Raw genomic sequence first — 246,141 nt, 5'->3', positions numbered from 1 at the left:
TCATGTTATTAATGTTATTTTATTATTATATTCTAATCTAATTTGCATTTATTATATTCTTATCAACGAATCGCGCAGCATTTAAACCCAAGAGCTCAGACCACTTAGAGAGTAATTCTACTAATTGAGCTATAAATATAGAAATACGAGATCGATTCGAAAATGTTGAACTTCAAATCTAGTATATTAAGTATATTTTATCCTCAATTTAGATTGAATTAACAATGCAATGTGCTTAATTTTTTCAATTTCTTTTCTTTCTGTGCACCAACACTTGCAGAATGTTTCTTTGGCATTGGCTAATCAATCAATTCAGTCTGCTGGTCTTATCATTTGCTACATCATGCACTTTTCTATACCTTCAACACCTTTTGCAATGATTATCTTCTAGAAGCGAATGACCACACGCAACACTGGGCATACGTGGCGTATGCGCAACGTCAACAGCAGCTGCTCATAATTTACTGCTCCCTCCAACAAAAGCGTATAGAGGATAGCCTGGTCATTGCTTTATTAAATGCCGTGCGCTGATGGCCCGTATTTAATCACAGTTAATTGCACTCGCCCTTGTCGTAAGCTCCATTCGTGTCTTGTTCAGGCTATCCACTTTAAATGATAATGTGTTTGTCAACTTGAACTTAAAAATTTACATTAGGCCGAGCACATTGTGTCAGGCGATGGCAGCGCATCATATTTATTTTGATTGATGGCCAGCTCGCACTTCCGCTACTAACGATGCTTCTGTTTTTTGTTGTTGATTTTTTATGGAAGCTCCTTTATAAAGATTTCATTTTGCCAACAACAGGATATCCTGTTGCGCGCGTCCTTCTGCTTTTAAGCTGTCGCTGTCACTCGCATGTGCACACCAACGAAAAAAATCAAAATACAATCTCGATTTAAAGCACGCTAATTGAATTTAAAAACAATGCAATTAACAACTTTAAACAACAAAACTGTTGTACACAATAAAATTATGGCTTACCCAACACACACACACACACACACACACTCACACACACAACTTTCTATTGCTTATAATATATGTATGAGACCACAACATGTTTGCCTCTTTTGTGCCGTGCAACCTATTTGGTCGAGTTTTTAAAGTGCCTAAAAAAGTTTTTAACGATGTTAACCAAAACATTTCCATGTGGGATTTTCTCTGGTCACCGCTATAATGCTTCATTAGTCGCTTCATTGACGCAACCGCAAAGTATTCTAGCATTAAAAATATTGCTATTTGGTTTTCCAGCCTTTGTTACACTGCAACAAATGTAATATATATTTATTTTTATATATTATAATTGCAGCTTAGAAATAAATTGTATAGCAGAATGTTAAAACTTAGGCCTCCAAAGAGAAATTATATAAATTGAAGTTTGTATTACAAACTTTGTAACGCTTTAAAGGAAAATAAATATTTGACTCACTTAAAAAGCAATTAATTATTTAAGGTGGATGAATGTAGTTATATTTTTTCACTGCATTTCATTTCTTTTTGGCATTGCATTATAATAATATTATATTTTAATATTTTATTATAATTTCTTGTCTTGCTCCTACTTGTTTTATAGTGAATTGGCGGATTAAAACACTTTATTAGAAATATTTTAGGAGTAAGAGTGTTTAAAAAACGACAGAAAAAAGGGTGTAGACCTATTAGGTTTTTGTATATAAACACATAACATTAAGAAAAGGCAATATAATGATCATAAATAAACGATTTTGTTAAGGATTAAAGTATTATTTAATTTAAAGTTTTTTATCATTTAAAGATATTAACTAAAATTATTTTCAGTTGACATGACTCTTCCCCTTTAGTAGGCTAAGATTTTTTATAAATTTTTGTCTACTTTTATAAATATAATAAATAAATATAAATTATTTTCAAGCTTTTATATTCAGGCTCTCATAAGTTTCGTCTTGAACTCCATATATTTTATTTATTATATTTTGGATTTCCTTTGCAGTAAATATATTTTTTGCTAAGCTGCTGATGAAACTGTATAGTATATATATATACATACATACATATAGGCTTATGCTTAAAATAACTTATTTGTTTATTTCAGATATTTTTGGCAACTAGCTAATATTAAAAAATAGACCAATATTTACAACATGTCAACAATCTTCATCAAACTTCAACTCGTGTGTGTAAAACGTTGTTAGAAGAAAGCCATTTCGGTTTTAAGGCTATAAAGGTAACCCAGTAGAACATAAGGCATCAGTCAGCCAGGTAAAGAGGACTCAGTACATCAGTATTAAGCGAGCATCTGTTAGTTATTCCCTCTTTCTCTGTCCTTCTCCCTCTTGAAGGTCGTCTCATAAAATGCCATTGCGCTCAGCTGTTATTCGAAACTCCGAAACACTTTAATTTACGGCTAATAAACTGCAAGCATGAAAATGGCCAAAAAGCAACAACAACAACATAACAGAAAAAAAAACAAAAATACACGAACTTTTTTAAAATATGCAACGATGTCAAGAAGGGCGGCGACTTTGCTGCTGGATTTGTTGTTGCCGGTAGCTTCATTAGTAAAGGTTCAATTTCCATAAAGCATAAAGTTTTCGTTTTTTTTTTCCTCTCCTTTCCATTGCTCGGTTGCTGAGGGTAACATTAGACAGCTGCTCGTAAAAAGAAAAAGCGAAAAAGCGACGAAAAAGAGCAGCAAATCAACTACAAAAACGAAGCTCGAGTACAAAACTTTTTTCCAGCACGTGTGTGTGCCCCAATATGTGGCAAAAGAAAAATGAAGGTGTCGCCTTATGGAGCAGTTAATTTTGCAGCGTGTTGCGTGTTCCACACTCTGTGTCATATATTGTGTATAGGTATAAGCTTATACCTTCAGGATCGCAGAAATGTCCTGGCTTCAGTTAATTATGCGTCTACGTGACTTTTGCAACGAGACAGAGTGAGAAAGTGATTGCGAGATAAAGCGAAGAAGAACTGATTGCGTTTTGCTGCGTTTCGATGCAGCTTAAGTCTTAAGCTAAAACCACAACCTTGAACTCTTAAACCATATTTATATGCCACAGACACGCACAAATACATACGTATGTGTGTGTGTGTGTGCTGTGCCATTTATCAAAAGGGCCGCCGGCTAAGCATCTAATCAAGCCCAGACTCATATGCCAGCCGGGGCAAATCAATGCGAATTGCCGCATGCCACAGCATCCTGCAACTGTGACCGAGCACATGCCCCAAACTTCCCTCACTTTCGCTGTCTGAGGTGAGTCACATTTGTTGTTGCTGCTGTTGCTGTTGTGTATTTGCATGCACTGCAAATTGAAGTGCAAAGTTTATAAATTTGAAACAAAATCAAATCAGGCAGAGCAGCTTCCCAAGGGTACGAAGAGGACACAACACACACACACACACACACACACACACACACACACACACACACACACACACACACACACACACACACACACACACACACACACACACACACACACACACACACACACACACACACACACACACGAGACAAGAGCACGACTCGAGTGCTTTCGAACATTGTTCCAGACAACAGACAACATACAACATATGTAAAACATTGGGGCTTATGGTGTAAAAACTTTGATTTGAATTGTGGCGCCAGGCAAGTAGTTTATTCTGATTGTGTGCAGTTGGCAGAAGCACCAAACAAAATCGGGGGTCGATTCAACAGAATGTCAAACAACAGCATTTCCAAAATCTCCAGGTAATCAGCTTTAAAACTATTTAAATGTATGTATTATTTCAACAGAATGTCGAACAACAAAATAACCAAATACCTCTCGGGTAATCAGATTAAAATCACATGAAATATATGTTCATTATTCCAGGTATAGCGGGTAAAAATATTAAGTTTGCAGCATTTTCAGTTTAAACAGAATGCCAAGCAACAACATTACTAAGCCCTTAAGGATAATAAGTTTGAAATCACTTTATTCGTGAAAATTTCAAATTTGTACAATTTCAACTATTAACGAATTCGAGGAAGTTTATTCTATAGAGTATCAAACAATAACATTAAAAACACCTCTCGAGTAATGAGTTTTAAATATATGCAATTTTTTAGTTTGAAATTTGTAGCATTTTTAACTTCAACACAATGCCAAATAACAACATTACCATATACCTCTAGAGTAATCAGTTTAAAATCTCTGAAAATGAATTTTCTGTATTTGCACCGCATGCCAAGAAATAATTTTAAATTTGTGGCATTTTCAGCTTCAACAGAATACCAAACAATAACACCTCTCGTTTATTCAGATTTAAATCTCTGTAAATGCATGTCTTTTATTGGCACCTTAAATATTTTTTCATTATTTCGTCGTATTGCATGTGACATTTTTAAGCTTATAGCATTTTAAGTTTCAACAGTATACCAAGCAATAAGATTACAAAACACCTTAAAAGTATTAAGTTCGAAATCACTTTGTTCGTGACAATTTCAAATTTTGCTCGATTTAAACTTTAAACGAATCCGGACATCAACATAAGGAGCTTTTTCTATATTATCGTAGCAAACAACAACATTAAAACACTTCTCGGGTAATCAGTCTTAAATCCCTTTAACGTAAAAAGAAGTTTATTATTTCAAATAAAGTCGTGACAACCTTAAATTTGCTTCATTTTAATTTTCGTAAAACCGAGCATCAACAAATCAAAAGCGGATTCAACAGAACACCAAACAACAACATTACAAACACCTGTCAAGTAATCGAAACAATAAACTTTTATTTAAAGTCAAATCACTTAATGGCGCATAGCAATATACAATTTCGAATTGGCAGCATTTTGCCTTTAAATCAATCCGAGCATCAACAAAATACAATACTGACACCTCTCTGGTAATCAGTTTCACCTTACTTTAAAAGTATGTTTATTAAAATTCATGACTCTTTCAAATTTGCTGTATTTTCGCTTTAAATCCGAGCATTTTATTAGCAGCCCTCAACTTGAACTTTGGAGTACGTGGCATTCAAGGTTGCAGCATCAAGCCGTGCGGCATTAGTTTTGCAGTACGCAGGAAGAACTCTGCAGTAATCACCACAAAAAGTTCCCAGTTTAATGGGCATGCGGTGTAGTGCCTCACAGCTGGTTGCCATGTGCCACCTGCCGAAATTGGAATCGTACTCCTAGTTGGAGGCTGAAAAGGAAGTCGTTTCACAAAGGTGCCATTTGGTGGAGCAGCAGGACATCAAGTCCCATCCCAGGATATACCCACGGCATAAACTCGCCTAAATAGTCCTTTTTAGCTGTTGTCTAATGTAGGCTGGCAAATTAGCTTAACGATGATCTACTTTACGACTGCGGAAGCTTGTTGCCCAAAAAGTTTTGTGTCGGCAAAACAAGCAGAAAACAATCTCAATGTAACTGTAACTGTCTCGAGCCTTGAGCCTTGAGGAGACAAAAGGCTTTTCAAAGAAATTTTTAATCAATTTCTATGCTGTGGACATCAAACATCAAGGACAACACTTTAAATCGCTTCCCAAATTAAATTAAAAGGCCAATTAAATGGCTGGCAATTTTCGCATTGTTATAGCCCGTTTAACCGTCATTTTCAAGCATGACCAAAAGTCAATCTGCGGCATAGATAGAGGGAAAGAGTAAGTACATCAAATTATTTGTACGTTGAGCAAATCAGTTTTTCAATAACAGAACCGCAATGACAATGACAATGGTAATGGTTGTGGCTATGGCTATGGCTGCGTGGCTCAACATGGCTGACGACACTCTTGGGAGCAAAGGAGCAAACATCCTGCGGCGGTAACGTGCTAACTCCAATTGCCCAGCAATAAAAACTTTGTCTTTCTTCCCCCCCCAACAATGTCTTGGGAACACAACCCACACAATGTGCCTCAGGGCTGAATCCCTGGTATGCTGGGTTCCGTCTTAGAAAATGAGCAGCGCATAGCTCTGAATTCTGAACTCTAAGCCTGGGCAAAAATCTCAGGGAAAAAAGGAGCGTAATGCAAACTGTACGACTTCCGCAACTTTAGCATTTTTTCAAAACGATAACAACCAAAAAAAAATGTAATTTAGAATGTTGTCTACATACTTATCCAACATAATGACAGATTTATTACATTTTAATTTGTTGAGCACAATACGAAAAAAACAGCGGATGTGTCCAAGGAAAAATACATAAATAAATAAAAGTAAAAGTACATATATTTTATGACAGCACTTAACAACTTGTTCATATTTTTTTGTTGGGTAAATAATTTGGCAATGTTTTCTCTATGTATACCTACAAAAGTATCCCGTAAATTCTCAGAGGATTCGGTCAATAGGAAGTTTTCGGCTGGGCAAAAGTTGCAAGTGTCATCGAAGCGAGCACAAATTAAGAGTTTATTTATTTACTGTTGATGATAAAGTAAACCCAAACTCTTAAGCAGATGCTTGTATTGGGAGACCAGCTCTTTGCATCGCCTCCAGTTGAGCGTGAATCTGGGCCCAACGACAACAAACAACTTGCCTAGCAATCACTCAGCCCCTTTAATATTTTGTCGACCCTTTCCTAATATTGCCATACTCGAGCCATCTTTAATAACAAGCAGGCAAAGCAATTTGCCTGACTGTCAAGCGGCTTCAGAAGGCAAAAACGAAAAAAAGAAAAAAATTACGAAAATATTCCATGTTGAAGGAGCGACGCAGTGGCAGGAATTTAAAAGGATAATTCTAAACAAATTACTGGTACAAGCCGACAAAGACCCGACGACAGGGATAAACAAAAAAAAAACAAACCGAGGAGAAGCAAATCTGTGAGGAATCTTGAAGCATTTCGTCAGTCGACATCTTGCATGCGCTGCAAATAAATTTGTGACTTTCCTGTCCTCAGCTAAAGCGGATATCATAAATTTTGCTCGCTGCCAGACAGCAATTTATGTGATCCCGGCTCCTGTCTGGCAGCCACTTTGTGTACATTTATGCGTGTAGAATGTAGAGTATAGAGTCGAGTGTAGAGTGTAGTGCGTGGGTCTGATATAGCCGAACGCCGAATGTGTGAGGAGGACATAGACCAAGCCGCTTTAGCCCAGACAATATGGTAATTCCACACAGCAGCGTAATGTAATGTAATTGAGACAGCGACGAGGGGCGTTTAACACCAACACGCGAGAGCAACGGTATGAGTAAAGATATTTTGCAAACAAAAATAAAAATAAAAATAAATAAATAATATGAAGAGTAAGTAGACTCGCATCGTGACCCTGCAAAGCACTTTAAGAAATCATGCGACCTCTCACAAAATCTAGAGACGGGACTCAACTGAGAGTCTAGGGCAATGTCAAACCTTTCTCTGGCCGCCAGGTAAACACCAACGTCATATTCATATCGCCCAGCTCCATTTCAAAAAAAAAAAAGTTAAAGCAACCTTTTCGCACAATCGCATGCAAATGAGCTGCTGTACAATACAACCACACAAAACGCAATATGCTTCACTTATAAACCGCGAATATTTGTATGTATATACTTTAGTCAATGTAATTTCTTGCGGTTAGCTGGGCAAACAGTACTTTTGCCATTTAAGAGGAGGGTACAGACAGTGTTTATGCTTATTAATTTCGGTCGCAATTCGGTTGGCAAATGACTCCGCGCCTAGACGCCGCCCACTTTTCTGAGCTGCCAAGCAGCAAAACTCGTTCATCATCAGCATGTTGTTAGCAAGTTTATGAACTTAACATGGCAGCCCCGTGTTGTATTTAAGCGACTGGCGAAAAAGTTTACCCCACAAAATTACACTTGTTTGCTCAAGTTGTCAACGCCACGTTCAGATTTGCACATGTCATGGCATAGATAAGCAGCTTGACTCTACCTCTTAAATGTGTGTTATGTAAGTTCCGCATGCCGCATGCCACATGCCACAAATCCCCAACTTTAATTCAATAAAACAATTTTGTCGTTAAATCAACTTGAGCTTATTTTTCATTGCATAGTTTCGGGCTTAAACGAGAAACATTTGCTTGCATCAACTTGTGCATGTTTTCCATTGCATACTTTTAGGCTCAAATGAAAACATTTGCTCCCCAGTCGCAAAACTGCTCAATTTCAACGAAGTTGCTTAAAGAATGCGAGTCTGTTTCAAGTGTGTTCGTTACGGTTTAACCACCTGACATTTTTTTGCGACAAGGAACATGGACATGTGGCAACGTTCAGGAATGTGTTGTGCACAGCATGGGGAATGTTTGTAAAATGGTTGTGCTCTTCCTATCAGACAGAGTCTGTTTCACACTGTCGCAATGTCACCAACAAGTTAATTTCGATGGCATTCGTGCGACACGTTTTCACACATCATTTCTCTGCCTTGCGACTGTGTGTGTGTGTGTATGTGGAGTCTACTTGCGTTGCTATTTAAAGTGAATGGCATTGTAAAAAACTTGCTGCATACTTTTGAGCTGTCGACTTAAAATGGCAGTAAGCCAAACGGGATTTGGGCGCCATTTTCAGCAGCGTCAGCAGCACTTTATTGAAAATTGGTTTGCTATTCTGAAAAGAGAAAAACAGAGAAGAGAGGAGAAGGGAGAAAGTCAGTGGGAAATTCAGACAATAAGTCAAGCAGCCGCAGGGGCTGACTTAACGTTCAGTTCATTTGCATACAATAATTATCGAGAAGCTCTAAAATTTCACAAGTGAACGAGCAGCTTCCGTTAATGAAGACACAAGACGAACGCACAACGAAGAAGATAAAACAAAAGTCGATGATTAAATAACCCATCTTAATCGAAATTGTAGCCCAAAGTAATGCAAATTACATGCACCCCACTGAATTACTTATACCACTTGTGTGTGTGTGTGTCTGTTATGTACAATGTACTATGACAATATTATAATCCCATTTTCCCATTGTGAACATGCAACAATACGAAAATAGGCGCCTCACTCTTGTGCGACTTCCGAGTGTAATTTATGTATCAATATTATTCAATTATGCGACTTTAATAAATTATACAGTCAAAGCCACATCGGCATAAATTGTGAGCAGCTGACACCCGCGCACCTAATGTGAATAACAATGAATACACTCATAGATACTTGCCTCTTTGTTTACCTGAGCGCCAGCTGACTGTCTGCATTAATCAATAGGCTTTCAATTTATGATTTGTTAGTGTTTTGCCAGTGCAAATGCTTTTAATACCTCACAACAATCTGGCAAGTAGATTAACTGGATTACAAATTGAGATTGCTGTCTGCGGATATTAAGTATACGTCACGTAGAACCATAATCTAAGGTTCACTTAAAGCCATTGCAATTCATTTAAAAAGCTAGAAACTGTATCGTAAACAAGAAGCAAATCTCGTAATATTTTTCTGGATCCAGCTTTCAATTTCACACCTCGTTGCAAGGACACAAGAAAACACAGAATCCGGGCGACGTTGCTTTTGCCTACTTGACATTTTTATACAACAGTAAAAGAAGACGACATCATCAAAAGTGTCAATGTGTGGGTGTGTGTGTGTGTGTGGCATGCGTGTGTATATTTGGCAAAGCTTGTAGCCTTTTTTTCGCCTTCAGAATGTTTGTTTACTTTCCATGATTTTAAATATGCGAGCGCAAAAAAAATGTAAGAAAATATTTGTTTGCTATAAAATATGCAAATGTACGTCAAAGCTGAACACCTCACATTTACGGATATTTCTCTCTGTATTAAAGTATTGAATTTATGCATGCCCACACACACCTAAACACACACACACACTCACACGCACACACATGCGTTGCGGTCTTGACAACATCTTCGTCAAATATTTTGAACCTTGGTTTATGTTTCTAGCCGATATAAAAAGCGGTTGATGGATATTGAATATCCAAAAGTTCCACAAACACACACACACACACACACACACATAACATATAATATAATATATCCTTCTTCTACAACCCAATCTAATGATGTCGCCTTCAGGCCACAGGCTCTTTCGTTCCCACAGTCTATTGTGAAAATGAAAAAGAAAAATATTTGGCCAAAAATGCTAGCTGTTGTTTTTTTGGGAACGCAGCTCGAAGCACACTTCAAAGTTGTTATGTTTCTTTGAAATTAAACGATTTAATTGCATTAAAGTTAAATCAAATGCGCGTGCGAAAAGTTTTACGCATTCAGCAGCGGCCAAATCAAATCGTTCAACTCAAGCGTACAACAAATGGAGGCGCCACCGCCTCGCTAGCTGAATGTGGTTGTTCCCACTTCGCTCTAATTTCGTCTTTGTTTGCGGTTTTGCTTGGATCTCCTGCAACGCGAAAAAGTTTTAATTAACTGTTGCAGAACACGCCTCTGCCCCAGCAGCAGCAACAGTAGCAACAACAGTGATTTTGAGGCTTTAAGCTGAACCTTTAATCACCCATTGACAGAATTTGATCGGGAATGGGAAGCAGGTGAATCCGTTGCGAACCCGAAACCAGCCAAAAAAGGTTGCTTACCATTTTCCACCTTTTCACACATATTTGCGCATTGACTTTGTGATTTTCATTTATTTTTGCATTTTCCCTTAATTACAATGGGTATTTTAGCTGCTTTGTGTAGGCTGCAACAAACAAAGTTTGAGTAAATAAAGTAGGTAATTATTTGGATGTAAGTTTAAGGTAATTGAATACCAATTAAATTAATCATAATAAGATCGAGCTCAATCTTTATATTATATATTATATATGCTTATATATTTTTTGAGCATTTATAAAAGAGCATTTGATATTCGGTAACCTTAAATATTTACCATCTTTTGTATTTTTTTTGCTGCAATTCTATTTTTAAATACTCCACAAATTTACGCAATGAAAACATATACAAAAAGGTTCATTTAAATTAAGTCAAAAATAGAATTGTAAGTACATTTCAATGCTTGTTGACTGTTGCTGAAATTAACACTTCAGCGGATCCGAAACCAGATTAAGTTTGTACCAATTAAAGCATTATTACAAACATTTGAATAAATTATAACTTTAGGGTATTTTTGCTGATGTGCAACAACTTGTTGATCTGCATTTTTGTGTATTTTTAATTGCCTTTTAATAATACTGTTTGCGCTTTTTGCACTGCAATCTGTAACTATCCAACACACACTCACATGAGCGAATGCTTTGTGGCAAGAGTGTGCAGCTGTCAATAAAGCAACTGCATTAATTACGCATTTCTGCACTTGCTGCTTACTTGCTACGAATAATGCCGATGTTGTTGTTTTATTGACAGCTGCCTGACCAATTATGGTGCAATTAACACACTTGATTGGCTAACATCTCGTTTACAGCAACCCTTACACACACACACTCTCTTACATCCACTCACATTCACACACCCTCAGTCACTCACACTTGCACTCATTGAGTATACGCTCTGTATGCGCTGAGGTGTATGCTTTGATTTTAACGTTTCAAAGGTGCCTCCTCCTCATATCCTTTTCCTTCTTCGATCCCAATCTTTGCCCAGCAACAATTTGCAAAATGTTTTTGCTTTTGACTGCAAAGTTTGTTATAACAAGTTGGCCATAAAGCTGATTGCTAGTAGCCGCTATAACCATTTTGGCTAACGGCCATAATTCAAATCCAAAAATAGATGAACCGGCAAATAGGTACATTTCTTTTTGTACAAGAATGCCACAACAAAAATATACAGAAAATTCGAATATTTATTGGCTTTTTAATGAATTTTGAAGTTCATGATTGGGTCTAAAAATTGTAGCATTATTAAAAATGTAATTCAAATTTGTATAATTTATATTATTCTAAAAGCATTAATATAACTGTCTAAGTATGTATTATTTCCTCAAGATGTTCTTATTTATTATAATATTTTACAATCATGTTTTCAACTTAAGCTATTCGTTGTTTTTATTCCTTATATTTGACGTAGTTTTTTATAAACGATCAGCAGAAACAATATGTAAGTATAAAACCGTAATCGTAATAAATATCAAACATGTTTAAATAGATGTTTTTTTTTTCATTTTTATTATTTATATAGAAAATATCATTAAATTCAGAGTTTTGTTTATTAATTTATATTATTTCTGAGAATAGGAATAACAACTTTTACTTTCAACAATAAAATGCGACAACATTTTGTCACTCTTTATAGTGTCTCCAAATTAATTCCATTTAAAATTACCTTTTCAAAATAACAAATATAATGGCCACATTTTTACATAGTTAAAATACCCACTTCCATGGCTGCAGGGTATACGAATCAGCCAATTGATTTTCATGCATAAAGATACATTCAGACCCAGACAAGCAAACCATTAATTGCGGCAGGTGCTCAAACGCAGGCAAAGACAATGAATGAATGAGTAAGTGAATGGGAAAGTAAATGAGTGAGTGAGTGAGTGTATTCAGTCTGGAAAATTTGAATATCCCGTCTGGGCACTTGCCGCAAATTGAATTCAAAATGCAAATTACAAATGTAATAAAGGCAAAAAGCGAAACATTTATCAAAATAAATATAGAATTGCTGAGTTAAATTGAATTGCCATTCGTAGGCGGCATAATAGTCATGCATAGTAGACCGAATATTGAGTTCTACTTGTAGATTATTTGTTCACGATATCAATTACAATAGAATGTTATGGCCAAGTTCAAGACCAAAACGAATACAATACAATCAATATTCATCCTACTGTTTGTGTTGGCTGTCAATCGTCGGACTAATTTGATGGACTAACTGTTGAGGGCGGGTTAAGAAAACCAAGGCCACAGACAATAATACCATTGTACTATAAATATACTAAATATAATATACTATAAATAGCAGACCCTAATTGTAGGCATGCTACAAGTTGTAGCTTAAATAATTTATTGAAATAGCTTGAGGAAAGCAATGCAACAGACCATTATACTAAAAATATACTAAATATAATATACTATATATAGCAGATATTAATTGTAGGTATTCTACAAGTTGTAGCTTAAATAATTTATCAAAATAGAAATTCAGTTTAAGAAAAGCAAGACCGCAGACAATAATACCATTGTACTACAAATATACTAAATATAATATACTATATATAGCAGATATTAATTGTAGGCATGCTACAAGTTGTAACTTAAATAATTTATCAAAATAGATATCTGGAAAAATACACAGCTTGAGGAAAGCAATGCAACAGACCATTATACTACAAATATACTATATATAATATACTGTATACTGAATACATTTAACTTAGGCAAGCTACAAGTTGTAGTTTAAATAATTTATCAAAATAGAAATCCAGTTTAAGAAAAGCTAGACCGCAGACAATAATACCATTGTACCATAAATATACTAAATATAATATACTATATATAGCAGACATTAATTGTAGGCATGCTACAAGTTGTAGCTTTAATAATTTATCAAAATAGATGTCCGGAAAAATACATAGTTTGAAAAAAGCAATGCAACAGACCCTTATACTACAAATATACTATATATAATATACTGTATATAGAATACATTTAACGTAGGCATGCTACAAGTTGTAGCTTAAATAATTTATCAAAATTGAAATCCGGAAAAATACCCAGTGACCAAATGTACAATTCTCCACCGACACATTTTGATGTACGAGCTGCGCCAAGGGCTGCCCCAAGTGGCACAGTCGATAGGCTGCAGGTCCAACTCCAACTCCTGCTGTTTGCGTCTTTGCGCATTATTAACTTGCGACGATGCGACGACTAATAAAATGAAACGCCAACTGGGGAGATGGCAACGGGCAGCCAACAACCAACAAGCGACAACAAACAAGTACTGTGGCAACTGGCAACAAGGAATGACAAGGACAATGCGACGCCACCGTTGCCTTATTATGTTGACACACCATCAGACGATGCTGGCGCTGGGAAAAGCGTTTGTATAATTGATTAGGTTTGGCTTTGCCAATAAAGCACACACACACACACACACACACTTTACTTATCGCTCCCCCGGCTCCCTCCCTAAACACATCGGCTCTAAATAATAATTTATGTGCTGTGTACAAAGACATTAATCTTTATTGGAACTCAAAAGTATATGCAAACCGCTGACAAGCTATTTTCTTGTCGTCTACTCATAGCTAAACGTGTTGTGTACTCACTTATTCGCTCTCGTAAATAAAGCACTCGTCTCGCAAAAAACTTTCTCCAAACAGCAGACAAGCTATGATACCTTTCATGGCTGCTGAAGACAGCTCGCCTTCTGGAAGTGGGAAAAGGTCTGAGGGAGGATATTTTGACCCTTCACAGGTGGGAAAATGGGTCGCAATGCAGCTACGATGTTTGCTCCCAACTGACGCATTAAAATCATTTTAATTGCCAACATTTTTGATAGGCCTCGTATTTTATAGGCCACAAGTGTGTGTATGTGTGTGTGTGGGGTCGTTTAATTGAAATTTATGATAAACTGCGCTTGTAATCAAATTTTACGACAAACGTGGCGGGTGCAAAAAGGGCAAATAAGGCGTGCTTTGTTTTTTATTATAGATTTAACCGACTCAGCTGCTAATACCGCATAGTAATCCTTAACCTTGGTTGGTCTTCTTCCTTCTTCCATTTTGACTGCTCTTTAACAGTGCCGTAAATTTAATTATAAGGGATCATAACTTGGATAATGTCAGATTTGCGAAATTTAGTAAGAACGTGTTCTTTTGTTAAATTGTCTTGGCATAGTTTTTTATGGATAGCTATATAATTTGTATGAACTAAATTAAATAGGTCTGCCAAGTTTCAAGGCTACGCTTAGTTATAAAAATGATGTAACTTTACAGCATAAATTCTAAGTGCAACTGAATTTATTATTTTTGTTTTCTCTTTTTATTTATTCTTTCACTCTTTCAGTATATACTACTTATTTCATTATTCTATTTTTATTTTATAATTTATATAATTAATACCTTTATAAAATTACTTTCTATTTTAATATTACAGCATAAAATATGCATGCAATTAAATTCAAAATTAAGAAATTTATTTTCTTTTCACTTCTTCTATTTTATTAATTGTACAATTTTGAATAATATTTGTCTATAGTGCAAAATTACTAAGTCATAAAATTTAGAAAGTACTATAGCGACACATTTCTTTTTGTTTTGAACGTTCTGCTTAAAAATATTGTCCTTAAATGAATTCTATTCTTGCGTATACTTAATAGAGTTGCATATGTATCCCTTTGGCATTATCTCCAAGCGTTAAATTAGGTCTCTGATCGCCATTTATCAATAAGTCAATTACTCTACTCTCTCTTTCTAACTTTCATACTCCAAATGCATGCCATTAACCTTAACTGAATGGTCAGCTAGGCTGTCTGCTCAGTGTCCATTTTGCATAGTCGTATATGCAAATTGAAGCAATCAATTTTGGGGCTGGGTCCAGTCTAAAATAAAAACATGGGAGCTGCCCCAAGTGTGTGTATCTGAACGTGTGTGTGTGTCTATTGTTTTGCTGGATTAAACATTAGAAAATTGTGGAGATTTCGATGAAAAGTGGAGGCAAATTGTGGGAGCGACGCGTCGTCGCTGGTCGAATGCCAAAGCCAGTCAAGTGTTGCGCTTTAGATATAATTCATCAGTTGAATGATTTGATTTATATGGTTAAGCACGAAGCATGCCATGTGTGAGCATGCGTGTGTGTGTGTGTATGTGTGTGTGGCACGTAAGTTGCTAGCTGCTCTTCATACTACTTACTATTATTATTATTTTGTTTGCCATTTGTGGACCATTTGTGCTCATGAAAATGGAAAGTAATTTTTTTGTTGTTTTAGCGCAAAAGAAATTTTTGCGGTCGCGTCGTTGTTAACATGCATGCCTTAACATGAAAACATAAAGATTATAAACAGACATAAATGTAGGGGGCGGGGCAGGTCTGCCAGTCTGCCTGATTGCTTACCTGCTTACCTGACTAGCAGCTCACTAACTGCCCGACTGTTTTGTCAGGTGTTAACAACCTCTCTTGATGTGCATGGCAAGTGATGATCTGCGTGGTAGATGCCTCGTAGTCTTTGCAATTACTTACTATAGTTCAAAGTAAGTAACATATCTTGGCATCAATATCGAGATCGTCGTTTTGTCGCTTTTTTTGTCACTTGCTTGAATGCGCATTATTGAAGACTTAACCCCATTAGCGTAAATTGGCGCACTTGCCAATCAGCGAAACAGGTAGATGGCTAGGCAAGGGCAACAAAAGAAACACACTTTCTGTGGCTGCGACTGCGGCAGCGGCATGCCAAAGAACAGCGAGGCGAAAACTTTTACCCAGCCCCAAAAAAAAAGAAAAAAACGAAAACCATGATCGAAACGCACAATATCAACTCATTCACGAAGCGCAGAGACAACGGCGAGAGAAAGAGAGCCAGCATCTTGGAATTTTTAGTACCTGACTTCTTCTTTTTTTTTTTTTTTAGTACAAAAACCAGTTTCTGGCATGGCGCCCGATGACCAAAGCAGCCCATGGAAGGCAAAGCTGCTGTGAGCAGCGTCAGTTGCTGCGCGACGCTCAAGTAGAGCACAAGACACAGAGATCGAAACGAGCAAAGGCAAGTGTTTAAAGCCGAAGTTAGCTACCAAGCCGAACCGAGTCGAGCCGAAGCGAAACGAAACCAAACCGGGACGCGACAACAAAAACAGCGCGAGTCAAAGCGAGACGAGACGAGGCGACGCTGTGCATGCGCAGTCAGTTGTAGTTGTAATTGTATGTAGTTGTTGTTATTCGGTATTGTTGTTGTGGTGGTACTTGCTTGTGTAGAGCTGTGTGTGCAGTGCGCCAGTGCGCAGTTTAATTATTGCCCCACCAACATCCCAACAACAACAACAACAGCCGCAGCAGTAGTAGCAGTAGAAGCCACAGCTCCCTGCTTAAATTCCCGTTCCCCGCAAGCTGGCAAGCAAAGTTTACTTGTTTGTCTGCATTTTTACTGCACTCGTATTGGTATACATGTGTGTATAAGTGTGTGTGTGCGTGAACAGCGGCACTGTGTAATAGCCATTTTTCCAACACTCCACTGTGTGCGCTTTTCCATGGGAAAATATTCTTTTTCGCGTCGTTTTGCGCTTTCTTTTTTGTGTATAACAAAACAAACGTAAACACGTAACAATATAAAAACTAGCCACAAAAGAATACAAAATTTCCCAAGCAACAACAACAAACCAAAAATAAACACTTTTTGTTTGGAATTGTGTGCAATTTCACAAGCTGCCGCTGTTGTCGTAGTTTCCCCTGCCCGAAAAAGTAAGCCAAAAATATAAATCAGAAAAGAAACTGGTTACAACAACAACTACAATAATTACAACAATAACAACAGCAGGTCCAGCAGCAGCAGCAGCAACAACAACAACAGCAAATTGTTTTTTAACCGCAGCTTGTGATTAACATATTTCCCATCAAAAACTCCATGTTTTTAATCGCCACAACTGCAGGTGTATGAGTGTCCATACAAACGACAGTGTGCGAGTGTATGTGCGTGTGTGTGTGTGTGTGTAAAACAAGAAGTGGACGCAGTCGCAGTCGCAGTCACAGAGACCTTGAAGCTGTCGCTGTTGTCGTCTTGGGGTCGCTTCATGGACCAGATTTTCGTATCGATACGAATCCAATGAGATGAAATCAAATCAAATTGCATATTACAATGTGAATGTGTGTGTGTAAATCCCGGAGATTTTGAAATGCAATGTTTTATGGCCAATATAAATTTACATAGAGATGTTCACATATTTGCATACTCATAAATAGCTTGTCGTATGCCCGTATATCTATCGAGATGCCTGTGATCAAACCCGAGTCTCTAGTCTTCAGATGAATATTGGACAGCTTATTTCGAAAACTGACCAAATAACGTTTTGCATGACTATGGACCGTACAGCAAATAAAACATCCAAATGCATACATATGTGTGTGCGAATGAGTGTGTCTAATGTACACATACTTACACTCACACATTCAGAGTGTAACAACACCTGTGCTTGCTGTGTACGGTACAAGTTTTTTTTCTTCATTTTTTCGTTTTTGGTGTCGGCGCGCGAACCAACAATCCAATCCATTCCAACGGTACTGCAAACGCCCCGGAGAGAAATAATCAAGAATATGAACGAACACACACACACTACAGCACACACATATATGAGCACTTGTACTTGTAGTTGTGACCTTACACAGACAGACAGCGAATTCGCTCCAATAATTGGCACAATTGTGCCATAAACAAAGTTTAAAGAACTCATGATTATAAAGTATTACTTACATTCTTGTTGATCTAACATTGAATTGGATTTATTATACTTAAAATATATTTCGCTTCTGAATATAAATATTATAATATAATAAAAACACCTTCTTGAAGCTAGATTGAAAGCCAAGGTTAAACATGTTCAAGTTGTTTAGAACGACTGCAATATCTTTTTAATCAAACGCAATTATAAAGCAATGTAGATCGTTCCCAAGTAGTCAAAAGCACTTTTAATTTGCTACTCTGCTAATTGTCTGACCAAACCTTTGTCAAATAAATTACCATAGGTGTGATAATGCTGTAAAACATTGTTAATTATTTCTTGAACATTTCGCAAAGATTTAAACACTGTAAATAATTGCTAATTATTATGAAATTTGAAAACTGGTTTTTATTTTCGTCAAGTATTGATTAATAAACATTAGCATTAGAGTGGTGTCATTATTTATTGCAAAATATTTAGATGCTACTTAAGCAACAAGTTTGATTTCGGCGAATAAACATATTGGAATTTGTATTCGCCGGGATTAATAACTATATATTGTTTTGTTTTTATTTGCATGACTGCATTGCAATTATGATTTCATCACTCACCAGTTGATTAGTTAATTAAACTGTGCTGCTTAGAGTTAACTAACTTTTTCTAGTTCAATAGAAAAGTATAACAAGAGTAAGAAATAGAAAAAAGAAAATCCGACATAAATCTAGTTTAAAAGCTATTCACTTTTCCTACATAACAATAATGAGAGAGTTCTACAAAAAGAACTCTATATACCATAGAAGAATATTACTCAATCCCCGGTCATAGCTCAATACAAAAAGAACAATGGCTTGCATAGAATTATCATAACAAAAGCGACACGCATCTATTTTGCTGTCCAAGAGTGTCGGCATCAAGAATTCAATATGTAGTAAGAGAGGTCTAAGCAGTAAAGAGAAGTCGAGATGTAGCACTTAATGCCATCATAGCTGCAGGCAGAGTCCGTGATTATGATTTGATTGTGAAGGCTAGAATGTTTCTGCTATTTAGGTGGTAATCGTCATGCCCCATTCTAAATCGTATGTGTAGCTAAAGTATTTTTTTTCTTTATTTTTGTGTTAGCTTTGTTGATTATAGCGTTCATATGATTTTCGGTTCTCTCGCCAAGCGATTGTCAACAAACAACAACAACAGGAAAAAAAAGCCAAAGGCAAATATGTGGTTTTGACCAAAAAACTTGCCTGCGGTATGCAAATGAAATGTTTCTAACAGAAAACTGAGAGAGAAAAAAAATAAACGTGGAAACAGAAACAGAAACAGAATAACGTTAAAAGAGGAAATGACCAAATACGAGTTCGACTTTGAGTTTAAGTTTGGGCGAGAATGAATGTGTAATAAGCGCGGCATTTGAAACGGGTTTCAGGTAGCATTAACATTCGTATCGTAGTAACATAAATTGGCAAAGCTAAATGGAAATCAATCTTATATGTAGTATATTCGTATCTTAACTGCAGCGCAACGAATCAACGAAAATGGAAATGTGGAAAATGCTGCGGCTGCTGCCAAATTGTGGACAGCAACAACGACAGCTCATGTTGTTGTTATTTTTCTGTTGTCTCTGCTACTTGACCCAGCACTCTGAGGCCTGGCGACCATGTCCGGAGCTGAGCACCGCTCTGCGTTTGCCATGCAGGTGAGTGAATCTACATGGCGAATATTCGTATATCGTATGTGGTGGAGAGACAGCGCATTTCCGCTTGTCGATGATTTTAATAATTGCATGCAATTTACGAAGTGGTTTTGTCTTTGACTTTAATCATCGCGATCATGACGACGTCGACAACGAATACGACAATCAACGTTGCAATTACAAATTACAAACACAACAAATAACAATTACAGATGCAATGTGGTGCCTTTTGCGGCAACCGGACAACTGGGCGCCGTGGCCATGGACTGCGATCGCGTTGTCTTTCACAGCGATGCACCACAGCTGCCATATGGAGCGCCCATCGTGGCGTATACGCAACGCCACAGCGGCCAACAAACATTGCCCGCCCAGGTGAGCGAACGTCAACGAACTGCCAAACGACAAACGAAGTGTTGTCGATGCAATTTAATTGTTTATTTACACACCTTAATTACATTTTTATTCGCAGACATTTGGACAGTTGAAGTTGCCCATTGAGGAGCTGGACTTGTCCAACAATCTGATACGTCGTATTCCCGATAAGGCTTTCGTTGGCCTCAAGGACTCCCTTAACGAGCTGCGTTTGGCCAACAATCTGCTGGGCGATAATCTGAATCCCATCTTCTCCACCGCCGAGCTGCACAGCTTGAAAAATCTGCGACTGCTCGACTTGTCGGGCAACAAGATCAAGCTGATTGAGGAGGGTGTGCTTAAGGGGTGCGTGGACCTCAAGGAGTTCTACATGGATCGTAATAGTCTCACAGAGGTGCCAGTTAATTCGCTGAATGGTCCAACTGCTCTGCGACATCTTTCATTGCGTCAGAATTATATAAGTAAGTCAATTTTAATGCTATGAATACTTATAATAGATGCACAATGCCAAATTGCCAACTTTGTAAATAACTTTGTGGTAGTTTAATTGTCACTTAAAAGTGATTAGTAAATTATCAACTCCAACGCGGTGATTCACAAGTTGTTAACCTCTTTCAATTGTTTATTTCACATGCATATGTGCCATTGAAAAATCGACGGTTTAATTTCTAATTTGAATTGACTAGTATCGTATATTCACATCTTCCTCCTCAGTGATTCTCAAATGACTAACCTAATGAGTGGGTGGTAATTTTAAAATAATTTATGTTTTGTAATTCCTACTATTAATCACAGTTTAAAATTCATACTTTACTAAATGGCTTTGCTGCACTCATATATTAGTCAAAGCTGATTATTTTGAAATATTTCTTAATAGTTTATATTAAGTTATTGCTGATTACTAATTACCGCAATCATCTCTTAATAATTGTAGGCTAAATGTTGCAATTGCATGAAATTCATAATCACGCATCAGTTCTCGAAACTTTATTATAATAATATTAACTAGTCGGTACAACTAAAAACTTATTTATAGCTTACTTTGAATATCAAGTTTTTTTTAACCGCAAAATGACTAAGACAATTGAATAGAACATAAATCTGAGTCGTTGAATTCAAAATCATTTTGTAATTTCCGACATACAGGGAATAAATGCAGAAATTGCAATTCATTGTCTTACCTTTTTCTTTTTAGCAACTCTGCATCGCGATGCATTTAGTTCGCAATCACAGCTGGAGATCATTGATCTGAGATACAACACATTGCGCAGCATCGATAGCCAAGCGTTCCATGGACTGCGCAAGATACGCGAAATTAAGCTGGCTGGCAATCGTCTTAGCAATCTGAACAGCGATGTCTTTGAGAAGCTGCCAACGCTGCAGAAACTGGATCTCTCCGAGAACTTCTTTGGTCAGTTTCCCACTGTGGCTTTGGCGCAAATACGCGGACTGAAGACCTTGAATGTCTCCTCCAACATGCTGCAAGTAAGTTTGCAATAAACATTTCCTTAAGCTAAAAGTTTTTAACTGTAAACGTTTTCAGCAATTGGACTACACGCACATGCAAGTTGTTAAATCGCTGGAGACTCTGGATCTAAGCCGCAACAGCATTACGAGCATTCCACCGGGCACATTCCGAGATCAGACTGCACTCAAGTACCTCGATCTCAGCCTCAACTCTCTGCGCACAGTGCGTATACTTAATGTTGCGCATACGCAAATACGTTTATAATAATTTTCTTCGCCTTGCAGATCGAGGACGATGCTTTGGAGGGTTTGGAGAACTTGCAAACGCTCATCATCAAGGACAACAACATTCTGCTGATTCCGGGCAGCGCTTTGGGTCGCCTGCCACAGCTCAGCTCGCTGCAAATGGACTTTAATCGCGTGGCCGCGTTGTCGGCTGAAATTCTCGGCTCGGTGCAAGCAGGCGACATTACCACGCTCTCGCTCTCCCGCAATGTGATACGTGAACTCCCTCCTGGCAGCTTTCAAATGTTCAGCAGCCTGCACACTCTCGATCTAGCTGGCAACTCGTTGGCCATGATTAATGCGGATACTTTTGCGGGCTTGGAGAGCACGCTGATGCAGCTGAAACTTTCGCAGAACAAACTCAGCGGCTTGGGCGGCATGCCATTGGTGTTGCCAGAGCTGCGCAGCTTGGATCTCAACAACAATAATCTTGGCGAGATTTCACCAAACATTTTCACAGAACTGGAGAATCTGCAATCGTTGAATCTGAGTGGCAATCATCTGGCTCCCCTCACTCCAATGCTCTTCAAACCTTTGAGTCGGCTGCAGATCATTGATCTAAGTCATTGCAGCATACGTCAGCTCAGTGGCGATGTATTGGCTGGTCTGCAGGATCTGAAACACATTTACTTGGCAGGCAATCAGCTGCAGGAGTTGCAGGATGGCAGCTTCCTCAATCTGTGGAACATTAGCTCCATTGATCTGTCCGACAATCGCATCAATTCCATACGCGCCGGCGCCTTTGTCAATGTGATGCAGCTGAAACGTTTGGATCTGCATGGCAATCAGCTGTCTGCCTTTAAGGGGGAGTTCTTCAACACGGGCACAGGCATCGAAGAGCTGGACATCTCACACAATCAACTGAGCTATCTGTTTCCTTCCTCCTTCCGCATTCATCCGAGATTGCGTGAAATACGCGCTGCCCACAACAAGTTCTCCTTCTTCCCCGCTGAGCTCATCACAACGCTGCAATATCTGCAACACATTGATCTGTCTCACAATCAGCTAAAGACCATCGATGAGCTGGACTTTGCCCGACTACCACGACTCCGTGTACTGCTGCTGGCCGATAATCAACTGGATATGGTCAGTGAAATGGCGTTCCACAACTCGACACAACTGCAAATTGTCGATCTGTCCAACAACAATCTGGATCGCATTGGCGAACGCACCTTTGAGGGTCTCGTACGTCTCGAGCAGCTCAACCTGGAACATAATCGCCTCTCGGAGCTGTCCGATGGTGTCTTTGAGCACTCCAAGCTGCACATGCTGGAGAACATTAATCTGGCGCACAATCGCTTCGAGTATGCGCCACTCAATGCACTGCAGTTGCGACAATTCTTCGTCTCCTCGGTGGATCTGAGTCACAATCGTATTCGTGAACTGCCCAAGGATGATGGCATCATGATGAATATCAAGAGCATTGATTTGTCCTTCAATCCTCTGACTCCACAAGCTGTGCACAATGTGCTAAACGAGCCCAAAACGGTCAGGGAAGTGAATCTTGCAGGCACGGGCATTCAGGAACTCCAGCTGCTGGAGACTCCTTTCCTGCAATCGCTGAATCTGTCGCACAACAAGCTGCGCAACATCAAGTCCGAGGTTTTCCAGCGTGTCACGCTTCTAGAATCACTGGATCTGTCCAGCAATGAGCTGCTGTCGCTGAGCGATCTGTCACTCGCCTGGCCACAGCTGCAGGTGCTCCAGGAACTGGATGTGTCCAACAACAGCTTTGAGCTCATCTCACAATCCAACTTTGCGCAGCTGGAAATGCTGCGCACCCTGCGCTTGAATCACTTGCCGCTCTGCAGTCGCATCGAGAAGAATGCCTTCCGCACGCTTCCGAATCTGGCCACGTTGGAGGCTTATGATCTGCCGCTGTTGGGCTATTTGGATCTGCAAGGTATCATGGAACTGCTGCCGGGATTGGAAATGCTAGACATTGAGGTCAAGGATGGCACAATTGGCAGTGAACAAATACAGCCGCTAAAGCATCCACGCCTCAGCTCGCTTGGCATACGTGGCGAACGCTTGAAATCCATTTCGTCAGGCACCTTGGCGGGTCTCAAGAGCAGCGAGTTGACCATTAAACTGCAGAATACCTCGCTGACTGCCTTGCCACCTGCGCTACTGTTCCCCGTGCCACGCTCCTCACATCTGACGCTCAATGTGCATGGCTCCAAGATTGGCGCACTGGTGCCGCAGTTCCTGAACGCTCTGGAGGATCGTCGTGCCAGCCTGCAGCTGCAGGGTCTGGAAAGTAATCCCATCAACTGCAATTGCGAAGCTCGCGCGCTGCGTCGTTGGCTGCCTAATTCGGGTATGCCAGACTTGACTTGTCACGAACCACCTTACATGGCCGGACGCAAACTCATCGAGGTGGGCGACGACGAACTCACCTGCGATCCACGACGAATGACTTCAACGACGCCGGCTTCACGTCCCTCCACGCCGCTGCTGCAGAAGAGCTCCAGCCAACTGGTGACACGCACCAGCAGCAGCGCCACCACCGAGGAGCCGCTCATCATCTGGAGTCTGGAGCCCACACAGCCGACGATCATGAAGATTAAGACAAAGGCGCCGCTGATGAAAGCCCAAGCGCCCATCATTGGCAACGATGATACGTTGATCATTGGCATCGTTGGTGGAGTGGTCGCCTTCATAGCCATACTCATCATCATCATTTGTATTATACGACTGCGCATGAGCAACGCCGAGTATCAGCAGAGTGCCGCCATGATGGGCATGCCATCGGCCATGCAAATGGGCGCTCACAATGCCGCCTACAATTACAAGTCGAGTGGCGGAGCGCCGACAGCAGCTCTGTACGCTGTGCCACCATATCAGGCGAATTACGCAACGCTGCCGCACAAAGCGGCCTCCATTCATCAGTCCACACAGAATCTGTCGCAGCGTCAGCAACAGGCTGTGCAACAAGCGGCAGCTGCTCAACAGGCAGCAGCTGCTGTCGCCGCCTACTCGACCATGTCACGCATGTCGTACTTCAGTGGAGCTGGAGCGGGAGCGGGAGCTGGCGGTGATGGTGCTGAGAGTTTATCACAGCACCAACAGCAGCAGCATCAACATCAACCATACATTATTTATTCGGATGACAAGGCATATAGATAAACACAATGTAGAGATTGCTTAGTCAAATCTGTAGAGTATCATCCTCACTTTTCTCCATCTATCTCAGTCAAATCAGCAGAACAGGTTCTACACAATAATAATATTAATAATGATAATAATATATGAATATGAATAACAAGAATATTCATTGTCAGCTTATGTTGTATATAGACTTAGTACACTCTTATCTGTATCGTATCTATATCTTAATAATTAATTAAGTCGAAATATAACGCGTATGCGTAATAAACAAATTATAGTATAATAATAAATTGCCACAGTGGTTTCATTTCATATAGTTTTTCACAAAAGGTGTCTTTTATTTATACATCAAGATGTTTTTTTTATACAAGTCTACAATACTCGTAAATGCACATAAGTAATATCGTATATATATATATATATATATTGATTTATAAAATTAACACATGTGTAACGTGTGTTCAAAATGTGTCAGATACTTCAGGATAATCATTCACAGTCTTTGTTTTCCATATGCTTTAAATAAACAACAATAACCAGAGCGCATATTAATTTCATTTCCAATGCTTAACAAAGTTATGTCGTATTTACAATTCTCGCACCAATTAAGATTATTAATTAATTAACATGTTTTATGGCAACAAGAAACCAACAAAATTTGAGATACAAAATCTAATGTTCCAATTCGGTAGATATAACAAAAGTCTTTTTTTTTTGAGTATCTATGCCATTTGACCATACGAAGTGTGCATTGTGTAATTACGACGACGATAGTAGACCATTAGGCCATAGCTAATACACAACAGAGCAGCTATGATACCTATGAGCATGGCTGCGAAAAGATAAGATTTATCAGTAGCAGTATCAACAAAAATAGACATTATAATTTACCTGTCGCCGCACCTAAGTTAGCTTCTTCGTAAGTCATGGTCAATGTTGAGCGCTGGCATTCTGTATCCCAGTCCACGGGCAGCACATCCTCGTACAGTTGAAAGAGTTTCTCTAGTGGACAGGATACACCACAGCCAGGTATATCCATTGGCAGCGGCTCCGCTGTGGTGTTCTTATAGAACAACGACACCAACGGCTTATTCTGATCGTCCACACGCAGCTCAAACATTATGCAAGCTGTGTATGGTGGACTATGCAGCTGTTAAAATACAGAACCAATGAATCACAATAATAACAAATAGTATAAAGCACATACCTGAAACAGATTGAGAGTATTCAACAAGTTGGCAATGGTTGTGTCATGTGCACTATACACAAATACTGTACGATCCGGATGCAGTTGTTTCTCAATCTTCTTGTTGAATCGCGTGAGTATGTCTTTAAGTAATGGGCCAGTTTTGAGACGTGCCAGTTGGCGGGTGTAAGTATTGATAGAGAATGCAAAATTCGACACATACGTCAAGTCAGCGCCCCCGTAAACCTTTTGTGTCCACACTGGCAGCGTTTTGTTGTACAATTGCTCGATAAACAATGTGTTATTAAGATATTGTGCCTCCATAAAGGTTTTTACAGGACGACCACTATTTTGGCTTAAGTAAAAAAAGAGATCTTTAAAGCGTTCCAGCTTCGCCTTAAACTCCGCAGACTCTTGTAGAATAGACAAATAATAGTCAAATGCAGGGCAGTCTGCCTTGGCACCGATTATCTAAAAGAAAGGTAGCTATTAGTCTTGAAGTTTAGGGAAAACTCAAAATTTGCTTTAAAGTTAATTGGATATTTAAGATAATTTCCCAAAGCAATAAACTGTGCAGTATAATGTGCTTAACTGATAAAAATATAATTAGCATTTTGAATAGCTGCATAAATCTGATAGCAATATTTTTTACAAAAGTTATGTGCGCTCTCAATAACTTAGAATTTGTATTTAAATAAATAACATATATAAGATAACTGCCAAGTTACACCATTTAAGGGTTATAAACTGTACTACTGTACTGTAGAACTTCACAAACATGTTCAAAACTAGTTTAAAACTACCAAATTGTTTTCATAAGTTAACCTTGGCATTTAAGTTAATTGCATTTTTATGATAATTGCCAAAGAATTTAAGTCATATTAAGTAAAACAAAAGAATCAAAAGCATATTTACCGCATCGTATTGTTCAGGCATCGTGTGAACAGGAATCGGTTGCCATTTGATTTGATCATTCCACACATCCTCACCCATAGGTTCGTATAATCCAGCCAGATTGGATTGGGCACTCATCAGTGTGCGGTCCACATCTGTGGACTGTATGTAGATTTGATCTACGTCAAATCTTGTGCTCAACAGCGAATTATAACGTTTCCTAAGCCATTTGCCTAATTCATAATGTTGTTGCTTGCCACGCTAATAATAATGAGGTAAATTTAGTCATAACTATCCGTAAACTATGAATACATAAATACAAAAACTTACATTAGTCAACTGTCCCCAGCCCGTTGGCCAATACTTGCGGTTTTTCCAGGGATCCGTTGGATATGGATCGAGTGGCATTCGATCGCCATGTCGAAAAATCTGCAATTCAAAATTCAATGATGAACCATATGGTATAAAGTATTTTTAGGGTACAAAAAAGCGGGACTCTTACCACATGCGCAAACTTCAGTTCACCTGGCAACGTGGCTGGAACACCTTCAACATCTTCGCTACGAGATTCCAGAGACGCATTACCACATCCAAGTAATGAACATATGCAGAGAAAGACGATTGCCTTGACCGAGTAGCTGGTTTGGTAATACACCATCTTGAACAAAGAAAAAAACCGCCAACGAGGTAAACTGTTATTCTTAATTAAATTCAACCTCACACAATAATTGAGTATGTGTCATGCACAATTGCGCGCTTACCGTCAACGTCGAGTAATGGAGACCTTATCGTGCACTAGCTATCTTTTAAATAACATGCATTACTATCCAATTTGATTTAAGCAATTGTTGCCATTGTGTGTTGCGATTTCACAGCAGAGTGACCAACGTGACCGTTATTTGTATTTCAAAAAAATACCAAATCTTCACCGAATGTTTTGGTATTTTTGACCAGCAGTTCAATTTACTGCTATACGGTATAAAAAGGTTATTTTCAAAATATTTTAATATTAGAGTTTATATTTTTATTTTGTCGATCGTAAGTCAATGGCCATTGAGTAAGAACATGTCTTACTATGTGCTCGATTTTTATTTTTTTTTTCTAATTAAAATTTCTATATGCAATTATTGAATCATTCTTAATTTCAATTAACAAACATACTGTTGATTGTTTTTTGTTTGGACTTAAAATTGTAACGCGTTTGGGATTGGTTTCGAACTGTAGACTTAACTTAAGAATTATTGGAAAACGAAATTCGGCTATGGGGGTTATTGTTTTTGTTTAGTAATCCACTCTGATTACATTTGCGTCTGGTATTTGATATCTAAAATCTTCTATTACCACCTCCCATATTCAGTGCAGCTCTAGGGGGGTCCATTAAACCTGTATTGATAAAATAAACTTATTAAACTATATTGTGGAATATAATTTATGATAACATACCTATTTCTGCCAGGAACACTGCCGCCCTGACTACCAAGCGGTGGGAAGTCCGATTGATATGAATTTGGTGCATTATTATGCTGCTGATGATGGTGACCATTTGTAGGTCCGTGTTTATTAAAGTTTCCGCTCTGACTGCTGTTTTGTCCACTGCCACCACGTCGCGCATTAAAGCCACCACGACCAGCAAATCCGCCACGATTCGTACTAAAACCGCCTCGTCCAGGTGGCGTGCTTCCACTTGAATATATGAAACTTTTAGTAACGCATTTCTATATAAATGATATTTATAAACTACCTATTCATGCCCAGATTGTTGCGCTGACGCTGGAACATTCCGTTGTCGGCACTGTTCCCACTTGGCAGAGGCCCATTACCAAATCTTCCTTGCTTGTTGGCGCTGCCAAATGACATTTGCTGCTGCTGCTGTTGATGATGATGATCGACAGCGGGCAACGCAAATCCTCGTCGATCTTGCCCAATATTTTTCGCTGCTCCAAAGCCACCGCCACGATGTCCACCATGTGACCCATTGTGGAAATCATTGTAGCCGCCACTTTGATTGAATTTGTTTTTTGTTAAACGCTTGCTGTGGCGGTGCGTCAGTGCTTTGGTTCTGTTTGCTATAGGGTGCATTGCGTTGCTGTCTGAAACTCCCCTCGTTCCTCATGGGTCCAAAATGACTGTCGTTTGAATTTGATGTCCGATTATTGCCTCTTCCACCTCCAGCTCCTCCTCTGAAGCTATTGCCACTCATGTGACCACCACGATTGAAGCTGCCACCTAAAAAAATTAAATATTATATAGCGTCTTAATACCTACAATATTTGTTAATTATTTTACCTTGCATAGGCCTTCGATTAGCAGCTCGACCCCCTTCACTGCCGCCTGCACCAGCTGCCCCGCCTCCGCCACCACCACCTCGTCTGTCTTTTGGTCTTCCGGGCTCCACGACTATAGCCTGTCCTTTGAATTCAATACCATTGAGTGCAGCAATGGCGGCCTCAGCCATTTCAACGGTCTCCAGGTGAACAAATCCACAGCGATTCATAATATCGCACTCGACTACAACTCCATAGCTGGTGAATAAATGCCGAAGCTCCTCGGGTTTGCAGCCAGGCGGCAGGCTGCCCACGAAGACTTTGGCGGTCTGAGAAATGCGGCACAGAAATGATGGTTAGTCATTTAAACGCTCCATGCAGCACCTCAAATATACTTACAGACATGAAAGCACCTTTAATGTTTTGAATTTTCAATTTTTCTTTATTTTTATATTTATTTTCGTGTTTTCTTCTTCCTCTTTCCACATCGCCCAGCCAGACTAACAGTTAACAGTTGCTGGTGCTGTTATTTAACAGCAATGCCAGGGATTGTTTAAATTTAACATTATCATTTTTTAGCATGTCAATTCACATACAAATTGACAATTAGCTACAAATATTTGTTAATTTACATATATAACTGAAAAATATAATAATATTGAAACGTAAAAATTACACTATCAGCTGTTTTCATCAACGATAGCAGTATCTATGTTAGGCTGCAATCAAGGAATTATCGATAATTAGTTAAATTGCGGTGAAAACAATTTAAAAAGTTATCGAATATTTTAGTTGTTTGCTTGTTTGTGTTTTTTTTTATAAATATTTTTAAGCAATGTGGGCGCCAAGTAATGAAGAAACTTATTTTGCAAGCATGGATGCCACCAAAAACGTTGTACACATAATGCCCTGTGTGGAGATGATGGTCACCTTTAGCGGGGAGCGAGAAGCCTTGCGCTTGAAAAAAAGCTTGTGTACTGTACGCTGAAAGAATTGACTTCAAGGAGCTGATCGTAAGTATGGCTTCATAACAATAAACTGGAATTAAAATTGACTGTTTGTTTGCTTAGCAACTGCGATTAACTGAAAAATGCGATCAGCGACGTATGTATATAACCACCGTGGACAACGCATCCTTTCACATACTAAAACAGGATCAATCATTGAATGTCACCTTCGCGGGCTTCATGGAAAATGTGATACGCATGTTAAAGGACTGCCAGGCTGGTAAACTGGAGCTCTGCCTCTCCCAACGCAACGATGCAGCTTCAGGCGTCGATCAATCCAATCAGGACTATCTGTTGCAGTTCGTCGAGATTAGATCGTTTAAAAATCTGGTGCATCTAAGCCTGCCTTGCCGTGTGGCACCATTGAACACAGTGCTCTTCTACATCAACAGCATGCTTGAGGTGGCACACAAGCAGTCTTACAAGCTGGAGCAGAACACGCAACAACTACAAATGGAATTGCAATCACAACAAGCACACATCGATCAACTCAGTTCGGACAACGCAAAATTACGTGAAGCACTGCTGGAGAACACACGGCAGTTGGGCGAGAAGCACTCTACAGAAATGCAACAAATGCAGGACAAGCTGCAACATCTAAAGGAGCAGCACAACAATGAAGCCGAGCGGAGTCGGCGTACAATTGCGGGACTTCAAGCGCAATTGGACAGAGCGATACAGCAAAAGGGAGATGTAAAGGCGGCGCACGAGCAAGCGGAGCAACGTAATCAAAGTCTCAACGAGGAGCTGGCGTGCTGCAAGACACGAATCTCAACCCTGAAAGAGCAAAACGATAAACTGCATACTGAGCTGACGGCGGCCAAGAAGCAAGAGCGCAAGCTAGAGTACAAAATCGAGGACTTGAAACAGCATACAAGTGAGCTACAGGAGCACATACAAAAGGGTCATAAAGAAAAGGTATATGCGTACCTAATGAACATTATACATAGTACTAATTTTATTCATAATTTCAGGCAAACATTGCTGCCGAATTGGAAGCTGAGAAGAAAATCAATCACACCAAACGACAAGCTCTGGAAATGGCCTCCAATGAAATCTCGAAAGCGAATCAAATCATTCTAAAGCAAGGCCAAGAAATGCTCAGTCAGAAAAAGACCATCGCTTGGCGCACCGAGGTGGCGTTGCAACAGGAAAAAGCTATTAAAGAGAAGGATAAACTGCTGTGTCTACGTGAAAGCGAGCTTGAGCATGAGCGTCAAACTTTGCAACAGCTGCGACAAGAAATTCCACAACAGCTGCAATCAATGCGACACTTTGCCGACGGCTTGGAACAAAAATACACGAATCGTAAGCTAGCATTAAAACTATACATTACAACATTCTTCACAAACGAATATTTTTTTTTAGAAATTGAATCGCTCAAGCAACACTTGACAGCAGCGCGTGGCAAGGAAAATCAAGGCCACAGATCCAATCGCAAATAGTTAAGAAAGTTTTTTATAGAAGAATTGTTGTGTGTTTGTTAATTGTATTATATTTATAATTAAAATTTAAGTTATTCATAATCTTCATCTGCATTTTTGCCGCCGTTTTGTACTTGAGCCGTTGCCACATTGACAGCTTGGCTTATGTCCTCAAACTGATTCATTTTCAGGCGCTCGCGTATCAGTTCGGCAATGGCTTTCTGTGTGCGTCGCTCCAAACGTTCCAGTTTCTTGCTGACATCACGCTTCAAATCCCAGTCGGGCTTGCGTGGAGCCAAATTTGTTATGTCAATCTCATCAATGACCATTGGCTGCTCCAGCAAATTAAGCTGTGACTGCACAGCCGTCTCAATATTGCCCGTGGGCTCTTGTGGTAAAATTTCACCCGTTGTGTTTTCATTTTGTGGTTTATAACTACGAAAAACTGGCCTAGAATCGAAAAGGGAAAAACAAAACGTTTTGCATCTCATCACTCAGAACGTAAACAAACTGTACTCACTTTGGCAATTTGTTGTCTGCTGAGTCTGCGGCACCAGAATTTTTCGCTAAAGCCTGTTCACGCAGCTTTTGCAAACGTTCTTTGCGCTTTAGCGACTCTTCGGTAAGTTTCCCCAAGTTGCTAGTTTCGTTGCTCGCCATTGCAATTAGGGATAATAAGAAACACAAATAAAAATAAACAAAACTTATGTAGCTCGTGCGCTTACTGTGGCTTGTTATCGATAACTCTCAGCTCGATAAGCGATTGTGTTTAGCCAATAAGTCGAATATTAATATAGGCTTTCTTTTTTAAAACGCATAATCGATACTTAAGTCTATGATTGGCAACAACCAATTATTTACAGTTTGGCCTTAATAAATCTAATAGTCACTTATTTACTCGCTGTAAAATCTATTCGATAGCAAGTGTTTACGATTTGTCGATAAGCAGTAGGTGAGATACATAGCAGTTAACGAGTTGGCAGTTCGCGTTCATGGCATGAGAGTGAGAGGGGAAAACAACGCAACTTTTTTGCTGTATTATTAAAAGAAAAGAAAACAAAAACATTAAAGTTAATTTGATCGTTACAACAATTAAAACAACGTAGACATAAACAACGCACTCCTTCAACGCAAGCAAAAGCAATCGCCGCACAATTTGCCAGCCATAATAATGTAGCAGCTGCTTCTAGCAAACTGTTTTTCTGCTGTTGTTGTTCCTGCTGTTGTGGTTGTGGAGTAAGGTAAAATTATATTAGACTGGCCAAGAAAACAAGACGCGCTAGGTTTGCTGTCTATTAAAAACCTCCCAGTGTATTTTTGTGTGTATTGTGCTAATTTTCGTTTCGTTTCTTTCGCTGTCGATTAAAAAGGGAGCCCGCTGTTGCTGCCAACGGACGATCGACAACTAACTGCAATAGAACATTTAATTCCCCACGAAATTCAGCGCGCCTCGTTGAGCTCATTGTTCTGTGACTGTGACATCGTTTTGCCCCGGCATTTTAGCCAGCAGCTGCGTAGCTAAGTAGCTAAAAATGGAGTGGACTAGGGAGAAGACATTGCTGCTGATCAACGAGTATAGACAGCGACGTGGACTGTGGGACATGACATGCGACGAGTATCGCAAGAAGGATGTTAAACAACGACTTTTGAACGAAGTTAGCGAAGTGCTTGGCGGCAACATCGCAATTCCTGAATTGGAGAAGAAATTTCACACATTACGCACACAATACCATCGTGAGATAAGTCGCATGAAACGCAAGGAACCCTACAATTCCAAGTGGTTTGGCTTCAAGAATCTCGTCTTTCTAAGCTCACCGTATGCGTGTCGCTCCACCAAAAGTCGCTTGAAAACCGATCTACAACTCCAAGAGAACCCCGCAATACAAAAGTACGTGTTAGGCGAGGTATCAACAACGGGAACCGCGGTTCCCGTAGAGAGCAGCAACACTATGAACGATGAATACATCATAACGCCGCGAAAATCGCACGCAAGCAGTCGAGCACAGGAGTTAGAGAAGTTGATAGAGGAGACGACCAAAGATGTGGACGATATCGATGATGATGGTGAGCCTGGTGGCGGCGTTGAGGACGATGTCGACACAAAGCCCAAACTGAGCAAAGAGATCAGCGGCACATACGTGCACATCAATGAGGACGAGACCGAAGCACTCGAGACGCATCACCACCAACAGCAGCATCAACATCAACAGCAGCATCACCATCAACAACAACAGTCTATGTTGGAGCTGCATCACACGTCCAACACTGTGGAAGCGGTTAGTTTTCAGGCCAACGAAAGCGGGGAACTGCACTATCAATCAACGCCAATGGCTGCGACTGCCGGAGGTAATGGAAACGGCTCCGCGGCGGTGCATGTGATGCCCACACGTATCATCAAGATACAAAGACGCGATACGTCCAGCCAAGAGAACGGTTACTACGAGGAGCAGTCTACACAGCATCAGTTGCATGCGCCGCCGGCTAAACGCATCTATTTTGATCCCAATAGCAGTCACAGCACCACAATTCTATCCACATCCACACTAGCAGCGGCAGGCACACAAAATGGCAACGCCAGTAATGTGTTGACAACGACAGCCGCATCCGGCGTAGCGGGCGGCACATTGCGTCTGCCGCGTGTTAATGCCATAGTCAATACGACGCTGTCACCGCCAAAGCCGGCCAGTTCTCCAATACCGCCTGCTGCTCAGGCTGGCTCAATTGTTAGCCAGCTGCGTGATGAGTTCTCCACGTACGGCGAATACGTGGCCAATGAGATGCGTGCCATCAACAACAGGGAGGTGCTGATCGCACTGAAGCACAAGATAAACACGGCCATATTCGAGGCAAATATGGCCGAGTTGCAGAAATGAAGAATGCCGGAAGAATTCACAATTGTTTTCGACATGCCGACTATTTAATATCCTGACGGAGAGAAGACAACATATTGACAAATGTAAATTTTCGAAACTGTCTTTTTTAATACATTATTGATGTGTACACTCTGCTAGGCTATTAATATAATTAATAAACTCAAGTTTTTAGCGAGAATTTAGTCGTAAGTTTAATGTTCAATTTACCCTCCCCAGTAATTGTAAAGTTTTTGTTTTAACCTGTTTTTTAAATATGTAAATTTACATAGATTCACAACAAAAATATGTATGTATGTATGTATCGACGATTTGATTCAATAAGCCAAATATAAAGTTTAGTAGAATCCAAATATAAAACATATTAAATCGTTTGCTTATTAAGCAGGCCTAAAAATTAAACTTCGTTTTCAGAAATTTTCCAAATTCTTGTGTAAAATGCGTAATAATCCAATTTGTGAAACCATAACTAATTTACCGGTGAAATTTGACATTGAGAAACTTGCTGCCGAATTCAAGCCAAGAGACAAAAAACAGAATGTCGAACAAACTAAATCACCCAGAGATTTTCTTAGTACACCCGATAATAATTGGGTCGTCTTGCCCATGTTTAAAAATCATTTGGACCACTTGAAGCCAATTATATCGTGTCGTACCAACAAATATATGCGTTGTCGCTATAGAAAATTTCTTAATAATGTGCCTGACAGCTACGTGAATATCACTGTTTACGGTAGCACCCTCAGCAAGTGTGTCAACTGTGTTTTTCATTTAACTGATAGATTTTAATTAAATGCGTTTTTAGCCAACCCTATCCGAGAAGAAAATCACTTACTGGACAATTTTATGGCGTGGACTTTAAATTAGCGCCTGTCCCCGCCTCGGCTGATCCACGTGGTGCCTTGGGAGGACGAACCGACAAAAAACATTAAACCAAGACAAACTGCATTTTAATTGAGCGCCAAGAGTGTTATCGTTATCGGACTACAATAAATATCGTACAGATACAGACTAGAAATCGACAGCAATTGGGCAACCCTAAAAGCACAAAAAGGGTAGCACGGGCATTTGGCAACACTGCTCGATCAATTGAGACGAAAAATGTTTACAAAATGCATTAATTGTTGTGGCTCAATAATTATTTACGTTTTATTCGCATGTCTGCTGGTCGAAAATTGTGGCAAGTAGCAAATTAGAGATACTAAATAGTACAGTGACAATAAATAATATGAGTTTTTCATATATAGTTGCGTTGAAACGGACACTGCGCCACTACGAAGTTTTCCACAAAGATGATGTTGTGCACAGAATTGTCAAGCGAGGTGCTAAACAAAGTAGTAACCCCTACAACACGATTAAAGAGCTTGAGTTCAAGACGCTGGGCAAGAATTTTCGTGTAATTCTGCATCCACATCGCGATGTGTTGCACAGCAAGTTCCGTGCCTACGCTGTGGATGCGGATGGCAATGAGACTGTAGTGCACTTGGGTAAGCCAAGCAGAGAGGGGGGAGTATTGCTGTTCTATAACTCGAAAATACACAATTATTGCAGACCATGACAACTTTTATACGGGTCGCGTCTTTGGCGAACTGGAATCCTCAGTGCGAGCTCACATTGAGGATGGCACACTGACCATGTCCATTGAACTGCCCGAAGAAACTTACCACATTGAGCCTTCCTGGCGCCATTTGCCCACAGCGAAGAAACATACAATGGTGGCCTACAAAACTTCCGATGTTAAACTCAATCAACATGACGCACAAGGTATTGTGCCCAAGACTTGTGGGTATATTAAAGAGGGACGCGAATTGGAGAGCAATGATATTGATGGCAACGCTGAGCATTTGGCCCGCGAGAAACGACAGGCGGATCAATATGAATATACTCCGACCAAAACGCGTTGTCCGCTGCTGTTGGTCGCCGACTATCGCTTCTTTCAGGAAATGGGCGGTGGCAACACCAAGACAACCATCAACTACTTAGTAAGCGAAGAGAATTCCAAGCTCTTTGTATTGTAATTACAAATCTTGTATTTTTGTAGATAAGTCTCATTGATCGCGTACATAAGATCTATAATGATACCGTGTGGCAGGATAGATCCGATCAGGAGGGCTTCAAAGGCATGGGATTTGTGATCAAAAAGATTGTGGTGCACTCGGAGCCAACCCGTCTGCGTGGTGGCGAAGCCCATTACAATATGATACGCGAGAAATGGGATGTGCGCAATCTGCTTGAGGTAAGTCTGGTATTAGGAAAGTTTATTAATAATTGAAAGTAGCGCTAAATCGCCTAACTACAACTGCTAATTTGTCTTGTCTCCCATACTGAAATTGCTGTAGGTCTTTTCACGGGAATACAGTCATAAAGACTTTTGTTTAGCTCATCTCTTTACCGACCTCAAGTTCGAAGGTGGCATTTTAGGCTTGGCTTACGTTGGGTCGCCACGCCGTAATTCTGTGGGTGGCATATGCACACCAGGTTGCTTATCTTCTTTAGCCCTAAACATACAAAATCATTATTATCATTTGGCTTAGCTTACCAATTTCTTTTGATTTGTAGTCCTCTTATTTGGTTCATTTATTTCAGTTTCTTAGGAGTTTTATCTGACATGAAAGTGCTATTAATTGTTTATCTAATGTAAATTGATTCTTAGGATCAATAAATATCATTATCATTTATGATAAACCATTTGTGCTTCCTTAGCTTTGATTTCATTTGTATTCCACGTCATTTTGTGATTTCTTTTCCGGTTCAGCCATATATTATTATTTATGTTAAAAAGTACCTTAGGATTGATTTGATTTGTAGTTATTTTATTCATATTTTTTAAGTAACCCTTTAGCATATCTAATATTCTTTACTCTTTACTCATTCCAACTTAAGAGTACTTCAAGAATGGCTACACGCTCTACTTGAACTCCGGCTTGAGCAGCTCTCGCAATCATTATGGACAGCGCGTCATTACACGCGAAGCTGACCTGGTAACTGCTCATGAGTTTGGACACAACTGGGGATCGGAACATGATCCCGACATACCTGAATGCTCACCCAGTGCCTCCCAAGGTGGCAGCTTCTTGATGTACACATATTCCGTTAGCGGCTATGATGTCAACAACAAGGTATGCACAGTAACAACAATATGAAATATTTAGCTAAATATTCCTTTTTTACGTAGAAATTTTCACCCTGTTCGCTGCGCTCCATACGCAAAGTGCTGCAGGCGAAGTCTGGACGCTGCTTCTCGGAGCCCGAGGAATCATTCTGTGGCAATCTGCGCGTCGAGGGCGACGAGCAATGCGATGCCGGTCTGCTGGGCACCGAGGACAATGATTCGTGTTGCGACAAGAACTGCAAGCTGCGACGCAATCAGGGCGCCATGTGCAGTGACAAGAACTCACCGTGCTGTCAGAACTGTCAGTTTATGCCAGCGGCGATGAAATGTCGCGACGCTCAATATGCCACCTGTGAGCAGGAGGCACGTTGCACTGGCTCACATGCCGAGTGCCCTAAATCACCGGCCATGGCCGATGGCACCATATGCCAGGAGCGTGGCCAGTGTCGCAATGGCAAATGTGTGCCGTACTGTGAGACACAGGGATTGCAGAGTTGCATGTGCGACATCATTGCGGATGCCTGCAAACGTTGCTGTCGCATGAGCATAAATGAGACTTGCTTCCCCGTGGAACCGCCAGATGTGCTACCCGATGGCACACCGTGCATCACGGGCTTTTGCAACAAGGGCGTCTGCGAGAAGACCATACAGGATGTGGTCGAGCGCTTTTGGGACATCATTGAAGAGATCAATGTAGCCAAGACACTACGTTTTCTCAAGGACAACATAGTCAGTAAGTATACGAAGTAAATTCTTTATTTGCTTATGTATTTAATGATTTTTATACTCCACCAGTGGCTGTGGTGATGGTGACTGCAGTATTTTGGATTCCTGTAAGCTGCGCCATCTCTTATTTCGATCGCAAGAAACTGCGCCATGAGATGAAACAAATTGAGTGGAGTCAGAAATTGGATCTCATACATCCCAGTGACGAGAGACGTCGTGTCATTCACATACGGTGCGTCAATTGATTATTGTTTAAAATGAGTTGATTACATATCAAATTACTAATTGCAGCGTTCCACGCCAGAAGATCTCGGTGGCGCGATCTTGTAATTAACATATAGAACGCTTGGTGGTCGCCGACATTGTTTTATCTTCCGTGAGCATTCTTCTCAAAACTGCCACAATTATTTTACATATATTAAGTATAACAAATTGACATACATAATAATGAATAAAATTCCCAAATAATATAGCTACTACAGTAATGAATTCAATGTGTTGATCACAAAATAATTAACTTTTTGTTATGGATTGTTTGGATTTTTGTTTTTTATTCATACGTTACCAAAAATATGTTTTTTGTTTCATACTGTTAACATTGTTATGATTGATTTTGTTTTTCCGTTGTGTTTGTTATTTTTAATTAGCTTACTGATTGTTGTAGTTATATATTTTCTTATTACTTCTTTTTATTGCTCTTTCCATTTGTCTGTGGCGAAGCTTCCTCATCCAGCTCCAATTCGCTTTCGTCTTCCTCATCCGAATACTCCTCGTACATATTAACATCCTCGTATTCGCCCAAGTTCATCTCAGACTACAGATATGAAAGTTACAATTATACATTATCTGTATGAATTTGAGCAATATAATATTACCTTGCCACACACATAGACGGGCCCCGTGCCTTGGACAAGCTTGAATGTGACGGAACCATTTGGGAATTCAACATTTGGACGCAACGAGCGGGTTTCGCCCACCTTCAAGACGGCAATAGGAATTTTAACTATCTTCTTACTCTCATTTTCTTGTGTTTCCGCCTGGAAAGAAGGGATACAGAACATAATATTCGTCAGTGTTTTTCCTCACTTGAAAAAGTATCGATATTAAAAATACCTGTATGACATTGAATTCGCCTGATTTTGCCTCGGGGCCAAGGGAAATCTGTTTAATAATCAGTTTGTATGAGTGCACCAAATACTCTTCTGCCACTTCCGGCACAGCAAACTGGGCAATTGGCTCCTTTTCGCTGAGGGTTACACCTAAAACAAGATCAAATGTAAAGATTACTTATGCTCATATTACTTAGGACTATACTTGGTTTTGCCGGCAACAAAGCCGACCCACCAAAAGCACTTACAGTACTTAAGGCGGATGCTAGATTTGATATTACAACAAATGCTTACCGTAAAACGATTCAGACTCCATTTGTTTGCTTTAAAATAACGCTGTTGTACAGTCAATTAGAGAAGTTAATGAAAACTTGCACTTTTCACACGTGCCCGTACAATGGCGATTGTTAAATAAGAGTGACCGCACATTAAATTTCGGTAATGTACTATTTTGCGTGCATAAATATACCCTAAATATACTAAATAGCTAATACTAAATAGCTGAAAAATTATTTTAATGGACTAATGGGCAGCTCAAACTATAAATTTCATATTTAAACCGAGATACTTAAAGTATGCTATTTAAGCCCATAAATAGGTTCATAAAAATACTTATTTTAAATGAACATTTTGTTAATAGCCTCTAGTCTGGTAACCCTATTTGAATATTTGTGGGCATTGTGTCATCTCTATTTCGCGCTGCATCCCTAGTTGGTAGCTTCCATTTTGCAAAAGTTTTTGCTCAACACGTGCTCGCCGCTTGAATTTAAACGTTTAAACCTTCAAATTCGTAATTATAATGGCGGAAGAATCATTCTATGGTAACTATTAATTATCGACTTGCCGCCAATTTGTCTAACACATGTGTCCAATAAGTTACAAGTAGATGTAATTGTAATTTGCTGGTGCAACGTTGCCGGGTGCCGGCATTTTTATTCAAGGTTGCGACGGCGAGACAGTTTACCCGTATACGCACGCACACATAAAGGCACGCAATATGCGTGTGTGTATATGTAAATGTACACACAAGTGCGAATATAATTTTTTTGTGTGTTTTAATCCGCAATACGTATCAATTTGCAGGAGTCACCCTGACCGCAGAGGAGAACACCGAAACTTGGGACTTTGTCGATGAGGATTATTCGCGCGGCCAAAAGCTCGTTATCAAGCAAGTGCTGCTTGGTGCTGAGGCTAAGGATAATGAGTTCAATGTAGTCGAGGTAAGTGCTTGTACATATGTTGGTGTGGGGGTTCTCTTTTTTTTATATCGCTTCCAGGGCCGGAAAAATGTACCGGTTTTGTTGTATTTGATGCAAGCACGCGCAGCATTTGTTTGTGGCATAGGGTAATTTTGTCTGTATCTGTAAAGCGCGCCCTTTGTCTGATAGCTGTGCGCTTGTGACGTCACAAATGGGTTTTACATATGATGATATACCTATTGCACACCCTACAATAAAACTTGATACATTTTACCAAATAGAACATTTACAATAAAATGATTGCAACGTATAATCTCCCTTTTCTACAAATATTATAGTCAAATTGCAGTAATTACAACTACATTTAATATAAATGCATAACTTATAAAAAAAAAGGTTGACTCAAAATTAATGGTATCTTTTTATGTTGAAAAGATGAAAGGGATCACAACTTATTTTAACCAGCAATTAAATAGCATTATACTAGCCAAGGGGAGAAACTACTAAAACTTAAAGGCAGCATTTTAATATTATGCTTACCCAAAAAAAAATCACTTTATTTTCCATTTTTTTTTTTTTTTTTTTGTATTCAAATTCAATTTAAAAAGTGTATGTTACAAAAAACAACAATATCAGGTGCTTGCAGGGTGTCTTCTATTCGAGTACTCTCAAAAGCACTGAACACTGAATGCTTAACTGTACATGAATGAATGTATGCTTAAAAACAACTGTCTTTTTTATTGATTCAAGTCGCATGCAATATGAGAATCGTTGCCGCCATGTGCTGGTGGTATTGTTTCTAAAAGTTCTGAAAAGTTTTTCGTAAACTTGAACATGTTGCGCGACTTCTTGTGCAGACGGCACACGACTCCCGCTGCTGCCAAGTTCCAGTTCCAGCAAATGAGATCGCACTGCAGTAGCTTGAGATCTTCCTGTAGCGAAACAATTGTCTACAAGGCGGAGAAGACAATAAGCTTAATATGATGTTGACGGATATGTGGATGGATGAATTACTTACAGCTGCCACTGTCGCATCAATTGAATTAATCTCGGCACCTTTAATGATCACCAACGAAACATTGCCATTGCCCATGTGCCGCTCCGTCACGTGCGTGACAATTGTGATCTTCAAATATTCGGCTGCCGTGTAATCAACGCTGCCTTTGAGCTCCGCCAGACACAGTTCGATGCCATTGTGCTGAGTTTGATAAGGAGGGTAAACAAGTAATTAAGAATTCTACAGCTTAGTTTTGACTGTAATAGACCCTTCACTTATTATTTGTGTTCTTTAAAGCGCATTCATATGTCTAAAAATTGGAGAAGATTTATTTTTCTAAGCTCACCTTTTGTGTTTCAAGCTGAAACTGTGGAGTCATGCTCTTCTTCAGTATGAACAGCGCATTGACCACGATGCCAACCAACATTCCGTACTCCAGCGACCAGAAAAGACAACTCAACGCTGTAGCCAAAAAGGGCAACATATCGCGCTCTACGTAGCAACCGGAAAAGATAACAAATGAATCATCAAAGGTGATTTTTATCTATTCAACTTACTCTTGGCACGCCAAATCTCGGCAATCTTGTCGTACTCCACCATGAATAACATGGCTGCTATGATGATGGCTGCTAGAGTTGCCTTGGGAATATACGCAAATGTGGGAGTGAGAAAGGCGAGTGTCATCAGGATAAGGATGCCGGTGATGGCGCCGCCAAGTGTCGTCTGCACACCACTTGCATTGTTGACAGCCGATCTTGCGAAGGATCCAGTTATGGGCATCGAGGAGAAGAAGCTGCTGAAGACATTGCAACAGCCCAGGGCAACCATCTCCTGCGAAGCATCCACAATCTTTCCCTTGGCTGCAAAGAGAAACTCTTTTGATATAATCAAAATCTTGCTATGCAAAGCAACCAAGTTGACGCACAGAATGATTTGGCAATTGCCACGCTCTCCAAGATGCTTAGCAACGCTATTGAGGCGATCGATCCTCCGAGCTTGGAGACCATTTCGCTGAAGTTCATTGGCTCACCATCCGCATCCTGAGTTTCGAATGGCGGCACACGAACGGGTGGCAAACCGGCTTGGATTTCACCACTAATGCGAAATGGCATTTCATTGTCACCACGACTCAGCAGATAACATAACAAGATACCCACAATTACGGCCAAAACATTGCGACATAGTGACAAATATCTGTTTAACTGATGAAAGCCCCATTTAACGTCCTTCAGTTTCTATTAAAACAATGTTTTTGTCATTAAAAATACTGCACTGCACATCAACTCAACTTACTCGCATGAATAACAATACAATCATCGTACAGCAACCAAGTAAGGCATCATTCCGCCGTGTCTCTGTGATGTGTCCAAAGAAATTGATCCACGATTTGAGAAACTCGTTCGAATTACTTTGAATGCCAAAGAGATTGTTAATCTGACCACTGCCCACCGTCAAGGCAGCGGCCAGGGTAAATCCCGTCGTCACGGGTATTGAAATGAATCGCATCAAGACGCCGAGATTTAATAAGCCCAGCAACAATATCAAACAACCCGATAAAAAGCAAAGTAGCACTGCAAGATCTGGATTTCCATCGATGTGTGGATTCACCATCATCGATATAATAGCCGTGGGACCTTGTACCAAATCAAAGATTAAAGAATATTGCTTTCGTATGAACGCAGATACTTACCCACTGTGATGTCCTTGCAGGTGCCAAAGAAGATGTACGTAAAGCTGCCCATAAAACTTGAGTACAGGCCATAAACATTCGGCAGACCAGCAACAGCTCCATAGGCAATGCCTTGGGCGACAGCTGTGAGACCTACCGTCAAACCAGCCACAATGTCATCTATCAGATATTTCGCCTTGTATTTGGGCAGCCAAGTGCAGATGGGCAACTTTCGCTTTATACTATCCGTGCTGCAACAATTCTTGGCCTTGGCATTAATGGCGCCACAAACGTTTGGGAGGCGTTCATGATAAAGTTCATCTGCAGGCGAATAGGAAAAATACTTGAACCAGAAAATAATGATTGGGATCTTATCTAGCTCAGTTGACAATTATATTTATATAGTACATATCATAGCATATGTTTTATTTTATTTATTGCTTTACACTTTAGGACCACCGACACTATCTCAAGTGGGACCAAGAATTGCTTCGGGAATATTGGGAGTCTCGTGATACGTGGCCTACACAATAGATCTCCATTGCTTGATAGACCCCCCTACTTTAATCTCAAAAAAAGAAAAGAAAAAAAACGGAAACCATCTGTAAATTTCCATTGAAAGTGTCTATTTGTTTTATGAGTTTTTCGTTCATCTTCTCCGACCCTTAACGACATTTGAATACCATTTATTTATGAGGACTTTTGTTTATGATAGCGTTATGTTTATTATCACGTTATCTTCGAGACGGGTTTTGTCTAAGAAAATCTTCTGAAATTTATGAATAGTTAACTAGCATTTATTGTACTCCATTAATAAGAGACTCTTTCTGATTGTAGTTTTATAAACAATAACAATAAACGTTATTGATACCGAAATAATTTGTCAAGAGCAATTTGGCTACTTGTGAAATCATTTAACTCTTAGGATATAGAATCTTCTTTTATAATTTAACAATTTCTTGCTTCAATGCGCAACGTTTCTTTAAAATCTGCAAATATTTCACTTTCATTAAAGATTTCTCCTGTTCCGTATTGTCTGGGGATTTTTTTTTTAGAAAGTTGTCTAGTAATTTTTTTTATTTACATGATACTTGAAGATTATTAAACACTTATGAAATACTCGAACGCACCGTCATAGTCGCACATATTTGCGAATCTTTCTTTGTAAGCGAAGTACTTTGGATGAAGTAAAACCCTTGAACACAAATTGACTCTTTTTCAAAGATTATTTTTTATTATAAATGTATATTATGTATTATTTTTATTTGTTTAAGTAGAGTTCGCGTTAACTTGTTGAATGTAGCACGCGCTTGGCACTTGCAAATTGAAAAATTGAATGTAAAACGTAAAACTTCCGCAAGCGTAGGATTTAATAAGCCGGTTGATGGTTGATGTTGTCTCTGCGACTGCAGACCAACGAATGGCCCGGGAAGAATTCGTAAGCGCCGTTATTAGGTCGTGTTTACCGCTGTTGCCCGATGTCCGCTGTCATCGCGACTCACTTGAGTGGAATAACTGATTTTGAATAGATATCGCCGTTGGAAGTGTGACAGTGATATGTATTCGCTGCGATTAATCTGATAATTCACAATTCTCGTACATATTTAGTTGGAAATTCCAAATTCCAATTTTTGATAGTCAGATACAATTGCATGATGCATTATATCAACTTAGTATTGAACTCTTGAAGGTCTATTTATATCAGAGATAAGTGCGTTTTGTTCAGCTTAATGAAATCCTCTTATCAAGCCAAAAGTGAAAACCGAAACACTTGAAGAAATTATCTTGAAAAGTGTAACCCCAAAAGTAGACTTTTGAAATGCAAGGCTTATCTACATATTCATTCATTCATGATGAAGAACAATATTTTGTTACTCTTATCTCAGACATTTTGCTGTCTGCAATCTGATTTAATTGGAATTTTGCGTTGATCTAATGGTTAACTATTTGAACGCCACTTTATCGGTTTAGAATATAATCAGTAATTGCCATTGAAAACAATTGTACATTCGCTCAGCTGTAATAAATAAACATTTCTCATATCTACAGGTGACCACAGGCAAGGACTCGATACAGATACCGATTGCTGTGCTCAAGGCCGGAGAGACGCGCGCCGTTAATCCCGATGTGGAGTTCTACGAAACAAAGGTGACATTCAAGCTAATCAAGGGCAGCGGACCCGTCTACATTCACGGCCAGACCATTAAGGATGATGTTGAGGTCGTCGACATGGAGGAGGAGGACGATGAGGATGAGCCAGAGGATGAGGAAATCGAGCACCCAAAGAAGCGCGCCAAAATTGAGCAGAATGCCGATGGCAAAAACGCCAAGAACCAGAAGAAGAAGTAAAGCATCGAGACGTTTCTAAGCTATATTTGTAGATTTTTAAAACTGTTTTAGGCCCTATATACACAATATATAATTACATACTTTACATACGAGATAAACGATGTATAACTTGAAAATGTACGTTTAGTTCCTCTTCTCAGATCCTTAAATGAAAACACCACAATTTAACAACAATCAATAATAAAACCTAATGATGATGTAATACAAACTACATACTATATGCTACTAACTCTTTAACTTTTAAGTACTATCTTTTTATAAACTAACTAAAACTGTGTAAATCCCCCCATGCATTTTTGCAAACAGTTGAGACAACGCGTATAATTGTATATAAGTACTTATTACGATAAAAGTGTAACAGTCCCCAAACTTCCGACTACATTTTCACAGCTAGACCTTAGCCACACTTTCTGTTCACATCATTTCATAAATTGGAGTATGAAACAATAAATTGTCGCCGGTATACAAAAATGATTTAAATAATATGCATGTTTTTTTTCTTATATTTTGGTTTTTATTTATCAGCTGTAGGTCAGTTTTTTATATTACCGGAATTTCAAAGAATGCATTACAAAAAAATAATATCAGCTTCGCACATATAAATTGTATCGACTGTTAGTGTAGTTCCAAAGTTGTAGATGCGTTTTTTATGACGTACGGGCATAATTAATTGGGCGATGGCATAACTCCTAATCTCTCGCAGGCGGCCTTCTCCAACGCCTCACGGTGCTTGGGGTCGGCGATTTGGATGAGCTCATACATACGCTGGCGCACATTTTTGCCAAAGAGCGAAGCGATGCCATGTTCGGTGACAACATAGTGGACATGGGCACGCGACGTGACAACACCGGCACCTGATAGAGATCACAATGTTGATTAGAATTTGTCTAGCCGGCAGGAAGTTGAATCGTTAGCTTACCGGGTTTCAGCACAGGCACAATCTTGCTCTCTCCCTTGTTGGTTGTCGAAGGCATGGCAATGATGGGCACACCCAAACCATCAAGACCTTCGGCAGCGCCACGAATGAAATCAACCTGTCCACCAAATCCGGAGTAGAAGCGTGTGCCAATTGAGTCGGAGCAAACCTGGCCAGTTAGATCGACCTCAATGCAGCTGTTGATGGCCGTCATGCGGGGCTGTTGCTTCACAATGCTCGTGTTGTTCACATAGTCAATGACCAGCATCTCTGTAAATAATCAAGAGTTGGAATTGCAGATCTTCCAATAAACTTGGTTGACTTACCAATGAAAGGATTATCGTTGACAAAGTCGTACAAGGCTTGATCGCCAATGAGGAAAGAGCCCACAATGCGTCCGCGGTGCATCTTCTTTTTGCTGTTTGTGACGCAACCTTTCTTGACCAGATCAACAACACCGTTGGCAAACATCTCGGAGTGAATGCCCAGATCCTTGTGATTGTGGAGAGCGGCAAGCACAGCGTCTGGAATGCTGCCAATGCCCATCTGCAGTGTGGCACCATCTTTTACCAGATTCTCGGCAATCAGTTTGCCAATCTTCTGCTCCACCGGCGAGATTTCACCTGTTCCATGTTGTGGCAGTTTTTCGTTGACCTCGACGGCAAAGTCAAAGTGCGATTTGTGGATGATGGAATCGCCAAAAGTACGAGGCATATTAGGATTGATTTGAGCTAAAAGCAAGAAATAATTGCGTTAGTATATAAAGAAAATTTTATAGCATTGATAGAAAAACACTTACCGACAATCTTCTTGGAGTTGAGCAGACCAGCACGCACGCAATCAACGCTGGTGCCGAGCGAGCAGAAACCATGACGATCTGGGGGCGACACATGAATGAAGGTCACATCGGGCTTGACAATCTTCTTGTAGAACAACTGAGGAATCTCGTGCAAAAAGATGGGCACATTATCGCCACGGCCCTCGGCAACAGCTTTGCGCACATTGCCGCCCATGAAGAACGAGTTGGAGCGGAAGATGTCCTTGTACTCCGGCTTGCAGTACTCGGCGGGTCCCTCAGTGTGCATGTGGCAGACCGTGATCTTCTCCAGCTTGTTGCACTTGCCATGCTGGGTCATCGCATTGAGGAGCACATTTGGAGTACCGGCAGCGCCCTGGGCGAAAACGGTATCACCTAAAAGCCAGAAAATTTATGATTTATTGATTATTAATGAATGTGAACATGTATTTGCAACAAGTGTAAGAAAAAATTATGATACCTTAACAGAATTTAATTCTCAATTACTAATAATAATAATAAATAAAATTGAGAAGCCTTGTTTTTAAGTCCCGCGATAAAAAGTTTAATCGCTCAGTGATTGATGTTGGTTCATGTCTTCGCTAAGTGTTCCCACTACATATACAAATCTGTTCCTAGTTCTATTAAACATTGTTCTAAACGACATTTTCGTTTAGCAAGGCAATTTTGTATCTATATATGAATGTATTAATACCCTGACCACAACCGGCATATACTGCTGCACGTGCTGTTTTATATTTAGACATATAGTGTAAAAATTAACATAGCTATGCCAAGAAATTGCATGCCAAAAATGCGTACAGTAAATATACGCATTAAAGTTCAAACTAGCATTATAATGTGTTTACTCAATGCGTGGTGTAAGCGATTGAACTCAAATGTAATTGAAATTAACATAAACTAATGATTAATGCATTATCTAAACTGTACTTGTAGTCACGTCTAGCGACCCTATCACGCACAGTGGGCAATATTGACTTTACGTATTTTAAAAATATTTAATTTTCAACAATATTAGCTGCGACTTCGACTGGCAAAAATTAGTATATATGTACATATATAGGTTCTGTCTGTAGGTCATTATCTATTTTTATTGCAGCCAATGCGCTCTGGCGTCAATAATCCTAAATCGTATCGCTTGAATGTGCCAACTGAAAGTGTATTCGTGTGTGTCTGCAATACACTGTATACTAACGACAAGATCACGATAAGATAAACCCTAAGTGTCATAAGTCATTAATTTAATTAAATGTCATTACCGCAAGTTCATAAATAAAGTGTTAACAACATTTTGTTGATGGCTTTACATGGATTATGTTTACTTTGCCTCAAGTTCAATACCTATCGAAATACATGGATATGTATTATATATGTGTGTGTGTTTGTTTGTTATCTGCCAAAACGTGCCATAAAAAATAATAAAAGAAAAAGAAAGAAAAAAACCAAGTCAAACAACAACAAATCTTGTCCGAAAATGAAATGACGTCGCTTCTTTAGTTCGGCGCGTGTTTGCTGAATTAGTCTAAATTTAGACAGGGTTGAATCTTTCAATATTTTATCCATTTGTCCATTGAGATGATGAAGCTATCAAAGTGCGACCAGAGTTGCAAAGCTCGCAAATGTTTGTTTTTCTTTTTTTGTGGGCGGGGCTCAACCATCATTATCGTCATCATCATCATCATCAACTAGTTTGATTATAGAAATATTTTTGTGCGTCGTCTGGCAGTCTTTTGCGTCTCTTGCGCAACTTGCCAATTGAAATTAATTAAATCAATGCTGCATTAGCACCCCACAAAAAATTTAGCAAGTGCTGCTGCTGCCGAATGTTATCAACAGAATTGTTCGCCTAATTGCTGCTCCCAATAAAATGCTAATACCCTTGTACAGTCAGCCCACCTTCTACATATTATTATTGCATAAGGCCATACTACTCACACACACATACAAGTATAACATGTTATTATATTTTGTATGTAGATAATAATGCCCTTATCAGCACAGCTGTCTGCTCGTTTTAGTCTATGGCCAGACCTGTTTTTTCTGCCGCTTCTGTATGTCTCTGAGTGTGTCAGTGTGTGTAAGCTAAGCTTTTCACTGTCAGCACACAGGGCAAAGTACAGAATATAAATACACTAGCAAGCAGATGTTATTCTGGATGTGTGTGCGTGTTCTTAATTTATTCCCCAACTAATAAAACTAAATGCATGTACATATGTATTTGTTTATCTGCATACTTGTTGTCCAAGCTGCAATCAATGTAAATAAGCGAGAAATTAGCTGCAGCTTCTGACATACATATGCATATATATGTATGTACGTCACAATTCTTTCGCTTGTTTGAAAGATTTTGATTAGCTAGCAAAGATTATGTAAGGTGCGCTTCATTATTTTTCATTCAAGGGTAGGGAGAGTGCTCATAAATAACTGATAAGTCAATTTCTGGGTCTAATCACGGTCAATCAATTGATTTCTATTGCCGGTATTGTCAATTGAGCACCCTGTAATGGCCCACTTGATATGGTGTGAGTGTTTGTGTGTGTAAACAGTTTGAATTACAATCGCCTCATTACACCAACAAACACACGCACACATGCAAACCCGCTTAATATTTGCATGACTTGTGTGCCCCTCCCTCTACATCTTGCTCTTCCTCCTGCTCGCATAACCTTAACCTGGCCGCATTTTCATTCTACTTTCTCGTTGCTCTAAGCAGAACTGTAAACGGCGCAGGGACGGAGGCGATCAACCACAACAGTGCAAACATTACATAACGAATAGAAAAATCTGGCCCCGAATTTTTTTTGCATTTCCAAGTTTCTACACCACATTTAAAAGTGAATGGCAAAGTATCAGCAATGCTCTGCTTACCAGACTTAATGCAGCTGACAGCTTCCTCGGCTGAGACAATTGGAGGCTCTCGGTCAATAGGATGGGACAACTCCTGGACATAGGTGTAGTAATTGTTGTGGGTAGCCGCAGCATTTGCGGACGCAGCAGTCAAGAATTTATTGACTTGGCCCACACGACGCGCCAGTTGTTTGCTCATGATTGCTTCCTTATTTCTTATCACTCGACTTCAAATAAATTGCGAAGGCTGCACACAAATTATGCTTCCTAGTGTAATAAGAAGCACGAATGTAGTTACGCTCAATAACAACAACTACAAAACTAGAATCGCTGTTTATCGAATGCCGGACGACTTCACAGTCAGCTTACACTTCTTTATGTTTAGTTGATTTGCCTCGGTTTCTTTAGCCCGCGTGCTCTCAGTCCAGTAGCGCGTTTACTACTGATTCGCGTGGAAAGCTTTGCCACACCACAAAAGCTCTGTGCAACGGCTCTATCCAAGTATTGTACGACAACCGCTTTTCAAATGCCCATTTAATTTGCTTTTAACATTTTGTTAAGAATTTTTTTTATGTATTTTTGTTTGAATCCAAATTTATTACAAATAGAGCAACATTGATTGACACAATTTTTAGATTGATTCGTTTTTGCGTCCAGGGTGTGACAGCAAACTACAATTCTAAATCATTCAAAGCTAGCAACCTGGTAACACTTAATATGATATTTTGGTATATTTTTAGATGGCGCGATTTGTTTTTAAAATCTCGTTAACATTTTGATATTTTTGGAAATTCTAGCCCTTTGCTAAGTTTCACCATTTTTTCTCTTTACGAAACATTTTTTAAAACTGAAACTTATGCATGGAATGATGTAAAATCAAACATTTTAATATTTAGGGAGAATGACAAAGTAATGCGACTCGTTGATTTTTAAATTAACATTTTTATTTTCATTCATTATTTTTTCAAAATGTGCTATACTATTTTAAGCAAATAGATTGCCTAAAAATGATTACTAGTTTTTTTTTTATATATACACGAAACTGACTATTAACGCAATTCAACATTTTGTTGTTGTTGACTATTAACGCATTCAAAATTTTGTTGTTCGGGGTGAATGGAGAATTTACCATTCGCACAAAATCACAATCGTTTTAAGGTAAACAAATAAATGTGATAAAGTGGTAAACATTGAATTATTTCAAATGGATTCATCGCGAAAAACAATTATGTGGGTGTCAAAGTATGAGCAAATGCTCTTTGATATGTGGGAGGAAAACATTGGGATATTAAACGGCTCGGAACTAAAGAGTCCAACATTTGTAGAATTCGCTCTAAGGCTGCAAGGAGCTGGCTTTAATGTAGACTGGAAAAAAGTAAGATCAAAGATGGATAACTTGACCAAGCGCTACAAGTACGTATGTATCCAAGCGTTCATTATTATTTTGAGCATAGATTACAACAATGTATACAATTAACAGAGCAGTGGTGCGTGAATTGCGAAAACCTGATGGAAAACGAACCCACTGGAGGCATTTTAAAAGACTTCATAGAATCCTGGGACCCAGAAAGTCGAGAAAAAAATTGCTGAGCAGTACACGTAAGTAATTGATAAAGAGAAATGCCATTATGGTTAATCGATTCATGCTTTAGCTTTTTTAAAAGTCGATGAACAGGTTAATATTGATGCAAATGAAAGTGATGAACTATTAGCGGAAAATTTTGACGCCCTTATAGAAGAGCCGTTGGATCACTCCTATTATACGCAGTTCCAAGAGGAACACGTGGAAGAAAATGAGAATTATTCCACAAACGAATCGGTACCAACAATGAAATTAGAAAAACGTATTGCTGACCCGGTAATGACGCCCTTTGAATCGGCCATGATTGAGGTTGTCAAGCAACGCACCAAAGACTTAAATCAAGCGGCTGCAGAGCGTCTGGAAGTCCTCAATCGTCACTTGAGCAGCACCATAGAGTTTCAAAATAAGATATTGAACATGATGTCAAATTAGACAAAGTACTATATAAGTATAATGAAATATGTTAAGTAAAACACACTGTTTTTTTTATTTGTTGATGGAATAGCTGCGCGTTCAAAAATATGATCGCATTTGAAATAGCGTTTATTATAATTTGATTTTCGTTCAATTAATTGAAAATCCTAATCAGATAAAAGCGCTTTTGACTAACAATTTAAAAATAACAAATTACGTACATAAATGTAATACTTAGATTAAGAGAACTTATGCAAAGACGTTTTGTTCTATTCAACAACAAAAAAAGAGTCACTATTTACACAGGCTTAGGATCTAGAATTAATAATTACTGAAAAGATTCATTCTCTTGTATTTTCCATAGCTATGCGTATTCCTCGGTTCGATCAATTTACTATTTATTTTTTCTTTTATCTTTTCCATCTATTATGTATATTGTTTAGTAGTAGTATTGTATGGGTTTCATATATGACTAGTTTTTACGATCTGCTTCGGCACAAATTGGGGTTTAGTATTGAACATTCAGTTATGTAAGTATAAGTGCATAGGATATACGACTATTACGATTACGATTACGGGGCTTATGTATATATGTATATTCATGTATTGTTTTCATGGAAATTTGGAAAGAATTTATGCTACTGGGGATCGTTCGGCCTTTTCAAATATGGACGGAACCTAAAGAATAAATAATAATAAATTGTAAACGGCACAATGTGAAATTTTCTTAGTTTTTTTTCTTTTTGTTTTTTAAATCATGGCAAGCTTTTTGCCTGTACAAATCTGACTAGAGATTCGGGATTTTGGGGATTGTTTTTGAGTTAGGGTTTTTAAAAAACAATTGTGCAGCATTTTTAAAAAGTTTCCATTATAAAATGTATGCTAGTATATAAGTATAATAATGTATGTACTATATATCTGAGATTACAAATTTGCGTTGATTGCGATTTTGAGTTGAGTAGAAATAATTAGTTAATAGTAGTTATTCAGTTTTGCTTATAAGAGAAGTACTTTCTTGATTTTTGCCTTTACATAATTTAAAATGACACTCTACTAAGCTAATATTTAAAGAACTAAACTAACTAAGCCCTCTTCAGCTTCTTTTTTGGCTGTTTGCTGTTTGTTTCTTGGTTTTTTGTTTTGCTTTTTTTTTTTTGGTGCACTTTATGTGTACTTTAAATCGTCTCTCTATCTCGTTGGCAGCGTCATGTTCATGCAGAGCTCATGATCCCGAAGATCGCCCCAACCGCCGTTGCCCTTGCGCAGCTTCGATTTCTTCAGCAAACTTGGCACCGTCATCATGATGGAGCGGGGAAACAATTGATGCGAATTTCGCGCTATGCGCAAAACGTGCTGCACCTTGGAAATGACTTGATTGGATTCGCAGTTCTTATTCTTATGATGAACCCCGCTGCAAATGCGAGAGAATTGAATAAGTTAAGTGGAATAAATGTTTATACTGATTAGATTGAACTTACCACTCCCCAATGTGGAAGACACGCGGTCCCTTAACTATCATGGCATGCAACTTGCGTTGCAGACACTGCTGCGACACATGCTGCAGTGACCAATCCCAGTTGTAGTCATCGTATGAGCAAAAGTGTTGGGCACACCGTCGTATGCTTCGCCAGGTGGTGCGATTGAAGGCAAAGCCCATGTTGTGCTTGCTGCTAATCCATGGCATTGCCTCCACCTAGTTAGACAAGTAAAGCAAAGGCATCAAATATTTAATCAGTAATTGCAGTTCAAAGAGTTGGCGAATTTTTCTTTGGGGTAAACACATTGAACAGGGGGATAAAAAAGGGGGAAGCATGCAAATTTTAATTTGTTTCAAGTATCAACTAAAACGAGCCAAGACTGTGTGTGGAATCAAAGCATAAATAATACGATTGGCATTAAAAATCAATTTCGTTTATATACAGCAATAGTCCTGCGGAATCAAAACCAAAATGATTCCCAATTAAGTTAACATCAAATGTGTTTTTATGTTTATATCCTTAAAGTATCTTTGATTTTCCTTTTAATCCAGTTAACGATCTAATCTATAAGCCTTTATATTGGGGATTGTGTTGAATACCTTGCGATAATCTTTGACGATGCTGTGCCTATTGACCTTGGCGACGCCTACGCGAGCCCGTACGTGCAACTGCTTGTTGCATGTGTGGCATGCAGAATGAGGAAAACATGCCCAACGAAAAACACACACAGACACACATCACAAATATAACATCAAGAAAAGTAGTAGAACAATTAACACTGAAGAAAGACAGACATGCATTATGCCAAAGCAATTGAAAGAAAATGATTTGGATAAGAAAACGATGGGATCATGCAAAAAAGAAACACTTTCAAAGGAAATTGCAAAACGAGTAAAGAAAAGCAAACATTTTTTTTGTGCTTCACAAACTACGGCAATGATGGGGAAAGTGCTATAGTTTTGATTTCAAATTAGTTTTGATTAGATTATAAGGTCGTTTTTTGGTGCTACCTTCTGATAGACGGAATATAATGACGGCAGGACATGATAGTTCCATGTTTGTGCACCATTTTTATCATTTTGATTTTTATTGCTATTCTCATTATTATTATTGTTGTTGTTGTTGTTGGTGTTAATGTTGGATGTGGCGGTGACAGTGTTTATGTGATTAGTTCTTTTATTCTTATTGTTATTATTATTATTTGAATTGGTTTTGTGGTTGTCTGCGTTATTATCAACGTTGTCAACGGTGTCGCCCACATAGACCTTGACATTCTTTAATGATGTGCTGGATGATTGCGCTGATGAGGACGCACTTAATTGCAGTGAGTTTCTATTATTATTATTGTTATTATTGTTATTATTATTATTGTTCCTATTCGATCCTAATAGACTGTTTGACGAGATCAGCGAGGAAGCATACGATTTTTTGTTAGTCTGCACGAAGTATATAGAGAAGAACGCAGAGAGAGTTATATGATATAATGTGATTAAATACATGACAATTAGTGACAATCGTGTGTTATGTATACAGCAAATATATATATATATATGTGTGTATGTTTGTATGTACACTAGGCTTATATCGGTGTGTCGATGTGTTGTGAATATTTATGATCTAGAAACCTAGTGAAAACAGTTATATATGTATATTGGCATAAGCGTTTAGATTTGCTTTTGTTCAAATCAAAGAACAACTAAATAAAAAGTAAACATAAATTGTACAGATATCGATAATCATATTCATATTGATATTTAAATAGATATTGTATTATTTTTTTTTTAGAAGCAGCTGTTTTGTTTTGTCTTTTGTTTGTTTTCCAATTAACCATTTAGCCAGGCAAAGGATTGCATTTCATTGGTATATTCGATTCTTACCTTGCTGTGATAAGTGTAGTAGTTAAAGGTCTTCAGATAAGTGCCCAGCGACAATATATTGCACTGGGGACACAAGTCTTTGGTGCGCTGCTGCATCATGGCCAGCAAATAGAGGAAATCCTCGGCCACATAATGATCCTCCTCAAGGAATAAAACGAGACCTGCAAACGAAAGGCAAATCAATAAGTGATTCCCAAGTAGTTATTGAAATGAAACAAACCGGTGTGAAAACGTGTGACTTCCAGTTCATTAAAGACTCGATTCGCCTTCCACCACCAATGGTGTTTGGTCTGCGTGAATTTAGCCTCTCGATAATGACCATAAAGATCCGGATACAAAGCATTGTTGCAATTGGTAATTAGAGCTCTGCAAATTAGAATTTCTTTAGTAGAGGTTTGAGACAATCAATAACTATACTTACTGCTCTTTCTTAATGTTTCTGGGACAGTCATTTGGATCCACGCCGGGATACTCATGTGGATGGGTTTGTATTGAATGCGGATAGAAGATCTGCAGCACTTTGCAGAAGTCAATCTGTTGCACCAAATCATTGATGTCATCGTCGTAGTAATCATGCGAGAAGATCAGCAATGTTTTCGAAATGTCACGCGCCTGCGCCAGGCTGACAATCAAATGACGTAGGTAATTGATGCGTGTGTGCACCTGGATAAAGATGATTAATTACTTATTGCCAGACAATGCGCATTGCACAGCTGCTGCCTACCTGTATGACAATTATCACAGAATCATTTTGCAGCGGACCGAATGTGTCCTCGTTTAGCACCAGCTGCATTTCGTTGTATCTGATAATCTGACGCTTAATCTCCGTTATGTTGGGCGGTCGATATGGATCAAAACTGATCGTTGTCGCCGCTGACAAGCCAGCTGTTCCGCTGCCCGCCGAGTTGCTGGCATTCAAAGCGAGTGCTGTAAGAGTTGAGTGTACTTTAATTTAATGTTGAATTAATTACTCTTAAGTTTCGCTTACCTTCTGCCGATGTGCTGTGATTACGCGAATGCGGCGTCAGATATTTGTGCAGCGTGGCTGGCACCATTGACAATATGGCATCCACCGAATCATTGGTCACCGAATCGCCCATCATGGCATCTCGACTGTCCACTAAAAGCGTAGGGATAACAATTAACTTATGTACATAGTTCAGCCACTTTATTTTGTACTTACAGTAGTTAAAATTGTGATACTGCAGCAGGCCAAAGATGCACAGCGCCAGTATGAAAATGCTGCGCATATAAAAATTGTTGCGTTTGCGTCCCATGGCCCCCGTATTGGGCAATGGTATCAGTACACGGCCTACAAAATATATAGTATAGTATATTAAGTACTGGCATCCATCATGGTTGGCAGCACTCACCTCTCATTTTTGACATCTTATCAGCGAGTTGCTGACACTGAGTTGCTACCAAATGCCTACTAAGCAGGCTCTTTTATTTCGCCATCTGAAATTGAAAAGTAATTACATGATAAAACTTTTAGTTAGATAGCGCAATATGTAGACAAGAAATGAGAAAGGACAGATTCGTCAAAATTCATATTAATCACTATTGTTATAAGGTAGTTTTTAGTCAAGCACACTCGTCACTTTTACTTGTTGAGATGTTGATCATGCCAATAGAATTCTGTAACCTTAAAAAAAACTCATCTACAACTCAAGGGGCATTTCATTTTGCCAAATTGCACAACTACAACAATAAACGGAGACTAAACGTGAGTGCTTTCGCGCACTCGTCTGAATAATGTTTGTTCTGCTCGAACAAATAGCAAACGAAGCCGGCTTCGCATCCAAAAGTCATAATGCGCATACGACATGTGGGCATTTCAGTGTGCCTCGGGAATTAGCTTGAAGACTTAAGCTAATGCACAGTCGCAGCTAAAAGTGATGGGGGCAAGCAAGCGGGCAAAGCTGAGGCTGAGGCTGAGTTGGATTGGCCTCTCAGCGACACGTAGTCGAGTCGTGGCGTGTTTTGTCATCCGTCCCGGGATCGCTTTATGGCGTCGAGACGCGAAAAGACGTGCGGGTTTTTTCTTTTTTTTGTAAAGTGGGCGATCGCGGCCTCGCGTCAATTGGCATATAAATAGAATATATATTTGGCGAATGCGATGTTTGACGAAATGCTTATTTCGTTTCTTAGCAGCCCAAGAGTTCGTAATGGATTTTTACAATCGCTATTACCAGGAAATGGGGATTTATTCGATAGAAATATTTTTTATATTTTTAAAGAATTTTTGTGATTTCCTTGAATTATATTATATTCAGGAAAGTAATCATTTTTATTGCTCCGATTGATATAATAGAAATTTTCTTCTTCTTTTCATTCCACGTAGAACTTCTAACTGAGCTTGCCATAATCCCTTCCGTGCTCTGAGTATTACAATAATCTCTACAATGCAACTTGTTCTAGTTTATCAATTCCTCAACTTACAACGTTAATACTACAATATTTATGTAGCATTAAGTTATTTTTATCTATATATATACAATTATTTTTCTTTTTTCTTTCTAGTCTAATAGAGACTAGTATTATTAGTTTTATTAAATTAGTTGTCTGCCTGTGCTTGATATCGCTATGACACAAACATAATAATATATTATTTATAGAAATAGTTCAATTTATTGAAAGAAATACTTTTGATTGATCAGATTATAAAAACACTACTATTTATACGTTAAAATAAAATACAATCTCGTATATTATTTTAAGTTTTTTGATTTATACTTAAACTAAAAATGGCACAAGACTTTTGAATCGCGTGAATTGTGAGTAATGACTGACTTAGTAAATTTAATTTTGAAAAGAGCTGTTTCAAATAATCTGCTCGACGATTATTGACTATCAGCTGCTTATTCATTTATTTTATTTTTTTTTTTATTATCAGCACTTCCAAATAAATGGATCCGCCCCTCTTTCTCCGAATTTAACAATATGAATTTTTGGGAGTAAAATTTAAAATACAATATATAAAAATAATAGTGTACTAACACATTTCGTATGTGTCATTTTATTTTTCGAGTTGAGCTGAATTATCACTAGCATTTTCTTTGGCTTTGCTTCCACGTTCAAATGTTTTGATGTATTCGATTCTTTATATATATTAAATACTTTGAAGATTTTATATAGTAAACCAAAACAGCGAAAAAGTAAAGCCTAAACTGATAACAGAGAACTTGACTCAAGTGATAATCTTAAACAACTTAGCAGCTTTCTTTTAAGCAATTAACCGTGTCGCGTATGAATGACAGACAATGAGAATGACAGACTACAATATAAAAGTATTATAAATGTACAAAGACAAACGTACATAATTAATGAAAGAACAAATATAAATAATAATGTGATGTACGAGTGTAAGCAAACAAATGTTTTGTGTGTATTTAAAGTTTAAACAGTTCTAAAGCTGTCCTCAATAGCGTTGAACACATCTGTTTTTAAATAAACATAAATACATGTGTGTATCCCCATTACTTATTGGTTCTTTATATAAAAACTTCTTAACATTTTTGTGGTAAATTGAATCGACAAACTCCGATGAGCTGACTCGATACACAAGTACATATGGATGGGAAAGCTAACAAGTGCCTAGTCTAAACAGGCTATTCGAATTTTCTGTACTATTAAGTTACGTAAACAGTTTTAAATGTAATGCTAAGAAATCCAGCTTTCAGCTTGGATTTGGTTTGCTTTCAATAAAATGCCCTTAGGATAAGTATTAACATGTCATTTAAGACTTTTATTTAATCTCAAATAATTATTATTTTGAAAAAGTTGAGGCCTTTTTTTTGGTTTTCAATAAAAGTAGACATACTTGTAATTAGGAAAGAAAAACAACCGTACCATAAACATGATAAAATTAAATAATAAACAAGGCATTTAAAAGAAAGTTTGTCAGTAAATATACAAATATAAAATTTCTTAAAATATTGACATATGTCAGATAAAGATTGATTTAATTTGAATAATAAATTAATTATTGGACCTATTTCCTTTAATAAAGTAATTAGGTTAATTACAATTTTGTGTGGTATTTATTGTAAATTGCGGCAACATTATCAGCTAACTGTGAGTCAAATGTTTTTGTTTAAATTGAAATCGGTTAAAGAAATTAATAAGAAATCTGAGTAGTTGCTCATTTCTTAAAAATACACAAAATTTGAGTCACGGTTAAACTTATTAATTGCAAAAATTTATGTGAAAATGAAAAGCAATGTGTTCTCGCATTGGCTTGGGAATGTTATGTATTCAAACTAATTCTAATCAGTATATTTTTTTTTAGTAAGTGGGGAAATTCGGAGAATGAATTCTTAATAAAGCAAGGATTCCTAGGTGTGTACAAAATCCAATCGAGTCACGACAACAAATTTTTTATTTTAATTATTTTTTGCAAACATATATTTGTAAAAGAAACACAATGTTTTGTCACATAGGCTTGGGAATGTTCTAAATTCAAACTATTTGTAAATTTTAGCGTTTTTCCTAGAGGAGTGGTGGAGAAATTTGGAGAATGAATTCGTGACAAACCAAGGTTTTATAGTAATTGTTTTTAGCGATAATGTTCTTGAGAATTGTTTTTTTCTACTAACTGCAACTACAAATATAGGCCCCTTATATATGCCATATTACCATTTTTATCGTTTGTTGTGACAAGGAAATAAATTAGGCACATTCTCGAAGCCAGTAAAAATGCGCAAAAGCGTTAGGAACATAAGGAAATGGATTCAATGAGTCACCGCCCCCTTCAATCTATCAGTTCCTACTCTACCTCCGTCCCTTCTCCTGACGTTATCAAGTAAACCACTTGGGAAACATAAATAAGAAGCCATAAAAATGCATTTGCTCATAAAAGACAAACTCTAATTGATTGTGGGCTCCGCTCTGCCCCTGCTCAAATAATGTCTCCTTCTATCCATTAAATGTCATGGCAACAACAACAAGCATTACAAAAAGAAAAAAAACGCATATTCTTTTTGTATTTCAAGTAGTATATTTTCATTAATGAAATCAATCAATTTCCATATATAGCTGAGAGCAGTATGAGTATCGTATGAAGGGGCAGATACTCGAACTTTTTATTCTGTTATTATTTTAATGGTGGGCGTTGGTGCTAACGCTGACGTTTAGACCAACCCCTGCCCCGCCTCCTCGCTTAAAATGAGCTACCAAAAGTTCAAAGCGCAGTGACGGAAACTATTACACTTGACTTTGAATTTGAACCTTAGACAATGAGATTTGTTTGTTTGTGGATGAAATCGATTCATTCGGTCTCAAGTGCTAAAGTATCAGGTGTTTTTATCGAGGAAGTCAGAGAGTGAGGGGGAAAGATATGTAAACACAATATTCATGTGAAACTGGCAGCAAGCACATTTTATTTATTTTCGTTCGGTGGCTGTTACGAAATACTATAACACAGACACACTACATAACATAACTGTCAAAAGTGCTTGCACAGCAGCACCAGCAAAGACAAAAATGAAAAATCAAAATCAAAATAAACCCAAAATACAAAAGCAATGAGAGCAAAGACAGTGCAAAAACAAATTCGCCGCTTGCTTTTACACTGTTTGTTGTTGTTACTCTGATTTCGCAGCAGCTGCTATAGCTATTGTTGTTGTTGGTACAATTTTTGAGCATTGCGCTAATTTATTGACCGCTGTTGATTGAAATACTGAGGAATAGAGTTGACGTTTTTTTTTACCTTTGGCTAAATTTGCAAGTGCGCAATGTTTTCGTTTTTGCCTCCGTCTCCGCCTCGTCTGTCGTCGGCATCGTTTTGTGTTGTTGTTGTTGTCCAATCGATTTTTCAGACGCCCCAAGACCACCAAGTCAATTTTGCAGCGTAACGTCGTCGTATCAGGAAATTGAGCGCGAATTTCAATTGTTGCTGCTGCTGCTTCTGCTTGGGCGACGTCGTTGATATTACGCCAATTTCAAGCATTTTGCAAGAGACATTTGCTAAATTTGTTTAATTGTGACTTGCTCTTGTTGTTCTCGCTACTATTGTTGCTTGATTTGACTTTGTTGATACTGAGATTCAACACACAGATAGATTTGGATCACATTTATGTACACACATTGTGGCAGGCTGTGGCTGCTGCGGTTATACACACACACTCATACTTGCACACAGGCACACACCTTTGTGTGTTGATTTCGGTGATAAAGTATTGTTATTGCTACATTTCACAAGCCCGTTTTATTTTGATTAGGCTATACGTTTTATGTAAATTAATGTATTCACTTTTCGTTTTCTTTAAAGCACACACGAACAAATTTCACTTGACTCTTCTTATGTAGTAGTAGTTCGTCGTCCGCCGCTCGCCAAATGTATCTTTCGGTGCGCTCTCACGACTGAAATTATATTTGAACAGCTGTGTTGAGATGTTGGATTTTAAGCGCAGAGAGGGGAAATTTCAGCCCAACATTGTTACTGTTGGGCAGCGTGACCGTACTTTCACTTCTCAACTACACTATTTTATGCCGAAAAAATACCAAGATAAACCTAATTGGAACTAGGCGCGATTATTTGAATACATTTATGTTTGGCAGAGGTTGTTTAATTAAAACTAAAAATTTGTAAAAAAAAAATATAATATTGATACAAAACGGAGAATGGCTAACCAATTGCAAATCAAAATCTGTTTTAACAAATAGATTCGGTGGTTAATATTTGCTAATTGCCATAATGACATTAACATGGAAAATGCTCGCTTTGAGGAGATTACTTATTAACCATCACATGTATTAGATAATATTTTGCAATAATATTTTATTTATTGACCTAAACCTAAACCTATCACTATCAGATGGATATTTATTGATATCGAGCACTTACAAAAAGATTTTGAATTCATGTTTTTTGAAGCACCACATTTGATGATTGGAGTGACCATTTGTTTGCTTAGTATGTAATCGATTACTCATGCAAACAAATTTACCAAATAACAGGGCTGTTATAGTTTTTTAAGTATTTGACAATATTTTACCAAATAATTTAATAAACATTTCATAAAACATGCCAATAATATTAACTTATTTTATAGCTTATATAAAATTAGTGTAAGCTGTCAGCTGTGTTGTCTAAAAAAAATGTAATTTCTGAATGCCATAAGAGGAACTCTGTAAAATTGTAAAGTCAAAACGTTTTGGTTAAACGCAATTGTATGAAAATTGAGTGTGATTTGATAAGAGTTGCAGTATTGCAACTAGAATTATTGTTCGACACCACAAACATATTATGCCACCCTGGAAGGCTTATCGTGCGCTGTATCGGACTATCGACTGCGATAAGTCGATAGGTTATTAGTCTTCTTGGTGTTGCTCGGTGTCGCTTTTTGAGCGACCAACATTTGATTATTCCAAAAATATACGGACGGACGGACGAACGCGCGTGAATCATTCGCGGCGAATCGACTCACGACACGCATAAATCGAGTGTACATAATACACATACATATATAGTATATACGAAATATTCATATTCGAATTTCAATTACACGTATACGCATTCGCCTCTCACAATAAAAAAAGACTTGTATTATTTCGCTGTCGTTGTTGTCGTCGTCGTTGCAGTATTTACGCCCCAGCCCTGTTTTCCCCCTCCGCGTTCGGCCGCGTTCCTCGACGAGCGTCTAGCAGTGTGTTACTAATTTTGTATTAATAGTTGTGTGTTCAAAACCAAAAAATCCAAATCAAATATGTTCAGTTTTCTGAAGCGCGAGACTCGCAATCAAGAGGTGGTTGAAAATGTCATCGGTGAGCTGAAAAAGATCTATCGCAGCAAACTGTTGCCCCTTGAGGAGCATTATCAGTTCCATGACTTCCATTCGCCAAAACTGGAAGATCCCGATTTCGATGCCAAGCCTATGATACTGCTGGTCGGCCAGTATTCGACGGGTAAAACGACCTTCATTCGCTATCTATTGGAACGCGATTTCCCCGGCATTCGTATTGGACCCGAGCCGACAACAGATCGTTTCATTGCCGTAATGTACGATGAGAAGGAGGGCGTTATACCAGGCAATGCGCTTGTGGTAGATCCGAAGAAACAGTTCCGCCCCCTCTCCAAGTACGGCAATGCGTTTCTCAATCGCTTCCAATGCTCCAGCGTTGCGTCCCCAGTGTTGAATGCCATCTCTATTGTGGACACACCCGGCATTCTGTCCGGCGAGAAGCAGCGCATCGACCGTGGTTACGATTTCACCGGAGTGCTGGAATGGTTTGCGGAGCGTGTGGATCGTATTATCCTACTCTTCGATGCCCACAAACTGGACATATCCGATGAGTTCCGACGCTCGATTGAGGCACTCAAGGGACACGACGATAAGATCCGCATTATATTGAACAAGGCGGATATGATTGATCATCAGCAGTTGATGCGTGTCTATGGCGCACTTATGTGGTCCTTGGGCAAGGTGCTGCAGACACCGGAGGTGGCACGAGTCTACATTGGCAGCTTTTGGGATCAGCCTTTGCGTTTCGATGCTAATCGTCGTCTGTTCGAGGATGAGGAACAGGATCTGTTCCGTGATCTGCAGTCGTTGCCCCGCAATGCTGCGTTGCGTAAGCTTAACGATCTGATCAAGCGTGCGAGGTTAGCTAAGGTCCATGCTTTTATTATCTCGGAACTGCGCAAAGATATGCCATCGGTGTTTGGCAAGGATAGCAAAAAGAAGGATCTGATCAAGAATCTGGATCAGATCTACACGCGCATTCAGCGTGAGCACTCCATATCGCCAGGAGATTTCCCAGACGCGAGGAAGATGCAGGAGCTGCTGCAGCATCAGGACTTCACCAAGTTCCATTCGATGAAGCCACATCTGCTGGACATCGTGGACAATATGCTGGCCAAGGACATTGCGAGACTGATGGAAATGATACCGCAGGAGGAAATGACACTCGTCAACGAGCCCATCGTCAAGGGTAAGTTTAGAGTCCTGCTACGCAATTCTTTCTTTGGAGGATCAACTATTTGTCTTGTCTTATTTGGGTGCATAAAACGCACCTTGCCACATCACGCTGCAAATAGCCATAGCAAAGCTGTTTTCGCTTACTGCAACCGCACCCGTATTGTGCACTCTCGCCTCTATTTTTTGACCTACCCTGCTTTGCGATAAAGTTTTATCGTTGGCGCGATGAATTCTGAATGTAATGCCCTCATTTGTTGCTCGACTGCGCCCCTTGTTGCTGTTTGCAGGAAAATATCATTGCCGGTTGACAACCCAGTAAGACATTCAGAGTCTTTAAAGTCGACCAATCTTTAGTTGTTTCTGAATCTACTAGTCTAAAGAAGTTTTCCTTGTTATTATTGTCATAGAAACGTATTAATTGGCAGCATATTGACATTACCATTGGTCAAATAGACTCTATTAGCTTTCAAATACAGAGCCAGCAATAGTTATTAAAAGTTATTGTAATAGTTTTAATAAAAAGTCGATTCATTTAAAATAGTACTTTCACTATAAGTTTCGCATATTCTAAAATTTAATAAACGTAGTAGACTTTTCCTTTACTAAAGTCTTTAAAGTCTACTTTGATAGTTACTAGAAGTGTAGAAAAGTTTGTCGTTATTTTGTAGTTAAAGTTCTCAAAGATTTTAAATGCAAAGTGCGTTCGAGATAATTTAGTGAACGAAGCATTATTATTGCCAGTAGAATAAAATTCTGCAAATTCTTAAGTATCTAAGTCGACTAATCGCTTGTGGTTACTGGGAATTTTGTAGAGAGGTTTCTTATGAAATTGCAGTCAATAAAGCACATTCATTGGCAACTCTCACTAATTTTTAAGTACAGGGTCTCTTGAAGCTGACTAATCGTTAGTAAGTTCTTATTAATTATGTATATAAACATGAAGTGGAGTTTCTCATTGGCAGTTTTCAGATCTTTGGTCAATTAAATAGACTTTGATATTATGAATGAGTAACTTAAAGCATGTTAAAAACGAAATGTGTATTGTGTACATACGACATACTTAGTATTGTATAGCTATAGAAGCATAAGAATGCATATTGATGGCTCTCAGATATTCTAATAAATACTAAGCTCAGATAACAATTAAGTACAAGAGTCTGGTAAAGTCGAATAATCGCATAAAATTGCTAGAAAATATGTTCAGCAATTTCTTGCGTATAATCGCGGAAATCCAGTCAAGCAGGGGAATTAACAAGCTGATTTAATAGCCAAAGGTCAGAGGGCAAGCAACATTCAAGTGCTTCAGGAAAGCAATCAAAGTGAGCTTTTGTCTACTCTATATTGCTTCGACTTGAGTAGACTGCCAAAGCACGCGAAAATACGGCTGCAAAAAGTACAAAATTATAAAAACCAAGCTGACCCAGTTAACAAATAGTCATGCCAAATTGTAGAAAACAAGTTTGCTAGCACACACAAACATAGAAATAGACATCGGCACACAGTCATAGCTGCAAATAGTTAGTTGGCGTGAGAGAGATAGAGATTGAAATGTATCTAATGGATGCGGCAATTACAATTTAACTGTGTAGCGGCGCATGCAACACGTAGAATGAAAGTTGAAGCAAAAGGAGGCTACTCGCTTTCCATGTGTATTTTTGCTTCCAGCTTCCTCTTTTCGCGCTTATGTAATAAGCAAAACATTATTCTGATTGTGTGTGAGCTAAGTGCGAACCATATACCAAAATGCTACGTAAACATATGAGATAAGAGCGCGCGTCGCTGATAACGCGGCAAATAGTACTTGTTGCCGGCTAGACGCACTTTTTATATTCGCTACTTGCCAGATAGACGAAGGATGCCAATAAAAATGTGGGTTAGATGGAAATAGTTGAAGGTAGCTGCGACCTCATAAAGTATATTTTTAAATTATCTTAGAGATAGACCAACAAAATGTAATGACAATGCTTCTTTATTTTGCAAGCAACCAAAAGAAACTCAGTTGTGATTAGAAGAATTTCTAATTTTACTATACACAATAGCAACCACAATATAACTTTATTTTAGTCAGAATAAATCTCTTTGTTTAACTACATAAAGAAAAATTAAGTGACTCACAGTCGATAACACTTGACTGCTTCTATTCAAAAATAACTTCGCTTGTAATAAATGAGACTCTGAGAAGTATCTCAGAGTCGAGTACACTCGACCGCAGCCAGTTTGTAAGTCAGTTGGGCAAACAAAGTGTCTGAAGTTTAAGTAAATACTTGCAAGTAGCCGGCATAAGGTGTTCGTTGTTCTATCCCCATATCTGCCGCAACTGTAGTCTATCTATAAAATGCTATTATCAGAACTCAACGCTTTCGTCATGTTTTTTACCCAATGATAACAAAAATATCGAATTGAACCCCAATGCGGCAATGATGTAAGCAGCAAGTGAAAAAAGAAAATAACGTCAATGGAAGCGCTGACTCGCATGACTCACTGGGAATGAGAAAGTGGAAGTGGATGGTGGACGGTGGAAGTGCACCCCGTCATAAGTTAGGGTACAGTTGAGTCGACTCGCTATTCACTTATTCAAGCATTTCACAGTCCAGCGACCAGCAGATAGGTTTAGACATAGACTGACCATAGACGCGTCCAGATCGCGATTGGAATCCAGGCAACCATGACGACGACTATGATGATGAGCACACGCATCTGGCTGAAGCGTTGCCAAGTGAAACAGAAAAATCTAGAGTGAAAACGTTTAGCGCCAAGTGCTTGCTTAAATGCTCGACTAAGAGTTACTCATTGAGCTGCGCTAATTACACAACATTCATGTAAATTTAATATGCACTTTATTGTCAATGTGTAGGGTGTTTGAGTAGTAATCGCTAAGCTTGTTATGTGTTATGTGTGTTTGTGTTTGTACATTGAAAGTGTGATTATAATTGTCGCCTCTCCCTCTCCCTGTTTGTTTGTTTGTCACTCTCTGTGACCTCTGAACCTTTTTATCGTTTCTGCTACGTGTTTGTTCTATGTTGGTTCGACTTTGTTTTCCATTGGGGAGAGAGTTCAAGGTCGGTTTCGTGTGCCCCACTTACTCGTAGTTTCGATTGACTTTAGCACCTGTTTGTATTCACCAAATGAATTGTTTATTGCAGCTGCAGGTTGCCACCGGGCACGGCAACTGAATTATAGTAAACTAACTAATAATAAACCCCATAATTAGCTTAGTTGTTTGTCTGTTGCCTTATCGCCGTTGCCAGGCGCTGCCTGCTGAGCTAACTTTTACTAGATAAAAATCAATGCAAGTGTTTGACTTGCTGGCTTATCAATGCCAGAGTAGAGACTCCAGTTTGTTCGTAGATTCCATGCTAGAGACTCGCTCCACTTTTCTGTTAGCACTTCTCTAATTTGCAACAACAAAGCGCCTTATCTGCAGAGTGTATAAGGCATAATATTGGGTTTATAACAAAGCCACATGACAATCGAAGCCGCAACTAAAAGGCTTGCTTTGCATTATGTTTAACAATTTTTTATATTCTTCACACGTACAACAAATTTTGCTGACACAATAAGCAAATAATGATTACCTAATAACTGTAGAAGACTCCCCACATAGAAAATTCCACAAAGCAGCGGTAATTAAAAAAAGCGGAAGATGACAACAAGAAAAATATTATAATATACATAGAAAGTCAAAAATGCTGCTCGACAGTGTGAGATGCTGTAAAGAAATGTTGTGAATTGAGCCATAAGAACTAAGTTAAAATTATATAATAGAATATTAAAGTAAGAAACTAGATTTGTTCTGTTAGAAATTTCTTTAACAGGTTTATCTGTCACGTATGTAACCGTCAGCTTATAATACTTTTTCCTGCATCAAGTGCAGTGTGTGCCACAAGATTTATCTCTTTTTATGATACGTCGATTCGTGTATACTCTTGTCTAGCTTTTTAACCTGAATCATGTTGCCAACTTATCTCTCGTTGATAGCACAACTTGGTCACATATCTAATGTAGATAAGTGTAGATAAGAATTAGGTAACAGCTTTTACCTTGCTGAATTGCATAATACAATTTAATTTTCGTTGCCATAAATCACGCATTAAGCTGCATCAGTCAGCTTATAAGCTCCAATTCACAGCGAAGCCAAGCCCAACATGCAACCTATTCAATTCTAATTCCAATTGCATCGCACACACACCGCTTACACCTCTCGGTAAACCTGAGGAGGCCGCGTATCAATTTGTTGAGCTGTAGAGCGGCGCCGGTTTGGCGCGTGTTCCATTAAGTGGACTCATCCTTTTTGCGAAATGTGAAATTGAGACGGGCTAGCTAGCTAGCTAGATAGATAGACAAGAGACAGGGCGCTTTTTGTGTGTCGACTAAACGCAGGAAGAAAGCATTTATTTGATGATATATGTAGATGGGCTAGAGAAATTTCTTCAATGAGACTACAATCTGGGATCGTTGCCTTTTTTTGCATGCGTTTTTTATTTCTGTGGTCTGTGGTCTGAACTGTTGTCCACTTGAATGCTCTTCTAATTAAACGATTAGCAAATTTTGGCACGACCTTGTAGAAAGTATTAGAGCTACATTTCGGCACAAATCGCAGTGGAAATATCTACTATACATATATGCTTAAAGTGCCAACAAACTGATGTCATGCGATCGCTTATTGAATGCGTCATGCTCACATCAATTGTCAAATGATCGAGGGGAGCGATGATTGAGAGCTACCTAACTACAAGTTCAAATTGAAAAAGGTCAGATTTCGTGTCAAAACCTGTAATGCCCATCCCCTAAAAAACACTGCCTGTAAGCAAAGTCACTAAAAGTGAATGAACTTGTACGTTTAAAATTACATCGAGTCAACAAAGAAATCCCCCAAAGGAATGTGCTGATAAAATGACTAAGAAGCAGACCTAACTAAAAGGCAACCGAGAAAAAAAAAACCAAATCAAAGTCAAGAACATCGACGCGTCGTTCCGATCCACACGACAATCACGAAGCTAATTTTGTGTGTCGAATTCGTGAGGTTGCAACGATTTCTGTATTTTTTTTTTCTTTCCTTTTCTTTATCTTTGCATAGTTGAATTTTCGAATTACTTTAGCTTCAATTTGTTTTTACTGCATTTCCGTTCTATACGGAGGCAATTGACCTTAACACTGGGATAAGAAACGAGCAGCGAGGGGAAACTCGAAATAATGGCATACAAAATGTGGGGAACTTTAGTAAACAAAAGATCGGCGACAAGTGAAAGAACAGATATGTGTATACGCTTGAAGAGCATTGCTTCTATTACAATATTTACTGTTTTGTGGTTATAAAGTTCTTATAAATAGTCGGCATAATCTGAAGACAGAAGCACTGATGCTGCTCCATCATCACAGCGACGTGACTTGCTGACATTATGCTTAACTGTAGAAATTTCATCACCACGCTATCCATTTATACCTATTAATAATTATTTAGAAGGCGTATTACTTTGTGTTTATTAAAAAATATTACATAAGTTCTGCCTATAAATAAGATTTATAGCGGTATATTTTTCTCCCTTCTGTGTAATACTACTAATGAGCAAATATAATATATACATAAATAAATGATGTTCTCAAATAAGAACAACTCTTGAGTTGTGATAAACAGTTTTATATCTTTATTGTAAAAATTTTAATACAATAGTACGATCGATAGTGAAGCTATAAATAGTCCAAAAAGTTCTTGTAAAAGGCAGCACACTGTCGCCATCTAGCGGAGCGTAGCTGCATGTGAGCACCTTTACCCTGACTGTACAGAGTACCTTGTAGTCGAGCACTTTCGACTGATGACAGCTGTCAGTCACTCACTTGTTTTCCAACTTTTTTCGTTTGCTTATCTACTTGTATCATATCATTTGGCAAATATGTAGACTCGTTTATGTGACGAGTGAACACTTCTGCAATATCACAATGTTGTTTAGCAATATGTCGCTAAAAAGTTTCTACACACCAAGGCAGCTCTCTGCTCCAAGTTTCAGTTCAGTTGAGTTAAGTTGGTTAGTTCTTTTCATTTTGACAATGGCACACTAATTTCTTGTAGATTTCCAAGTGTGCGTCATGCTCCAGCACCAGCATTTCAATTGCTCTCTTTCTCTCTCTTTCTCTCGTTCTCTTTGTGAACTTAATTTCTTTTTATTATTGCATACTGCAGAGGAGGATGAGGAGGAGCATGAGGTCGAGGAAGCTGAGGTTTTGACACCCGGCACACAGAGCGCTCAATTTGCGGAGCGTTTCGATCGCTGGCTGCAGAATCTGCGTCAGCAGCAGCTTAGATTGTTCAGCAGCTGTACTAGTAGAGTAGACAATGTCGAGAGTGACGCAGGAGCTGAGATCACTAGCGAACCACCTGTCGACAATCCCGATTCCAATCTAGCTGAATCCCAGCCAGATCCAGACCCAGAGTCAGTGCCAGAGCCAGAGCTAGAGGCAGAGCCAGAGCAGATCGCAGCGACCGAAGTAAGCAAGCTAAACCATTTGTCGAACTTGCATTTTTTGACAACTTTATGTGCCGCCAATAAATTAAAAACTGGAGGAGGGCGGCGCACTTGCAACGCAGCGCCACAATCGTTGATTGTTGCCGCTGTTGTTGCACTTAAAGTAGGTAGTGCAACAAGTACGTACTTAAGTCGGCGGTCGGCGGTCGCCCGTCGTTTCTCGAAAGCCTGCTCACGATTCCGCCGTCAATTGGGAGCCTTAAACGATCTGAAGGTTTTTAATTGCGCCTAATTGAATGTCTGTGCACGGCGACGCACCGAGCAAACTTAGATTACATGCTTAATTAATATATGTATATACTCTCTCTCTCTCTGTCTACTCGTTGATTTATATATTGCGTGACCCAATGCAAATGAAGGCTGAAATTGATACAGACACTGTAAACTCATTCCAATTTCTACTTTGCATTCCAGGAGGTGCTTTCGAGGGCGTCATCGAAGACAATGTCTCACCATTCGGCTATATGAAGGGCGAGGGCATCGACGCTGGTTACGGGGAACACGAATGGATATGCAACAAGGACAAGCCACGCACAGATGCCATCTTCGACGGGCTGGGACCGGTCGATGGCAAAATCTCCGGCTCAAGTAAGTTGCAAATGCTTTGTGCAGTTGGAATACCCAATCTAATTAATCTGTTTTCATTTTTGCAGCTGCCAAGCAAGAGCTCATCAAATCCAAACTGCCCAACTCTGTGCTTAGCAAAATCTGGAAGCTGTCTGACATTGACTGTGATGGTTTCCTGGACGCCGATGAATTTGCGCTGGCGTTGCACTTAATCAATGTCAAGCTGGATGGCTGTGAGCTGCCCACTGCGCTGCCGGAGCACTTAGTACCACCGTCAAAGCGTTTCGCTTAATTCTCTGATAGCATCAAGGCCTAAATGAAATGCACATACACAAACACACGCAGACACATAGACAGAACAACACGCTCCCCTCCCACACACACAAGACGGCAATTGCTGGCAAATCCTACGTGAAGCTGCACTCTGTTTATTTTTTTCCTTTTGTCAATGGATGGCACAACAAAACAGAACAGAACAGATACTGTCTTTTTATATGTACTTTATTCTTCTAAAAAATTTTGCATTCACGGGGAAATATTGTAACTCATAAATGCAGAATTATAGCATAAAATATCAGCAACAATGAATTCATAGAATTTACACACAGCAAACAAACTATTTTTGGATAATAATCAATTTAAAATTGTAAAGCGAGAGGATAATTAAATGATGAATGAAGAAAACCGAATCAGAAATTGCAACTGCAACTGAAACTAAAAAATAGCTAGTGCAATTATACATAAATATTACAGTACTGCATGTGCGTCGCCTAGTTACCCAATGTCACTGTTGATTTAAGCGAAAAGTACATAATAATAAAAAAAAAAACACTTGTTTAATTATAATGAACAGGCACGAACGCGAACGTATACAATATGTAGATTTAAATATGTTTATGCCCTTTAACACATTTTTGCCTACAACCGAAACCACTTTTGATATAAATATTTTATATATACAAGTATATATATTATACACACATATACAATGCATTGAAGTCGGTTTAAAGTAACATATTTATTTGCTATATTTGTTTAATTTATCAAAATGCTCCACGCATGCAATGAAAGTTGTGCAATTCTAATTTGTTGGTTTAATTAAGTAAAGCATATTATTGCCTTTGATTCTTATTTAGTGAATTTTTGAATATTACAAAATGTGAAATGAAAATTTGATTTACAAAATATGTATAAAAGAAATAAAATGAACAATTTTTAAATAAGCGTGTTTGACTAAATAATATGAAGGAAATTTTTGTTTAGGAAATTAATAAAAAAAACGATGAAGTCATCCATTACATATAAATTGTATGTGCTTATGTATTTATAGTGGATCGGACTAGAAAAAAGCAATTCATGTTTGGTGCGTATATGTGCCTGTGTTATTTATTATTTTTTTTTTTTGCACATCACATTCTTAATTTCAAATCGCGAAATTTTACAATTATTTATATTGTTTTAAAAGTAATTTGTCCACTTTTATGTTTGTTGTAAAAATAAATATTTCAATTTAAAAAGTTTTGTTCGTTATTGAACATGTACTAAATTACCCTTGGGAAATTAGTGTCTTTTAGTATTTTTTTGCGCAAAGTGGTATATTTTGAGCTTTAACTTGCAGCCACTCTGATGATTAGCCGGCATTTTAATTCAATCAGATAAGATAGTTCTTGTTTTTATACTTTCGTTTTCTATTAAGCAAATTCTTTAAACATTTTTAAAATGGCCACTTACGAGGAAGTTAAGGACATTCCCAACCAGTCGGACAAATATTTAATTGACGTCCGCAACAAGTCAGAGCTGGAAGAGACAGGAACTTTACCAGCTAGCATTAACATTCCTAGTGAGTACTAAAGACCCTGAATTAACTTAATTAAGGGGCATTTATCATTAGTTATATATATAACTATATAATCTTTACAAAAGTGCCTGATTTGGAGAATGCTTTGAACTTGAGCGACGCTGACTTTGAGAGTAGCTATGGTCGGGCAAAGCCGTCCACTGATGCCGTCGTCATTTTCTCCTGCAAGGCTGGAGGACGTGCTGCTCGTGCCGCCAATTTGGCCAAGACTCTGGGCTTTACCAAGTAAGAAATTGATATACTTATTTACATAATAATGTACATTTATTTACACAAAACAAAACTAAACACAATTGCAGTGCCAAACCGTATCCTGGTTCGTGGACAGAATGGGCACAAAAGGAGGGCAAATAAATTATTAATTGTGAGCCCAAAAAAGGCGTATATAAAAACAATTTTAATAAATATTATACAAAAAATCCTAAACTTTGACTTCCTGCAGCTCACCCCAGCTGCGTCCTATTCTGAGTTTTACTTTGAGCGGTACATTTATTTTCACACAATTCTCCATTGTGAGACTGAGAATCTTTGCCACTTTCTTTGCTTTCTCCACGGGCACCTCAAAGATTAGTTCATCGTGAATATGCAGCACAAAATTAACAGCATTCTCCGCCAAGCCAAGTTTCTGACCATAACGCTCAATGCTCTTCTCCATGCTTAAGATCGCTTGTTTGGCAATATCTGCAGCTGAGCCTTGAATCGATGAATTGACTGCTTGACGCTCGGCTTGTTCTGCAATAAACAGCGTTAAGAAGATATTTACTTTTATTTAAGTTGGACTACGCACTTTTTAACTGCGGTTCACCACTATTGATGTGGTCCAGATATCGTCGACGACCAGTTATTGTCTCAATGTAACCATTGTTTCGGGCAAACTTGACTACTCTCGTTGTGTATTCTCTAAAAATAAGAAGATTCTTTAGAAATCCAGCTATAATATTGTGGCTGTACCCACCTAATGCCAGTATATGTTAGATGGAACTGCTCGGATATCATCTGCGCCTCTTGTTCGGTGCACTGAAGTGATTCAGCCAAGCTGCGCATGCCCATGCCATAAACAATGCCATAGCAAATCTGCTTAGTGCCGTTACGCAGATGCTCTGATACTTCCGATTCAGCTATCTTATTCCAATGCGCCGCAATGGCTGTAAACAGATCTTGTGGCGAGTTCATCACCTTTAATAGTGCTTTGTCCTGCGACAAATGTGCCAATATACGCATTTCTAGTTGACAAAAGTCTGCCGAGATGAGACAACGCTTTGGATCCATGGGTGCAAAAGCGCTGCGACACGAGATGTTAATCTTCTCTTTGTTTATTTCAACTACAAAGTCCTTGGCCACATTCTGTAGGTTGGGCTCCGTCATAGATATGCGTCCAGTGGCAGTGTAGGTAATGCTCTGACCATGCACTCGATTTGCCTGAGAGCATTTGAGCAGCGGTTGCATGTTTTTGGAGAGAAGCATGCTCAGCTTACGGTAGTGAAGTATCAGCTGCGATATGGGCGAGTCCAGTTTCTCGAGTATTTGACGAGATGTGCTGAAGCGTCCATTATTCTTGCGATGCAGACCCAGCACCTTGGCCACAGCCTGCGTTGCGCCCAAATTAAACCGTGAGCCGTGTAACTCGTAGATTTTATTCTCAAGCTTCTTCATTGTGCCAAGCATCTGTTGAAAGAGTAGCTGCAATCGATGCTCTTTGGCCGGAAAGCCCACGCATTCCATGTTGACCAGCGACAGCTGTATGGGCATCTCAACTCCTGTAAGAAAGAAAGCTGTAAGCTTGAATCTTAGGGTGATTAAAATGAATTTACTTCTAAAGAACTTGAGCAGTTGTCCAGTCCCGATGCGCTCCAAATTCTCAATCTGTCCATTGAGTATGTGCACCGTGATGCAGGCCTCGATGGAGGCACGCACCTTGGGCATTATGGCGCTACTTGCATCTAGTCCATAGCTGCTATAGCCACGTCCACTGCCGCAAAGATTGCACAGCGCTGTGCACTCCGGCGCAAATTGCTGGCACTGTAAAGATTTGAACAGATATATGATTAATAAGTGTTTTTAAGGGTTAAGGTATTTTTCATTTACCATATTTTGAAAACTTAGGGTTCTGTCGGGCTGCAGCAGCCAATTGCCCACCTTGGGATCCTCTAGGCTGGCGCTAATCTTATGCAATTCTGGTACAGCATGACGCAGTGTCTTTAGCTGCTCTTTGCCATCGTGCATCAGCAATGTCAGCTCCTGTCGCTCCATTAATTTGCACAGTTCCTTCACTTTAGTGTCTTTGCTGATCAGATGCGGTTCTTCCGATTGTAGATTCATGTAGTAAACAACATTGTCAGCCAGACTAAAGGCGACACCAGCCACAAACGAGCTGTCGTCCACCTGGAAGAGTATCTCAGTACCAGCAGCAGCTGCGCGTTGTTCAGCTGCGGCCACTTGATTAATCAACAGATTGGCACCAATCAATGGTTTTCTTTTGCCAGCCTGAGCCTGCAATCCAATGCTGAAACCACAGCGCGACGCCTTGTGCAGCTCCTCGAAAGTCTGCTGAAACAATTGCCGATTGCCGCATATGTCAATGATGTCGATGCTGCTAAAACTGGATGCGTTATCCTCCGTCTTGGAGCAGCTCATGATATGCGATGCATTCAGCTGCAATGGATGCTTTATCAGCGAGTTCTCCATCGACAAGTTGGACAGCTCAATAGAAGAGCCAGTATTCGATGATGGTTCATCTGCTGGCTCAGGCGGCGGTTGCTGCTTTGCAGATTGTGGTGTTGGCTGCGGTGTCGCTGACTTGCGCTCCGAACGCAACTGATAGGAACGCATTAGGCGAGAAGAATGCGGCGTAAGCATACGACTGTTGTTCGATTTCTTTGGCTGAGAGCTAGGTATCTCATCTGCATCCGGTTGTGGCTTGTTATCGACCGCATCGAGTGCTGCTGTGAGTCCTGTGCTCAGCATAAAGGAGTCATCTCCCGTAAATAGATCCTGCTCAACAGCAGATGATTTGTTTGGTTGACTGGGTGCTGTCGGGGTATTGGAGCCCTGATGATTTCTTGGACTACGTCTTGGTAGTTGCGTTGGCGTCTTGTTTTTGCTATTGCTGTTGCTTTTAGTGTTCTGTGTAGTCTTTGCTCTGATTGGTGTTGTGTTGACATTGCTGCTGATTGGTGTCTTGAATCCTGTACTCTGCCTGTTCTCAACATTGTTCTCTTTATTGCTGTTAATCTTTGGCATTGGCGGCGTGGCACCAGCTATCGACTCCATTGGCGTTTTGCTGGGCAATCCTTGCCGCATATTTTCCATTTCGGCGCGACGCTTGTTGATTTTCATCATTGCTTCGAGTCGTCGCTCCTCCATTTGCTTTTTTAACAGCTCTTTGCGGCAGGCTTCGCTTGTGGTAGGTTTCTCTACCGTTTCCACTGTGGGTTTGACAGTTGAGTTGATTCGATTATGTTCTGAAAATGGGGTTTTTGTTGATGGAGTGCTAGCGACTTGTGCAGGCTTTGGGGTGGAAATCCTTGGATCAGTCTGTTCTGGCTTCGTTATTTCTTCTTTCGTTGGGTCTGTTTTTATTTGTGGGCTCTGTTGCGTAGGTTTGTTCATTGTAATTGGTCTTGGAGCTGATATACTTCCCTTTAATGGGGCTACTTTTGATGATGAATTCACTGAAGGATTCTGATGAGTTTCTTTCTTTGCTTCAGCCCTTAGTGGAACACTTTCCTTAGTCTTTTCCAGAGGTTTGCTTATTGTCATCGTTTGCAACTTATTGGCTTCAACCTTGCCTATTTGCTCGCTCTTCTTATACTTTTCTTGAGGTTTATTCAGACCAATGCTGGGCAAGTCATCGGGCTTATTGCTTTGTGTAGTCTTTTTAGAGTGTTCCTGTGGCTCTCTAGAATTAGACGGCTTCAATTTGGCTGCAGTATTCATGTCCACCCTTACACTCTCTTTGGCAATCTTCTGCAATTTATTGGATTCAGTTACTTCGGGATTAAGCTTGCGCACTTTGCGTGGCGACTCTACGCTCTCGGTAGACTTGCGTTTGAGGGAGCTCTGCAGCTTTTCCTCTTCCACTGACATATGAATTTCCTCGACTCTCGCACTAGTATCTTTTGGTATAGAACTTGTATCTGCTTTGGTAGTTGCATTTTCTTGTGTCCACTGTATATTTCCAACACCAATTTCATATTGTACAAACTGTCGCGCCTCGGAAATGAGGAATTTAGCAGCTTCCGCGACTGTCATGCCAGCTTTTCCTGTTATAAAGAAGTTTCTTGCTGAATTTCGCTGCTCAGCTTCGAGAGCATTTTCATTATCATGCTGCTTGGCAGAATCAAAACATAGGGAGTTGAACAGCACCTGCTCCAAAGCTAGCATATCGACGTTAGCCAGCTCCACAAGGCTCGTGATACCCGCATCGTAAAGCGCTCTAGCCCGCTTGTGGCTCAAGTCTGGCAGTCGCATCAAATCGATAAGATCTCGATGTATGCCAAAGTACAAACGATCCTTGAACTGCGAGACAACCAGGGAAAGTGTAGACCACTGCAACGAGTTGCAAAATGCAGTCACAATGCCAGCAAATGTTGAGGCCATTTGCTGAAGACTTTGAAGCATGCCGCGGCCGCATTTGAATTTGTGGGCCACAACGTTGATAGGCGTCTCGTTGACCAGCTCTTGCAGTGCCAAAGCTGTGTAGAAGCTGCATGAATCAATTTCATAATCAGAAATGTATTTAAGTTAGCCATGTGTCGACTTACCGTTTGTGGATCTGCATTAATTTGTAGTCCAGCTTTGTTTGTCCGCGCATAGCACGCACCAGGAACGCTTCCTTGACGCCCACCAGCTCACCAACCTTTTTCATGGCCGGGTTAAGTTTCTCCCACATGTCCAGATAGAGCAACCAGTCAACATCTTGTAGCTGATAGCATACGGAATAAGGCGTCACCAAGTAAACAGCATGTAGCTCTGATTCAAGCACAAAACATCGACGTGACTTTTGCAGCTCGGCAAAGAGTATTAGACCATCGGTGGGTGGCATCGATGAAGCTAAGCAGGCCGTGCCTAGTCTTGTGGCTACATAGTTCTGCTTGTCCGCTTCCTCATCTGTTTGTAGGCGTACAAACTCATATTCGATGAGGAAATCCAAGGCATCGTTAATATGATTTGAATCGTCCTCGTTATGCTGTTCCTCTTGCGCTTGCTCCTCACCCAATGAACTCTGAGCACTTAGCAATGTGCAATTGACAAAGTTATCAATGTCCTCTCTGGTGCTCGCCACACCCGACGAGATAACTTCGAGCAAGGCTCGCTTAAGATGCGTCTACAAAATGAATTGTTTTAAAATTGTTATCTAATAATTAATTAGTTGCTTACGCTGCTATCCATGTCCAGGCAGGATCTAATTGGCTTTAATTGAGCCGTCACCAGCTCCTTGCCTATGCGTGCATTGCTCTCTGTGCAGATTAGTATAGACTCGCCAAGAGTATCCTTGCCAGTGCGTCCTGCGCGTCCAATCATCTGCCGATAGGTCAAGGAACTCATCTGCTTGCCGCCAAATAAGGGAGAACGTATGAGCACGCGTCGGGCTGGTAGATTAACTCCTGAACTCAATGTGCTGGTGGCGACAATGACTTTCAAAGCGCCCGCTTTAAAGCTGGCCTCCACAATGTCTCGCTCCTCAGTGGTAAGTCCAGCATGATGAAAGGCGCAGCCATATGTAATCGCTTTGGACAAGACAGCATCGAGACCTAGAGGAATTATTTATAAATGTGAGCAGTCGAGGAGTGTTATCCAAATTAATTAATTACCCGTTGGAATATCCCGCAGTTGCCGCTTCACATCCTCAATAGCTTCCGTGTTGAGATGCGAACGCAGTTGCTTCGCCACGCTGCTGTCGCTTTTGATTAGAGCATGCATTGCTGTGGCCAGCTGCACCGCCAGATTTTCGCACCAATCCTTTGAGGGGCAAAAGACAACAACGGAGCAACCCTCGAGCAGCGTTTCGATGCACAACTGTGCAACCTGATCGCTATCGTTGCCAAGTGGCGGCACCGCCGACATGCGGCTAATGTCGCGCATGAAACGCAACTGATTGTCATAGATCTTGTTGCCCACCTTGATCATCTCTTGCAGCGCCACAGGACGATAGTTGGTCACGTAGAGCTCAGCGTTTAGCCAATGCTGCAGGAGATGCACATTCGCCAGTGTGGCGGACATGGTAATCACTTGAATTTGCAGTGCATTCTTGCGTGACATGTAAAGCACCTTGGCCAGCAGCAGCTCCAAGATATAGCCACGCCCTGCATCCGATATGAGATGCACCTCGTCCACTACAATCGTGCCAATCTCATCGAGTTTACCCTGCTCTAGAAGCTTGTTAATAATGGAATTGGCCTTCTCAATAGTGCAGATGGCCACATGGATGCTCTCGAAGCCACCGGGTGGGGTGTAGCCGCCAAAGAAACCTTCGACGCGATAACCAGCGGGTGTCAGCAAATCCTGCAGATAGAACATTTTCTCGCGCACCACTGAGATGAAGGGCAGAATGAGTAGCACCTTCTTGCCGCGCTCCAGCACAGTTTTTAACAATAAGATTTCACTGACCAGCGTTTTGCCAGCTGATGTGGGAGCGGAATAGACAAGATTTGAGTGTTCAAAGAGCACTTTTGGATTGCTGAGGCATTCCACCTGCCAGTCGAACATCTGCAAGACGCCCTTCTTTTTGTACTCGTTAAGAACACTGTGCGGCAGATTCCAGGCCGAGATTAGCTTAAGTGCATTCAAATCTAAAATTGGGGCTGGTTCACTTACGTTTGCGGGACTGTTTGGGGAGAGACGTAGTTGACTTGGTGACATACTACTCAAGTTCTGCGTTGATTTTAGTGCCACTTCTTGGCTTTGATAGATACTTTGTTTGGTCAACTCGCAGTGACTACGTCGTAAATCCTGTTGCAGTTGTTGTGAAGCCTGCGCATCTCTTGCAGGGCAGAGGAAGCTGCTTTCATCGAGATTCTCCATTAATTTAATGGGCGAATTGCTTCTGCTCTTTATAGGTTCTGTTTCTGGTTCAGTTTCGGTACCGAAGACATCTTCTGAGCAGATTTGTGCTTCAAAAACATCCTCGGTGCCGTCTTCGAATAATCCTGCCTCTTCTAGATCGGCCTGGATTTGCGACACCCGCATTAAAGACTCCTCTGCTTTCGTTGGCTGCTCCGGATCCTTTTGATTAGTCTTTGCCTCGTTTTTATCATATGAAAAGTCATCTTTAAAGTAGTCGGAGTATTGCTCACAACTGGCATTGGGAACTCTCGACGTTGTGCCTATCTTGGTATCGGATTTGCTACGTCGGAAATGTTGACGTTGTGAAACACTTGACCGATTTGTAACGCGCTGTGACTTGGTTTTAAAGGATGGCGGCGACTCTTGTATAATTTCCAAACCATTCGGCTTAACGTTTCCTCCGTTGTTTGTAGTGCTCTTCACATCATTCTCCAAGTTCATAAATGTGCTCTCGCCAAAGTCAAAAGACTGCGAGAAAGCCATTGCACAAAATTTGTTATTAACTATTATATACAATTAAAAAAATAAATAAACAAAAAACAAAAATAACTAAATGCCGCGGAATTCATATGCGGACTGCCAACCTAAGTAAATTCAGCACATCACAGTGTGACCATGACCGACTATACTTTTTGCAATGAAAATACTATTTCGCGCTTTTTGCGCTTAAAATGTAATAAACAATTAATATTTTGAAATCAAAATTGACTAAGTTCTTATAAATGTTACAATTTATTAATTAATTACTACAAGTTTTTAAACAATTTTAATCGTCTGCAAACGACTGCAATAAAATTTCGATTTACAATATTAAAATACTACGATTATCGATACGTGAATAGTATCACCTCTAGTATCAATGCGAAATGGATGATTTCAAAGTGCCGGTTTTGCCGTCTGCGGCCAAAAGCGAGTCTGTTGCAGATGAAAAACCCACCGAGGAAACACCAGTTCCATCGAAAACTTCACAGCCAACTAATTCCTGTCCATACAAAGTTCCAAAGTGGTCACAGCCGCCAGCTGCAAATGAAAACTACAAATTCGAGGTGCTCAAGTCAGGACAGATTATCGATGAAGTCAAAGAGTTGCAGCAACAGGCTGTCTGGACATTTGGTCGCCTGCCCGAGAACGATGTGTTCATGGCGCATCCCACCATATCCCGCTTTCATGCCGTGCTCCAGTACAAGCCAAAGGCGTCCAGTCAAGTGCCTAGTGATGAGGAAGAGGAAGAAAGCTCGGAGAACACAGCAAAGCCGGAACAGCCTGAAGGTTGGTACATCTACGATCTGGGCAGCACACATGGCACCTTCTTGAACAAACAGCGTATCCCACCGCGAGTCTTTATACGCATACGTGTTGGTCACATGCTCAAACTGGGAAATAGCACACGGGTTTACATCTTGCAAGGTCCCAGCGAAGATGAGGAACCCGAGTCGGAGCTGACGGTAACAGAGCTACGCGAACAACGCGACCAGCAAGTGGCGGCAGCTGCAGCTGAGAAGGTGCGGAAGGCACAGGAGGCTGCAGAGCGAGAACGCAATGAAGGCGTCAGTTGGGGTATGGGTGAAGATGCTGACGAGGAGACTGATCTGGCGCATAATCCCTATGCCAGCACCAATAACGAGGATCTGTTCTTTGATGATCCCAAGAAAACGTTGCGTGGCTTCTTCGAGCGCGAAGGTCTCAATCTAGAGTACAAGTGCGATGAGTTGTCGCAGGCTTCCTTTGTTTGCCGTGTCGAGCTTCCCATTGATGACTCCAATGGCCGGCCAATCATAGTTGAAGTTACACACAAAGGCCGAAAAAAGGATTGTGTGGTGCAGTGTGCCTTGGAGGCGTGTCGCACCCTCGATCGGCATGGTGTCCTCCGACAAGCGAATCAAGAGTCTCAGAAGCGGAAGGTTCAGAAAACTGGTGACTCCGATGATGAAGATGAGTTCTGGGATCGAACTGGCGATGTGGCGAGGAAGAAGCAACGAAAAGCGAATGCAGGCGCCAGTGTAACGCTGACTTACGACGATTTGGTATGTAATTATTAATATATCCATACAATAAGTGAAATTCTGAATTTGCTAGGAGGATGTAATGCTTACATATGTACATATGATCTTGCAATTAGGCTGAGTTTTTCAAATTGATATTCAAATAGACTTAAAACAGTAATTAATTTTATTAATTGTAGATTTTTGAATAATAAGCTAAGCTTTTTAGAAATCAGCTATAGCCAGTGCTGTTTATAAGTTATATTAGCTTTAAAACTACCTCAATTTCAACATATAATTAATATAATACATAATTAAATTTACACATTTCCATACAGCTAAAGCAGGAATCTGAACTTAATGAGGAGCTGCAGAAAGTCGAGCAGGAGATTACGGCTTATCAACAGAATGAAAGGCGTTTAAAGGAACTGGCTGCGAAACAACAAAGCGCTGAGGATGACTTGGACAATTTTATGGATTCACTGAGCGAAAATGTGACGGCAGTGGATAAAACTGAGATTAAAAAAGCTGCGTGTAAGTAAAACAACTGACATATGAAAATTCCTAGCTAATTACAGTATTATCTATTTTCCAGCTGGAGGAGCAGCGCATAAGAAGTGAAAAACAAAAGCTGCAACGGCTAATTAAAATTGCTAAACCAACAGCTCTGCCTTTCCTGGCAACCACAAGCAGCTCTTTAGCCGACAATAAGGAACAGGAAAGCAATGCGACCAAGAAGCAGCTGCCCATGATAGGCAAACGGAATCAATTCAGTAAATTTAAAGTGGTCAAAGCGGCGCCTAGTACTCGACCCAAAGTACACTCGAATGTGTTTGAGTCTGATGGCGAAGAAGTCGAGGAAGAAGAGGAGGCGGAGAAAGATATAAAAAACGGATGCAGTGGCAAAGCAATCGTCTAGTGAAGATGCAAAGGAAATACCCTCGCCAGTCGCAACGGAAGTAAAATCGAACAATTCAATAGCAAAGGAAGAGGAGGTGGTAAACAAATGTAATGAAATGATAACGGAAGCACTCACTGCACCAATCGAGACGCCAGCAGACATAGTAGACACAGACACAAAGTCGCAAACTGAGACAGAGGCAGTCGGTGAAAGGAGCACAGAGGAACAAAGCAGTGAAGAGGTCGCTCACAGGAAGCAGCGACGACGTGCTCGACAACGCAACAAGCAGCGTCAAGATGTGGACATGGATCTGAACGAGCTGGCCGAGCATGAGGATGATGAAAAGTACGCCAAGTGGGTGCCACCTACGAATCAAAGTGGCGATGGCATTACGCACCTGAACGATAAGTTTGGCTACTGAGCCAATCGGTTGTTAAATTTAAGCAGTTGATAAGGCAACTTTTATTTGTAAAGACTTTATTCCGCTGTTAATATTTAATTTCATCGATAAGTTGCTATCAATAGTATATTAAATATTAATTTTTAAAATAAGCTCGCTACTCATTGGCTGCAAAGAGTAAGAGAGGGGTCCACAGACAGGTAATTTAGCTTTTCAACACACCATCATTCTCTCACTCTCTTGGCAGTTACTTGCTGTTCTGATAAGCCGCTACCCCAGCTGCTTCCAACCCCTAACGTTCATTCGCATTCCACTGGAAGTAGTTCAGGGGGTAGTAGGAGTGAATGTGTTACAAATTCCTGCGCATGTATAAAAAATGAACGCGACCGAGACATCGATGGTAGCCGCTGTTAAGGCTCCAACACTTGAACTTCCAATTCAGTTACAATTTTGCTACTCTTTTCGTCGGTACGGCGAACGGTTGAACGTGGGGACGAGTCTTTTTTCTTGGTTTGCCAAACAGTCGAAATCACATTTTGTTTATGAACACAGTGCCGATCAGAAATTAGTCCGTTGCGTTATTTAATTTCCACCACAACATTGACAACATTAATGGAAAGTCAAAAAGAGTCAATGCCACCGAACGGCACTTAAAATACTTACAACAACAAACAGCGAAAGAAAAGTTCAATGTTAATGCGTTACATAAAATTGCAATAGAATTTGTAACATTCAATCATATTCAATATTTGGAGCTGACACACAAAAAAGTTGTTTTAATGCCGTCGCCACGTGTTTTGTCAATAGCCGGAGCACATGTGTGGGTTACATTTTAAAACGCGTAACAGTCCGTCTCAAAAGACGTCCCTACGTTGGGGCGACTGCTGCTGGTTCCTGGTTCCGAAACAATTGTAGACTCGTTGGATTCCTATACTCGAAACACCAAACTATTCGAAACTGCATAAACATATCTTTGTATGTTGATTAATTAATTGTTATTACTGGATTGGTGTCTGTGATCTGCTTTCTTTAGCAAATGAAAAGTAGTAACGCACACAAATCAAATTGTTTAGGAAATGTTGCATAAGCTAAGGCGCATTTGATTGGCGCGCTCATTTGCCGTCGTTAAAACAGAGAACCAAAGTTGCGTGGGACGTGAAACGTGGAACGTACGTAGAACGTGGGGCCGTGGAACGTGAAACGCGTAGTCTCGTCGCATAACTTAACGCCTGCTTTGAACTTGACACACACACACATACGCATATACATATACGATTTTACCATAGCAAAGGTGAGTTCGATTGCCCGCAAATGCATTGGGACAACATGCGCATGACAGAGATTGTGTGGCTAAAACTCTCTGTCACTCTTGCCACTTGCCACTTGCCACTTTTTCCACTCTGCCACTTGCCTCAGTGGGAGCAAGCAGCCTTTGGCAGCGTCTGCCATTTGCGCGACACTTTATTGCTCTTGTTATTGTTATTCTTGTTGTTGTCGCTGTCACATTTTGTTTAATTACAATTTGTGATATTTTCCCTTTTTTTTGTTGTTTTTTATTTTGAATGAGTTCCCTCCCACATACAAGCCTGCAAATTTGACAAAGACATGGCACAGAGAATTGGCAGCTAAGCCACAAGCATAATTAACGTTCATTATGAGTCAAGTTTAGACAAAAGCTGAGATCCTTAAGAAATAATTGCCTTAATTATGAAGAAAGACACAACAATCTAAAAAAAATCCTAGGGTAAATTATTGCCATAGAAACAAAAGGTATGCAAGAAGTGTATCTATAAGATACTAACACTGTATCTTAAATAAATGCCAAAGCTCTTTGATTTCAAATTGGCTGCACAACTAATTGACGTTGTCATTTAAGCCTTATTAAATACGCAGCAGACACTAGTTCGTGCTGCAACCACACGATAGTTAATTGCATGCTATTAACAAGGACTCCGAATGGTCAAAGGCCATTTACCAGAATGTCATTGCGCCGCAGGGTTTATCCTTGCATAAAGGTCAGCTGAACCATATCCTTGGTGGCCGATAAAGCAGCTTAATATTTAATAGCAAAATGCGTGCAACTCGAGGCGTGCAACAAACACTATTTATAATTATGCTAACTTTCACTTTTATTCCACTGCAGCTGAAAGGTCGCAAGTATTAGTTTACATAAGCACAGCGAGCACAAGAGGCACAAGTAGCACATCTTAAGGACAAGGACACACATTCAACACTCACAACGATGATCAACATTGCTGGTGTGGTGAGCATTGTGCTCTTCTATTTGCTCATTCTGGTCGTCGGCATTTGGGCTGGCCGCAAGAAGCAATCTGGCAATGATTCCGAGGAGGAAGTCATGCTGGCTGGCCGCTCCATCGGTCTCTTCGTGGGCATCTTCACCATGACAGGTGAATGTCACTTTAAGTTTCTCTTTATCCCATCGACTGATCAAATATTGTTTCTCTTCCTCAGCCACCTGGGTGGGCGGTGGCTATATCAATGGAACCGCCGAAGCCATTTATACCTCGGGTTTGGTTTGGTGCCAGGCGCCCTTTGGCTATGCGCTCAGCTTAGTGTTTGGTAAGCTACAATATTTTTCTTTCTATCGACTACATTTAACTTTTACTCATCTTCTTAGGTGGCATCTTCTTTGCCAACCCCATGCGCAAACAGGGTTACATTACCATGCTGGATCCGTTACAGGATTCCTTTGGAGAACGCATGGGCGGTTTGCTCTTCTTACCTGCACTCTGCGGTGAAGTCTTTTGGGCAGCCGGCATTCTAGCCGCCCTGGGTGCCACTTTGTCCGTCATCATTGACATGGATCATCGCACCTCGGTCATTTTGTCATCGGGCATTGCCATCTTTTATACGCTCTTTGGCGGTCTCTATTCTGTGGCCTATACGGATGTTATACAGCTCTTCTGCATCTTTATTGGCTTGTGGATGTGCATTCCTTTCGCCTGGACCAATGAGCATGTGCGCAGTCTCAGCGACATGGATGTGGATTGGATTGGTCATGTGGAGCCGAAGCAACGCTGGTTTTATATAGACTACGGTTTGCTGCTCGTATTTGGCGGCATTCCGTGGCAGGTTTATTTCCAGCGTGTACTCTCCAGCAAGACAGCTGGACGGGCACAGCTGTTGTCGTATGTGGCTGCCGCCGGTTGCATTCTGATGGCCATTCCTCCCGTTCTCATTGGCGCCATTGCCAAGGCAACACGTAAGTCATTGAAATCTATAATGTCCTTTTTAGTTAATGAACATTTTTAACAGCTTGGAATGAGACGGCCTACAAGGGTCCGTATCCATTGACTGTGGACGAGACGAGCATGATATTGCCCATGGTCTTGCAGTATCTGACACCCGATTTTGTGTCGTTCTTTGGCCTGGGTGCTGTGTCGGCTGCTGTCATGTCCTCGGCTGATTCTTCGGTGCTGTCGGCTGCCTCGATGTTTGCACGCAATGTCTACAAATTGATTTTCCGTCAGAAGGCATCCGAAATGGAAATCATTTGGGTAATGCGCGTCTCCATCATTATTGTGGGCATTCTGGCCACAATTATGGCCCTCACCATACCCTCCATCTATGGCCTATGGTGCGTATGATTGACAACTAGCTCATTTAGGTGCATTCAATTATTTGCCTTTGTCATATCCATTTGCAGGTCCATGTGCTCGGATCTCGTGTACGTCATTCTGTTCCCTCAGCTGCTGATGGTGGTGCACTTTAAAAAGCATTGCAATACCTATGGCAGCCTGGCTGCCTACATTGTGGCGCTGTTTATACGTCTCTCGGGTGGCGAGGCCATTTTGGGTTTGCCCGCTCTTATACATTATCCGGGCTATGATGAGGAGACGAACACACAACTGTTTCCCTTCCGTACCATGGCCATGCTGATAAGTCTCATTACGCTCATCTATGTCTCCTGGTGGACCAAGTAAGCAGCGATTACATTTTATTTGCCAGCTAAATTCATATTTTCTACTCTCCCTAGAATGATGTTTGAGTCGGGCCGACTGCCGCCGAGCTACGATTATTTCCGCTGCGTAGTCAATATACCTGAGGATGTGCAGCGCGTGGGCGATCCTGCCGAGTCTGGGGAGCAACTCTCTGTGATGGCAGGTCCACTGGCACGTTCCTATGGTGCCGCCACCATGGCTGGCAAGGATGAACGCAACGGACGCATTAATCCAGCTCTGGAATCTGACGATGATTTGCCCGTGGCTGAGGCGAAACGTATGAATCAGCAAACAGCACAGGCTCAGGTGCAGAAGATGCTCGACACGGCCACTGGGAAGACCACTACAGGTGGTGGCGGTGGACAAAGTGGTCAATCGATGGCCATGCCCACGCCAGAACAGGATAACACAGCCTTCTGAGCGACATTCCCCACATGCAAGTAAATTCAACAATAACAACAACAACAGTTCTAGGTTCTCGACTAAGTTTTCTGTTGCTTCACATGCAGTATTATGTTGAGCTTATTATGTATCTAATGGATGTAAAGATACACTCACACATACACATACATACAGCGTACGTTAAACACACAAGTGCTCAGGTAAAAAGTGCAGAATGTTGCGTCTAAAGTTTATGATAATTTTGCCAGAATTCTGTGTATAGTTTCTAAAGGCTTAGAGCCTCATCCACACTCAACATCCCCAAACACACAAACACACATTCTACAAAGGCTTTCACATAGAATAACTGAAGTATCTATAATAATAATCGAGACATATCCAATGTATAAATGTTATATATAGCGACACGAAACGAAACGAAACATATCAATGTCAAAACTGAACGTAACTGAAAACATATCAATTGCATTTTCCATTCAAAGCGAAAGAAAATGCGTTCAAAATACATACGTATTATTCTATATAGAATTTAGTAAGGAAAATTGCAGCAACCAAAAAGTAAAAAGCTAAAAACAGAAATCGAAATATACATACATATATAGATGTATAGCGAGCCGATTTAACATAAAATTCGATTCATTTGTTCACCGTGTAATTTGTGTAATTGACAAAATGTTGTTTGAGAATATATAATATAAATATATATACATATAGATTTGTATTGGTCCTACAGTTTTAGGTGCATATAATGTGAATCATGTGTCCTTCCACAAAAGCAAATATTTGAATGAACAATGCGATCAAAGCAGACTAAATAAAACGAAACGAACATATCATGAATGCAACTGAATAATACTATTATTAATAATAATACTAAATTATACTTTAATACCTAAAAACAAATGGTGGAGCGTTATATAGGCAAATGAATTTTAGCTGCTCTCAAAGAGCAAAAACCACACAAAATATATAAAAATAAAACTAACACAAAGAACTATACATAACATAATACAGAATAGAAATGTTAGAAAAATGTTGCGTCATAGTACCTAATGCGTATATACACAGTTATACATATACCTATTTATATATATGTACCTATATATAGAGAGAATGCTAAAACACTGAATTTAGTAAGATAATACCCAGGTGAAAAAACCAATCTATCTAGATGATTCTCTGCGGTACTCCGACATTGGCAAATCCAAACACGCGCTGCCTAAAACCTTTATCCCAATTACCAAAAGTCCGAAAATTAAAGAAAAAAGAATCCCAATATCTAAAATCGAAGCGAAAAATTGAACTTGTTTTTACAGTAATTCAATTATTAGAGAAATATTTTTAAACTTGTTCTATTGTTCTATTCATTCCATCTCTTGGCTCGTTTGTTGAACATTTGTTCCCCTCCCAGTTAATGGAACATTTAAATAGTAATATCAATTATTATCTATGTGAAACTACTTGTAATGTAATATGTACTTAAATGTTGACTGCTTTTTGATGGAGCCTCGAGGCTAATAAGAGTTTTTTAAACTTTACATAAGCGAACTAAATAGTTAATACTAAATTTGAGCTAATTCAATGTTCATACAAAAACACACTCGAGTTACAAGCAGTTGAGGCCGAAATATTAGTAGCACCTTGTCAGGTTTTTGTTACAGTTTAATTAGTTTAATGGTAAATTATATAATTATTTTTTAGACAAGATTTACATTTGTTTAATTTGAAATAGTTTGAAAACAATGATATGTTTGGTTACTTAATACAATTTGACCTTCACTGTTATGACCATTTTATGCAAGTGTTAGCTTTATTTTGGCTTCAACTGTACAATACAGAGTTAACTATGTTCTTTGCTGTTGTTACCTATTGTTGATATTTATTTTACAAAAACTCTGAATGTACTATTTATCGCAAAAAAAATTCAAGCTCGTTTCAGCAATTGTTAAATGAAATTTCAAGATACAGAAACAAAATAAGAATATTACAAAATTTATCAAATTGAATCGTGTGTTGAATTTGTGCAGCAAAACACAAACTCTGTATATACTATGAGAAACTTGATTGTTTTTTAAGTTATTAAGCAAGTTACTAACAACAAAACCACCAACTATTTTATGTATTAAAACTGAAATGAGATGAGATCAGATGAGATTAGCTGGCAAAAGCAATGATGAATGAACTACTAGAAAATGTACTACATATGGTTAGGAAATGAAATGCGTACTATGATGACGATGTGTTGAAAACTATTAGTATGTTGGGTTTTTATTAGGGTTATTCTTTCACCTATTGTTGTTTAAACATGCCATAATAATCAATTGATGTATACATACATACCTATTTAGTGGCATATTGCAAGTATGTTAAATATAATGAGACAAGATTACGATATACAACAATACAAAATATATGATCAAATTATACCATACAACCGAAACAAATACATATCAATGTTAAAAGCAAATGCAAACAAAAAAAAAAAAAAGAAAATCGAGAGAACAAAAAGTATTTAATAAATAACAAATATATATATTAAAATGGTTTCTTTGTTGATGCAAATGGCGTGTAATTATTTATTCCCTCTTAATCTTAACTATTTCACAAACCTGCTCTAACTGCATCTCTTTAAATGCCCATATGTGTGTAGTCGACAAAGGCTTGTGTAACACCCGCAACGTCGACAAACATTATTGCAAAAAATATAAAATAAAAAAGGCCGAGAGACACAAGAAAAACCACCTAATGACAATTTAAAACAATGGAACCGTATTATCGTAAGCGGAAATTTCTCATCATAAAAATGCAGTTCAAATGCAAACAAGGGCAAGGGAGATGACGAGGGGAACCGGGGGATAAGAGGCACGGGATGCAGATCGCAGACATCAGCAAGAAGATTGCAGAGAGAAGAAGAGATCATCAGGTAAGAGGTATAGTTATGTGAAATACTTAGAAGTAAATTAGTTTAATTTGCCGAAAATAAAACAAAAAACAACTAAAGTTGAGTTCATTATGTTGCCGCTGATATTATGGTGATTGTTGTTGCTGTCATTGTTGATGCTGCTACTGCTGCTGTTGTTGCATTTGTGTAATTAACTTATTGTAATCTTAATTAGACACAAGTCGTAAAATGCCGCAGTTGTTGAAGCAGGGAGAGGGAATGCCATCACAAGATCATCGCAGACGTCGCACAAGAATTGCCCTCTAATTGATGTTGCGGCTGTCGCTTGTTGTGGATGTTGCTGTCGTGCCATGTTGCTGGCGTGCATGTTGCTACTGCTACTGCTATGGCAGTTGTATATCCGGTATTTTGCTAGTCAATTTGCATAACTGTTTGCATATTGAGCCTTCAACTGTCAGCGGAAGAATTTCACGAATGTCAGCTGTAAAACTGAGATCTCAGATCTTGGATCTATTTAGAGTGAGATTGTCTGTTGCTGTTTGTAGTAATGAATCGCTTGTTATTTTTTATGTAATCATTTTAACATCTTCTTTATTAAAACGTATTATGTCTAGTGCAAAATTACAGCTAACATTCAATGGGTTGTATCGGGTAATTTTGTCTTTTTTTGTGGATTTTTAATTTTTTTGTGATTTTTTCGAGCTGCGAATAATTTACAGTAGGGGATTTCCTTTTGTCTAAATTGATGATGATTGTGAATGAAAATGAAGCTTACCGGTTACCGGTTAAGAAATACAACAATTGGTGCAGGTGGCAGATGAGGACAAGAGTATTCTAAGGCACTTGAACGCTTGCAGTTCCTGATGATACTGATGCAGTTTGGAGCTGGAGTTATTTCTCCCGCTTTCACTTACTTCTTGCGGTAAGTGTAGCCGCCGTTGGCGCTGTAACTCTGCTGGATGGTCTCGGGTACTTGGCTGGGTCCATTGTAGTTATAGCCAGAGTCCTGGGAGGGTGCGCCATAGGACGACGACGGACCGCTGGGAATGCTATCACCATTGGGGGGCGCCATATGAAGATGATGGGAATGAGGATGATGAGCCTGAGCCGAATGAGGAGCTGCTGGAGCCATGGCCGCTTGCTGGACCCGATGGAGCACCGTAGGAGCTGGAGGGAGCTGCAGGATAAGGTCCGCTGCTGCTGCCCCCCCTGCGCTGGGAGCTGAGTAAGAGCTGGATGGACCCGAAGAAAAGGAGCTGCTGCCACCTGCGCTAGGTGCGCCATAGGAGCTCGATGGTGCCGAGGGGTATGGTCCACCGCTGTTAGCTGCAGGGCTGGGTGCAGAGTAAGAGCTGGAAGGTCCTGCGCTGGGAGCACCATAAGAGCTAGATGGAGCAGATGGGTAAGGTCCTCCACTGTTGGCACTGGAGCTTGGGGCAGAGTAGGAGCTGGATGGAGCCGATGGAGCACCGTATGAGCTGGAGGGAGCAGCAGGAGCTCCGTATGAGCTGGAGGGAGCAGCAGGGTAAGGTCCTCCACTGTTGGCTGAGGGGCTAGGTGCGGAATACGAGCTGGAAGGTCCTGAGCTGGGAGCACCATAAGAGCTAGATGGTGGGGCTGGGGCAGCTGGGTAGGGTCCTCCGCTGTTGGCTGAGGGGCTAGGTGCTGAGTATGAGCTGGATGGAGCAGCAGGAGCGCCATACGAACTGGAGGGAGCTGCGGGATAAGGTCCTCCGCTGTTAGCGCTTGAGCTGGGAGCAGAGTAGGAGCTTGAAGGTCCTGCGCTTGGAGCACCATAAGAGCTGGATGGTGGAGCTGGGGCAGCTGGATAAGGTCCGCCACGGTTGGCACTCGGGCTAGGTGCGGAGTATGAGCTGGAGGGCGCCGAGGGGTAAGGACCTCCGGTGTTGGCACTGGGGCTGGGGGCAGAGTAGGAGCTGGAAGGCGCTGAGCTAGGAGCACCATATGAGCTGGAAGGAGCAGCTGGATAAGGTCCACCACTGTTGGCTGAGGGGCTTGGTGCCGAGTAGGAGCTGGATGGAGCGGCAGGGGCACCATACGAGCTGGAGGGTGCTGCGGGATAGGGTCCACCGCTGTTTGCGCTTGAGCTGGGAGCAGAGTAGGAGCTTGAAGGGCCGGAGCTAGGTGCGCCATAGGAGCTGGATGGTGCAGCAGGGTACGGTCCTCCACTGCTGGCAGCGGGGCTGGGTGCAGAGTAGGAGCTGGAAGGTCTTGAGCTGGGAGCACCATACGAGCTGGATGGTGGAGCAGGGGCAGCTGGATAAGGTCCACCGCTGTTAGCTGAGGGGCTGGGTGCCGAGTAGGAGCTAGATGGAGCCGAGGGAGCTCCGTATGAGCTTGAGGGAGCAGCGGGATACGAACCGCCACTATTTGCGCTTGGGCTGGGAGCAGAGTACGATGAGGAAGGACCATGAGAAGAGAAGCTGCTGCTGCTAGAGCTCGAACTGGAGCTAGCGCTGGGAGCACCATAGCGGGATGAAGGTGCCGAGATGGGCTGGAATGAGCTGGAGCCAGAAGAGCTGGATGGAGCACCGTACGAAGACGAGGGTGGAGCTGGAGCAGCTGGACCCGAGGTGTAGCCGCTGCTGCCGAGAGTTTGTGTCTTCGAGGGAGCACCATAGTTGGTCGACGGAGCAGAAGCCAAGGGCACAAAGCTGCTCACACTAGGAGCGCCATAGGATGAGGATGGACGAGATGGAGCGCCATAGCTGCTTGATGGAGGCGATGACTTAGGTGGTCCGTACTTGGGCGATGGTGGTGCCGGAGGAGCTGGTGCGCCGTAGCTTGGGGAAGGTGCCGACTTAGGAGGACCGTAGTTCGAGGCGGGACGACGCGAATGATGTTGCTTCCTGGCTGGCGGAGGTCCGTATGACTGGCTGGGACGGCTGGGCGGTGCGCCGTAGCTGGAGGATGGTGGAGGAGCTGGACGCGCTGGTGGGCCATAGGAGCTGGATGGACGTTGAGCCGGGGCGGGGTACGGGCCACCCGAAGAGGCGCCTGGAGCCGAGTAGCTGCTAGATGGGCTGGGACGCGAGTTGAAAGCTGGAGCTGGACCCGAGGCCGGTGGCAGATAGGAGCTCGCCGGTGGAGCACCATACTTAGACGATGGTCTGGATGGAGACGAAGGCGGCAAATAGGCATTGTTCAGAGGCGCCTCACGTTTGCCGCCTGCCACGGCGACGACGAGGACGGCAACGAAGCCAAAAAGCTACGAAAGAAGGCAAAACAAAAAGCGAACGAGGAAATTAGTTTTGTGGGTCGATACGGATAATCGATCGGATAGATCGGCTGCTGTTACTGCTGCGGCTGCTGTTGATGCTTACCACTGCAAGCGACGAGCTCATCATTGGCTGGCGTGCGATGCGATTCAATAGCAAATTGGCCAAACTGTAGCGAAAATAAGAGAAAAGTGCGCAGGAAAAATTAGATATAAATAAAGTAGTCGATAAAAGCGGTGTGAAAAGAAAGTAAATCGTTGTTGATCAAAGCCAAAAGAAATAAATTGCGCTAATGTTGCATAATGTTGTTGTAGTTTTTGGTTTTTTTTTTTGCTGTTATTTATGATGACCGATAAATGAGTGCCTAGCCATGGGGTCAACCTTCAATGCACGCTCATCAATCTTGACTGACAGACAGTAGTTGGACGTGTGACTTATATGATGATGGCAATGCCAAGAACTGGCCAACTGCTGGACCATAACGCTTGACCCTCAAAATCATCAAAATCTAGCAGCTGTCTTGCTCGCTTGATTTTACATAATTGTTTTTGAAACCGAACTGGGCCAAAAGCGAGAAGAAAATTAAATAGAAAATCGCTTACCAAAAAGGCTGTGACGAGCACATAAAAAACAATAAAAATGAAAAGCCTCAGGCCACAAAATATAAAGTGAAACTTTTCTTTATGCCCAGCAATTGAATAAAGACGGCTAAGGGTCTAATCCCACACACAATCCAAACTATCTCTCGCTGTGGTGTTGTGATGTTGTGAATAGGCTGATTGGGATTTTCTCTAGTGTCGACGTCTATTCCCTAGGAGGCCTCCTACACCCTAATGCAATGCATTGCCACACACTCGAGAGTTGACAATGCATGCAATACAAATGTTTTTCTTTACAGTTGTTAACAATTATGGCTTTTCTTGTTTAGCCAGAGTTGCACACATTTTTCACTTTCGATGGTTACCAATTGTTGCTGTTGTTGTCGTTGTTGATGTCGCGTATGTGTTGACTTTATTGCAAAAATAAAACAAAAAACTGAAAACTGAAAACCTAATTATTAAGCTCATTTTGAAGTGCTGACTGCGTTGACCCGAGTCAACTTGCCTCAGACTTTTTATATTTTCTTTATGTAAAGATGCGTCAAATCTGAATTGTAATGCTGAGTCTTTAGTCTTGTTTTTCTTAAGCGCGTAAAACTTATCGAAGAAAAAGTTGTTTGGCAAAAAAGTTGATAACAAAATCGACCCACTTCTAAGTGCTTAAGAACTTTTGCAACTTTCTGTTTGCTTTCAGTTTAAACACTTAATATGAACTCTGCACTTGTTTAACACAGTTGGTAGTCGCTGACATCCTTATTCGTATTTGTAGTGATGATATAGAATATAGTCCACACTAACCGTTTAAAGGCAACAGCAGTTTGTAGCGATGATGTGCAATGGAGTTGCTGAATGAAGATGGTATGCTGCTCAGCCGAAAGTCGAATGCAAACTACTCTGTTGTGTGGTACGCAGCATGCATTTTTATACGAAAGCCGCGTAGCTTCCCAGCCAAGCTGAACGAATATCATAACTGGGCAAAAGTAAAGTCAAGCCAAAAAGCCAAAAGCAAAAGTAAAGCAAAGCCAAAAGCCAAAAGCAAGAGCCAAAGACGCAAACGCAAAACAGAAAACACAAAAGCCAAAGCCGAAAACTAAAGCTTCCAGCCAAAGGCAACAACAACGTGTTTTCAATTTGGCTTTTTTATGTAACTCCAAATGCACTCTTCAAAAGCGAATCACTCGGCTAACATCTACATTCAACATTCGTACAACAACAAGCGAAAAACTCTGGCGCTTAACCGACAATCGCTGCGCTGCCAACGTTAACTTCAACGTCGACAGCGACAACGAGTTTGTTGTTGTTGTTGTTCGTAAAGCGACTCACGAAGCGGCGAAGCAGTTGAAGCTCTTGCGGTTTTTGCATTGATAAAAGACGATGAAAACCGCCCACTCGTTAAGGGTTTTGCGGTGGCGACAAGTTCAGTGCCGGCATCGATCGCCATTTGAAGTTAACAGCAAGTACTAGTAGATTGTATTGCGTAACTACGAACGGACTACGATGCGTATACTGTCTATAAATTGCGTATACGCGACGTGCAGCAAGCACAAGACAATATAACATTGTAATTGCTAAAGCTGCTGTTAAAATGTTTTTTATTTATTTCTTTTATTGAGCACCTTTTTGGTGAGGAAGTTAGGCAACAGTTGGTGGGAACTCTGGCTTCTTCCAGATGTAGCTGGCCCATGGGATGCACTCCTTCAGATAATGCATATAAGCTAATCCAGTGGGGCAATCCACCTCGGTGGCAGCAACATTCAGTTCCTCGCACAGCCAATACTTGGCCGGATCGAAGTGGTGTGGATACGTCTGTCCCACCTCGGTCTCATCCTGACAGGCCGAGCGACCAGCGTCTCCGTTCACAGCAATCACAACGGCAGCCAAAAGGGCAAACAAGGCAATGACTGAGCGAGTAAAACATTGCGTTGAGTTTGTGAAACGATAGAACAAGATGGTCATAGAATTTACTCACAGGCTTTCATGGTTAACTGCGTAAGTTTTGCTCTCAAGTGTGCTCTGCTCCCTGGCCAGAGCGACACTTATATAGTTCTTAAACAGAAATAAAAGCAAAACGTGAAATATCTACAAACATCAATTGAAAACATTCGCATCCGTTGATTGATAGTTATCAATTGGAAATAACTGGAGACACGTGTCGCGATAAGAATAAACTTGCCAAAAAAGATGCAATTTCAATTTAGATATCAACAATTAATGGATGCTTTTTTGTTGCCTCTGATAAAGTGTATAAATAAATAAAAGAAAGCTACTAGCACAATAAAAACATTCTTATTAAATTAACGTTATTATACATACGCCCCTAAAAATGTTTTTCCATAAATAGTTGCCTTATTAGTTCAGAAGTTTATTATTTTAGAAATAAAATTCACAATCTGAACTTAATAACTTATGAAAATATATATATATAGAAAATAGATAATTATATATAAAGATTCTTTAAAAATATAATCTTATATGATAACAAAAATTATAATAAATTATAATATAATATATATATTTTTTAAGTTGTCAAAATAGTTAAATATTTGTATAAAATAATAAAATAAAAACTAAAATTTTTAACTCTATTATTTTGTTAAGCGAATATGTTAAGATATTTCTTTGGACGCATTATTACATCTTTTTTCTTTAAGATTATTATTGTTTAAATTTTTAAATTGAATTATTCATACATATGAATATTAGGTCCACATATTACCTAGTACAATTTTGTAAACTTTGATTTGGCTAACCTAATTTATATATCTCAATAAAGTCAATTTTCACCCAAATATGATTCACATAAAATTGTTTTTATATCTAGGTTTTTTAAATTTTAGTCATCAAGTAACAAAAAAGTTTAAATGCCCAAAAAAAAAAAATTTGGGGAATCTGAGCATCGCAAGTGATTAATTATTCTACACATAATTTCGCTTGTTGATTTTGGTGTAAATAAATATGTCTTTTGTTTGGCTAACCTTATGAATATGGTTGGTCAAACAATGGAGATGCTCGGGTTTCACAAAACCCAAACTGCCTTAGTTACAGTAGTAAGCGAAATGGCAAACAATAAAAAGGTAACCCTATAATTTTAATCGTGCTGTAATGTGAATTCATTTAAATTGCAAAACAATCTTTGGCAAATTAGTTGACAGACAACAAACCGTCTGATGTTGCTATCAAAATTGTTGAGTTGTTTTGTTGAATTTGTTGTTTTTTTTGATTTTGTCGGTTATTAGTTTTTGTGTCGTTTTGCAAAGTAGCAGAGTGTGAGTGTTGTTACAACTTTTGTTAACTGTTTGTATCGTTGTGTGTGGCTTTTGTTTGGCTTTGTTGTGGATGACCCCCTAAAGCGTTTTCTGCGCCAGCGTCAAACACTTGACCAACATAAATGCTTAAGTGTGGATGCAAAAAAAAGTATCACGAAATGAGCAAAGCCAAAAAAGAAAAAAATGAAGGCAAAGAAAAGAAAAAACTAACAAAAAGCCAAAAATATTTAACGGCTAAAAAAACACCAAAAAATCTATTACAAAATGTTTAAAATGTAATTACAGTTTCCGCGTTCAACTCGATGGCAAACGGAGGGCAGACAGGTAGACAGACGGCGGTTAGACCTATGTATAGACAGGTGTCGCCAACCAGCATGGGGCCGCATAGTTGGATTGGTCGCCTGCTTAAGTTAATGATGCTCCTAGTCTGCGAAAGACCAACGACAATGACTTTGCACAGGCACCTCAGGCCAATAAATTGTGTATACCTCTGTTTTTTTTTTTCTTATTTTGGGTATTTCGTCAAAGACGATGACGAAGACAAACGTGTTGCGAGCGCAGCATAGCTCATTATCGATTAAGAGGCTACGCTTTAAAGAAATCCAATTATTGCATTGAGGAAGGGGCAAATGCGACCACAGCTTATGATTGCACAAGGTGCCCCATCTTTTCCACCTTTCAAAAGTATCTCATGTGACAGGTTTCTATCATTTTTGATGAGCGCTAAAAATAAGAATAGTGAGTAAGGCAAGCAATTTGCAGAAAGTGCTTTTGCTTGTGGAGCATTTGATTTGTCAGCTGGCAAAACTGATAAGAACCCAACCCAATGCTGATGAGGATGCCCAGCCAGCGATACAGAAGACTATAAATATGCTCCCATTATGTCAACGACTGCAACATTTCTATTGAAGTCACGCAACAAAATGCAACCAGGTGCGACAACTAACTTTAGATGAATTTATAAAATTTCTAACTTATTCCAATTGCAGCTACACTCCTCGGCTTTCTGCTCTTGGGCATCTTTGTGACCCTGTCAACCGCCTACAATGGCCAGGATATCTATGCCGAACCCAACTGCGCCATTGTTGAGGATCATGCTCGCAAATTCCGTGACATCTCGGATCCCACTCACTACTGGGTGTGTCCCGAGGGACAGGAGAAGGCCGACTACATTCAGTGCCCCGACAATTATGCCTTCATGGAGCCCGAGCAGGCTTGCGTTGTCTGGGAGGAGTGGAAGTGGCTTGAGCCTTATACCAAATAAACGACAACTTCGATGAAACTTTATTGGCATTTATGGTGCAAAAGTAAGAAAAAAAAACAGCGCAAAAAGAAAAAAACTTCAACCTGTCGTTTCAACTTATGTAGCCAAAACTTTTGATGGAATTTGTCTGGGTCAGTGTGAAAGAAATAAATTAATTAAATGGCAACAAAAGAGCGCAAAAAGTTTGTCATAGCAGAGGATAAGATAAGAGCATGAACGAGGGCGGCATCCATAACAGATTCCCTTGTAGTAGTAGAAAGAAAGAAATATTTCATTCAACCGCAAAACGGCAGCGAGTTATGTCGAATACGAATACGAATACAAATTCGAATAGTATTTGTGTATTTGTTTCTTTCATGTTCGGATACAGATACAGAGATACTATGATACATATATTGCAGGTTGTTAAGGTTGTGCTATGGTATGTCTGATAAACGATAATTAGGCAGTGCGTGTCTGTTGCGCTTGTAATGTTATCTAACACCTTCGATTGCCAATCAAAATAATAAACGCTGAGATGCCGTCGACTGCGTCGTCGCTGCTTCTGCTTCTGCTGCTGCTGCTGTTGCTGTTGCTACTACAATCAATCAAGCTGGATGGCACAGACATGTGTGCGGCTATAGACATATTTATTTAAAAGAAAAAGAGCTCGCTCACTGGGAGACTGGGAGACAAGCAGCGATGATGATGGCGATGACGAGCTTCAGTTGCTCCAGTTTTGAGAGCTTAACAAAATATATATAAATTGTTAATTTTTATTTGTGTTTTGATAGTTATTGTTATTGTTATTTTTCTTTAGACAAGTAAAAGTCATAAATATCAAAGCGAAGGCCCCGATAAAACTTGTGCGCTCACATTAAAAGTGAAAAGTACTTCAATAAATTTTTGTTAGAAATCATTGGCGTAATGCAAACAAGTTGAAAACCCAGACCCGACATCCACAAAAAATAAAAGACACCAGTGAGACTGTGTCGCTATGTGTTGGCTCTCAAGTGCTGCACTCACTCGACTCTTTGCTGTTGCTGTTGGTGTTGGTGTTGCTGTGGCTTTGGCTTTGGCTGTTACCATTACTGGATGCCCCAGAGCAATTGAAGTGTTCATCAATGGCATCATATAATGAATTTTATTCATATTTGCTTTACGCTTTAATACAGCTCGAAAGCAACTGAATGGCCCGTAGCCATGCCCCAATTAGTGTTATGCTTCACTCCTCGCCTCTCCTCTCTTCTCCTCACTCTCTTTCACTCTAAAGAAAGTTTCAATGGCCTTGACAAGGCCCCCCATTAACTTGAGTACCAGTTGCATCTAACCAAATGGGATCCCAGCTCTGTGTTCCAACCATGATAATGACAATGACAATAGGCAGCAAAAGCAAAACAAAGCATTTGCCATAAATTACAGCTGCTTCATTTGGTAATACAAACAATTTTTATTTTCGTTTTGGCGTGGGTTTCCCCCCTCCCCGAAAATAGCGCTCATACTTACTTATTTATCAGCTGGCAGCATCAACTTACTGTCTTTGCTTCATTTCTGGGTTAAGTTGGTGTGCAAGCAAAAAAAAAAAAACAAAGCAAAACAAAACACAGCAGTCACCATTGAAGTGAGACTCTTGGGGACGCAATTACATGACTGCCACGTTGGATAATTGCTATAATTATTATGCTGTTTCAATATTTCAGCACCTCCAAGGAGATGCGCAGCTGCAGTCGTCATTGCAGCAATACTCTCAAACAACTTTTTGCCATGTACTCAATTATGCTATCAGTAAATGCCGAATCGTGATTACTTATTTAACCTGAACTACAATATGATTCAATCGCATACTCATAGCAATAAAAGTAGATTAATAGCTTCAATAAATAACTTTTGCAATTGATACGATGCAAAGTGAGTCAGATTCATTGCTTGAGTTATAACTTTGGCCCTTTGTTTGATACAAAATTTTATATTTTGCATGGCTTCTAATTATGAAAATCAATCTATCTCCATCCGTCACATTCCTGATGATTGATTGCTTCGCTGAGCAGCGTCAACGTTAAGGAAATAACTAGAGTCCTGTCTATTTGGCATTTACTAATACACGAACATACATCGAGTTTGAAATAGACAATGCAGGAATGTGTTTAGAATGAAGGACCGACCGGATGGCTGTCAGCCATGTGAATGACAAATTGACATGTCGCAAAAAATGATAAATTTACCGGTAGACAGGTGGTCGGACAGATAACAGATAACAATACCGAAGCGCGACGGAAGCGGCGGAAGCGAAAACAAAATCCAAATGACCTTTCATCAACTGACTGACAAGCGAATTCAACAGCGCTCAAATTGCCCCTCGAGCGATCTAGCAAGCGAATAAGCTTTTAGCCATAAGACATGAGGTTAGCATAGGTCAAAGTTCATGCCGTCACACAGAAGCCCCAAAAAGCAAAAAAACGACTCCTGCTCCAAACTTTGACGAACCCCAAAACACCCAAACTTTAATTCAGTTTAAGTCCGTTGCTGACGTCATGCTTGCCTGGTCTCCCATTTCCCCCAACTTCGCATCACATCGCATCGTATCGCATCAATTACAACCTTTTGGACCAACGCAGCTGCCACATACATATCTTTCAGTGTACAATGAAAATTAAATAAGTAATTCCCTTTAAAAAGCAAACACTCACATCAATAATGCAAAAGGTGGCGAACGTTGCGTATGCGCAATTTATATGTATTAAAACTTTGATGGTTTATAACTGTCATCCCCCTTAGTTGAAACAGCAATGATAATGAAGCCGCATTAAGCTGCTAATTACTTAATGTAAATAGCGGGCAATAAATCTGCGAATGTTTATTTGGCAAACATGCATAAAATAATATTTTGCGCATTTGCTTTTACCAACTTCCTCTTGTTAAAAACGTATATTTGATGGTTTTATAAATGGGCAACTAAAGAGTTTTGATTAAAAATTGGCTAAGGTTGGTTTACGTAAAGTTTTGCGCTTTAGCTGAGTGTTGACAGAGTGTTGATTCATTAATTTCGTTGCTGTTTGCCATTTTTATAGTATACGTAATAAAATCGACAGTTCAATTAATTTTCCATCGATGGCTAAAACGTATTCGAACGTTTGCCTACGTCAAGTTTTAATTTGTTTAAGAAACTGAGCAAATATTTGCAAGTAAATTTGTTCTCCTGGAATGCAAGCCCCAAGCGCCAAAGCTTTTCACCACACTTACCCCAAGACGAACAGCTGATGAATCGCTGGAAGGCGCAGATGTCTTGTAGCAGACTGGAAGTCCTACAAACAGTTAGCATATCCTACGCCTGGAAGGCGATTCATTCTGACAGGCCAGCATACAATTAGCAAAGACAGCTCCGCCTACAAGAGAGCTCTGAGTGCATGTGTGTGTGTGTGTGTGTGTGTTGGTGACAAGGCCACACCCACGCGGCCATGTTTGAATGAAATGACAGGCTGCTGCGTCGTCGTCGTCGTCGCTGGTGGGGCCATCAGCTGCGGCAGCTGAAACGAGAAAGCAACCGAAGCGAGGCTCAGCTGAAGAGAGTGCCCCGAGAATGGATTCTGAAATTGGCTGGAACGAAATGGGAAATGTGGAACACGGCGGCAAATAGAACAACAAATTCAATACAGTAGTAACATGAACATGAACGCAGTGCACAGAATTTAGGTTACACATTCTCAGAGGGCAGCTTTGTTCACGTAAATCAACTAATAGTCTCTCGCTGTTGTTGTTGTTGTTAACTTAAGTAAGGTCATCGAAATGTCAAAAGTTGCATTTTTCCAATACAAACACACACACATACATTGCATACGTATGTGTGTGTGCGTTTACAGTGACAGCTAAACGCAAGGCGACACGCATTCAGTTTGTAGCCATTCACACGTTTCATGTAACAAAGTGTTTGTCGCGTTGACATTGTTGTTGTCACACAAATACATATGAAGCGGGTGGCACCGACAATTCGCAATTAATTTGCAGTCTTTGCCTGCGTCACCGACGTCGTCGTCGTCGTCGTCATGACAAAAATACACGCAGACACACACAAAACTTATTGATCGCCTTTTTTTGCGTTCTTTTTATACATTTATACTTTCTTCATTCCGCTGCCGCCCTTCCGTTGTATTCTGCTGCGATTTGTGGCCACTTTTTGCCAGTTTTGGGTTGCTGGCTCTTTTTCAGGCTTTTTTTCTCGTCCTCGCTTACACACTTCAACACTTTCGGCGGCCATTTTGATGGCGATACTCCCGAAGCTCCCCTGTGCGCCTTAAAAATTCCACCACTCATGTCACATGCTCTCCTTGCACTCACACTCCTCGCTTTCGCTCTCGCTCTCTCTCTCTCTCTCTCGCACACACACTCATACACATATACTCTCAAATTTCTCAATAGATTTTTGTTGTTGACTTTTCTTGCTTGTCATTGCCCATTCGCTTTGTTGTTTTGTTTTATACGATTTTAGTTTCGTTTCTAGGCATCCCACTCACTCTCGTTCTCGCTTGCTGTCTCGCTTCAACATTTAGCTTGGGGCTTCGTAGAACGTCGAAAGTCAACTTAATTTTTATTTTATTATTTTATTGATATTATTCTGTTTGCGCAGATTCCATTATGCTTTATTGCGAGCATCGTCTACATTTTATGACCCATTATGACTTACTTATGCTTATTTAAGTGTTCTAAATTGCCCCGAAAAGCAGACATTAGATGCAGATATTTGGCTTAATTAGAATTTACCAAATATTTGCAATTCAAATGTTTACTTTGTAATAATGCAATCAAATTTTCGACTTAATTAAATCTAAACATTTAACAAAAGCACTGCCAACAATTAGCAGCAGTCGGTAAATTCGATTGTGTTATTTATTTATTTGATTTCAATTAATGCGGTTGTATTCAAACTATGTTGCTTTAAAGCTGTTAAATTTATTGCAATTAAATATTCACCATCTTTGTCTGCGCCTTAATTACGTTGCATCACATGCAGCTCTGTGGCAACCTTTCATTATATACATTGTAAATTGCAACCGCCTGTCCAACTCTTCAGCTCCTTTGGGGAGTCGTGGCCATAGCTCATGTTGCGCCTGTGTATTTTTCTGGCTGCGTCAGGTGCCAAGACCACTGACAGCAGGCTCACCAAAGGGGGGCCAGCAGGATCAAAGCGTTGAGGCCTAGGGGATTAACATAAACAGCAGAAATTTACTGTGGAAATAACAGAGCCGAAAAGCAAACATTTTGGTTAAATTATACGAGAAATATAAGCTTATTTGCTCAACTAGAAATTAACTGAAATGGAAGTCATCCGATTAATCATTCCTTGAAGTCGTTCACTACTACGTGATTCCTTTGAGAAACTTTCTCATCAAATCAACCAGCAAATCCATTGAAAATGAACTGCGACACAGTGTGAGAGCAGCACTCTACTTCGTGGGGAGTCTCAACCCGTGGCGTGGAACGTGGAACGTGGAAGAATCACGACACGACGCTGTCTATCTGGCTGTCAATATCAGCAGACAGGATCAACATCCAGGCAGTCATTCAGTTTTTATGGCAACAGCAGTGCAAATATTTTATGGAATTTATAATTTAAAACCACCTTTAACACACTGGGCCATGATTCAGTTTCAGTTTCCGATTCTTTCTGTCACAAAAAAACTCTAGCGGACGGAGCAATCCAATTAAGTCAACGACTAGAGTGGATGAATGTGTGTGTTTGGGTTTTGAAACTAGTACTTATTAAGCCAGATGACAGGCAGTCAGACAGCCAGGTGGATATTGTAGAGCAGATAGTATACAGCTTGGTTATTAGAAAATACACATGCACACATATCAGCGAGTATAAAAATCAATAGAGATTGTAGGCATAACGAGGAGGTGAAGGCGCTTTTTACCTTGGCCACACATCAACTTAGTTCAACTCAACTCAACTCAACTCAGTCGTCAGTCAGAAGGCCCCAGGCACAGCGTGATATTTTACAAGTGTTGCTTTTGTTGTTGTTATTACAGCTGCTGCTGGTGGTGGTGGTTGTGATGGTTGTGGCTGTGGTGTGTGTGGTGTGAGCTTCTTGTTTGCGGGGGGTTGCTGGTGGTGTCTGTTTTACGGTTCGCTTGCCATCGAGCAGATGCCCTGAACCCGTCATCTAATTACGAAAAGGCGTACTCTGCTCCTAACATTTGAGCATCCTAACATAAAGCATGATTAATATGACATTTCGTATGACATATAAAAAGTATACCATATATAAAATATACTATTAATATACTTATATACTAAATTTATGTTATAATATTGGTATAATTAGAAAATAAGTTTTATAAAACAAAAGTTTTACAAATTTTTATGTTCATTCTTGTTTTCCACTAAAAAAAATTGACCTCATCTCAATTTAACGTTATATCACATTAAGAGAAAATGGAAGTAAAATATTTTTGGTATATTTTATTTAATAATTATACTACTCAAATTAGAAAAATAAAGAAATTGGTTTTATATTTAAGAACGCAACATTTAAAATAAAATTTATTTCTACTTCTCAATATATTTTACCTTAGTATTTTATTTCTTAACATTATTTCCTTATTTCTGTATATAATATATTATATTGTAATGCATTCTTAACTGGCTGTTTTAATCTTTAAGAGTTTACTATTTACAAAATAAACTTTTAGCATATTGCTTAATTCTTCTCGAGTTTTACAACCCTTTTTTTGTATAAATCATTCCATAGTTTAGCTTTTTATCCAAAAAAAAGAGTGTTCTTTATTCGACTTCATTTCCAAAAGTAAGCGCGCTTGTTGTTGTTACTGTCATTGCGGCTGCCAACTGGCAGAAATAAATTCATAATTGAAAATAAACATTAGGGCATGTAAATTAAAATGGAATGTCAGTAAATTTTGTTCGTGTGCTCGTTCGTGTTTCCTTCGATATAAATGGAATAGTTGAGGGGGCATTTTCTGATAGTACTTGGCAGAGTCTTGACAGTTTTATTGCGCAGATACTCGTTGACTTTTTAATACCTAAAGCGAACAACAATATCCAAGTGTACTCGAAAATAAATAGAATTAACTGTTATACGCATATCCGATGTCAGACCCATGTCCACTGGGCTAATTGAAGCCGAGCCAGCCTCTTTGGGGATAAAGAAAAAAACAAAACCAATTAGCTGCGAATTAAAAATGAATTAAATTTCAAGTGCTTGGCAAATCAATTTGCAAAAGAAAATAGCTGCTAATGTGTAAAACACAAAATTGCGACACAGCAGACTTCTCAGATGTTTTATTCTATATATATACACCGCGAGGAAGGAGTTTATTTATATATGTATGTCTTATATATAATATATATTTAGCTATTTGCTATGAAAATGGAGCCTTGTTTGGTCTATTGTGGGCGCTTAACGAGCTGCCCTGTTTTATATTTCTTTTCGTTGCGTGTCTTTTGTACATTTCTCTGTGGTTTCGGGTTTTGCCTTTGGCTTAGCTGCGGGCTGTGTTTCGTCTATTCTTTCTTTTTTGGTAATGCTGCGAGCCGCCCACGCGTCTTGGCCACTGGCAAAATAACCTTGTTTTGCAACCACTTTCCGACACACAACCAAAAGTACGTTAGCCCGACAGGACGTCTGTGCTATATAATTTTCCCTTTACGTGTGTATATATATGTGGTTATATATATTAAGACGGGCGGCTATGTGTTTCATGTTTAAGTCGTGGTTCAAACAGCACGCGACACACACACACACACACACAACGCACACCCGCTGCGGCACACCTTGATTTACCTTGCGGCAACAAAAAAAATAAAACACAAAAACTTAGAGCCAGTCCAGGCGTGGCAGGAGACTTGTCCTCCTTTTAGCAGTGCTTGCTGTTTGCTGTTGCTGCTGCTGCCCTTATCGATCGCCTCTCTGCATAAGCAAGTCTTTTATTTTTTTCCCTACTTTTCCATTTATTTTTCACACACTCGAAAATGCGGCAGGGAAAATAGTTTTCTTTTTTTCTTTTCTTTGTATGATTTTGCACACGTAATTGCTTTTACGTGGTCAAAATTTTAAAGTTTGTGTTCTGATTGCGGCATTTTACATAGCAACTAAGTTGTTGCTGAGTCGTTGCACTTTTCCATGTGCAACTTTGTGCTGCATGTTTACCAAAGTTTGTCACGAACTGCTGCGAATCCTTAAGTTTTGATGCCGATTTGCATAGCGAACACAAGTTTATTGTCATAACGCCTCAAGTGGGCGTAATGCACATTGTATTTCTGTTTGTTGGTTTCACAAAATACGTAAATTACGTATACGAGCGGAGGAGATTGAAAGCAGTCAATACTCGCAAACTTTACCCTTGGTTTGACTTTTGTGCGAGTTTGTCGCAAATGTACTTCTAATGGCTTTATTAATATACAAATAGACAGTTGAGCGAGAGAGATACAATAGAAATGTGTACATAAGTATCTAGTAAATAGTTCTTTTTATTTGTTTGGTATTCATTTCAGTGCAAAAGAAATGAAAATAATATAATTCGACATGTATTTCCTGTTAATGGTTAGAGTTTGCAAATAGTTATATTTAGAATTGAATTAAGTTTGTAAGTTTACGCTGGACTGCAATAAAAATTAACCATTAACTTTAGCAAAATAAAAGAGCTAATAATCGATGTTAAAATATAACAAGAGGAATTTACAGCTGCGAAATTCTATTCAATTCAAAAATAACTAAATTATATATAGTAAGTTATTGAAATATTTATTTAAATAACCAATAGTTATATTTTCTTTTTATTGAATTTATAAGTTGAAAAGCAGAAAATTGGACCATAACAACACAGAAGTAATTTCATAGATATTATCAAGAAAAAAAGGTAGAAATAAAAGTACTATATTTAATTTCGCAACTGTATTAAATATGAATTATTTATCTCTTTCTTTGAATGAAGCAGACAAATCGACAAGATTCAAAATACAAGGTTATTTTAAAGGCTACTTAAAGCATTAAATATATATATTTTCAAACTTTTGATTATACTATAAGCTAGATATTTAATTTTCAGAATTATTGATGTTGATTAATAAATATTATTATTAAATAACCATTAATATTCAAGATCACAACAAGGCCTTAAATTAATAGCTTTGATATCATCAAGATTATAATTGAATATGAAAAATTTAAATTAAAAAAACTCATTAGTTGCTGAATCTCATTAAACGCATTTGCTTTGCCTTAAGATAAATAATTATACATTTTAATTTGTGGAAAGCCAACCTTTGACATGTCGCTGGTATTTTGTGGGTAAATCAGTGCACAACGACTTTAATAAGCCACAAAAATGGCATGGCATTTAAACTCGAGAGCATAAGTTAGATCTTGATAAATTGCGAAAAAGTGTCTGACAACGTGATAAATGACAAAGAAATTGCCAAATTTTCTTATTTCTTTTTTTTTGTTTAGCAAACACAAAACCCAAAAAAAGGGCGACAATGCGCAGTTTTTTGGGTAGGTGGCACCACAATCCCCGTCGAGTGATTGAGATTCAGTTGTGATTGGTATCTACGGGCAACTGCAGTGCTGCAGTGCGTTGGAGAAATCAGATATTAATCAGTATCATTTGTACTTGCTGACGGCTCGAACAATGCCGATGATACACAGATTACGCTTCATTGTTGTCATGTGCATGCTGTTCGCTTGTGTGTGTGTGCAACTGTGGAAATTAAAAGAGAATTGTCATGTGCTCTGGTTCAATTACACTATTACGCAAATTGAAAATAACGCTAGTCGACAATAGTCCCTCGGAATGCCTTACATAAGCTCCCTCAAAAAGTATGCTACAGAAAAAACCAGCGAGAGAACAAACAAATAAAAATACACAAAAATACAAAAACAAAATGTAGTGGAATGAATGAAGAAGAAGACGAAGAAGAAGAAAAAGCGAAGACGAATTTGGAAGCATGTAAATGCCTAGACAGGTAGAAATTGATTTTCTTTTGCGTGGGTACAAAAACAAATGCCAGAGCCAAAGGCAAATGCCATAAGACGGCATAGCGCGAATAGAATTTTATTCAAATGTGCTCAACTAGGCGAGAGTAATGTGCATGGGAAAACAGGCAGGCAGGCTAGCAAGCAGGCAGACTAGAGAGAGTTGGGGGCGAAAGAGCTGGCTGTCGGTGAGCAAGCAAGCAAGCCAATTGGTTGGCTGCCACATGATGGCGCATGCGTCATATCCTGCGCCGTGGAAAGCTCACGTCTTTGGCGCTGAGCCACAGAGCCACGCTAAGCGAGAGACCTGCGACCGAGCGTGCAGCTGGAATTCCAGGCTGAATACCGAAAAATGACGGTATACAAGCAGCGACGTGAAAGCAGCGCCAGACAGAAGTTACCTTTGCTCCTGCCCGGACGACACAACGCACGCTGCTATTTGCTGTCGTTGTCGTTGTCTGGCCTCGGCCTCCCACACACACAAAAATCAACAAAAAAAAAAAAAAGTTTGCAAATTGTTAACAACTAAATCAAATTATATGTATATAATTAATTTTCTGGTTGCAACAAAACAAACTCATTTTTGTGTTCGAAAACGGGCGTAAGCGAGCGTGTAGAGTGTCAGCGGTGTTCGGTGTGTTCCGTGGACTGTTTTCTCGGTTTTCTCGGCATTTTTGGGATTGTCTCGTCGTGTGCCAGTGAGTGTGTGTTGTTTTTTACATAACCCAACTGCGTGAGGCTCGCGTGGAAAAAGAAAGTAAGCAGACAAATTTTGGTCGAGCTCTTGCTGCTGCTGGCGCGCATTTTATCCTAATTGCTGCATCCACTCATAACGAACGTGGCGTCCAACGAAGGCAACAGCAGCGCCGCGGGCAGTGGCGCGGAGTCGGCCGCCCTGTTCTCCAAATTGCGTAGCTTCTCCATTGGCAGCGGGCCCAACTCGCCGCAGCGTGTTGTCTCCAATTTGCGCGGGTTTCTTACCCACCGCCTCAGCAATATCACACCTAGCGATACAGGTTAGCTATCCACTAAATTGAATACATATATAACATATACTCGTATATATTTAGATGCTTTTTGAAATTCTGTTGAAAAAATTACGAGTATTTCAAGTACTTACATAACCTGAGCCTTAGACTGAATATGCATATAATTAAAATTAAACAACTTCTCGCATACAAACACAAACACTACAAGAGCTGCAAGTGTGTGCGAGTGTGTGTGTTCGTGTTCTCAGCATTCACCTCATTTCTACTCTCCTGCTCCTGCTAGTTGTCCTTTGGCAAACGCACACTCTTACACACATACAAGCACACTCTCACAAACACGAATGGGGGCTTATACAAGGCAAGGTATGGATAGACACATTTGTTTTACGATATGAGCGAACGTTATGCTTCGTCTCTCAGTGAAACGAAATGGAATGAAACAGTTACAGTCAAGTCTCCTAACGTGTCAGCGGCGACAGCGCGAGCGCTTCCTGTTCTTATGCAATGACGATACGAAATGTTAATGAATATGAATGAAAAGAAATGAATATAGCTTGAAAAGTTCATAAAATACAAATTTCCAGATAAGATGAATAATAAGGAATAACTTCTTAAAAGTGTCCAGAAAGGAGGATATATTTTCATTTTTCTTTATATTGTCATATTATATGTTGACTAAAATTATAATAAATAATATCAAATTTTTTAAAGAATGAAATAAATGAATAGAAATGAATACGTTTTTAAAAGTTGCTAGATAAGAAGATATTTTGGTTACATATTGCTATATTATTATATCGACTAAAATATAATATAATTTTTAACATTTTTCAAAAAATGAAATTACTGAATAAAGCATTTTTGGTACATATTTGATTTACGTTTTTCCATTCTTTAGAAATTTTTGAATGCCAGTCCTATAGTTTAATTAGAATGATGATTGTTTTTTATGTTGACAAATTTTGAATATGTCGAATATATTCATTGGCATTAATCATCATATTCTGCACTACAAATATAACAAAAAAGTTAATTTGAAAATATATGAACTTAAAATTTATATTTTAACATCGATTGAAGAGAAGAAGCAATTTCATGCAAAAATGGTTATTGGGAAATGATTAAAACATAATATATAATTTCTAAAATAGTTTAAAAAGAAGCCACAATTTTATATAAAATAATTTTTCTATTGAAAAGTAAATAATTTTACGAATATCTTTTCTGTGCTAGAAATTTCTTTTCACATTCTTTTATTAATATTATATAGTGTAACATACACAAGAATCTGCAGAGTCCACGAAATTGTGTTGTTACGAAACTAACGTTAAATTGTACGCTTACTACAATAAGTTAATAAAAACTAAATTTATCAAAATTAATAAAATATATTGTCATGATAGACTTAAATATTTTGCAGATGATCAACCAACGTTTATTGGATTTTTTCATATTCTTAACTTCAAGAAACGGAACTTATTCTCTTTAATAATTTAAACACTGCACAAATGCTTAAACACAACATATTTCATCTCTATCTGCTCATTTCGTTTCATATTTGCATAAAGTCTAATCAACTATCAAGTATTTAGACTCTTAAAAAACGTTATTTAAATACAAATGGGGTCATTATTGTTGCCATCTATTTTATATTATAAAAGTCAAAGATGCATGCGAAGATTGCCGTATCTAATAAACTTGGTAAAGTTTCTCATTAAATTAAAAAGCGAAAAAACAACGCTAATTTAGTAGACTGGCAAAAATGTTTATTAACACCGACTGAAACTTAATCATAAAAGCGCAGGTAACTGGTTGTGGAATTCACACTATGCAGTATTTGCCACGGATGCTGCTTTGGCTGCTGTGGCTGCTTCATAATGAAGGCAATAAATATAAATTTCCCACACAAACACGAGAAACAACACACAAATAGTATAAACAAGACAACGGCTGCCTCGTCATTAGATTGTTTGCCTTGTTTGCCGTTGTCGTTGTCGTAGCCGTTGCCGTTGTTGTAGACGCGTTTGTAACGCTGATGTGTTCATAGCGGTTTCATGTCAAAACAAAAAGGGGCGCAACATCATTCTCCCCGAAGGGTGGCCAAGGGTTCGACCCCACAGCAAGGACAGCGACAGCGACGGCGACAGGCAAAGACAAAGACAAAGGCTGCTGCTGCTGCTGCCTGGGGCAGCCAGGAAGGTAGCTGTTGTAATAAGCCAAACGAGAAACAAGTAACGCATTTGTCTTGATGCCTGTCTGATAAAACGCCAACCCCAGGACCAGACCGCAGAGCAACCAGCTCGAGGGTTGGACCCTGCTGCTGCTGCTGCTGCTGATGGCTCAATGTGGCAGCAGCATCAGCATCAGCATCAGCAAAGGAGTCTGTGTCTGGCAGGCAGTCGGGCAGCATCGATGTGCCACATCAAAAGTCGTAAAACGGGCGCTGATGGTGTTGTTGATTGGCAAGCATTTGTAGCGCTGCAAATGTTCACATTTTCGGGGCTTAAAACTGGCCCCGGTGATAAGACCCAAGACTTGCCTGAAGCATTGCCATTAATCAGAATCTTTCGAAATTAACTGCTGCATACATAATGATAGTTGTTGCCTCGACTGCTGCCCCATGTACAATTTATGTGTCTATATTGAAGTAAAGGAAAAAAGCAATAAATGTTCCAAGTCCGAAGTAATTTATGAGCAAATCAATTTGTTGCCGTGGCCAAAGTGCTGACCAGCACTTACCTAGAACGGAGAGTGCGAAAAAAGTTCATATTATACGCCCACGAATAGGAGACGGGCCACGCCCAGTTAATGTTTTGATTTATGGCCAATGCGTCGCAATGTGTGGGTGTGTTAGGGAGGAAGGAAGACACGCATACGCCCCATGGTACCAGAGCAAATTGCCACAGCTACGCATAATGTATATGCTTTTATTTTTACGATTATGCGAGCGAGAAAAAGCTCGTCATGTTCGCAGCCTGAGCCGCAGTCTGAGCCCAAGCTTGGGCTGCCTTAAAGCTAAGTGGCCGCGCATTCTTTGGGGAATTGATAAAAGCCATTTTAAGCTCGTAACAGAAACAATGACAACAACAGAGACCAAGCTAAGAATGAAGCATCTATCTGCTGGTCGACGTCTCCGACACGTTTTGGGATGTAACTGATGCTTTTGGGATTTTGATAATTTAACTGCCCCAAGGCAGTCGTAGAGTGCCTTGCCTTTTGCCTTAGCTTGTATTTAGGCTCGTTTGTAACTTTTGCAATTAAAAAACGTGGCCGCAAGCCAACCAATTAAGCTAACCCAATTGCAGCTAACCCAGTGAAATCGATAGGGGCGCAAAAGACATAAAGTGCGACATAAAGAAAAGTCAATTAAACTTGAAACAACGAGCGAAGTACAATGCGAAGAAGCGTCAGCTTGTCTGACAAAAGAGGGTTAAGGCCAAAGCGCAAAAAGGGCGCATTGCTAATCGATCAAGTGGTTTTCCGTTCTGTTGTTACTCGTATTTTGCTTACTTTTCTTACCTTCTTACTTGTTGTGGCTATTCGACACGCTTCGCTTAAGTTGGCCATAAACTGGGCACAGTTCATTAGCTAAGCACAAATTGCGCAAGTTCCACATATCGTTTATCAATAAGCGTGCGCCCAAAAGTAGGCAACATTAATATGCTTACGCCTCAACTCACACACATAACATAAATACATTCTCGTATACATATAATTGCTCTAGTGAATCGTAGAAGGAAACGTTGTGTTTTCCAACCCTTCGCTCGCCACTTGAGCAAAGCAGCTTACAACACTTCAACAACACTTCGAGGGGGGTCCAGAGGCATATGTCTATATATTGTTCTGTGTGTTTGTCTCTTGTGTCGACGTGAGAAACGCGGCTTATGATAAACATTATGATTGGATTGGCACATGATACCCGTAACAAAAAAGTACGTGCAGCACACTTACGTTTTATTGATTTATTAACTAATGTACGTTATATGCTCGCATTTGTTTTAAAAAACTGCTACAGTCAGGCCATTTGTATTCTTTGCAACATTTATGAGTTTGTATTTTTTGCTCGACAATGATACGAAATTGTATTTTACGCTGATTACCTCGTCAGACACACCGACACACCCACCCATCCAGGCTACAGTCGCTGCAAAACGTACTGCGCCACAGGCAACTGAAAAATAAATGTAATTTCATTTCGCGTTCTTGCCTCTCACCATTTTCCTTTTCATTTTTCCCTTCTTTTCCTTTTTTTTTTATTTTAATCCCAGCAGCTTTGCTGCAAAAGATCAACTGCTGTGAAGTTCCCAAGACAACACGCTAAAAAAAACTGTGGCAAAAGTCGCTGATCATCCTCTCGGTTGTGTTTCAAGGTGAAGCACCTCGTTGTGGGGGGTGTCGAAATCATAAACTCGAAAAATCAAGTACTTTTCTCTTATACAAAACTTAAAGTTGCCTTTGTTCATAACTTATGCAAAGATAAAGATGAAGAAACAAAAGCTCAGCTGCTGCTTTTGCCAGGCGGCTCAAGTTGCTGGCGAATATCTCATTTTGCACAAAAAAAGTGCACTTTGAGTGCGCATAGATTCAATTTCCACTCACACACTCGAAGTGACTTTAGTTGGGTGTATTCAAGGAATATTTTCTATCCCATTAGAAATGCAACATGAAGCATACATTTGCTTTGAAAGTTTCTCTACTTAGTTATGTACGCTCGACTAGCTAATTGCTGTGGGGAAATATGAAAAGGAAACCCAAATAAAGCGCCACTGGGATAATGAAGGGGCTCCACACAAAAGGACGCTGAGCTGAGGGGCTAAATTTAATGTCGGATGAACGCAGTCCGAAAATGTTTTATGCGTTGAGCTAAGAGCTGTGAGCTGGGAAACTCATCAGCTGTCCAGGGTATTTCTGCCAGTCACTGCGGAAGCGGAAAAAATCAATAAAATTATAAAGGCGTAAATATAAATTGGCGCTTTTTGATGTTGTTCTGATGTATGCCCAGCGTCTGTATATATTTATATTTCCGTGTTCCTAGACTCTTTAATTTCTCAGCTGGTTTTTTAGGTCTGTTCTCATTATTATAACAAACATGTTGTTGGCACACGTTTCTGCACTTGACTCGAGTTGCTGCTCTGGCAGCAGCAGCAACCCCTGGCTTTGATAAAAAAAGCGAAACCTTGGCATGAGTATATGAGTATAGCATGAGTGTAGAATGAGTATATGAGTGAGTGTAGCAACCCCAGGGTCAAGTACAACGACCCACCTGGGCGCTAGCTGGCTCTCACTCTCCTCTGTTGTTATTGTAGTTATGGGCCTGGAGCATAAAAAAAACACACACACACACACATACATACAGAGAAAATTAAAGTCGTTGCATGAAAAATAACATTGAAACACGGCACACGAGACATACGATAATTGACTCATGTGGCTGAGTCTAAGGGCGGACGCGATCTGCCGCTTTTGCTGCTGCTGCTTGCTGAGCTCCCTCCAGGCACAGACACAGCAAAGTTTGGGGAATATAACACACACATATACACACACTAGTAAACCAATACACCCACACGAACGTGGTCATGAAAATTTAATGATAAAACGAAATGTTTTTTCCAACGTCTCGTGTATACCAAAGTAAAGTTGGATTGGCAAGCTTCGATGGGGCGGGGAACACGGAACACGGAACAAGGAACAGGGAAGAGGGATGTATTCATACCCTGCACACGTAATGTTTTATGTTGTGTCTATTTGGGGGATGGCACTGAGTACGTTACAAGGTAGATAAATGTTGAAATTAGATCAACATAGATAGCTCACAAGGGGAGCAAAGAAGACCCAAAAAAAAAAGAAAAAAACACAGCTAAAATATAAAAGTTGAGAAAAAACAAAAAATAGAAACGTGTGGATAATGTGTATAAAATTTCTAGTTCGATGCAGGTGAGTTCAAAGACAAAGTTGCTTCAATTATGCGAATTTCATTTCCATTAAGCAAAGCAGAAAATATTCTGCAGGTCGATGGGGTTAGAATTGGAATTTGAATTGGTTTGCGTGCTTGTTCAAGAGGTGCCTGTTGTACATATTGTATGATATTATATTGTCAAGCAAAAAAAGCAATGATTATAATTACAGATTCGAGTGTGGCCACGCGACTTTCGAGGGCGCAATTATAATACGCTTTTGTCTAATATAGTACATACATACTTGTATATAACAAACTCTATGTAAATCTTGGTCGTAATCACAATGAGAGCGAAAAGCAATTAAATTGATTGCCTTTTGTTCGTAATGCTGTTATGAATAATTAATGCTTTAATTATAGAATCTTTTTGGTACTCGTATACGTATATTTGTTTTTATGATTGAAATGTGTGTTAATTGTGCCGAACGCGCGCTTCTTAACTAATCTGTATACTTGATGTGTATATAAATTTCTACAATCGGGAATTGTGTGAATTAATCTTAACAATACACTTTTTGTTCACCAGCAGGCATCCTTTTGCAACACAGAAACAACATTTCAATCATAAAATCAAATTAAATCAAATCAAAAATCAAACAAAAATATACTTTAACGAATGAATCAAATGTCCTCTTAACAAGAACTAAATAAATTATTATATGCAGAAAGAGAGAGTGAAATTAGTTTGAGCAAAAAATAATAAAAAATAAACCAAACAAAAAAAAAATAAAATAAAACTAACGAAATCTTGTTTCTGTGTCGTTAAAGGTTGTTCACTGGCATGCCAACAACTTGCACACCAACAACAATAACAACTACAACAACAACTACAACACGAAATCATGTAAAACACAGCTGCGTGAAATAAGAAACAATACAGTTAACCAGAGAGATCAGAGACCAGAGAACAGAGAACAGAAACCACCTCAAAAACAAGAAATTGCAGCTGCACTTGAAGCGATTGGCAAGAGTAATTAACGCGCGGAAAGCGGAAACGGAAGCGGCCATATTGAAAGAAAACGTTGCACAATTTCCGGCAGCGGTCATGAAATTGAAAAGCGCCAAAAGCACGACAAAACAACAATAAGGCAGCCACAAAAAAAAGTGGTGGCAACTTTGAGTACAAAAAAATAAAAGGAATACAAAACGCAAGCAAAAAAAGAATAGGAAGCGAAGAAAGGAGTTTAAATAATTTTTTGAAAGCATAAGAGAAAAGATTAAAAGAAAGCAAAATGGCCGCATTTCAAATACCGCTGATCAATCTGGAGCTGCGCGAGGTGAAGGAAATTGTGTGGGAGAAGATCCAGGAGCCGGTGAATCAACGTCGCCTCATCCTAGTCATTGTCTCCATTGCACTGTTGCTGGACAACATGTTGTACATGGTCATCGTGCCGATTATACCCGATTATCTGCGCGAAATTGGCAGCTTCGATGATGGGCCAACGCCACCGCCTTTGCGCGACAATGTCACCGGTCGCCTGATCCCAGTTCATCATGATCATCACGGCCAGGACTCGGCAACGGGCATACTGTTTGCCTCCAAGGCCATTGTGCAGCTGATGGTGAATCCCTTTTCGGGTGGCCTCATCGATAAGATCGGGTATGATATACCCATGATGATTGGCCTCACCATCATGTTCTTCTCCACTGCGGTCTTCGCCTGCGGCAGCAGCTACAGCGTGCTCTTCTTTGCCCGCTCGCTGCAGGGCGCTGGCTCCGCCTTTGCGGACACATCGGGTCTGGCCATGATTGCGGATCGTTTTACGGAGGAGAACGAACGTTCACAAGCGTTGGGCATTGCGCTCGCTTTTATCAGCTTCGGTTGCCTGGTGGCGCCACCTTTTGGCGGTGCGCTGTATCAGTTTGCCGGTAAGGAAGTGCCATTCCTTATACTCGCCTTGGTTTGTCTGCTGGATGGCTTGATGCTGCTGCTGGTCATGAAACCTGTGAAGGAGCAAATCAAACAGAGCAAAGAGGTCTCGAATCAAACCATTCCCATTTGGCGTCTCCTCATGGATCCCTACATTGCTGTCTGCGCTGGCGCCTTGACCATGTCGAATGTGGCGCTCGCTTTTCTCGAGCCCACCATCTCGCTGTGGATGGAGGACAATATGACAACGGAAAACTGGAAGATTGGCATGGTCTGGCTGCCCGCCTTCTTTCCCCATGTGCTGGGCGTCGTTATCACCGTGAAGATGGCCCGAAAGTATCCGCAACATCAGTGGCTTATGGCTGCCGGTGGCTTGGCGCTGGAGGGTTTCTCCTGCTTCATCATACCCTTCTGCAGTGGCTACAAAATGCTCATGCTGCCCATCTGTGTCATCTGCTTTGGCATTGCTCTGATCGACACCGCTCTGCTGCCCACTCTCGGCTATTTGGTGGATGTGCGCTATGTGTCGGTGTATGGCAGCATTTATGCGATCGCCGACATCTCGTATTCGATCGCTTATGCTGTGGGTCCGATTATTGCTGGCGGAGTTGTGGAGGCTATTGGATTTACGGCACTCAACTTCCTCATTGCCTTCTCGAATCTCGCCTATGTGCCTGTCCTGCGCAAGCTGCGCAACATCTATGACTTCAAGCCGTTCGAGAACGAGGCGAACATCTTGATGCAGGATCCACCGAACAAGGAGTATCAAACGTACGTTATGCACGATCAAAAGCCAGTCGAGGGCGATCTGAAAAATCATCTAGAGTATGGCCAGCAATATCAGCCACAGCAGGAGACCAACCTCGATGATCAGCAATACGATTACCAATCACAGCAGGGATATCAACAACAGGCAGGTGGCGGTGGCTATCAACAGGATCAGAGCTATCAGCCAGGTTATCAGGAGCAAGGCGGCAGCTATGCTCAGCCAAGGGCGATGAATCCTTTCCAGCAGCAACAACAACAACAGCAGCAGCAACAACAGCAACAAAGCAGAGGTCCTGCGGCACCAGCGAATCCATTTAGACAAGGATTTTAAACTGTTGTCTTATACAAAACTAACTTTTCTTTATGTTTACATCGTTTATTTGTGCATCTTCGAGTCGATTGTTTGTATATTTCGTTAGAGTTCTGATTATCGCAACATCGTATATCGTATGCACATAGATATACCTAATTATATATATATATATATATTACCTAATTATAGTAAGTGGTACGTACACTATAAAAAGCATAATCGTAGCATGCAATTAGTTGAAGCAGCTGCTAGTTAATGCCAAGCACTCGTTTTGTATCATACACAAAGACGCAGATTGAGCTTAAGGTTAAAGGTTATACAATAGAACAAACAACAAAATGCACGCAGCTACGATATATTCATACATACATACATCAATACTATATAGTTTAGTGCGCTATATAGACCGATATCGGTGCCCTATACTCAGTACTTCAGCAGCCGCCGTGTTTTCGTGTCTATCAGTGAAGCTAGAGAAACCAAAGCATAGTCATAATTACACACACGTGGGGAGGAAGCAACTTGCAACTGTTGCTGTTCCCATTAGATATCAGATATACATATATATATATATACTATACATATTTATACAATTTTAGAGGTAAGCGGCGCTGCTGACCTGGCCACTCGATGCCACAAGTGCCGTCGTTTCACAGGCAATGACATCAATATCGCAGACATATCACAATTTGCACAAAACTCGGAAATCGACCTCTCCAAAAATGGAGTGGAAACGTAACTCCTCCCTTTCGGGTGTCATTGTGATGGGACTTGTGTGTTAGTCGAGAATTGGTCTAGTCAGTGGAGCTATATGATTTTCGTGTTTTAATGGAATTTTCCGTTTTGACAGATTTGAACATAAGACACAACCAAGGTAACGATACATATCAGAGTCTCAATGGCTCGCCTGTTAAAATTACCAAAAGTGATATTAACTATTGCTATTAGTATATAGTAAACATACATACAACTTCTACGAGTGTATATACATGCTCGTATATATCGCATCATATCGATAAATTATTTTTAGGCCCTAATATATATACATAGCATATACAACTTTGCGAAATACTCGTATAATGAAAATATTAGATGTTTCATATTTACCTACCAATCAATTATTATTTGCTTGTCGACTCTATGTGCAAAATGGTAGAACCCCCAAAAACACCCGAGCCCCTAGCTTGATTTCGTTTGAGATTGAGATTGGGAGGTGAAATCGGGTGCGGGAACAGCCGCCGTAGTAGCTCAACGATAGCATAGCATTAAATGTGTGTACCTTATGTGTATGTAGTATGTAACTAAGTAACTCTATATCATATATTCAACATGATGATATGTTTCAACTCATATTGATTGCACCACTTTTTGAAGGCAGTTTACTGCCCCTATATTATACACAGTACTACATTTAGGCTTAGATAAACTGAATTTTTGTATACATACCTATATTACCAATCACTCAATACTGACTTCAGAGCTACGTCTGTGTGTGTATGCAGTTATCAGCACACACACACTGGCGCATAGTTTAGAGGTATAGATGTATTGGGTGTTGGAATTATCTTATAGACAAAACTTGAACATTCTGTATCCGTAAACATATCAGTGACACGGCCATTTTCAACTTAAATATATACATACAAATAGCAAACGTTATCTAATCTAGTTGATAATCTACAAGCATATACAAGAAGTTTATTCAAATTGAAAACGAACATTATTATCAACAGATTTGATTTTTTTTATTATAGATATACAATATTTATTTCCCATCCAGTATGGTAAACTGCACTGATTTTCAAAGCAATTAGTTAAGCAAAATATATAGTGAGGAGTTATATTTCAATGCACTGAATCATTTCGATTGTATCTCATCTCCCATCTATATTAATTTTATATTATTTCCTCAACATATACCATATATTATAATACTAACTTATAATAGTAATACATATTAACAAGCTTTAGTAATATGTAAACAAAAACATAATGAATAAAACTCATGAAAAAATCTCCCATCAAATGTATCAATTAAAACAATGCGCGATCGTGTGCGAACAGAATCTTAATGCAAAACTATATATATAGAAAACAAATTTACATACAATATAAAAAAAAACATTTAAAAAATAGTATATGAAAACCAAGTCAAGAGATCACATCAGAATCCATTTAAAGCATATAATAGCGAAATCTTTGAGATATTGTTAATATATGTTTTAAGCGGATGAGAAGAGAACAAACAATTATAATAAATTGTGTATCGATATATTATAATTCACATATGTATATTTAATGGGCATTTCTAAAAGCAATATACTAAATAATTAAAAGCGAAAACAAAACTTATTGCATTACTTCAATGTATTTGCATAATTGTGTTTATTAATCCTTCTACAAATGGTCTCTCTCCTATATATTAAAATCTATTCTTTTGAAAGTCAAATTCAAGTTGCGTTTTCCCAAGATATATATTAATTCGAAGAGGCCATTGAGAAGAAGAGAAATATACATATGTTATTTGAAGAATCTTCCAAAAACGGTTTAAAATTAATTATACTATATTGTAAATTTTAAATTGAAGAATTAGCAACGCGACTGGAGAGAGCCTGCGAATATTTTTATCTAAAAAAGTGAATACTTTCGAAATAAAGAAAGGTTCACAATTTAGAGAAAGGGTATTCGCAGTTGTTGCTTACAGAACATGCTAACAGTGCCGGCTATGTGTAATAACTTACGAAATTTTATAAGAATAAAAAAAAAATTGAAAAAAGAAAATAAATATAAATAAAGAACATAAAAAACAAATATATCTGTACGTATTGTAAAAATTAATATGTTGCTTAACAAAATATATAAATATGTATTTATAAAAGCAAATCACAAAATAAAGTGTAACATATAAATAATGAATTAACAAAATAAAAAAATAAAGAAAAACAAAAAATGATAATTTGAAAATTAAATTCAATATAAACATATGTATTTAAAGTGTTAAATGTTCAAAAGCATATTATAATTACTTAAACACAAAAAAAACTGGGCGCATTACGAGCTATTATTATTATCATTTCGAGAAAGTATAAAGAAATTTCAATACAAAAAATATATATATCTTAAACAAAAAAATACAAAATTAAGATTAACGAATATGAAATTAAAATGCGACTAAGGTTCATTAAGTGTTTGTTATACGTAAAATTTGATTTCAACAATTTCAAAAAGTTAATTAAATAAATTTTAAATGAAAGCCCTAAATAAATGCCGCCACAGTTCAGTTTTGTATATTTACTCTTAGTTTGAGATGTAAGTTTTGATCAAAGTGTTTCAGATAATGTATTTAAGTACTAGTGTATTACAATTAAAGAAACAAACAATTAACTATGTTAAATTATTCGCAATTTGTTTCAGCTAATGTTATAGACGTTTGTGTTATAGTACTTGTAATATTATATAAATATATATTAATATTCTAGTAATAAATCAATGAATTCGTCTAGGCATTCAAACAAAAACATAAACAAAAGCAAAAAACAAAACTAAAACACTCAAAACTGAACAACTCAACGTCTAACTCAAACTCAAACTCAAACTATTTACTACCTAACCCAGTTCTGTAACGTTGCTGTTCAATTTCAAAGTCTATCCAACTTTACGATTACTCTATAACTAAATTGAGTTTCTTACCAAATCTACTTAAAATTCAAAAACGAAAAAATACTTTAAACTACATATCCCCAAACAATTATAACTATTTAAATGCTATAGCTGAGAAACGACTTAACATAGCTAGAACCTAAAACGTATTGATTCAACCCTCAGACACAGATACAGGAAATTGTGGAAACCAATACAAAACAAACAAATTTCAATAATCAAATGTATACAAACTCATGAGATAATGCCAATCTTCGGTTAGCCGAAGCACACAATATCCTTGCAGATATAAATAATATGATGAGTTCAACCAAATCTGGAAGGATATTTAAGTGCAATCAAGGTACACATTTGACATCAAGTTGAAATATTAACAGAAATTGTTTAAAACACAACACAACAAATATATATCATGAACAACAATGGGCAAATGGTTATAAGTTATGATGAATTACGAATGAAATACGAAATGAAATGAACAGCAAACAAATACACTATGAATATGTACGGTACTCAAAACGAATGAGCAGAAAATGGTACGAGTAAGTGAACAACAACACAAATCGAATGAATAATGCATATTACAGAGCGAAATACACATAAAACAAATACTATTGAAATATAATTGTTAACCATGAAAAAAAAGAACGAAAACAAGTCTTTCAATTGGGACAATGCTATTAATTATATTAATTAGTTAATGAAAACTGTGCAACGTAGAAAGAGTAAGTTGAAAGTTTGCCTTGTGGAACTTGCTTCAGGTGGAAAGCCAGTAACTTTTCCAAGCAAACTTTACTAATGGTGGTTGATGGTGGGCTGGCTGCAGGCTGGTGGCTGGTGGTTCGTGTGGTTCATGTACTCATCAAAGTTATCAAGCCAGGGAGTGTGGGAAGCCCAAGTAAATTGTGTGCGTGCCCTGCGGCCAGAAATTCGGACGTGGAAAATGATTTTGTGTTTGCAATTTCCATTAGCAACTTTTGCCCCAGCGCAACGTGAAACCAGGACACGCATGAAGGGGGAGCACGTTTCCACCACAGCTCAAGGTAGTCGATAGATACACACAAATACTATGTATAGAAATAGAAAAGAGAGATTCAGATACAAATGTATCTACAATAAGAGTCGGGTCAGCTTAGCTAACCGCAACTATTTGACCGAACTCGTTGCTGGAACAATACGTAAGCAATTTACGCTTTCCGCTTGTTTCAACTTGAACAATTAGAAAAAAGAGAAGAGAAGAAAAAAAAGCTGCCAGTTAATTTGAGTTTGCCATGGAACAGGGAAGAGACAGTGGAGCGAGGAGTTCCAAGTTCAACAATGAATAGGCCGCAAACAAAAGCGTCGAAGAGCGGCAAAAGCGCAGCCGAAGGGTCGCCAAAAACTGTATTGAAAGTGGCGTAAAACAGGAGCGTTAAGACCGTAAAGGATTTACGGCTCAATTGTTACGTGTGCGTGCAGCCTCAAACAAGAGGAAGAACAGGAGAGGCAGGAGTTGAAGCAGGAGCAGGAGCAGCATCAGCTGAAGCCGAGCCGAGCCACCCTTAAAATGTGTATAAATTGAAGCGAAGCCCTTTACGAGCAGCGAAAGCGAACAAAAGCAGGAGAGAGACCCATTCTTGCATTCATTTATTCATTCGCTCATTCAGTCATTCATTCATTTATTCAACAATGTTATGACCATACAACTTCCGCCCTGGCACCAGCCAAATACTCTCCTACTTATATTAGACCTTCCTGCTCCTGCTGAGGTCACAGCTTGTTTCTGTTGCTGGTGTTTTATGTAGTCGCAACGTGTCGCGGGGGCGTTTCTCGGATTTGTTTTGGCCTTTTTAAATTGTTCTGCTTCATTTGTCACGCTTGTTTCCTCGATTCAAGCAATGCGGCAAGGATTTTGGCAATTATTTTATTTTTTACCACGATTCAGCAGAAAATCCTTAATACCAAACATACCTTTGCGTGTTACGCATTCGCGATTAATTTGGGAAATAGATCGATTATGTCTTTAGATCTACATGCAGATTGCTTGAATGTGTTTGCCTACCCCATGTTTTTACCCCTCATCGAAGGCAATAATGAGCTGAGGTCGTGGGGTTGACTTTCGCTGAATTGGAATGCTGTCTGCCTGCCTGCCAGCAGAAACATTATTTTTCACTGGGATTACATTTTTATCGCCATCTCTGACAGGCGGCAGCAGTTTGCTGTCGTCTGGGATTGGGGTCTGGGGTCTGTTAGTCCTGCCTCCTCCTAGCGAAAGAGCCGCAATGAATTCGAGCGTGATTTTTGCCGCATGTTGGTTTATTGAAGCGTTTTATTGCTGGTTGTTAAACAGTAGGCGTGTGTCCAATAAGCTCCAGCTCGTTGTTTGGGGTGTAAATCGTTGTGTCTATATGTTGCTCTCGTTTTCCCCAAACCAGTGTTAAAGATGATCATAACGTGCTAATGCATCATTCGATTGGCTAAAATGCAAATTGAGTTATGGGAAACAGAAAACTTTTTGAGACCCAAAAGCAAAAATGTAATCATGAGTAGACAAAATAACTGACAGCGAGCAACAAATTGAAGCTGACGTCTGCACACGAACCTGAACACGGAACGGCTTCATCAATAACCAAGGGGGAAATCTAGACAGTTCCTTTGGGTAGAAAACGGAAGTCCAAATCGATGTCGATGGCAGAGTGGAAGTACGCCCAGTGTCTGCTGTAATGGTGCATGAATATCTGATTAGCCGACTGTCTGTCTAATCAAAAATCCCAGCATCAATCAATCAATTGGAAAACAAGTAATTGAATGTGTTGGATACAAAAAAATAAAGAAACTGGCCAAGCGTATGCAAGCCAATAATTTAAATATGCACATATACTTTAACAAAGTTCGAGAGAGTGCCGAAATCGACACCTGCAAACGTTGCTAGTCAGCAGACGTTACGTATACGTAATTACTTTTGGGTAAACAGTGATGAGGGTCTTATTACATTTCTTTTTGCTGAAAGTATACCTTATTAAGAATGTAGTATAAATAATATATATAAGAGGGCATTATAAATAGTTTATAGCAGTATCAAATTACAACTTTAAGCATACTTTAACAAACTCAATAAAAATATCTTACGTTTGTAGTTAGCTATTTCAACATGAATACATTTCTATTTAGCTGTTAAATTATAAATACGTTCAACCCTTACGAATTCGTCTTTCACTTTAAAACTCAGCTAATGATGATATAAAAACATGAAACGAGTTAAAGATGATGTATTGCCGGGTTAGCTCAGAGCTCTCTGTGCCCCCCCATACTTCCGGCTTAATTACTTAATTTGCATTTTCCAAACTCATCCTGTGCTTCCCTAATACAATTTATTATAATTTGCAGTCAACTGCGTGGCAAACTCATCTAGTTCTCCTTCCTCCATACCTCTAAAAAGCAGAAGACGCTGATTGCTAGACAGGCGGCTGGTTAAAGCTTGTGGTTAATGTTGTGCCAGCCAAAGACAACAGTCACACTTCGTGTAACAGCAACAGCAACAGCAACAACAAAAGAACGGACGTTCAAATTGCTGCCACGTGACTCCATTGTTCGATGGCAGCCACAATGAGACCGACCAACTGTAGCTAGTTGTACTCGTTGTCAGGTCGCGGGGGCAGATAATGAAAAAAGGATAATAAATTGCATTAAATTTGGCCAGGGTGACGCGTGTGCCATTGAGGGCTGTTAGAGGAGCGTTTTGCTTTTATCATGATTGTCGTAAAACCATTTTTATTAATAACATTATGATTGTCATAAGTTGCCCGTGCTAAGCTTTTGCCTTTGTGTCCATCAAGTGGCAGCCATTTTGAAAGATGTGAAACTAAGTGTGTGAAAGAGAGCGAGAGTCAAAGAAAAAGGGAGAGAGAGTGTGTATGTTTCTATTTCCATTAATTTGTTATAAGATGTGCCAGAGGACAGCACTCCGCCTCCAACTCCGACTCGGACTCACACTCACTTGGCCTAAAAGCTAATAACGGAAATTGCCGTTTCTTTGGGCAACCGGAAGTGCTTACATACTCGAGTTACATGGCAAACTTTAAAGGAAACCAGAACGGACACTTGAGCCGGGAAATGTTCACAACTTTAAGTCGTAGTTTTATTGCACTTCTCAACATCAACGGAAGGCAGCAATAAATGCTCAAGCGTTTTCCTTGATGTCATTTCGATAACAAAAAAGAAGAAAAAAACTACATACACACGTATCTATGTCGAGAGAATGTTCTAAAGATTAGAAAGGGAACAAAACGAAAATGGTTGAAATAAAATTGAAGGAAACTTCTGCAACGAACAATCTAATTTTGTACACGCACTTTGTGCTGTCCGATTAGGTTTCCATTCAATCGAATTTTCGAATCTGACATCCACATCAATGATAAACTATAATCGTCATGTCCTCAGCTCAAATTCTTCGGAAGCTACCACAGACCATCGGACACTTGAGTCAACTGACAATGATTAACTAGCGGTGGCTTCAATGAGGCACTCGATATCAGGGCCTTTAGATTAATCGAGACATGTGCATGAACAACAAATTAGTCAACAATTTGATTTCATGAACAACAATAGCTTATTTCTGCTGGGGCAGTCCACAGCGCTTACTAATAATGATTATAAACATATTATACTTGTATTTTAATTGCAAATTTCCCATTAATTTCGTTTTTTTTTTAGGATGGCGAGACTCGATTCTGTCGATACCGAAGAAGTGGCTATCCACGGCCGAGTCTGTAGACGAATTTGGATTCCCTGACGTGAGTAAAATTGATTTAACAATTCCCCAGCAATTCTTTGCAGTCAGTCTTGCAAATATTTGAACTGTAGCTCAACAAACTTGCTACTCTCTACTAATTCAAATACAAACACACGAGGGAGAGAATAATACAGATACATACACACACACACACACACATACACGCACACAGTTCGAGAGACAGACTAATCCTGTTTGTTATAATTACAAATGCAAATAACGAAGGCTTTTGTGTACGGCAACCGGCAATGGTTCGCTGGGGAGCAACCGGAACTGCGAAGCAACCCGAAAGTCCAACTGTCAGACTGTCAGTGCGTCAGACAACTGGGCAGCCCAAAGGCAAAAGCAGCCTACAACCCACAGCAACAGTAAACAAACATAGATTCAAGCCAGGCATTCGTACCTCACTCTCTCACCTGAAAAAAGCACAGCAGCAACCCCCAAAAAATATGGAGAGATTGACATGGAAATATGTAAAGCTGAGCTGAGCGGAGCTAAACTCGCTGAGGGGGAGGACCATAATAAGGGGAGGGAAGGAACTTGACTGCTGTCAGAGTCAAATGACAGCTGAGTGGAAAGTTACTTGCAATTTTATTGCCAATGCTAAAGGCAATACCAAGCGACTAGTGAAATACTCAGATTTTACTGTCATAATTTTTCTGTTTTTTATAAAATCGTGATTTATTGTTTTCTGTAAAATAAGTTAGTTTTTATTTTAATTTTGAATATAAATAAAGAATAAAATTATAAAACAGTCTTGTGAATAATCCAATGAAGCAAAGTAAAAAATTAATTGCCTAATGGCAATACGATTAAAGTCAATATCCTAAAGCCAGAAAAAAAGTTCATTTTACTACATATGTAAATAGTATCTTTATTTTTTTGCTACACATTTCCGAAATTTTAAGAATTTTTGTGCATTCCTTTCTGTAATTTATTTTATTAAATTTTTTTTTTATTATTTTTAGTTTAAAAAGACGCAAAGTAAAAAAATACAATTATGAACTATCATGTTTATAATCTGAGTAGGGATAATTTATTATTTTTTCATTTTTGAAATTTATGAAATTTTCAGAATTCATATTTGAATTAATTTCTAATATCAAGAATTATTTATTTGATTTTTAGATTCCTAAGAAGTTATTTCTGTCCTATACCTACTATTCATTTTATTTAATAAATTTCAAAACACTTTTTTTACTTAAAAATTATTGGCATAATCATAATAACCATAAAAAGCAAAGCAAATCACCTCTAATTATTTGCAGAGTATTTGAAATCGCACGAAAAAATTGTAATTGCACATTTGGAAATATGTATGTATAACAACTACTAAATTCAATCGCTGTCTATGCTGAAATACTAAAATTAGATTCTCTGATGGTACAATGAGTGCTAATGCTTATATCCATCAAACAAAATTTAATGGCTTCATAGAAATATTGGAAATTTTGGCAGTACAACTGACACAAAAAGTTCGTGTTAGGAATGCAGTGATAAATGATAAGCAACTGACTAGTTTAGTATTTTGCACGTACTACGCAATTTGAGTTCCCCGGAATCGATTCTGAGTGTCGCAGATGGGGGAATCACTGGGGAATCTCGAGAGCGAAATTCTCAATTGAAGTTGTCAGTTGACAAGCAAAAGTGAATGCTAAAGAAATGCCAAAACATTTCAAGGAGTGGGAGCGGGTGTAAGAGGGGAAGGTTAATGCAGCACGCCCCAATGTCAGATTCATGCTATTCCCCCTTGCCTTGATAACATTTTCCCTTTTCTTATGCTTTTTCTATACATTTTCCATTTCTCTAACTTTTTTCTTTTTTTTTTTTGATTTGAAATTTGAGTCCCGAGGGTATAAGAAAAATGTTGAGCGCTGATGCTGCAGGGTTGGGTTTTATGTGGATGTACATACATATATATCAACTTCTATAATGTTGTGCATACAAATGAGCAAAACAGAGAACATCGAGAGGAGGGTAATACAATAACGAACCCTTTTTTTAACCGCTCCACCTTCTTTTTTTTTTGTATTTCGCTTGCAGACTCTACCAAAGGTACCTGTCCCACCGCTAGAGCAAACGATGGCCGACTATGTGCTGGCTCTGGAGCCCATCACGACGCCAGCGCAGCTGGAGCGGACCAAGGGCATCATCAAGCAGTTCTCGGCGCCACAGGGGCTGGGACCGCGACTGCATCAGTACCTGTTGGACAAGCGCGAAGCCGAGGATAATTGGGTGAGTGAATCGACAAGAACCGACATAGGTTGTATATAAGCTTGTATTTGTTGTATTCATTGCACTATTGAAAACTGTTGTATATTCAATCGAAAATTGTTTGTAGCGCGAGCAAAATGCATAACGGAGTTCCTTTTGGTTTACTATTGGTGATATACTGGTGCACTGCTTAGCCGACCACTGGTGGTCCAGATGGCACATTGGGAGCAGTTGGGTCTGGGCCAGGTGGTGTGGGACCCTCGTTGGGCGATGGTGGCTCTGGCACATAAATGGTGGTATCACCTGAACTGGCCGTTGTCTCCTCCTCAACGGGTGGTGTGGGCACTGTGACTGTTGTCGGCGCCTTGGTGGTCGGTGCCGCGGTTGTCGGCGCTGCGGTGGTCGGTGCTGCGGTGGTCGGTGCTGCGGTGGTTGGTGCTGCGGTGGTTGGTGCTGCGGTGGTTGGTGCTGCTGTCGTCACGGCGGCAATGTTGGTACAATTGACGGGCACCTTCAGCGAGGAGCAGGGCACGGCGGGAATGTAATCAGCACAGGGGTCGCATTGCTGGTAAACGTAGGTGAAGTACTGAGTTGAGGAGCAGTTGTTCAATGTTGGGAGGGTGGTAGCCTTATTGCTGCTACACGTATAATACGATTGTATATCGTTGTAGTTGGGCACTGCGATCCTTGTGCCAAGTTTCGAGCAATCGATGTCAACAACCTGGGTGTATTCGGGTGATGCGCATGACTGTGCCTGCACACTGACGGTGGCCAGTAGCAGTACAGCGACTGAGGAGAGAATAACTACAAACACACACAGAGACAGAGAAAGAGACAGAGAGAACATTTGTGATTACTGTATATCCTTGTGGTGATCCTTTAGTTTGAGTGCTTACCGGCTTTCATAACGCTGCTGTTTGTTGTTGTGAGCTTCCGAACTGTTTCGACTTTACTGTGTTCTTGACGTTGCGATCACTGCTCCCAAACAGCCGGGCAACGAGCCTTTTATGCCATCCAACGCCTCAAAGTTTGGCGCACTTGTTCAACATTCTGTAATCAGTTCGCTCGTCTAGATTAATTCATGTCGTACCGCGGGCCTTGTGCCAAAATTAAAATGGAAATCGAAATCAAAATGCCAAGCGACTAACTTGCCTAATTGAAATGCGTTTTAGGCTGCTCCACCCCATGCTTCCCTCTCTCTCTATTCACCGCTCCTTCATCGATGTCTGTGTAACCTGGGTAATCTTTGGGCCAAAGATAACGTAACGACACCAGCGAAAAACTACAATCGTAATGATTGAATAATCGTTCGATAGCAAGAGTAGTTTCATTCTTGACATTGCATGACAATTAGCATGGCGTTTGAATCATCTATGAGTGCGAGTTCGAGTACTCGAAAGTCTCAAATAGGCAATTCTTTTGCGGTAAATGTCATCATCATTATCATTATCATACTATATTTTGCTAACGAACATTTATTGTCTATTTGCCGCTAATAACGTTCATATCATTTTCACAACGATTCACAACCTTATTCAATCGACTGTCAAGTGTGAGTGTGCGATAAACATAGCGATGTCTTTCTTCGGAAATTCAATAATAACGGAAGTAATTGTGTCAAATTCAGAACAATCTCTCATTAAAATTCAGGGGGATCACACTTTCCTATTGTATAATAATGCACGAATACAGATTAGTAACTTTAATCGTTTACATAGTAACCAAATCTAGTAAAATATTAATAATTTAATAACTAAATTTGTCGAAAAAATAGTTTATTCTACCCTTTCATTTATAGCAAAAATCAATACTATAGTTATGAGTGCAACATTTAATTTGATCTATGATGATATTCTATATAACATGATTATCTTAGAAGTTCAATATAGATAAGCATATATAATTAGAAATGTTTAATAGTCATAGTGATGAACAATATATATTTACTATAGTGTGATAACATTTCAAAATGCCCATTATAATAATAAAATTACAAGTTTCCGATAAATTTCATGTCACTAAAGTAAATAATAAATGATAAAAAATAAATAAAATCTGACAATTTTAATTTAAAATGTCATCATAAAATATAATTTAATTTAAGAAATACAACATTTTAGAAGAAAGATTCTTAAAAAGAAAATTCTAAAATAAAACACAAATTATAAACAAAAAATGTTTTTCATTTAGAAAATGTAACTAAAATATTTAATTCTAGCGTCTTTAAAGGCTAACAAGTTTATATGTTTGCATATAACAGTTTAACACATAAAAGTTTTTATGGTTTTCGTGTCATAAAATTAGGAAATTGCATTTAAATAAAAAAGGAAAAATATAGAATTAGCAAACATAATAAAAATGTTATATCTGTCACTTTAAAAGTGAAAAACTGCATAAAAAGTTTAACTCATATATTTTTAATGGTAGTAGGAGTAGTAGGAGAAAACCAAATGCACTCTACAGAAGAGAAATAAAGGGTATTAGGCCGTCGTTACACTCGATTTCTGCTGCATTTTCGACTCTATCAAACATCAATCAATTTAAAGTGTCGACTGCTTTCGATATTTTTGTTGACAAGAACAATTAACTAATAGATTTATTAGACTATTATAATGGTGTACTGGGAATACCAGTTCCAAAGTTGTAGGAACTCCCAAAACTTCCCAAAAGTTCCAAGACGTAATAGTTTTCAATGACGGTAGTCGGAAATATATATGAATTGCAGTTAGATATTTATTTGTTGCTATTTGTGTTTGTTTTTGGAATGAAGTTTTGAATGAAATTCCGCTTGTTAATAGATTTCTTAGTATAGATTCTGTTGCTGCTTCCCCCGCATGGTGAGGAAAGAGTTATTGTTGTGTAGTTGTCTTAGGCTTTCTTCTGTCCCTTGCTGGGTGGCGTGGGCTTCTTGGCCGCCTTTGCTGGAGCAGCAGCAGCTGGCTTCTTGGCGGCAGCCTTGGCTGGAGCTGGAGCCGATGGCTTCTTGGCGCTAGCCTTCTGTGCCGATGGTGGAGGAGGAACTGGACGCTTGCCTGGCTTGGGGGCCTCAGCAACAACGGTGGGTGGCGTTGGTGGCTCAGTGGGTGGGGTTGGTGGTGTGGGGTCCAAAGGCAGAGCATTGACAACAGGCTCGTGCTCCTCATGATGAGTCAGAGGCAGCTCATGAACAACTGGCTGTGGTCCCAATACTGGTGGCACCTCATCGATCAAGTGGGTGGTGATGGGTGCTGCTGTGGGCAACGAGTCCATGGGTGGAGCGGGCACATACAAAGCTGGGGCGGCACACTGTTGCAGCACAAAGGAAAATACCTCACCGGCGGGACAATGGACAGTCAGCTGGCTGCCGAAGATGCTCTGACAGACAAAGTACTCCGAGTTGCTGAAGTAGCTGGGCCAGCGGATGCCAACCTCCTCGCGGGTGCACTGCAGCTTGTAGTCCAGGCGAGCCTGCGACAAAGCCAATAGGCTGAGCAGAGTCAGAGCGAATACTGCAAGTGAAGGAAATTGAATAGGATGCCAGAACAAAATGTATTTAGGTAGTTGTTACCTTTCATCTTGGCTGGTTTGTGTAGTGGAGCTTGGGGTATCCGTTGATGGTAGATGAAGCTTTTGTACTGACTTCCCATTGCCATCCCTGGCCACTATTTATACATGGTTGATGTGCGCTATCAATCAAGATCTTAGATCTGCGATCGATGCCTTATCGCACGCCCAATGATAACGCCCCGAAATATTCAGAGAAATTCGACCCCACCCAGAACATTATTATCATCAATGTCATTGAGCACTAATTGAATTTGTAATGTCATTTCCATGTTTTGTACATCCCACACACACACACACACACACACACCTCCACATCTTTTAGGCCTACTATTACTGGCTCAACGACATGTACATGAATGTCCGCATCCCCTTGCCGATTAACTCGAATCCTGGCATGGTCTTTCCGCCCCGTCGCTTCCGCACCGTCCACGATGTCGCCCACTTTGCAGCCCGTCTGCTCGATGGCATTGTCGCCCACAAGGAGATGCTGGACAGCGGCGAGCTACCGCTGGAGCGCACCGCGTCTCGTGAGAAGAATCAGCCGCTCTGCATGGCCCAATACTATCGTCTACTGGGCTCCTGTCGTCGTCCGGGCGTGGAGCGTGACTCGCAGTACTTGACGCCCCGTGAGAAACCCATTGACAGCGATGAGGATCGCCATGTGGTCGTCATCTGTCGCAACCAGATGTATTGCGTTGTGCTGCAGGCCAACGATCGTGGCAAGCTGTCGGAGAGCGAGATTGCTTCGCAGATCCTTTACGTGCTCAGCGATGCTCCCTGTCAGGCCGGCAAGCCGGCGCCCATTGGACTTCTCACTGCAGAGCCGCGCACTCGTTGGGCTCAGGATCGTGAGGCCCTGCAGCTGGATGAACGCAATCAACGCAATCTGGAGCTGATTGAGACGGCGCTGCTTGTGCTCTGTCTCGACGAGCCGCTGGGTGTAAATTTCAATGCACGCGGCTTCAGCGGTGCCACGCCCACTGTGCACACTGCCGGCGAACGCGACGAGACCAACATGGCACACGAGATGATCCATGGAGGCGGCAGCGAGTTCAACTCCGGCAATCGCTGGTTCGACAAGACAATGCAGGTATGTACTATATAGTATAGATAGTTAACGTGTAAATACTCCCAAATTTATTAAATTATTTTTAATTTACTATTCTATGTTGTAATATTTCTAATATCAAAGTTGTATTGAAAATAAAATAGTTATTTAAATGTATATATTTTACACATGGTGTATTTGTGTATTCTACATTTTGTATTTGCGTTGAATCTTTATGAATCTTTAAACTTGAAACGTTTAATCATAAACTTTATATTTTATTTCCTTGCTTTATTTTTCATTTGCCTTAAATTGCGAATATAATATTAAAATGCACATACATATTTTGAATTTCATAATTTTATGCGTATACTTAATTTATTGTTTGGTTTAAATTCCAATTGGAAACATTAAAAATATACTTGTTTGTATTTTTCTAATGTTATTTATTGTTATTAATTTAATTTCTTTATTTTTATATTGACAAACAATTGGTGCCAATTGCTAACTTAATTGCAGCCAGAGTAATAGTTTAAAATGTAATTTGATTAGAAATTGGAAAATAAATAAATACAATTATCTAGTATATTTAATTATTTTGCTGTATCGTCTGCTGCAAATTTACTATAGTTGTCGTAATTACTCGATATATTAATTAAACATAGGTTACATTTGAAATTATAAATTACAAAATAATTTAATATAAATATGTTTAATTGCCATAATTGAGCTGCTCTAATGTGTGCTGCGAATATATAATTTTCGTTAAGCCTTCGATTAAATCTTTTTTTAATTAGTTAATCTTGAATTGTCATTAAATACTCGATTAATAAATGCAATATCCACTTAACCTCAACAGCTCATCATCTGCACAGATGGCACTTGGGGTCTTTGCTACGAGCACTCCACATCCGAGGGCATTGCTGTGGTGCAGTTGCTCGAGAAGATCTACAAGAAGATCTTGGATCATCCGGCCGATGACAACGGCATGCCACAGCATCACTTGCCACCGCCCGAGCGCCTCGAGTGGCATGTGAATGCCCAGGTGCAGCAACGTTTCACTCAGGCGGCCATCACAGTGGACAAGGCCATCGATAATCTGGACTTTTATGTGTATCGCTACAAGGGATATGGCAAGAACTTTATCAAATCCTGCCAGGTCAGCCCGGATGTCTACATACAGCTGTCCCTGCAGCTGGCCCACTTCAAGTAAGTCTCCGAATATCAAACGGAAATCTGAGCTTAAAACATTTCAACTAATTGCAGACTCTATGGTCATCTGGTGGCCACTTACGAGAGTGCTTCCACCAGGCGCTTCCTACACGTAAGCGAGCCCATATCTTTATTTTATCATTTCAAATTGATTGATTAATTGGTTCTTTAGGGTCGCGTGGACTGCATACGCGCTGCCAGCTCCGAGGCTTTGGAATGGGCCAAGGCCATGTGCCAGGGTGAAGGGGCGAATGTGCCGCTGGAGAGCGATCGCGAGGACGACGAGGAGGATGCTCGCAAAGTCAAATTTAGCATTTATAGCGTAAGTCATTTCCATCCTTACTTTAACATCAATTTCAATTGTTGTCACTCTTTGTAGAAGGACCATCTGCGGGAATTATTCCGCTGCGCTGTCGCCCGCCAGACTGAGGTGATGGTGAAGAATATTCTGGGCAATGGCATCGATATACCGCTGTTGGGTTTGCGCGAAGCTAGCCTGGAGGTCACCGGCGAACTGCACGAACTCTTCACCGACGAAGCGTACAAGATATCGCAATGCTTCCTGTTGTCCACCAGCCAGGTATCGAGCATTGATCACTCTCTGTGTCAAGCACCTTTCACGGCACCAAAGCACCACTCACTCTTTCATTTAACTTTGTGCACCAATTTTGTATATTGTCTAATTGTCTAATCTTTGCACCACAGCACCCACAACAGCTCCTCACGTAAGCCAAAGCTTCTTAAAACTGCACTCTTCACTTCTCCCAAGACTTGTTTTACATCTCTCTCAAATGCAATTTGATTTAACTTTAGGTCGCCTGCTCGACGGATAGCTTCATGGGTTACGGTCCGGTAACGCCTCGTGGCTATGGCTGCTCCTACAATCCACACACGGATCAGATTGTATTCTGCGTGTCGGCATTCTATGCATGCGAGGATACGAGCGCCTCGCGTTATGCCAAATCGCTGCAGGATTCGCTGGACATTATGCGGGATCTGTTGCAGGATTAGAGATGATTGGATTCCCAATATAACGAAACATATCAGTAAACGTACCTTAGCAACTGTTGATCCTTGAAGATCCCTGACTATATACGACGACTAAACGCGTTGTGTTTGTAATGTAAATGTAAACCGTAGTTAACTAGCGTCCACATGACGTCATCAGTTTATTGGAAACTTTCGAGAGTTGTCAGCAATCATATCAAACTAAATGAGATTGATTGTTCGACTGATGTCAATCATACCTATACATAATCATATTTGAAAACGAAAAATGAAAACTATGCAACTCATTTGCTTTAATTCCCCTTCCCTTAACCAATCGAAGAAAACTTGAACTAAACTAACTGAATTAACTAACTACTTAGTAGATGACAAAGAGCAACTCTAGTCAATTAAATGTTTTAGATCAATTTTATGCGCAAAAACTGTTAGTGCTGTTAATTGAATGTGTTAATTATGCAATATTATTATTAGCCGTGTTAGAGAAGCTTAAGCCTGTTCAACAAGCAGTGTAACCATCAATTTGGCCGCCACTGTAGTGCAGCCGCTCAAAAGTATGCAATACTATTTGTTCAATGTTGTGTTTGAATTTCCCTCACGAAATATACGAAATGTTATTACAAATTTAAAATATATACATACATGTATGTATATTATGCAAATGCTTGTTACAACTATCGTTCTGTTGCTGTTTAATGGAAAAAACTGATGAAAATAAAAAAATTACAAAAATTATATTATTGTTGATGGCAAAGATATCACAATGGCTTTTTAGATGAATAAATGTTGATGTTAAACTAAATACAAAGAAAAGAATAATACTACACTAAATTGGCAAATCATTGTACGTATTATAGACTTGAAAAGTAACAATACATATCAATAAATTTATATACCCTTTACCGAAAAAAATAAAAAGGTCGAAACATATCAAGCAGAACGAATATGAATGAATATATATTTTACCTATATGTTTATGAATATATTGTACTAATTGTCGAAATGTTGTTTTGTAGTAAAGAAATTACGAGTATGTTATACATCTATCTACATATATATTAATATATATATATATATATACTTATACATAAAAGAGAACTTCTGATATATGGAAATGTTAAAGGAAAAAAGTGTCATAGAGAATATTACTTATGTACCACTTATATAATTGAATTTAACTAGTTGCTGTGTTCATTGTTGCTATATATGTACTGTATTAAATTCTTATGTATTCGTTAAACTGTTAAATCTTCCCACAATCCCAAAAAAAACTCCAACTATGCTGTACATTGTTTAGTTAAACTTGGTTCAACGTTAATGCATGCTAACAATTGCAAAAACAGACAAGAAAAATAAATGAGAACATTGCATTGGAAATCCCCTTGTTTCGCTATCTTGACCTACGTAATATATGTATGTATGTACATACTCGTATATATACTTCATTCGTCAGTATGTATGCGACGTCTTAGTCATAGATACATATTTGGTTCCAAGAATCCAAATAGACGCATATCCAATATTATATTCATTCAAACCGTCCACGATAAGCGCCGAAAGATAAACCCAACGATAATCTTTTCAATTAATTAAAAAAAGAAACAAGAAGACAAATTCATGGAAATTGCGTTAGGCATAAAAGTCACACGTTGACCACATCGCCACAACAGTCAACGAAAATCCATCAACATGAAATGTGAGTAAGAAAAGCGAATCGTCTCGAATGGAATTGATCATAGGATTATCCTTTGTTACAGTCTTCCAATTGCTGCTGAGCCTCTTCCTGGCTATCGTGCTCTGCACTATGCCTTTGATCAAGGCCCAGGAAATTCCACCAATTCCCACAGCGGCTCCAACACCACCCAACGGTGACGCCGGCGCACCAGCTGGACCGGATGGACCCCCAGCTGCTCCAACTACCATTGAGTCACCTCAAGTGAGCACAATCTACCCCAACTATGCTGGAAAGTAAATCCCGAATTCAATTGAACTTTAAGTTTCAATTGCCAACAAGAATTTAATAAATTTGCAAATCAATTCCATGAATTTTCTTTTAATTTCTTATTGATTTTGGCCGATAAGGATTCTTGGATTAGGATTGATTGTGCGGTTTCTTGTGCTTTACAAATATTCATAGGATATTTTATTGTCCAGAATAAAAACTAAGCACGGCCATTGCACAGCTCGACCTCACATAAATTATAAACACATACACACACATTCGAATCATACATTTACACACTCAAGCACACACACAGATATACAATGCACACGCACATATATTCACACACTTATATAGCGTGTGTGCAATCGATAACAAATATGACAATAGTATATAGTAGTAATAAGTATTTAGTACGCGTAGATACACATTTTCATTTCAATCCTTGCATCTAAGTCTGCACCACGTTGCGCCTGAAGGAGCCTCGCATTTGCGCCTGCAACTGTTCGGTGCTGTACTCCTCATCGCGGCCAGACTGGTAAAGCAAAGTGCATCGATTAGTTTAATTGGGTAAATTGCGTCAATTGTCTTTAACTTACCTTGCAAAAGTTCTGCTCGAGCAGTTCCATGGCCGTCATACGTAACTTGGGATCGTGCTGCAGACAGTTGTCGATGAACTCGTGACCCTCCTGCGAGAGACTCTCCGGTGCCTGGGGCTTTTCGCCCATGCCCACTTTGAACATGATTTGGAAATTGGAATCAAACTGTGCCCAGGGACGCTACAACAACAGAAAAACCCAAAAAAATTTACTCGTATGTTTCACGTTCTTGCATCATTTGTTGCTGTTATCGTCAGCTTATCAGCTAACTCGCACACTTACCTTGCCCGAGGCCATTTCGACGACAACGCAACCCACCGACCAGATATCGGCAGCGCGTCCATGGCCATCGCTATTCGTCTTGGTAAACACCTCTGGCGCCATGTAGGCCTGAGTGCCCACATAACCTTGCAGCTCACCCGGCACTGTGGTGTGCGCTTGTATCTTGACCGCCGACCCAAAGTCACCCAACTTCAGACTGTTGCTGCCATCGACAAGGAATATGTTTGCCGTCTTGATGTCCCGATGCACAATGCCGTGCTTATGCAGCTCGGCCACACCGGAGAGCAGCTGTGCCGTGAAGCGACGCGCCAGCGCTTCTGGCAAACCGCCAGTCAGCTCAACCAGCGACTCGAGTGTGCCCTCGGAGCAGAGTTCCATGAAGATAAGCAGCTCCTCGCGATGCACTTCGATGCCATAGTAACGCACCAGATTCTTGTGCTTGATGCCCTCCAATATCTTCAGCTCCTCGGCGACATTCTTCAACGCACGCGTCTCGCCCGGCTGTATGGCAATCTCCTTCATGGCCATCAGTTCGCCTGAATTGTTGTTGACAGCCGTGTAGACTTTTCCAAAGCGCCCTTGGCCAATCTTGATGCCCCGATGCCAGCGGAAGTTGACGCTACGCGCACGTATCTGCACCTTGTCGCACGAATTAAGCGCCTTAACCTGGCCAATGAGACGACGTTCTCGCAAATGCTCTTCCAAATCTAAGTCCAGTCGATTGACCGCATCGCGCACTCGCTCATGTCGCGAGGCAAGCGGCGTCGAGTTGCTGCTGCTCTTGCCAGACGCCAAGGAAATGGGCGGCGTCTGTGGCACCAGCAGTCGCAGCTCACCGTTAGCGCCTCCAAGTGGCGCCTCCACGTAGTCGGTGCTGTCCACGGAACTGTATGTGGCCGAGCTCTGCTGCAGCATCTCCTCCTTGAGACTGAACTGTGGATACAGCAGCTTGTTGTATGGCGGCGACAGAAGCGGCGGCGTATTGGGATTCAGCACAACGCCAGCGGACATGGGAGTGCGTGTCGGTGTTCGGGAGCGACTTGTCGCTGGCGACGATGTCTTGCGTGTGCGTGGCGATGCTTTCTTGCGCGCCACCTTCTCCGGCTCGGAAGTGATGCCAATCACATGCGAAATGCAACGATCCATTTGCTGTTTCAGCTCCTCGAACTGCCGATCGTTCAGATGCTGTGTGATCTGCAGATCGCAGGCGAGCATCAGGAACTCAAGACCCTGCGAAGCCCAGCGCGGACGCATGCCACGCCCACGCTCGCAACGCTCCATCACAAAGTGCATCCACATCTTGGCGAACGAGATGATGCCCAGTGCCAATTCCACGGTGTGAGAGCTGTCCTTTTGGTCCATGATGCGCTGCTCGAACAGTCGTATCACATCCTTGTGGTACTCGAAGCCAAACTTGTATCCCTGATGCAGGATTTCGCGCGTGCGCGAAAGCACAGCCAGGCGATCCTGTTCGTCCAGATCCTGCATGTTGTTGAGACAACACCGATGCTGCACACCTTTGATAATCTCCGTTAGTTTGTTGCGCACCTCAAGCACATCCTCCTGCAGCAACTTAAATGCAGCCTTCACATCCGAACATATGAAATCATGCTGATGATTGGCCACATCGTGCTCGTAGTGCTCGCGATGAAAGTCCGTTGTCTCCACGTCACGACAAAAGGTCTTGGCAAAAAAGAGCACCTTGATGGAACGTTCACGCTCCTCGGTGAGCAGCGCCTGCGTCTCGCGACAAATGGTAAGCAGTTGCCATTTCAGCTCCTCGTTATCGTTGTTGCTGTGCGCCGTGCCCGCAATCTGTTCATCCAGCTCAGCAGAACGCTGAATCAGACGCTTGGCAATGCTACGCAACAGTTTGCTAATGATGCCGCAAAACTTTTGGGAAGCGAGGGTATGCATGCCCTTGATCATGGGACTGATGAGCTTGGTGAACATCCATTCCTTCTCCAGCACCGATTTCTGGTTCGTTTCCGGCACCGCAACGAGCACCAATTGATCGATATAATCCAAGTAAAGCTCAAACGTTTTGCGCACTGTCGCATCGTATTGATTTAGTATATTAATGTAGCTAACCAGTTCCGATTCGTTCTCAGCCAGCGCCGTCGTAATGTGACGTTGATAACGCTCACGATGCGTCAACGCCAGCGTGAGACCCTCGCGCAGTTCCTTCATGAGCTGCTCGAGACTAAGAGGATTGGGGCGCACCGGACGCGTCTCGAGACGCATGCGTAAGAACTCGTGCATGAACTGCAACGGAATGCCGCTGAGGAACACAAATGTGGGAATGTACGAGGGCAGATTGATCGATTGCGCCTCCTCGCTCCAATAGCCATAAGTGCGTAGCTCGACAATTTGTTCGTGACTAATCTGCGGATCCATGCGCGGCACATTCGAATCAATGGGCTCGGACTCTAGCTCAAAGTCTTCCACATCCTCGGCGCCCGGTTTCTCCAGTGCAATGTGCGCCTTGTAAAGCGCCACATTGTGCAATTGGTGGAGGAAAGCCAAGGACTTGGCGAGTCCGCGACACTTCAGCACATTCTCGATGAACTTGCGATACAATCCCGATGACTGTTCGCCGTTGCAGTCGTTGCTCGAGGTGCCTAGCGGCTCCACACTAAAGATGTTGATGTCGTGCATTGAATTCTTGCGCAATTGGCTATGCTGCAAATCGTTGGACAGCTGACTAACTTCTGTCGATGTCGATCTAGAATGGGAGAAAAGAAATTAGCACTGAGTTTAAAGCAACAAATGCAGCACTTACTCATTGCTGCTCGAAGCCTCGCCCGGCACATGCGTCGAATCGTTCAGCATGAACTGCACGCGAGCACAGGACATGCCGCAACCACGTCGAGCTCCTTGACCATTACCCGCCACGCTGGGTGGCTTCGAGGAGTCCATGGAATTCACAGCCGAATCGTTTTCGTTGTCCACGCCCGAGGCGGACGAGTTACCGCTGTCCGTTCCCCTGTAGGATGTTTGCACCGGCCACGAGAACTTGACATCCTGCAGTCTATGAGAAACAACAATTTATTAGTTATATAGAATTATTTATCAGTCAGTCTACTCACCTGGCTAGTATTCTACCCAGTATGCTGAGCTTAAGCTTGTTCTGCTTGGTAATGTTGTACCACAAACACATTGACTTGATGCGTCCCACAAAGCTCTGTGACTTATAGATGGGATGCAACAAACCCATCGCCTGAGACGAGGGATACAACGCTTCGGCGGCCTCGAGTCGCGTCAGCAGATCCTCAACTTCGCGCAGTGCCAACTCCTGCTGATCCATGCAATCCTTGCAGTACAGCGACATGCAACCCTGACACATTTTGCTCGGCAAAGGAGCTACAAAAGGCAGTAAAATTAGTATAGGGAATGCAAGCGGATAGTAAACTATACTTACAGCTGGCATTGGAATTGGCATCAGAGTGTATGCCGCTGTCGAGGCTCAGCAAACTGGGCTCGCGACGATAGCGCGGCTGGAACTTGTAGCTAATGATTTGGGTCAGCAAATCGGAGACCCCGTGACGCGCCTCGAACAGATACTTGTCCTGCTGCTCAACGGTGCGATCGGCCTGCCACGCCTGCAACTCCAGCCAGATGAGATCCTTGAGCTCCGTCTGCCACGTGTGCTCCTCCTGCGACAGTCGTGCATCCTGCCTGTCCACGCTGCCCAGCTTAATCAGATTGGCGAACGTCTCATGGAAATCCTTGCGCTTGGCTAATCCCGGCGTCTGTTTGCCATCCGTCGTGCCCAACTGCGGCAGCTGTGGCAACTGTGGAGCAAATGCTAAAGGAGGCGCCGATGATCGACAGCCAATTGGTCGTGAGGAGACACAACGATAGCGATTACAACTCTCCACCACCTTAGAGGCAATGCGCATTGGCAGCGGCGCCGACACCTCTGAACTGAGTGGCATAATCTTATCGAGTGCCTCTTGGGGGTGCGCGCCTTCGTGGAAGCTATTACCACGCGGCGGCACCAACGTCGCCGTCGCCAGCGAGTTCTTCATCTCACGCTCTGAGTCGCGCAGCAGCGATTGCAATCGCTTATCGGTGCGCTTGCCTTCGTCGTTGACGAACATTTCGTTGAGAAGCGCGCAATCCATCGTGTTACGTCGCTGGACCCGTGATCGTGCCATCCGCGTCATTCCCTTCTTGGGTGTGCCTCCCACGCTCGCAGGCGCATCTGTGGAGCTGTGAATCAAAGAGAGAGAAATGCATATCGCAATTGATTAAAATGCTTTCACAAAGAACGTCAGCACAAATTAGGTTTTTTTTTAATGGCACACATTAAATGCTTGAAACCAAACTTATTCGTAGACTTGAGTCAGTTTGTTTGGTTTTTATGACGTATAATGGGGATCGTCAGGGGCATTATTATTAATGGGACATCTCTCGCCTACCTCAACCAAAGTCTGAGCGTCAAACCGAAGCTCAAAGCACAAACAACACTGCGTCACTGAAGCGTGGCGCCTGTCTTGGAATGAATGAATGATTAGATCATTGTTTAAATTCTTTGATGCAAAAATTGTTTTCACTTATGGGCCATCAATGTTATTCTTCTCAGAAACAAAACACGCATTAGAGAAGCCTTTAGACAGTGAGGCAAAGCAAAGATAAACTTTCTGTATTTAAGGTATGATCACTGATAAGTAATTGAATATTGGAATAAGTATTATAAAAATGTATTTAAAAAAACATACATATTACGAAAATGAAATCACAAAAGAATACCCGTTTTTAAACAATTTTTAAGGAGAAAAAGTATTCCAATTTTGATTACATTTTAATTATATTGAAATAGAAGATAACTTTTGAGAAAACAGCAAAGGAACACTATCGAAAACTTAAAAAATTTGCTTTTTAATGTAAGCAAAGTGCATAAAATTTACAACTTTGCATTTCATTTTATTAAATGAACATTCATCAGCCTTTTTGACAACTTGTAATCGATATTGAGTTGATTTAAAAGCAATATTAAATTAGTCTAGACACAGTAAAATCTATATTTTCTTATACGTTTCATTGTTTAAATATTTGAGTCACTGGTCAAATATTTTTCATTACCACATCAATTGGCATTTAGCCAGATTTCGGCTTATTTGCAAATAACACTTATACGCAAAATTCATTGTGTTATGGACTGCTAAATCGATATTAAACCTTAGTTACATTTCTTTATTGGTATTACACAAAATTTAGGTAGTTCGAGCTGCTAAAAATCACGAGATATGAACGTAAAACCAGACAGACAGACGGGCAGACAGATGTAAGGCAAACAAACGAAGTTAAGTAAACTGAGTCACACCCTCAACAAGGCAATTAAAATAATATAATTATATTTCAACGTAAGTCAACTCGATTGGCAGCTAAACAAGTGTGCTTAAAACCTTTAAATGATATAAGCATCCAAGTAAATTCGGTTACTTTTTCTTTAGTGATTACTTTATTTGAAAAAAATATTTATATTTCACAATGGAACGGGAATTTATAAGAAAAAAACGTGTTGAAGCCAATTTGAACTTTTCCACTTCAGAAGATTAATGAAATTAAAGACAAACCATGTGAAGAACATAATATAATATATTTTGAAGGGAAAAAGATATTTACTAAAAATCCCCATAAAGTTAATTTTTGTTTTCTTTCTTCCCACACCAGATGGATCCATGAATAAACAGTTAGTTAGGACAAACACACCGACAAACACCCACACAACATTTTGTAAAAGATTATTTGATACTTTATTAAATGAATCAATGAGTCAAATGGAATTTCAATAAAAGAGATTGATTAATGTTTGAGAATGCAGGACACACACACACAACAAATAAATCCAAAATCCCAGAAAATGTGGAATTGCAATATGGCAAACTACTTACGCAACAATTGTGGCCACTTTCTGTTTGCGTTCCCAGTCACGATTCTTGATCTTTTGACGGGTTCGCGGCGGCGTTGAGCCAAACACATCATAGTGGGCCAGCTCATCTTCTGGATGCAGATCCTCCTCCAAGGTGCCGATGCGACCGTTGCCCATCTGCATGGGACGCGATGGCGTCTGTTTGACCCGGTATTCCACCCTAGAGTAAAATTGGGATATTGTTGTGTGTGAGAATCATTCGATCATCAGCAGCACAGCCCAGCACAGAACAGGCAGCAACTAATTGTTGCACTAATTGGCCAGCAACTGCTGTTTGGGCTCCGATAAGCCAGGCAAATATGGACATAAGCCCGTTTAGGGCAGGTAGGCGGACATGGAGGACGAGGGCGGAAAGGTGGAGGCGGAAACTGGATCGTTTGCTATTATTATCTTATCGATTGTTTATCGCCAGCTTACAGCAGACAGCCGCTTGTCACGCCTCTAATTATGCTTTAATTTCATTGCTGATTTGATTTATATACACATATGGAAAAGAGGGGCGGGGAAATCACACCACATTTTCCTGCACTGTTTCATCAGATTTACGTTTTATGCCATAATCTGCAATTTTCACTTACTTTTTTACGCGGCATTTCGGCTGCTTCACAGTTTGATGAGCACTTGGCACAGTTTCGCAGCCACTGTGGACTGCGAGTATAGAGATAAAACTCTTTTTGATAATATTTGACAAGTGTCAATCGACTTTGACGTCGCTGTTGTTGTTGTTCTTGTGTTATTGTTGTTAGCTTTTAATTTCACAAATGTGATTTCTAAACGAGTGAAAAATACTATTGAAGTTATGCACTTGCAAGTGTAATTGTAAGTGTAATGTAAAAGGGGCAAGGGGGGCGACTGTGACAACACTTGTAATCAAACGCAAACACACAGACACGCGACAGTAAACACACAGACACACACACACCAGCAGATTCCGCTCTGCTGCTGAGCGATGAGTGTGCAAAGGGAACAACAGTGGAACCCAAAGTGATTATAGTTGTTATTGTCGCTGGGCAGGCGCAAAGTTCACACGCTTCCCCCAAAAAAATTGCAACGCGCGCTTTGAATTTCACAATGTAAACACAGAAAAAAAGAAAAGAGCGTCGCAAAGATGAGAAATGAAAACACACGCACACACGCACAAACGCACATAAGCACAATTTGTATAACCGTAACCGTAGCCGAAATCAAATCGCGTTTGGATAAACCAAGCAGAGACAGCGACCACTTGCTGAGGCCATTGTCGCTGCGAATTGAATTGCGGCGGCAGACTGAGAGTCAATTTATTAGCACTTTAACACACAAAAAATGTAGCCCATGTAGTAGTCTCTGTGTTGTGTATAGTACACAGAGAATAGTCATACACAGTCTCACATTGAATGTGCACGCACACACATACCTTCACGGTATACGTGTGAGTGTGTGTGAGTTTGTATGTTCACATGTATAATTAATGTACGGAGGAGCAGCGACGCGTCGCGGCGACTGCAGCCCACAGCCAAGCGCGACAAACTAATCGACGGCATGCGGACCTCAGACCCAGAAAAAAAAGAGTCATCCAATTCCAATTGTCAGCCTGCTTGTTGTGGAGACAGCACAGCAGTAGAACGAGAAAGCAAGAGCGAGCTAGCGTGTTGCGAGAGTGAATTTTTGTGGGTGGCAGTGTGAGATAGCACGAGTGGAACTTGAGTGCAAGTAACCGTGAGAGCGCGAGCGAGAGTGGTAGAACATGTGGAACGCAAGTTAAGCAAAGCGTAACAAAGCGGCGTTCGCTCTCTTACTCTCTCTCTCTCTACATGTTCGATATGATCGAACTGGCGGCAGATCAAGCAAGCGATTGTTATTGCTATTTTGTTTGTGGCGAGAGTATTTATTTATTATTGTTAATTTATGAAATTTTTATTATGTACGCACACAACTTATTAGCAGCTGTGTTTACTCGATTGCTTTCAATTTTAGACAATATCATCAGATTTATGGCCAACGATGCGTATACATCACATAAGTATTATGCATACGCACCGTGTGTTTAAGTTTAGTATACAACAAATGAAGGTTAAAGGTTTTTCAACTACAAAGTTCGATAACAAACACTAATTGATAGCAACAACATTGTAAATAATCAATAGATCATATCTATAAAATGAGCAAATCTATTTGTACAAAAAATAATCTATTTCCAATTTTTCAACCTGGGACAAGACTAAACAAATTGACCATATGTCTTTTTGTTCATTCGTTTTCCATAATGAATTTCGCTTTTAATTCATTTCTATATACGCTCAAAGTTGAACAAAAGATCTAATTATACTTTCAAATAAAAGTAGCTATTTAAGTAGTAATGACTATGTTAGCTCCTAGTTTATTTATATAAATGTGACACATTGGGGCCTTGCAACAGGTCCCTAGAGGACCTAATTGTTTCGCATTTAATGTATGTAGAATCGTACATATATAAACATTACATCAACCATTTATTTATGATTTCGTTATCATTGCCAGCCGCATAATAAGTATATTTAATTAAACACGTACAGTGGGTATAATCGCAGATAGTCGACGATTAAGCGATATGTACAGTGGGCATTATCATAGATAGTCGACGATTAAGCTGCAATTAAATAGAGCCTTCTGGCGTGTTTTTTTATCAGTTTGTTTACCCCTTTTTGGCACTATAAATTTCAATAAATTGGGAAATTAATGTCTTTGTTTATCTTTAGTTTGCATTTAAAAATAAAAAGTCTAGCAAATTTTAATCTACAAAAATAAGAAAATATACAATTTTACGCTCGCAATATTATAATATTTAAGCTTTGTAAGTTGGCTGCAATGTTTGTTATTTCTTCATAAATCAATTTTACACTTGTACGTTGTATTTGAACATTGTATGTTTATTAATGCAACCATATCGAAAGTATTTCTCGCACTTTTTCCCAATTGCTTAAGCAAAAGTTTATGAACAAGAATTTTGTATACAAGAAAATAATTTTGAAAAATGCGAACTTCGCAGTTCATAGAAGACGTAAGTGTGTTTTTGTTTGTAAGTGTGTGCTTGAATTGCGGAAATGTTTTGCATGTATCATAATTATGCTTATCAAATGTGTAATTACACATGCACCAACAAACATACGTAATTACGACATTACTATTGCGTGTATTTTGCTTGCGTATTTGCAAGACAGAGATAACCACACGTGTAAGTTGTAAGAGTGAAAGGGAGCGCAACAGATGTTGATGGTCCATTTGAAGTTCAAGTGCAATGCATGGGAATTCGGCATTGATCGTGCCGCCGCAAGCAAACGCCATTTTGGGACTACGTGAGTGTGTGTTCGTCATTCCAAAGCGAGACGTTGGCAAACTACAGTTACCCCACAGAAAGAGCGAGACAGAGAGACAGACAGTCAGCGAGCTGAGGTGCTAAGGAATTCCATTGACGTTCGACTGGAACTTGGAAGATTGAGAAGAAAGCGAATTCGATTTACAAAACAGAATTGGTTTTTCGCTTTGAGCTTCAACGCATAACGAAAGAGGTTAACAAAGCAAAATGTGCAAGCACACGTCCACACAAACGCATACATTGCTGCATACGTATCTGTGTGTGTGTGTCTTTGAATTAAACGCGTTTTAACTTCAGCAGCCTTCACCCCGATCATCACCGTTATACAGCGAAAAAAAATAAAACTGGTATCGCAGACTGAGGAGGAAGAAGAACAAGTGAGAAAGCGGCGAAGGAGGAGCAATAATGAAATTCACTAAATTTCAATAGCTTCCCCCCTCACCCACTCCTCACCTTCGGATATTTTATGTTTGACGTTTTTATTTTGTGCTAAAAGCAGCGATCGAAAAAAATGAATTAAAAAAGATGTGTGAAATTTTCATAAGAAACATGTATCACACTCAAACCACGCGACAAATCAAAACATGCTCTTCACACACACATGCCAAGAATGTTGTGTGTGCGAGTGTGTGTGTGTGGGGCATGAATAATCGTAGCGGAAAAGGTAAAAACTGTCTTAGATATATGTATGTTTATTCGCATACATGTGTGTGTTGTCTTATCAGGCAAATGGCTTTCTTATCAGCAAATATCTTGAAAGACCCCGATTTTTTTTCAGCCGGCCCCAGAACTGCGATGTACATTTATTTATACACACACACATATACGCTGAATGCCACAGTCGCAACGAGTGTTGAATTTCAAGCCAAATTTACATTTTTATTGCTGTCTTGCAGTTTCAATTTTTGTTTTCGATTTTTTTCGTTTTGATTTTTTGCTGGCGCTCGAACAACAACAATTGCAATTGGCATAAAAGAAAACGCAAATAACGCAACAAAAGCGCAGCTTTAAAAAACACGTTGTTTACGTTTTGGACAAATGGAGCTAACGAAATATGCGGGAGCAAAATGAAAAGAAATATCAAAAGATAAAAAAAAAAACAAATACACCATCGTTCAAGCGAATACAAACACACATACACATACTAAAGCTCCACACTCGCACAAATACTTATGTGCACGCGTGTTTAAGCTGATGTTGTTGTTGTTGTTGTGCTTTTGGGTTTTTCTCGACGACTCGCGACGCCGGCATTGGCAACAAAAACAACAAACTGTACATCATAATCAAAAACCACTTCATCTCACTCTCTCACTCTACCTTCATCTCCGTCTGCTTACCTTGCATCCTCATCCACATTGAGTTCACGACGTAATCTGATTGGTGGCACGGGAGGTGGGCCTGGAGGTGACTCTAAAACTGTAGTCGGCAAAGGAGCTGTAGGTGACTGCTCTGCTTCTGTTTCTGTCACTGCTTCTGTTTGTGCTGGCGGCGACATCGCCGTCGTCGTTGTTGCCTTCATCGCCACCGCTGACAGTTGCAGGCCTTGGAGGGCAGCGTAATCAATGGTACGCACTCTGCGACGATTGTTTGACATCTTAGAAGTTGTTGTTGTTGTTCTTTCTCGGAATTCTTAAGCACAAACACACACTCACTAGCGTACACTCATATATATGTACTTATAGGTATATTTATATTTGCACACGTTTGGCTTTAGTTTTTTCCCCTTTTTTTGCACTGTCGCTAATCAAATTTATTATAATTTTGTACTTTCACGGCACACGAACGCACGAACACACGCGCGAATTCGTAACGACCAAAACGACGGGTTAATTTTCAAATACTTCCACACCTTTATTTTCAACGGTTCGAGCAAACAGGTGACAAACTATACAACGCACGACGCGTTGTTACCTGCACAACATTGCGGTTTAACTGCAAGCCAGCGTGACCGTAAGCTGCCTTTCAAAATGTACTATTTAAGTCGTGCAATAATATTGACATATTTTGTGGGTGGCTGGTTACACTTGTTGAAATACGTTGATATTTTCTAAATATTCACGCCAAAACATAAACATCTTATTTTGTAATTACGAAATGGTTAATTTTCAAAACAATTTAGGAAATAAAATATACCGAAACAAACTTTTAAAATTGTAATATCAAATCTCATATACCGGTCAAACTGGTATTATTTTTAAAAATTTAAATATAATCTTTTATCAATTATGCAATACAACAAAATAATTCCGTTAAACTATTAAACAAAAACTATTTAGCCGATATATTAACTGTTAAGCAGCAAATTAAAAAAAAAAACTAAAAAGACTTGCCCAAAAAATACCATAAAAGTTTACAGTTTGATGAATACCACTGAATCGCGCAACCGGTTTCTTGGGAAATGCAACTGGTGAGTAACAGCTGATTGGGTTGTTCATTGTTAATATCAGTTTGTTAACGCTTGCCTAACAAATAAACAATAGATAAGCTCCAAATTAATTGAGAACCGTTCTTTAGAAGTAGAAAACAAATTACAGAGGCTTGTTACCAATAAACAACGATATGGAAGAGTAAAAACATTGATAACAATTTAAAATATATTTCTTATAAGGAAAAATATTCAACACTACAGATTTACTAATAATTTCACCGAAAAAAGTATACAAATTTCGTAACTGCAAATTACTTTTAAAATATTACACTAAGTAACGCCTTTATTCAGTCAACACAAAAGCTCTGGAAAATAGCGTTGCCAGATAAACGAATCGTAATCAACTTCTCACTTAAAGCTGAACGCTATGTCACTGCTGTTTGGCGCGCTAAAATATTTTATATTTATTTGAAATTATTTGAGTGTACACACTGCCATCTGCACTTGTGAAGTTTTAAGTTTTGCTGCTAATAAATTATATTGAATTCGTAATTAAATTAGAATCCCAAGTCGAATTAAGCTGCAGCCAATGTCCGCCAAAAGGCGTTAAAATGTATACGTGTTACAGAGTTTCGAAATTGTAGCCTTGACTTTGCGGCCCACTGAAAACCAATGTTGGCTGATAAACAAATTTTGATTTGTTTTTATGATGTTTATCGTATTTTTTCCAAAGGTGTCACACATCTTACATTAGAGTCCAATCAGGTTATTTGCATTATTTGACAGCTAACATATTTAAGATATCATGGAAACTTCAAAGCTCGAAAAACGTCAGTTGCCAATTGCCATTTGGCATTTGTGTGTGCTACGAATTAGTTGCGATTTAATAATTGAGCCATAATGTGTCTATGCAAACAAACATATACCTAGCTCGAAAAGTTGTCAGCTGGGACCCCTTTTGAGGTGTTTTGCCTTTGCCCAAGTTATTAACCAAATTGTATATATCAGATCCTCACACAACACAAAACATCTTTTGTGCGCAAACGCGCGAAATTTACAAACAAAACCACAACCACAAAAATCTGAGAAAAAAAAGAAGCAAAATACATACATCTTGCTCAGCGTTGATTTGTACGTGTTTTCATAATTAACACATATTTTTTTGATTCATAAAACAAATATAGTATTAAGTCGGATCATCGTCGCCATGAATTGAAACTGTGACGTCACAACCTTAAGCACAATCCCTCACCTCACACTATAAGTATATAACGGTTTCACTTTTATTCGCTGGAAACTGAATCATCTGTGTAACAGTTATAAACAATTATATTCCAAGTTGTCCTCAATTTACTTATAAACGACGATATCAGGCCATGACAACAGCCCACAAAAAAAGGAAATTATAATAATTATGACTGAAGCTGACGCATTTTGTGTACATTATTTACCGTTAGCGGGTGAGTTTAATAGATACCCGCTATCGATATATTCCCTAGATTTTTTTTTGCTTGATTTTGTACATCCAACATGGATTGCCTTGTTTGACACCGAACCCATCATTGTTCTTATCACGGCACAAAAATAACAACAACTTGTTCTGATAGTCATCATCACAAAAAAAAAAAAAAATGAAAATGTGTGCGTTGTCAACACAATGATGATAAGTCAACGCGTATTTCTAACAATATGACTGTCTCTCTAAATTGCTTACAAAAATACAAAACAGAAAAAAATCCCCATTTCCCTTCATAAAGCTGCTTTATTCTTAGTTACAAAGCAAACTTTCCAGTATTTTCAATTGCGCATTTCCATTCACACTTTTCTTCCATAAATAAAGTATGTACTCACTTGCACACACACATACACTTACACACATATTCAGCTTCAGGCTAACGCTCATTGCCATGACGTTGACCAGCGTGCTGGGAATGGACCCCATGTTTGATAGCATCTTGGTTCTACGTAGCGCTTAAATAGCGCAACCCAAGACTCTTCTCACAATTGTTGTTATCGGGCACTGTTCGCTCTGAATTTGATGCCAGCCAACAAGTGGCTTTCTCTTTGATTACATGTTATCAACAACAATAACAAATGATTATCACTTAAGCAAGCGCAATCAGCGTGATGTGTACATTTACAAACACACACACACACACACACTCACCTTTAAAAACAAATGTGCGTTTGTATGCGTGTGAGTGTGCAGGAGCGTGGGCGTAGAACACTTGCACAAACATTTGAGAGATTCTTCCAGTTTACTTATTACATGCATTATACAACGATACATACGGACCTTATGCGTGTATGCGCGAGTGTGCGCCTTTGTCGTCTGCGCCTTAATATCCATTCTTAAATTGCATACAATGGACTGCTCTCCAGGCATACAGTGCACATGCAGACAACGGATTGCCCCGAGAGTCACTGAGAGCGGGAGAGCCTATGCGTGTGAGCGCACATAAGGGAGAGTCAGACAACACAGTCAGAGAGCGAGAGCTTCCGCCGTTGGCGCTCGCAGCAAGCTTTGACGATCATTGCGCGCTGCCCATCGTCGTCGTCAGTTTGGAACTCGCTGGAGGCAGCTCAGTCAGTCAGTTGTTATCGAGCGTTACTTGGAGTTGGTTGGGCTGCCCACTGCCAGGCTGTGTGTGTTGTTGTTAGTGTTTAGTATTAGTATTAGTCGTGTGCGCGCTGCGAAAATCTGAGCACCTCTCAACCCCCTACGCCCCCCACACACGCTCGCGTTGTCGCCGCCACTGCCGCCGTCGTCGTCGTTGCCGTCGTCGTCTTTGCTGTCAGTTCCATTTGTGTGAGTGTGCCAGTGACTGCCCAAAAACAAAATTTAACACACAAAAAAAAAGAGGTTGCCATTAAAATACAACTACATGTACATCACACACACATACATAGATAGATGAAATCGCGCATAAACAGTTCGAGTTGGAGAGCTTTGGTTGTTGTCAAGCGTCGCAGCAGCAACAACAAAAACAAACAGCATCTGTTGCCAAACAACAATTCAATTAATTATTATATTTAACTGTTGCTGTTTTTTTTTTGTTTTTGTTATTTTTTCTTTTGCGTTGATGTATGTATTTATGTAGTATATAAATTATGTAGATTGCTTTGTGTATGTCTTATGCATTTTATAGACATCACTGCATATATTATTTGTATTATATCTTGATGCACTTTTGCATTGTGCAAATGACTTGTTGTCAGCCTGAACATCTTAACACAAGCGTAAAAAAATAAATTAAAAATAATAACAAAAAAATAAGTTGTAGATAAAAATCACAACGTCAACTGCAAAAGATCACGAAATGCGGTACAATGCGTTGTGTTGTTGTTGTTGTTGTCGCTTGACGTTGTCGCAGACGGAAAACACACACACACACGCACGCACACAAAGACTGCGATACACACACCCCCAAACACCTGTACACGAGTCATACGAAAAAAAGCCGCACTGGAGATTTGCACAAGTGCAAAAGACAAAACGATTTCTTTGGGTTTTTTCTATCGCTCTTCGCTCTCTCTCTCTCCTTTCGTACCTTGGCTAATACAATTCGTTATAGTAGTAAATCGATTATATAGCAATATCTGTAAAATTGAGTACATAATGTACAGACACATTCAATATCTCCTCAATAGATAGAGACAGCAACTGAAAAAGCGCGTGATAATCGTGGAAAAATGCAAAATATCGTGCACAAACTAAAAACAATTGATACAAAGAACAATATATGAAATAAACATATCAACCGATAAGTGAGAGTGAAGTGGAATACACATACTTATCTATGCATATAATGTACTAGATCGAAATACACATACATATACTTAGAATGTCTCATATTTTTACGTACTACAGATTATTTTTGATTAACGGAACCAGAACGAGAAATACCCGGAAATGGATTACATTGTAAAGGCCTACAAGGACTGGAAATTGCACTCGCAAGTAAGTTAATAAAACAAATTTAAAATATAAATTGGCAATGAAAAGATTGTCTAAAGAGACTTTTCTACATTTAAGTAGAATAGAATACACTTTAACCTTTGACTTTTATAATATATTATAACCCAATAAAACTTATTACAAGGAAAAAGTATATTTCGAACGAAAATCTAACCATATAATCTTAAGATAATACAAATTTGAATTTAGATTCGAATTGGGAGTCAAAAGATTGTCTAAAGAAAAGAACAGTTTATTTCTATAAATTTAAATTCCAAAACGCAGACCTTAGACCTTTTTCACTTAAGCATATAATATAATACGACACAAAGAAATTTATTAAAGAAAACGTTATACGAAGGGGAAATTCTATTTTAGAAAAAAAAAAAACACTCAAAAGTTTCGGCATCATGTTGTATTTTGCACTATGCTATAACTGTTAGTGCTAACAAAGATCGCGTCGTCTTATGAATGAATCAAAGATCAAACATCTGTTCTTTCCCTCTCTTTCGTTCGCTAGCTTTGTTCCTTTCTATCTCTCTCGCGGTCTCTGTCTCAGTCTTTGTCGATTGTTATACATTTTGCAATCCATATATCTGTATATATCGAAAGCACAATGAAGTCATGCCAACCCGCGGTCGTTAGCTCTTTGGGCTCTGTCTCTGGCTTTGGATCAAAGCCAATTCCACTTCAATGTACATAAGTATATATTGTGTATATATACATTATGTGGCAACATCACAATCACCAACGGCAAAAGGCAACAGCAAAAGCAAAAGGCAACAAGTCGAAACAGAGTCGCGACGCTTGGCGTCATAGTCATCGTCATCTTGGCCGTTTGTCGTCAGAGCCAAGATCTATTCAAGAGAAGTTAGCGCTGCAGCCAGCCAAAGTGCTTAACCGCATTTAAAGAATTCACTCAGTTAAAAATAATAAATGATATTCTCATGAAACATGATCATGTCGAAATGCTCTCGGATTACCCAACAAAAAACCACTTTGTTGCCACCAAAGTGTGCAGCATGGTTATGTGGCTTATAACTCTGGCTTCGCTTGCGACTTGTGCCGGCTGCTTGCTGCCGATCGTGGCCAACGAACCAGGCGATGAGTAAGCTGCCACCAATACCAACAACAACTGCCACACATCTGGCTGAAAGCAACGAGTCAGCGAGTCAGCTAGCTAGCAATGCGGCCAACTTGTGCGACTCTGTTTGAATTGCAAATGAGTGCACAGTGAATAAAGCCAAATGCATTTTATTTGCCGCCGCCGTTGCTGTTGTTGTTGTTGCATTAAGCTGCTAATTAGGCCAATGCACGCCAGAGTGCAACAATAAAACATTAAATAAAAAAACATACAAGCAGCAAACTTACTTTGTTTCGTTCTTGCTTTGGTGGAGCTAAAAATATCCTTAGCCTTGGGCTTGGGCTTGGGCTCCGCGATGAGTTCATTGCCCAGCCCAAGAACAGGCCCAAGAACTGAACCCAATCCTCAAGCCAAAGTTGCAGCTTAAGTGGCACGCTGCAGGCCGGTTTTAGCCACCATTTTGTTGGCTGCAATGCGCGTTGCCTTCATTAGACGCACAAGAAAACACTGCGAGAAATAAAGGTGCAGAAAGTAGAAGTAGTTTTAAAATACATATATTAAATGAATAAAAAAGAAAAGATAACAAATTTATAATTGATGGGTAATTAGAATACTTTATTAGGATAGCACCAAAAAAATGTTGCACAAGAATAAAATTGCTTTAAATTACAATGCATACTAAAACAGCTCAATTTTAAGCAATAGTGAGAGGTATATAAGAATTTTGACACATCATATTATTCACAACTGTGGTAACGAATAATCAAATTAATATAAATAAGTATATATTCACCACTTTTCGGTTAGAATTTACTCAAAGTTGACCAATAAAATGTCGGCGGAATTTTTTAAATAGTTGAATATTCGATTTACGCAAAAACCTCAAATTATATTATTAAAACGAATAAAATCGCAAGTGGATTCATTCTACTCGAAACTTGACGGTTTTGTATTCGCAACAACCTCATAAAATTGTTTATATTAATATCGTGTTTAAACGCTTTGAAATGCTCATTTGCGCGCAATTAATAATAATTAATGTGATATGTGTTGAGCTTCTCTCAAGCGAAGAATTGTTTATTAAACATTTCCACAGTTTATCAGCTAGACTGTAATGTACATACATATGTATGTATGTACGTTATTTAATAAACATTTCAATTGTTTTGATTGTAACACTGCCACCTCGCTTGCCCTTCAAAACAAGCCGTCACATTGAGGGCAACTCGAAATGCTAAACAGCTTTAACAGCCGTCTGGTTATCTCTCTCTCACTATGCGCATAATGGCCTATTATGCCGAAACCTTAACATTTTTTCGTTGGCCATAAAACTGTGCGGGTTGCCCTGCATTTGAACCAACAAAGACTTTGAGCCACTCCTCCAACCACAAGAAAAGCAACAAGTAAGAAAGTTGAGGTGGCTCAACTCTGAAATACCCGCATACCGTTCACAGTATTAGCACAACATTGCGGTATTATTCTTAAAATAATCAAATGAGTATACCGAAAAAAATATTTAAGTAAACCGAACGATATATTTGGTATATTGATATACAACTACATTAACAATATACCATATGGTACAAAATATGCCATATTATCAACCAACGCAACTAAGACTCGACTGCAACAGCCGTTTTTTTTTTTGGCAGAATAACTTTACGCATTATATAAATATAATATATATATCTATAAATATATATCTAAGATCGCCACCAAATTTTCAAGAATCAGGAATCAACTTTTCATATTGTATAAATATAAATATAAATGAGTATTTAAATATATCGAACGCTATATATAATATACCATATGTTACAAAATATACCATAATTTGAACAAAAGCAACTAAATCCCGACTGCAACAGACGTTTTTCGGCAAAATAACTTCCAAGATCGCCACCAAATTTTCCAGAATAAGGAATCAACTTTTCATATTATATAATACCCTTCTACCTTTTGGGTAACGGGTACAAAATCACTTCCACTTCCAATTTCGTTTTCGAATCGCGCTCCCACTTGCAAAAACACCTACACCAATTATTTACGTATTTTTGCATTTAACGACAATCTTCTTCGACTCCGAAAGCCTCGAAAATTAGAGGTGTGAAAAAAGCCCCCGCAATCTGATCAAGGGAAATGCCACAGAGTGACTAAGTGGATCTTCCATCTGAGAAAGATTTGTTTATGAGACTGGTTTGATAGAATGTCATTCGTTGTGGTTTGCTTCGCTGATTGTTTCCTGCTGCAATTTGACATTGAACCGGTTTCTAGGTATTATCTATGTTTTTTTTGTTTTCTTCACTATATATGCTGTCTATATTTAGGTTTTTCTTGTTCGCAAACCGGTCGAGGGGCTTATCATAAAAATAACGAAATTCTACAGGTTACATAGTGGAAATCGATCGATGACGCACAAAAATATTATATATAAATATAAATATATTATTCCGAATTCCCACACAATCCAGCAACCATGACAGGCCCCAAATAGAATCATGCCACATCATGATTTTATTTTACTTTGATTGCCTGCGACACTTTATGAGTACTTTTTCTTTATTCGAGCGTTATAAGTCATTCTCCTTTGTTTTCATTGATACTAGGTGGGATCAATCATCATGCTTAAGCTACCAATAAATATACATATTGGTTATAAATACAGTCGACTCAACTAACCACACAATCGCAATCTTATCTGCACAAGTCGCTTCGCAATGTGGCCACGAAAAAAACACATACGGACGTTGACTGTTTTAACTGAGTTATATAAAAAACTAGAATAAAAAATAAAAATATAAATATACTAGAGTCGAGAGAGTTGAATAAATCAAAATAATATACATAGTTGACGAGTTTATGATGGTTTTGCCTAACTTTAACGATTTAATGGCGAAAATTAATTAAAATCCACCGCCAACCATCAATCATTCCTTCAAGTGTAGAGAGCGTCGTCATTAGTGTGAATACAAGTTGAATTTAGCAACGCTTATGGAGATTGATAATAACGCAATCAGAATACCTATAAATATGTAGTTTTAAACGAGCATATCCGTTATACTCTCTAATTGATTTGAATATGGATATAAATTATATAATTTGTTCACTCGTAAAATGCTTTAACCACGTATCTATATCTCAATCCGTATCGTTATAATGCCACAAAAACCGCAGTACTCAATTCGGAATTTTACGAAACGTTCGAATGACATCTGGCAACAATTGCATATTTCTAATAGTTTAGCAACAACTGCAATATCATAGAAAGTCACGTTGATTGCTCCCAGAACAGAACAGAAAAAAAAAACAATATAAACGTCATGACGTTGCCCTTCGCATGGGCAAACAAAATAAAAAGTTCAAATATAGTAATAAGTAGTACTTCATAAGCATACTCGTTTATCAACAGTAAGTATGAAGTACACTACGTAAGTAAGAACTCATCCATTAAATTTATCAGAAAATACGTATAAATAAACGTAATACCACTTGATAGTCTCGCCACTTGACTTATGGTATGATGAGGCTTTGCTTTTTCAAGTGCAAGTTGAAATAAAGTAAAATGAAAGACAATTTAAGCTATGGGGGGAATTACTATCGAAGACCGATAGTTTAGCATTGAGGGAAATGCAACTCAAGGTTGAATATATGTTCTATTGATACTGCTACTCAGAATATAGAATACAAGCCAATCAGTTGTTAACCAAGTAGTTTAGCTCGTTGACAATTTTTCTAGTACTATTCTCGGTATCACAGAGTTGTTATCAGTTAATTAAGCATGTAACCCAGAAAACTTTTCAACTGCCAGTTGAAATAATGTGATGTCGAATAGACACAGAGAGTATTGTATGTTGTGTGTGCGGAAACTTTCCCATATAATAATATTATTGAAAACAATGCTGATATTGAGACAGTACAAAATGTTCTGCTTATATCAAAAATTGATATGTGCTTTGCTTTGCATTCTTATACATTCACTTATACTATATTGCGTGCCAGGCACAATTCGTTATGGTTTGTTTTTGTCACTCATTTTTTGTATTTATCAATTTGCAATTTCCTTTTTAGTTAGTTTTAATTAATACTAAAGATAGTGCACAGTGGCGATGGCGTCGCCATAAAGTAACTGTTACTTAAATCTAACCTTCGTTTATAATTTTTCGTGCGCTTGCACAATTCCATAAATTTTGACATACTTACATAAACAACAACAACAACAACGGCAACAACAAATATATAGTAACAACAACAACAACGTCAACAAATTGAAATAGATTGCAAACGATATCATGAAATTTATGGGTATATGCCATACGAATATTTATGGTTGTTACTTGTTGTGTTTGTTACTCTTGCTGAAAGCCGTTCGATTAGCTTGACGACTTTAATTTGGCCTTTCCATCTGGCTCTCTCAAAAAATTGCAATTAACTGACTGACTGACCTTCGATTTGATCTCTGAAGTTCTTTGGCTTCCAACAAAATTTTGTGCTTTTTTTTACCGTGGGTTGCCAACTGGCCATAACCAGTGACAAGTTAATGAGTCACATGTGAGACATCAGAGACATCGGAGATGTGCGATTTGAGAGCAATCCGACTCCATCTGATGTTTCTATTTAGCGTCTTTTAATCGGAACCTCAGACAAAAACAAACAAATCGTATCGGGTGTAGACAATTAAACAACAAAATCGCATAATTAGCGTATCGAGTTTGAGCGTCTTTTCGTCTGGATAAATAAACAGACAATTGCAAAAAGATCCCCATCCCCCGCAGTATCATTCTGTTGATGGTGATTTCCTATCCAAAAGATCACATCACATCATCGCGGTCATTAAAACACTCGATGGGTTTAATTTGTGCCGGGAATGGTCAATTTCGTAGAGAGCTTTCACACACAGAGAGAGCATTATAAATACATTTACGATGGCAACGGGTTGTATACATTATATTGTGGATATATATTTTAGCCAAAACCTTGCCGAGGGAAACCCGGCGCGTGATCAGCTTGTGTGATCTTATGCATGTCAATGACCGTTTTTCTAACGTATATATCCATGCGATATTTAGGTGAAACTGCCAACAACAAATAAGTTTGCTGCGCTTATCAGTTGCGATATATTGGCAAAAATATTTAACCAACATAAATAGAGAGTGCTCTCCTCTCGCTCACTCCCTATCTCACTCTGTCGCTTGATTTGTCTTTATTATTGCAGAAAAGGCTTTGACAGCCTCTGCGACAACTTGTTGTTGACCTTAACACCACAACCAGATGCCGCTGTATGCATTCACACACGCACACACACGCATACTCGACACACAAAGCCATTGCAATGGTATGTGTGAGGTCTTTGCTGTGGGAGTTGTGTGGTAGCCAAGGAAGTAATTAATTGCATTTAACCACGTTTGTAACTGCTGCAATAGTGCATTAATATTACAAATATAGTCTATACATAGAGATATAATTTATATATGTACATACATTTGTACGATATAAGTCACATGTTAATTAAAAGTCATGCCGGCAATTCGTTTGCTAATTTCCATATATGCAGCAGCTGTTGTGCTGCATGTATTTTGTTGTTTGTCTTTGTTGACTGGGTCGACATCGAGAGTTGCTTTGTCCAAACAGGTTTAAGCTTAACAAAACACCCAGCAATACATGGAAAGGTGTTTACGTTGTTCGCCTATCACGTGAACAACAAAATTATCCGCTCTCGTAAGCAATAAAAACAATATAAAAAAAACCGTCGCGAATTAGCATTCAGCCCAAAACAAAACAGAAACAAACACGCGCTCCATTCGCGCCGCATAACAGTTGCAAGCAACTCTGCACATCTTTTGCAATATCGATAACATTCGCAAAATAGCGGTTCAGCGTGCCGCCGTGACACGATGTGTTGTGCGCTATTCCTTTTTCGGTGATTGGTGCACAAGGGGCTCGCCAACAACCATCTCTAATACATTGCGCAGCTGTGTCAGTCTTTTTGTTGACATAGTGCTACGGTCACACTGAGTCTATTCGACATACCACACAACAACAACTTGTAAACACGTAGTAAACGGGAATTATCTGTGCTGTTGATGAGCGTGTGAAAATTAAATACAAAATCAAAGTTAATTCTTAAATTCTTTTATTTGTTTGGCAAGCAATCAAATCAAAGCCCAGCGAAATTTGAAAAGTGAATGCAACAACAGTTTGGGCAAAGTAAAATGCAATACGAATCAGTTTAAATAAGGTGCAATTGTGATTTCAACTTTCGTTTTGCTTGACTGCAGTTGAAACAGTTACAAGGAGGGGGAGGAGTTCAGGGTGAGTGAGTGGGGAACTAATTAAAGCAGGCACAACGCTGCATTTATATTTATAGATACATAATATACACAATACTACATATACATTTCGTATTTTTATACAACTATATTAGTTGTAAATAGTTACGCCATTGTAATGACATCACAGCTGTTTATTTTATTGCTGTGCTGAAATGTGAAAAATTGCAGAGTGAAATTAAAGGCAACAACTTTCTCCCCTCTTTAATTTTAATTGCAGTTTCAAGAGATCGTGCCCGATATGGATGATTCGGAATTCATGTTCAACGAAAAGCAATCGATACGCGACTCTTCACGCACCCTCAAGAAATACGGCAGCACCTGCTGCAACAGCATGATGAGGAACAATGAAATCCTCATACGACACACTGTGGAGAAGACCGACACACTACAGGGCATTTCACTCAAATATGGCGCAACGGTAAGTGCACGAAATGTGAAATGTGAAATCCATTTCACTTTCAACTTCCTACTTGCAACTTGCAATGGCTTCACAGCTTTGTGTCTGGCATTTGGCACGCAAATACTATACTTAAAATTTGAATGCCAGCAGAACAATATGTTAGCTTAATAGGCGAGTTTTATCGATTTAATAATCAGCGCAGGGTAAACAAAATGCTTAAACAAATGCTACAGAGTTAACAGTTTCTTGTTTTCCCTTTTTCTCGTTATTATAATTTATGAGAAGCTCCACACCTGCTATAAGAAGAAGAAGAACTTTGAGTGAGTTGTGACAGCGAGTTTAGTAAATATAAGATAGTAGTGTCTTACATTCAAGATACTCTTCTAGCTATCTAGGTTGATTCAAGAACTGCAGAACGACCGTTTGTCTAGCTGCTTATCAGTTGAAGTTGATAAGAACCAATATTAAAAAGGCAGGAGCTAAAATAGAATAAATGCTGCAGGCAAATATGCAGATAATAACAATTGATATGCAAGCAGGAGTCACGAGTCTGAACCCGAAGATAATCTGAGAATTTGAATGTGTCATAAGATTTGCTTTGAAAGATAGCGAATTTATGGAACTAATTTCAAATATTTTCCCAGTAACAATAGTGTTGAATATCTAGCTATATCTATAGATTTACCTTGTAGTCTGAGAATTTGAATGAGGCATAAAAGAAGCCTTAAATTATATAAAATTTATGGAACTAATAACACTATAGTTAAAGTATTAGAATTATAGATCTCATTTGAAATGTATTTAAAATGTCAATAGTGTCGAGTAAATCATTTTCTTATTGTGCATTATTAATATTAAACACCAATGGAAAAACAATAATAATAAATAGGTCTAATAAATAATGCCTTATAGCTGACCCAATTAATCAATTTTCTATAAAAGCTGCGGAGGGGGTCCCGTCAATCCATCAATCAATCTTGCAATTTCAAATAATTACAGATATATAGAATTACCTACTTATCTTTTTCTACTTATCGTATGCATTTCAGACGGAACAAATACGTCGCGCCAATCGCCTCTTTGCCTCGGACAGCTTGTTCTTGCGTCAGTTTTTGCTGGTGCCAGTGGAGAAGACATCCCCCCTACTATTTGCAGGCGAATGGTGGGGACTTGCTTGATGTCGATGTCGATGCACTCACCACTGACGCCAACGTCTGCGCCGCCTCCTCTCCGCCCACTACTCCCGATGCGAATTTGCAGCGTGAGGCGCTCAACAATGCGAACAATTTGCATTTGAGCCAGGGCAACAACTGCAGCATGTACAACAGCAGCGGCAGCAGCAACAGCTGCAACACAAACACCAGCTCTAGCTCCAGCAGCTCGACAAGCACACGCTCCGCCGGAGGAGGCACCACACCACGTCCCTATTCGATTGCCGGCGAATTGCTAGTGCAGGGCATCGATGAGGATCCAGCGATGATGAACAATCACAATGCGTGCGGCAGCAAGCAGAGCAAATCGCTGGACTCGGTGGCAGCCATGACGCCCGAGGAGGAGAATCGCAAGTGCATGAATGACTTTCTCAATAAGATAGACAACACAATTTCCGAATCGCGCAAATACGTAGAGCGTTCCAAGGAGTAAGTTTCGCAGTTGCATTGCTTCAAGCACTTTACTAATAAAGCTTTTCCATTGCAGTTTGGTTAGTAGCCAGAGTGATGCGGATATTTGCATCAGCGCCAGCACCGATGTCTTTCCGCAGCGTCGCCATCAGTTGAACAACTCCTACAAGAACAACAACAATAAGCCGCCGCATCATCAGCGACACAGCTCCACGGGCAGTGGCAATTCGGACACGGCTCAGCTGCTGAATACAACACAGACGCGTCGCGTCCAGAACTCACTGAAGCGTCTGGAGAAGCAGCAGGATGACTTCTTTGAATTGTAGCAGCTTATCCAACAATCACTGGGATATCAATCGACAAGCGCTTCGACGTTAGCTCTAGTTTAATTACTGTGAATGAGAGAAAGAGAGTTAATTTTACAAATTGTTTTTAATTGCAGCGTAATGCTGCACTATATGTAAATTATATACTATAATCATTAACAGACACAGACACACACTTACATGTAGACACTACCTTTATGATAATGAAGAAAGAGAAAGAAGAGGATGTTATGTTATAAGCGCTGCGCTATTTAAACCTGTACTATATACACACTATACACTTCATACTATTATCGTATGTATGTTGATGATGATGACGACGACTCAGTTGTCGAATGTTTTGATCTTATTGTTAATCCAACTGTCAGCCCTTTGTAATTGCCGCCAATTTGCTTGCAAAGTCTGTGCCCCATGCCCCTAGACCCCTCCCCTTGTGCCCCTTCTGACCCCCTCTTTAATTATGATTACTTTTGTATGACTAGCTTTAATTACTCGTTTACTTTTACACACTTAGTTATGTGAGAATTATTAATATTAATTCACAATAGCATAGAACTTTATAACACACACCCAACTAAATGACTGCTCTTTTGCAATATTGATTGGCCAATTAGTTGACTTATATATATGATATATTTATTTGAGTCTGTGTGTCCTTAATGTAATTAATTGTAATGTAAATTGTCCACACACAAAAACACACACAGTTTGTGCAATCAAATTCCATTTATTCAAAACACGTCCAAGCCTATAAACACACAAACACGCCCCTTCCTAAAAAGAAATCCAGCCGATATCGTTCCCTACACGGCCAAACAAAACTGCAAAATCAAGTTGTATTAGAAGATTTTATAAACAAACAAAATAAAGTAAGCAAGTGTTAGAAAAAAAACCAAACTTTTATTTCTAATTTCACAGCTGTTGGAATTTTCTTATTGGGGGAGCGGAGCATGCGCAGTTGTCCTTGCACCGCGTTACCAGGACAACAGAACGTGGAATGTGGTCTAAACAAAAAACAAGTCGAAACAATTTCTTTTAAACTTGGCTGCAAAACAGTTTTCAACAACTACGACGCAGATTGACAATGTCCGAGCAGGATCTCGAAGATGAGGCTATTAAGGTCACTCAACAGGCCTTGGGCAAGTTCATTAAGAAGCCACCTCTGACGGAGAAGTTGCTGAAGAAGCCACCGTTTCGCTACCTGATGGACGTTTTCAATTCGGTAAGCAAATCTCTTAAAGAAATCAATTTATTTCTATTATTAAAGTGTGTAAAACAGTTTATTAAGCAAACGGGTTGCTATGAGGGTCTCTATACACCGGAGGAGCAGCTCTTTGAGAACATAAGCGATCGGCAAGTAAAGAAAGGAAATATCACTAAACACTGAGCTAATCGTCTTTTTTCTAACAGCAATGACAAGATGCGCTTTCTGCAGAAGATGATTGACATTACAAGTGAGTCTCATTAAGAACTTTATTGATTATTAAGTTACCTTTTATAACGTTTCTTGAAGTGCAATAATAGCCTAAGGACCGCTTTTGAAATATTTCAATGTTTTTATGTAAACTAAATTTAAATTACATATGTATTCCTTGAGAACTCTGAATGATGTTTGTTACGTTCCTTTTTTTATAACATTATATATTATACTACTCTCTAAATTTAAACTTTAGCTTCAAACTCGTAAACTTTAAATTTATTAGCTAAATTATACATATGTATGTTTTTATGTTTACTTTTTCTGAAATTCTTTTAAATACTAAACTAGTTTTTGCTCTTTGACTTGTAATCTTAAACTTTAAATTTATTTAGAATTGTGGCAACTTTAAATCCCTTAAATAAAAATCTTTTTTTGCAGAGCTTACCACTAAGCTGGATCTGAAGGTGCGCACCTCCAAGATTGTGGCTGGGCACGAGGCAAGACAGACCAATGAGCTGCTTCAAGCCATGGCCAGCGTGGCGGAGCAGCAACTTGAATGGCGGGAAGCTTTGAAGCAGGTACTCGAAGCTGATGCCGAGGCAGAAAAGTCCAAACCACCTAAAGTAAAAGACACAAAAGTGAGCAGCAAGCAAATCTCGCCAGCTGGCAAGGAGCGAGAGAAGCGCATCTCCCCACAGGAGCAAAAACTGCGCAAAGCAACCGAGTTGGCGTCCCGCTCAACACCTCCTGCGAAGGAAAAAAGCGCAGCGCAAGTCGAAACCGTCGCCGGATGCGGATGCCAAACCAAAGCTGAGCAGACAAAGCTCCAAGAAGACGCCATCGCCGGCGCTGAAGCCCACATCAAAGGTTAAGCAACAAGCATCAACTGAAAGTGATATAAAATCATTGTCACCAGCACCTGCTGCTCAAGCTCCCATAAAGCCGGTGTCACCAGCATCCTCAACTAAATCTCGAGACGAGAAGAGTCCGCCGTCTAATGCGCCACCTGTGGCTGCTTTAGAGCCGGCTAAGGAGGTTTCTCTACCTTCCACAATAGCTGCGGAATCGTTGCCATCTGTTGAGCCCGAGAGTCGCAAATCCTCAGGCAAAAGTCGACGCTCCAGCGGAACACAACGACAACCAGTGCCTGAAGCACAGCCAACAGATTTGCCCAAGGCAACTAGCGATGTCAGTGAAGCATCTGTCAACACATCGCCAACTGTGCCGACTGCAGACAGCAATAACAACAGCAATAGTAATGAAGTGAAGCGAGAGCGCGAAGGAACCTTCACACGTGAGAATTCTAAGGAGTCCAATGGCTCAGTGACGCGTCCTCGCACATCATTACGTCCGCCCAGTGCACGTCCAGCCTCCGCACGTCCTGGTGCACCACGCCGACGAAACGTGGAGATTGTGCTGCAGCCAAACGATCAGGTAAAGATATCCGGCATCAATGTCAAGCTTGAGACATTTGGCGATTTCGATGATGATGGTGAGAACTTGGTAATCATCGAAGATGCCAATGCCCATGACATCGAAGCGGGCACCGCAGACCCTCAACTCGATGTGGACGCCCATCAGGGACGCTTGGTGCAGCAGATCCTGGAAACACAAAAGGAACTTGTGCAGCAAGGCGGCGATCCCGCCAAGGAAGAGCAGCAGAAGCAAAATCTGGGCGCCCGACAAAGTTCGGCGCGTCAGATGAATGATCTGCGAGACATTATTCAAACGCTGACAAAGTCGGTGAATCCGCTGGGAAAACTCATGGATTTCATACCCGAAGACATCGATGCCATGCAGCTGGAGTTGACCATGTGGCGGGATACTTACACGCAGGCAGCAGCCGAGCTGAAGCGTGAGAGAAGTCTTACTGCATCCGCCACAGAGCCGATGAAGCAGCAGCTGTTGAGCACCGAGTCCAGCATCGTGGAGTACAAGGAGCTGATCGATGAGAGTCGCCACAAAATAATGCTAAATAACGAACGAATTTTAAAGATGCTCATGGAACAATGAGCTGAAAATTCAATAATATATGTATATTTATTTATATAAGTTTATAAAAAATAGTAATTGAATAAATCGTTATATAAAGTTAAAGTTGGTAATAATAACAGTTAATGGGTGGTAACACTTGCTTTCTAAGGTCACTTAGTGTTCAAACCAAAACCGAAAAAACATGCTCTTTAAAACTAGAACGGATCATTATGCAGATGGTGTGGTGGTTGTGGTTGTGTAGTATGGGATATTAATATATTAATATTTACAATTTTAACACGCTATACGAAATTGTTAGGTCTCGGCCTCGAGTTCAACAGCATTTGGTGTCTGCTCTGAATCCGACTTTTCGTCCTCTTCCTTTTCATCGCCCTTCTCCATGTCTTGATCCTGATCCTCATCTCCCAGCACATACTCGATGACATCGTCTATGGGGAAATTGTTCAACAGCGATTTGATCGAATCATTGTGTATGACAACAGTGAATAGCAGTTTGCAATATTCACGCATGCGACTGCCATAATCCAATTCGGCGTAGTTCTCGCCTCCCTTGGCCAAATCGTGGCCACAATTCTCGATGACTTTGCACAGCACTGTCTCCTCAGAGCTATTTGGCCAATTATATTTCTTGAGTGTTTGCGGATCGACCAGCATGTCGATCAGCTTGGCGATGTTCTCTTTGAGCTTCAGATCCTCTTCGGTAAGCACTTCGCCGGTGAATTCATCATCGCTCGACGGCTCCTCAATGTTATCGGCAATAGCAGCTGCCAAACTAGCAGCCAAAGACTTGCGCTGCTCCTTCTTCACCACTGGCGACACAACCGGTGATGCCTTCTCCTTAGCATTGTTGGGCTTGACATCGCTGCCAGCTGCAGCTGCCGGTGTCTCACTGGCTCCCTCCAAGGGCAGAATGGTGTAGACTTCGTTCTCGAGCAGTATGGTCTGGGCATTGCCATCGCCCTCATCGACCAGGAACTCACGGACCACAACGCCATTGCCGTCGGTTTTGCTCGAGATGAGCGAACCTGCAGATGTGTTAGCCGGGGCCGCTTCTTCATCTTCATCCTCATCATCGTCCAATACAATTGTCTTTTTGGTAGTTGCCTTGCGCTTGGCTGGTGGCTCAGTACCAAAGATATCATCGGGATCGCATTCGTGGACGTTGCGTATGTGGTTCCTTAGGGTTTCAGTGCTGTCGAAGTTCTTGTCGCAGATGGCGCAGTCAGTGCGCTCGATCATCTTGGCCGTGCGCTTGACACGTGTTGTTTTGACAGCTGTGTATGAAAATAAGATTGTTAGTAAAATAAGTATGAAAGCTACAATCATGTTTAGGCAATAATAGACCCGTTGCTTAAATTATTTGTTCTATTCAATTTTTGAACAGCTGTGTAAACAGCGTGGAATGGACTGAATAAGTTCGTTCCCGCATTTTTCATCAGTGAACTAGATCAATCTTTTAGTTCTTTCTTTTGTTTCATGTATCGTTCATTGCTTGCTATTTGTTTTACCAATCCTGACATGATAAGATCGAACAAAACACTATGTTCACGGTTCATTTTAGGTCGTTTGTTCTTGAAGAAATTAATTACGATTAACATAACTTTAAGGATATTACAATCTTTGAAGAAAGATTATAAAATGTGAAGCTTGAAGCCCCTGCTAAGATAACAAATGTAAAAGGTTTGGTGACATTATTATAATTGATGAGCTCAACGTATTTAAACAGATGGACTTTGCTAAACCTATTGATCCTGATTCTAAATACATTGATCTCGGAAATCTCTCTTTTTGCCTACTAAGTTTTCTACTTATTGGAAAAGTTTAGTGAATTTACAACAGATTAAGCCTGGAAACTTACGTGAATGGTCACCAGCATCCATGTGCTCTTTAAGCAGTGCGCTTGTACGGAAGCTACGCGTGCACTCGGTACAAGCGAAAGTAGCACGCTTGGCGCGTGTGTGCTCCTTAGCATGGCGATCCAATCTAAGATAAAAAATAAGTAGTAGCTGACACCAAAATGTAGCTTTAAGCATTGCACTTACTGCTTCTCCGTTTTGAACTTTTGGCTGCACAAGGTGCAGGAATGCGGACGCAGATGCGTCTTGGAATGCGTTCGCAGTTGTGTGGCCTGTATGAAGCTCTTGCCGCATTCGGGGCATTTGTGTGGACGCTCGCCAGTGTGGCGTTTCATGTGACGATTGAGCACCTCCTTGACAGCAAAGGATTGACTACACTGCAGTGCCAAAAACGAAAGAGAATGACCATTAATAAAAACAGAGATTAATTACAGCATTTGAGATGCTTACCACGGTGCAGGTGTAAGGTTTCTCGCCGGTGTGATAGCGACGATGCTTCTTGAGTGCCACCAAGGCGGAAAATTTCTTGTCACACAGATCGCAATCAAAGGGTTTTTCACCTGTGTGCGTGCGTATGTGAATGCTGCAGAGAAGCAATTTGAATTAACAAGAGAAGATAGAATTGTATATACGGGTAAATCATACTTCAACGTGGAAAGACTGTAGAAGCAGTTCTTGCACACATGGCACATGTATTCCGGCTTCTTCACCACCTGTGTACCCAAATGCTGCTTGAGATGCGCACGCAAATTGTCCAGGCGATAGAAGACGCGATCGCATACCTTACAGCTCATGGTATCATTCTCATTCGCGGAGCACGATGAGTACTTCTGATGCCGCTTTAAATGGTAAGAACGTGTAAAGTCCTTGCCACAGATCTTGCAGGCATACGGCTTGCCTCGAGACTTGTGCTGCTCCTCGTGTAGCTTCAACAGCGCTGCACTTCGCAACTTGGCATTGCAAGTGGGGCACGGGAAATCGTTGAGCTCGGAGTGAGTGATGAAAATGTGACGTTCATAACTGGTTTGAGTCTTGAATGACTTGGGGCAGTCGGGACAATTGATATGGCCAAGCTAAAATCGGCAAACGGTTAGTCATTGAACGAGATGAACAACTCATCATATAGTGCTTACATGAAAGGTGTCGTAGCTCTCGCTGCAGCAGAAGCAAATATCTTTTTTCTCCATGACCACTGCATCGCGTTCGATCTTCTCCAGATTCTTAAGCATGTCCGCTTTTCGCAGATGATAGCCACTATCATAGCGACAGAACTCCAAATGTTTCTTCAAGCTCTTGACGCGTCGGAATGTCTTGTAGCACTTGCCGCACACATGCTCCACCATCTCCTTCAACTCGTTGTTGCCAGACGTGCGATTTGAGCCACCTTCAATCAATGCATCGTCATCATCATCTTCGTCTTCTTCGACGCCAGAGACTACGAATTCGTCATCGTTGGCTTTACCAGGTGCGAGCTCGATATCATCATTCTCCGCGAGTATAAAATCAATGGTATCCTCCTCATCCACCACAATGCTGCTGGAACTGTTGTCGGCTTTGTTGCTGCCACTGTTCTCACTTTTAATCGCCTGCAGCACATAATGGTCCATTTTCTTCTTTTTGCTGGGAGATGTCTTAATCTTGGCGGTCTCCGTCGTAGGCGTCGCTGTCGAGGATGCAGTGCGCTTCTCATTCAGTATCTTTACACTGCCCGTGGGGCTCACAGTTTTGTTGTTTTTCCCCTTGTCGGCCTTTGGAGTCGTCGTCGTCGCCACTTCATCTGATGTGTTGAGTATCTTGATACTGGCACGTTTCTCTTGCTTGACACGCGGCGACACTGTTGCTGCCTTTTTTGCCCCTTTGGCTGGTGGCACATCGTTGAGCAGCTTCATGCGGTTGCCTGTCCTTGTCTTGTCCTTGGGCGATGAAATTAATGCGACATCAAGAATTTTAATTACAGTTCCAGCATCAGCGTTTTCAGTCATGTTGCCTGTTGTTGATTAAATGCGCAAACGGCTCGGCGGAATCTCTGTGAAAAAATGGGAAGGATGCCAAGGATCAGATTGATGACGTAAAATAGCCTACTTTTAGGCTCGTGATTTAATTAAAATTGATCAGTTTGTCGGACAACAAGCGTCACGTCAGCAACGCCTAGAAGCAGCGCACAAAATAAAAAATGGCGGCGTCATCGATCGAATGAGAGAGTGAGCGAGAGCACGCTACGTACATACGTAGCTGGCAAACTGATGAAAAAACGAAAGACAGAAAAAATACGCAACGCAACAAGTTCGCTCGCTCTGCTGGGATCGCTCTGCTTGCGTCTCTGGCTGACTGTGAAAAATATATTTTAGGGTTGAAAATAATTCTAAAATAAATTTGAAAATTGTTGCATACTTTTCAATATTGAATATTTTTGTTGCCGGCTTTATTGGAATTCTGTGTAAAAATATTTGATATGTCGATCAACACTGACGTTTATTTATTTAAATATTACGTTTTAACTCGAATTACATTTGAGTTACACACTCTCGCACTTGTTCAATGTAGTTTCTCTAATTAAATGTGAAACTTGCGTCAATGAAAGTCGTCGTATGCCGATCTAGATCGACACTGTAACAAAGCACAACAGCAAGAGCAAAATATGAGTACTGTGCGCAAGAGCGAGAGCGATAGCGAAAATTATTTACACGTTTATTTTTTTTACTTTTGGTACTAACATTTTAACATTTTCTTTAAATATATAAATATCACAATAAAAATCTAGAAACAAAATTTATTCTCGTTTATTTGAATGAAAATACTTGCAATTTGAACCACGAGCGCTGGCACGTAACGCGTACACAATGGCGTTGGCGTCTAACAATTCACAGTTTTCGTAAACAGCCAATCAGCTGTTCGCAATGTAATGTGACCAGACGCCCTCTGTTTTTACTGTATGTTCAATCAAAACAATACAGTTTGAGTATAAATATTGAATAGCTTATTAAATATTTTTCCGACAAATAAAAAAACCTAAAAACTAGACCGTTCTTATAATTGTAAATAAATTTTTCGTACATTTTATTTATGTCTGACTTAAGGTATAATTTGGAATATTTCGAAATAAAACTTGCGACCACACTGTTATTGCTGTTGCTGTACAAATCAGGTAAATTTCTAGCTAATAAACAAAAATTGTTATTAATTTTGATTTCATAGGAATTATGGCTGCTCTTTTCGACTCTGCTCATACCGAAGGCCCCGGCTTTGTGGGCATTCGTTTCTGTCAGGAATGCAACAATATGTTGTATCCCAAGGAGGATAAGGACAACAAAATCCTAATGTACGCGTGCCGCAATTGTGACTACAAACAGGAGGCCGACTCAAATTGCATTTACGTCAACAAAATTATGCACGAAATTGACGAACTGACTCACATTGTGCCCGATGTCATCTCCGATCCCACGCTGCCCCGCACCGAAGACCACGCTTGCCCCAAGTGCTCGCATCGTGAGGCGGTATTCTTCCAGGCGCAAACCCGGCGTGCTGAAGAGGAAATGCGACTGTATTATGTGTGTACAAATCAAAACTGCACTCATCGTTGGACGGAGTAAATTGTACTTCGTTGCGCAATTCCAAAATATACTTATTAAGTTTATATGTATATAAAGTTGTTAGCCAAGTAATTTTGATAGATCGTTGGAGTTTTGACGTTGATCAGTTAAAGCGTAAAGCGCTGACATTCAATTTCCGATTGCAGCCGCACATACTTCGCATTCATTCACATGCCATTGTCAAGCATATGATTTGTATTCATTGCAAGATTCATTAAATAATCGATGCTCATTTTTGTTTGAGCGAAGATAGAAATAGAGAGTGAGCAAGAGAGAGATTTGCGAGCGCATGCAAATTTCTTAAAGCCCGTCAGCAGTGACAAAATTCCAATATCTATCAAACCAAACACAACACTGAATGAAAAAAAAAATAAAACAATTAATAAACAAGTTTCTAGTGCGTATCGAGTTGTCGTTCGAACATCGCTTGCCCAGCACGACGACAGTCTGATGCTAGAACTTGGCGCGACATGTTGATTAACATGTAGTATACGACGCTACAACAAACGAAACGGCAAATTAAATAAATATCAACAAACTCGTGCTAAAATGGCTAAAGCAAATCAATCCCAAGCTGCCACTGCGGCAAATGCTGCTGCTGCTCCAACAGATGAGCCTAAGTTGAACTATTTTCAGAAGTTGTGGAAATATCGTCAATATCTGGTGATCGAACCGTTTTTCTTTCTCTATGCGGCGGCAACTTTTCTCAATACGATTGCATTGAAGAATTTTCCGCTTGAGAAAGCATGCCGCATCAATCTACACTTCAACGCTCCCACCTGCATCGCCATACTGGACAAAGGCGAATATGGCATTGACTGCGATCCCTTTGAGGCACAACTTCAAAATATAACCGTTCAGGGTCCGACACCCGAAGAGTTGCTGGCAGATGTCATGTCACCAATTTTCAATTTTACCGTTTGCAAAGCGGAAAGTCAGACGCAGATTCTGATGGCCGACGTCAACGGCAAGCGAACACCAATCGGTAAATATTACGATTCAAATATTAAGTATACGCATGGTAAGAAGGGGAATTCCTTGGCATTGTATAGAATGCTAGCTAATTATAATTGCTGAGCGGTAATGAATACACAGAAACTGGAAAGAGTATTAACTTTTATGTCTGAGACTTACGACATATACATATATATTTTTATGATCAAGTCTCTGAAAATAATATTCGCCTTTGGCAACAAAATATTTTTCATGGCAAAATAAATTATTTTTCCAACGGGCAACAAAAGTGCACATTAAATAATTTGGAATTCGTGCAATTCATGTGTGAAACAATTGTTTTTGTAGTTGAACTTCGGCTGAGTATGAAAATAAATAACTAAATACCTAATTTTGCTGCCGTTATAAGCAAAGAATGAAACAGAAATTTGATTTTTAAAAGCCACATTATGCGTACGCATTTTTTATACCTATCAATCAATTAGCACCTGTATAAAATCATTGGCACAATTGCAGTTTGATCCCAGCTTAAACTGGTAGCTCTAATAAAAATTCTTTATTCCTTGTACGAATCACGCTTTGAAATAAAATTAAAATAGAAACATGCTTGAGGAAAAAAATATGTGAATATTGAATTCTAGTCTCTAACTTAACAATACATCTGGTGCAACCAGTTTCAAAGCTTCGCATTCCAATAATTCATCTTTCAGGTTTCTTAAAAATAAACTCCAAAGATCTAACGAATTATTTAACATTTTGGTTGGTCTTCGGTTAGACATGTGCTATATGTATAATATATGAGCAGACATTCTGAGAGTAAATTGATATATGTTCCTAATATATTTTACGAGAATTTGCCATTTAGAGATGCTGGAACATTTAATTGTTATGTGTAGATTGTATTTTCGCACGAAATTCTCTGAATTCCCCCAAGTAATCATAAGTATTTTTATATTGTCGATTAAATTGAAGCTAATGTGTGTTTAGTAGTAGTATAGAAGTCTTAAATCATCAACAAATATCGTTAGAGCCCAAAAACCGGTTCGTTATGTAGTTTTTCTCTTAACCTTTGGGCAAACCATTGCCAAGCCAACTAATTTGTGAGATAAAAACTTTTGAATGATTAGGCTTAATAGTAATAGTATTTTAAGCACAGTATTTGATTGAATCGCCAATAAAATATTAATTGAGTATCATTGCATGAGCAAATGCAAAAGACACAATAGTATAATGAATATTCATTGTCATTGTCATTATCATTATTTCATTCTATCCGGTTCGGAGTTTTTTCTTCTCTTTTTTTTTTGGGGGGTATTCCGAAGCGATCTCATTCTAAAATGAATTGTTTCACTTTCGTTTGATATAAAAGAAAACACCTGATATTATATTCGGTAATATTATATTTATAGCATAATTATTTTGACATTTTTATAGCTTCCATATTCCCGCTGATCATTTTACTTTTCGCTGGAGGCTGGGCAGATAAATACAATAAGCGTAAGCCGGGAATGATATTGCCAATCGTGGGCGAGGGCCTTCACTATTGTTGTAAGTATCTTCAAAGCAACTTCTCAAGAATCCATTTACAAGCTCATTAATCTTACAGGTCAGCTCATATCGTCGATTTATTTTGACAGTATTCCCTTTGAGTTTGGCGCATATATGGAATCTATTGTGCCGGCACTCTTTGGAGGTTTTACCTTCTGTCTGATGTCTATTTATAGTTACATGACAATAACAGTGCCAGAAGAGGATCGAATCTTTCGCTTTGGCATCTTTGCCATGCTTGTAACAGCTCTACCTTTCCTAAGTCTTCCCAGTGGAGCTATCTTAAATCTCTTGGGCTATACAAGTAAGTTAAATGCTTGATATCATGAATGAGTGTTTTCTAATTGAGTTAATTTTCTATAGATTCTTTTATACTGTGTGTGGTCTTTCAAGTTCTTGCCATAATCTACATTTTCATCTTTATAAAGGAGCCCAAGCCTCTGACCAAGGCGAAAGTAGAGCCAACTGCTGCTGCAGCTGCTGCCCCTCAAACTCAAAGCCACGCGGCTGATAATATGGCTTATGAGACAACCACCTTGGATGAGGTGCCTGTAAATAAGAACGTCAACTTTCAGTTGACTCCACAATTGGAGCCACCAAGAGTCGAACCTCCCCCCTGTGCCCAAAAGGCGCAATCTGTGCAAAGAACTCTTTGACCCAACGCTACTGAAACAACTCATCTATTTCCCCCTTTGCAAAACGAGAGAATAATGATCGATTTATATTGCTGCTATTGATATTGGGATATTTCCTGACCACTGGACCAACAGCGGGAGAAGGCGAATACTTTTATCCATACAGTTTAAAGAAACTTGGATGGAATGGTGAAGACAACAGTCTCTACGGTGCAGTTAACGGAGGATTAGCTCTTATTGGAACCTTCCTTGGCACTGCAGTCTTTAGTAAAATATTGAAGTTCTCCGATTCAATGATTGGCATGTGGTCTGCTCTGTTTACTGTCGCCTCTCGCTTCGTATTTGTGAGTACTATACAGATCATAATAATGTCATTTATAAGGAATTAAATTTCTTCCATTCTACAGGCATTTGCAACTAACTCCGGAGTGTATTATCTTGGCGCTGTGTTTGACATGTTTGCCACATTGCGTGTTATCCCCATCAAATCTATAGGATCCAGCATTATTGCTGGCGATGAACTGAGTGAGTTAATATGTTATAGGAGTATAAAAGGAGTATATTTCAATTGATTTCTCTTTTTAGGTAAAATGTACTCGTTCTTCGGCATTTGTGAACCAATTGCAGGATTCATATTTCCGCCCATCTACAGTTCGCTCTACACTGCCACGATCGACACATTTCCGGGTGCCGTCTTTTTGTTCAGTGAAATCTTTTACGTACCCAATGTGCTGGTCTTCATGTAAGTTTAATACTCAGTAAAACTGTTTTAAGATGTTAACTTATTTTTTATTTTGATGACAGTTGGTGTTACTTCTTAATGCGTCGCCGTGCAGCGAATGATAATGCCGTCGAATTGGCTCAAAAAAATGAACAAAATGGACAACAAAATTCCGGAACCGAGATTACTAGTCTGTAGTTTAAATATGAAATTTATTTTTAATACCTTTTATTGTACATCTTAAATCTACTTATTAAAGTTACAAGAAATGTATTATTGTGTTCAATATATGTAGATAAGTAAACGATCTTCTCCTTAGGTTTCTGCATTAGAAGTCTTCTTTAGCTTAGATTTATGTCTCAATCTGCCTTTTTCTGGCAATTTGTTAGTACTATGAATTAACAAAATATGACAACGTTTATCTAATTTCAATGCAAGAAATATTAAATACTCAAGATTCCACAGACTTGAATTTATGTTTTATAAAAGTTGTCTAAGAATTCGTCCACAAATAAATAAAAAAAAGTTTTTGCACGCTAAAAGTTTGTACGAGAAATTTAAAAAATCATAAAAGTAGAAAGCCGGTTTTTAGCAAACGACGATTACCATTTGGACTGCATATTATAAAGTATTTGTTTTTAAAAATCAATTCTTTGTTATTATTTTAGCTAATATCCAGACGATGACGATTTTAATAGAAATTTTAACTGGAAATTTTTGATTAGCGTGATATTTAATATGAAAAGAATTGAAAGATTAAAACAAGTATTATAATATTCAAATATAGCTTGAATGAAGTTGAAATACGAACAGAGCTGCACAACTGAAAGTCAGTATGAATTTGGATCTTATCGCGATGTGTTGATTAACTTGCAGATTTCGTTGCAAACAATAGTGTAGTTAACAAAGTGAACTTGTGACAAAATGGCAGAGCCAAATAAATTTGGTGATGTGGCTTCTCCGCAGCAGGAGGAGCAAAAATTGAGCTATCTGCAAAAATTATGGCGATTTCGCCATTATCTAGTTGTTGAGCCGATTTTAGTTTTATATGTGTCAGTAGCCTATTGGAATTCAATTGCAACGAGGAACTTTCCGTTGGAGAAAGCGTGTCGCGTGAATCTACACTTTAACGTTCCAACCTGCATCGCGATACTCGACAAAGGCAATTACGGTATTGACTGCGACCCCTTTGAGGCACAACTTCAAAATGTAACTATTCAAGGGCCAACGCCTGAGGAGTTACTTGTGGATGTCGCCTCGCCGCTTTTCAATTTCACCGTTTGCAAAGCGGAAGTTCAGGCACAAAAACTTAACGCTGATGTTAACGGAATACGTTCACCAATTGGTAACAAAAATTTTAGAAATTTTGAATTTTGTTGTATATACACCTGGCCCTTACTTAACTCGGACTCTTTTAGCACGAAGTCGTTCTTACACGGTTATAAATTTGCTCCCATCCCCCCTTTTAACACGCTAAAAACCTAGTTCTTACATGATTTTTTGATAAGGAGCCACTAAAATGAGAAAAAATTTTGAAGCATACTGGCTTAAGCTATAAATGCCACCAAATGCAAATTCAAACTTGATATAAATATGTTAGAAACATATGATCTCCTCTTTTTTTTAACATTTTTAAGTTTCTATAAAGATTAACCTGTTAAATTGTTATATGAAGCAATTTTTTTATACCCGCTACCTTTGTGCCAACAGGAAATGTATGTAACAGGTAGAAGGAGGCATCTCCGACCCTATAAAATATATATATTCTTGATCAGCGTCAACAGCCGAGACGATCTAGCCATGCCCGTCTGTGTGTCTGTCCGTCTGTCCGTATGAACACCTAGATCTTAGAGACTATAAGAGATAGAGCTATAATTGTTTTTCGACAGCATTTGTTATGTTTGCACGCACATCAAGTTTGTTTCAAATTTTAGCCACGCCCACTTCCGCCCCCGCAAATCAAAAAAATCGAATAACAAGCGTAATTTAAAAGCTAGAGTTGCGAATTTTGGTATATACAATAATAACTATAGTTAGTAGTTATGATTCCTGAAAATTTGGTTGCGATCAGATAAAATTTTGGAAGTTATTAAAGAAATACTTTTGTATGGGCAAAAACGCCTACTTACTAGGGGACTTAGTTGCTTTGGCTGACAATCCGGTATATTGTGCCGTCTATGGTATATTTTGAATGCGGTATTACACCGATATACCCATATACCATTTGGTATATTTTCAGTATTTTTGTAGTATATTTGGTATATTTTGAGAATAATACAGCAAAATATATTGTTTTTATTTAAAATGGGTAGCGGGTATCTCACAGTCGAGTACACTTGACTGTAGCTTTCTTACTTGTTTTAACTAAATACCAACTTTTAGTTTTGAAAATATGAACGTTATGCATTTATTAAAGGCATAAATAAAAATAATAAATAAAAAATAAAGGCATAATAACTTTTGGTTAATTTTGAACATATGTATGAAACATTAATAAAAAACAGACAAAATTTGAACAATAAAAAATTTTTTTGCTGCCAATTTTGAATTTTGCGAACGTAACCCCTTATTTTGTACTGAATCCATGTTTCGCTTAACACGATTACGATTAACACGAAGATTTCTAGAAACGTAACCCCCGTGTTTAGCGAGCTCCAGGTGTACATAAATTAGAAATATTTCATCTCCCTTCAAGTCCAAGTTATACACTTAAATATAAAAATATATTTTACAGGTGCTATATTTCCGTTGATCATATTGATATTTGCTGGCGGATGGGCGGACAAATTTAATAAACGTAAACCAGGAATGATAATTCCAATTGTGGGTGAAGTTCTTCAGAATATTTGTAAGTGTCTTGAAGACTCCTTGTCCCGTATTCATTTACAATGCGATTTTACAGGTCAGCTCATATCGGCGATATATTTTGATAGCATTCCCTTTGAGTTCGGAAGCTATGCAGAAGTTATTGTGCCGTCACTTTTCGGCAGTCTCACCTTATTTGTGATGTCAGCGTATAGTTATATGACCATATCAACTCCAGAGGAAGATCGAGTCTTTCGCTTTGGCATCTTTTCTATGGTTGTAACAGGATTGTCATTTATAGGTCTCCTGAGTGGATCGCTGTTGGCATTAATAGGCTATAGAAGTAAGTACACTGAAAAGAAAGACCACATTTTAAAATTAAGAACATTCGTCTCAATATAAGACCACTTTAGGGTCAACTATTTCAAATTAAGAATAATAAACTGAAAATTACCAAATAATTAAATACAGCAATAATAAAAAAAAAGTCCATAATTTATAATATAATATTAATTTTTTAATTTATTAATAAAATATATGGTCTTACCAGTATATAATTTTTTAATTTTTCTTATTCATTCTTTTATATGCAAATGAAATATTCGTGAAATCAAGATATGTTTTCTAAATTCAAGATTATCTTGTTTTTGATTCACTTTTTCGAAGAAAATTCTCAGTACTAAGAACAATATCTTGATTTTATAACTTATTTTTGTGTAGTATTAATATCTGGAATAGTTTAAATGATCTTTATGTTGCTCTTTTATTCCAGATTGCTTTATATTAAGTTTGGTCTCTCAAATTCTTGCCATACTCTACATTGTCTTCTTTATAAAGGAGCCTAAGCCACTAACCAAGGCGAAAGTAGAGCCAACTGCGACAGCTCCTCATCCACAAAATCAGGCAGTTGACAATTTGGCATATGAGACAACCAACTTGGATGAGGTGCCCGTGAATAAAAGTTTTCAGTTGAATCCACAATTGGCGCCACCAAGAGTCGAACCTCCCCCAGTGCCCAGAAGACGTAATCTGTGCAAAGAACTCTTTGATCCCACGCTGCTGAAACAACTTATCTATTTCCCATTTGCAAAACGAGAGAACAATGATAGATTTATATTACTGATGTTGATTTTGGCTTATTTCTTCACTGTTATAGCTCCTGTAAGTGAAGATAGTTACCAATATCTTTTTTCTTTAAAAAAGTTAGGATGGAATGGCGAAGACTACAGCGTCTATGGATCTGTTGGTGGAGGATTAGCTGTTCTTGGAACCTTTATTGGCACAACAATCTTCAGTAAAATATTGAAAATCTCGGACTCCATAATTGGCATGTGGTCTTCTGTCTTTATCACTGCGTCTCACTTCGTATTTGTAAGTGCCCATAATGTTATTAATTATGAATATAAACTTCTTCATCTTTTTCTATAGGCTTTTTCAATTAATTCCTGGATGTTTTATCTTGGCAATGTGTTTGATATGTTTGCTTCGTTACGAGTTATTCCCATTAAATCAATTGGATCCACTATAGTTGCTGACGATGAGCTAAGTGAGTTAATGTAATTACACAACGTTTAAGAGTTTATTATAATCGATTCATTTTTGTTTAGGCAAAATGTTCTCATTTTTTGGCATTTGTGAACCAATAGCAGGATTTATATTTGCGCCCATCTACAGCCTGATTTACACGTCAACCATCGATTCTTTTCCGGGTGCCTTTTTTTTGTTCAGTAATATCTTTATTGCTCCCAACATACTCGTTTTTATGTAAATCGAAATCAAACCATACCAAGATTTTAGCTAATCTATTAACAACTTACAGTGTCATCTATATTGCAATGCGTCGTCGTCCAGTGAAAGATAATTCGATGGAGTTGGCTCAGAAGAACGGACAAGAAAATTCCGGACGAGATAACGAGATAACACATTTGTGATTCCGAAAATCTTATAAACATATTTTTCAAGAATGACTAAGTTTAGATTTGCGTCTATATATAAATACAGAAATACATAAGCCAGTTGATAGATTGTTAATTTTGTGTTCGACAAGTTAATGCCGCTTAAGGTGCTGGGCAGAAGAAATCACGAAATTCCCAACGTCCATAAATGGCAAGACAAGTTTGATGACTTGAAGAGTGCAAAGAGATACTGCTAATTGAACATCTTCAGAATAAAAGTGAGCATACTCGACTCCCTTTAACCCTGTATAATATGGTACAATATGTAAATGATGATTATTTAAACTTGATGATGTTGTAATCATAAAAGTTCTTTTAGTACGAAATTTAAATACTTAGTCAATTCAAATTTATATTATTTGGCTACAAATGTACTAGGATTTTAAGCAATGTTGAATCCTTAAAAAAATTACTGTGTATATTAACTTTGTGCTGGAAATAAAAACTCATAAATTCTTTTAATTTGCAAAACCGCAATCTTAAATTTGAGAGTGTTTTGACGGCACGTTTTAATTAGCATAAAAATTGCGTTAGGATTGAGTTTGTTTCTAATATAAATTATGCAAATAAAAATAAATTTTAATCGGTCGGAAAGAAATTGCATGAGGTTGAATTTAATAAGAAATTGTCTATAACAAATATATGATTCATTCTGCTTGTTATTCGTATATTTAAGCTGGTTAATCGATAATGACTCTAACCAGAAATTCCGACTCTTACACTTCTACTCTTCTTCTAAGTAACAACTCTTTAAAGGGTATAAAAATCAGAAACCCTTTCATTTAAACCCTTGTGCTGAACGAATACTCGACGTCTGAGAAAAGTGTTTTCTATGCTTGCGCAGTGGCAATTTTCCAATCAACAAATGCATTCAATTTGATCAGCCAGCCGGGAGTGGTGGGCGTGGCAGGCGTGGGTGGCGCGTGGGACTTAAATGCCACCTTTGGCCAACACATGAAAACAATTGGCAACTAATAATCTCAGTTAATCTGCATCTGTGTGCGCGTGTGTGTGTACCTCGAAGGCAACTTGTTGTAGCAGAAGGAGGAGCAGCACTTGTTTCGTTTATGGCCGTGAGATTTTAACGAAATTGCTCTTTGGTTTTTGCAGCCTTGCGATATAAAAGGATGTCGATGGGACCATTAAAGGCTCAGAAGCGGTTTCGACCTGGTAGCGAGTAGTTTGCCCAGAGTTATTTCAGTGTCTAGGCAAGTGCCATAGTCTGTCTAGGCGACTTTATAATAAAACAAGTTTTGTTGGCGACTATCTTCTTACAGTTCTCAAAATGTTGCGTCTCTTGATGTTGCCCCTCTTCCTGTTCACCCTGTCGATGGCTTGCATGGGCCAGACATTTCAATATTCTCGCGGCTGGACCAATGGTAAACGTGCTCCGCCTGCAACAGTTGTAGGCAATGGCCATAATCTCGGCCTATTGGATCTCTACGATATTCCAAGCGCACCCACTGATCGTCGATTGGAACGGTAAGTGAAGCACGAGAAAATTCATTATAATTACAGCCAGTTTAATTTTTCTTCCGCCACAGTTGTCTTGGGCATCTGCAGCACTTTGTGGGCAACAATCTGTTGCATCGTTCGTTTGCCAATGGATTGGCCTATGATGCCAACAGACCCGACTTGGATGCCCCAGTTCGCAGTGGCAACATTCGCACTAGAGCTAATGCCAATGCCAATGGCAATAATAATGATAACAACTTGTATGGCAACTCCAATCATCATCAATCAAGTGAACTCTATGACGCACTCAATGCGGCTGTGGCAGCCTCTTCTTCTGCTGGTGATTCTGTGGAACCTGGTGATTATGGCAAGCATTAGAGGCGTTCAAATTGGGAATTGGTTAAACAAATTATAGTTGTTATTAGCAAGAAATGCTACAAAAAAAATTTAAAAAAAAAAATGTAAATGATAATTAAAAGTGAAATATATTCTGGCTACTATTACAAGTGATAGAACATAACTTTACAATAATAAAGCATGAAATTTTATAGTTCAATTAAATGTATACAAATTGTAGTTTTAGCATTCACACTTACTTTGGAATTTCAATCACATTTTTCATACAGCTTCAATCAACCCTTAAGGTCAATTGGCAATCAGCAAATGCATTCCGCTTTAAGAGCATGCTCAAATGTGGGGCGGGGTTTCAGTACCATTGAGAATTGACAATCGCTAGCTTGCGCATTAAGATGATAGTAAAATACTTGGGCAACCGCAAGTTATTTTTGTCTTGACTTAATTAAAATGTTCTGAGCTTAGTGTGGCTTAAATATAGTTACCAAAGTCATTAAAAATCTTAAATTTCTTTCATGACTATTACGCCAAGCGGTTGAGCCATAAAAATACATGAAGGCATAGTAGCGGTTGGTTGCTGCATGCGTTAAAGCGGTTTGAGGCTGTGCTGTTTGGCGTCTTCATAGGTGTGAGAGATTTGATGAAAACGCCGTTGTATTCAACTTAACTTTATTGATTAATATATACGTATAAGTCTGATGAAATTGAAAGCACAAAATTAAGTGAAGTTGGCTGCGAACGATTAACGATTAAACCACTAATCGATTGGTGTTGCCAGCATGTGGGCAATAGGTGGATGACAGAGTTGCCACAGTACTCCCCCTCTAGACACGTCTTTCATAAGTTTTTGTGCACCGAGTTTTTGTGGTTAAGGAATCCTCCGTCTCGTTGCTAGGGTCGTTGCTCTCTAAGTATGCTGGTTTCAGTCTGTCCACTGAAATAGATGTGTCCTTGCCATTCATTCGAATAACAAAAACTCGATCTGAAAGCTTGTCGATCACTTGGTATGGCCCAGAGTATGGTGGTTGCAGCGGTTGCTTCACGGCATCGGTTCTCACAAACACATGGGAACATTCGTGGATATGCTTGTGAATGAATAGTTTTGGCTTGCTGTGGTGTGCTGCCGAGATGGGCCTTAGCGCTTGCATGCTGGTTCGAAATTCACTGACAAACTCAGCTGGTCTTGGCGGCGAATTTAAATCTGCGAAATAATCGTTAGGCAGATGAAGTGTGCATCCATAAAGCATCTCAGCAGCCGAAGCTTGTAAGTCCTCCTTGATGCAAGTACGGAGGCCAAGGAGGGCGGTAGGAAGCACTTTTAACCACGGTGTCTCGGAGTCGCACATCAACGCAGCCTTCAAGGACCTATGCCAGCGCTCGATCATACCATTTGACTGTGGATGGTACGGAGTTGTATGGATATGATTGCTTCCAACGAGATTCGCTAATGATTTGAATAGTGCGGATTCAAATTGCGTTCCTTGGTCTGTCGTTATGATCCTTGGACAACCAAATCGCGCTATCCAGCAGTTCCAAAAAGCTCTGCAAACAGTTTCCGCAGTCATGTCTCGAAGAGGGACCGCCTCCGGCCAGCGAGAGAATCTGTCAATCATTGTGAGGCAGTACCTGTATCCGTCGACCAGTGGCATAATGACAATGTCCAGATGGACATGCTCGAATCGATGATCTGGAATCACAATCTTTTCAGGCAACAATGAATTGTGTTTGTGGATTTTCGCCTTTGACATGATAAACAATTCCTTGACCATGACAGGACATCTTTACACATAGAAGGCCACACGTACTTGTGCCGGATTTGTTTAAGCGTTGCTCTGCCGCTAGGGTGTGACAATCCATGTACTTGGGAGAAAATGCGGTGTCGCAATGACTGAGGAATGTATGGACGAACGGATCCGGTCGAAACATCGCAGTACACAAAGACTTCTTTGGTGAGCTCCACAGGTTGCAGGTGCAGCGAAGTTGTTCCATTTAGAAGTGCAGATAACTCGCCGTCTGATGCTTGCGCCTCTTGAATGCTTTTGGCGTCGAGTGATGACGGCATGGATATTGCGTTTAAACGCGATAATGCATCTGCAACCACGTTTTCGTCGCCACTCAAATGACAAATTGAGGTTGAAAATTGGGAAATGAAACTAAGATGTCGCAATTGGCGAGGTGACGCCTTCTCCGGTCGCTGTGAAAAGGCATAAATTAGGGGCTTATGATCAGTTTTGATCACAAATACTCTTGCTTCCAACACATGCTTGAAATGTTTTATCGCCTCGTAGATTGCCAACAATTCGCGGTCGTAGGTGCTGTAGTTGCGTTCTGTACTATTGAGCTTTTTGGAATAAAATCCAAGAGGTTGCCAACCATGTTCAGAGCTCTGCTCCAAAACAGCTCCAATTGCTGTGTCCGATGCGTCACACACCAGGCAGAGATCAGCGCGTGGATTGGGGTAGACGAGCGTGGTTGCGTTTGCCGCTTTTTGCATTCCAGAAAAGTGTTTATAGTTTCAGGATTCCAATCAATGGGACGCCTATCATTCTTTTCATGTTGCGTGTTAAGTCGTTGAGGGGAGCCTGTATTCGCGAGGCGTGAGGGATGCAGCGTCGATAATAATTCAAAATTCCCAGGAATCGGCCCAATTCACAGATTGTTTGTGGCTGTGGGAAGTTCAACATCGCGCTTATTCGGTCCTGTGGTGGTTTTATGCCTTTGCTGCTGACCACATAGCCAAGGAACTGTACCTCTGCCTGAGCAAAATTGCATTTGTCTCGGTTGATGACCAATCCGTGTTTCTTAAGAATGTTAAGAACATTTTGCACGTGTTGCTTATGCTGCTCTTCCGAGCTCGACATGATGAGAATGTCATCAACATAACAAAACACGTAATCAATTTCACGGAAGATCTGGTCAATGAACCGCTGGAACGTTTGCGTTGCATTTGTTTAGTCCAAATGGCATAAAAACAAATTCAATCAAGCCAAATGGAGTGCAAATAGCCGTCTTCTATGTCCTCCTGCGCCATGGGAATTTGGTAATAAGCCTTTTCGAGATCTAGCGTTGTGAAAATTTTCTTATTGTGAAGGCGATCAGCAAAATCCTGAATGTGTGGAATCGGATAACGGTCTGGAACCGTAATTCCATTCAGCTTGCGGTAATCGCCACAGGCGCGCCAAGATCCATCCTTTTAGCCACCATGTGCAAGGGACTGGCCCATGGGCTTTTGGAGTAACGGCAAATTCCCTTATCAATGAGCGTATTGACTTGCGATTTGGCTGAAGCAAGTTTCTCGCCAGATAATCGTCTAGGTCGCTCAGCTACAGGTGCGCCGCTTGTTTTAATGAAGTGACAAACGTTGTGTGCATGGACTCGCTCGAGACAAACCATTTTGTCGATCTTTTGCACATCAGCTGACATATTCGAGGACTTGAGTTCCAGAGATCCAGAGTCGTGTGACGGGTCAGTGGTGCCATGGTGAGGAGTTGACTTTGAGTTGTCAAGCAATCGTTGTTCACTGACGTCGACGAGGAGATGATGTGCGGCAAGGAAGTCTGCGCCGATTATAGGTGTTTGTACATCAGCGATGATGAATGGCCATGTGAACGAGCGATGCAGGGCCAGGTCGAGCTGAAGAGTACAATTTCCATAGGTTTTGATTGTAGATTGGTTGGCGGCATACAGATAAAGTCTGCCGTTGATGCGTGTGTGCGGTGCCATGCTGCGTGGAATCACTGACACCACTGATCCGGAATCAATAAGGAATGATTGGTTTGACAAGCGATCTTTGATGTGTAGACGCCGGTCCAGGCCAATTTGTTGAATGTTTGGAGCTTTGTGGCTGCTGGTGGTTACTGCGCTACCGTTTACCAGCTGAGTCAACGGTAGCATCTTTAGTTTGACGACTGGTAGCGTGGACATGCTGGCTGGCACTTGCGAGCATTCTCACCGAATCTAGTGTGGTAGAAACATAGTTTCGAACCGACATCATTAGAGCTATCATGTGGATGCCGTGACGATTGGGCATGTTTTGATTGGCGTAGCTCGCCCTGAAGCTTGTCGACTTTTGTAGTGAGCGCTCGTAATGCCGATGTTACTTCTGACATGCCGGTTTGCTTGCCGCTCAGAGCATCAACTTGGTGCTGCTGCTCTGTTAGTGCCGTTGACTCAACAAATGCAGAACCTGGCTCGCTAGCTTCAAGCATTTTATCTGCAATCTCCGCCAATTTGTCAAGGTTGTTCTCGTCCCATACCGAAATGAGCGGTCGGATCGAGTTTGGAAGCTCCGCCAGAAACAACGATCGAATAACTGCCTCGCAGCCCGTGGCTGGTGCTAAGCGCCGCATGTGGTCAAGGATGTCTGACGGTTTCTTGCCAACAGTTTCGCCGCCACGCAAAAGTCTTTTCAGCTTTGAGTCAGATGATTCTGCGAACTTGTCGAGCACGCGCTGCTTTAAAATGGCATATTTGTTTGTCAGCGGTGGCGATGCGATCAGATCCTCCAGTTTGGCAATGACATCCTCCTCCAAATTCACAGATATAATGTCGAATTTGTTATCGTCAGTGACATTATGCAGATGAAATAGGCGATCCAACTGAGAAAACCAAAGCTGAGGATTTGTTTTGTTGAATTTCGGAATGCGAAGTTGCACGCATTGCGATGACAATCCAGCTGGTTGGCCATGTGACTGCAGTTGCTCGAGTTGCTGTTTCACATCCCGCAGTTGTTCTGCGAGGTCTTGATCGTGTGCCTGCATGTTTGCGTCAAAAAATTCGTCTTCAGTGTCTTGAGCTTGGAATTGCACTGAACGTAAATTGTAGTTGTGTTTTTGCATTCGGGGTCACCACTTTGGCGTCTTCATAGGTGTGAGAGATTTGATGAAAACGCCGTTGTATTCAACTTAACTTTATTGATTAATATATACGTATAAGTCTGATGAAATTGAAAGCACAAAATTAAGTGAAGTTGGCTGCGAACGATTAACGATTAAACCACTAATCGATTGGTGTTGCCAGCATGTGGGCAATAGGTGGATGACAGAGTTGCCACAGCTGTATAGCAAGTGGCGCCATCTGTAGTAAAAGTACGAACCAACAAATGTAACCGCTTAATGTGGCTGCGCTGCTTTCTGAAACGGTTAAGCACAGTAACCGTTTTATTTTTATAGGTAGTATTTAAATTTTATTTATATTAAATTTTAAAATGAAAAAAAAAAACAAAATTTGTTAAAATTTAAATATAAATATTTGAAGAGAATAAATACATTTTTTATTATGGTTAATATTGTTCTTTTATTTAATATAATGAAAAATTCATATTAAAATTATAAGATACAGAAACATAATAACTTTAATTCATTCTCTCTCACAATATTATGAATGATTAATTTAAAATATAAAAATAAGTTCAATTCATAATATTATTTCACGTTATAAAGTGAAGTTTTCTTTAATCTAATGATTGCACAATGATTGCAAGCTCCAAAATTTGACAGCTTGTAAATTGTAGGCGATAGTATCCATATAAACAGTAATAAATATGATATTTACAGTTTACGAGCGAATCCGAATCCACATCATCAATCAACTAAGCTTTTTGGAACAACTAAGAGGGGATAATGCGTAACGATTATGAGAAAAAACATTAAATCGAAACGGGTTGTAAAATCGATAAGCTACAAATGTTTATAAATTATTCATTGAGATATTCTCTACAAATTTCTATTAATAAACCAGTCCGTAATAGTAGGCGTAAGTGAGTATGTGGCTATATATTTAGGCCAAATATGCAGATGTGAGTGAGAATGCTGAACGTTGTGTCTGTATTTTCATTCAATATTCATGCAATAAAAGCCTGAATTAAATTATTCTATGGATATTTTGGCTGATATAATTGCGCATTTATGACAAACGTTACGTTGTTAGATGCGAAAACGTTGTAGGCACGTTTTTGTGGCCGCTTGACGGCACAATTTTCCCTGTTCTCTGTTCTGCATCCTGAGCATCCCGTTGATGAAGAACAGTAACCATTTAATTTGTGATTCGGGGATGAAGACAACGATGACGACGACGACGACGACGACGACGACGACGACGACGACGACGACGACGACGACGACGACGATGGCAATAACAATAGTAAATGGAAGTGGAAATGGAAAAAAATAAAGGAAAACTGACGAGCAGCTCTCAGCATCTCAGCAGTTAATTACTTTAAGTGGTTAGAGCAATAGTGTGTGACTGTGTGTGTGTGTTGGTCGCTTCTGGTGCGGTTGCTGAGGCACCTGTTCAAGTGAGAGAGTATGGACATAGCATGATATAGCTGCGGACTGACAAATATGAAATCAAACGGGCTGCCATAAAGCTGAGCCAGCTCATCATTCACGCAATCCCTTTCATAAAAAGATATATGACACAAGGCACAAAAATACAAAGAGAGCTGGAAAAACGCAGTTTTCAAATTGAATTCCTAACAAGCTAATCGATCCTCGGGGAGGAGGAAGCATGACCAAACGCAGAACGGAGAATACAGAACACAGAGCCCAGAACACTGTGCACACACACTTCGCACGCACCGCCCCGGCTGCTTGGGGAATATGAATTTATATCTTTTAATCTGCAACAGCATCGCCGGGGCAGAGGCAATTGCCAATGCTGGCTGGCATTGCTGGTAAAAATAAAAGTGAAATTAAGGACGCAGGACATATTTCAACAATGCAATGCCCGGCTACACTCTGCGCTCTTTATTGTCAATGTCAAGTGGGCCTTCGGGGGTGTCAAATGGAGTGGCATTCTCTCGGGATGAGAAGCAGAGTTCAGCAGAGCAGCCTGCCCAGTGTAATTGCATTAAAATGCAATTCGAAGTGCGTCGTTTGAGTTCAGCATTTTCCCAGGCTGAAGCATCCACGTTGTTGACTGACTGCCATTCAATGTATTGGACTCTAGGCATCCTTCGTAGGCGCCACGCATGGCCATAAATTGTATTGAAAGCTGCTTTCAACGCCTTTTCATGTCGCCACGATTGCCTACAAGTGACCAGCTGTCGTTGGGCACATGTTGTTGGCGCTGACATTGCAAATTAAATTGGTTACCGCACCTGCGAGTGATGGCTCAAAAGTGCCTTATGAATAAATAAAAGCACATTCAACTTATTGGGTCAGAAAGCTTCTTAAAATATGTATCTTAAGAAATGTTTAAACCAAAAGTAAAGCTAACAAAAATATTTTTTATTACTGCACTAATTTCTAATTAAGGTATTTTTTAATCTTAATGTTTTTAAATATGATAATTTAATTTTGCATTTAGCTTTAACAACTTTCCCAGGGCATTTGTTAGTATCAATTTATAGACTCTGCTCTTTGTTCATTCTGACGAATGATAAGCTTCAAAATATGAGTTATAAAAAATTTGTAAACCTAACGTGAAGCGAACAAAAATTTATTTAAATATTGTTAAGCAATGTAAGCAATGTCTCTTTCTTAGCAATGTCTCTTTCCCAATTCTCAAGCTTCAAAGCATCTTAAGAAATGTTTAAATCAAAATAGAGCACACAAATATTTGTATAAAATTTGCAGTAATTTCTTAGTTCTTAGTGAAGCAGTTGCTCATGCAAATTACATGCTTACCGATAGTTTCCAGACATTTGCCTTTGGAAATTCCATAATCAAACAAAAGGTACATTTTGCAATTATTTGATTATAAACTCCACTAATCCCTAGGTAATGTCTTTCTAATCATTGTTGCGTTTTTAGATTGATTAAATGCGATAGTTCTGTATTATAATTAGCTTGGAATTGCAATGCCTACAAGTTTCCCATGATATTTATCTGCATCTATTTGTAGCATCTGTTTTGTATTTGATTCTGAGGGCTTACAATTATCAGCAACGAGTATGTGAAAATCTCAACACTTGCTGCTATTGCGACAGGCTAACATCAAACATTTAACAACTCCATATCCTCCCTTTCGTAAAGCGCAAGTGCGAGGAGAGACAAGCGGATAACAATTATATTAAACAGCAAGCAAAACAACATTGACACTGGATTTGTAACAGGATACGCGTGTAACCACGAAATGGCAAGTCAGGAAAGGCGGAGGCTGGAGTGGAAACAGTAACAACAATAATGCGCAAAACACCCTTTCAATTAAATATTTGAAAACAACATTCGGCAATTACACAATTGACACCAGCTGGAGGGATGGCAAGCCGCCGCCACCACCACCGCCCTTCAACCGCGTTTCCATCCTGACGTCCTTTCGTCCCTTAACATAGTGTATGCCGTGAGCAACTTCATCAATTTTGAGGGCATGACTTGAAGGCACGCGCGTCAATTCTCGCTGCGATGCAGACTCACAGGCCGCAGGGATTTGAATAGCCTGCAAGTCGCAGAGGAGGGGAGGACGAGGACTAAGGACAGTGGGAGTGGCAGGTTCATAAACAACATCAACAAGGACAAGTTTGGGCTCGTTAAACATTAGTCAACATGAACATGACATCGCTTCCAGCCTACTCTCTCTCTCAGTTTCTCAGTCTTTTAGTCTCTCCCACTCTTCAGGCAAGTATTAAGCCCGTTTTCACGTTCGGTTTTGAAATGTCGTAAGTCGTGGCCTTTTTTATTGTTGGCCCATTCGTTTGTCGTTTATTTTTACAGCCAGCCATTTATTTGGCCAAAGCAAACAGGACACAAAATCTGCGGGACGTTGTACGTATTTTAATATGCATTTGGGAAAAATTTGGCAACCAATGAAATTGCCAAAGCTGGGGAGAATCAACGGTGAGTGAGCTGCAGATTGGGGAAGGAGCAGGGAGAGGGAGGTATATCTAAATGAGTTTCTTTTCATTTCAATTTCCGTGTTGTTTTTTTCCTGCCCCATGCAAAGCATGAAATTCACGTATTTTTGACCATTTTGGGCCTTGGCAGCCTGCATTATTTATGGGCCAGCAACGAATTTTGACTTGGCTCGAATTGGCCAAAGAAAAATTACGCAAAAATCAAAATTTGCCCAGAAGGCCACTTACACAGCCAAAGCAAAGAAAAGCAAAGCGAAGCAGAGCCAGAGTCTGTCGTCCAGACAAAGGTCAAAATAACTAACAGGGAAAAAGGTCAATTTTGTTGTTACAAATAAAAAATGCAAAATGCTGCGCGTCCATGAAATGGACAACTGGGAATGGGCAGACAATCACAGAAAGAAGGAATGTAGAATGTAGTTGTATAAGCCAAGGAAGTTGTGAAGAAGGTAAAGTACAAATGAAATGAAAGTCTTGACTTTTGTAAGTGGAAATCTTGCTCAATTTGCCAGCTTAATTTTAATATTTCAACAGACGGCGCCTAAAGAGACATTGGAGATTTAGCAGTGAATAAATGTTTTCTCTCAACTCAATTGCCAGTTGCTTGATTAGCAATTTACTCCCATTGATTCTTTCTAATTTCAGCGTGTCACATTGATTTAGCTGAAGGAAAACTTGTCTAAGCAGCGAGACAATTTTCACGCCATAACTCTAATGGAATTCAACATAAATTTTCCAAGCACTTCAATAATTGATCAGCGTCGTTTTTTGTGGATTTTTATTTGGAAGCAGTCACGGTAATAAAATTGAAATGTTCTACTGTATTTTTTCTGGCTTTGACAGGTCGAAATGAACCTCGTCAAAAGTCAGGCGAGCAGTTGTTGTTTTATTTACAGCCTTTTATTGGCTGGTTATAAATTTGTGTGTTTTGGCAATAAATACCGAAATGCCTCACGTATCGTCAATGTGGCCCAATTGCCGTTAGCTGTTGACATTTGTGGCCAGGTTGAAAAAAGCGTGGGGGACGAACTGCAAAGTGAAAACATCCCCTCCGATACTGAGGGCTGACCATTCGATGCCGATTGAGTTATATGTCTATCTGTCTGTCTGTCTGGTGATTGGTGTGAGGTCCGAGGGTCTGGCACTTTACACTCTCCACTTTCGACTTGCCGCATGCTACATTCTACATTCCACTTTGCCACTTTACACTTTTTATGTTGCTGATGTGATTTTGCACTCAATTGAAAACAACTTGATTAAATTTTCATGTCAAATTGCAGTGAGTAGTATGAAACATGAACTTCTACTCTCCATTACAGGTCATTTGACTAGTCGCTTTATTTCTGAACTACGCGCAGAGCGCTTTCTTTTATTATGAAAACCGCAGATAAATACAGAGCACAGAATAAATTGAATTGAATGATTATAAGAAAGCAATTTTGATTGTCAAAAGTCCTAATTAAATTTGGTAAAATTGTGTTTGAAATATATTAATCTAATTTCTATTGTATCATACAAATTAAACAAATAATGGAACCTGCTTTCTTAATATTATCTTATTATTATATATTATATCTCTTAGATACGCGCGTGTATCTTGAACCTTTCCGAATCATTTAGTCAGCCAATTTATTGTCAACAAAAAGAAACACTTGTGTGTGTGTTTTTTTTTCAATCGTGTTTATCATTAGTTATTAGCATATTCTTTGCTCAGCGCACAAAAAAAAAACGCACCATAGGAACCTGAATAAACAAAGGCAAAAGCAAAAGCAAAAGCAAAGGTAATCAAAAGGTAAGCACATGAAGCTAATGACAAGTCCAAATGATTAATTTACAGAACAAATACGAGTATCAACGTCCAACGGTGACGTTAGGTCATTAGAAGTTCTGTTAGTTGTCGTCGCAACGGATCCAAATTGTCGCTGTTCCGTTCGACAATAATGGCTGCCGATGCCATGGAGGGGATGTTCATACGAACTACATATTTATGGGGTACTATATTTTGTAGGTACTGCACTCCATTTACTCCATTTTAAAACTCATTTAGACTCGCTTTTGTCTACAAATTTTAATAGAACCACACAAAACTAGCAGTATTTTGTACTCGTGTAAAGTAAACACACATGGGCTAATGACAGTTAGTTTGCCAACAGTAATATCAAATTTGTTATACCCTGTAGTAGTTCAGATAGTTGCATGGTAGACACTAACGTTCGCTCCAATAATGATACGAATAAAACTGAAATTTTAATTTTAAATAAGTTAAGGACTAACATCATTAGATTTTACTAGAATTTAGTTTCATATATAATATATACTATGTATATATTTTCAATAATGGTTTGGTTTTAAATATGTTATAAATTAATATAAACATATTATTTGTTTTTTTTTTGGTTCATGTTAATTTACTGAATGAAAGTTATATTTTAATAAAAACAATAAGTTATTCTTTAGTTTGTATTAAATATCATCAGCATTTTAGCTTATGGGAACGTGTTATAATAAGCTCCTTATGAAAAAGCATTTTATTGAAAATGTAACATAGAAATGTAATAAATTAAATGAATTTGAAAATTTAAATTTAAAGTATATATATTCTTGATCAGCGTCAACAGCCGAGACGATCTAGCCGTGTCCGTCTGCCCGTCTGTCCGTATGAACACCTAGATCTCAGAGACTATAAGAGATAGAGCTATAATTTTTTGTCGACAGCATTTGTTATGTTTGCACGCAGATCAAGTTTGTTTTAAATTTTTGCCACACCCCCTTCCGCCCCCGCAAATCAAAACAATTGAATAGCAAGCGTTAATTTAAAGCTAGAACTGCGAACTTTGGTATATACAATAACAACTATAGTAGTTGTGATTCCTAAAAATCAGATTAAAATTGTGGAAGGTATTAAATAATTACTTTTGTATGGGCAAAAACGCCTTCTTACTGGGGGTCTGAGTTGCTTTATCCGACAATCTGGTATATTGTGCCGTCTATGGTATATTTTGAATGTGGTACCATATCGATATAGCAAATATACCGCTCGGTATATTTATAGTATTTTTTGTAGTATTTTCGGTATATTTTAAAAATAATACCGCAATAATTTGCTTTTATTAAAAATGGGTAGCGGGTATCTCACAGTCGAGCACACTCGACTGTAACTTTCTTACTTGTTGAAAATGTCAGAAAATTAACTGCTTTGTTTTGAGAAGAATAAACTCCTCGTCATTTGTAAAAAAAGAGTATCTAAACGTCGAGTTGGCTCAACTTGTACTAACTTTAGTTTTTACGTTAAAAATGGATTCCTTTATGACATTTTTTATGACTGTCATGTGGAGGGTTGAAAGGCCGCCGAATGACGACCATAATTAGACGCTAGACGTGCCACAGCCGGCCATATCAAATGCAGCCAGAACACAAAAGCAATGAGAGCTGCAACAAATACGAATACAGCGAATAGCGACTCATATTTAATTTAAATGTCTACATGATGGCCGCTAATTATTTGCTGTCACTGTGCGCTGCTCATAGTGACTGCCATTGTGACTGCCTGCAAAAAAAAAAAAAAAAACTGTCCAACTTGACTGAAAAGCTGTCGGCGATTCCCCAAGCTTTTGTTGATTCTTTTCCATGTTTTGTTCCATTCATACTTTTCTCATTGTATTTTGTGATGCTAACATGAAAATTGTAACATGAAAATATGACTTTGAAAAGGCTAAAAAACTAATTTGAAAATGGTTTTTGCTTTGTTGCTGCCGTTTTTGTTTCACTGCTATATGAACATAATGTGGCTCCCAGTTTTGGCTTGACTTTGGTCGGACTTAAATCCCTTTCAATCTTGCCATAATCCAAATTGACGTGGCAGCCGGACTTCAGGAGGCTTCACACGAAATCCTGCCACCTCGACGTCGCCAGTGCAGAGAGTCTGCACTCAGTTGGCATCGCCTCCTTCTGCTGTCGACTGTCTGCTGCTTGCTGCTGTTGCTGTCTTGTTGACCAACCGCATTGCTGTTCATTTGTATTTTTCATATCCAGTCACTACAACTCTGACACTTGGAACTCGAGACTGGACAGAGATGCGAGAGCAACCACCCTCTTCTGGTCACTTTCAATTTGGCTTTTCTTTTTGCTGAATTTCGGCCAAAAACTTTTGTTACTCTTTCGAGGGTTCGATATACTACTCGTAGATAGCTGCAGAACAAGCGAGAGATAGAGAGAGAGAGTGAGAGACCTGTGCTGGCTGTCATTTCACTAAGTGGACACAAATAGATTGTTGCCCCCAAAATCCAAGTGCCTGTCCGCAACTTCTCTCAATAATCAATCAAACCTGCAGCCCAGGCGAGCCAAGCAAAGATCCAGTCTCGCAACCAATTAGAACGACATGCGCACATCTCCAGCTTCACATGCAATATGTGCGGGACACAAAGTAACCGAATTGCCAAACATCCTCATTACATACAAAATATGATAGGTTATATTCTCTCTGCCGCTGGCCACAAAGAAATAAACCAAAAATTGTCCAATTAAACGCAATTTATATGAATTTCCAAGTAGTCCAGCACAGGATCTCAACAGCAACAGCAACAACAATTCCCGGACAGAAGCTTTGACGATGATGAAGATGAGGCAGGGGCGGCGGCCAATGCCAAATTAAAAAGGTGTCTCTGTGGAAGTTGCAATCAAGAATAAAGAGCATTTGATCGCCGACTTAAGATGCACAGTGGAACAGGAATTTAAGCATTTAAATAAATAATATGCATTTATTTATTTAATAGTCAGAATATATTTCAATTCTTAAGCAGCGATCATAACGATTTCCTTAGAACTCGAACTAAGGAATGCGATAAAAATAAAATATTGTTCTTTATTCAACAGCCAGAAATAAACTCAGCTCTCATTCTCAAGCATTATATAATATTATTTTCATTAATAAAAGAGTCAAAAAATAATTGAATTCTTGTAAATATTTCAAGCAACAATAATAAAAATTTTCTTAAAATAAAAACTCTCTATGGAATGTTGGCTAAATTCGAGAATTATTCCATCCTCTAATTTAATTCATCTCAAGCAAGAATAATAACAATTTCATTTTCAAGTCTTTAAAAAAAAAACTCGAAAAAGTTCAATTAATTAAATTCTAAATGTTGAGCTGCTGTAATTTCCTTAAAACAAATACTCTCAATAGAATTCGACCTACTTCCTTATTACAACAGGTAGAATTTTATTCAACTTTTGATGAGTTTTTAGCACATGCAGCGATAATAACAATTTCCTTATAAAAAAGAACTATCTATGAAATTTGAGCAACAATCAAACACTATTCTTTAATGCTTCATGTTTGTATTTTTTTAGTAGCCAGAAATTCCTTCAATTCTGTTTGACTTGTTTGCTCAAACAGCGATAATAATAATTTCCTTTCAATAAAAACTCTGTGTTTATAAAAAATTGTTGTTAAATTTCAAATTAATTTATTTATGGAACGACCAGCAATTAAATAAGCTCTTTGTGTTATACTTCCAGCAGCGTTAAAAACAATTTCGCTAAAATAGAACCTCAGATCGAATTCCATTTATTGATTTGCTTTCTATACATTTTTTCTAGTTGTTGTCATAATTTCATAATATATTTTAGCCACAGGATGCCAACTGAGTGCCACTGTGCGACGGCGTCTGCAACTTTGTGGGCGCCGTCTTTCAACTTGTAGCCGAAAATGGTTTACTTCCGCAGCGGCGACCACCGTGCAGCTTGTAGGAGTTGAAAACTCTGTCGAAGACGGCAGTCGACGCTAATGTGACAGCGGCCAACACTTTAAGGGATGTCGGGAGTGGCGGCCGATGGCTAAGTATAGGAGGGACTACCTGCTGTTCAGGCGGCGTCTGTTTGTTTTGCCTTTGCAGCGCAAAAAACACACATAATATATTTATAATGAAAGGCCGCTTGATATTCTGCTATAGTAGCAGTAGTTTTTTCTCAGATCCTCCAGCTCTAATAGTTGTTGGTTTTTGGCGAATTGAGCATATGGCTGATATCATTCGATGAAGAGCTCATTAGGCCAACACATATATCCGGTCAAGGTGTGGATCACCAATATAAATCAAATTATCGAGACAGGTTTTGTTTTGTTTTTTTTTTCTTTGATTTCGTAGTGTATTTATTTTCATATGTTATTTATATGTTTACTAATTATTCATTTATAATACTAGGTAATGCCAGTTGACTTAAGACTAACGTACAATACAAGCCATATGTTAAAAAGTTGTTCTTCTTTTTGTTTGTTTTTTAACTATGCTTAGAAGTTGACATTTTTTGAGATGCATTTCGCCATGAAAGTGTTGAAGAATAACTGAAGAAAAGGAAACACTGCGCTACAAAACTAAACACAAACTACATAAACTTAAGACGACAGCTTAATAATTAGTGTATAGATAAACTTTATATATACCATATATGTGTGTGTGTGTGTGGATGTATCTAGGAAGTATAGCTAAATATTTACAAATTGTAGCAGAACTGCATTACTTCAACTGTATTTACAAAGCAAACTTTATCACAAATAAACCTTATAGACTATGCGACATATGCTAAGTTTGTAGACGATTAGCAGCCCGCTGCATGCGACGCTTCCGCCCACGGCTGCAGACCGTGCAGCGCAGCCAGCGGAGCGCCATTGACCCCAGTTTGAGAGCTGAGTGGAGCCGCGGGCGGCGCGAATCCTTTGCTAATGGCCTCCGCCTGTAGGGAAAGCATCAGGCGATTGGCCGCTTGACGCTCGGCTTCTCTCTCCTCGGCTGTCTGACGTCTGCAAAAAAATAGAGTAGAGAAAATGATTGAGTTATGATTGAACTATGATTGACATAATATTATTTTGGGGGTATTTATCAATTGTCTGGCATCGCCTAATGTGCATATTCATTATCGAAAAGTAATTTGTCGGGGTAAAGGTAAAAACTCATCAAGTCATTATGTGGGCGGCTTGTTAAGACCATTTAAAACTAATCAAATCAAATATGCCGACATATCCAATCTACAATCCACAATCCCTGGCGCAATTATACGCAAATGGGGGAACTGCCGTTTTGTGCTTTTGTTTATTGAAAATTAATTTCGAGTCGACTCGAAATTACATTTTAAATGTTTTGCGCTCAAATGGGATTTAACCTGCAACAACCGTTGGCAATTTGTGTGCCCCAAACTGCCACTAAATTATTCATTTGGTTCAACTGGAATTGCAACACACAAACACACACACACATAGTCAGAGCTTTATGCTGTTGCAACTCTGTTGCAATTTCCATTCCCACATCGCAGTTTCCCGTTCTCAATTCCAGTCTCGTTATGGTTCCCATTCTCATCCCCATTTCGGTTCGCGTTTGCGCAGCATAAATGCTCTAATTGTGGCCATCCCCCAACTCACACACACATACACATATACACATAATGTAGCCATCCTCTGCATCCCCCTCTGTGGTGGGGTTGAATTGCCATCGCGCGCCATATTGAATATTTCATGATCTAATGAAGTTCTTCTGGTTGCTCGTAAATACGAAAGTTTGTCCCGTAATTACACTTACTACGTAAATACCTTACTCATTAGTATCTGTGTGTGTTTGTGAGTGTGGGACACACACATGTCATGATTATAATATAGTTTAATATGCTATCATTAAGGCTTTCATCAGCAATGTCATCATTCAAACTACAACTACATAACTTGAATGCGCACCTATTAAATATGCATTACAACGCAGTGTGAGTTGTTGTTGTATACTGAAACTTGCGAACTCAGAAATGTGTTAACAAGACTGTTGTTAAGGGAATTTCAAATTTAAATTCAAATATTTTGAAAAGGGCTTAAAATGCTGATTATAAATAAAAAGTTTAACTTGAATTTTTAAATTGATTTTAAGACGAGACTACAAAAACTGTTATTTATATTAAAATCTATTTTGGCAGTATTTTTAGTATTTTGGTATTTCAATATACTAAAAGTTGATTTTAAAATACGAACATTATTTTTTACAATACATTTTTTTTACAACTTTACGTATGAAACAGGTAATAATTTTTTGTATGTCAAAGCTTTACTCTGCACTGGTTAGTATTTTTGTCTTTTTAGTATATTTATTTACTAAAAGTTAGTTGTAAGATATAAACATTATATGCAGAGTATTTTGTACAACTTCACATAGGAAACCTTTATTATAAAGAGCAAGAATTATTTGAATATTTGTTTTTTTTTTATTTCAGCATTTGACTGTGCATCGAAAATAAACCTTAGCGCTAGAGTTCCACAGTGCTTACTCCCACATACTGTTAATCGAGGGTTGTATATCTTATTGAATTACTCTGGATACAACAACAACAACAACAACGAATGAAAACAACAATAAGTTAACTCCCCATGCATATTCGTATCTACAACAACTCAATTGTCTGGGCAACGGTTTAGCTTCAAGTGAATTGCTTAACTTTTACTTTCTGGGATTTTGGATGTTTTATCTGCGAGCACATTTTTTACAGCTGGCGCATAAAAAATTCAACGAAAATTGATTAAAACTCTGAAAACAAGTAAACAAATGTACGAGTGTGATTGAGTGTGTGCAACTCTAATTCCAGTTGCTCTTTTGTGTGTGGCTCGAGAGACAGAGACACGAGACAGGAGACAGAAGACAAGAGACAAGAGGCACGACTGTAATTTATCTTCAGTCACGAGCTTGGAAATGGAAATGAAAATGCAACAAACGCTTTACAAATGTTAACTGTTTGTCTTTTGGCGCCGGGGCGCTGAAAAAAGTTTTTAGCCACGATAAATAATGGCTCGACATTAGGCTAAAATGTTTATTAAAGCTCAACGCATAAATCGCTTGACTGCGCTCGACTCGATTCACCGAGTGTGGGAGAGAGAGAGTGTGTTAGAGATGGGGAGAAGTAGAGAGAGAGATGCAGGGGGCTTTTATGTTGCCACAAATTTAATGGCAAGTCAATTGTCGCACTGTTAGCAGCTGCTCACAGGTTTTCCGGTCCGGTAATTAAAATCATTTCACACACCGCCCGCAAACGAGCGTCAACAAATTACGACCAAATAACCATGGCCCACAAAACTTAGTTTCTTGTTTTTTTGTGGGCCAAAAGCAAAAAAAGGGCCTTTGGTAATTATCTTTCAAGACATAACAATTTAGCTAGACCATTAATTGGCTGGCCGGTCGCATGGCCGCTTCCTCAGGGACTTGCCACAAAAGACGAAGATTTAGCCCGGCCCTCTTTCTTTTACTGTTTTGGGACTGGCCCATTTCGGCATTGGGCCAGGCCACGTGCCGAAACGAATAAGGCAGCAGCAGCAGCAGCTTCAAAGTTAATTTACAAATGGCCAACGCAGCTGTAATTAATTTCATTTGATTTTCCTTATGCCCCAAAACAAAAACTTTGCTCTCAGGCAAATTGATTTTCGTCTTGCGGTTAAAGTTGCTCAACAACTTCTTACACTCACATTTCTCTAGTTCATTTGTCATTCGAGTGCGTGTGTGTGAGTGTGTGTGTGTAAATTTTTAATTAGACAGCTTTCAGCAAAGAAAACTTTTCCATATGCCAAGCAATTAATTTCCTGTGTGTCTCATGTGAGTTTTGCGTACTCCAATTTAAGATTTCGGCCAAGCGAATCTCGTCGAGTGGGGCGCAATTTTGATGCATGGCCATGTAATTAAAAAGGGTTTAACGGCAAGTTGATTTATGTGCCGGTAACTAATTAAGTTATGCAAGTGTAACTCGAAGCAGTCGTTTATACAGACAGTAGCCCCAAAATAACAGCGAGTTGCCTTGTTTTGGCCGGGAATAATCCCATATCAAGCTGTGCACTCTACAGGCATTAAGAAAGGTTGTTGTGTTCTTGCTGTTCATTTTAAATATACTGAATACCTGGAGTGTTGTTGGAGAATGAACCACTTAAATTATTTTAAAAGTAGGTTTATTTTAATAACAAACTATGCCAAAGAATTATTTAATTGATTGACTAAATTTTAAGAGGCGGCTCAGCAAATTGTTATAATTTGGTGTCTAATATAACAGCAGTAAAGTATTATAACTCGATGTCTAATATATCTTGGGGATGTGCCCTTGGCCAGGACTTTGTCAGACAACAGTTAGACGGCGTCATTCGTTTTGGGGGCGAAGCGTCAAAAAGTATGCAATGACAAGCCATTTTTTATATTCTTTTCGTTTCTTTGCTCACTGCCATTTGGCTTTTGCTCTGCGTTGTTTTTCTGTTTGTTTTTTCTTTTCTCGTTTTTTTTACTTGACGTTTTGCTAAACACATTGTCGGACTGACAGGCTACAAGCTTCATTCAATTGCTCAGTCTTCAGACTCGCACTTTGTTTGTTAATTATTAATTATTTATGTTGTTGTTATTGCTCTTGTTGCTGTTGCTGTTGCTGTGAGCAATCGAAGCATTTAAAAGCCCCCAGCCAAACAGGTTGCAATTTATTTGTATTAAAATGAGTAAGAAAATACAAAAGCAAAAAATAAACACATTAAGCAATCTTTGTGCCTCGGCCGCATAACTCATACGCCATGTTGGACGCAGTTAATTATTTAAATTACTTGGCAAACAGTTTTGAGACTGCATTAAAGCAATTATGCATTCATATACTCGTCGTACATAAGTATACTTATATTTACGAGCTATACACAACGTAATAATAATCATGGCGTTTCTGTGTATTATGCCGTTGCCATTTCACTTAGCCACAAACGAGCCGTGGCCATTGCCGTTAACAAAATTGCGTTTTACATCATTAATTTTTATGAGCTAAAATAGGCTCAAAATGGCTGATAAGCTAGCCAAGAGAGAGGCAGAGCCATTGTCGGCCTGGGACAGACTATGGCTAAGCGGCAATTAGCGCCTATGGGCGATAGAGACTCTTGGGTTCGCCTTGGCCAAGAACTTGGCTCAGTCACATAAAGTGTTTGCATTATATACAGAAATAAGTGTGAGTATTTTGTGTATATACATATATAGTTGTAGTATTCTAATGTTAATAATAAAATAGAAAACAATTTGAGACACGCAAATGCGAACGCATTCAACGCATCAATGCCTCATTAAATTAGAGACAAACAAGCGCGTGACTTGTTCATTTATTTGTAGGGTAGCTTATACTTCTGATAAGGCTGCGCAAGTTCCGAGTTGTAGTCGTTAATTGCCATTTGCATTGCCATCGCTATAAATCAAAATGATAACCAACAGATGGCAGCCTTTATATGTAGTTCTATGCGTGCTAAGTAAAAGTTTCATGATTCAAATGTATTTACATTCAAATATGCTTAAATACTTATGCACCAAGTACATGCGAGTACAGTTTGGCTTAATTAATGGCGCGTCAAGCTTCAATAATTATTGAAATTGTTTAGATATTATTTCAATCGTGTGCTTTGTAGCTTATTAAATGGCCATCTGTTATTATTTATCGATTATTTAAAATTTTGAGTCCAAGCCCAGTTTGTAATTACACAAAATAATATCCACAACAAATGTAGCTATTTATTTTTGGTTGATCAGTAAACAACTTTCTAATCAATGCCAAATTACTATTATTTGTTTATTTTCAAAACTTATTTGAACCCATTTAATGACACTTTAAAGTATACAAAACAGTTAGGAAAGCTTTCATCATAATAATATGCTTTGAGTTCTTGTTTTAGAATCTTCGTCACCAACTAATTTAAACTTTTTTCACCAACTTTTTCTCCCACACTTTGTTGTACAACTTTATATTTTTATAGCGGCCATTTTGTGGATATATTTAGCAAGCAAGCACGGCTAATAGAAGCCCGGGCTCATTATTAGTTGACGCTACAAAGGGCTATTCGGTCTGGTGCAGATAGCAAATGAATCCACCCCCACGATTATAGCAACCCCTAGCGAAGAGTTGGGGGTTGGGGGGTTGGAACAGGCGTTGCTGGCAGCGCTTTTTCATTTAATGTGCTCATGCATAATGAATAAACCTTTTACCCCCAGCTTGAAAGGCACGCTTTTCTTTCGTTCTTTTTTTTTCGTACTGCTATTTTTTAGTACGAAAGGCTTTTGTAGATTTTGTAGTTTAAAGACAGACAGCAGTTGGAGTTGGGGCTTAACTACCTGTCATCACTTTGGATATGGGTAGCGGTTATATACAATCGATTTTATTTTTTTGTTCACTTCTTTTTTTGTTGCTTACCTCCATTTGGTGCGTCTATTTTGGAACCACGTCTTCACCTGAGCATCGGTCATCTTGAGGCCACGAGCGAGAGCCGCTCGCTCCGCAGATGCCAGATACTTTTGTTTGTGAAAGCGTTTCTCCAGCTCGGCCACCTGGATGCGTGTGAAGGATGTGCGCGGCTTTTTTCGCTTGGGCGGCGTGCGATTCTGATAGGGATGTCCGATGCGACGGGCAATGGGAAATGCAGCTGTAAAACAAAGGCAGAGTCAAAAATATTAAATAGATATAGTTAAGTAGTTGCAGCTAATTGCACTTTCACTTCATTGTGACTCGGCGTGTCCTCGCAAGCAATTAGCAAACAATAAATTCCTACTCAGATAACAAGCAATTTCCGATATTTGCTTCCGGTAACAAAGAAAAAACGAGCCAGGCACCTGTATGGACATATATTGCTACTTAGCGACCTTAGCGACCCGCCTCTACCTGTCCCTCACTCCCTCGCGGCACGCTGTGAAATCAATTTGGACTGTGCCAGCCCTTAAGAGTCAGTGACTCGCACCGCTAAGCGTCTAAGCGCCTAATTGCCGCAGCCTGAGGTCGAGATCGTACCTTTATCATGCTAGAAGCAGACGAAGACGAAGAACAAGACTCGAGTCCGTCTTCTAGACAGACGCACGCGACATCAATTTCATTCAGTCAACTTCGGTGCCTGGTTGAGTCATAAAGTTGCGGCTTCCTAGGATGCGTAGTTCTCTACTCGCCTATATAGTATCGTTATATATATAGACTATTGTAAGTGACCCAGTGTCTCGACTGCAACTCGAACCCAGACGCTGGCGCTGCCTTAATGGGTGCGGGCGCTCGGTGCTGTTGTTGCTGCTGTGGTCTGCTGTTGTTGCTGTTGGCGTTGGCGCTGGCGCTGAACCTTTTAAAATTCCTGCCAGTCGACTTACTTTGCCATAGCGTGCGTGTTGTTGTTTATTATGTGCGATAAGACCAAGCGCAGTGGTCACCAAAAAAATACACACACAACAACAACAAGAAATATTGAAACGATGTCGTTGGTCGTTGGTTGGTGACAACTGCTCAACTGGGCAACTGGGCAACTGGTCAACTGGGAAACCGGCTTGACCATCGTCACTGGGGTCATGCGATAAGTCAGACATGAGCTTGTGAATATTCTGGCGAAATTTATTTGCCACAGCCATTTGAACAGCAATTTGAAGAACACGATAAAAACCTAGACGGTCTTTTGGCTGCAACACAGTGCGATGACTCAAGTTTCTTTTGCATGCAAACAAATACAAAATTTGCGCATTATGTCTTTTAAACATTGTTGCAAATGTTTTAAAAAATAACCAAAACAATTTATTATATAATCTTGAAAATGCCTATTTCTGATATACAACAATGTATTTAACATTTTTTAATTATTTAATTCACATATCAAATTTTAATAATATTTGTAGCGAATTTGGAGACACCAATATTAATTATTTATTTAATTAAAATATCTAATATACTATTATTTTATGCAGAAAACCTTGCACGTTTGAATTCATATCTTAAAACAAGGTGAAGTACAACTTATGAAATTTGACGATAGAAAAGAATACAAAATTCCAAATTGAATACCAAAATTAAATGATGTTTAGTTTCTAAATATAGTAAACTATGAATATTTTATTGTGTGGCATATAAAAGAAACATCATTGTCAATTTAGATAAATTATGATACTTATTTTGAAGTTATTTACATTTTTCTTAATACTGAACGTAACTAATATTACATTAGAAATAAGAGAAAGTCAAATAATTGATGGCGAAATCGGACTATAATTTTAAGAACTTCATATTTACTTTCAAGAAACACATTCCCAATATGCTTCTGGCCATAAAAATCGAAGCTTAACATATCCCTGAGCCACTTCCGTGCAATAGATTTCAACCCTTGAGATGAGCGAATTTTGCACTTCAATTGAAAAGTGCTCAATGCCAGAATCTATGGCGGGTGTTAAACTGACAAATCATGTTTTTTATTGCCACATTTCCGCAGAAACCCCTTTTGAAATATGCGCCCAAAAGCAACCTTAGATGGTGAGTGTGTGTGTGGCGTAAATATCGCATCTTGTGGATTGGGATTGGCGAACCATTTGAATATTTCAAGCAATATCAATTTCAATAAAAAGCCATTTATCGCACCACATAAGCAGCACCACTCATATCCTTAAAGGATTCGTTGGGGATGCGAGCAAGGAGCGCGTAAGCATAATTTTATGGCTTACCAACGCTTCCCATGCTGTGCTTATTTATGATGTTTTTGGCTCAGTTCTTTGGCGTATCTTAAAGATACTCTCAACCTGTCTGTGGGCTGTGGCTGTGGCTGTGGCAGCGACTGCCTGTAAACTGCTTTCCCAAAATACGTAAAATAATGCTAAAAGCTTTTAGCATGCATTATTGATGGCGCCTGTGGCTAAGGCCGAAGTCAGTGTGAATCGCAGTCAGAGTTTTTGAGCCACACCAGGCGTATGCGCAATATGCGTCAGCTATCAAGTATCTACACTTTTGACCTTTTTTCCTTGCCAAAAAACTTAAGAGTCAAGAGCTACTGGAATATACGTACATATATTCGAGTAATAGTTTTGAGTGCACATTTTTGGCTATTTGGCAAATTGGCATAAAGGGCTGTGGTTGACCCCAAAGAACCGAAAAATAATTGGCTCCTGCTGCGCCGGCTGTCAGCAAGAGCAACAGCATTCCAATTAACATGCAATGGTTATTAATCATATGGCGCTACAATGCAGTGCAGCCTTAGGAGAGGAGGGGGGATCATAAGAAGTCAGGCAAGGGTCAGTTTGTTACGGGTGCAGAGTCAGACCGTTGCTCGCTCGTTTGTCTTGTTAATGAAAAAAGCCAAGGCGCCAGCTTATCAGCAACTCAAGCGACACACCACAAACACACAACAACACACACACTCGAGAGACGCTGACGAAGATGTTGACAAAACGAAACTGGTCAAAAGATCGCTGAGTTGAGTGGAGTGAAGTGCAGTGGAGTGGAGTGTCTGTCTCATAAGTGTGGCCAGGTTCTACTAGGCACTCTCCTGGCTAATTAAAAGCTGACCATGTCAGTTGGCCGCCTCACATTGAAGTGTGGTATGTGGTGATAAATAAGAGTCCACAACTCGCTGGCAGGGCTTTCGTTCTTGTCCCCAGGTTGAGTCCAGCGACCGCCCAATGTGTAATTAATTCCTTTTCGGGGCACAGCGCGAAATTAAAAAGTCATGTAAACCAGCTCATTAAAATAACTGAAAGACCGACGGCAAGTAGCGGATGTTGGCCATAAAAGCAAAAGTTTTCAGCCACTGTCGCAATCGCAAATGCCAATCGCAAGCGATCCTTAGTTAAGCAGCTTTCTGTTTGGTTTTTTTTCTTTTTTGGGTTGCCTAAATATGACTGAGTAGGGACAGCTGATAAAGCAAAGCTTGGGCCAAAGGAGGCGTAATAAAATCAACGCGAGCTCATTATTTAAGCGGCTCGCGCTGCGAATGCCGCTTGTAGCTACAAGTGAAGCTCATAATGTAAACAAATTAACAAAAGCCGCAGCTCAAGCTCAACGCAAATCGCAGCCAGAGGATGCACACTGTGGATGCCACTGAGTTGAGCGGCATATGCAAATGCGTTGCGATCGCTTCGCTTCTGGGCGGTGGCGCAGCGTAAAGTTCTGCTTTTTTTAACTTAAGCTGCGATTGCGCATTTGAAGGCAAACATGTTTTTATACTTTAGGGCCAGCTTCAGCTTTGGCAGACCCCACACACCAGCACACACACACACACATAGATAGAGTCTGTAGTTGTGCTTGCGAATGACATGCCGACAGGCATGTTGGCTTAAAAGACTTCTCTGATCGCGCTTATTAGCCTGGCCAGAACAAGACTTTAATAAGCCGCACTCTCCCACTCGCACTCGCACTCTCAGTCGCATTCGCATTCGTGTGCGTGCCACATGGTAATCATGGCCCAAGGCACTTGGCAAAATCGAAACAGTAGCGAGTGTAGCTTGTGTTTGCGGAGTTGCTACCGTTGGAAGCAGCTCATAAAGAGAGCGCAAACATGGCCCAATCACAGCGTGAACTTCGAATACGAATTGCTTTGCCTTGGGGTTGAGTTTTTTGTTCTCATTGTGATTGGGGTTGGGGTTGAGGGTAGAGAATATGTTAGCTCACCTGCCAGTCGATCCTTGACCGCCTGATGCGCCAACGCCGCATGATGCAAAGGCGGAAGTGCCCAGGTTAGCGGTGTGCGCTGCGGTGGCACTCGCAGCACATGGCCAGCGGCAGCGGCGGCTGCCGACGGATAAAGATGCGGATATGTGTAGAGAGCGGCGGCGCTGCCGTAGGTTGAGTTCGCAATGCTGGTGGCCAGTTTGTAGGCAGCCAAATCCTGATCGTCTGCCTGCAGCTCTTTGTCATCGACGGCGCTGTTGTTGTTGTTGCTGTTGGGGCTGCTGCTTTGTATATTGCTGCTGTTGTTATTATTGCTGCTGTTGTTGTTGTTGTTGTTGGTCTCGAAGGGTTTGGAGAGCAGCCGGGATATGCTGAAGGGCAGATTCTCGCTGGACGAGGAGCGTGTCTGTTCCGACTGCAGTGATTCACTGTAAAAAATAAATGATTCGAGTTGTTGTTGTTGTTGTTGGCTCATTAATATTAAAAGTGTCGCACGATAAGCAAACATCGCCAGAACAAATTATTAATTAATGCTTGCGAATGGCATTTCGAGACCAGTCGAGACCAATATGCCCACGCTATTGTCGAGCAAAAGTAGTTGCTATTTACTCTGATCTCTCAGACTGATAAACGCGCAACACGCAGAAATCATGTTTGCAGCTGTTGTACGCGGCGTATACGCAACGCAACGCTGACGTGTTGGCAAATTAAGTAATTATGCAAATGCTAGACGCATTTTATTTGGATTCTATAAATCATAGCAAGACGTCAAGAGGCGCTCAAAACGAGTCACGATCGATATTTAATTTTTTTACAAAATTTAAATCGACACTTTCGAAAACTTAAAAACTTTATTTACAACAAAAAGAAAAACTTGTTATTAAACATTTAAACATAAGGTACGCTATTCTCCCTCAATCTTTCTCTCGCGACATTCCTTAAAGTTTCGATTTTTATGGCGTTTTTATAGCTTGCTCTATTAAAATGTTAATCCAATATGCTTTGGCCGCCGACTGTGGCATTGTGTGGAGGAACTCGTTTAAGCCCATTTGGGAATTGTTATCAGAGCGCGCTTTTTGGCGCCTTGCTAATGTGCATTTTATCGCCGACCCAGACTCAATTCCCAATACTCCGATCTCAGTTCTCAGTTCTCAATTCTCTACAAACTCCAAATTTCCTACCTGCTTTTGTCTGTCAATTCAGGGAGTTTCATTTGGCTTTGCTGCGGCAATTTATTAGTGTTTAAGAGGTTTGTTCACGCCAAAGCCAACAAAAATTGGTCTAAAGCCGTGATATGAATGAAAGTGGCTCAAAAAAAGAGTTGGGCCCCATCAATTGCCAGCTTGTTAGCATCGGACAATAGAAGTCTTTGTCTTGGCACACAGAATGTTTAGGCCATAAAGAATAACATTTTGTGGTGCCATCAAAGCATTTAAAGATTAAAATTATGAATAGCACAACGGGCAGAACAATGATTAAACTTTTAGTTCAACTATTGTATTCAATGATGTGTTATGTTATGTTACCTGAGTGGCGTTTCGGATTCGTCGTAGCAACTGCCACCATCCATATCCACATCGGAGCCGCTGCCGCATGACATTCGCGAATCGGAATCGACATCGACGTGTATTTCCTGCTCCTCGACATCGTCGCCATGCTCGTGCTCATGCTCGTGCTCATCCTCCTCGTGGCTGGACATGTTGAGAGCGAGTGGCGCCAATTTGATCAGATTGAACAATAAAATTAATTAAATTTCACTAGTTTGTTTGCACTTGGTCTTCTTTGCTTTGCAAATATTCAAATATGGTATTGATATCGATTTGATTTGTTTTTTATATTCTTGTCACACTTCACACTAAATACACAGAACTTTGGAGCGTAGCGTGTTTTCCGTTGCGTTGCGTTGCGTTGGCAGTTTAATTAACTTGGCTTAGTGACTTCCGCGACGACGACAGAAAAAACCGACTCGACAAATTGAGCTGACGCCGTTGACTGAATCCGCTTTGAGATGCGATCTCTGCAAAAATCGCCGTGCTGGGAGCGGGCGCGTGCTGGCGGGCGTAAACGCTTTTCATAAATGCAACCGAAAAATATGCCGACGGACGAATTGCCGCTTCAGTCGCTGTCGCTGTCTCAGCCTCAGTCTCAGTCGCTGCTTCGAGTGCCGCTTAGCTTGTTAGTCAAATAAGCCAGGAGTCACCCCGCTGGCAGAGCAACAACAACAACAAGCGAGCAAGCAAGCAAAACAAACAAGTAAAACCAGTTTTGCTTGAAGCCGACAGCGACGTCGACGCTGCTGCCGCAAGCGCTGCTGCTGCTTCCTTCCTATTTGGTTAACGTTAACGAGCCTGTTTGCCACCTTGTTTGAACCTAACCTACCATAATAAACGTTAGCCAACCCTCACGGCACCCGCACCCCGCTCTGCTCTGCTGCACTTGCTGTCTGTGGTGGTTGCCGCTAACTTTACTGGTTGGCCCGCCCCAGTCATAGCGTTGTCTCGCTCTCGCACGCATTTGCTCATGCGCTTGGCTATTTGGTCGCTCTTTGCTCAACGGGCAAACAGGTTTCAGTCTGCACGTTTATGGGCAGCACTGGTCAACAATTGACGCAGTGGGCGTGACGCAGCTCGATTGTGATTGGTTGCTGCCGCAGTTAATGGCAATTTGGGTAGTGAACGGCAGCAGTGGGTGAGTGGGAGAGAGAGTGAGAGAGAGACAGAGAGGGAACAACATTGAGCTTTGCATTTGCGACGACATTTTAAATGGAAAACGTTTTGCTTTTGGGGTTTTTATTACGAATAGACGAGAGCATGAAGAGAATGTATTTTCATTTTGATTGTTTCTATTTTCGGGTTAGCCAAGCGTTGCCATCAGGAAGCTGTGTGAGTGTGCGTGTGAATGTGAATGTGAATGTGTGTGAGTATGAGTGTGAGAGTGAGAGAGGGACAGCGCATGGCCTGGAGAAGTGCAAATGTGGCAGATTAATAGCACAATTGGAAATAGCAGCGTTTTGTCAGTTTGAGTTCACAAAGCGACGGCGTAGCAGAGGGCAAAGCTACGTCTTAGCCTGTGGTCCACTTTCCTCTGACTTTTCCTAATGCCCATTTTCAGCTCCTCCATGTGCCATTCATTGACAGCAGCAGCAGCAGCAGCAGCCACTGCGAGAGAGATATCTCTATTAGCGCTAACGCAAAATGTTCGCTGCTATCTCTTGAGCCAGGCATTCTGGCAGCCAACGATAAGATATTTCCCCCCATCCCTCTTGCATTTCCTCCCACTTGGCCATGCAAATGTAAATTATTTTGTTTAGCGTCCTCTTCCTGTGTGCTGTGCGCATTGGCATCTTTCTAGCCAGGTTCACTTAAAGGTTAATTGACAGTTTTATTGCCCAGTCTCTTGGCCTTGAGCACGTTGCCCATTTGCCCACTTGCCCACTCAGGTGGCTTCGGCTTCGACTTCGACTTCGACTTGAGCTTGGAATGCCGCGACTTGATTGTGAAATGTATCCCGCATGAATGGCTAGAATCTCGCTCCGCTAAGTTGGCATGTGCCATGTGTATTCACCATACGCGACTCGTACTCCACTGGCAGGCAGAGAAATGTTCGTGGAGCCTATTTGATTACTTCTAGCTTTTACTTGTTTACAGCAAAAAAACCAAAAAATTAATCACAAAAATTCAATTTTGCACTTAAAGCTGTACGCTTTTTTGTTACCAAAAGTTTGCGAAAATCATGGCCAACAATGAAACGCGCAATTACTGCATATTCAATTGGGCGCGTGATCCGACACACAGCGACTGATTATACACGGAGAAAAGCGAATGACAGCTTTACAATTTATTATTACATTGGATAAATTATGTCTATTTAGTGGATTAATCATTTTATTTTAAAATTTTAACGATTTTAAAGTATGGAATATTTACTTTCATTCTTAATTATAATATTTTTCTCAATAAAATAAATTGCTTTTAGATATTTTTAAGCTTCTTAAGTAAATTAAAACTTTATTAAATGAATAACACATAAAATCCTGAAACTTTTGGAAATGTCAAATTTTAATTAGAAATGGAATAATGTCAAGCCAATTGGTTTGTACACTTAAAAGCGGTTAGAAAAATTATGGAGTAAACATTTTAAGCTAAGCGTCAAGGAGCTTATTTTTTATGAGCCTAATGTTCTTTTTTAAAATAATTTTTTCTTAAATATTTATGTAGCCGATTGATAATACAAATTATAAGACACCGACTAACTCAACTCTTTCAACTTAAGCATATTAATAATGAAACTAAAGAAAAACATAATGCAGCAGATTCTATATATCTGCTATATATTTTACTCTTTAAACTCCTATTAAATCCAATGTAAAATATTTTGAATATATGTTTTTGCGAGTGTAATCAAATCTACATACAAAGTCGTAGACAGACACGGAGAGTCAGATGCAAAAGGACTTCTCAAGTCACGACGCATCGTCGTTGTAGGCCTTGTAGCCAACTAATTGGATTTCATTTGAACAGCAACAGCAACAACAACGGCGACGGCAACAGCAGCAAGAGGCAACGGCAGCAAGAGGCAACGGCAACAGCGGGCAACAATTGCCATAATAAAAGAGTAACAACAACAATAATAACAACAACAACAATAACAGCAGCAACAACAACAAAGGTCTTGACTTGGGCAATTGCAATGCAATTTTAATGCAAAGCGAGAGGCGGGCCACATTTTTATTGCAGTTTTTTTGTTGTTGTTGTGTACTTTTATTTCAGTTAATAGCAGGCAGCAGCAACAACAACAACAACGAAGAGAAGAGAAGAACAATAAATGCAACAACAGCAAACGAGAAATTGGTGCTTGGTATGAATACAGAATGAGGCCAAGATGCCACCACAATGCAGGGCATTGGAAGTGTCTGCCACAAACTCTAGATGGAGGCAGAGAATGTCCTGAATTAGTATGCAGCAGCATACTGCAGTGAACAGGAGCAAAAGCAGCAGCAGCAGTTGCCCCACCTTCGTTACCATTTTGCAGGACTTGCCACTTGACTTTATTGGCAACTTCATGGAATATTCAGCAGGAAAGTTCTGCGCAAGTGCTTCGAAATGGCGACGGCAACGGCGACTGCGATGTTGAGTCTGTTCTTGCCTCTTTCTGCTCTGTTGCAGCTTCATTTCGTATGCATTTTTATTTAGCTCATATACAAATGGTGGCATGATGGGCAAAAAGGGGGCGTGTGGCACAGCGCAAATGTCACTCCAATTGCCAATACTGATTATGGTTGTCCCTGTTCGTCGTCGCAAATTTTATGTGCGGTCAGGTGAGCGCTATTATTGGTGACAGTTTTACCTTTATGCCAATGTCTTTCAAATGCCCACGAATCCAGACGGCATTAGAGTCTCCCTCTCACTCTCTACTACTGACTTCTGACTTCTGACTTTCTATCCTTCTTTCTCTGTCTGTCCCATTTAAGTGATTTCCCTCAACACGTGAAGCACTTTCTTTGAACTCTAAGCTAAGCCCTAGGCCATTGTGTATTTGCTGCTTTTCTCTTACGAAATTCTTTTCGCCTGTCCACACTTGACTTTGGTCTCAGCTGAGGTGGCTTCGAGTTTGGGGTTTGGGGCTCTATGCGTGATTTTGTTAGTGAATTGACCACACAATTTGCTAACCGATAAATTAACACATTAATTATTTAATCCACATTGCTTTGCGAGTCTGGGCGAGTGTGTATTGATGTGTGTGTGTGCGTGTGTGTGCTGGTGTGTGGGCGTCTGAAAGTTTTTGCCTTGAGGGCGGACTTGTTAAGCTTTGGCCGAATCGAAGACGATTCTCACAACGCACTGATTTTATACCATCGAGATAGATGGAATTTGTGAGATGAGAGGTTTTGCCCCAAGCTGAGATTATTGAATTTTCGTGTTCGATGAGCACAAGTAAAATTCTTTAACATGTAATACAAAAAATGTAGTAACAAATATTTTTGTTGCTCATTTTAATCGAAAGCTGCTAAATTAAACAAATTAATTTAATATTCATACTGATCTTACTAATTGTTGTATGAAAGTTCATTATAAAAGTACTACACAACATACTATGAATATACATGTATGTACTATACTATGAGACAAATATACAACATACTATGAAACAAATACTAACTCTAAAGATAAAAGTTTGAAATACTATGATATATTCCAAAAGGAATATAATACACATATAATATTCTTTCGATTTTGCTTATATCATGAAAGCAAAACACTTGAAGTAAAGTGCACTAAATGAAATCGGCTGTGTCTGAAGCTTGATGATTATAATATGTATGTATATTTTATATTTCATTTTAGACTTTTGTGATATTCTTTTTAATGATTTTGATCTCTTGCTTACTACTTTTTAATGCCCTTGTACTTTTTTTATGCCCGTCTGAACTCAAACACCACGCACAATATTCGATTAAAAGAATGCCCGTGCTCATAAGCATTCAGAGATAGCGGTTAATTGCCACAAAATGCTGCCAGTGCTTTTAATTCAAGGGGAGCACAATACTCGTAACATTACCAGAGTGTGCTTAATTAATTTCGCACCCACTCTTTGCAGGATCCACTGATTTTTATGAGGCCGCACCCACACTTCCATCCATTTAAACCCACACACACACACACAACTATAGACATGCATATTGTATGGTATATGGGCATTTTTAATAAGTAACCGATTTTTTTCACGCATTTTTGCCGCAGCGTTTGCTTGTTGCTGGTGGCACCCTTCGTTATTGCCCCTTGCCCCATGACTCAACCCCACCAAACTCACTCCCCTTTGTGGCTCGCAATGCCATTTGCCCCTGGACAATTTTGTGCGCGCCATTTTGGTCGTTTTATAAATTAAATATGCCTTCGCGCAATTCCAGCCAGCGATTGTTAAAATACCCTGTTCGAAATAAGCAAGGGAATTATTGAAAGAGAGTATGCTAAATTATGGAAGTTTAAAGATATTCTGCAATTTTATTTTTATTTATTTAATGATTTTACAATCGCCACACGAAATAAAGATATTCAATACATCATTTAGATTTAATAATTTAAAAGCATGAATCGTTTTACATATAACTAAATTTTATTATTATTATAATGAAAATCGTCACCAATGTTATTTATATTACTACTTTTATTAAAAACATAGACCGATAAAGATGATTGTTCTATTTTTGTATAACAAAAAAAATCATTTACCAAAAGATAAAATATGTAATTATTAATTATAAATAGAGAGATGCTGTACTATAAGGTAATTGTTTGACAAATCGGGATGTATTTTGTAGATTATAATTTAGTTCTAAGTAACGAATAATAATATATAAATAACAAATATTTAGATATGCTATATGTAAGAAGTTTTTTTTTTATCATTCTACTGCTTACATTTAAGTCTGTATTTTTTATAGGGTATGCAGATTGTCTATGCAAAGAACTGTTGCTAACTTTCTTGCTTCTGTTGTTATTTTGGCTGCCACAAACGCAAATGTGGCACAGTTTCTGAGCCCGGTTAAATGGATTAAAATGGGGCTGCTGTTGTTATTGTTGTTTGGCCTTTGTTGGCGGTGTTATTGGGTGTGTGTTTGGTGTGTGTGTGTGTGTGGCACTTTTGGGTGTTTCGGTGCTTGCCAAATGTGCGACACGCCGTTAAGCAGTTCATTTGTAGGCAATTTTCGTATGATTACAAACAATTTCCGTGGTGTTTGCTCGGTCTGAGTGCGTGCGATTAGCTGGAAAAATTTATGGATCATACTTAGCCACATTTACAAGGGGGTAGCCATGATTTTTATTGCCTCAAGTGGCTATGTTTTGCAGAGAGTGTGCAGAGAGGGTTTTTGGGGAAGGGGAATATTAAACTGGGGTGCTTGTACGATATGTGCATGATATGTGTGGTTCATAAATTGCCAAACGTAGCGGGGACAGAGTTATGTTAGTATACTTGTATGGTGGCTAAAGGCTTATAAATTTTGGCACAATCCGCTAATTTGTATAACAACTCAGTTAGCCGTGGCGAGTTTTCAAATATTTTTAACTGCTTTTTGACACATAAAACTAATTAAATCAGACGCGATCGTAAAAAAGAACGTCGAGAGATATCAAGCTTTCAACGACACATACTTATGAACGCCCCCATAAAAAGTCTAAACAAAAGAAACCACAAAACAACAGAGACATTATGCATTTAAATTCATATATTTACGTTAAATATTTTGAGAAAGTAAATTATAACATTAAAAGCTTAAAATATCGCATAAAAAACGGTCGTGAAAAAAAAGCAGTTCAGTTTCGATCATAAATCGGAACTCAAAGCATTTCGACATTGATGTCGACGATTTGCATATGCAAACGTGCTTAAACCAAATGCATTATAATCGCTCAGTGGGATATATAGTATTCATAAAGCAAACACCTTTCGAGAGAGTGAGAGAGAGAGCGGGAAAGAGAGAGCATTTAGCAGAGTGAGAGTCTTATCTCAACTACCCAAGTTAATTGCTTAATCTGTGAACGCAGCCGAACCTCAATTCTTGGCTCATCTTTAGTGCATTAGAAGAGAGACACTTCCCACCTGTGTGTGTGTGTGTGTGTGTGTTATTATAGTACTGTGGCCTTTTGTCTTTACCTTTGCCTTTTACCTGTCTAGTGACTGAACTGTGCTCTGCCTCGTGCTCGTGCCTTATGATGATGATGATGAGTCATGGGCCGTGGTTTCGGTTTTTGGGAACGCAATTTGCTTATCGACAAGACGAGAAATGCGTGTCTCCTGCCGGCGGTGGCTTCAATAATTTTATAGCCCACGTTGAGGCAGCAACTTTGCTGCAATCAATTAGCATTGTGACCTGTTTTCTCTTCCCTTCCCCCACTTCTGTGTTCTCTCCCTTCATCATCTTCCATTTCTTATCAGTTTGACGCGCTTGTTAATGAACGATCGAGGCTTTCCTCTCATATTTTGATACATCGATTCTCAGCCTTTGTTGCTGTTGCTGTCGATGTCGATGTCGCTGTTATTGGCAGTTTCTTAAAAGCTTTTTGCTTAATACGCATTTTAAATGTTAATTAAAATGTGTTTATTTGCTTAGCCAGCTCATTAACCGTTTCATTTCATTTGCATAAACAAAACGAAGTATGACAAATTCAGGAACTGCTGCAAACTTCTTTTTTTTTAAGCGAGATATTATAAATGATTTTCTGCAAAAAATGCAGCAATCGCAATCATTTTTCAAATACAAGGAAGCGACTCGACTTCTTCCGTGTAACAAATGAATATTTTCATTTTTTCTGGCCGCCTTTTCCCAAAACAATTAAAAATCGCAATGCCAATGGATTGGAGCTGGCTTACTGTCTAGGCAAAGGAGACTTCTGCTGAATGTATCTCGTTCATCATCCGAAATGCATTTTAGTTGAAATTAAAAAATATTCCCTACCCTGCAGACTTTGAATCACAGTTCATTAATTTAAAATGCCCAGCATCAGGAACTGAGTCTCGACTGAGAAGACGTTGTTGTTGCTAAAAAATTTAGCAAAGGTAAACACGACTCTAAACACAGACCTGGCTGACTGACAGCTGGAATTTGTTGTGTGGTAGTACAATAAAACACAGACTATATACAAGCGATAAGCTCACCTTTAATCTTTCAAAATATATGTTACTTTACTTGCGCTCTTCAAAGTCCAGCCAAATGTCTCCTTGAAGCTTAGGGAGGAAGCTTGAGCTATCAATTATATTGTCCTTACGTGTCTTTGGATTGATTTTGACATCGAAATTGTTGATCACCTCAACAAGAGCAGCTTTGATCTGAGTTAAAGCGAAGCGCATGCCTGGAAAAGTCAATAAAGTATTGTAGTTATTGAACAAATAGTAATAGCTTTAATTACGCACCTATGCAGATGCGAGGACCATCTCCGAAGGGCATAAAAACGCCACGATCACGATAGGTTTTGGCTGCATTTGGTTCCATAAAGCGATCGGGTTGAAAGTGTTCGGGATTGGTAAAGTAATCCTCGTCCTTCATGAAGCAACCGTGAGGTACAACGACAACGGTGCCCGGTTCTATGGTAACCGTTGGACCCTTGCCATTGGACAGCTCAATGCGCTTAGTACACAGCTTGTTGGATGCAATCAGAGGCGGGAAGAAGCGAATGGTTTCTACATAAAATAAAAAAATGTATTAAAAACAATATAGAAAAAGTATTTCAACAAGTAAGAAAGCTACAATCGAGTGTGCTTCTCTGTGAGATAGTTGCTACCTGTTCTTAATAAAAGAAAACAGTGCGGTATAACAAAATTCTTAAATATGGTATATTGATAAACATAGTGTACTCAAATGAAATTATATATGCTAACTCACCCTGCACACAAGCGTCTAAGAAGGGCAAGTCGTTCAGTTTATCAAAGTCAACGAAGCCTTGATTGTTCAGATTCGCTTGGATCTCATCGCGCAATCGTTGCTGAACTTTGGGATCACGACCCAAAAAAAGTAAAACGTGAGCCAGCACTGTAGCTGTTGTATCAAAACCATCGAGGAGAAAGGTCATCGAATAAGCCGTTAACTGACGAGTGGTTAATTTATGCTTGTTGCCCAACTGCATAATGTAGTCCAAAAAGTCAACACGATCAAATTGTTTGCCAATGTCAAGTTGTTGCTTGCGTGTATCGATGGCAGTCTCTACGAGGCTGACAAAGAATTTCTCGACATCCTTGGGAATAAAACGTAGTTTACGGATTTTGCTTAAGATCGGAAACATAGCGAATATCATGGTGTTCAATATAAAGGTCAACGACTGATCGAATATATTCTTCATTTTGTTCATAATGGGAGTTGGATTATCGCTGAAGCTCTTTGCGCTGAGTCCCAGGACACAATCGGTGACCATTTCCGAGGTGTAGCACATGCTGAGCTGTTAATTATAAAAATTAGTTAAGAAACCGCAATTCTCAACTGTTTATTTCACTTACATGCTTGCTATTGAGGCCATCGGGTGCTCCAATGCGAGACTGCTTGCGAATGTATTCGGTGAGCTTGTTGCACACTTGGTTGGTCACCGGATAGACTGTTTTGATCTAAGGAAGAGAAAAGACTCACTAATAAGTATGAATATAATAAAACAATAAGGTATTGCTTACCCGACTCATGGTCAATCCGGGAGTTATGTCCGTTCGACGCTGCTTCCACTGCTCGCCCTTCATGGTGAACATGTTGTTGGCCAGAATGTAGTCGGACTTCTCGTCGACCGCATTGGCCAGCTCATTGTCATGGAAGCTCTTGAAATCAGCTACAAAAACACGATGTGCCAGCTCTGGATTGAGCACCAGCAACTGTGGAGCTCGGCCAAGGAACATGCCAACCATATCATAATCCTGCTTGTATTTGCTGCAAGCAAGTGGATTAGCCAAGTCCATACAAAAGGATCAGCTAGCAAATTACCGATAGATATCCTGCATATCATAGAAGGAATGTCGCTTCAGTGTGTACATGTTAGGAAAATTGCCAGTTAGTGGCTTTGGACTGGGACCCGGCACCTTACGCTTCCGCCAGTAGCCGAAGGTCCAGGTGAGATACTGATAGCCCAGAGCCACCAGCAGAGCCAAAAGCGCAAATGTCATCAACGTCATCTTTGTGTTGATCAGCAACTTGCGAACAACCTTTCAGAGTGCCGTTTGTTGGTCTACTGCAGCGTCGACTGCTTTTATATTTGTTTTCATTTCAACTGAGGCTCTGCTTCTTACTTAGGTCAGTTTCCTGATAAGCTGCAGTTGATAATGAGTTTATCAGCCATTGGCGTTGTATGCTGCTGAAATTGCCAGTTGGTCTGTTGAAATCAGACAAACATTCTATAAAGCTAATCAGCAATTATATCCCATTAAATATTATCATTCACAGCAAAAACTGCTGCTGTTATCAAAGTGATAGAGCGGCAAGTAGGAGAGCGATTATTTTTTTAATTTTCTGCATTTTACAACACTGAATACGAGTAGTTCTATTCGCTTTAGATTGTAGAGAGATTTGGTTGTCATGCTGCTCACCAGCTTTTTTGCGATTTCATACTGATATTTTCTTGAAGCCCTGCGAGCGGAAAAAGTAATTTCTCTGCGCAATTATTAGCAAAATTTCGTAAGCCGTTTTACTTCTTGGCAATAATAAACAAAATAGTATTTGTTCACGGTAATATAACGTGTACTCTAAATTCAAAACAAAGAAGCAACAGTCTTCTGATAATGCCATAATCCCATATCAATAGAATAATGTGAATTGCCCATGTTGCACTAGTGCTGGGTATTCAGTTGAGATTTGTACTATTTCTTATATTAAAGGAGTCATGTGCCAAGAATAATAAACAAAAAATATATAATATATAAAAAAATATACGTACATATATACAATAAGTAATAACAATAAGTAAAAATTTACGTATTGTGCTAAATATAATAAAATGACAATTCAAAATATAATTTTCAAAATCAAAATGAATAACAAAAACATTAAGCAAAATGTTTCTTAAATATAAGTATACAATAAATAAAGAAGAATTGTACTTCAAAAATATAACTAAATTAAAAATAAATAATTTCGTAAATACAATTATATACATACTCTGTATTATGCACACTGTGCGAAACAAGTACGAAACCTACAGTCGAGTTTGCTCTACTGTGAGATACTCGGTACACATTTTGAATAAAAGCAAAATAGTGCGGTATTAATTTTAAAACATACCAACTTAATATTCCGCAAAAATACTAATAATTTAGTAAAGCCTATTTTTTTAAATATATTGCAGTATGCATGCATTCAAAATACATACATACAAGTATATCATAGAGTACAAAATATACGAAATTGTTAGCCAAAGCAACTAAGACCCGTTGTATTTTAAATATAAGAAAAGGTTACTCTTATAGATCTAGATTAGTACTTTAATTAGAGCTAAGAATGGTTTTGGAATTTTCTTTTTGTTTTGTTTTCTGTTCCGATAATTGCAAAAATGAACAAATTCGTACGCAAAACCAAAAAATGAACGAATTTATATATTTTATCGTAAAACAGAACAACTTTCTAAAATCAATCTTGGCTCAAAAAATAGTGTAATCCAAAGCTTTAAGAATAACCTTCACTTATTTTTAAAATTTTTTTAGTTTATGTTTTTTTTTTTATACCCGCTACCCATAGGGTAGAAGGGTATTATAACTTTGTGCCGACAGGAAATGTATGTAACAGGTAGAAGGAGACATCTCCGACCCTATAAAGTATATATATTCTTGATCAGCGTCAACAGCCGAGACGATATAGCCATTTCCGTCTGTCCGTCTGTGTGTCTGTCCGTCCGTCCGTATGAACACCTAGATCTCAGAGACTATAAGAGATAGAGCTATAATTTTGGACAGCATTTGTTATGTTTGCACGCAGATCAAGTTTGTTTCAAATTTTTGCCACGCCCACTTCCGCCCCCCGCAAATCAAAAAAATAGAATAACAAGCGTAATTTTAAAGCTAGGGTTGTGAATTTTGGTGTATATAATTATAACTATAGTAGTTATGATTCTTGAAAATTTGGTTGCGATCAGATAAAGGGGTCTGAGTTGCTTTGGTTGACAATCTGGTATATTGAGCTGTTCATGGCATATTTTGAATGCGATACTATATCGATATACCACATATACCATTTGGTATTTTTTAAGTATATTTGCACTATATTCGGTATATTTTGACAATAATACCTCAATATATATTGCTTTTAATCAAATTGGGTAGCGGGTATCTCACAGTCGAGTACACTCGACTGTAGCTTTCTTACTTGTTTTAACTGTAAAGGTGGTCGCACGCGACATTTACCAGAGAATTACCCATATGTATACATAAATACATAAGTATACGTTTTTGCTCCTATAAAAGAAGCAAATCTGTGTGGAAATATAACAAATGCTCTCGAAAAAAAAAATTATAGCTTTTCCTCTTTTAGACTCTGAGATCCAGTCTTTCATACGGACAGACAGACAGCCGCACAGACGGACATGGCTATATCGGGTCGGTTGTTGACGCTTATCAAAAATATATATTATATTATATATGGGGTCAGAGCTGACTCCATTTTCTACAGCCACAAAGTTACAATTTTATATTTATAATTTTTTTACAAATCAGAACTATTTTGAGATGAAAAAGATGCTATTATGTTAATGTAAAATAAAAATTCAATTTGAAATATATTTAAAATTAACTAGAGCTATAAAAATATTCTTTTCTTATTTTCAAAATTGTTTCAGTTTATGTTATTTTCAATGTAAAGAGTCTCGCACGGAACAAATTCCGCCATGGAATTACCCATATATTAAAGTTTATTCACTTTATAAATGTAAATGAAAGTCATCATTTATACACAGAGTATAAAATATAAGTAAAATATATATATAAGTAAAATTATAGTTAAGCAAAGCAAAGCAAGCAAATTATAGTTAAGTTTAAGATGAAAAATATCCTATAGGTTAACATTCCACATTTGAATACGGGCTGTCTGACTAATGCTTTTAGCAGCACATAAACTAGCATTAAGAAACCAAACGCCAGCCTCAACGGCAATCTGCAGTCATGTGACAAAGTCTGATGTATGAATACACTTATATCTTTCACTCTCTTTGTGTGTGTGTATCTGTGTTAGTGTGTGTGCAGGCGTCAACGTCTTTTCCATCTTAGTGTGCGAAGAGGGGGCGGGGCTGTCAGAGCTGCATTTCCATTACACCCACGCACAAAGCCACTCACTCACACAGTCATGTGTGTGCGTTGTATTGTCGTCCAATTGCTTACTTAATGGATTGCAAGCGCAGTTAATAACTTAGCAGACTTGGCGATGACAAGTCGACAAAAGTGTGCCAAGTCGTTGTCCCCTCAACTGTCCTCCCGTGTGTATGCTGGGCAATTAAACACTCAACCACAAAAGCGTTCTTAATGACAGCGAGGATGGGGCGGCGGAAGGCAGAAGGCAGAGCAGAGTCCAGTCCAGTTCACTCCACCAGCAGTCCAGTTGATTCGAGGCGAATTCGCAGTTGACCTGACCACGTGTGACAAATTGACGCTTTTTAATTTCGCCAGCATTCAACACACACACACACATCCGCACACCCGCATTCATATTAGCACCAGCCGACTGACCACTTTAAACGTAAAGCGCCATACGAATCAGAAATCACGCATACGTCGCGTATGCCGCCCCACAAATTGGGCTGCTGCTGCAATTTGTTGATGGCTTCCACACTGGCTGCTCTTGCCTCTCGCTGCCTCGTTGTCAACTGATACTGATTGACGATGTTGTTCTGATTCTTGTTGTAGCTGCTTCTGCTGCTCTGCTCTCGTTGTTGTTGTTGTTTGTTGTGCTTGCTGCTAAAAAGGTGTTTTCATTTTGAATGCAAAAACGTCGCGTTGATTAATTGCCTCGCACATGCGCTGTCCACTCTGCTGAGAAGCTGCTGCTGCTGCTGCTGCTGCTGGCGAAGAGACTCTACTTTATTTAACAAATGATGTGCATGTCTTCTTCGGCGATAATAGCCTGTTCCTGGCGCTCATAAGAGCTGCTCGGTGGAATCAATGCCTGGGCTGGACTTGCTGTGGCCGACTTGGGTGCGCAGCGTCGTGTCTGGCAAACCAATCAAAATGTTAATGACACTCTCAATACAGTTATCACAACAGCGTCAACTTTGACGATATGCCAAGGGGCGCAACGGGCGCTGGCATCGAACGATGTCCCACTTGACCGAGCCTTTTAACATTTCTGCCATAGCTCTTGGACACCGTTGTTGTTGTTGTTGGTGTTGTTTTGGTTGTTTTGCTTGGAGTCGCCTTCGTTGCCGTCATTGCTGTTAAGTTGTCATTTCCATTATGACCATGTCGCTTTAGCATTTAACAAATAGTTGAGACATTTACAAGCGACGATAAGAGCGCCTTAGTGCTGCAATCGAGTGGAGAGTGAGGAATGCGGGGTAAGGAGTGGGGAGTGTGGAGCAGCTCCAAATGCACCACGAACGAACGATTTGTGTTAATGTATCTAGATTTGGGCTTAGCCGCTTTGCCGCAACTTATTAATGCTGCTCTTAAATGGGCAGACAAAGTTTAATATTCATACGGCTTTGTTTCGCTTTGTCCCCCATATTGTCACACATTAATCACGGGCAGCATCCATAAAACTCATAAATAACACAACAGCCTCTAAAACAAAGCCATTCACTGCTCGCCAGGTGTTGGGAGTGTGAGACTAGCAGATGCCCTGTAGGGAAAAGAGAATTCTCTTTACTTTGCCATGACTAATATTAAAACTGCTAGAAAACCTTTATGCAAATATTTTATTAATTCGAATACGCTTTTGTCTATTTGATTTCTGTGTTCACTATAACTTCTTTAATACCTTTTCAAGCACAAAAAGTTTACTGAGTATAAAAAGCTAAAGCCAATCATTGGCCAAGGCGGCATCGGCCCACACAATAGGCAAACACTCAGGCACAGGGCTTTGGCCACAATAATTGGCTGGCTCTTTTGACATGTTAACATGATAATATGACAGACAAGTCAACGGCGCATCACAAACTTATCAAAGACAGCCACAACAGCAACAACAACAACAACAGCATGCTGAGAGACCGGATATGCTCAATGGAGCTGCTTGCTTGGCCAAAAAGGGGGGAAAGGGAAACGCGGATGCGCTCGAGTGGCGCTCGGATGACGGCCATTTGGTTTGCTGCCCTTTTACTGCCAGAGTGTTGACAAAAGGTCGTAAATGAGAGGAAGAATAACGAGGAGGAAGACGGAGAAGGAGAGAAATTATAAAAAGATAATATTGCTGGCTGTGGCAAAGGCAAAGCATTAAAATTATATCGAGAACATAAATAAGCATATCGACAAACTGTTTGGCTCATTTATCAAATGATATGTGAGAGCGTTCTGTTGGTGGGCGTTATTGTTTATGCAGCTAATTGCTAGCTGAGCGCCAGACTACAGCAATTTGAAATCGATTTGTCATCGACGGATTGATAGAGGGATGTAGCCATAGATCAGACCATATGGTCAAGAGTACGCATAGATGGCGATTCCTTTCTGGCTTGTGTGACTGACTCTTCATTAGATCGACTGATAAATCATTTTCGTTGCATGATCGTTTCCGTGAATCGCTTTTTTACTGGGACCTTTAACCAAAATGAGCGACTGGCAATCAGCAAAAACACTTCCGATCAGATCCCATTCAACTTAACTTAACTCCATCTTTGAAATGATGCAACACGTACAGAGTAAAACCTTTGCGTAATTTGCACAAAACGTTTTGTTTGAAATTGAAATTGGTTTTCTTTCGCAAGACAATTTAACCGCAAATCAACTAAAACGATGGGCTCAGCTCTCTTCTCCCCTCATCCACTCTTGGTCAAAGTTAAGAGCTCTTGCTGAGAATGCGAAAAAAAAGATTAAATCGAGCAATCGCATTCGCGTTCGCATTCGCATTTGAGGCGAAATGTTAAACTCTCTGTGCGATTTAGCATACCCTACAAAAGAGGCGAGCTATATAATTGGACACGGCACATCAGGCAGACGGGCACGTTTCATATTAAGAAAATCGTCAGGTTCACAAAGACACTGAAAGGCAGAAAGACAGAGATGGAGAGCGAAAGAGAGAGCAAGAGAAAAGGAGGCGAATGGTCAAAAGCATGCAATTGGCTATGAAAATGATGGCAAATCATACAGAATCCTATTCGCCTTCGCATTTGCATTCACATTCGCATTCGCATTCAGCGCGAATCAATTTCAAATAGCCATCCATCAACTTCATCATCATCATCATTATGAGGCTCATTATGATCATCGCTGACTGATTGCCGCAAAATCATTTTCTTGCATTTCGACCAGCAAAAGCACAAAAAACTCTTTTAGCTGATGTTGATGAAAACGATTTTAAATTATTTTATTTCAATTGCAAAATTGTATTGCCCGACTGACTTAGCTTGCCATGGCTTTAGCTCCAGCTATGCTTGGTTGCTTGTACCTCTTTCTCACTCTCTCTCCCTCTCTTTATTACTATCTCTATCGCTCTTTCAGCTGCATGCCAACTGAAGCTGGCTTATGGCCGTTGCCGCATGGCTATATCAATTTTTTGCGCTTTTTCTGTTTTATTGCTACTCCATTAAAATTGAATTGACTTTTCGTTGTTGTAGCTCATGCTATTGCCATTGCTATTGTTGTTGATGTTATTGTTATTGTTGTTGTTGGTATATTGCCTGTTAATGTTGAAAATATAATAATGGTCATTACGCTGAAACAGAAACGATTGTTCGATTGATGTTAAATTAAAAATTATTGATTATGCCGCATACACCAGCTGAAAAATGTTCGTATAATGACAAATACAATACAAATCATTACCATATCGCATGAACAATTTGTATTAGCCATTCAAGCTAATAAACTAACTGATGTGTATTAGATAGACTGTAATTAAAATGTATTTATAAATATTTATTATTCGAATGGCTTAAATGAGTAATTTGTATTCCATAATTCTATCAGCGCTTGTGGATCTGGCTATATTGTTGTATAAAATCAAGTTGACTTGGGGAAACATCTGTCGCAATTTCAAAGACTTATCATTATGTATTTATTACATTTTATTATATTATTATGTATTTATAAATTAATTGTCTTTAAACTTGACTGACACTTCCACTATAAAAGATTTATAAACATTAAAGCTGTTGCATCACTACCAAAGTAGTCCATAACCGGTTGGGTATAAAATTGACGCAAGCAGTCGCACAAGCAGTGTAATTGTGATTCTCACATTAGCCAGCAGGTGTCGCTCCCAAATACATGCCCTTTATGTCTAGACTAAATGTAGTCATGTTTTCAAATCCATATAGAAAAAGTGAATGTGCCGAATAGTCAAAATTGCTCTTGAGTGTGAATTCATATACAAAGAAAGACTTAATATTGGTTGTATGCAAAATTCCTTCCTTAGTATCTCATCCTAAATAAAGCAGTTCAAACCGGTTAAGTATAACAAGTGGTGGTTAAGTATAACAACATCAGTAGCGCAAGCAGTGCCCTCGATGTTCTCTTATTAATCACTAGGTGGCGCACGCCAAAAGAAATATGGCTTACGTCTTGACTAAAAGTAGTCATGTCATCACTAGCTGAACGAAATGGAGTTTCCGCTTACAACCAACATAACGAAGATGTCGCTTTGATTCAATAAATTTTAAGGTCATGTAGAAAACGATTGGGTTATCCACATAAATAAGGGATTAGTAGTTTTCTCAATTCAAACACTACATAATAAACCATGAGTATCTATTATAATTTTCTATGATATCTAATAATCTATGAAGTAAAATTATTTCCTAAAGAAGATTAAAGAGAATGTGATTGCAGCTATGGCGCAACTAAAGAGCTTCCTCCCTGTTTATAATGTTCAATTGAGTAGCTTATCAATTTTGTCATCTTTTAACTAGCTCAACAATCTTCTTACAAGAAATGTAGTGCTGCCGTCAAGCCTCATTAATAGTCGCCAGTTGCAGATCGACCGCCCTGATTCTCTGCTGTTCGGGAATCTGCCTTGCAATATTTTTGCTTTCATGTGATTGTTTTAAATTAGGCGATGTCAATGGAGACTTCTTTGCGCTGCTCCCGTTTTTAGCTCAGCATGCGCAAATTGTGCAGTAATTGAAGTGGAACGGTAAACGCAGCTGACGTCGCAGCGGCAGCAGCAGCAGCAGCAGCGGAGCTAGGCAGCACAACACTCATACGCACCGTTGCTGTTGATGAAGGGAAATGATAATTACACATATGTACATACATACAGATGTATGGGCACGGACACACACACGCAGTCAATTTTTGTGGAAAAACGTACATAAATAGTAACAATCTCATTAAAAATCTCCGGCAAGAGCCCTAATGAGCGACTCGAGCTCGCTTACGAATGAATGCCCCAAGCTCAACTGAAATGTAATTATATCGCATTATTTGTCATTTCGAGCAAATGAATTGAAACAAATTTAGTGTGACAAATGAATTGTTTATACGCGAACACATGTGTTTGTGTGTGTGTGTGTGTGCTATAGAAATGTATGTGTACATAGATACACTCAATTTGTGTTTGCTTTCTAGCCAATTTCATTTCATTTGCATGCGTGCGAGGTTGGCGAGTAAAATTTGTCTAGAACCATGTTACATACATATTCGAAATGTTTGTCTGTCGTTGTCGTATCTCTCATTTGGCCATCGGCGCATTTGGCTTTTACCTAATTCAACTTTATGAGCCATGTCTAATTACCAAATGAATTGTGCAATTATTTATTTTTGTTTATTAATTGGCTGCTACGCTAATGAGGCCCAATGTGTATAGCAAGAAACTAAATCTAAAATCAGATGAGTCAGCTTTGAGCATGATCTTTTTTTGACTGAGTGACAGGGCATGACATAAATGTCATGAGTTATGACTGCTGATCTGTAGCTTGTGGTTAAAAGCAGTTTCCGACCCTATAGATTCATTTCAATTCGAGTGGGCTTTAAGCCGAAACCGAAACTGAAACCGAAGCTGAAGCTGAAGCTGAAGACGTCGCCATCAGTCAATGCGTGTTATTTGCGGTTGCCGAGAGCGCATAACGAGCACTTTGGCAATACAATGTTGCCAGTTGCCAGTTGCCAGTTGGCAACGCCAGTCAGACAGCGGAAGCCATTTATGCAAAGTGCTGAAGCATTTAATGCTGGTCCGTGGTCTTCACTCATTGTGCAACTCATTAGCACTTATTAAAATAAAGTGCAGTCAAAGGGCTGCGCCTCATTCTCTGTCTCTTTCTATGGATATGTCTAGCTCTGGTCTGGGAGTGTGGTATTCATACCAACAGCTAGGCGGAAATGGGCCTAGATTTGTGGTGCGGGTTGCGAGTGCAACATCATCATGATGATGATCATCATTATTATCATCATAGTTGCAGTCGACAGCAGCTGCGTCAGTTGTAATCAACATTTCAGCAATTGTCAGTTACAGTTGCAGTTTGTTTGTGGTTGCCACTCAGCTATTGTTGTTGCTGTTGCTTCGTGCAGTGGCGCGTGTCGCAGCAACAAACAGAGAAACAGAAACAGAAACAGAAAGAAACAGTTCACAGACACTGGCAACGAAATGCGCTTCAAAATGGCGACCAATTATCGTGACTGCCATATTTGTTTGTTTGTTGTCTGTTGCCGGGCAATAAAACATTTCATTTATTAGCCAACCCCACGATTTCGTTTTGTCCTGAGGCGTGTCCGTTGGCATTGTTATTGCCGCATTTGTTTGCCGCACTGCAATCACATTTGCCGCATTCGTAATTTGCCTGTAGTCCCATTGATTTTAAATTGCTGCCTTCTTTTTCTTTTTTTTGCTGATGATGTTTGCTTTGATCGTGTCAGTAGGCAGTTAGGTTGATTCGTTCGTTCGTTCGTTCGTTCGCTTTGCTGGCAGCTGTGGCCCCGATTGCCACAATGTTTGAGTCACGCCCACTTTTGGCAGCCACAAGCCAAGAACAGTTCACACTTTCACACAAAAAGGATGCGGCTGGATCGAAGAAGCCAACAAATTAAAACAAATTGGTCAACACAATTTCATTATAAAAGCAATAGCCAAACGGATGAAGTGAAACTTTTTCCATCACACATCGCTGAGTGCATCGCACATTAAGGGGCAGCTGCAGGCGCCGCGTCCGGTTAAATCGATTATCCTTTTTTTCGTGGCCAATCCTTTAGCTGCAGCCTCGAACGTGCCGCACCTGTTGTCATGGCTGATGTTCATGCTCATGCATAATCGACAGGCGCATCAGATCTTTCAGCTAAATGCTGTTAGCCATGCAAACACTCACGAGATGATATCGCTCTAATGGCGACCTGGCCATCAAATTGTGCCGCGTTTTAATGGCAGACTTGGGTCGAAGGGCTGCGGCAGGTTTTGTGAGAAAGGAAGGTGTGAACTTTGATGTCGCTCGGTTCCACTTTGCCGCCTGCCCCGTTGCATAATTATATGCAATTTATATTGCTGTGCAACAGCAACGTTAGTCCTTCTAAGAAGGACACAACTCGAGCCAGTCGAGCTACCGTGTTCCGTGCTACCTGCGGCGAGTCTCTCGATTGCAGTTGAGGCATTTAATGAGAGCTAGATCTAAGTATTGATGAGTGGGTGTTTATTTCTGAAGCTGGGCGTACGAATGATCGTTGCCGCAACTGCAGCTGCCTGTGGCAAGGGACAGAGCGCGTGCGGTGGCGCCACTAACTTAGCCATAACTTGCTTAATTAGCAGTCAATATCACGCACTTCATATTGTCCAATTAATTTAGCATATTACGACGACTAACAACAGCAACAGCAGCAACGTGTTGTTGCTGCCCCACTTGCTGTTGCTGTTGTTGTTCTCTGCTTGGCAATTACCTGGCATTGCAGCAAGTTGATAGCTTGACGTTGACGGCTTCGTTTGTTGCTGCAAATCAGGCCGCTGCCGCTGCCGCTGCTGCTGTTGCTGCCGATGTCGCAGCCAACATGCAAAACTAAAATCAGCATATTGCATGTTGTCATAGACGTAGTTGTAGTCATAGTCTAGGCCCTCTAGTGGGGCCTAATGATAGACTCTGTCCGGGTGGCGCAGCAAAACGTCAAAACGTCAAGCATCTATTAGCCTGATTCTTGTTTTTATACCCAATACCTTTAACCTAGAAGGGTGTTATAAAGTTGTAGCATCAGGAAATGTTTGTAAGAGACTGAAGCTCAAGCATCCTATAGCCGATCCCATAATGTATATTATTTTTCTTGATAAGTGTCAAGACTCTTGCGAATCGAGAAATACGAATCATAAGCGTAATTTGAAAGTTAGAGTCGATCTTTTGCTCACATAACAAAAACAATTGGCTTAAAAATTCCTCAAAATTTCATTCCAATCAGATAAGATTATAAAAAAAATTCAAAAGAAGTATATTTAAATTGCAAAAAAGTCTGCAGCTGTCGGTTCTTAATTGCTTTGGTTGATAATCTTGCTCTATTCATTTATAGTAGTATATACCAAATACAGCTTTCGGTATATTAATTCGGTATATTTTAACAATAGTACCGCACTATATTAAAAATATTTAACCGGGTATCTCACAGTCGTGTACACTCGTCTGTAGTTTTCTTATTTGTTTTTTGTGTGCTATGCGTTGACGTCGTTCCTGTGGATGCAACCAACGCCTTGTACTGTGTTTGCCTTGCCTTGCGTTTTTTACACCCTCTGCTTATACTTTATTATATTACAGGGCTAAATACACAAAGTATATACGTGTGTGCGTGTGTGAGTGTGCTATTTTAAATCAGCTAACAAAGTCTGGCTTCGACTTTGTTTGTTCGTTAACATTCTCTGTGTAAATGGCATAGTTGCCTCTTGGTTGTTGGTTGCATGCAACCGTTTTCTTCTACATAGCTGCCACAGGTTGTGTTGTTGCTGTAATACAATATTTAGTAAATTTACTTTTTGTCCTGCCCTCTCTCTGTTCTCTATCTCCTTCTCTCTCTCTCCCTCTCTCTCTTCCGCTCTCTGTCTCTCGCTCTGAAATTCGTGTCATGCGCCTGTGCAATTTAGCGTTTAATGAGAAGGCGTTTGTTGGTCATTAAACTATCGCCTCAGTCGCCCTCCACGCCCCCCTCGCAAACGCCTCACGTAATTGTGACTTGACTCTTTTTTTTGTTAAATTCTCTTTTTTTCGTTGTTGCTGCTGCTGCTGCTGTTGTTGTGTATATTGTGGCAATATAGTATCTGGCATAGCTGCTTATTAGTTGCACTAAGCAGCTTGAGCAAGTTGCGTGCTCGTTTGGCGTGTTTTCAGTTTGCCCCTTTTTTTTTTGTCGATTTTTTATTTATATTTTTGCTTATTAGTTTTCGGGTTAGTAGTATGTAATCAAGGGTTAAGAGGTGAGCATCAGAAGGCGGGGCATAATTACAATTTATAAATATGTAATGACAGTACAAAATGCTGCTAAAAATTCATAGTTCACTTTACTGAACAATAATTTTTAATTTTTTAATGGTTGCTTTAGTTAAAGTAATTCCTATTATTAGACAAAATAAGTGTTAGTTTTATAGTTTCAGTTATTGGCATTTGAAAACGTAAACGAAAGTTAGTGTTCCCGACTGTGAGATACTCGCTACACATTTTTAATAAAACCATATTCTAAAATTATATTAAATGAATATACAACAAATACTAAAATATGCCGAATGCTATATTTGGTATATTAATATAGCATTTTAGTCTAAATATACCAGAAAATACAAAATATACCAGATTGTCAGACAAAAAAGCGATTTCAGTATGCGTTTTTTCCCATGCAAAACTGCCGAAACAGAATCTTAGCATATAATAATATGGTACTTATGCTCTCTTATATTTTATACCATTATTTTGTTGAGCAAATAATTTTGTATCAATAAAACCAATTAAAGTACATATGATATTCTTGCCGTAATGTATTAAAAATACATATAAATATCAATTTTACTTAGGTAACATATTCGTAAATGTATATTATTAGACAAATAATTGTTAATTATAGAGTATCAGTAACTTGGCATTTATAAATTTGAAAATTATCTGAAAGGCAATAAATTTCCTGCTAGCAACTAGACAATAGTTTATTTAGTTGAATACTATAGACTGAAAATTAGATTGAAATCAAGTGAATATAATTTGCTTGCAATTTGTTTTTCAATGCAGCATTTTAATTTTAGACATTTTGAAAGGCATTTGCAATGTGCTCATAATAACCGCAATTAATTTTCGTGTAAAATACGAAAATTGTCAAATGAAAAATGCATGTGAAATGCAATTAATTCAAGAGCTTTAAAATCAAATAGCACCCACAACAACACTGTTGTAACAATAATAATGAAAAGAAAAAGATAAATTTAATGACAATGTTGCGGCCATATTTGAATTTGTGCCAACGAATTCAACCCTCGTTGTTGTTGTTGTTGTTGTTATTCCATTCGTATTAATTATAATTATAGCGCTGGCAAGTTGCAAAAGTATCTCATTTTCCAAATTACATACAGACAGAAAACGAACCCAACTCCAGCTCGAATTTCAATTCCAATTCCAATTTTAAACTCCAACTGCCATTTAACATAAATATTTTGTCTGTTTGTTGGTTTGTTGGTTTGTCGAGCTGTCGTTGTTGTTGCATTTAAATTGGCGCATTAGTTGGCTAAATGCATTGTGTGTTGTGCCTGGGCTTAAAGCCGCAACGAGACGGACGCCCGTGACGAATTGCCATTGCCACAACAACAACAACAAAAACAACAACCACAATGCGATGTATGCAGATGCAATTGCCACGCCCCTAACCCCTATCCACCATTCCCTATTCCCCTATCCCCCATTCGCTTGGCTTATTTGTAATTCATAAAGTTGACGGCGGCTGTTTGATGTTCTGTTTCATTTCTTCTATTTTGGCGCATGCATTTGTCATTTGGCGGCAAAAGTTTTCCTCCAATTACACGTTGCAACAATATAATGACATAATGTGTCAGGCCATGCACTGCGAGCTGCTCCTGCTGCCAGCTCCAGCTCCATCTCCAACTTCAACTTCAACTGCACTTTATGCAAATCGCCAATAATTGCCAGCCAGGCAAAGGCTGTGGCTGCGACTGCGGCTGTGACTGTGACTGTGGCAGCTATGGCAATGGCAATTGCAAATCCTGGCCCAGTTCAGGTCCAGTTCTGCAAACTCGAAACTGGTAACTGGTCGTCGCTGCGATTGGTCAGATCAAGCAGTCAGCCGCCATTGCCATTAAGCGCACTCAAAAGCGTGGCCAACTCACGGTGGAGGAGTCACCGCATTTTGAAGTTCAGGCAATTTGTTTATGGGCCTCGGCCATATTGTGCATCATTAGCTTTTCGGCCACACTGCAGCGCAGCGTCTTGACCTTATTCGTCTTCGTTATGAATGACAACGACTCAGACTCCAGACTCAGACTCAGACTCAGACTGAGACTCAGACTGCAGACTTCAAAGTCTGCTGACTGTAGACTAATTGCCTTAATAGCGCGCCATGTGTAAACCTCAAGTGTTAATTTTGTATCTACAGCCAAAGCATAATTATCAAGTGGGCTGTGTCTGGGACGCGTCTCATGATGATGTTATGCATGCATGTGACTGGTTCGACATGGGACTCGAAAGCAAGCTTAACCGTTGACTCAGACTTTACCCCCTTTTCGACAAAAATACATATCACGCACTCGTAATGCCAATCGATCGGCCATTTTACTGCCAAGCTAAACAAAATTAGCTTAGATGTACTTTGAGCCTTTTCTGCTTTCGGCTGAGTAGACTAATTAGTGCTTGGCTACCGATCGCAGCTTTGAGACTATTTTCGACTGCGTAAATTAATTAGTTTTAGGTTTCACCAATTAACACATTCTGTTTATGGTAATTTCTCAGATCGCCAACGATAACACATAAATACAAAGATATCGACAACAGTTTTATTGCTTTATATAAGTGTGTGCGAGTACGAGATCATACATGTATATGGAGTATGGCATATAGTATAGCAATTTGCACATTTCATCGATCGATATCGAATATCACGCAAAACCAGAAGCCACAAAAAGCCGCTAATTGAAATTAGTTAAAACCCACTTGAACCCATTTTAGTATTGCGCAAATCACGTCTAAACTTGGGCCGGGGCCTGACAGCATTCCTTATATATATATACATATATATAAATACACGTCTATATCAAATCAATTAGTGGATGGCAGCTCGGTTTGTTTTTTTGGGGCCGGGCCCGTCTCACAAAATCGTTTTTGCATCGTGATGAAGTTATTAAAAAAATCAAATTAATTAGTTAATGTGTCGAGAATAGAAAGCGCTGATTGAACGCGACCGCTGCAAATGAGACAATTTTCATTAGAGTGTAGACATAATGATATATGTTAAATATTTAGTTGAATAGAGGGAAAACTGAGTAAACATTTAGCTAAAATATTTTGCACTTACTTCTGGACTTTCATTTATTTGAATTTCAACATTTGTAATCGCATTTAATCACACTTTTTTGTGCTGCTTCGCTGCTTAAAGAGGGGCCTACAGCATTCATTAGAAACTCTAATCAATTAGCTGCTTCAGCATCGGACTGAGCATGAGTTTCATTAGCAACGCGGCCCTAATTAAGCTAAACAATCAAAGCCAACAATTGTCATAATTTAGTCATGGCAACAGTTAACAGCAAAAAAATAAGACTGAGAACTGCGATCAATTAACATTAATATTCATCAAGCGGCGACGCTTTCGAGGTAACTAGAATCGAAACTGATCAAACTCGGCGCCAACTGTACCAAATCGTTTGACTCTGTTATTTATTTGAATTTTATTCATAGCAATTGATGTCTGCTTAATAAAACTTAACGTTTCGTATAATTCCTAAGAATTGGCAGCGATGCATGCCAAATGACAAGACTGCATTCGCTCTTGGAATGGGAATCGTTTGGGAATTGCTATAATATGAATATCATTTCAAACAGTCCCCAAAGTATATACACAGGCTTTCTGCTTGGCTGGGGGCCTGGGAATCGGAATCGGAGTCGGAATCGGACTGGAGATCTCTCTGTGTGTTGGCGGCACTTAAAATTCATATATTCGCTTCTTTTGCTCTTATTATTTATTTCGCTTTTTTTTTGTTTTTTGGGTGCTTCATCACATCCGGCACAAATATATATTCATATCTGTCGCTGGAATGAATGTAGAGATGTGTGATTATTTCTGCTAATTGGACTGTCAGTTTGCAAGACGAGTGTTGAGTGGCTTTTGTTTGCTGAATTTAACTGGCATAAATTTCACTTTAGTTGGTAACGCCCACTTTTTCATATGAAATATTATATGTAGGCAACAAAGAGTTGAATAATGAAATGAAATTGTATACATAAATTAAACTGAATAATTTCTGAGAATATAAAAAGCTAACAAATTATTATTTTTTGTGTTGAAATTGATGAGTAATTTATTGCTGAAACCCTAAAAGTGTGTTTGTAGCTTGTCTATTAAATGTTGACAGACAATTGCAAGACAATTATTTAAGTTGGTTGTTAAAAATTTGACAAGTCAACCTTGTTCTAGTTCTTAACTAGTCATGTTGATGTTTACAGTAGATAATTTCTTGTCTTTCTACAAATATTTGGCACACTTAATCAAAGGCATGTTTACTAAACGAATTGCGATTTAGTTATAAATAAATATTGTAGCTAGTCAACTGTCAGCTTCGCATAGTGTTCATATCCGAAAAGCGTTTTATGCATGCCTCAATGCCGCGGCACAGTTGTTAATTAAGTGCCATTAACTGAAGGATATAAACGCAATTAGCGCCGAGGAGATCTCAACCAAATCGTCAGTCCGCCCAAGTGCCTCCCTCTGCCCCCTTCTGCTGCCCTGTTCCGCGCTTCCTTCCCTCTGTTGCACACACGTTGACATAAACACGGCCGGCGCTGTTGTAGATGTTGCGTAGCCGCGAGCAAAGTGCCGTCTGCTTAATTAGTCTGCATCAGTTTGATACTGAGGACTCGACTACACACTAGCATGTGTGTGAGTGAGTGAGTCCCAACTCATTTAAGTCGCATTTAATAAAATCAAAATCCATTACGCGTAATTTTGATTAAAACATTGGCATTGCCAGAGCAGAGCAAAGAGCAGCGACTGCTCATTAAATTGTCACGCATGTTCTCGCACACACTTCTCCCCATTCTTACCATTCTCCATTTGCCACTTTTGTCGCCCAGTGTCACTTTGAAGTTTGCTTTTTTGCAGGCCGCCAACGCTGACACTTGCCTGACATCCCGCTGCTCCTGACAGCTTGCATGACGGCATGACAAACTCTTCTCGCACACATTCCCCTGATTTTGTAATACTCTACGACTCTACTTGAACTACTCTACTCTCTGCTTGCCCCCTTTTGATTGGCTTCTCTCTCTCTCACGCGCTCGTTCGGATCTATTTGCAACATCTGCTCGGGACGCAAAGTCGGCAAAAAGGGAGGCACGCATTCAGCGGCATTCTTAAAAACGATTTAATTTAATTTTTATTGTTGACATAAACGTAATTGTCAGACCATTTATCCGCATTAAGTCTTGTGATGCGTAAGGATAACAACAACAACTCAACAACGACAATAACACCACCAACATCAACAGCAACAACAACAGTAACAACCCGCAAACAAATATGGCGACAACATTGAGTGTCTACGTGGACTATGGAAAGAAAACGATGAATTGCTGGCGTAAAAAAGAATATAAATTTGATATATTTTTTAATTTCCATCTAAGGTTCGATTTCCATTTGCCTTTAGTTTGAATTTATAATAACTCAAAAAATTTAAAGAAAAGCGATGGAGAACTTTTTATTAAATTAAAAATTAAAAACCAAAAAAAAAGGAGAATACATTTTTAAATTATTAAAAAGTTTTCTTAAGTTTTAGATTGCAAAAACTTTTATTTTAAGAGAACGTTATTATAAATTTGTAATAAAAATATCAGAGCTGCAATATTATACCTTTTAAACTTAGTAAACAATTTAAATACTTTTTTAGCTCCCACATTTATATATGCATTTTAAAATTTGCTAATAGAGACTTTATGAAATACCTGCTAATCACATTCCACGTTAATAATAACCACAGAAAATAATACCCTTCTACCCTATGGGTAGCGGGTATAAACACAGCACAACTATCTAATATTTTCAATGTTAATTTTATTTATTATATATTGAAAATATATATATATATTTTTTTATATATGATTACACAATATTATATTTTATTCTAGTATACTATATTATTTTTATTATATTATATTATATTTTAATCCTTTTCCTTATTATATTATTAAAGAATTTCTCAAAACTTACCACAGTCAATGTAAGACAAAACATAAATATTTACAATTTCGCACACCGTAAAATGAGTTTAACTTTATCTCCCTTTGTGGTTGTTTACCAGATTCGGGTTTATTCAGTTATCGCCTGGATGTGGAGACGAGAGGCGTCTAAAGCGTTCGTTTGTTTCGTTGGTTATTTATATGCAAGTCAGGTTTTGTCAACAAAATGTTTGTGTATAATGGCGTCAAAAGTGTCAGCAGGAGCTGAAGAGCTGGTCCAAAAAAGGAGGGCAGGGTTAACGCGCACATCACGCGCCTCACTGGACACTAATGGAAAAACTCGACCAACCCAGGACAGTGAAAGGAAAAGAGACAGTTAAGAGTAACTGCTGGTGGTTGTTTCCACTTTCATGCCTTTGGTCTTAAGTCGGCTTTAAAATGTTGCCTTTAATGGCGACGACTTGTGAATATGTTTGCTGCCATGAATTGGCTCAATTTAAAGTGATTTGAATTGTTTGATTTGCAATTTTGGTTGCTGCCACATGCTGAGTTTCGAGTTTCCGCTGGGCGCGGCACGTGTGTCTTTTAAAAGTGGAGCGCGAGTCTGTCTTGTATTACCAGCGAGCTATTAATAGCAAAAACCTCACATGTGGAGCACCTATTAAATGTATTTTTTTTTTCGTTGGCAAATTTCTTAAATTATATTTTCCAATTATGCGCTACTTTCTTTTGCGTCTAATGATGATGTAATGTATAGGCAACTGATTATATCGAGAGAATAGCAGCCAAAGTTGGCAACATTAAAATCTAATTAAACAAACGACGCTTTAATATGCCTTTCGCTGGGTTCGTTGCCACAGGAGTTGCAATTAGCATTTACATACAACAAAATGGCAGCAAAAATGAGCCTACGTCCCGCCGACATTTTTCGGCCCTTTTCTTTGGCGCACAACATGGCGTATAATTAATAAATTGTACACGCGCTGCAAAGGGCCATTATTTAAGTTGTTCTCTGCTGTTGTGTTGTTGTGTTGTTGGTGGGCTGGCGTTAATTGCACAAATTCGTTTTTGAGCAGTCCATTTTGAAATTACTTAGACGATGTTGCTTGCCCCGGCCACAGCCCACGCCACACAACACAACACAGCACACAACAAACTGCTCTGCGGCGCGCGTCAAAAGCGGAAATTTGTTTATAATCGTTGTTAGCGTGTGGTACGCGTCTCTGCTGCTATATATAACTGACGCCATCAGTTGCCATATCAATTCCCTAAATGATTTTGCTGCGAACCCTAAGCGCACCAATCAAACCAAAAAAAAAACCGAAAAACAACAATAAACCCAAAACTAAATTGATACATTACCCCGCCGGCTCTCACGGCCCTTTCGGCAGCGATATTTCAATTTCTGGGCTTGGACACAGCTCACAGTTCTCTCTTTCTCTCACTCTCATCAGACTTCTGGGTGTTCCTGTGGCCATATGACATGCCACTTTCTTTGGCCCAAGTTCGTGTCGCTGTCTCTGTTTCTGTTTCTTTTCTAATTTGTTCGTTGTGTAATTTTCTTGCCTTTCTTTAATAAATTTTTTATTGTTTGTTTGATAGCCGCAGCAGCAGCAACCAACAATAACAACAAAAGCCTCAAGAGTCGAAATATTTGATGGGCTCCGAGCACGCGGCATTGCTCTTGTAAAATGTATCTATTAGGCGTTCATTGTATCTATTAGTGCTCCCTTTCTTTCCACATTTTTCCACATTGAGAACGAACCCTTTGTGACTTTGGCCCATTGTTTTGATAAAGGATTTTCTCTGTGTGTGTGAGAGTGTGTCTTCTAATTGCTGAACAGTCCCTAATATCGTGTTTTTTTATTTTGGGTTTCTTGTAGTTATTTGCCGCCTGAAAACCGCAACGAAAATGCACAACATATGAGCGTCATTAGAAAATTGTTTTGCCAAATGGTTTTTAAATTGTTTTTGTTTATACTCGTCATCCGGCAAGCGTTTCTAAACGCTTTCTATTTGCCTGACTGCCCCCAAGCCGCATCCTCTAACTCTAACTCCAACTCTATCTCCATCTTCGACTGATGTCGACTGACAACTATGGACTACAGTTGCCAACTGCCAGCAGTTGTTTGTTAACCGCTAAAAATGAGTTAATCTCTTTGGCTTGTGGTTTGCACCGAACGATTAGCGATTTCAGGCCAAGCTATCCAACAACTGTTGTGCTTGTTGTTGTATTTGGATCATCGTCAACATCAACATCAGCATTAACATCAACATCATCTTAGCGTTGGCATCGTCTTACTGATTGGTATTAATTGGTAAGAGAGATGGCGAAAATTTGAATTTGGATTGGCAATTATATCAACTGGTACCAGTTGAAGGATCTGCTAATTAAACACGATGCTAAACAAATTCGCATAGCTTTAAATAAAAGCTGTGCACCACACATGCTAAACACTTTTCTATGGAATCTGATCTATATATGGTATGCAAAATGTGAAATTCCCCCAAAATCTAATTTCACAAAAATCTACTTTATTTGTGCTGAATGAAATGAATAAAATAAATTAATGATGAGGTGTTCAAAGTTCGACATTTTCAATGCTATCTGATCACTATTTGCACATGTGAAATAGTTAAAAAATTTAACAATTTTAAATGCTTCATTTTATTAAGTTAATTGATAAATTTTGAAAAGGCAGTAAATATTCGTAAAATTAAGAATTAATGTTAAATGAATTATGATGTATTTGTTGCTGGACATTTTCAATGATATTTGATTATTATTGACACATGTGTTATTGCTCATATACTTAAATTATTTTGTTAGGTAACAGCTTACATTTTTGAGCAATTGTTTGTACAATTAATGTTTAAAATTTATGTACAAAGTTCGATATTTTTAATGCTATCTGATCATATTTTATCTGATCATTTTTCATATGAAATAACTCATAAATTAACCAAATAAATGCTTGGTTTTGTTAGGTTAATTGCCATAGCAACAGTTCTAAATTTTGAGGAGTAGGCAGTTAATGAAATGTTTATAAACATTCAAATTGGATGCTCAACATTTTCAATGCTATCTGATCACTGTTTGCACATGTGAAATAGCTCATAAATGGAAACAATTCTAAACATTTAATTTTATTAGATTAATTGACGTAGCAACAGTTCTACATTTTATAAGTATACAATTAATTCATGTAAAATTAGAAATTAAAGTTTTATTATAAATATATGACACTAAAATAAGTGGATGGCGATGTTTTCGATGTTAATATTTTCAATGCTATCTGATCATTATTTGCACATCAATTTAACGTTTTAAATGCTTAATTTTGCTGGGTTAATTGCCACAGCAGAGGCTTCAAATTATTGAGTAGGCAGTTAATAAAATGTTTGTCAAATTGAGGATCAAAGTTTAAGCACTTGATAATAAAATAAATGAGTGATGATTTTTTGTTCGATTCTCGACTGTTTCAAGGCTATCTAATCATTATTTGCACATGTGAATTCGGTCATAAATTTTAATAATTTTGTTCGTTTAATTGCCATAGCAAGAGTTTACAATTTTTTGGAATATGCAAGTATTGAAATGTTTGTAAAATTAAAGAGCAAAAATTAAAGCACTTGATAATAAAATAAATAAATGATTATAATTTTTCAATACTCGACATTTTCCATGCTATCTGATCTTTATTGGCACATGTAAAATCGCAAATAAAATAAAATTTTGAAATGTCTAATACCAATATAAATAGAAGAAATAGAAGTGACAATTAATAAAACATTTGTAAAATTATGTGTTGTTCGATATTTTCAATGCTATCTGATCATTATTTGAGAAATGACTCACAAATTTAAAGTTTTACTGCTTTTTGTTAAGTTAATGGAAAACTGTCTATAATATATTAGCAAGTTTTTGAGTAACTAATTAATCAAAACAGTTTGCAAAATTAAGGATCAAAGCTACATATATGTATATATTTTTAGATAATATTTTTTTAAGCAATTTAGTTATTGGTTGTAAGAAATTTGTGAAGCGATATACATATTTATGAAATCTATTTGGTTACTTTTCAATAATTTGAAACGAGGGTCGGGAATTTGAGAAAGACATTAATGATTTTGCTGGAACTGATTTGTCACAGATATAGAAATATTTGTGCCTCAAATTTTAAAAAATCAACCCCTATAAAAGAAGTTTACAAATGGGACTGAGTTGTAATAATTTTTGAAGTATTATTTATGATAGTAAAATTTAATGAACAAAGCAAGAGTTGTTGTCAGTTCTTTGTGACTCTTCTTAGAGTTTTACAGGTATACTCGTAATACAATTAACTGTAAAAGCTGTCATTAAGGCCCTATAATGTACTCCCTAGGGTTATTGGAAGTTAAAGTGTTGAGTTGGCTGAGGGGTAGAGGGAGAGAGGAGGGGGACAAAACGACATACAGAAGTTAGTGGCCCATCGTCGGCATCATAAACGCAAACAACAAAGTCACACCTCAAAAGCGGTGCGATAAATCAGAGTCAGAGTGCGATCTGACCGATCTGCCCGAGAGAGAGAGACTAAGAGACCAGGTTAAGAGACTTGGACAACGCTTGCGGGCGGCCAATTTTAATTACCAAAATTATGACAAAGTTGTTTATGACATTTTAACGCGAGTTTCTCGCTCACAAAAATTTGACTGAGAATTTATTGATTTTTAAGAGTGTTGCGCGGCAGCTCAAAGCGCAAACACAACGCACACCACACACAAAGATTTTAAAGTCAATTTATGCATAAATGCTATATGAGTACATCATATATACTCATTTATATGTGTATGTAGATCCGCTTAGCCGTTGTGCCCATCAATAAACAATATTTGAGAGCCATAATAAAACAACAGCGAAAAGCGCTAAACTGTTGCCACTGCTTGGGGCAACCTTCCAAAAAAAAGGGTAAGTTGTGAGGGGCAAGAGATGGGGGAAGCAGTTCGCTACCGTTTTATAGGGGGCAGCCGCAAGCGTTGTAATTTTCTTAAGAGCTCAAACCACAAAAGTATTAAAGTAAAGGCAAGATAAAGAAAAACAGGCCACACGAATTCATAATTTGAGAGCAAAGCCAAAAATCATGATCAGTGCGATCAACTCGATCAGGTCGATCAGCGATCGATCGATGCGGTTGGTAGTTGGTCTTGCATCTACATAAAATCGATTTAATCCTGAGCAGCATTTTGTGCGCCCAGCGTCCGCCCAAGCCGCACGCTCGCTCAGATTAATTGCCCAGACGCCAGACGGAGAACCCACAGATGAAGTTGAAGAGTTGAGGAAGGAGAAGGGGGACCTACAGCAGCGCAACGAAACGTGGGGCAGGAGCAGCATGTATAGTACGATATGTGTGTGAAGGAATGCGAGACAGTCGAATCCAATAAAGCCAAAATTATCAATTTATTTCACGCCTCGAAATCACAACATGAAAGAAAGAACGAAGTTGAGCCTGGGCCAGACAACGGCTTAATTATGTTGCATCGCGATGATGCAGCGGATGTGCGACTAACTGCCAGTTACTAAGGACTGTCTAATAACAGAGTGTAAGAGAGGGAAAAGAGTTGGAAATGCATTTAATTGAGGAGAAATCTTTCACTGCACACTGAATCAAACTAAAAGAATGTCTAGAATTGAATTTGAAAGACTTAGTCAATCTTTTCATTTACTTTCATTTTGATGTGCGCCGCAAACGCAAACAATCTGATTGGTAGGCGTTAAGAAGGTGTTATCCTTTAGCGCCTTCGCTTTATGCGCAGCCAAGCAACCCAAGAAATGTGGCCAAAAAACGATCCGTCGCCTTCTCCGCATGCCGCACACGTAATTGCAGTCTCGATGTGATGCCAAAGCCGATGTCGATGTCGAAGTCGATGTCGATGCCAATGTCGATGCCAATGTGTCGATGCCGTGCCCTCCAACACACAAAGGAGAATTTACAATGCCCGCAAGGACAGCAAGAGCAACAAGAATCAGCCGAATAAAGGCAAGACATGCCCCTCCAGGCAGCAGGCAAAGGCAACAACCAACAACATACACCAGGCAGGCCACATTGTTGCCTTTGCCAAATTCTCGTTTTTCGTTTTTCGTATTTTGTTCGTTTTTTGCTTTTGTGGTCAAATCGACCACCGAGCTGCGAGGAGCATAATGAATGAATTCCATTAAAGATTTATGCCAGTTTGATGATGCCGCACCAAAGGATCGAGAGAGTTTCAGGCGTTGCCCGGGCAGCGATTGTCTTGATTGAAGGTTGATTTGTTGCGTTTAGTTTATAGTGCGATCTGTGTCGGTGTTTGTTTTGATGAGATTAGCACACGTGTTGAACACGCACACACACACAACTATTGTGTGCAAGGATCAGGCTTCGTAATATTGGCAACTGTGTGTTGAAGGCGTTGCAACGCGACGCGTCGGCTGGCTTGAAAGGCCGTTAAATTTGTATTTTGACAAATGACATTTCAATTGCAATTGTGCACACAGCATGTGGCCAAAAAAAAATAAGAAAAAAAGAAGGAGACGGCGGCAATGATGCAACATTTTTCTGC

The 246,141-nt window shown here is 39.5% G+C and overlaps 37 protein-coding genes and 1 long non-coding RNA gene across 49 annotated transcripts; 20 read left to right on the top strand and 18 right to left on the bottom strand.

Annotated features, from left to right (window-relative positions):
• Nucleotides 1-10,076: 10,076 nt before the first annotated feature.
• LOC132787319 (uncharacterized) lies at nucleotides 10,077-10,796 on the bottom strand. Its single transcript, XR_009632528.1, has 3 exons — nucleotides 10,709-10,796; nucleotides 10,416-10,519; nucleotides 10,077-10,225 (listed from the first exon to the last, which is right to left on the bottom strand). It is a non-coding gene; the product is annotated as an uncharacterized LOC132787319 (long non-coding RNA).
• Nucleotides 10,797-16,397: 5,601 nt separating this feature from the next.
• LOC132784280 (protein artichoke) lies at nucleotides 16,398-25,310 on the top strand. 2 transcript variants are annotated; one of them, XM_060789796.1, is made up of 7 exons: nucleotides 16,398-16,476; nucleotides 19,654-19,832; nucleotides 20,042-20,201; nucleotides 20,299-20,662; nucleotides 21,397-21,686; nucleotides 21,745-21,891; nucleotides 21,954-25,310. In XM_060789796.1, exons 2-7 carry the CDS (start codon nucleotides 19,672-19,674, stop codon nucleotides 25,080-25,082), a joined length of 4,251 nt encoding a protein of 1,416 aa, XP_060645779.1. In that variant the 5' UTR covers nucleotides 16,398-16,476; nucleotides 19,654-19,671; the 3' UTR covers nucleotides 25,083-25,310. The 2 variants fall into 2 exon arrangements, with proteins under 2 accessions (XP_060645779.1, XP_060645780.1); XM_060789797.1 differs by lacking the exon at nucleotides 16,398-16,476 and adding an exon at nucleotides 16,489-16,631.
• A 56-nt stretch (nucleotides 25,311-25,366) lies between these two features.
• LOC132784281 (prostatic acid phosphatase) lies at nucleotides 25,367-28,051 on the bottom strand. The gene is made up of 7 exons (XM_060789798.1): nucleotides 27,906-28,051; nucleotides 27,647-27,802; nucleotides 27,475-27,573; nucleotides 27,166-27,405; nucleotides 26,272-26,721; nucleotides 25,956-26,214; nucleotides 25,367-25,896 (listed from the first exon to the last, which is right to left on the bottom strand). The coding sequence occupies exons 2-7, from the start codon at nucleotides 27,800-27,802 to the stop codon at nucleotides 25,787-25,789; spliced, it is 1,314 nt and encodes a 437-aa protein (XP_060645781.1). The 5' UTR covers nucleotides 27,906-28,051; the 3' UTR covers nucleotides 25,367-25,786.
• Nucleotides 28,052-28,158: 107 nt separating this feature from the next.
• LOC132784284 (RNA-binding protein cabeza) lies at nucleotides 28,159-29,953 on the bottom strand. The gene is given in 6 exon segments (XM_060789802.1): nucleotides 28,159-28,527; nucleotides 28,588-28,827; nucleotides 28,886-29,144; nucleotides 29,146-29,370; nucleotides 29,431-29,737; nucleotides 29,808-29,953. Coding segments are annotated over 6 exon segments (1,056 nt in total). The 5' UTR covers nucleotides 29,814-29,953; the 3' UTR covers nucleotides 28,159-28,508.
• A 114-nt stretch (nucleotides 29,954-30,067) lies between these two features.
• LOC132784282 (spindle assembly abnormal protein 6 homolog) lies at nucleotides 30,068-31,895 on the top strand. Its single transcript, XM_060789799.1, has 4 exons — nucleotides 30,068-30,421; nucleotides 30,479-31,333; nucleotides 31,390-31,723; nucleotides 31,784-31,895. Exons 2-4 carry the CDS (start codon nucleotides 30,515-30,517, stop codon nucleotides 31,858-31,860), a joined length of 1,230 nt encoding a protein of 409 aa, XP_060645782.1. The 5' UTR covers nucleotides 30,068-30,421; nucleotides 30,479-30,514; the 3' UTR covers nucleotides 31,861-31,895.
• On the bottom strand, nucleotides 31,848-32,591 carry LOC132784283 (coiled-coil domain-containing protein 12). The gene is made up of 2 exons (XM_060789801.1): nucleotides 32,360-32,591; nucleotides 31,848-32,289 (listed from the first exon to the last, which is right to left on the bottom strand). The coding sequence occupies exons 1-2, from the start codon at nucleotides 32,497-32,499 to the stop codon at nucleotides 31,932-31,934; spliced, it is 498 nt and encodes a 165-aa protein (XP_060645784.1). The 5' UTR covers nucleotides 32,500-32,591; the 3' UTR covers nucleotides 31,848-31,931.
• A 224-nt stretch (nucleotides 32,592-32,815) lies between these two features.
• Nucleotides 32,816-34,890, top strand: LOC132786781 (uncharacterized). Its single transcript, XM_060793436.1, has 2 exons — nucleotides 32,816-33,080; nucleotides 33,210-34,890. Exon 2 carries the CDS (start codon nucleotides 33,372-33,374, stop codon nucleotides 34,710-34,712), a length of 1,341 nt encoding a protein of 446 aa, XP_060649419.1. The 5' UTR covers nucleotides 32,816-33,080; nucleotides 33,210-33,371; the 3' UTR covers nucleotides 34,713-34,890.
• A 170-nt stretch (nucleotides 34,891-35,060) lies between these two features.
• LOC132786786 (uncharacterized) lies at nucleotides 35,061-35,659 on the top strand. The gene is made up of 2 exons (XM_060793442.1): nucleotides 35,061-35,458; nucleotides 35,515-35,659. The coding sequence occupies exons 1-2, from the start codon at nucleotides 35,148-35,150 to the stop codon at nucleotides 35,639-35,641; spliced, it is 438 nt and encodes a 145-aa protein (XP_060649425.1). The 5' UTR covers nucleotides 35,061-35,147; the 3' UTR covers nucleotides 35,642-35,659.
• An 89-nt stretch (nucleotides 35,660-35,748) lies between these two features.
• On the top strand, nucleotides 35,749-39,015 carry LOC132786777 (ADAM 17-like protease). Of its 2 annotated transcripts, XM_060793429.1 has the most exons (9): nucleotides 35,749-35,889; nucleotides 35,957-36,196; nucleotides 36,261-36,691; nucleotides 36,751-36,945; nucleotides 37,049-37,187; nucleotides 37,593-37,828; nucleotides 37,885-38,554; nucleotides 38,617-38,779; nucleotides 38,839-39,015. In XM_060793429.1, exons 1-9 carry the CDS (start codon nucleotides 35,811-35,813, stop codon nucleotides 38,879-38,881), a joined length of 2,196 nt encoding a protein of 731 aa, XP_060649412.1. In that variant the 5' UTR covers nucleotides 35,749-35,810; the 3' UTR covers nucleotides 38,882-39,015. The 2 variants fall into 2 exon arrangements, with proteins under 2 accessions (XP_060649412.1, XP_060649413.1); XM_060793430.1 differs by lacking the exons at nucleotides 37,049-37,187; nucleotides 37,885-38,554; nucleotides 38,617-38,779; nucleotides 38,839-39,015 and having other exon boundaries at nucleotides 37,593-37,760.
• A 143-nt stretch (nucleotides 39,016-39,158) lies between these two features.
• On the bottom strand, nucleotides 39,159-40,077 carry LOC132786784 (nucleoplasmin-like protein). The gene is made up of 4 exons (XM_060793439.1): nucleotides 39,951-40,077; nucleotides 39,661-39,806; nucleotides 39,423-39,584; nucleotides 39,159-39,361 (listed from the first exon to the last, which is right to left on the bottom strand). Exons 1-4 carry the CDS (start codon nucleotides 39,970-39,972, stop codon nucleotides 39,227-39,229), a joined length of 465 nt encoding a protein of 154 aa, XP_060649422.1. The 5' UTR covers nucleotides 39,973-40,077; the 3' UTR covers nucleotides 39,159-39,226.
• Nucleotides 40,078-40,322: 245 nt separating this feature from the next.
• Nucleotides 40,323-46,353, top strand: LOC132786785 (nucleoplasmin-like protein). The gene is made up of 3 exons (XM_060793441.1): nucleotides 40,323-40,477; nucleotides 40,740-40,876; nucleotides 45,571-46,353. Exons 1-3 carry the CDS (start codon nucleotides 40,456-40,458, stop codon nucleotides 45,868-45,870), a joined length of 459 nt encoding a protein of 152 aa, XP_060649424.1. The 5' UTR covers nucleotides 40,323-40,455; the 3' UTR covers nucleotides 45,871-46,353.
• LOC132786779 (sodium-independent sulfate anion transporter) lies at nucleotides 41,413-44,734 on the bottom strand. Its single transcript, XM_060793434.1, has 8 exons — nucleotides 44,652-44,734; nucleotides 43,543-43,842; nucleotides 43,146-43,486; nucleotides 42,778-43,087; nucleotides 42,410-42,712; nucleotides 42,199-42,344; nucleotides 41,874-42,053; nucleotides 41,413-41,805 (listed from the first exon to the last, which is right to left on the bottom strand). The coding sequence occupies exons 1-8, from the start codon at nucleotides 44,665-44,667 to the stop codon at nucleotides 41,593-41,595; spliced, it is 1,809 nt and encodes a 602-aa protein (XP_060649417.1). The 5' UTR covers nucleotides 44,668-44,734; the 3' UTR covers nucleotides 41,413-41,592.
• A 13-nt stretch (nucleotides 46,354-46,366) lies between the features above and the next one.
• Nucleotides 46,367-51,079, bottom strand: LOC132786780 (4-hydroxybutyrate coenzyme A transferase). Its single transcript, XM_060793435.1, has 6 exons — nucleotides 50,820-51,079; nucleotides 50,472-50,717; nucleotides 47,586-47,978; nucleotides 47,113-47,517; nucleotides 46,790-47,056; nucleotides 46,367-46,724 (listed from the first exon to the last, which is right to left on the bottom strand). The coding sequence occupies exons 2-6, from the start codon at nucleotides 50,647-50,649 to the stop codon at nucleotides 46,537-46,539; spliced, it is 1,431 nt and encodes a 476-aa protein (XP_060649418.1). The 5' UTR covers nucleotides 50,650-50,717; nucleotides 50,820-51,079; the 3' UTR covers nucleotides 46,367-46,536.
• Nucleotides 51,080-51,453: 374 nt separating this feature from the next.
• LOC132786783 (uncharacterized) lies at nucleotides 51,454-53,162 on the top strand. Of its 3 annotated transcripts, none has more exons than XM_060793438.1 (3): nucleotides 51,454-51,863; nucleotides 51,931-52,049; nucleotides 52,115-53,162. In XM_060793438.1, the coding sequence occupies exons 1-3, from the start codon at nucleotides 51,655-51,657 to the stop codon at nucleotides 52,462-52,464; spliced, it is 678 nt and encodes a 225-aa protein (XP_060649421.1). In that variant the 5' UTR covers nucleotides 51,454-51,654; the 3' UTR covers nucleotides 52,465-53,162. The 3 variants fall into 3 exon arrangements, 2 of the variants coding, with proteins under 2 accessions (XP_060649421.1, XP_060649420.1); XR_009632480.1 differs by having other exon boundaries at nucleotides 51,467-51,867; nucleotides 52,103-53,162; XM_060793437.1 differs by having other exon boundaries at nucleotides 51,475-51,863; nucleotides 52,103-53,162.
• A 1-nt stretch (nucleotide 53,163) lies between these two features.
• LOC132786778 (alpha-1,6-mannosyl-glycoprotein 2-beta-N-acetylglucosaminyltransferase) lies at nucleotides 53,164-62,165 on the bottom strand. 2 transcript variants are annotated; one of them, XM_060793431.1, is made up of 11 exons: nucleotides 61,512-62,165; nucleotides 57,175-57,259; nucleotides 56,985-57,113; nucleotides 56,790-56,921; nucleotides 56,526-56,728; nucleotides 56,223-56,464; nucleotides 56,022-56,167; nucleotides 55,802-55,962; nucleotides 54,935-55,360; nucleotides 53,925-54,139; nucleotides 53,164-53,857 (listed from the first exon to the last, which is right to left on the bottom strand). In XM_060793431.1, the coding sequence occupies exons 2-11, from the start codon at nucleotides 57,188-57,190 to the stop codon at nucleotides 53,635-53,637; spliced, it is 1,893 nt and encodes a 630-aa protein (XP_060649414.1). In that variant the 5' UTR covers nucleotides 57,191-57,259; nucleotides 61,512-62,165; the 3' UTR covers nucleotides 53,164-53,634. The 2 variants fall into 2 exon arrangements, with proteins under 2 accessions (XP_060649414.1, XP_060649416.1); XM_060793433.1 differs by lacking the exon at nucleotides 54,935-55,360 and having other exon boundaries at nucleotides 61,512-62,161.
• Nucleotides 62,166-62,917: 752 nt separating this feature from the next.
• LOC132783965 (EH domain-containing protein 1) lies at nucleotides 62,918-73,033 on the top strand. The gene is made up of 3 exons (XM_060789301.1): nucleotides 62,918-64,735; nucleotides 71,658-71,831; nucleotides 71,897-73,033. The coding sequence occupies exons 1-3, from the start codon at nucleotides 63,511-63,513 to the stop codon at nucleotides 72,100-72,102; spliced, it is 1,605 nt and encodes a 534-aa protein (XP_060645284.1). The 5' UTR covers nucleotides 62,918-63,510; the 3' UTR covers nucleotides 72,103-73,033.
• Nucleotides 73,034-73,432: 399 nt separating this feature from the next.
• On the top strand, nucleotides 73,433-74,073 carry LOC132783966 (rhodanese domain-containing protein CG4456). Its single transcript, XM_060789302.1, has 3 exons — nucleotides 73,433-73,650; nucleotides 73,734-73,893; nucleotides 73,968-74,073. Exons 1-3 carry the CDS (start codon nucleotides 73,530-73,532, stop codon nucleotides 74,020-74,022), a joined length of 336 nt encoding a protein of 111 aa, XP_060645285.1. The 5' UTR covers nucleotides 73,433-73,529; the 3' UTR covers nucleotides 74,023-74,073.
• Nucleotides 74,074-74,089: 16 nt separating this feature from the next.
• On the bottom strand, nucleotides 74,090-81,363 carry LOC132783964 (DNA polymerase theta). Of its 2 annotated transcripts, XM_060789299.1 has the most exons (8): nucleotides 79,482-81,363; nucleotides 79,048-79,421; nucleotides 78,432-78,994; nucleotides 75,754-78,373; nucleotides 75,480-75,687; nucleotides 74,624-75,425; nucleotides 74,456-74,568; nucleotides 74,090-74,400 (listed from the first exon to the last, which is right to left on the bottom strand). In XM_060789299.1, exons 1-8 carry the CDS (start codon nucleotides 81,214-81,216, stop codon nucleotides 74,090-74,092), a joined length of 6,726 nt encoding a protein of 2,241 aa, XP_060645282.1. In that variant the 5' UTR covers nucleotides 81,217-81,363. The 2 variants fall into 2 exon arrangements, with proteins under 2 accessions (XP_060645282.1, XP_060645283.1); XM_060789300.1 differs by lacking the exons at nucleotides 79,048-79,421; nucleotides 79,482-81,363 and having other exon boundaries at nucleotides 75,754-78,362; nucleotides 78,432-78,564.
• Nucleotides 81,364-81,567: 204 nt separating this feature from the next.
• Nucleotides 81,568-84,135, top strand: LOC132786363 (kanadaptin). The gene is given in 4 exon segments (XM_060792874.1): nucleotides 81,568-82,757; nucleotides 83,054-83,249; nucleotides 83,294-83,606; nucleotides 83,608-84,135. Coding segments are annotated over 4 exon segments (2,097 nt in total). The 5' UTR covers nucleotides 81,568-81,599; the 3' UTR covers nucleotides 84,038-84,135.
• A 323-nt stretch (nucleotides 84,136-84,458) lies between these two features.
• Nucleotides 84,459-89,716, top strand: LOC132786294 (high-affinity choline transporter 1). The gene is made up of 7 exons (XM_060792787.1): nucleotides 84,459-85,307; nucleotides 86,160-86,424; nucleotides 86,489-86,596; nucleotides 86,655-87,239; nucleotides 87,293-87,614; nucleotides 87,684-87,956; nucleotides 88,014-89,716. Exons 2-7 carry the CDS (start codon nucleotides 86,259-86,261, stop codon nucleotides 88,396-88,398), a joined length of 1,839 nt encoding a protein of 612 aa, XP_060648770.1. The 5' UTR covers nucleotides 84,459-85,307; nucleotides 86,160-86,258; the 3' UTR covers nucleotides 88,399-89,716.
• Nucleotides 89,717-91,874: 2,158 nt separating this feature from the next.
• Nucleotides 91,875-95,997, bottom strand: LOC132785487 (pro-resilin). The gene is given in 5 exon segments (XM_060791605.1): nucleotides 91,875-92,352; nucleotides 92,354-92,490; nucleotides 92,493-94,511; nucleotides 94,627-94,690; nucleotides 95,919-95,997. Coding segments are annotated over 4 exon segments (2,340 nt in total). The 5' UTR covers nucleotides 94,651-94,690; nucleotides 95,919-95,997; the 3' UTR covers nucleotides 91,875-92,192.
• Nucleotides 95,998-96,695: 698 nt separating this feature from the next.
• On the bottom strand, nucleotides 96,696-97,156 carry LOC132786519 (uncharacterized). Its single transcript, XM_060793064.1, has 2 exons — nucleotides 97,090-97,156; nucleotides 96,696-97,021 (listed from the first exon to the last, which is right to left on the bottom strand). Exons 1-2 carry the CDS (start codon nucleotides 97,097-97,099, stop codon nucleotides 96,753-96,755), a joined length of 279 nt encoding a protein of 92 aa, XP_060649047.1. The 5' UTR covers nucleotides 97,100-97,156; the 3' UTR covers nucleotides 96,696-96,752.
• Nucleotides 97,157-99,249: 2,093 nt separating this feature from the next.
• LOC132786247 (uncharacterized) lies at nucleotides 99,250-99,824 on the top strand. The gene is made up of 2 exons (XM_060792731.1): nucleotides 99,250-99,319; nucleotides 99,376-99,824. The coding sequence occupies exons 1-2, from the start codon at nucleotides 99,268-99,270 to the stop codon at nucleotides 99,648-99,650; spliced, it is 327 nt and encodes a 108-aa protein (XP_060648714.1). The 5' UTR covers nucleotides 99,250-99,267; the 3' UTR covers nucleotides 99,651-99,824.
• A 10,605-nt stretch (nucleotides 99,825-110,429) lies between these two features.
• Nucleotides 110,430-139,009, top strand: LOC132787479 (choline O-acetyltransferase; the record flags this gene model as incomplete). Its single annotated transcript, XM_060794531.1, has 10 exons — nucleotides 110,430-110,631; nucleotides 127,864-127,943; nucleotides 129,986-130,177; nucleotides 134,025-134,792; nucleotides 135,610-135,959; nucleotides 136,017-136,074; nucleotides 136,135-136,284; nucleotides 136,342-136,542; nucleotides 136,776-138,663; nucleotides 138,725-139,009. Coding segments are annotated over 9 exons (2,199 nt in total), but the record flags the coding sequence as incomplete, so codon positions are not given.
• Nucleotides 110,542-123,835, top strand: LOC132787478 (vesicular acetylcholine transporter). The gene is made up of 2 exons (XM_060794530.1): nucleotides 110,542-110,631; nucleotides 117,329-123,835. The coding sequence occupies exon 2, from the start codon at nucleotides 117,793-117,795 to the stop codon at nucleotides 119,527-119,529; it is 1,737 nt and encodes a 578-aa protein (XP_060650513.1). The 5' UTR covers nucleotides 110,542-110,631; nucleotides 117,329-117,792; the 3' UTR covers nucleotides 119,530-123,835.
• LOC132787481 (peritrophin-55) lies at nucleotides 130,203-131,147 on the bottom strand. The gene is made up of 2 exons (XM_060794533.1): nucleotides 131,053-131,147; nucleotides 130,203-130,960 (listed from the first exon to the last, which is right to left on the bottom strand). The coding sequence occupies exons 1-2, from the start codon at nucleotides 131,060-131,062 to the stop codon at nucleotides 130,347-130,349; spliced, it is 624 nt and encodes a 207-aa protein (XP_060650516.1). The 5' UTR covers nucleotides 131,063-131,147; the 3' UTR covers nucleotides 130,203-130,346.
• On the bottom strand, nucleotides 132,870-133,806 carry LOC132787480 (uncharacterized). Its single transcript, XM_060794532.1, has 2 exons — nucleotides 133,704-133,806; nucleotides 132,870-133,644 (listed from the first exon to the last, which is right to left on the bottom strand). Exons 1-2 carry the CDS (start codon nucleotides 133,786-133,788, stop codon nucleotides 133,025-133,027), a joined length of 705 nt encoding a protein of 234 aa, XP_060650515.1. The 5' UTR covers nucleotides 133,789-133,806; the 3' UTR covers nucleotides 132,870-133,024.
• Nucleotides 139,010-139,081: 72 nt separating the features above from the next.
• On the bottom strand, nucleotides 139,082-150,990 carry LOC132787477 (mitogen-activated protein kinase kinase kinase 4). Of its 2 annotated transcripts, XM_060794528.1 has the most exons (8): nucleotides 150,400-150,990; nucleotides 145,691-145,888; nucleotides 143,212-144,005; nucleotides 142,880-143,153; nucleotides 142,573-142,821; nucleotides 139,791-142,515; nucleotides 139,509-139,688; nucleotides 139,082-139,444 (listed from the first exon to the last, which is right to left on the bottom strand). In XM_060794528.1, the coding sequence occupies exons 1-8, from the start codon at nucleotides 150,654-150,656 to the stop codon at nucleotides 139,361-139,363; spliced, it is 4,761 nt and encodes a 1,586-aa protein (XP_060650511.1). In that variant the 5' UTR covers nucleotides 150,657-150,990; the 3' UTR covers nucleotides 139,082-139,360. The 2 variants fall into 2 exon arrangements, with proteins under 2 accessions (XP_060650511.1, XP_060650512.1); XM_060794529.1 differs by lacking the exon at nucleotides 145,691-145,888.
• A 3,024-nt stretch (nucleotides 150,991-154,014) lies between these two features.
• LOC132787794 (uncharacterized protein DDB_G0281497) lies at nucleotides 154,015-166,027 on the top strand. Its single transcript, XM_060795092.1, is given in 6 exon segments — nucleotides 154,015-154,239; nucleotides 155,302-155,391; nucleotides 163,019-163,219; nucleotides 164,251-164,340; nucleotides 164,342-164,841; nucleotides 164,900-166,027. Coding segments are annotated over 5 exon segments (1,089 nt in total). The 5' UTR covers nucleotides 154,015-154,239; nucleotides 155,302-155,343; the 3' UTR covers nucleotides 165,150-166,027.
• An 83-nt stretch (nucleotides 166,028-166,110) lies between these two features.
• LOC132787791 (TRAF3-interacting protein 1) lies at nucleotides 166,111-168,582 on the top strand. The gene is given in 5 exon segments (XM_060795090.1): nucleotides 166,111-166,371; nucleotides 166,429-166,502; nucleotides 166,560-166,603; nucleotides 167,008-167,323; nucleotides 167,325-168,582. Coding segments are annotated over 5 exon segments (1,830 nt in total). The 5' UTR covers nucleotides 166,111-166,233.
• Nucleotides 168,583-168,858: 276 nt separating this feature from the next.
• Nucleotides 168,859-173,310, bottom strand: LOC132787790 (protein suppressor of hairy wing). 3 transcript variants are annotated; one of them, XM_060795089.1, is made up of 7 exons: nucleotides 173,223-173,310; nucleotides 171,554-172,446; nucleotides 171,066-171,493; nucleotides 170,871-171,003; nucleotides 170,607-170,797; nucleotides 170,423-170,547; nucleotides 168,859-169,838 (listed from the first exon to the last, which is right to left on the bottom strand). In XM_060795089.1, exons 2-7 carry the CDS (start codon nucleotides 172,400-172,402, stop codon nucleotides 168,859-168,861), a joined length of 2,706 nt encoding a protein of 901 aa, XP_060651072.1. In that variant the 5' UTR covers nucleotides 172,403-172,446; nucleotides 173,223-173,310. The 3 variants fall into 3 exon arrangements, with proteins under 3 accessions (XP_060651072.1, XP_060651071.1, XP_060651070.1); XM_060795088.1 differs by having other exon boundaries at nucleotides 173,135-173,230; XM_060795087.1 differs by lacking the exon at nucleotides 173,223-173,310 and adding an exon at nucleotides 172,812-173,070.
• A 112-nt stretch (nucleotides 173,311-173,422) lies between these two features.
• On the top strand, nucleotides 173,423-174,401 carry LOC132787795 (DNA-directed RNA polymerase II subunit RPB9). Its single transcript, XM_060795093.1, has 2 exons — nucleotides 173,423-173,565; nucleotides 173,616-174,401. The coding sequence occupies exons 1-2, from the start codon at nucleotides 173,484-173,486 to the stop codon at nucleotides 174,008-174,010; spliced, it is 477 nt and encodes a 158-aa protein (XP_060651076.1). The 5' UTR covers nucleotides 173,423-173,483; the 3' UTR covers nucleotides 174,011-174,401.
• Nucleotides 174,402-174,502: 101 nt separating this feature from the next.
• On the top strand, nucleotides 174,503-178,121 carry LOC132787792 (lysosomal proton-coupled steroid conjugate and bile acid symporter SLC46A3-like). The gene is given in 9 exon segments (XM_060795091.1): nucleotides 174,503-174,995; nucleotides 176,399-176,512; nucleotides 176,571-176,816; nucleotides 176,876-177,126; nucleotides 177,128-177,205; nucleotides 177,207-177,491; nucleotides 177,555-177,672; nucleotides 177,733-177,889; nucleotides 177,952-178,121. Coding segments are annotated over 9 exon segments (1,800 nt in total). The 5' UTR covers nucleotides 174,503-174,559; the 3' UTR covers nucleotides 178,067-178,121.
• A 593-nt stretch (nucleotides 178,122-178,714) lies between these two features.
• On the top strand, nucleotides 178,715-182,853 carry LOC132786253 (lysosomal proton-coupled steroid conjugate and bile acid symporter SLC46A3-like). Its single transcript, XM_060792741.1, has 7 exons — nucleotides 178,715-179,213; nucleotides 180,603-180,716; nucleotides 180,771-181,016; nucleotides 181,446-182,044; nucleotides 182,102-182,219; nucleotides 182,281-182,437; nucleotides 182,493-182,853. Exons 1-7 carry the CDS (start codon nucleotides 178,793-178,795, stop codon nucleotides 182,602-182,604), a joined length of 1,767 nt encoding a protein of 588 aa, XP_060648724.1. The 5' UTR covers nucleotides 178,715-178,792; the 3' UTR covers nucleotides 182,605-182,853.
• Nucleotides 182,854-183,674: 821 nt separating this feature from the next.
• LOC132786254 (pro-corazonin) lies at nucleotides 183,675-185,005 on the top strand. The gene is made up of 3 exons (XM_060792742.1): nucleotides 183,675-183,836; nucleotides 183,906-184,110; nucleotides 184,173-185,005. Exons 2-3 carry the CDS (start codon nucleotides 183,914-183,916, stop codon nucleotides 184,459-184,461), a joined length of 486 nt encoding a protein of 161 aa, XP_060648725.1. The 5' UTR covers nucleotides 183,675-183,836; nucleotides 183,906-183,913; the 3' UTR covers nucleotides 184,462-185,005.
• A 3,328-nt stretch (nucleotides 185,006-188,333) lies between these two features.
• Nucleotides 188,334-189,197, bottom strand: LOC132784192 (uncharacterized). The gene has a single exon (XM_060789627.1). It carries the CDS (start codon nucleotides 189,195-189,197, stop codon nucleotides 188,334-188,336), a length of 864 nt encoding a protein of 287 aa, XP_060645610.1.
• Nucleotides 189,198-199,366: 10,169 nt separating this feature from the next.
• LOC132785772 (T-cell leukemia homeobox protein 3) lies at nucleotides 199,367-211,698 on the bottom strand. Its single transcript, XM_060792045.1, has 4 exons — nucleotides 211,168-211,698; nucleotides 209,642-210,069; nucleotides 205,436-205,664; nucleotides 199,367-200,024 (listed from the first exon to the last, which is right to left on the bottom strand). Exons 1-4 carry the CDS (start codon nucleotides 211,338-211,340, stop codon nucleotides 199,823-199,825), a joined length of 1,032 nt encoding a protein of 343 aa, XP_060648028.1. The 5' UTR covers nucleotides 211,341-211,698; the 3' UTR covers nucleotides 199,367-199,822.
• Nucleotides 211,699-219,295: 7,597 nt separating this feature from the next.
• On the bottom strand, nucleotides 219,296-221,362 carry LOC132786945 (probable cytochrome P450 28a5). 3 transcript variants are annotated; one of them, XM_060793724.1, is made up of 6 exons: nucleotides 221,097-221,361; nucleotides 220,796-221,042; nucleotides 220,628-220,732; nucleotides 220,020-220,569; nucleotides 219,551-219,817; nucleotides 219,296-219,489 (listed from the first exon to the last, which is right to left on the bottom strand). In XM_060793724.1, exons 1-6 carry the CDS (start codon nucleotides 221,282-221,284, stop codon nucleotides 219,323-219,325), a joined length of 1,524 nt encoding a protein of 507 aa, XP_060649707.1. In that variant the 5' UTR covers nucleotides 221,285-221,361; the 3' UTR covers nucleotides 219,296-219,322. The 3 variants fall into 3 exon arrangements, with proteins under 3 accessions (XP_060649707.1, XP_060649708.1, XP_060649710.1); XM_060793727.1 differs by lacking the exons at nucleotides 219,296-219,489; nucleotides 219,551-219,817 and having other exon boundaries at nucleotides 220,293-220,433; nucleotides 220,483-220,569; nucleotides 221,097-221,362; XM_060793725.1 differs by lacking the exons at nucleotides 220,628-220,732; nucleotides 220,796-221,042; nucleotides 221,097-221,361 and having other exon boundaries at nucleotides 220,020-220,433; nucleotides 220,483-220,499.
• Nucleotides 221,363-246,141: the final 24,779 nt, after the last annotated feature.

Source organism: Drosophila nasuta, chromosome 2R (assembly GCF_023558535.2).
Source record: "Drosophila nasuta strain 15112-1781.00 chromosome 2R, ASM2355853v1, whole genome shotgun sequence".
Taxonomy (NCBI): Eukaryota; Metazoa; Arthropoda; class Insecta; order Diptera; family Drosophilidae; genus Drosophila; species Drosophila nasuta.
The sequence above is the reverse complement of the archived record's forward strand: the minus strand, read 5'-3'. Positions and strand labels throughout refer to the sequence as shown.

Coding starts and splice junctions, on each gene's coding strand:
- LOC132784280 (XM_060789796.1), top strand. CDS start 19,672: ATGGAAATGTGGAAAATGCTGCGGCTGCTGCCAAATTGTGGACAGCAA. Junction 19,833..20,041: donor GCTCTGCGTTTGCCATGCAG/GTGAGTGAATCT, acceptor TAACAATTACAG/ATGCAATGTGGTGCCTTTTG. Junction 21,892..21,953: donor GCCTCAACTCTCTGCGCACA/GTGCGTATACTT, acceptor TTCGCCTTGCAG/ATCGAGGACGATGCTTTGGA.
- LOC132784281 (XM_060789798.1), bottom strand. CDS start 27,802: ATGGTGTATTACCAAACCAGCTACTCGGTCAAGGCAATCGTCTTTCTC. Junction 27,574..27,646: donor AACTGAAGTTTGCGCATGTG/GTAAGAGTCCCG, acceptor TTTGAATTGCAG/ATTTTTCGACATGGCGATCG. Junction 27,406..27,474: donor GCTGGGGACAGTTGACTAAT/GTAAGTTTTTGT, acceptor CATTATTATTAG/CGTGGCAAGCAACAACATTA.
- LOC132784282 (XM_060789799.1), top strand. CDS start 30,515: ATGTATATAACCACCGTGGACAACGCATCCTTTCACATACTAAAACAG. Junction 31,334..31,389: donor AAAAGGGTCATAAAGAAAAG/GTATATGCGTAC, acceptor TCATAATTTCAG/GCAAACATTGCTGCCGAATT. Junction 31,724..31,783: donor GGAACAAAAATACACGAATC/GTAAGCTAGCAT, acceptor ATTTTTTTTTAG/AAATTGAATCGCTCAAGCAA.
- LOC132784283 (XM_060789801.1), bottom strand. CDS start 32,499: ATGGCGAGCAACGAAACTAGCAACTTGGGGAAACTTACCGAAGAGTCG. Junction 32,290..32,359: donor GCAGACAACAAATTGCCAAA/GTGAGTACAGTT, acceptor TTTCGATTCTAG/GCCAGTTTTTCGTAGTTATA.
- LOC132786781 (XM_060793436.1), top strand. CDS start 33,372: ATGGAGTGGACTAGGGAGAAGACATTGCTGCTGATCAACGAGTATAGA.
- LOC132786786 (XM_060793442.1), top strand. CDS start 35,148: ATGCGTAATAATCCAATTTGTGAAACCATAACTAATTTACCGGTGAAA. Junction 35,459..35,514: donor TACGGTAGCACCCTCAGCAA/GTGTGTCAACTG, acceptor ATGCGTTTTTAG/CCAACCCTATCCGAGAAGAA.
- LOC132786777 (XM_060793429.1), top strand. CDS start 35,811: ATGTTTACAAAATGCATTAATTGTTGTGGCTCAATAATTATTTACGTT. Junction 35,890..35,956: donor TCTGCTGGTCGAAAATTGTG/GCAAGTAGCAAA, acceptor TTTCATATATAG/TTGCGTTGAAACGGACACTG. Junction 36,946..37,048: donor ATGTGCGCAATCTGCTTGAG/GTAAGTCTGGTA, acceptor AAATTGCTGTAG/GTCTTTTCACGGGAATACAG.
- LOC132786784 (XM_060793439.1), bottom strand. CDS start 39,972: ATGGAGTCTGAATCGTTTTACG. Junction 39,807..39,950: donor GGAGTCTGAATCGTTTTACG/GTAAGCATTTGT, acceptor ATCTTGTTTTAG/GTGTAACCCTCAGCGAAAAG. Junction 39,585..39,660: donor GCGAATTCAATGTCATACAG/GTATTTTTAATA, acceptor CCTTCTTTCCAG/GCGGAAACACAAGAAAATGA.
- LOC132786785 (XM_060793441.1), top strand. CDS start 40,456: ATGGCGGAAGAATCATTCTATG. Junction 40,478..40,739: donor GGCGGAAGAATCATTCTATG/GTAACTATTAAT, acceptor ATCAATTTGCAG/GAGTCACCCTGACCGCAGAG. Junction 40,877..45,570: donor ATGAGTTCAATGTAGTCGAG/GTAAGTGCTTGT, acceptor TCATATCTACAG/GTGACCACAGGCAAGGACTC.
- LOC132786779 (XM_060793434.1), bottom strand. Junction 43,487..43,542: donor CTGCAAGGACATCACAGTGG/GTAAGTATCTGC, acceptor ATTTGGTACAAG/GTCCCACGGCTATTATATCG. Junction 42,713..42,777: donor GGCAATTGCCAAATCATTCT/GTGCGTCAACTT, acceptor TTCTCTTTGCAG/CCAAGGGAAAGATTGTGGAT.
- LOC132786780 (XM_060793435.1), bottom strand. CDS start 50,649: ATGAGCAAACAACTGGCGCGTCGTGTGGGCCAAGTCAATAAATTCTTG. Junction 47,518..47,585: donor CAACTCCAAGAAGATTGTCG/GTAAGTGTTTTT, acceptor TCTTGCTTTTAG/CTCAAATCAATCCTAATATG. Junction 46,725..46,789: donor TGTGCCTGTGCTGAAACCCG/GTAAGCTAACGA, acceptor GATCTCTATCAG/GTGCCGGTGTTGTCACGTCG.
- LOC132786783 (XM_060793437.1), top strand. CDS start 51,655: ATGGATTCATCGCGAAAAACAATTATGTGGGTGTCAAAGTATGAGCAA. Junction 51,864..51,930: donor AACTTGACCAAGCGCTACAA/GTACGTATGTAT, acceptor TACAATTAACAG/AGCAGTGGTGCGTGAATTGC. Junction 52,050..52,102: donor AAAATTGCTGAGCAGTACAC/GTAAGTAATTGA, acceptor TTCATGCTTTAG/CTTTTTTAAAAGTCGATGAA.
- LOC132786778 (XM_060793431.1), bottom strand. Junction 55,963..56,021: donor AGTCACACGTTTTCACACCG/GTTTGTTTCATT, acceptor TTTCGTTTGCAG/GTCTCGTTTTATTCCTTGAG. Junction 53,858..53,924: donor GTCTTCCACATTGGGGAGTG/GTAAGTTCAATC, acceptor TCGCATTTGCAG/CGGGGTTCATCATAAGAATA.
- LOC132783965 (XM_060789301.1), top strand. CDS start 63,511: ATGTTCAGTTTTCTGAAGCGCGAGACTCGCAATCAAGAGGTGGTTGAA. Junction 64,736..71,657: donor CAACGAGCCCATCGTCAAGG/GTAAGTTTAGAG, acceptor TTTGCATTCCAG/GAGGTGCTTTCGAGGGCGTC. Junction 71,832..71,896: donor TGGCAAAATCTCCGGCTCAA/GTAAGTTGCAAA, acceptor TCATTTTTGCAG/CTGCCAAGCAAGAGCTCATC.
- LOC132783966 (XM_060789302.1), top strand. CDS start 73,530: ATGGCCACTTACGAGGAAGTTAAGGACATTCCCAACCAGTCGGACAAA. Junction 73,651..73,733: donor AGCTAGCATTAACATTCCTA/GTGAGTACTAAA, acceptor TCTTTACAAAAG/TGCCTGATTTGGAGAATGCT. Junction 73,894..73,967: donor AAGACTCTGGGCTTTACCAA/GTAAGAAATTGA, acceptor ACACAATTGCAG/TGCCAAACCGTATCCTGGTT.
- LOC132783964 (XM_060789299.1), bottom strand. CDS start 81,216: ATGGCTTTCTCGCAGTCTTTTGACTTTGGCGAGAGCACATTTATGAAC. Junction 78,995..79,047: donor GCCTGGACATGGATAGCAGC/GTAAGCAACTAA, acceptor TTCATTTTGTAG/ACGCATCTTAAGCGAGCCTT. Junction 74,569..74,623: donor CTAACATATACTGGCATTAG/GTGGGTACAGCC, acceptor TCTTATTTTTAG/AGAATACACAACGAGAGTAG.
- LOC132786294 (XM_060792787.1), top strand. CDS start 86,259: ATGATCAACATTGCTGGTGTGGTGAGCATTGTGCTCTTCTATTTGCTC. Junction 86,425..86,488: donor GGGCATCTTCACCATGACAG/GTGAATGTCACT, acceptor TCTCTTCCTCAG/CCACCTGGGTGGGCGGTGGC. Junction 87,240..87,292: donor CGCCATTGCCAAGGCAACAC/GTAAGTCATTGA, acceptor CATTTTTAACAG/CTTGGAATGAGACGGCCTAC.
- LOC132786247 (XM_060792731.1), top strand. CDS start 99,268: ATGTCAACGACTGCAACATTTCTATTGAAGTCACGCAACAAAATGCAA. Junction 99,320..99,375: donor ACGCAACAAAATGCAACCAG/GTGCGACAACTA, acceptor TTCCAATTGCAG/CTACACTCCTCGGCTTTCTG.
- LOC132787478 (XM_060794530.1), top strand. CDS start 117,793: ATGGCCGCATTTCAAATACCGCTGATCAATCTGGAGCTGCGCGAGGTG.
- LOC132787480 (XM_060794532.1), bottom strand. CDS start 133,788: ATGGCAATGGGAAGTCAGTACAAAAGCTTCATCTACCATCAACGGATA. Junction 133,645..133,703: donor CAAACCAGCCAAGATGAAAG/GTAACAACTACC, acceptor CTTCACTTGCAG/TATTCGCTCTGACTCTGCTC.
- LOC132787477 (XM_060794528.1), bottom strand. CDS start 150,656: ATGTCAAACAATCGTCGCAGAGTGCGTACCATTGATTACGCTGCCCTC. Junction 145,889..150,399: donor AATGTGGATGAGGATGCAAG/GTAAGCAGACGG, acceptor ATTTTACTCTAG/GGTGGAATACCGGGTCAAAC. Junction 139,689..139,790: donor TCGAAATGGCCTCGGGCAAG/GTAAGTGTGCGA, acceptor CTGTTGTTGTAG/CGTCCCTGGGCACAGTTTGA.
- LOC132787790 (XM_060795089.1), bottom strand. CDS start 172,402: ATGACTGAAAACGCTGATGCTGGAACTGTAATTAAAATTCTTGATGTC. Junction 171,494..171,553: donor AGAGCTACGACACCTTTCAT/GTAAGCACTATA, acceptor TGCCGATTTTAG/CTTGGCCATATCAATTGTCC. Junction 170,548..170,606: donor AAGTTCAAAACGGAGAAGCA/GTAAGTGCAATG, acceptor TTTTTATCTTAG/ATTGGATCGCCATGCTAAGG.
- LOC132787795 (XM_060795093.1), top strand. CDS start 173,484: ATGTCTGACTTAAGGTATAATTTGGAATATTTCGAAATAAAACTTGCG. Junction 173,566..173,615: donor GCTGTTGCTGTACAAATCAG/GTAAATTTCTAG, acceptor TTGATTTCATAG/GAATTATGGCTGCTCTTTTC.
- LOC132786253 (XM_060792741.1), top strand. CDS start 178,793: ATGGCAGAGCCAAATAAATTTGGTGATGTGGCTTCTCCGCAGCAGGAG. Junction 181,017..181,445: donor GGCATTAATAGGCTATAGAA/GTAAGTACACTG, acceptor CTTTTATTCCAG/ATTGCTTTATATTAAGTTTG. Junction 182,045..182,101: donor CTGCGTCTCACTTCGTATTT/GTAAGTGCCCAT, acceptor CTTTTTCTATAG/GCTTTTTCAATTAATTCCTG.
- LOC132786254 (XM_060792742.1), top strand. CDS start 183,914: ATGTTGCGTCTCTTGATGTTGCCCCTCTTCCTGTTCACCCTGTCGATG. Junction 184,111..184,172: donor ACTGATCGTCGATTGGAACG/GTAAGTGAAGCA, acceptor CTTCCGCCACAG/TTGTCTTGGGCATCTGCAGC.
- LOC132784192 (XM_060789627.1), bottom strand. CDS start 189,197: ATGCAGGCACACGATCAAGACCTCGCAGAACAACTGCGGGATGTGAAA.
- LOC132785772 (XM_060792045.1), bottom strand. CDS start 211,340: ATGTCCAGCCACGAGGAGGATGAGCACGAGCATGAGCACGAGCATGGC. Junction 205,665..209,641: donor GGTCAAGGATCGACTGGCAG/GTGAGCTAACAT, acceptor TTTGTTTTACAG/CTGCATTTCCCATTGCCCGT. Junction 200,025..205,435: donor AATAGACGCACCAAATGGAG/GTAAGCAACAAA, acceptor ATTTTTTTGCAG/ACGTCAGACAGCCGAGGAGA.
- LOC132786945 (XM_060793724.1), bottom strand. CDS start 221,284: ATGACGTTGATGACATTTGCGCTTTTGGCTCTGCTGGTGGCTCTGGGC. Junction 220,733..220,795: donor CCGGATTGACCATGAGTCGG/GTAAGCAATACC, acceptor TCTCTTCCTTAG/ATCAAAACAGTCTATCCGGT. Junction 219,818..220,019: donor CTTAGACGCTTGTGTGCAGG/GTGAGTTAGCAT, acceptor TATTTTATGTAG/AAACCATTCGCTTCTTCCCG.